At 41.4% G+C, this 288,358-nt stretch overlaps 1 protein-coding gene across 1 annotated transcript; it reads left to right on the top strand.

Moving 5' to 3' along the window:
- Nucleotides 1–68,354: 68,354 nt before the first annotated feature.
- LOC126425094 (X-ray repair cross-complementing protein 5) lies at nucleotides 68,355–255,592 on the top strand. The gene is made up of 15 exons (XM_050088012.1): nucleotides 68,355–68,440; nucleotides 95,259–95,375; nucleotides 96,713–96,933; nucleotides 113,297–113,419; nucleotides 127,401–127,509; nucleotides 150,093–150,236; nucleotides 157,022–157,205; nucleotides 176,197–176,336; nucleotides 176,424–176,561; nucleotides 182,734–182,873; nucleotides 204,870–205,136; nucleotides 222,859–223,049; nucleotides 229,288–229,494; nucleotides 239,357–239,493; nucleotides 255,405–255,592. Exons 1-15 carry the CDS (start codon nucleotides 68,420–68,422, stop codon nucleotides 255,417–255,419), a joined length of 2,154 nt encoding a protein of 717 aa, XP_049943969.1. The 5' UTR covers nucleotides 68,355–68,419; the 3' UTR covers nucleotides 255,420–255,592.
- The last annotated feature ends 32,766 nt before the right edge of the window (nucleotides 255,593–288,358 follow it).

The following is a 288,358-nucleotide window of genomic DNA, read 5'->3' as shown; positions in this document are numbered from 1 at the left end:
CCAAATCCCATCCTTGATGTGTTTCAAATAGTTCCTGTGGCTATTGCAAAGAAAGCACAAAAGGGAGATCTAATACAACATCAAAGTATTGAGGAGTGCAAACCTCAACTGCCGGCCAGTGTGGCCGAGCGGTTCTACGAGCTACAGTCTGGAACCGCGCGACTGTTACGGTCGCAGGTTCGAATCCTGTCTCGGACATGGATGTGTGTCATGTTCTTAGGTTAGTTAGGTTTAAGTAGTTCTAAGTTCTAGGGGACTGATGACCTCAGAGTTAAGTTTCATAGTGCTCAGAGCCATTTGAACCATTTTGAAAGCTCAACTCAAATCATTTTCTCTCAAAGTTCAAGGTGAAGCTTCTTTCAAGGGACACTAATAAGACCCAATAAAGAAAATCTGAAGATATGGCAAAGAGAAGTTCAGATCTAGCAAAGGGCTCACCCAGAAGTTAGACATGTGGGGAATCAAGTGCTGTGGCTACATAGCAAAAATGATGAGCAAATGAGATTGACATTTCCCTGCCACCTGGCTAAGGCCTAACTGGCCATCAGCATTCAGGCAAAGCATTGTGCAATGACCTAATGTAAAATTAAATATTTAAATAATGTCATTATACTTTGCCGGATGATGTAAAACCATACCAAAGTTAAATGCTTCGAGTTTCCACATGATCTGCTGACTTGTTTCCACAAAAATCCGTGTTTTACAAAATTTGAGAAGTGTGTAATATTAATGATAGAAAATTGTAATTTTGGATTTAGGTTCTGTTTCATGTAAAGACATTCTGTAGAGGTTTTTATGAAGTTACTTCTTTTGTTTTTAACTAAAAACTGATTTTTGTACTAAAATTTGTGAATGCGTGATAGATTAACTAGCCTTTAGAAGTAAGTTACAATGATAAAATTACATCACTAAGTTCATTAGAAATAAGGATGGAGCTCTGCCACATTGCAAGTCTACAGAGGTACAGTCATTAGAATAGAGGCAGTTCAGAGGTCACAATCTACCACTGGTTCCATTAGAAAAATTCTAGATGCCCAAATTTAAGAGTTATCTAACTTATATTTTTACAGAACATACACAGAATACAATACTGCTGATAGAAAAATTGAGAAAGTTGTTAGTCTTCAAGTAACAATGATATGCAACATCTTGTAGTCAGAAAATGTGCGATTTGAGCATTGCTGCAGGCACTTAAGGCGCTCTAACTAAGGTGCTCTCTTTGCTGTCCAGTGAAAAATCACACTGACAGTACAAAAGGATCACCCCCATTATGTATGGAATTCATTTAATCATCATCAGTCACCTGTGTCGTGTCTCACTACACTTCAGGATGTGCCATACTTCAATCGTTGACCATATATGCTAAGCCTCAGATGGCACTGAATATTTGAGTGCTTATTGGTCAAAATAGTTGTCATGCATTTTTGTGCAAATGTGTGGAGGTGAACTTCTGTGGCTTGATAATTTACTGGAAAGTCTGCATTTTAATTTTGATGTTTCTCTTTGATGTGCCATCTATAGTTTTAAAGGAAACCGCATGGCAAGTAGCAGAGCTTATTCACCACTTCTAAGGCAAGCAATTAACTGTATTTAATTAACAAATGGTATGATAATTAGCAATGCTCAAAACTTCAAGTAGAAGTCATCTCTGAGCTGAATCAAATTCTGATTACTATAAGAAAACTGTAACGAATTTCAAAAATATTAATTCGTGTGCGGTCTTTTCTTGAATGTACCGAGTTGTTAACACAACTAATTTTCATTTATCTTATTGATTAGTTTCTTTAGATTTTACACAAAACCCACAAATGCATTACTTGTAAGAATTATTTATTGAAGACAGATCAAATCAGTCTCAAAAAATAAATAAGTACGTAAAACAGCAGAACTGATCTGCAGAATTTATGTGTGGTCTACTCGAGTTAAAGTGACAATGTGAAGACTACAGAAGCACATGTGGGTAAAGAAACGATGCTTTGTAAGAGACAAGAGTGACTTGGAGATTCAAAAGAGACATGAATGAGGTATTATCTAAAAAAAACCTAACATTTGCTTGAAACAACATGCAATACTTACAGAGATATATTTTCCAAAATATATGTTGCTTCATTGTCATATGTTCTTCTCCTATTAAGATAAGATAACTTCATTGTCATTAGGCCATTACAGCAATAGACAAATTTTTGTACAATGGACAAGTTTTTTGTACAGCACAGTCATTACATTAGTTAGCAGAATAATAACACATTGTTGATTTACAATTTAGTGTCACAGTCAAAGAACTCTCTTAATTCGTAAAATGGGTTGGCAACAAGCCATATATTTAATCTTTCCTTAAATTCACACTCTGGAAGGTCTTACACTATCTGTGGAAGCTTATTAAATAGTTTGTGGCCCACAATCTCATAGCTATTGACTGTCTTTGCTAGTCTATGGTACGATTTATATATGGACTTGTTTTTCCTTGTGTTGTGACCATGCATATTATTTCTACATTTTACTTCATGTAGGTTCTTTTTTGTGTAGATTGGCACTTGGTATATGTATTAGTCATAGAAATGCAAGTGTATACTTTCAAACAAGTGATTAAAATACACTGAGGTGACAAAAGTCATGGGACAGCAATATGCACATATACAGATGGCAGATGTATCACGTACACAAGGTACAAATCAGCAGTGCAATGGCAAAGCTGTCATTTGCACTTAGGTGTTCTGTATGATGGGAATTAACAGACTTTGAATGTGGAATGGTAGTTGGAGCTAGCTGCATGGCACAATCCATTTCAGAAATCGTTAGGGAATTCAATATTCCAAGACCCACAGTGTCAAGTGTGTGCCAAGAGTACCAAATTTCAGCATTATGTCTCATCACGGACACCACAGTGGCCAATGGCTTTCACTTAATGACAGAGAGCAGTGGCGTTTGTGTATAGTTGTCAATGCTAACAGACAAGCAACACTGAATGAAATAACAAAAATGGTTCAAATGGCTCTGAGCACTATGGGACTTAACAGCTGTGGTCATCAGTCCCCTAGAACTTAGAACTACTTAAACCTAACTAACCTAAGGACATCACACACATCCATGCCCGAGGCAGGATTCGAACCTGTGACCGTAGCAGTCGCGCGGTTCCGGACTGCGCGCCTAGAACAGCGAGACCACCGTGGTCGGCAATGAAATAACAGCAGCAATCTATGTGGACATATGATGAATGTATCCGTTATGACAGTATGGTGAAATTTGGTCTGTGGCAGCAGATGGCGTTTGTGTATAGTTGTCAGTGCTAACGGACAAGCAACACTGCATGAAATAACAGCAGCAATCTACGTGGACATATGATGAATGTATCCATTATGACAGTATGGTGAAATTTGTTCTGTGGCAGCAGATGTCCAATACAAGTGCCTTTGATTACAGCATATGAAACCCTGCAGTGCCTCTCCTGGGCTCATGACCATATTGATTAGACCCTAAGCGACCGGAAAACTGTGACATGGACAAATGAGTCCTGATTTCAGTTTGTAAGAGCTGATGTTAGGACCTGAGTGTGGCCCAAACCCCAGGTAGTCAAGTTATGCCAGGCAAAAGGAGATCCAACATGATATGAGAAGGTTATCCAATGACTTTTGTCACCTCTGTTCACTGGAATGAAACAGTATTCACATTTGACAAAGAACAAAATGTGTGCACAATTACACCATTTTCAGATTATCTACACTGGAGTAGGCTGATATCATATGCCATGGTAAATATATTATCTGTATGTTTGCCACGAGCTGTTCCATTCTGCTACATTTTAATCAGTTCACTGAAACTCCACAGCTGCACTTTGAGGAAAAGTAAGGGAAGAATGTATGACAACACAGCGAGTTCTATTTTGGGAAATTTACTATTTAAGTACTGCAAGCATTTGCATATTTTGCTCCTAGCAAATGTTTTCCCTATGGCCAGATAATACTGCATTATGACTCTTGTGAATCTGCTAATCATAACTGTCTGTTACAGTGTATTGTTTCTTCAAACTGCTTCAGTAAGCTTTACTTTCTTCAACATTCAAACATAGACTTTACAGAAATTCACAGTTTCTTGATGTGTGGTAGAACAGAGATAGATCCATTCTGTAAAATAATTTTTAATCCATTTTAGCTGTTCAAGCTGGATTAGTTCCTTTGTCAAGAGTTATGGATGTTTCGAGATACTGGAAACCTTTGACTTGGTACCTTCCAGAGAAGTCATGTTTTTATCTGTTACTTAGTCATGGATGTGACAGTCATAACAGAGGGTGTTATCTTCAATGAGAAGTCATTGGCAGGTACTGAATTTTATAACTTGTGTCATCAACAATGGGTAAAATGGTCATAACTGTTTGTGTTACATATTAAAGGCTTATGGGATAGTACTAGCTGTAGTGCCAACTTATTGCAAAATATATGCATACTACAAAAAAGAAGTCATTTGATAAAAGCTGTAGCAATATGTAGTAGGTTCTCAACTAAACATCAGTCTTATGAGACTGGATAAAAAGACAGGAAAAAAAATACGATAGCCTATCACTACAGGGCTAATGAGTCACAACTAAAGTCAGATGTGTCCTACCAGTGTTTGAGAGTAAAAAATTGTGAATACGTGAAGTGGAACCATCAGTTAAGCTCAGTTGTAGGTAAAACCAATGCCAAAATTTAATCCATTGGTTGGTACTGAGAGTCTGCAGTTTGTCTGTGAAGGAAATTGCTTATGATGTACACTAGAACACTGGTTAATTGCGAGGCATCCAAAACATTCCATTAAATCTGTCTACAAAACTCTAAGAATCAATTAGCAGTACTGAATGCACAAATACTTTTGGCACACCTTGTACATGTGCTGAAGGGATTGTGGAAACAAAAACTTAGAGCAGCACGTAGAGAGAGGCTTATAAACAATCATTCTTGGAAAGCTTCACCTGTGAGTGGGGTTCTTAAAGAACCTTTTACAACACATTTTATGATTTTGGTATTGTATTTTTTATTGGTCCTGTTGTCTACATAGCAGCTTATGCATAAGACATTGGACAAGTCAAGTTTAATATATACAGGCTGAAAGTCATTTCAAGGCATACATATTTAACGTTAAAATAATACACTTTACACGTAAGTATTTATATAACACATTTTATAAATTTAAATATTCTTCAATGGAGTAAAAGCAGTGATGCTGTAAATAGGACTATAGAGATTTTCCAAATATATTGACCTCTGTGATAACTTTTATGTTTTCAGGAAGTTTGTTATAAAGCTTAACTCCCATGTGAAAAGTACCTTTTTGGCACAGTGCTGTGCTGATTTGAGTCATATGTAAGTTTCTGTTTTGTCTGGTAAAGTGATCATGTATATCACAGTCTTTTTGCAGTCTCCAGTCCTTACCTATCACATTTAATTTAAAGAACAAAAGGGTTTCCATAATGTACACACATGGTAATGTGTTACTCTGCAGCCAAAGTCCTAAGAATTTGGTTTCAGTATTGTTACCAACTGGTTCGACATTGATAGAGACTGATGGGGTAAACATGTCCTTGTTGGGAACATTGTGGAATTTTAGAGCAATGGTTTTCTTACTGTTTGTTACAAGCTGATTACTCTGTGCCCAGCTGCTAAGTTGTTTCATGACCACGTTTACTGTCTGCTGTAGCTGTTCATTGTCATCTCCTTTTAGTAGAATCGTGGTGTCATCCGCAAATATGATTGTTTTGTGCACATCAACATTTAAGCTTTGATCATTTATGTACAGAAGAAACAGAAGGGGTCCCATTACTGATCGTTGGGGTACACCACATTTAATTTGTTTATAGTCAGGTAAGTGATTAGATACAGTTTTTAGTTCAATATTTGTGTGTTTGATGCACACTGCCTGCTTATGATTAGTCAGGAATGAACTGATCCACTTGTTGGACAAACCTCGAGTACCATATCTTTCAAGCTTTGATAGCAGAATTTTATGGTCCACCATGTCAAAAGCTTTTGACAAGTCAACAAATACTCCTATTGTTTCCTGTTTTTTGTCCATCAGGTTTGGGATGGAATTGATGCACTCATAGACAGCTGTTGCTGTTGACCTCTTATTTCTGAATCCATGTTGTTCATTACATAGTATGCCGTTTTTATTTATAAATGTCATAAGTTTGTCATATATAACTTTGTCCAGTACTTTAAGAGATGCAGGATGAAATTGTGATGGGTCTGTAATTATTTACATTGTCTTTATCCCCTTTTCTATATGCAGGAATAACTTTTGATGTTTTCAACACATCGGGGAAAGTGCCTGCCAGAAGTGAGCAGTCACATAAGTGTGTGAGTACTTCAATTAGGTTTGATGCGGTCTTCTTTAACATTGTTGCAGGTATACCATCAATACCTGCCGATTCGGAATTGTTTAGTCCTTTTATTGCTTTAGCTACTTCATCTTGTGTAACAGAACTGATGTACATTGATCCTCTACATGCACTTATTTTATATTCATTTGCCTGGGTGCTCTTAAAGTTTGACTGTAACATATTATCAGCAACACCTGTGAAAAAGTTGTCAAAATTGTTGGCTACTTCTAAGGGGTTTGTTACTTTTTTATTTTTATGTGATAGTGTTATACACTCCTGGAAATGGAAAAAAGAACACATTGACACCGGTGTGTCAGACCCACCATACTTGCTCCGGACACTGCGAGAGGGCTGTACAAGCAATGATCACACGCACGGCACAGCGGACACACCAGGAACCGCGGTGTTGGCCGTCAAATGGCGCTAGCTGCGCAGCATTTGTGCACCGCCGCCGTCAGTGTCAGCCAGTTTGCCGTGGCATACGGAGCTCCATCGCAGTCTTTAACACTGGTAGCATGCCGCGACAGCGTGGACGTGAACCGTATGTGCAGTTGACGGACTTTGAGCGAGGGCGTATAGTGGGCATGCGGGAGGCCGGGTGGACGTACCGCCGAATTGCTCAACACGTGGGGCGTGAGGTCTCCACAGTACATCGATGTTGTCGCCAGTGGTCGGCGGAAGGTGCACGTGCCCGTCGACCTGGGACCGGACTGCAGCGACGCACGGATGCACGCCAAGACCGTAGGATCCTATGCAGTGCCGTAGGGGACTGCACCGCCACTTCCCAGCAAATTAGGGACACTGTTGCTCCTGGGGTATCGGCGAGGACCACTCGCAACCGTCTCCATGAAGCTGGGCTACGGTCCCGCACACCGTTAGGCCATCTTCCGCTCACGCCCCAACATCGTGCAGCCCGCCGTCAGTGGTGTCGCGACAGGCGTGAATGGAGGGACGAATGGAGACGTGTCGTCTTCAGCGATGAGAGTCGCTTCTGCCTTGGTGCCAATGATGGTCGTATGCGTGTTTGGCGCCGTGCAGGTGAGCGCCACAATCAGGACTGCATACGACCGAGGCACACAGGGCCAACACCCGGCATCATGGTGTGGGGAGCGATCTCCTACACTGGCCGTACACCACTGGTGATCGTCGAGGGGACACTGAATAGTGCACGGTACATCCAAACCGTCATCGAACCCATCGTTCTACCATTCCTAGACCGGCAAGGGAACTTGCTGTTCCAACAGGACAATGCACGTCCGCATGTATCCCGTGCCACCCAACGTGCTCTAGAAGGTGTAAGTCAACTACCCTGGCCACCAAGATCTCCGGATCTGTCCCCCATTGAGCATGTTTGGGACTGGATGAAGCGTCGTCTCACGCGGTCTGCACGTCCAGCATGAACGCTGGTCCAACTGAGGCGCCAGGTGGAAATGGCATGGCAAGCCATTCCCAGGACTACATCCAGCATCTCTACGATCATCTCCATGGGAGAATAGCAGCCTGCATTGCTGCCAAAGGTGGATATACACTGTACTAGTGCCGACATTGTGCATGCTCTGTTGCCTGTGTCTATGTGCCTGTGGTTCTGTCAGTGTGATCATGTGATGTATCTGACCCCAGGTATGTGTCAACAAAGTTTCCCCTTCCTGGGACAATGAATTCACGGTGTTCTTATTTCAATTTCCAGGAGTGTATTTTTGCAAGATTGTCTGTATTCTCCACATTCTTTTTTTATAACACTCCACATAGCCTTTGATTTATTAGCTGAATTATAAATGATTTCATCATTATGCATTATTTTTCTTTCTTTTATTACTTTTCTTAATATTTTGGAGCATATTTTATACTAAGTGCATACTTCAGGTGAGGAATTTTTTGAGTTTCATATTTCATGAAGTAGTCCTTTCTTCTGGCATGAGACCCGTATTCCCTTTGTGATCCAGCTGTTTGTTCTAGAGTTCCCCCGTATGGTTAATGTTTTCAGTGGGAATGAAAGTTCAAAGAAATGGGTTAATGCATCAGTGAAAGTGTTGAATTTGTCATTTATATCGTTCATTTTGCACACTCCTGACCATTTTTCTTTTTGTAATAAGTTGTTGAAGTAGTTTACATCATGCTGATTATAACTTCGATATGCTGTTCTGAAAAACATGTTGTTAATAATACTGCCTTGTACTTTTATGCTTAATATTTGAGCAAGATGGTCACTAAAACCTGCATTGAAAATTTTTAGTGAGGTGTTGTGTAAACTCTTCTTGACTAGAAACTGATCGAGAGTTGATTGGCAAGTTTCTGTTACTTGGGTAGCTGCTTTTACTTCAGCCTTTAAATTGTAGGACATTGCAAGGTTCAAAATGGTCTCCCTATTTCCACTATTCGTGAAGAAATCAATACTGAAGTCACCAAAGATTATTGATCACAATCCTTTTTATTTACTTTATTTAGCAATGACTCCATTTTGTTTAAGAAGAGTTCAAAATTCCTGGATGATGATTGGTAAACTGTAGCAATAACCAGGTTGAACTGAGTAATTTTTATAGCTGCAGTTTCATAATCCTTTTCGACATTTGTCCTAGTTAAGTCAGGTAGTATAATAAAATCCACATTATCCTTTGTGTAAATTGCTACCCACCCTGCTTGCTGTTTTTCCTGCAGTAGTAAGCAGCCAAAACAAATTTGTTTATTTTCGTATTCTGGATTAATTCTAGGTTAAGCCAGTGCTAAGAAATGCATAACACTGAGATATCATTAAGTTCATGTGTTAACAGTATGTTAATTTCATCAATCTTATTGTGCAGGGATTGCACATTGTGGTGATAAATTTTTAGTTCCTGCGTATTCACGATTTGGCAATTGGAAATCATATTTACAGCATAACATACCTCTAGTTTAAATTAGGAACGTCAGCAATGTTGTATTTTTGTTCTTCTTTCTTGTTTATTTTGTTTTCCTCACTGTTGGAAGGATGTTCAGGAAGCTGATAGATTGTTCTATCCCTTACAAGTCTTTCTTTAATTATTTCACTAACACAATAATAAACAAACCTTTTCCCTCCATAGTCCAAATGCATTCCATTCTTTGTGTGCAGATTTCAATGCAGCTTGCTTCACAGATACAGGTTAACATATTTTTTGCTCATTCTGTGGATCAAATTTAAGACAACTTGCTATGATGCAGACACATCAGTAGCCTACAAATATGACAGATTTTCTCTATTGAAACAAGACTACATGAAGGCCATTTGTATCATTAGATTTTTTTGTATCCCAGTCTACAGCAAAATTTGATAAATGTAACCCAACCAACCCCCCTCCCCCCTCCCCCACCATGAACCATGGTTCTTGCTGTTGGTGGGGAGGCTTGGGTGCCTAAATGATACAGATAGCCGTACCGTAGGTGCAACCACAACAGAGGGGTATCTGTTGAGAGGCCAGACAAACGTGTGGTTCCTGAAGAGGGGCAGCAGCCTTTTCAGTAGTTGCAGGGCAACAGTCTGGATGATTGACTTACCTGGCCTTGTAACACTAACCAAAATGGCCTTGCAGTTCTGGTACTGCGAAGGGCTGAAAGCAAGGGGAAACTACAGCCATAATTTTTCCCGAGAGCATGCAGCTTTACTGTATGATTAAATGATGATGGTGTCCTCTTGGGTAAAATATTCCGGAGGTAAAATAGTCCCCCATTCCGATATCCGGGCGGGGACGACTCAAGGGGACGTCGTTATCAGGAGGAAGACTACTGACGTTCTACGGATCGGAGTGTGGATTGTCAGATCCCTTAATCAGGCAGGTAGGTTAGAAAATTTAAAAAGGGAAATGGGTAGGTTAAAGTTAGATATAGTGGGAATTAGTGAAGCTCGGTGGCAGGAGGAACAAGACTTTTGGTCAGGTGAATACAGGCTTATAAATACAAAATCAAATAGGGGTAATGCAGGAGTAGGTTTAATAATGAATAAAAAATTAGGAGTACGGGTAAGCTACTACAAACAGCATAGTGAATGCATTATTGTGGCCAAGATAGACACGAAGCCCACGCCCACTGCAGTAGTACAAGTTTATATGCCAACTAGCTCTGCAGATGATGAAGAAATTGAGGAAATGTATGATGAGATAAAAGAAATTATTCAGGTAGTGAAGGGAGATGAAAATTTAATAGTCATGGGTGACTGAAATTCAACAGTAGGAAAAGGAGGAGAAGGAAATGTAGTAGGTGAATATAGATTGGGGCTAAGAAATGCAAGAGGAAGCTGCCTGGTAGAATTTTGCGCAGAGCATAACTTAATCATAGCTAACACTTGGTTCAAGAATCATGAAAGAAGGTTGTATACATGGAAGAACCCTGGAGATATTAGAATGTTTCAGATAGATTATATAATGGTAAGACAGAGATTTAGGAACCAGGTTTTAAATTGTAAGACATTTCCAGGGGCAGATGTGGACTCTGACCACACTCTATTGGTTATGAACGGTAGATTAAAACTGAAGAAACTGTAAAAAGGTGGGAATTTAAGGAGATGGGACCTGGATAAACTGAAAGAACCAGAGGTTGTACAGAGTTTCAGGGACAGCATAAGGGAAAAATTGACAGGAATGGGGAAAAGAAATACAGTAGAAGAAGAATGGGTAGCTTTGAGGAATGAAATAGTGAAGGCAGCAGAGGTTAAAGTAGGTAAAAAGACAAGGGCTAGTAGAAATCCTTGAGTGACAGAAGAGATACTGAACTTAACTAATGAAAGGAGAAAATATAAAAATGCAGTAAATGAAGCAGGCAAAAAGGAATACAAAGTCTCAAAAATGAGATCGACAGGAAGTGCAAAATGGCTAAGCAGGCATGGCTATAGGACAAATGTAAGGACGTAGAGGCTTATCTCACCAGGGCTAAGATAGATACTGCCTACAGGAAAATTAAAGAGACCTTTGGAGAAAAGAGAACCACTTGCATGAATATCAAGAGCTCAGATGGAAACCCAGTTCTAAGCAAAGAAGGGAAAGCAGAAAGGTGCAAGGAGTATATAGAGGGTCTATACAGGGGTGATGTTCTTGAGGGCAATATTATGGAAATGGAAGAGAAGGTAGATGAAAATGAAATGGGAGATATGATACTGCATGAAGAGTTTGACAGAGCACTGAAAGACATACGTCGAAACAAGGCCCTGGGAGTAGACAACATTCCATTAGAACTACTGACAGCCTTGGGAGAGTCAGTCCTGACAAAACTCTACCATCTGCTGAGCAAGATGTATGAGACAGGTGAAATTCCCTCAGACTTCAAGAACAATATAGTAATTCCAGTCCCAAAGAAACCAGGTGTTGACAGATGTGAAAATTATTAAACTGATAGTTTCAGCTGCAAAATACTAACACGAATTCTTTACAGACAAATGGAAAAACTGGTAGAAGCCGACCTCAGGGAAGATCAGTTCGGATTCCGTAGAAATGTTGGAACACGTGAGGCAATACTGACCCTACGATTTATCTTAGAAGAAAGATTAAGGAAAGGCAAACCTACATTTCTAGCATTTGTAGACTTAGAGAAAGCTTTTGACAATGTTGACTGGAATACTCTCTTTCAAATTCTGATGATGACAGGGGTAAAGTACAGGGACCAAAAGGCTATTTACAATTTGTACAGAAACTAGATGGCAGTTATAAGAGTTGAGGGACATGAAAGGGAAGCAGTGGTTGGGAAGGGAGTGAGACAGGGTTGTAGCCTCTCCTCGATGCTATTCAATCTGTATATTGAGCAAGCAGTAAAGTAAACAAAAGAAAAATTCGGAGTAGGTATTAAAATCCATGGAGAAGAAATAAAAACTTTGAGGTTCACCAATGACATTGTAATTCTGTCAGAGACAGCAAAGGACTTGGAAGAGCAGTTGAACGGAATGAACAGTGTCTCGAAAGGAGGGTATAAGATGAACATCAACAAAAGCAAAACAAGGATAATGGAATGTAGTCAAATTAAGTCAGGTGATGCTGAGGGAATTAGGTTAGGAAATGAGACACTTAAAGTAGTAAAGGAGTTTTGCTATTTGGGGAGCAAAATAACTGATGATGGTCGAAGTAGAGAGGGTATAAAATGTAGACAGGCACTGGCAGGGAAAGCGTTTCTGAAGAAGAGAAATTTGTTAACATCGAGTATAGATTTAAGTGTCAGGAAGTCGTTTCTGAAAGTATTTTTATTGAGTGTAGCCATGTATGGACGTGAAATGATAAATAGTTTAGACAAGAAGAGAATAGAAGCTTTCGAAATGTGGTGCTGCAGAAGAATGCTGAAGATTAGATGGGTATATCATATAACTAATGAGGAGGTATTGAGTAGAATTGGGGAGAAGAGGAGTTTGTGGCATAACTTGACCAGAAGAAGGGATTGGTTGGTAGGACATGTTCTGAGGCATCAAGGGATCACCAATTTAGTACTGGAGAGCAGCGTAGAGGGTAAAAATCGTAGAAGGAGACCAAGAGATGGGTATACTAAGCAGATTGAGAAGGATGTAGACTGCAGTAGGTACTGGGAGATGAAGAAGCTTGCACAGGATAAATTAGCATGGAGAGCTGCATCAAACCAGTCTCAGGACTGAAGACCACAACAACAACACAACAACCCAATCAAATACAGATCTATATATATCCATAAATTCACCACTGGTGTAATAATTGCCAAGCAGCAGTAATTTCAATACCTTTTTAAATTTTTATTATCTACCAGGAAATTTAATTCAAAGTGAGGTGGTCAAATATTTTTGTGTGTACATACTTTGCTGCTTTCTTTGCAAAGGTAAAGTTTACTTGGGATAGTGAAAAGCTCTTCAACAAATGTTGTAAGGTAGTAAATATATTGTGAGGCCATTGTTAGTTCCCATTTTTTTAAAATTAGTTTCACAAGGTTAAGGGAGTACACCAGATATTACCCTTACAGCGCGTATCTGTGCAATGGACACTGTGTCTCAATGTACTGAATTGCTGCAGAAAATTATGCTATATGACACAAATAAATGAAAGTATGCAAAGTAAGCAAATTTGCAACATATTCAACACCATGTAGATCAAATGTTGTTAAACCTGAGTGCTTGAGAAGATCTATAATGTCTGATTTCCGATTCAAGTTATGATCAATAAGAACATTAGGAATTTTGAACAATCAGGTTTTCAAATTGTCTTTCCATTGTGTCTTTCTGTAATTCATGATGATACATGTCGCCATGTACAGAACTGAATTAACTATCTTTACTCCAAGTAACTAAGCAATTACCATCAACCAATCAATAGTAGTTTTGATTAAGTGTACTCACAGCTGCTAATACGGACAATCATCAGCTCTATATCAGAATAATGACAATGAAACTTTGTGCTGTACCAGGACTCAAACCCAGATTTCCCACATATCAAAAGTGGTTGCCTTACTGTTATGTTATCTGAGCATGTCTCACCGCCAAGACCCAGACTTCCTTATGTTATTAGCCATGTGTCCACGTCCTGCATTCATACATCCATTATGTATATTCCCGTACTATGGAGACATTTCTAATTGAAAGTTATTTGCCTGGTGTCAGGCGATAAGTACTATATTGTAGTGCCTTTGTTGCTCAGAAATATGATGTAATGTTCCTTTGGATAAGCATGCAAGTTTCAAAAATTTCACTTATTGCACCTTTTGCTTCACTGTGCCAGATTCAAGCAGGAGATCAAGACAAGGAAGGAAGGGATGATGAAGGATTAGTGCTCAAAACTGCATTAATGAAGAGAGCATTCCAGATGGATCACAGGGCATGGGCAGGGAAAGAAATAAAATGTATCCTTTACAGATGAGTTTTATCCTGAAATCTGACCTAGCCAATTTATGGAAACTGCTAATAATCTAAATGTGGGTGGCCAGACTGGAGACTATATCACTGTCTTCCAGTACCTTAGTCACTGCTGTACTTCACTCATCACATAAGGCACACTAGAAGCTTACAAACGGGGTAAGAGACTAAAATGCATATGGGGGCCAATTACACCAGCACCACTTCTGAGTGAAATAGCAAAGGGAACGATTAACAGCCAGATGTAAAAACAGCCCAATTTTAGTTCTTTCTGGAGTTTCTTCTTTAACAAACACATCCTCCATGTCTCGCTTTGGAGACACCAGTGGCTCAGTTTCCACCTGAATTAAAGACATTGAATAAGTACATGCAGAACAGAGAGTAGAAGAACCACAGGAGAAAGTAGTCTAAATAATATTAATGAATATATCATGACAGTTGAAAATCTGTGCTAGACTGGGACTCTAACCGGAATTCCTATTATTATTGCTGCGGGTTCCTTAAGGGTTCCAATATAGAGAAGGCTATTCACACGTACAGTTATAATGTACTTAATTCATTAGATAACAAATTAGAGACTACTGTCAAATGTCTTTGACTGTGTGAATCACAGCACTCTCTTAATTAAATTAGAATATTATGATGTCACTGGCAGTGTTGCAAAATGGTTCGAGTCTTATCTAACATGAAACAGAGGGAGTCATTGTGAAATACCTCTGGAATTAGCAATCAGTTTTCATCTGGTTCAGAATTAATTACATGTGGTGTTCCTCAAGGTTCCATCTTGATTCCGTTGCTTTTCTTGCGTACATTAATGACATCTCATCTGTTACAATGCAAGATGCCACGTTTGTTTTCTTTGCAGATAATACATACATTTCAATAAACAGCAAGACAAGTGCTGATTTAGAAATGGCTGCTGATCAAATTTTCACTGACATTAATAAATGTTTAAATTCTGATTCATTGTCATTAAACTTTAAAAGGCCCACTTTATGCAGTTCAGAACCTGTATGAGATTTCCTTCCAGCATATGCATAATGTATGAACACAAGCAGATCAAAGGGGTGGATGGTGTAAAGTATCTGGGACTACAACTTGATAATGAATTCAGTTGGGAAGGGCATACCACAGAATTGCTGAAGTGCCTAAACTAGTCTGCATTTGTGATATGAATGATGTCAGATGTATGAGATAAAAATATAAAAAAAGTGCATACTTTACTTTAGTTCATTCTGTTATGTCATATGGGATCATACTGTGGGATAACTTGTCAAACCTAGTAAAACTTTTTAGAGTGCAAAAGCATGTAATAAGACACATCTGTGGTGTAAATTCAAGAACATCTTGCAGAAACCTGTTCAAACACTGGACTCACATTCGGGAGGATGATGGTTCAACCCCACATCCGGCCATCCTGATTTAAGTTTTCTGTGATTTCCCTAAATCACTCCAGGCAAATGTTAGGATGGTTCCTTTGAAAGGGCACGACCAACTTCCTTCTCCATCCTTCCCTAATCTGATGAGACCGATAACCTTGCAGTTTGGTCTTTTCTCCCAAACAACCCAACCCCAAACCCATTCAAGGAATTGGGTATCCTAAGCATTGTTTTTCAGTATATTTGTTCCTTAGTGAAATATGTTGCAAATAATATGTCTCTATTTCCAACCAATACCTCAATACATAGTATCAGCACTAGGAATAAGGGCAATCTACATTTACTTTGATCCAGAAAGGGGTCCAATATTCAGGAGCACACATTTTCAATAAATTACCAACCTCCAACAAAAACTTGGTTTCAGATAAAGCACACTTTAAACAGAGTTTGGAAGACTTTCTTATAGGCAACTCCATCTACTCTATAGGTGAATATTTTAATGGGAACTGTTAGATCATCTTAAATAAAAATGTCTGTTAGCTTTCAGTTTTGACAATACTTGGTCGCAACAGTCAAGTTTAGGTATTTTGTGTATGACCAATTTATTAAAAGTGCTTAACTATGTTTCACTCTGACAGTGTATTAATTCTGTAAATATTAGCAGTTCCAGAATACTGTGAGTATTATATACAAATGTTCTATGTTTTTTTTATGTTATACTTTCTAACATCATCTCATTTCTGGGTCTACAGAATGAAAACAGAATCCAATCTAATCTAAACAGCTGCCTCAACCATTCAGCCCTCTCAGGATGCCTCCAGACCTGATTCAAATTTTCATTCTTCACCATCATTTTCTCCTTCAATTTCACAACCCTACTACCAGAGGTATGTGAGAAGAGAACAGTGCAGTAGCACTAGGTGGATGAAGTGCAGTGGGGGACCGTAACTTGACCTCACAGGAGGGACAGATATAAAATGAACTAAGTGCACTGACTGATGGTGATGAAATCAATGCATCATGAAATATTGTTGCTTTGATTTGAAACCAATTCACTGAATGTGAATATCTTGGCATCAGCTCTGTTAAGTATCGATACACTACCTATTAGTGACATGAGAAAATTGATGTTGCACCAGGACTCCAACCCCAATACCCACTTATCATGGGCAGTCACCTTCACCACTTTGACTAGTTTCACAAGCTGCGACATGGTCAAAAATAAAATAGTGACCCGAATATAGAATAAATTTCCTTTACTTTACATCTATGGTCACAAATTTTTTGTCATCAGACTACCGGTTTCAGTCTATAATGTTCATCTACAGATCTGTTCTATAAAAACATGTCCTAACATATGCTGCTGACAAGATGACTATTGCATATGCTGTTACTTATACATATTTGACAATGCTGGTGCTAATTTTGTGTTTAACATTTTACAATGCCACTATGGCTGCAGTATGTTAGAACATGTTTTTATAGAACAGTTCTGAAGATGATCATTATAGACCAGAACCAGTAGTCTGATGACAAAACGTTTGTGACCACAGACATAAAATAAAAGAAATTTACTTTGGCTAGCTGTGTATGGCTCCCGGACCAACCCAAACTTCCATCGGTCATACTACGAACATCTATATACCATAGTCCCAAGTAGGGATGGAGAGAGTATGACCTATGGAAGTTTGGGTCAGTCCAGGAGGCACACATGGCAAGCCAAAGTGGTTAAAGTGACCTCTTCTGATAAGTGGGACTCCAGGTTTGAGTCCCCATCCAGCACAAATTTTCACATCACTAATAAGTAGAATATCAATACCTAACAAAGCTGATGCCAAGATATTTGCATTCAGCAAATCTATTTTGAACTAATTTTGGATGGCTGTCAGTTGTCATTAATGTCTGTTCACCCAGACATGCAGGTTAATATTACACACCTAGGTGGGCACAAAACAATAACATCATGGGTCTCAATTCCCCATAGTCCCATCCTCACTGGTGCAGAAATACAGAGTAAAGCTACAAGCATTAAGTGATGGATATATGGGCTGTGTTATAGGGATGTAGACAGCATAACACATGGAAGTTGGCATCAGTCCAGGATGTGTATACGGATAGCCAAAGTGGCTACAGTGATTGCTTGCAATAAGCTAGAAATCCAGGTTTGAGTACCAGTCCAGGACAAATTTTCATATGTCACCAAACATAGCTCATGCCAGATATTCAAATTCAACAAATTTATTTCAAATTAATTTCAGGCCGGCCGGAGTGGCCGTGCGGTTCTGGGCGCTGCAGTCTGGAGCCGGGCGACCGCTACAGTCGCAGGTTCGAGTCCTGCCTTGGGCATGGATTTGTGTGATGTCCTTGGGTTAGTTGGGTTTAATTAGTTCTAGGTTCTAGGCGACTGACGACCTCAGAAGTTAAGTCGCATAGTGCTCAGAGCCATTTGAACCAATTAATTTCAGACCGCTATCAGTCATCATTAATGTGTATTCATCCTGACATGCAAGTAATTAAAACCTCTAGCTATGGTTGAATCACTGAAACTGGATTTTTGCAGAATTTAGCTGTAATTGCACTTTTTTTTAAAAAAATGATGAGTTTATCGTAATGTACTTCAATCACTCAAGAGCAGGAAGTGTAACATTCATTTCACTTATTTTCATCACTCACTGCTTTTATCTATTGAAGATCATAGACATTCTATTATTTGCAGAATGTATTGGATTTTATTATTTTGTATGCATCATGTGGAACCAGTGACTTCTGAATTAAATCCAATACACAGTTTTAGCATTTCTTGCCATTTATTCACATTTTCTTGAACAGATAACATTTATAACACACATTTCTCCTCTGTTTGCTTGGTCACCACTTTACATTTTGCTTGTCATAGAACCAGTCTTCCATGCTACCCAATGAACAACTAATGTGGTATAATACCTCCTGCCACAAGTCGGAACATAAAGTAAAAATAGAGTATATTCTGCATAAGAAAAAAATTTAGTACAAGGATTTATGTATGATAACAAATAGTAATCATTCTAATTGTGACAACAATTAAACATTTTTGAAAATTAATTCTGTAAAATGAAATTATTACTTTGAAATATTATTTCATCCTATTTTGAAGTTAGAAAGGGCAAATAAAAGATTTATTAACAGCTTTTTTTGTGACGGGATCATATGCATAATTCATAATCCCTATTCCAGAAGTAAAACTGTAATGATTTTGTTTTAAATTGAACTTACCTGTACTGTACCGTGACAGAAAATGAAAGACAGATAAAACGAATTCTCATGTCTTTGACCTGTTTCACACTATAGGTTCAACACATCTCTACAGTTTGCACCAATATAATTTTGTAATTTCTTGTCATTGCACCTTCCTCAATTTCATCTCCATCAATGCATTCACTCATTTCAACACAGTGAACTCTTTCCCCCTTAAAAATCATACACATGACTCCTGTAACACGAGAAGAGTTCAGTAGCTAGTCATGGAGCTGAAGATCAAATATTTGGACTCTGATCACAAGCAGCCTGCAGGGAGACTTTAGTTACAGAGACACCATATGGCTCTACACAAACAGAGGAGTGGGGCATTTACACAGGGCAGCCATTGAACTATCTACCTTCTACTCACTCACAGTGTACTGAGGTGATCTTTGTGGTTAGTGGAATATTTGTGTCCAATCTAGACTTAATCCCAGACTTCCATCCCTTGAAACTCTTGGAAAGCAATGACCAGCATTGGCTTGGCAGCTGCTTCTGGTTTTACAAACTGCAAAGAAGTTCTCCTCCACCCATTTCTGTGCTATGACTTCTATGAGAAACAATGCAGAAGAGAGCACTTTATTCATTGTCTGGCAGTTGATTCTTGCCAGAATCTCTAAAGCAGTGTTAGTACCAAAATCTTCTGTAAGACATGACACTTGATTTACACTGATGAACCAGAACATTATGACCACCTGTGTAATAACTTCTTTATCCATATTTGGAACAAAATACATCACTGATTCTGCATATCAGGGATTCAACAGTTTGTTGGTAGGTTTTTGGAGGTACATGGCATTAGATGTCTACCCACAGGTCATGTAATTCATGTACAAAACAGGCTGCTGATTTGCAGATGCAGTGATGGTGCCCGACAGTGACCCAGACGGGTTCCGTAGGATTTACATCAGGTGAATTTGGTCATTGAGACATCAAGATGAGATCACTATAATGCTCCTCAAACCAGTGTAGCACAGTTCTGGCTCCAAGACATGGACAGTTATACTTCTGAAAGATGACATCACAGTTGGGGAAGACATCAAGCATGAAGGGATGCAGGTGGTTTGCAGCTGTCAGCATATCTTCGATTATAACCACAGGTCCCATACAAGCACAGGAAAATGTCTCCCATAGTATAATACCACACCCACCAACCTGAATCCAGGGCATGCTGCATGTTTTGAGCCACTGTTCACCTCAATGATGGCATTGGGAAGGCGACCATCACCTAGTGCAGCAAAAATGTAATTCACTTGAAAAGTCAACATGTTTCTGTTGATCAACAGTTGAATCCCAATGGTCCCATGCCCTTTGCAATCACAACTGATGATGTTATTGGATCAACATGTGAACACATAGGGGTGATCTATTGCAGAGCTCTATGTTCAACAATTAACTGAATGATGTGCTCTGAGACACTTGTGCACACACCAGCAGTTTGTTCTTTTGGCAGAGATGCCACAGATCACCATCTGTCCTACTTTACATAGCAGATAAAGCCTCTGAACCCTATGTTCTGTGAAGAATAGTGGATGTCCAACCATTCAGCACCTATTGGTTGTTTCACTGTCTTTCTACCTCCTTCTGTAGATGCTCAAGACAGTAGCATATAAACCTTGACCAGCTTCACCATTTTTGAGAAACTCATTCACAGGCTCTGTGTAATAATGATCTGCCCTTTGTGAAAGTCAGTTATCTCAATGGATTTCCCCATTTGCAGTCAATATCTTTGCTATGCTCCACTTACATACTTGTGTTACCATAGAACATGCCCACAACACCAGCAGGTGGCATCCAATGTCATGGGAGGCAATGGCTACAATGTTTTGACTTATCAGTGTACTACTTAATTAACCCATGTGCAACATTAGTGCATCAATATGATCTACTCCCACATAATGGTTACTTACAGGGTGACAATTATTGAACTATATGAAATAAAACCATCATAACTTCTGAACGGTTTGTGTTAGGATGTAAAAACTGCACAATTGGTGGCAGGGCATGATGAAAATTAGTATGCGCATGCACACACAAAGCCCACTTTAATTTGGATGGGTTTGTCAAAAAGCAAAATGGGCACATTTGGGGGACTGAGAATCCATATTTCATGATCAAGAAGTCTCTTCATCCTCAGTGGCTGACTGTGGTGTACAATGTACAGTCACACAATAATCGGTGTGATATTCCTTGATGGCACAGTAACTACCAAAAGGTACATGAAGGTTTTAGAAGATGATTTCATCCCCATCATCCAAAGTGACCCTGGTTTCAGCAAGATATGTTTCATGCAAGATGGAGCTTGACCCCATCAGAGCAGGAGAGTGTTTAATGTCCTGGAGGAGCACTTTGGGGACTGCATTCTGGCTCCAGACTACCCAAGGTAACTGCCATGTGTCTCAATAGGCTGCCATATTCTCCGGATCTGAACGCCTTTGACTCCTTTTTGTGGGGCTTTATTAAAGACAAGGTGTACATCAATAACCCCAAAACCATTGTTGAGCTGAAAACAGCCATTCAGGAGGTCATTGACAGCATTGATGTTCCAACACTTCAGCAGGTCATGCAGAATTTTGCTATTCGTCTGTGCTACATCATCACCAATCATGAATGTGTCAGAACCTAAAACCTAATATCTGTAGCGATGTTTACATGTTGAAATAAAGTGTTTGTATGCTGTAATTTGTAACTAATTTATGTTCTTTCTCATCTAGTTCAATAATTGTTACCCTGTATGTTGAATCACATTCTACCTCCCGATATTAGGCAGAAGAGTATGCTACTATGTGAATATCAGAAGACTATTGATAATTTTGGCCTTCCAATATTGATTGATATCTTTGCTGTGGGGTGTAAAAGATTGAGATGAAGATATCCCACTCTCATCCCAGCTACAATTCTTGCTGAAAATAAATTCAGTGCCAATGATGAATGGAAATTCTGCTGGCAACAAAACTGACTTTCAGAATGTCTGAAACTGTCCTGTGTCCAGGAGAAACCCCATGGATTTGACCAGCCTCCAGCAATTTGGACTACTCTGAACCACATCCGAACAGGTCACTGAAGGTGTGCACACAGTCTCCAAAAGTAGGCAATATCTTCATCACCATCCTGTAACTGTGGTGCTCAACGACAGACATTTGCTCATGTTGGAGCAACATGTCCTGTACATACCCAGAAGGCTCCTTTTGAAGATTTCCTGACAGTGATGAGTGGAGTGATAATTATATAGTTATAGCTATAGTCACTTGTATTATAGTATTCTGGAGAGCTGTGTTGAAGTGTTGATATTTTATACTTTAGTAATTTTTCCATATGAATAGCTATTCTTGTGATTAAAAACTCTTAATATATACCATATAATAAATAATAATAATTTAGTGTGAAGATCAGACAGGTTTTGTGCAAGTACCATGTATAAGAACTCACTGCTTTTTTTACCTTTATCACCATGAAGACTGAAGTATGTTGTACCGTCTTTCCTATACCCTCTACAGCTGTGTCCGATTACCATTTGTCAAGCTACCTAGTCACTGATCCCTACCTCTCACTCGCTTCATTCAAACTGCAATTAATTATGTCCTTACATTTTTATATTGGTGCACATGTTCGTAGTGATTCTGTTTTGCATGTTGGTATTCTGGTTGCTACGAGTTTCTTTATAAATTGTCATTTTTTTGTACTTCACTATTGCTATTTAAATTTAGATATTGTCATTATGTGACATCTACAGCTCTAGTCGCTATCTCATAGCGACTAGAGCAGTAGATGTTAGAAAATGGAGTGCCAAGTGGAGAAATCAGAACATTTCTGACACAGTCTTCTGTTTGGGTTCAATAGAGGGATGGCAGCAGCAGAGGCAGCAAGAAACATTTGTGCCATATGTAGGGAAAATGCCACTGGACATAGTACAGCAATAAAATTGTTTTCTCGTTTTAACAAGAGTCATTTTGACATTAGTGGCCCTACACATTCAGGAACACCTTTGGGGTTTAAAGAAGCCATTTAAACAATTTTATTCACAATGACCCATGTCACTGCACTCAAGAACAGTCAGATTTGATGCGCTGTGATCATTCCACCATCATGCATTGTTTTCATGCAATGAGGAATGCTCTACAATGGGATGCATGGTTACCATATGCTCTAAGTTGAAATCACAAAAATTAGCAGGTGGTCATATGTGCATCTCTGCTCATTGTCAATTGGCTCATGGACAATACTGACCATTCCTATCCTGTATCATTACTGGTGACAAGAAAAGGTATTTTTATGCTAACATGAGAAAAAGAAAAAAATGATTGACCCCAAACAAAGTAGCAACTTCCCAACAAACACCTGCACACATCCACAGATGATAATGTTATGCATCTGGTAGAACAGCCAAGGACATAGCCAGAGGGAGGATTGGGGGGGTTCAGACCCTCCCCCTGCCCCCTCCCCCCCCCCCCCCCCCCCCTCCCGCCTACAGCTTAAACAAAATTACACACAGCCTCACTGTCATGTAGTGAAATTGAAAGACATCCACAGATGATAATGCTATGCATCTGGTGGAACAGACAAGGACATAGCCAAAGGGTGGATTAGGAGGGGAGAGGGGGGGGGGTTGGATCCTCCCCCTCCCCCCTCCCACCTACAGCTTAAACAAAATTACACACAACCTCACTGTCATGTAGTGAAATTGAAAGATACTGTTTTTTCAATCATACAACTAATAGTGATAGCTGCTATCATTGCTCAGGAAGGCCATTGATAGATCTAAACTATCAATTATTGATAGCACTATCAGCTATCCCCCACCCCTACTTTAGTCAAGACCAACTACTGTACATTGTTGGCCATACTTGAGCTCAGTTGCTTTGTTAATCAGTATAGTTCTTACTTACAGTCCGGTTTATGTTTGTTGCTGTGTGCTTTTATTGTAGTTTCTAATAATGGATAAGTCTGTAACAAGAAACAAGAGGAAACTAGTTTGGATTCATCCGCTAGCATTACAGTAAGTTAAAAATATATACATACTACTATAATAGCCTAATTACCTATCGTCAGCAGTTTAATGTTAGCACTGGAGCCGTTATTTGAAGATTGTTAAAACTTTGGGGTTGCAATATTTCAGTATTTCACAATGCAGTGGAGTGGTAAACACAATTACAAATAACTTTAAATTATAATCAGCACATAAAAATACTCTTGGAAAATTGTGTCAATCAAAAAAACAATCTTCCAAATGATGATGGTAGCATCTATTTTGAAAAATTTGCTCAGAGTTATATCATAACTAGCCCAAATGGCAAAATATTGCCTATGTCATCACCTAGGCAGTATGCAGTTATAAAAGCCAGCTCCAGTGAGGAAGAATGCAGAGGAGTTTGTCACGTGCGAGAGTGGGAGAGTATGTGATGACAGCACATTCCATAGTTCATTTCTAAAAGATTTTTTCCATGGACTGTTTGAATTCATCTTAGCTGACTGCACCCTGCCTCCCACCCCCTCCCTCCCCAACCTTCCTTTCGTCCAAAATCTACATATCCCTTGCAATACTACGATAACTGAAATGCTTTTCTCACTTAAGGAAATTGAAGAACTTAAATGAAATGAAAGATACTTTAATGAAATTTGAGACTGAATTGAGGAACTTGGGATATTTTTATGTGCTGAAGGAATTCTGGCTTGATTTCAGATAAGCCGTACATTTAAATACAAGATGGCAGTAGTAGAAAGAGATTTGAACCCATTCAATTTTATAAGTAATTCAGCACAATGTTAAGGTTTTCTTGCTCTGCAATACTAAACCTTATATTAGAAGACTGAGCTGTGTTTTGTTATCAGAGAGGTAATTCATTATATTAGAATTTTAATCCACTGGCAACAGAGTGAAGATTTAATTTGCATTTCGGTATTTTTCATACACTGTTGCGAATATATGCTATACTTTTTTAAGAAAAGTTTTTCTTCCTTAATTTTATAAGCCAAATACTATATGTATGAATGGAAAGCTTGAGCCTTGTTAGTCCTCTTTAACAATTTAGACCCCCCCCCCCCCTGCCTTTTGACAAAATCCTGACTACATCCTTGGAACAGCAACAGTGTGGTGTACTACAAATTGACTCCTCCACGTGTCACCAGCACTGCTCACATTTATTGTCAACAATGGAGACATTTTGTAGAAAAATTACCAGGAAGACTGTGAAGTAATGTTACTCCCCAGTAACACCCACCCACATTCTGCTAGACTGACAAAAAACACTATGCAGGAGTTGGGTTGGGAAATCATTCTGCACCCATCTTTCTCATCTGATCTTGCACCCTCAGATTTTCACCTTTTCCACACTCTATCAAACAGTGTTCACGGAACTTCCTTCCTGGATGAAAATGTACACCAAAAATGGCTCAACAAGGTCTTTGCCTCAAAACCATGTGGTTTCTAAAGTCACAGAATTGAAAAGTTAGCTCAGTGTTGGCAGACTGTTGTTAATAATGAAGAAGAATATTTTTATTCGTGACTAAAATCTCTGTTATGTATATCTGTTGTGTTTATTAACATATTGAAAAATGCTGTGTACTTATGCACTAACCCAATATATAATTTTCAAGATATAGTATTGTCACCTGCACTGACAACCTTGTGTGACAATATGTATTTCAACCAAAGGAAGAAAAAAGAAAAATAGTGGTGAACACACAACTTCTCATAAAGTTTATTAGTACCACTTCACTGTTAACACTGCTGTAGCCTTTTCTGCTGTATTCCATGTATTGATATCTACAGAGAATTAAAAACAAAATATTAACTTTATTAAGAAGTGGTATTAGCCATTGAAACAAGTAAAATAAGTCCAATAAAAATGGGCTTAGACCTGTACACTTGCATGCAGGAGGCTCTGAAAGACAATTGCTTGCTGGTACAAGAACAGCCATTGATCAAAGCTCCAACAATAGTGTCAACAAAATATTTTTATGTCTTTCTACAGGGTGGGATAGATAAAAGTGGCCCAGACAAGTGGATACAATTAGACATGAATGTATGCATATAACCACACCCAGGGACACAATGTGTATGCATGCCACATGATCCACACCAGTTCAGAGCATAGTGCCGGCTGTGTGAGTGTGAGTGGAGTAGTGCAAAGGGCTTGATGGTACTCACAGTTGAGCAGCAGGTGTTCACTGTGGCAAGTTATGTGACATCAGAGTCGTGGAAATGGTGTGGTCAGTTGTTTGCTCAGACGTTCATCGTGTCAAAGTGCCAGCAAAGAGTGCCATGCAACACTTAGCCTGAAAATGGCATCGGACAGGGTCTAACAGGTCATAAAAAAAATCTGAAATGTGCCCACACACCAGAAAATGTGGCTCCAGTTCACCAGTAAATGCTTCCGAGTCTTATCAAATCAACCCAATGTCTGTCTCAGGAGATCGGCACATCACACGATCATACTCTACCTGCACCTGCACATGCAGCCCTACCAAGAGTCTATTGCTCACACATTAAAACCAGCAGATGCTCCTCAGTGTCTCCAGTTTTGTGATTCACAGAGATAACAATGAATGGCTTGGACATGGATCTGTTTCTTCTGTCTGATGAAGCCTGGTTTCACATGAGTGGTTATATTGACACACAAAATCATAGGTTCTGGGCAGTGGAGAATCCACATAACTTCCACAGAATGCCGTTCCACAATCAGAAGGTTGGGTTTGATGTACAGGCTGCTCTATTGGTCCCATCTTCATTCACCAGACACTGAATTTGGTGAGTTACATTGCCAAAATTTGGAAACCATTTGTGGCAGCACTAACAGAGGAGGAAAAGACCTACAGTTACTTCCAACAGGATGGAGCGATAGTCCATACAGTGGGCCAAACCTTGGAACACTTCTACACAATCTTCATACCTGACAGGGTTGTTAGCAGAGGTTAGTCTGGTCTGGACCTAGCTAGCCACCCAGGTCACCTGGTCTGTCAGTGTGTGGGAAGCCCTCAACTTTATGGTGTATCATAACAACATTCATATGGAGCTGCAATCTTGGACAAACAAGTGGCTAGTGGAGTGCGCCAAGTCTTCAAAGTTGCGGATGGAACAGATGGAAATGCTGTTGCATCTCCATGACATACACCACGAGTTGGCCTCCACACAACAACGCCTCGCGGCACTACAAGCAGATGACTCATTGGCTACAGACAAGGTCAGTCCATGCCAATCTGGTGTTCCTGTGCCCACGCACATTAACAACAATGTTGTGAACTCTGTAAACTGTGTCAGCATCCCCTTTTGTAATGATAGGGTATGCCCGAGTGCTCATGCTCCTTGCGTTCCGAATGGACAATTAACTTGCCAAGCTCGTGGCAATGAACTACGGCCATCTGCTGTTCGGCCACGCCCACTCATGCCTACAGCGCTCGTAGCGGCACGGCCCGCTACCAAGAACCAGTGTACCAACCTCGCCCATGTTAACACGTGTGCGGCGTTTACGCAGCCTACGAGCGGGTGGCACACCTGTACTTCCGTGCCCTCAGCGCCACAGCTTGGCCCGTCCGCCACTGCCTGCTCCGCTTCACGTACATCTGACTGTCGTGCCGCGCCATGTATTGCAGTAGTCACTAATAGCACAGTTCATCAGTTACGTCTAACCAATGGGCCGCCCATATCGCAACGCCCACGCCGCCTCAAGCCGGAATTTATGAAAATTGCAAAAGAACAATTGGACGATCTGTTACAAAAGGGAATAATTGGACCTTCTTCCAGTTGCTGGGCTAGTCCTATCCTGTTTGACCAAAAGAAAGACGGTACTTGGCGTATGGTCAGAGACTATAGGCGTTTAAATGACCGCAACATCATTGATAAATATCCGGTCCCACACATCGTAGACTTCAATCATGCGCTCGCAGGTGCAAAGTACTTATCTGTTTTGGACTGTAAGCATGCATTTCATCAGATTCCTATGGCTCCGGAGGACATTGAAAAGACTGCCATAACCACTCCCTTCGGGCTGTTCCAATACAAATTTATGCCGTTTGGGTTGAAAAACGGCCCCCAAATGTGGCAGCGTTTCATCAATCAAACTTTATCCCATCTAGACTTTTGTTTCGTATACATGGACGACATATTGGTTTTTGCTTCTACTTTGGAACAGAGTGAGGAGCGTGTTCAAGTCGTGACAGATATTTTAGCAGCCGCTGGTATTGAACTGAACAATAAAAAGACTCAATTGCACCAGTCATCCGTCACATTCCTAAGTTATGTTGTGTCATCGGACGGTCTGACACCACCACAGGACAAGATCAAGCCTGTTCTCGAGATGCTACACCCTCAGACATAGAGGGAATTATGCAGGTTCATCGGAACAGTTAATTATTACCGTAAACATTTGCCAGCCGCTTCTGCGGTGCAGGCTCCTCTCACAGATACTCTTGCTGGCCCACAAACTTCTGGCACCCGCTAGGTACCATGTACACCAGACATGGACAAGGCATTTAATGAACTCAAACAGCTGTTGGCCTCCGCTGTCACTATTGCTCACCCACAGGCGGACGCCACAATGTTTATCACTACTGATGCTAGTGACAATGCTATCGGCACAGTACTGAGTCAGACATACAATGATGTTACGACACCCCTGCAGTTTTTCTCAAAAAAGCTAAACAACGCGCAGAAGAAATACTCAGCATTCGACAGAGAATTACTTGCAGTTTACGAGGCCATGAGACACTTCAGAACTGAAGTTGAGGGACGAGATTTCTATGTGCTCACTTATCACAAGCCGTTGGTTCCTGCCATAAAAAATCCTGCGGCTGATCTGTCCCCACGACGCTTTCATCACATCGATTACATCTTGCAATTTACAAATGACATTCACTACATCCGAGGAGCAGACAATGTGGTCGCTGATTTTCTCTCGCATGTTGATGCTGTCACAACCTTAATTGACTTAACGGACCTACCTCGGTTGCAATCGGCAGACCCCAATACCATGCAGTTAATTTCAGACCACAGCTCCTCTCTCCAACCGGTACGCTCTACTTTCCCTGGCATATCTGACTTAGTGTGGTGTGATGAATCAACTGGTACATTGCGGCCATTCATTCCTAAGCCCCTTCAATGCCAGGTCTTTGACAAACTACACACATTAGCACACCCCGGTGTCAAAGTTTCCACCCGTCTGGTAGCCGAACGGTTTGTCTGGAGAGACATGCGCCGTGACTGTCAGTCTTGGGCAAGGGCATGCATGGTGTGTCAACAGAACAAAGTTTCCAGGCACACTTCTCCACCCCTTGGCTGTTTTGCCCAACCGCCAGGCCGGTTTCACCATGTTCATGTCAACCTTGTAGGCCCTTCGCCCCCCTCCGAGGGTTTCCGTTACTTGTTTACAGCTATTGATGGGATGACTCGGTGGGCTGAGGCTGTGCCTATTCCGAACATTACCTCTGAGACAGTAAGTCGAGCATTCTTAGATTCGTGGATCTCTAGATTTGGCTCACCTGTTTACCTCACCACTGACCAGGGGTGACAATTCAAGTCTTCAGTTTTCTCTGACTTATGTAAAATGTGTGGTATTGTCAAAATTCATACTTCTGCATACCACCCCCAAAGCAATGGGCTTGTCGAGCGATGGCATCGCACCTTAAAGTCTGCCCTGGGTTGCCATGACTCACTATGGACAGAGGCACTGCCCTTCATGCTTCTTGGCCTTCGTGCGACTTTCAAGGAAGACCTCAAGGGTTCTGTAGCCGAATTTGTGTGTGGCCAACCTCTGGTTTTGCCTGGAGAATTAGTCACTCTGACCCCAGTTCCACGGCCCTCTGAACTCCCTTCACTTCTCGAGCGGGTGCGCTTGCACTGCAGCAAAATTCAGCCGGCACCTCTGGCTGCTCATACACCTCCGAGCGTGTACGTACCGCGCACGCTAGACTCTTGTGAGTACGTGTTTCTCAGAGACGACTCAGTCAAAGCCCCACTTCAGTCGCCCTACACAGGTCCTTACAAGGTCGTCAAATGCTCTGAGAATAACATGGATCTCCTCATAAAAGACTCTGTAACCACGGTCTCACTCAACCGAGTGAAACCAGCTTTCATTGAGCCTCAGGTGAATCTCCCTGATTCTGCCCCTATTTCTCCCACTCCTGCTTCGAGCAGCCATCCATCTTCCCACACCATGCATTTGGGTATCAATTCTCCACAACGTGTTTCTCTGCCGAGCACTGCTCCTTCTCCGCGTTCATCTAATTTGAGTGGCCAATCTTTTCAGGGCTTCACTCCTCACAGCCCTTGCAGTCGAACTGCCAACCACTCAGATTCTACCATTGTGTTACCATCTTCGTGTGACAGCTCTTTGTCACGCCGTTCAATCCACGCTGGCTCCTCGTTGCCTTCGGTCACGCTCCCTCGTCTGTCAGCTGATTGCCCGAGGTTGTATCCTGCGCAGTCCAGTGCTCCTGCCACCCCCCTCTTTGCAGATGCTTCCCCCTGGCATGGCTTTCCCACACCTCCCTACCATTGCTTGTACAGGTGCCATCCAAGAATTCACAACACATGTGCACCCTGATGACATACATAAATTATCTGTTGTCGTAGATGGCGATACGGTGTGTGTGGTACTCGCGTGTGACAATATTGAGGGAGGAAGTGCAGAATCTCGTGTGGTGCGCCACTTTAAATTGAGCAGAAGTGCTGCATGTGGCAATTTGCGTGCCTTTGTTAGGCCTTCTGGCAAGGTGCTTCTCCGCCTGCCGGCTGACGAAGTGCTACACCTTCACTCCAGGACGGGACGTCGTCTTCAGCCGCCGGCGTCGCTTGCTGACTTCACCGTCGACGTACCGGGTTTCACCGCCCGGTCTCCTACCAGTCGACCGCTTCTGCCTGACGCAGAAGAACTGTGCATTACCTTCCTAACTTCTCCCCCCCCCCCTCCATTCACAGGGACGTACTCCATACTGTGCGGGGTGGAAGGGGGGGGGAGGGAGGGGTGGTGCTATGTGGTGTAGAGTGCCATAAATATCGATATTTGTTCAGTGCGTAAGTGTGCTATCTTTGAGGAGAGGGCTTTGGGCAGGATGTTGGACGCTAACAGCGGTTAGCCTCCGGACTTGTATCTGTGTAGAAGCTAAGTGTGAATAAATCTGTATCTGAGAGAATTCTAGTTGTTTACCTACAACTATTCCATATTCCCTCAATCTAATATAATGCATCACTGGGTGAGACATAGAGTTGATTTTTGGGATTGATTCTGTGCATGCATCTTTGGTGCTGTTCAGAATCGTTTTCCATTTCTGAGTCTGTATAAAAGAAATGATGATTTAGTAAAATAAGTGTTACAAAAAAAAGGAGATAAAAGCAACCCAGATAATTACAAAGGTATCTCTCTTTTAGACTGCACATACAAGATTTTCTCCAGAATCCTATACAAGAGGATCAAAGAGCAACTAGACAAAGAATTAGGTGAATGCCAAGAAGGCTTCAGACCTTGGAGAAGCTGTGCAAAACAGATCATCACTTTAAAATTAGCCATAGCGTATTACAAGAAATGAAATAAACCTCTTGTAATAACCTTCGTGGACTTTAAAAAAGCGTATGGCTGTATCCATAGACCTTCAATGTTAAAAATCTTAAGAAATTTCAGGCTCCATACAAAATTAATACAAAATTAATCAAATTGGTAGAACTCACCTTGACCAACATTGTATCAAAACACAAGTTCAGGGGGGAACTCTCTGATCTATTCATCATAAGAAAAGGTTTAAGACAAGGGGATTGCTTGGAACCCCTGCTGTTCAATTGTGCTTTAGAATACATAATGAGGGAATAGTACAAGATTAACGCAAAGAACATCCAAATTGGAAGACCCAAAGACAACATAAGTTTAAATTGTCTAGGATTTGCTGATGACCTTGCTCTCTTGTCCAGCAGTATTCATGGAAACCAAACAACAAGTTATCTCACTACAGGAAACAGCACAGAAAATTGGTCTTGGAATATCCGTTGAAAAAACAGTCAACATGTTAACTGACCCACCACTCATAAACAAAATTGCCATAGGAAATCAAGAAATCAAAATTGTAGGTAAATTTAAATATCTGGGACAAATCATAGCACATAACCTCAATGAAAATCGAACATTTCATAACAGAATAAACAAATTGACTAGTGCGCAATACATCACCAAGAACGCCTACAACAAAAAGAGCCTGTACATAGCAACAAAATTAAAACACTACAAAACAGCCACTTAGCCAGAAATAACATACACAAGTGAAACCATCTTCAAAACAACTAACACTGCACAGATAGACAAAATGCTCAAAATAGAGAGAAGAATCATCAGAACTTGCATCCACAAATCATACCAGAAAGATGGACACTGGAAAGTAGCTACAAATGAAACAGTCTACAAGGAAATAGAACCAGTAGTGAGTACAATCAGGAAGAAATACATTTCATTTTTTGGACATCTAATCAGAACACCAGAGAACAGGATCATCAGGAGAATAAGAGAAAAATTGTGAAATAGTAAGTGCAACATTAAGTGGATTACAGAAATCAAGGAAGATATGTATGAGCTACAGATTACATTGGAATACCTAAGAAACAAAACTGACAAAATCAGGAAACTCACAGACAAACAAACCAGACTGCAAAGGAGAATCAACAAACAGACAATAGGAAGGGTGATTTCCGATGAAGAAAGAAGGATGACATCCAAGAGAATGAAGAAGTACTGGGCTGACAGAAAACTGAAAAATTCTTTGTATAAAGTTGGCTAGAGTGGTCCAATGAAGGCCATAAAATGTAAATAATAATAATAAAATAATTGTTAAAACATAAAAAGTTGTCAGTCATTTGGTGGAGTGCAGGGAGAAATTTCCATATGCTAGAAACTTGTGGCATTAAAAATTGCTGTGAATGGATTTTTTTGACCATGTTGTAGACCAGATAATGAAAAGTTAACAAATAGCCATCTACTATTCTGCTACCATCTCATCTAAATTTGTAAAATGCTTCATTTGTATTTCAGAACCAACATATAAATTAATATTTTAAAATGAAGCTTATTACACACTACTAAAATCCTTAGGCCCATCCCAGAACTGCTCCCCAGAGTCCATCTCTCTACTTACCCCAACCACTACCCGGACTCCCAACTTCTACATGCTTCCTAAAGTCCATAAACCCAACCACCCAGGACACCCTTTTGTGACTGTGCCACCACTGAGAGAATCTCTGCTCTTGTAGACCAACACCTTCAACCTATTACCCAGAACCTATCCTCCGATATAAAAGATACCAACCATTTCCTCAATTGACTCTCCAGAGTTCCTGTCCCTTTACCACACGTTGCCCTGCTCATCACTATTGATGCCACCTCCCTGTACACTAACATTCCCAATACCGATGGCCTTACTGTTATCGAACACTACTGTGCCAGACGCTCTATAGATTCCAAACCAACAACCTCCTTCCTAGTCTCCATGACCAACTATATCCTCACCCACAATTACTTCTCCTTTGAAGTCATATCCTACAAACAAATCCACAGTACGGCTATGGGCACCCACATGGCACCATCCTATGCCAACCTATTCATGGGCCATCTAGAGGAATCCTTCCTAAAAACCCAGAACCTAAACCCCTCACCTGGTTCAGATTCACTGATGACATCTTTGCTGTCTGGATTGAAGGTGAGGGCACCTTATTCACATTCTTCCAGAACCTCAACAACTTCTCCCCCATTTGCTTCACCTGGTCCTACTCAACCCAACAAGCCACCTTCCTAGATGTTGACGTCCACCTCAGAGATGGCTACATCAGTACCTCTGTCCATATCAAACCTACTAACCACCAGCAATACCTCCACTTCGACAGCTGCCACCCATTGCATACCAAGAAGTCCCTTCTATACAGCCTAGCCACCCATGGTCATCGCATCTGCAGTGACAAACAGTCCCTCTCAAAATATACCAAGGATCTCACTGAAGCCTTCACTGACCATAATTATCCTCCCATTCTTGTACAAAAACAAATCTCCCATGCCTTATCTTTCCAGTCTCCCACCACATCCCAAAGTCCCACTGTCCGGCCACAGAGGAGCATTCCCCTCATAACTCAGTACCATCCGGAAATGGAGCAACTGACGTGCATTCTCGGCCGGGGTTTCAATTACCTCTCGTCGTGCCCTGAAAAGAGAAATGTCCTACCCACTATCCTTCCCACCCCTCCTACTGTGGTATTCTGTGATCCACTGAACGTATACAATATACTCATCCATTCTTACACAACCCCTGCTCCCAATCCATTACCTCATAGCTCATACCCCTGTAATAGACCTAGATGCAAGACCTGTTCCATACATCCTCCTACCACCACCTACTCCAGTCCGGTCACTGACATCACCTATCCCATCAAAGGCAGGGCTACCTGTGAAACCAGTCATGTGATTTACAAGCTAAGCTGCAACCACTGTGCTGCATTTGATGTAGGCATTACGACCAAAAAGCTGTCTGTCCACATGAACTGCCACTGACAAACTGTGGTCAAAAAACAAGTAGACCACCCTGTTGCTGAACACGCTGCCAAACATGATATCCCTCATCTCAATGACTGTTTCACAGCCTGTGCCATATCGATCCTTCCCATCAGCACCAACTTTTCTGAACTGTGCAAGAGGGAACTTTCCCTGCAATGCATCCTACATTCCCGTAACCCTCCTGGCTTCAACCTTCGTTAGTCACTGTCCTCACCCATCCAGCCCCCTCCCTGTTCCCATTCCAGCACTACACAGTCGTCATTTCACCACCACACCCATTCTTTTAATTTCTTTTTATTTCTCTCCTTTCCACTACATACCCCCTTCCCCCTCCACACCTTCTCTCCTGCCCTCTGTCTAAACTACAACACTTCACTGTTTGCCACTCTCACCATACTATCCCTCCCCCTACCCACCCCAGCCTCCTCCTCACCCCCACCCAGTCGCCACTCCCATCATGCACTGGTGCTGCTGCTCGCAGTGCGATTTCAGTTCTCTGAGACTGCAGATGTATGTGCAAGTTGCGTTTGCTGACAAAGGCCTTAATAGCTGAAAGCTATAATTGGGTGAATCTTTTTGTTGTGCCTATCGAGACTCAGCATCTCTGCTGTTTGCGGAGTAGAAACTTTTCTCCTCTGGTATTGTTACATTCCGTCCTAGAGTTTCCATTGTTTGATTTTTGTTATTATACACTAGAGTTCAATATAGCTGCCTATTAGACAGTATAGTCACCTGATACCCAGGACATTCAGCATATGTGTGGCTCTATGCTGTGCTTCATCTTTTAAGTGTATCTTGTTAAATGGTTCTTTCCTTATAGATGGTTTGTTACCTTTGTTCTGACTCACCACCCTACCAGCCAGTGATTTGTAGTGCTTTGACAGCCTTTCAGAACCTGAGGAAGCCTTAAACAGGTGAAATGCATTACGTCTAATAAAAATAACTTTGCAACTGAGATTGCCTCTTTACATGATTTTAAAATGTGTATACGAGATCTGTTACAAAAGTATCTGTCATTTGGCTGGAAAGCAAAAACTGGCTTACTTGGAGCATTGGACACCTAATCACCCTCAAAGTTGTTCCCTCAAGACTCCACGCACTTCTCCCAGTAGTGCTGCCATTGTTGGAAGCCTGCCAAAAAAGCTTCTTTCGGAGTAGAGTTCAGCTCAGCTTTCACTGCTGCCATAATGTCTTCTCTTGTCTGAAATCGCATTCTTTTCAATGGCCTCTTGAGTTTGGGGAACAGCCAGAAGCTTCAGGGGGCCATATAATGAGAGCAAGGAGCCTGTCAAAGCACAGGAATCTGGTTTACAACCAAAAAAAGTCGGAATCAAGTGCGAGGAATGTGCTGAAGCATAGCCGTGATGGAGGCAGCAATTTCCTGTCGATTGTAAGTCCAGTCAGCTGCACTGCACAGCATCACATAGGCGACGGAGGATATCCCCACAGTACTCTTTGCTGATTGATTGATCCTGTGGTGCATACTCATGGTGTACCACACATCAGGAGTCAAAGAAAGCAGTCAGCATCACTCTGACATTGCTAGCTCTTGGTGATGAGGAATGTTTCCACTGTGATCAGTCTGATACAGTTTCTGGGTCATACCCATAGACCCAGGACTTGTAACTGATGATTATGGTGTTCAGAAAGTTGGGGTCACTGCTTGTGCAGCCCAGCATGTCCTGTGAGACTTCAACACAAAGCTGTTTTCACTCTGCCATCAGCAGCTTTGGCACAAGTTTCACCAATACTCTCTTCGTGGTGAATTCTTGAGTCACATTGCAATTGTGCAAATAAAATGCTGATGCCAACCTCTTCCGCAATTTCTCTGAAAGTCACACAATAACTCTGCATCACCACAGCATTCAATTTGGCAATGACCTGGTCATTTTGGCATGCTGATGGCTGACCAGAGTGTGGCTCTCTCTCCACTCATGTGCAGCCATCTTTAAACTGGATGTACCGCTCCACAATCTGTGTGATGCCCATAGCATTGTCACCAAAAGCAGTCTGAATCTTCTGAATGGTTTCCACCCGGCTCTCACCCAGTTTTTGGCAAAATCTGATTCAGTAGCACTGCTCCAGTTGTTCTGTCATTTTCCTTGCAATGAAAAACCAATGCAAGTACTGCACAGTACCTCACTGAACTGCTGCTTACCAGAAACTGATGATATTGACAAATGGGAAAAAATTCAAGCATGTGGACAAAGTTTCAAGTCAGCTCATGCAAGTGCACTAGATTCAAATCCATCACGTGTTCTTAAAAAAATAAGTTTGGATACTTTTCTAAGAGTCCTCATATACTTCAGTTAGTATCAGTTTGATGACACAGTACATATCAGTCTGAGTGTTAAGTAAGTATTTGGCAGTCAGTTGTGAGTTTAGAGTTTGTACCACTGTAATTTCTGTCATGTTAGTATGTGTAATTATAGAGTAAATCACTCACAACTCTGGGTGTGTATCATGCTGTCTTACATACTTACACAGATGACTTCCCTTTTGTGATGTTTGTAAGTATGAGTGGTTTAGTACATTATCTTTCTTGCTATCCATCATTTGCAAGCAATGGAATCCTACAACCATTCAAGTGATGCAGAGAATACAGTTTTTTGCTATGCTTTAGCAAATGTAAGCCACCTTGGAACCTGTGCCCTCTACACTGAAAAATATCCACATCGGTGAGTACCACATATAAGCTGTTTGTCTAATGCTTCCAGAGTCTTAGTTACACAGTCTCTGGTAACCCAAGGAGTAAACAGGAGAGAACATTGCTCCATCTGTCCATCCAATATAGAGGATCAGACACTACACTTGATGGATGAAAATCGTAAAACCACTCTGTGACAAAAGAAGTCATGCTTGTACCATTTTCCAGGCAGCACTTCATAAACAATTTCTGTAAATGCACAGTCACTAGTGCATCCAGACTCTGAGGTGAAGATACGAGTGCTTTAGTAGCTTGTAGCTCCGTCAATGGATCATGTAAGTTGTGGTGCATGTCCTCTGTTTATATCTGATATTTTATTTTCTGCCAAGATATGGTTCACACAGTTTGTTTTCATGAACTTTCATTATCATCTTGTATGGTGAGATAGAAATCCTATACAACTGCAGAAAGAAAGAATAGCCAGCTTACCTTAAATAACACATGGACAAATTTTCATGTTGATAGATTAATATGGCCATGTCTGTTAGCACAATGATTTGATGGGGCTCATTGTCAGCGTTTTGGTATTAACATATTTGCCTACATTGTTTGAGGGCATGTTCTGCCATGAAAGACGGCATATAAGGTTCACACACAATGGTGCACCAGTACATTCTCGCAGCAGTGTTCATAAACATCTGGTGCTGACACTTTGGGTTTTCCAGGTCAATCAGAGGGCCCCAACACATCAGCTTCCTCATTCCCCAGACCTCAATCATCTAGAGTTTGGTTACGCAGATACTTGAAGGAATCAGTCTACATCACTCCAGTCATACAGTACAGGACCATGTCTTCAATGCAAGCCAGCAACTACAACAGAGTCAACTTCAAACGAAATGTGATTCCTAATTCTGAAGAACAGAGAGCTGCACTGCTGTGGATGGTCATCACACTGAGCACTTCTTTTGAATGAGTGTTGAGATCTCACAAAATATGCACATCTGGACACATATTTATTAAATCTGTTTTCTTGTTTTGAATGAATACTGCCATCTCACACTATGCAACACCTTTTTTAATATAGAGTATAACTGTAAGTATTGAACTGTTCCACATACAAGCAAAACAACTGAATAACATCAATAACAAAAGCACAGAGAGCTCTTGACACATGTCTGTCAAATATTCCTGTGGTGTGAAGTTATGCAGAAACATTTAGATTCAGAGAAACAGGGTATTGATTAACAAAAACATGTGAACTGCTTTGTAAATACAAACTGACAAAAGAAGATAGGGGTTAAAAGAGTCTCTAAATAACACACTGAGCAAGAATGATAAGGCAAGAACTGTCAATTGCTGACAGGCCATAAAAATAACAATGTGCAGCGCTGTTGAATCACAGTCATAAGAAAAGTAGTTTGAAGTGAGCGATCATTTCAAATATAGATGCACATATTACAGCTTTTAGACAAAAAATAACACCACAGAAAATCAGCCAAATGTGTAACTCATTTTTGCAAAAAAGCAAGACCCAATGATGATAGCTCATAGAGGCAAAAAAGTCTGGATAACGACAGATCTGACAGTGATGACAGAAACTAGTAATTTCCATCTGAAAGTTTGTGTGATTGTACTGGGCAATAAACCATTTTAAAGACTTTTTCCGTTCCTTTGGTTTTGTGTTGTATATTCTGCCCCACTATTAAAAATCAACATAATTGATCATATTAATACCACTTAACAACTCTTGTGTGATGGTAGTCACATCACAGACAGTTCTTTCATGTTGTGCTGGTGATATCATTTGGGGGAAAAAATTAATTAAAGACAAAGTAAAAAGAAAAATCTAAGGCTAAATCATGCACCAAAAAACATAGGTGACTGGTTTTAGATTTTTGAGCTGAGGAGCTAAAGTGTGTGTTAAAAGGAATTGACTGGAGTGTCAACCAATTTATAATTATTGGCTGGAAGCTGACGATTAAGCCAGTCATTGAAACCTCAGTTGTTCTATATATACATAGATTCAGTAATAAGGGAACTAAGCTTGAGTTCATTCAAATCATTTTCAGTCTAATTTTTTAAAATGTGTTTCTCTTATATGTTGGACAGGATAATCAGATTTAAAGTGGTTCTAAGATTGGAAACTAGTTTTAAATGTTCAGAATTGTAAAATTGTACATTTCACAAAATAAAACAAAGTGATATCCTGAGACTACATTCTCAGTGAATCACAAATAGAAGCAGTCAACATATACAAATACCTTTGTGTAACACTTTGTAGGACTGTGAGATGGAATGATCACACAGGCTCAGTCACAGGAGCAGTAGGTGGCACACTTCTATACAATGAAAAATTCAATCAGTCTATGAATGATATTTCTCACAAAAGTCTCATGCAGCCTATCCCAGCATATTATTCAACTGTGCAGGATGCATATAAAATCAAACTAATATGGGATGGTGAGTATATATAAAACAGAGGCAGCATGAGTGGTCACAGGTTTGTTTGGCGCAAGGGAGAGTGTCAAGCAAATGTTTAAAAAAATTGAAATGGCAGATGCTTGAACATAGATGGCAATTATGCCATGAAAGCCTGGTTACAAAGTTTCATGAACAAGTATTAAGTGAGGAATCTATATAGATATTCTTCAACTCTCCACATATCACTCCAGTTGAGACTGTGAAGACAAGATTAGGCTAATTACAGCACACACTGAGGTACTGAAACAGTCATTCTTCCCACACACGGGATGCAACTGGAACAGGAAAAGACCCTAACATGTGTTACAATATTAAGTACCCCATCCCACTCACTTCACAATGGTTTGCAAAGTCTGTATGTGGATGCAGAAAATTTGAATCTTGCAAAAACTCACCTCAAAATTAAAGGAATATCTTGTTAGCCACTCATTCTATAAATTAGCTGAACACCTGGAGTATGTATCCACAGAATGTTGTTAGCACTGCAGAATACCAAGTTCATTAGATATACACTGATAAACCAAAACATTAGGACCACTGCCCACCATGATGTTGGATGCCACCTGTGCTGTGTCATCCGAACAAAACACAGCCAGGGCAAAAGCACCACAGGCACAAAGATGCAAGCTGGTGCCAGTGCCATAGAGACTCACAACTTGCAAGTTGCACCAGTGCCATGGGTGGCACTGATGATGTGCATATCAACTTCACCTCGGCCAATTGGTGGCTGATTACAATCCACCAATGAATGGATGACAATGGACAGAAGCCTACGGAAGATAGAAGAGCAGCTCTCACCCACTTGGTTATAGATTATGTCCAGGGCTGACTTAGACAGGAAACACTGTATAGGGAACTCTTAGAAGTGAACAGACAGTTGTTGTTCATTGCATTTGTTATGTACTGTGAAATTTACCTACGATAATTTGCACTTGGCTATTAGGGCTTTTTGGTGTTACATTACAAGCAGTGTTGCAGACTTCATTGTTCAATGAGACACAAAGATAAGTAAACCTTTTCAACTCATTTGCCTGATTTTGTTAGTAATTTGTTGGAGTGTTGTAAAATGTTCGTTCTACTATACTTTACCCGACCTTGGGGCACAGCTGTGTAATAGTGACAGGGAGAAATTTTCTTAGTAGTGTACTGCACCAGAAGCTCTTTCGTGAACTCACAAACTTGGCCAACTGTGGCAACTCGGCCTCCACAGCAGTAGAAATGAGGCCTTTGGTGATGAGGTTTTACAAAACTGGTAACTAGGGTTTACAAAAACCTGGTGGTGTTGTTGGCCCATGATGTAGTAACAAAAGTATGTGAGTGGAGCAGACTTGAGCAGGGGCTCAACCTAGTGGAGATATGAGGTGCAAAAGGGGAAATCCACTGAGATAAGTGACTTTGACAAAGGGCAGATTATTATGACATAGAGCCTGTAAAAGAGTGTCTTATAAATGGTGAAGCTGATTGAATGTTCACTTGCTACTGTTGTGAGCATCTATGAAAAGTGATAAAATGACAATGAAACTACACTGAGGTGCTAAATGGTTGGATGTCCATGACTCTTCATGGAGCATGAGATTCAGAGACTTCTCTGCTCTGTAAAGTAGGCTAGATGGTGATCTGTGGCATCTCTGCTGAAAGAGCACAAATGTTGGTGCATGCACAAGTGTTTAAGAGAACATCTTTCACGTACATTGTTGAACAGGGAGCTCTGGATCAGATCACCCCTATGTGTTCACATGTTGACCCAATGCCATCGTCAGTTATGATTACAGTGGGCACAAGAGCATCAGGATTCAACTGTCAATCAATGGAAACATGTTGGCTCTTTGGGTGAATCACATTTTTGCTACACTAGGTTGATAGTTGTCTCCACAAATGCCTTCATCGAGGTGAACAACGGCACAAAAAGTGAAGCATGCTATGGATGCAGGCTTGTGAGAGCAGTATTATGCTATAGGAAATCAAAAAGTAATGCTAGATCAGTTTTTCACATAGGCAGAAGAGAAAGACATGGAAATAAAATATAGGCAGAGGGGCCGGTTGTGGTCCTAAAGTCCTCTTCAGGTACGTATGGGGTACACCAAGTGTGGAGAGACTAAATAAGCAGCTGATATCTATTTTTTGTGTTATGAAGCTCCAAGTACATATAAACATAGAAGAATAAACATTATGCATAAGCAAATGAGCTGGCCTCGTTGTGAACAAAAATGCATGGGCTTCAGATTTGGAAGGGCAGAGTTCACACTCTATCTTCCTATCCTAATACAGGTTTTGCTAAACCTCTTCAGGTAAATTCCAGGATGTTTCCTTCAACAGCCTGTGATTAACCACCTGTCCTCACCTAATTAAAAAAAAATGTGTATATTCACACATCTGTATACAGGGCATATTATAAGTAATAGCAAAACCTGACATTCCTGAAGGTACACAATAATACAGAAACAAGCAGAAGCAAAAATGTTCCAATAAACAAGGAATCACACACATGGCACTTCAGAGACCATTACGAATGTACACTTAGGAGCTGTCACTGACTTTGGGATGAAATATTGTCCTAGTTAGTCAAATCTATTTGAAATGTTCTTCTTCTGTATCAGCAGGAGTGCCGTATGCTTCACTATTGAGATGACCCCAGGCTTAAAAGTCCAGAGGACAGATGTGACATGATCTAGATGACTCGCATGACCTATCCAGATTGGCACCATAGATGCCATCATGTGCCAGTGCCCACAATCCCCATGGCATTCCTGAACCATGAACCATAGACGAAATTTGAGTCCTGTTAGATGGGGATTTAACTGCAAAATTTACATTTCAAAGAAACTTGTACAAACTAGAACAAAACTTCTTACTGAAGTCAGCAGCAGCTTTTCACCATACATTTGCAATTACCTCACAAATGGTTCATTTGATGATCCACGTTTTTTAGAATGTTATTACTTCTACACTATCCACTCACAGTAATGTGACCACGTGTCAAAAGCATAAATTACCACCTTTTGCAGCACAGACTTCTGTGTGACATGCAGGAAGAGTGTTAGTGGGGTTCTGGAAAGTACTGACAGGTATACGAACCCACGCCCCCTGCAGTGTTGTGGCCAGCTGCACTAGCTTTCTCAGTTCAGGATCCATGGTGCAAACAGCCCAATCAAGGTGGTCCCACAGATTCCCAATTTGGTTTAAATCTGGGGAGCCTGGTGGCCAGGTGAGTACAGAAAACTATCCTGGTGCTCATCAGACCAAGCACGTACACTGGGAGCTGTGCGACACGTTGCATCATCCTGCTGGTTCAAATGGCTCTGAGCACTATGGGACTTAACTTCTGAGGTCATCAGTCCCCTAGAACTTAGAACTACTTAAACCTAACTAACCTAAGGACATCACACACATCCACACCCGAGGCAGGATTCGAACCTACGACTGTAGCAGTCGCGCGGTTCCTGACTGTAGCACCTAGAACCGCTCGGCCACTCCGGCCGGCCGGCTTGCTGGTAGATGTCATCATGCCGAGGAAAAACAAACCGCATATAGGGGTGGAGAGGGTGCCCAAGGATACATGCATCTTAGTGTTGATAAATTGCACCTTCCGAAATGATGATCTCACCCAGGGAATGCCACATAAACATTTCCCAGACCATAATACTGCCTCATCTGGCCTGGGCCCTCCTGATGATTGTTGCAAGGTGTTCGTTTTCAGACATTTCATGCCAACAGCCATATGTCATCTGAAAAAGTCACCTGTTCCCACACAGTAGACACCAGTTGTGGTACTGCCTTGTAAATTCCAGCCTTCACTGCCAATGAACAGCAGTCAACGTGGGTACATGAAGCAGGCACCTGCACGAGGGGCTCATACGCATCAATGTTTGCTGAACAGTCATGGAGGAGACATTGATTGTAGCCCCTTGGGTTCTTCTGGATGGTCATTCATTAAGCAGTTGCACATCTGTTCTCCCATACGGATCTATGTAGCTGTCATTCACCCCTGTCATTTGTGGCCCACAGCTGCCTCAGTATATTCGGATAAAGCCATTTTTCCATACACAATATACTTTAACCACAGCTACATGCAAACAGTTTACAAACTTAGCCATTTTGGTAATGTTTCAATCCTTGACCAGAAAGCCAATGATCGTGCCTTGTCAGAGGGCAGATAAATCGCTCCATTTCCCCATTACAACAACAACTGCACTGTTTTCCGCATCTCCTGACACACTTTACATACCCTCCACTGCTGGTGCTCTCATCTGCCACTTGCGAGTGCTCATTGCAAATTGATCTCAAAATTAGGCAGTGGGTACATTAATGTGACTGGATCGTGTATTAAAATATACTTTCATTGTATCACTTTCCACTAATAGTTATGATACACCCCTTATATGACTTACATTTTACTTGTATTAAACTGACAGTTCCTGTATTATTGCAAAATGGTTTTTGTGTGAATAAATTACTAATACTAAAAGCTGCAGCATGTTTAAAAATTGAGTTTTTCTCTGAATAATACAAATGTTATGCTGCAACTGTTTTTAAAAGTAGATCAAGTACAGCAAGTGCTTCCATATAATAGCAAAACCTGTCTGTCTTGAAACACAGTTATTACTGAACTGTAATCAATAGAAGTAGTTCAACATGGCACCACACTATGTAAATGTATATCTTAACTTGTTTATATCTCTGAAGGTTCTACTCAAGATGGAATCTTCTGAACAGGGTATCCGAATGAATTATTTTCTCTACTCCAGACAGCACTGGATCTCACTGTAGTCTGTGTTGTTTTTCTCGTGAAGTGCTTCACCCAGCTCCACCCCTTGGCTGTATTGTGAGCTTAAGGACAATTTTCCACCTTCCCTTTAGCTGCTAGCTTCCCAGAGTAACACTACTCTTTTTCCAGTGAAACACAGGCTGTTTGTATGAAGCAACAGTACCAATAACCAACTGTTACTTCAAAATACACACCATTTCTATAGTGTAAGAGTTCACAGAACAGCTGAGCTCAAAGAATGGAATACATATAACAGTAGATTCTCCAAAAAGTGAAAAATTGCTCTTGTGGTTGAGACAAGTGTCAGCCACGAACAGGAACAGCCTATCACTTAACTGCAAATCAGGAAGGGGAGACAATATATTTGCATCTTTACATACATTATGTACCCATAATGCAGTTTGTAGCCAATTTGAAGATTATAAGGGAAGACTAAATCTGAAAAAGGATAGATACAAAGATAGATTTGAGAATTTAAAAAAATGAAAGTAACGTAGCAGCACCACCATTTCAGATAGGGAAAGTTAGTTTTGTGCAATATTCTGAGCACAAGTCACAGGCAGGTGCGGGCCGGATTGCAGTGAGTTACTCATACCAACAATTGCAAAGTAGAATAGAGGCCACAGGGCCATCAAATTGCTGAAAGAGTATACGTAGCAGTTTTGCATGTTGCAAATCACAGGCAGAAGGGGTCCACTGGCCAACCTAGTGTGTTATGAGTACGTGACGCGAAGTGATGCGTATGGCAAAACAGAGGTGCACAGCCACGTATAAATAGGTGCAGGTCTCTAACGAGATTCATTCAAGTGTGGCAGCTCTCCTGGATGGCGGGGCATGTCACACCACCAGTTACACGCAGCAGCAGATGGGGCGCCAGCATTCCAATCAACAGCAGGTCGCCGGTTTGACCCTCTGAGGCCGACACAGGGTCCGAAGCCAGCCAGCAGCAGGCCACTCCGTGGCTCGCTACCGTGGGCAGTCGTCCTGGCTTCCAACACACACCAGAGGCATTCCGAGGTGAGGGCCGCAGATTTGGACTCCGGATCGCAGGAGCTTGTTGTCACTGCAATCTTAGCCACACTGGCGAGAAGCACGCAGCTGGTCACCTGCGGCTCACACCGAGTGGCCGACTCACACCGAGTCGGCAGGGACGCAGACTGCCGAGTCAACTGCCGGCATCCTGATGATGACGCAACTCTGCTGGCATACAAGGCCGATGCACAGCAGTGCGTCCACGGGTTGCTGAGGCAGCCATTCCATGCCGAGCCGTTTCGCAGACATCGAAGTGGTGTCATCAGCATTGTGGGACCCAGTGATGCAGATCAAGAAGAATGGGGACATTGTAGTTGGAAACAATAAATCACTTGAAAAGCTTGGACGAGTCTTAATATGGTGCCTTCTACCTCTTCCTGCTGCATTTGGTGTTGCTGTTACTTTCGGTGGCAGAAGTTGCCACTACAGTAATTACTCACAGAAACTGATAATTTACTGTTGATGAAAGTACAAAGATTGAGAGGTAGTTTCAAAGTCTGCTACTGGAAGCTACAAAACACATCAAAATATTGAATGTAACAATGGAAACTCTAGGTTGGAATTCTGACAATATAAGAGAAAGAGAGATAGCCACTCGATGTAAAGGTAACATGCTGAGATGCAGACAGACACTAAGGAAAGACACTTATAGATTAGCTTTCGGCCAAATCGTTCATCAGAAAAGAAAACAAACATTTTTTCACACAAGTAAGCGCACCTCATGCACGCATGATTACACGTGATTGCCATCTCCAGCAGTTTAGACTGGAATGCGACTGTCACAAAGATTGGAAGCAGCAATCTGTTGGTGTCAGGCAAGGCGAAGGGATAGCAGGATATGGGTGAGGGGAGAGAAGAGCGCTGTCTGGTAGAGCATGCAGGAGCTAGGAGGCCAACGGGTACAGCTGTGGGCAGGGAGATTGGGAGGTTTGGGGAGGTGGGAGGAGAACAGAAAAGGAGAGAAGCAGGAACGAGGGAACATGGGCAGTTACAGAGGGTGGCAAACAAAGAGAGTGAGGGGACATGAGTAGGAAGTAGGTGACAGGACAGAGGGGGTGGGAACTGGTAGGTGTAGGGTGTAGGGACAGTAGGTTTCTGTAGATTGAGGCCAGGATAGTTTTGAGAGTGAAGAATGTGTTGCAAGAATAACAACCATTTGCTCAGTCCAGAGAAGCTGGTGGTGGAGGCAAGGATTCACATGGCTAGGGAAATGAAGTTACCATTGAAATCAACACTGCTATTTTCAGCTGCATGTTGTACCACAGGTTGGTCTACTTTGCTCTCGGCCATGGTTTGGCAGTGGTCGTTCATTCTCGTGGACACCCGCTTGTAAGTCTTACCAATACAAAAAGCTGTTAAATAATTGCAGTAGAGCTGGTATGTGACATTAATGCTTTCACTGGTAGCTCAGCCTCTGATAGCGTAGGATAAGCCTCTGACAGGACTTGAGTAGGAAGTGCAGGGTAAGGGATTGGACACGTCTTTCTCCTGTGTCTTTCATAGGGATATGATCCTTGTGACAAGGGATTGGGGTTGGAAGTGGCATAGGGATGGACCAGGATGTTGTGGAGGATGGGTGGACAATGTTGTGGAGGATGGGTGGACAATGGAACACCACTTTAGGAGTGGTGGGGAGGATCTTGGGTAGGATATCCCATGTTTCAGCACACAATGATAGGTAATCAAAGTCCTGATAACTGATGTGGTTGAGTTGCAAATCAATTTCCCTCCTCACCCCTATGACACACGGCACACCTACCTTTTACATGCTCTCCAAAATCCATAAACCCAACAATCCTGGATGTCCCATTGTGGCTCATTATTGTGTCACCACTGAAACAATTTTAACATTCACTGACCTAACACCTTCAACCAGCTGCCCGTAATCTAGCCTACCACATCAAAGATAACAACTACCTCCCTCAACTACTGTTACCCATCCCAACCCCATTGCCTCCTTGATCCCTACTTGTCACAGCTGATGCCACTCCTCTGTACACCAACAACCCTCATGCCCAGGTCTTACCATTATTCTCAGTGTCCTTCAAACTACTAATCTGCTAACTCATAACTACTTCTCCTTGGAAGGGAAACTATACAAACAAATCTGCAGCACAGTCATGGGCACCTGCATGGCACCATCTTGTGCCAGCCAGTTTATGAGCTATCTGGAGGCTCCCTAGCCTCCAAAAACGTCAAGCCTTAGTCTGTTTCAGGTTCATTGCTGACATCTTTATGATCTGGGTTCAGGGTCAAGACACCCTATCCTCATTCCTTCACAACCTCAACACCTTCTCTCCCATCTGCTTCACCTGTTCCTCCTCAACCCAGTGTGCTACCTTTCTGGACACTGACCTCCTCCTCCCTGGTGGCTCCATCCACACCTCTGTTCACCTTAAATCCACTGAAAGTTTCAACAACTGTCATTCTTTTTACACCAAAAAATCCCTCCCATACAGCCTGGCCACCCAGATATGGCGTATCTGCAGTGACAAGAACTCCCTTGCCCAGCATACTGAGAGTCTCATCAAGGCCTTCAAAGACAGGCACTGTCCCCCACGCCTAGTCCACAAACAGATCTCCCTTGCAATTTCCCCATACACCCCAAATTATCCTACCAATCCCAAGAAGCAGCTACAAAGGAGTTCCCTCTTTGTCACCCAATATCATCCCAGACTGGAACAACTGAACCATGTCCTTTGCAAGGCTTTGATTACCTATTATCATGCCCTGAAATCCAACATCCTTCCCACCCCTCATAAAGTGGTGTTCTGTTGCCTACCCTCACTCCACAATGTTCTGGTTCATCCTTATGCCACTTCCAATCCCAAACACTTGCACAGGTGCAAGACCTACCGAATCCATCAACCCAGCATTTCCTATACCAATCCTGTCACAGACTAATCCTACCCCATCAGAGGCCAGGCCACCTTTGAAACCAGCCATGTCATATATTAGCTCTGCTGCAATCATTACACATCTTTTTAAAATGGTATGACTATCAACCAGTTGTCCACTAGGATCAACAGCCACCACCAAACTATGCCCAAAATCAAAGTAGGCTGCCCTGTGGCACAACATGTGGCTGAACATAACGTGCTTGATTTCAATGGCTGCTTCACTGCCCAAGCCATCTGGATCCTACCTGCACCACCAATTTTCTGAACTGTACAAATGGATTTACCCTTGCAACACATCCTCCACTCCTGAAATTATCCCACTTTCAACCTACAGTAACCTGTTGTCCCCAAACCCTCCACCCAACAATCTCCTCCTTATTCTCATCCACTCACCCTCTTTGTGTGCCACTCATTTTTTCTTCTGCCCATTCCTCTCCTTTTTTACTCCTCGTTTCCCTCACCTTCCTGCTCCACAGTCTCTTGACACTGTGCCTGTTGGCAGTTTAGTCCCTGCACACACTGCCAGACAGTGCTCTTCTCACCCCTTCACCTGTACACTTCTGGTCTGAGCTGCTCGAGAGGCTGTTGTGTATATGAGGTGTGCACACTTGAGTGAACAAATGTGTGTGTGTTTCATTTTCTAACAAAGGCTATGGGCTAAAGGGTTGGGTTGTTTGGGGAAGTAGACCAGACAGCAAGGTCATTGGTCTCATCGGATTAGAGAAGGATGGGGAAGAAAGTCGGTCATGCCCTTTCAGAGGAACCATCCCGGCGTTTGCCTGGAGTGATTGAGGGAAATCACAGAAAACCTAAATCGGGATGGCCGGATGCGGGATTGAACCGTCGTCCTCCAGAATGCGAGTCCAGTGTCTGACCACTGCGCCACCTCGCTCGGTGCTGTGGGCTAAAGCTAATGTGCAGATGTGTTTTCATTGTGCCTGTCTGCAAGTCAGTTGTCATCTTTACTGTGAATAACAACCTATCTAGCCGGCCACTGTGGACGAGTGGTTCTAGGCGCTTCAGTCTGGAACCGTGCTGCTGCTACGGTCGCAGGTTCGAATCCTGCCTCGGGCATGGATGTGTGTGATGTCCTTAGGTTAGTTACGTTTAAGTAGTTTTAAGTCTAGGGGACTGATGACCTCAGATGTTAAGTCCCATAGTGCTTAGAGCCATTTGAACCATTTTAACAACCTATCTTTTCCTTATATTGTTGATATTCCAACTTGGAGTTTCCATTGTTTGATTTTTTCCTAAAAGGATTTCTTCCATGCCACACTCATGTGATGCTTTCCGTTGTCACTATTCTCTATAGCATTACTCTTCTGTGTCCATTCTTTCTCTTCTTCCCTGCATTTTTTCCTGCCTTCCAAACTGCACACACTTTCGAGCCACACTGTATCAATGCTCTCGTCTGCATACAACACATGGCTACATGACTGTGTAGATTGTTGATGCAGCATCTCTCCAAATTCTTCCCACCTACAGTTACATTTATTCCTACGGATCCCAATTTCTCCCTCATCCCCATGTATTTTGCACACCTAACCATACTACATGAACTTGTGATTCTCGACATAACAATCCCCCTTCCACCTCTCTCTTCCCTTATCTCAAGATACACATACTTTTGTACACCATCCGTTCCTTTTCTCCCCCATTTCTAAATGTTTTTCTCATATTTGTGGTTTATTTTTACATAGTTTCACATGCTTTCACTTATTTTCATGTATTTTTGCATATCTGTGCGTGTTTTTACTTATCTGTGCATCTTTTTGAGTCTCTTTATGTAGTTTTTACCCACTTTTTCTGTTATCCAGCTCACATCACAACTACACCTTCATTTGGCTATTTTTGTGTCATCCCGTTTCCCCTATGGCATCTCTGCCACAATGGATTGCTCCACCTTTCTGCTTCAGGTCAAAACAGAACGCCCCTTTCCTTGCCAAAACATGGAGTTTCTTAACTGCTGCCTAAATCATGGAATCCTCCCAGCGACCTAACCACAAAGTTCCTTTCTCTTTATCTCAACCCTCATTTCACAATGAGCTTCACCTTTTCATATTCCATCAGTGCCTGGTCCTAGCAAACCTGGAACTGTAAAAACACATCTCCATGGCACAGGCATTGCAGAACTGCCTCTGTTCCCTCTGCAACATACTGCTACTATGCCGTCCCTGCTACATACATTACATCTCTGAAATAGAATCCCTTGCTTTCCAGCACCTGGAGGAGCGTTCCAGGCACCACCTCCATACATAATCCGCTCTGCTGACATCCTGCTGCCACCTCGGGGCACCACTATCCAACCCCTATCCTAACCATAGTATTCCTCCTCATCAACCCCTCCCAACACCCAAATCCTGCCTAGCTGAACTTTCACAACTTTCCATACCAACAAAACTCACTACCAACACTCCACCAAATCCATACCCAAAATATTCCAATAACACTGTTGTTAACCTTTCCACCAAAACCCTCAGCCACACAGAAGTTTGGTGTTATCCAAAGGCCTGACATTTAGCCCTACACACAAATTTAACCATGTTAGACTTGTCAAAGATGTACTACTTGCATTTTGACAGCTGTCATCCCTTCCACATCAAAAAATCCCTCCCATACAGCCTAGCCACCCATGGACAGCATTTCTGCGGTAACAAAAACTCCCTTGCACAGCGTACTGAGGGTCTCACCAAGCCCTTCACAGACAGGTACAATCCTCTATGCCTAGTTCGCAAACAGATCTCCCATGTCATTTCCCCAAATACCCACAAATCCTCCGACCACCCCAAGAACCAGTTACAAAGGAGTGTCCTCTTTGCCACCCAATGCCACCCCAGACTGGAACAATTGAACCACATCCTTCTTCAGAGCTTCATCTGTCACCATGTCCTAGAATTAGGGAGATCCTGTCCAATATCCTTCCCACCCCACCTAAAGTGGTGTTCTGTTTCCCATCCAACTTCCACAACATCCTTGTCCATCCCTACGCCTCTCCCAATCCCAACATCTTGTCACAGGGATCACATACCTGTGGAAGACCCAGATGCAAGACCTGCCAAATTCACCCACAACTTCCTATTCCAGTCCTGTCACAGGCTTATCCTATCCTATCAGAGGCCAGGCCACCTGTGGAAGCAGCCGTGTCATATCGTATCATATACCACCTCTGTTGTAATTATTGGACAGATTTTTATATTAGTATGACTACCAACCAGCTGTCCACCAGGATGAAGGGCCACCCCCAAACTGTGGCCAAGAGCAAAGTAGGCCACCCAGTAGCACAACAAGAGCCTGCACAAAACATGCTTCATTTCAAACAAGCAATGCTATCTGTATCCTCTCCTCCAACACCAGCTTTTCCAAACTGCGCAGATGGGAGTTATCCTTGCAATGCATTCTCTGTTCCCAAAATTATCCTGGTCTCAACCTATGGTAACATACACTCTCCACCCAACAATATCCACCTTCTCCCTATGCTCATCCTCCACCCTCTTCGTGTGCCACCCTCTGCCAAGATATCCACCCATATTTCCTCCAACCAACTCCTCTCCTTTTTCGCTCCCCATTTCCCCCCAAGCTTCCCATCTCGCTGCCCACATTCTCCAGATTCTGCGCCTCCTGACATTCTAGTTCCTGCAGTTTTCCCCCCCAGCCAACACTCTTCTCTCCTCCCAGTCATACCCTGCTATCCTTTCCTCTTCCCCGCGTAATGTTTGTCTTATGGAACTTTACTATGTAATGTGTTTTTGAGTAAATTGTGTGCTTAATCAATTTTACTGAAATCCAAAGAAAATTAAACAACTTAATCTGGAAAACCAGTATGTAATGCCTACAATGAAATCAATCCCTCTGAAATTTACTCAGTCTCGTGAGCACAGAGTTCTGTGGCGCTGTGCAATAACCTGATAAAATTCCCTATGCAAATAAACAATGAAATACATTGTTTTTAGCTCTTGAGTCACAACAGATGTAATCTTGGTATTCTGTTCTATCCACAGTAGGCACACAAAATATTTGATCTTGGCTTAGCACTATACAATGCTGCCCACATTGAAACTGTTACAAACATTAATACTTTTCTGATTCTGGCACATTAATATTTTTGTGACCCTGATTAAAAAAGCATTTCTTTTAAAATCACATTGGATTTAAAAAATAAAAAAAAAACATGATGTGGGAAAGGATGAGGTACTGATAATGGGGTATGCTAAGACTGAATTCTTTAGTCCAAAAATTGTATTCAGTATAAAGTTTATCCTTCACAAAATTTGAAATGAAACATTTTAACGTTAACTTCAAAATCGATGAACTTCTCAACTGTTCTACAATTCTCACTTACTGACTGACCCAGTTAACAATACTTCTACATCTACATCTACATCTACATACATACTCCGCAATCCACCACATGGTGCATGGTGAAGGGTACCTCGTACCACAACTAGCATCTTCTCTCCCTGTTCCACTCCCAAACAGAACGAGGGAAAAATGACTGCCTATATACCTCTGTATGAGCCCTAATCTCTCTTATCTTATCTTTGTGGTCTTTCCGCAAAATATAAATTGGCGGCAGAAAAACTGTACTACAGTCAGCCTCAAATGCTGGTTCTCTAAATTTCCTCAGTAGTGATTCACGAAAAGAACGCCTCCTTTGCTCCAGAGACTCCCACCCGAGTTCCTGAAGCATTACCATAACACTCGCGTGATGATCAAACCTGCCAGTAACAAATCTATCAGCCCGCCTCTTGGATAGTTACATGACAAAAAGTCTAACATCATTTAACAAAATAGATCCCAAAATCTAACTTGCCTGTATCAGGATTACAAAACACACAAAATATTACAAATTGGGCGTACCTGATCAACTTATATATTAAACCTGATGGCAAATACTTGGTTCCGACATTAAAGGGGCAGTACTGCAAAATTAGCAAGATCCACAATGTGTTGCTGCATACTTAAAACTAAATATACACAATCTAATTGCCTTACAAAACTGTATTATGCTGCATCCATAGGCCAACAGCTAAATTCTCACAGCGAGCCACTAGCTTAAAGTCTTACATCCTACCTTTAACAGAGTGCAATGGCAACTGCTACTGCGCTCCGTGCACCCCTCCTTCCGATCGATTCTGCCACTCAGGCTACATCTTTGGTTCAGTGGTGTCAAAGATGCAATCTCTTCTACATATGATAACCATTTCATGTCATTTTTCGTGAAATATTTTGCAAAATCAGGCTCCACGGATTTCCCATTTATCTTGACCACCCTAAATAACTGTTTGTCCAGATGCAAATTACAAAATGTTTTAAGCAAATGTTCTTTAGCCGTTAGGGGGACATCAATCAGCAAGATTGCCTTTGTTGTAGCTTTGTTTTTTTACAAAGATATGAATAGTTGTATGATTTTTTTAAATGGCATCCTGTATTTTTTATTCAGTAATTCATTTACTCTCCTAAAGACCTATTCAAAAATGTATCACAGTGTACCATTCACTGAAACACAATGCTATTAATTACATAACACAACATTGATGTTGATGCTCCCAGCACTTAGTGCAGGTACTCGGGGTAATGGAACACATCCACGTGCTGACGTTGACAGAGGACAATGTAAACATAAGTAGAATGCACACCCGTCATTCCATCAACCATCATCAGTTGAAGAGCCATGTGAGTAGACTGGACACCAACGAAGAGAAGGTAGAAATGCTACTCATCTATGGGGGATGTAAGTTAGCACAACAGTAATTGCAATACTGTTTTCTTATGTATAGGTACAGTTATTACAGTATTTTAGTCCTTTCAAAAACTGGTGTGGAGTAGGCATACAGTAAAGGCTGTCCTTCCTACAAACTGCATCGACATAACGTTTCTTTTATTGTTGTTGTTGGAGGTAGGCGAAATGCTATGCAGGCAGCGGAACTGTACAAAGAGCGATATCCTGACAAGAACCCGCCTTACCAATGGATGTTTTCTCTTCTTGTTGCGATGCTTCAGGAAACGGGAAGTTTCAACCCACGACAACATAATCATTGTAGCACTCGCACAGACGAAGCCGCCGAAGTTACTGTTCTCACTTCCATTGCTATGAATCCACATGTGAGCACACAACAGCTTGAACACGAGATTTGCATTCCTAAAACAAGTGTACATCATTCTTACACATCACTGGTTCCATCCTTACCATGTACACCTGCATCAAGAATTGCATGGGAATGATTTCCAGAATCAAGTACAGTTCTGTCAGTGGGCATAGCAGCAAATCCTCTCCAACCCGAACTTCTTCTCCAATGCTCTAATTACTGATGAATGTTACTTCTCGACAGGTAAATACAAGGAACACGCATTATTGGTCTGGCGGCAATCCACGGTGGCTTAGACAGTGGAACATCAGCATCAATGGAGAATTAACGTCTGGTGTCAGATGCTTGGTACTACAATTACTGGCCGTTATTTCATCCATGGGAGTCTAAATGGCACAGTATATGCCAACTTCCTCAGACGAATTCTTCCTACTCTTTGGATGAAGTGCTGCTAAGAACCAGAATGCTTATGTGGTATCAACACGATGGATGTCCAGCACATAATGCCTTGCGTGCACATCGTGTTCTGAACCAAAGGTATCTTGCCAGATGGATTGTTCAAGAAGGAACAGTTACTTGCTCTTCTAGGTCTCCTGATTTAAATCCTCTGGATCTTTTTCTTTGGGGATGCATTAAAGACATTGTCTATCGCGATATTCCAATAACTCCAGAGAACTTGCAGGAATGTATCGTGCTTGCTTGTAATCCTCTTCAGCAGGCAACACTGGAAGCAGTAAATAGTTCTTTCATTCAATGAGTGCACCAGAGTATTGGTGTCCAGGGTCGCCACTCTGAGCACCTTTGAATGTTCTACTCCAGGGCAATGGTACAGGAGAATCAAAGCCAATTTTGTGCTATGTTTTTACTTGGCTTTCATTTGTTGTCTGACAACTCCAGCAAGTGGACGAGTTTGTGATCCCGGGCTCAAAGTCAATGTTGTGTCAATAACGTTGTGTTTCAGTGAATGGTACACTCTGTTACATTTTTGAACAGATCTTTAGGAGAGGAAATGAATTACTGAATAAAAAAACAGGGTACCATTTAAAAAATCATACAACTGTTCATATCTTTGTAAAAAAACAAAGCTACAACGAAAGCAATCATGCTGATTGATGTCCCCCTGAGGGCTAAAGAACATTTGCTTGAAACATTTTGTAATATGCCTCTGGACAAACAATTATTTAGGGTGGTCAAGATAAAATGGGGCACCCTGTGTGTGTGTGTGTGTTTTTCATTTTCTGATGTAGGCTTTGGCCAAAAGCTAATGTGTCAGTGTCTTTTCGTTGTGCCAGTCTGAACTCAACGTGTCGTCTTTACAGTGAGTAGTAATCTATTTTTTTCTTTATACTGGAAATATTAAGTGATTTACTTCTTGTAACCTAAATGACACAATAAGGAGCAGCATATGAGTTCATATACATATTTCAGTGTCTCTCACTAGAGAAATTCATTGATTTATTTCACTCCCAAAATAAACTGGAATTGGAGGATATGTGTCATAGCTGTGTCAAGAAACATTACTCATAAACCAACTGTCATTACTGTACAATATCAATCAACAAAACTGAAAATTTAAGATGCTATTCTACATTTTTTTTTATATACATACATTAAAAATATGAACAGATCGTCTTGTAAATCTCAAGCCACAGAAATCTTCTTTGTGAATGTAATAAACGAAATTATTATGTGTAATGGAGGAGTAGGTCTAACAATGATCAAGAAAATAGAAATATGGGTAAAGTACTATAAAGCATAGTGGACCATTTACCACACTCAAGAGATAGAAAAAGGGATAATACATGTATTACTCAACAATATAGCCCCAATTAGTCCCAAATGTCAAGAAAGCTAGCAGCTATATATAAAAAGCTGCAAAAGCAGTACAACACATTATCTGTGAGTGTCACCTAGCCTCTGATGAGGACTTTTCATCACAGTAAAGGTGGTATATAGGCTATCAAAGAAAGCATTGAATCCAGCTGAACAAATAATTTCCATCTCCAACCAGTGTCACCAAGTAAGTATACATCATTTGGATTCAAACAGAGACAGAAAGAGAGAGAGAAACAGTGAAAACAAAACTAAATGAAATTTTTAGGTAATTATGTAATCAGTAATTAAAATGGGATGAATGTGCCAGAGTATTTGGAAAAAGAATTTGCACAGCATGCAATGCCATATGAATATTACCCATAGTGTGTGATAGTTCTTGCCTCAGAACATCATACTTTGCATGCACATATTGTTCAAGTTGCTGAACAATGAGCAAGAGTCACAAAAGGTTCCACTGCACTGACATAGTTGAAAAAATGTGTAGGTCTCAAAAGCTGGTGGAGGAGGGAAGGATCCAGATGGCCCAAGATGTGAAGTAGCCATTGTAATCAATCATTTTATGTTCAGCTGCATGAACAATCAAAACACATCCTTCATCAGGACTTTATGTATCATTATGTTCATTATGTCCTAAAGTCTGGGACATCCTACCCAAGAGCCTCCTCGCTCCTCTTAAAGTTGTGTTCTGTCGAGCACCCAGCCTCCAGAACATCCTAGTCCATCCCTGCGCCACCAATAATAACCCCTTGCCACAGGGATCGTATCCCTGTGGAAAACTCAGGTGCAAGACCTGCCCAATCCACTCATCCAGCACTTTCTATTCAGCATCATGTGGCACAACATGCTGCTGAACATAACATGCTCGACTTCAATGGCCGCTACACAACCCGGCCTATTTGTGTCCCTCTCTTTCTCCACCAGCTTTTATGAACTGCACAGATAGGAGTTATTCTTAGAACACATTCTCTAAACCCAAGATTATCCCAGCCTCAACCTACAGTAACCTACTGTACCCACATCCTCCACCCAACAGTTTCCTCCCTTTGTCCTATCACACCTTCCTTTTCACCCCCATTGTGTGCCACTTTTTGCCATTGCACACACCCTCCTTTCCCCTGACCTGCTCCTCTCCTTTTCTGCTCCACATTCCCCCCTCCCCAGGGCACCAATCCCACCTCCCAACACTGCACCTGGCGGTTTCTAGTCCCTGCATGCCCCACCAGACAGTACTCATATCCCCCCCCCCCCAGTCATGCTATCCGTCCCCCTTCTTCTCCCTACCCCAGGTTGTTATTCATATGACATGACAGCCGCATTTCAGTCAGAGCTACCGGTGTTAGCAGTCATGGGTTCACAAGGTGTTTGCTTGTGGGAATGTGTGTGTATTCTTTGCTGAAGAATGTTTTGGCCAAAAGCGGTAAACTGTAACATTCTTTTCATTGTGCCTGTCTGCAACTCCTCAGGTCACCTTTACAATGAGTAGAAATCCATTATTTTGCTAGTATTGTTGATATTCCAACCTTGAGTTTCCACTGTTCTATTCTTTTAACCTTGCCTTTTGTAATTTAGTAATAAATTTGTATATATCTCTCTATCACAGTTTTTTACATATATTATGTCTTTTTATTATTCTTATCTTAGGTACCTATGCAATAAATAATCCATATATGTAGACCTATGTACAATGATGACATCCATACGAAGTAATTTGTACATGTATTAATGAAAAAATAAAAATTTAATGTATCTTCTGATAAGGATAAAAAAAAAAAAAAAAAAAAAAAACATTTCAATAAAACTCTTTTTGGCGTGTGACTGTGTCATATGTACGAGTTGAATTCAAGTTCTAAGGCCTCCGATTTTTTTTCTAATTAACTACTCACCCGAAATCGATGAAACTGGCGTTACTTCTCGATGTAATCGCCCTGCAGACGTATACATTTTTCACAATGCTGATGCCATGATTCCATGGTAGCGGCGAAGGCTTCTTTAGGAGTCTGTTTTGACCACTGGAAAATCGCTGAGGCAATAGCAGCACGGCTGGTGAATGTGCGGCCACGGAGAGTGTCTTTTATTGTTGGAAAAAGCCAAAAGTCACTAGGAGTCAGGTCAGGTGAGTAGGGAGCATGAGGAATCACTTCAAAGTTGTTATCACGAAGAAACTGTTGGGTAACGTTAGCTCGATGTGCGAGTGCGTTGTCTTGGTGAAACAGCACATGCGCAGCCCTCCCTGGACGTTTTTGTTGCAGTGCAGGAAGGAATTTGTTCTTCAAAACATTTTCGTAGGATGCACCTGTTACCGTAGTGCCCTTTGGAACGCAATGGGTAAGGATTACGCCCTCGCTGTCCCAGAACATGGACACCATCATTTTTTCAGCACTGGCGGTTACCAGAAATTTTTTTGGTGGCGGTGAATCTGTGTGTTTCCATTGAGCCGACTGGCGCTTTGTTTCTGGATTGAAAAATGGCATCCACGTCTCATCCATTGTCACAACTGAAGAAAAGAAAGTCCCATTCATGCTATCATTGCGCGTCAACATTGCTTGGCAACATGCCACACGGGCAGCCATGTGGTCATCCGTCAGCATTCGTGGTACCCACCTGGATGACACTCTTCGCATTTTCAGGTCGTCATGCAGGATTGTGTGCACAGAACCCACAGAAATGCCAACTCTGGAGGCGATCTGTTCAACAGTCATTCGGCGATCCCCCAAAACAATTCTCTCCACTTTCTCGATCATGTCATCAGACCGGCTTGTGCGAGCCCGAGGTTGTTTCGGTTTGTTGTCACACGATGTTCTGCCTTCATTAAACTGTCGCACCCACGAACGCACTTTCGACACATCCATAACTCCATCACCACATGTCTCCTTCAACTGTCGATGAATTTCAATTGGTTTCACACCACACAAATTCAGAAAACGAATGATTGCACGCTGTTCAAGTAAGGAAAACGTCGCCATTTTAAGTATTTAAAGCAGTTCTCATTCTCGCCGCTGGCGGTAAAATTCCATCTGCTGTACGGTGCTGCCATCTCTGGGACGTATTGACAATGAACGCAGCCTCATTTTAGAACAATGCGCATGTTTCTATCTCTTTCCAGTCCAGAGAAAAAAATCGGAGGCCTTAGAACTTGAATGCACCTCGTAACAAAACTATCAATGTATTGGCTGCTGTTGCAGACAGCCTTCATTATTTTAGTGTCTGCAACCACAGATTACTCAGCATATTCCATAATTTTCAGTGGCAACAAGGACAGCAATATTTCTTCTTTGATATTTCAGCTGATAAGTATACAGCCGCCTTCAAGGTGAGTCAGTGAACAAATTAATGCCACTTGACATGTTGACCATCTCACCTTGAAGATGGCTGTATACTTATCAGCTAAAATATTGAAAAAGAAACACTGTCGACCAAGATGAACTTCTGGAAAATGATGAAACATTGTTTCCACCAAGAAAATGTAAAGAAACAGGTTACTCTGCTTCTGCTGAAGTTAATCCTGGAGCTGTTGAAAACCCAACCACAGAAACACACCGTCTGAATAAGTTGTCATAATCATAGGTAACATCGACATTTTTTACAAAAATGTTACCAAGTCTGCACTTGGGTGGTAAGGGATGTTTTTATTAGGACTATGCAACTGAAATATGACAATGATAAAGGGTGACACTTATGGAATTAAATGAAAAAAAAAATAAATTAGTTACAAACTGCAGTGTGCACTTTATTCAACATGTAAACATCACTACAGATATTTAGATTTAGGTTATGACATGTTTAGTATACTGCCATCATTGGCGATAATATGGTGCAAGCGAATAGTGAAATTCTGCATGACCCACCAAAGTGTCAAAAGATCGATACTGTCAATGAGTTCTTGAATGGCTGTTCTCAGCTCAGCAATGGTTTTGGGGTTATTGCTGTACACCTTGTCTTCAATATGTTGTTGTTGTTGTGGTCTTCAGTTCTGAGACTGGTTTGATGCAGCTCTCCATGCTACTCTATCCTGTGCAAGCTTTTTCATCTCCCAGTACCTACTGCAACCTACATCCTTCTGAATCTGCTTAGTGTATTCATCTCTTGGTCTCCCTCTACGATTTTTACCCTCCACGCTGCCCTCCAATACTAAATTGGTGATCCCTTGATGCCTCAGAACATGTCCTACCAACCGATCCCTTTTTCTGGTCAAGTTGTGCCACAAACTTCTCTTCTCCCCAATCCTATTCAATACTTCCTCATTAGTTATGTGATCTACCCATCTAATCTTCAGCATTCTTCTGTAGCACCACATTTCGAAAGCTTCTATTCTCTTCTTGTCCAAACTATTTATCGTCCATGTTTCACTTCCATACATGGCTACACTCCATACGAATACTTTCAGAAATGACTTCCTGACACTTAAATCTATACTGGATGTTAACAAATTTCTCTTCTTCAGAAACGCTTTCCTTGCCATTGCCAGCCTACATTTTATATCCTCTCTACTTCGACCATCATCAGTTATTTTGCTCCCCAAATAGCAAAACTCCTTTACTACTTCAAGTGCCTCATTTCCTAATCTAATTCCCTCAGCATCACCCGACTTAATTAGACTACATTCCATTATCCTTGTTTTGCTTTTGTTGATGTTCATCTTATATCCTCCTTTCAAGACACTGTCCATTCCATTCAACTGCTCTTCCAAGTCCTTTGCTGTCTCTGACAGAATTACAATGTCATCGGCGAACCTCAAAGTTTTTATTTCTTCTCCATGAATTTTAATACCTACTCCGAATTTTTCTTTTGTTTCCTTTACTGCTTGCTCAATATACAGATTGAACAACATCGGGGAGAGGCTACAACCCTGTCTCGCTCCCTGTATTTTACCCCTGCCACCTTTAGAATTTTAAAGAGAGTATTCCAGTCAACATTGTCAAAAGCTTTCTCTAAGTCTACAAATGCTAGAAACGCAGGTTTGCCTTTCCTTAATCTTTCTTCTAAGATAAGTCGTAAGGTCAGTATTGCCTCACGTGTTCCAGTGTTTCTACGGAATCCAAACTGATCTTCCCCGAGGTTGGCTTCTACTAGTTTTTCCATTCGTCTGTAAAGAATTCGTGTTAGTATTTTGCAGCTGTGACTTATTAAGCTGATAGTTCAGTAATTTTCACATCTGTCAACACCTGCTTTCTTTGGGATTGGAATTATTATATTCTTCTTGAAGTCTGAGGGTATTTCGCCTGTTTCATACATCTTGCTCACCAGATGGTAGAGTTTTGTCAGGACTGGCTCTCCCACGGCCGTCAGTAGTTCCAATGGAATATTGTCTACTCCGGGGGCCTTGTTTCGACTCAGGTCTTCCAGTGCTCTGTCAAACTCTTCACGCAGTATCATATCTCCCATTTCATCTTCATCTACATCCTCTTCCATTTCCATAATATTGTCCTCAAGTACATCGCCCTTGTATAGACCCTCTATATACTCCTTCCACCTTTCTGCTTTCCCTTCTTTGCTTAGAACTGGGTTTCCATCTGAGCTCTTGATATTCATACAAGTCGTTCTCTTATCTCCAAAGGTCTCTTTAATTTTCCTATAGGCGGTATCTATCTTACCCCTAGTGAGATAGGCCTCTACATCCTTACATTTGTCCTCTAGCCATCCCTGCTTAGCCATTTTGCACTTCCTGTCGATCTCATTTTTGAGATGTTTGTATTCCTTTTTGCCTGTTTCACTTACTGCATTTTTATATTTTCTCCTTTCATCAAGTAAATTCAATATTTCTTCTGTTACCCAAGGATTTCTACTAGCCCTCGTCTTTTTACCTACTTGATCCTCTGCTGCCTTCACTACTTCATCCCTCAAAGCTACCCATTCTTCTTCTACTGTATTTATTTCCCCCATCCCTGTCAATTGCTCCCTTATGCTCTCCCTGAATCTCTGTACAACCTCTGGTTCTTTTAGTTTATCCAGGTCCCATCTCCTTAAATTCCCACCTTTTTGCAGTTTCTTCAGTTTTAATCTACAGGTCATAACCAATAGATTGTGGTCAGAGTCCACATCTGCCCCTGGAAATGTCTTACAATTTAAAACCTGGTTCCTAAATCTCTGTCTTACCATTATATAATCTATCTGATATCTTTTAGTATCTCCAGGGTTCTTCCATGTATACAACCTTCTTTCATGATTCTTAAACCAAGTGTTAGTTATGATTATGTTGTGCTCTGTGCAAAATTCGACCAGGCGGCTTCCTCTTTCATTTCTGTCCCCCAATCCATATTCACCTACTATGTTTCCTTCTCTCCAATTTCCTACACTCGAATTCCAGTCACCCATGACTATTAAATTTTCGTCTCCCTTCACAATCTGAATAATTTCTTTTATTTCATCATACATTTCTTCAATTTCTTCGTCATCTGCAGAGCTAGTTGGCATATAAACTTGTACTACTGTAGTAGGCGTGGGCTTCGTATCTATCTTGGCCACAATAATGCGTTCACTATGCTGTTTGTAGTAGCTTACCCGCATTCCTATTTTCCTATTCATTATTAAACCTACTCCTGCATTACCCCTATTTGATTTTGTGTTTATAACCCTGTAGTCACCTGACCAAAAGTCTTGTTCCTCCTGCCACCGAACTTCACTAATTCCCACTATATCTAACTTCAACCTATCCATTTCCCTTTTTAAATTTTCTAACCTACCTGCCCGATTAAGGGATCTGACATTCCACGCTCCGATCCGTAGAACGCCAGTTTTCTTTTTCCTGATAACGACATCCTCTTGAGTAGTCCCCGCCCGGAGATCCGAATGGGGGACTATTTTACCTCCGGAATATTTTACCCAAGAGGACGCCATCATCATGTAATCATACAGTAAAGCTGCATACCCTCGGGAAAAATTACGGCTGTAGTTTCCCCTTGCTTTCAGCCGTTCGCAGTACCAGCACAGCAAGGCCGTTTTGGTTATTGTTACAAGGCCAGGTCAGTCAATCATCCAGACTGTTGCCCTTGCAACTACTGAAAAGGCTGCTGCCCCTCTTCAGGAACCACACGTTTGTCTGGCCTCTCAACAGATACCCCTCCGTTGTGGTTGCACCTACGGTATGGCTATCTGTATCGCTGAGGCACGCAAGCCTCCCCACCAACGGCAAGGTCCGTGGTTCATGGGGGGGGTCTTCAATATAGGACCACAAAAAGGAGTCGCATGTGTTCAGATCCAGATAATAAGGTCACCAATCGAGGCCCATGCCAACGGCCTCTGGATACCCAGAGCCAGAGTGCAGTCGCCAAAGCATTCCTCCAGAACATCAGACACTTTCCTGCTTCGATGGGGGTTAAGCTCCATCTTGCATGAACCACATCTTGTTGAAATCAGGATCACTTTGAACATTGGGGATGAAATCATCTTCCAAAGCCTTCACGTACCGTTTGGTAGTTACTACGTCATCAAGGAATATTGCACCGATTATTCTGAGACTGGATATTGCACACCACACAATAAGTGAAGACCCATAATATTATCATTCAGAAGCTTGCTGGTACCTCCTGGGGTTGCAGCACTCAAACCCTAACATCAACTGCTTTGGCACTATCATACTCTGTCGCTGAATACTGTTGTTCAGCTTGGATGAACAGTGCTCACTTTATCAAGATAGATGTGCAACTCAACCAGACATGCGACTTATCACAGGCTGCATACGTAGCACTCAAACTGCATGGCTACCAGTTTTAAGTAACATCCAACCTCCAGCTCTACGAAGATCAGATGCTCTCCTGAAGACCTGGAGAAACATTCAGAAGAACCCCCAGCTACCTGTACACAGTGATATATTAATAGCAGAATATCAGTGTCTGAAGTCAAGAAAACCACCTTGGCAAACTACACAACATCTTGAAGCCTCTGACTTTAACATCAACGAAGTATGGAGAAGTCAGTGAGAAGAATCGTCGGTGTTCAACAGTCATCCGATTGAATAGCCTTCCATGCGAGTTCCAGGTTTCACACTCCCCAAACACCAGTGGAGAACCATCAACCGCATCTGAACAGGACAAGGGAACTGCGGATATCTAAAGCACAAATGGGGCTGGGCAACATCTCAGATTGTGACTGTGGAGCAGCCCTGCAAACAGTTAATCACATTGTTGGTGAATGCCTGAAACGAGCCTTCGGGGGATCAATAAATGTCATCCACCAAGCATCACCTGAAGGGCGCAACTGGATCAACAGACTGGACTTAGAAATCTAAGAACTTGTGTCATGTGTAGATAATTTAGCATAATACTTTGAACATTCGATTCTGTACATGTATTTTGCTTGTCATTTCTTGAACTGTATACTCTTAAAACTATGCATTTGATCCAAGCTCTGTATCATCATACGATAAATAAATAAATAACCACACAATCACCAATTGAGGGTGAAGAGACTTCTTGATTGTGAAATATTGATTCTGAGTCGCCCAAATTGACCAATTTTGCTTATTGCCAAACCCATACAAATGAAAGTGAACTTTGTCGCTAAACCAAACCCTACTAATTGTCATCATGCCCGACAGCCAACCATGCTGTTTGAATGTTCTAACACAAACCGCTCAGAAGTTATGATGATCTTATTTCATAACAGTTCAATAATTGTCACCCTGTAAATGTACGAGTGTGATATGACCCACTCAGTGGCATACTTAATAAAGAAATTGACCACTATAATTCTGAGCTATGAAAACTATGTGAAAAATTTAATCATATGCATTTATGTATAAGCAAACTGAATCATGAAGAAATACCTGGTATGAACTTTACTTAAACAAATAGGGGAAGCTTAAGTTAGCAAACAAGACACCATTACTCTGTGACGATCTGCTTAAAAGTGAGGGCCCAATAATGCTTGAATTTATTTGACAAATATTTTTTTCACTACAAAGGTATATAACAGTATTAAACTGAACACTTGCAGACTAGCGCAAAATCTCTACTGAATTAGAATCCCTTGAATCAAAGTATTGTGATTCATTCTGGGCAGTGAAGTGGAGGATGTCAATATGGACCAAACATGGATGGAAGTAGAGGAAGCAATGAAGACCACGGAAGGAGGAAAAGCACCAGTATTGGATGAACTAAGGGTGGAGATGGGGAGAGGGCCTGATATTGTTGAAGTGCAGTGGTTCTATTGGGCCCTGAGAACAGCGTGGACAGAAAGGAGAGCACCTGAACACTGGAGAAAAGGAGTCACAGTACCAATTTGTAACAAGCATTGTAGAAAACTATGAAAATTATAGGGGAGTTACTGTCATGTGCCCTGGTGCCTAGGTATTGGAGAAGATCCTGCAGAAAATAGAATAAAACATGACTCGAGGAGAACTGAGAAAGGAAAATGGACAGTGGATCTAATTTTAAGTGTAGAGCACCTACAGAGTGAGAGACTGTAGATATGATTAGGATTTAACAATGGTATCATGGGTGCTGAGGAAGCATATGATGGTGTGGAAAGAAGCAGGTTCTGCTAAACCTTGGGAAAGGGAGAACTGGTTTGCTGACAATGAGAACAAAAGAAGTGTGTTGTGGAAATGTGGACTGTGTAAAAGTAGGAGGAGAGAAGACAGACTGGTTAGAATAGAAAAATGGTCTGAAGAGAGGGAGTGCACTATTGCTCCTGCTTTTCATCACCATTACAGTTGAGATAATGACAATAGTGGTAGGAGATGAAAATACGGAAGCACTAGTGTTTGTAGAAGATTTAATGGTGTGGGGAAATGTACAACAAGAGATACAATAAAAGCTAAATGTGTGCGAGGAAATGGTGGGACAGTATGGATTAAAATTTAATGCAAAGAATTGTAAAGCGACAGTGGCATGAAGTATAGAAGATGAGGAAGTAAGTACTAAAGAAAGTGCAATGTTTTAAGTACCTGAGGAGCACAATAGAAGGTAGAACAAGGTTAGTGAAAGGAAAAGGCAAGCCCACGGATTGCTACAGAGTGTAAGAGGCCCGGTGTGAAGTAAGGATGTACCAAACAAACGCAAGGGTTACACCAAGCATATTATGCCCCACTACTTACATATGCACCATAAAAGTGGGTAATGCAAAAAAAGACAGGTGAGCAGGATATGGGCATATAAAAAGAAATCTCAAAGATGCAGAATAGACCTTACTATATTGGACTGAGTAAGGACTGAGACAGAGAAATGGCAAAAGAGAAGCCATTGAAAAAGACCACAGAAACGATAATACTAAGGTGGTATGGGCATGTTAAAAGAATGAGAGTTGGCAGAATACTGGGACCAGTTCATGAAATGTCGACAGGAGGCAAGAGATCTAGAGAACGACCAAAAGATGGATGGACTATTGGAGTGAAGACATGTCTGTAGATGAGGGGAGAAGGCTGGGACAGAAAGGAGAAAGAAATGTGGTGGGGCCACGGAGAGGCCAGAGTTCCAAGTAGACCCAGCCAGGGGTTGCAACCTGCGCAAGATGATGATGATGATGGTTAAGTAAGGATTGACAGCAATGAAAATGATTTTAATGAAACATGTAGCTTTCTATTTTTAACAGTTCAGAAACCTGGATGTAAAGCTGAAATTTTGAAAGAAACATTACCTTCTCTGAAGTATTCTTTTATCTGCTTAATAGAACGCTGGCTCAAACCCAAACACACAGAATACTATACATCAAAGGACTACAAATATGGAAACAGTCACTGCAGATATCTGTGCTCTAATGCTAGTGATGCTTCCAATGAAATTGACTTTAGAACACTGGAGCTTAGTTGAGAACGTGTTGAAAAATGTTTTGGCATCACAGATCCCAATGAGATTGGCTAGAAGTTACTTTAATGTGCATCTACAGAGTCCCTGATGCAGACAAAAATATACTTCGAGAAAGCTTACACAATATACTTAGCTAAGTGACAAAGTGGAAAAAAATGTTACAATGATTGAGGGAGACAAACTCAAACTCTGACGGTACATTTAACAAACCTACTGTAAATATTTTATTGACCACGGTAACACAACGATTTCCATGACATGTAATCAAAACCTTTTAGACTAAAAGCATGTCTAGATACTGTATTTGTTAACTGTACAAATACTGAACATCAGTAGGTATAATTGAAACAAATTTTTACTGTGATGATATATACAGCGCAACACTTTCTGTGTGAAATGCCAACTACAGAAAGCAGTGCCTGAGTAAATGAAAGTAAAATAATTGTCACTTTGTTGTTACTACAATGAAAACTATTACAATAACTGTGTGGTCACACCAAGTAACAAAATTTATTTTTTTCTTGACTCTTAACAGCCTATGAACAATATTTCTGTACACTTCTTGCCGTATTACTACAGACAGCCAATGGCCTTGCCGCAGTGATAACACCGGTTCCCGTAAGATCACCGAAGTTAAGCGCTGTCAGTTTTGGCTCGCACTTGGATGGGTGACTATTCGGTCTGCCGAGCGCTGTTGGCAAGCGGGGTGCACTCAGCCCTTGTTACGCAAACTGAGATGCTACTTCATTTAGACGTAGCGGCTCCCGTCTCGTAAACTGACATACAGCAGGGAGAGTGAGTGGTGTGCTGATCATACACCCTTCCATACCCACATACACTGACGCCTGTGGCTGAGGATGACATAGCACCCGGTCAGGACCGTTGGGCCTTCACGGCCTGTTCGGGTGTAGTTTAGTTTCTTGTTCCTGCAGCCAAGGTATTTCAATGAATTTGTTGCCCTATTCCTGCACATAGGCGAACAAAAGACACCAGAACAATACGCGCTACAGTAAGAAAACGACCATCAAACTACGAATCATGGAAATAAGTTGAACTGCACGCCTTTTCAAATTGCTAAAAAGCATCCGCATACAGCAAATTTTGTGCATCTATGATACAGCTGTTTAATCCACAGTCATAATGCAATCAATATGTGGGAGAGCGTTCTATCGTGCATATTTTAAAACAATATTTTTCCAGTTATCTAGCCAATAGCGGTAGCTATCGAAAATGAAGAAATTCGACCACAGGTGCCCATAGACCTGGCAAATTAGGGAGCTGTTGTTTATTGATTTCAAGCTATTTCGTCATACAACAACCATCTTCCCACAAATACACATAGATAACAATCAGGAATAATTAAGATGCTGAACGGGTCATATAATAACAATGGGCGTGTAAATTCAAATTTTCCAATAGCAGTAAAACAATTATTGCTAATGCATCATTAACCCTAAAAAAAATCACCATTCTTTCAACTTTTTTTCTATGATTAAAAAAAATCCACAAAGATCTATGGTATGCAGCGTATTCTATTAACTTTGGTTTGTTGTTGTTCGGCGGCGGGAAACGTCATCGTTTGTTTTGTAGTGTATGGAAGTGTTGTTATTATGCCGCGCGCAGCGAAAGTGGTACGGAACAATTATAAAATAATAATTTTTTTCAAACATAACAGTTTTCTGAAACATATAACGTACATAAACTGTGTTGTACAAATAGTACGACGATTTCACGTTGATCGATGCACAAGTTTTTCGGTGTATATTACTGTCAGAAATAGTTATCGAGTGTATTATGGAATTGTTCCATTTCATTGATATAAACTTGAATATCAGTGGCACACTGAAAGCGACTTGTCTTTCACAATGTATGTTAACAAGTTTTATATTCCCCTCGTTGATAATGTAGAAAGTGATAAAAATCAAGAAAGAAAGAAGTAAAACTTAATTTCGTCATTAATCATTCACGAATGCAACTTGCACCGGAAAAGAAAGAAAAAGTGATAGGTTACACCAGTTCTATACTCACTTTTTCGCGTAATAATCACATGATACACAACTTTTTATTTGTTACTATTTGCAGCCTCCCTTTAATTATTCACAAGTCAGCAGTTATAACACAGACGCAGAGCAGATATAGAGTTGGCTGTGAGTAGGTATTGATTTAAATTAATGGAGAAGGTTGAAAATTTGTGTCAGAACAGCACTCGAACCTGGATCTCCTGCTTACTAAACAGATGCTCTAACCACTTATCCATCTGGACACAGCGGTCATCGCAATTGCACAGAGCACCCTAGCACGCCTCCCATCAAGCCCAAATTCTCAGCATCTGCACACACTACTAATGTAGTGCCCTTTGCTCAGTGCTCGTGGCATTTTGCTGATTCCCACAAGAGTTCGTGCCAGGTTTGCATCCACATGGAAGAGATCATTGGGCGCTCTCTCCTTAATTGAATATATGTGGTGTCTGTTCTTTTGGACATTTCCAAACGATGTCCAAAAAAAACAGACAACATTTTGATTCAGCAGGCATTACGAATTACGACATAAAGGAATTACAGACATTGTTTCCGAGTGAGCATCGATTCAAATCAATGGAATAAGTTGAAAATTTGTGCCGAACCAGGATTCAAACCTAGATGTCCTGGTCACTAGGCACATGCTCTGACCACTAAGCCATCCAGACACGGTGGTCATCGCAATTGCACAGACCACTGTAGCATGCCTCTTGTTAGACTCTAGTTCTCAGCTTATCTACACATGACCAATGTAGTGCTCCTTGTCCGTTATCCCCATTACTGTAGCATTTCACCAATTCCCATAAGAGTTCGAACCTGGTGTGCATCTGCACTGAAGAGATTATTGGCCATCTCGCCTTAATTATATACATAGGTGGTGTCTGTTCTTTATGACATGCATTTATGATATAGTGGAGACCTTCAGCAAGTAAACATATTTAGGAATTATGTTTTATCACCTTGAAGTGATGAGGTAACTGGTTAAAGAACACGTTTCCTGTTTGCAGTGGTTTATTTCGTGGTAGTGTGGTGTGTAGATGATTCATATTCAACTCCAGCTGTTTTCTGTGCCATAAGAATGAATGTATTGTGTGTATTATGTTACTCTGTTGCGTGTATATTTGTGTCAAGAAAGCATTTGGTCAACATAATTAATGGTACCAGCATTCAGTTTACTCTGTGCATATTTTTTGATTGTTTATGCCATTTTAAATCTTCCTGGTTATCTTACAAATTCCAACAGAGTTATGTCTCAAGAGCCTTACTGAATGATCTTACAGTTACCAATTGATGCTTGTATTTACCGTGTTTAAATGAGCATTCATATCATTGAAATGTTTCTAAAAATACAATTTGTTACATGACACGTACATTGGAAATTGCTGGGTGACCAAGGAATCAGCATAATTTGGATGACTTTGGGTCAGTATTTCAGAATTGTGCCAATATTATCTGTCAAACAATACTGTGTATTGTAGCTTTGTGGCAACCATCATTGAATTGTCAGTTTCGTTTCACTAGCACATAATTTTCAGCAGTGAGTCTCGTTACTGAACATTTCACTAAGGATATTTCAATTTGTTTCACTTATGCGTAACAATTAAATTTTTTATTATTTCAGTTTTTTCACTTTTTGCTTGCATAAGAGTGCAGTACACAGATTAATTATGTCTACTGTATTGGGAGATCAGAGTTCTTCTGTCCGCAGCATCATATGAGTGAACGAGGTTCACTCCTCTCTGTTCCCAGCAGCCTGTACTAAAAATGCTAACATGCTGTGGAAACACTTTACTTATGCAGTCCATAGTAATGCCTTGTTCTCGTTAGCTAATTTTGCAAATGATTTTTTAGTTTTTCAGTTAGTCGTAAAGGAAATGTAGGCATGCTGAAGTACAGAATCTTCTTCGATATCAAAATTCCTTGCTTTTTGTTCTGCTGGACCTCTGTGTGCTAACATAAGGTGATATTTCTGAGTTGTTCACAAAAGTATGACAATTGACTGTATCACAAATCATAGAATCATGCAAAAGAAAAAGAAAATGGGTAGCCTACTCTGAATGGCAGGATGTTGGGGTAGAAATTGTGGATCAAGATTAAGGCTTAACTACATTCATTCATTCATGCACATATTGTATTCCAAAACTACTGTCATGGAGAGCTTTTGGGATGTGGAATGAGTCAAATTATATACTAATAGTCAGAAGTCTGCTGCCATCTCAGCCAATAACTGCAATTCCACCCATCAGCTTTGATCTGTGGCATATCTGTGTTGTGTCTCGTCGTATCATTGAGGTGCAGTGTGTTTAATGTGGATCATGTTTCTAGAGGGTGTTTTGAAGGAAACCGTGCCGTGCTCTAGTGTTGGAAATTCATTTTTCTAATTCATTTGTGAGTAATATTAGTGCCATATTGGAGTTTTTCAATGTAGCACACCATGATTTTGGAGGTCTGTGTTGATTTAGCAGTTAGTAATTTTAATTTCAGTAGATATTGGGTACCAATTTGTTTTCAGGTTTTTAGTTTGCCATTTGAAATTTATTTGTTTGTTTAATTTAATTTTGTGTGTTTCTTGTTCATTTCTGTGTATGGATCTGATTGTGAAATTTAATAATCAGTCATTAGTGGCAGCTGTCATAAAGTTTTTACAGCTGTTTTGCTGATTGCCAAGTATGTTAGGTACCACCAATGTGATGTGTTGATGAAGTTATGGAAATGGGATCGGTAATCGGGATATAGAAAACTTAAGTCCCATGTATGTTGTAGCTCATATATACTTGACACTGCATCTGTACAGAATGAAGCATAACAAAGAACTGACTAAAGTAAAGTTAAGATGGTGGCTCGACAGAGCACTTACAGTTCACAGTACGGAGTACTACAGATGTCCGAGGGTGAGGGCGTGTGGGCATCATCGGTGGAAATCGTACGCATAGGCAGGCACACCACAGGTACTTCCATTTCAAACGAGGTGGGTTGTGCAGGCAGAGCGCTGCTTAGTCAGTCAGCCACTGTGGCCAGATGAGACGGCGGCCAACCCGGGAGTAAGCGGGTGGGACAGTCGACGACGTGGTGGAGGCGTGTGTGGCTCTTAAGTGGATCGAGCCGTCTGTAGAAATGAAAGCATGTAGAAATGCTCATTCACACTCGTCTGGGAGTGTGAGGTTGTGTGCAATGTTGACGTGTAAGGGACCGTCCAATGGCGGGACCTTGGTATCTGTCAAAAGAATGAGCACTTGGTCGTCGAATGTCACTATAGAAACATCGTTCACTCGGTGTGGCGACAAGCTGCAGGACAAACTGGTAGTAGGTGTGTGTGTCTCCGACATTGGAGGTGAGGGTGCGAAACCTGTGCAGGGTGAAACGGGGTGAGGTTGGGAAACTAGAGAACGGTGATGAACAGTCTGCGGCAGAAGAGGTGTGTGGTGAGGTTGATGGGAGCACATCTTTGTTCTCGATCAAGGATGGATCATCTGCAGAGTCCGACTGCGGCGGTAGGAGACCATCAGGGTCGACGAAAGCCGGTTTCAGGCGATGCAGAGAAACTGTCTGTGTGCGGTCTTTAATCATGATATCAAAAGTCGTGTCCTCCCGCCACAGGACCTTGTAGGGGCCAAGATAAGGAGGTTGAAGAGGCTGCCTAACTGCATCATCATGCAACATGATGTGGGAGCAGTCGTAGAGTGCGGCGGGAACATAAGTCTCGGGTGGTGAGTGACTGATGGGCGGGTGCAAACGCGTTTGTTGAAAATGCGTGCTTATGTTGGACAGAGGCCAGATCGGAAAGATCAACAAAGCGGGAAACAGCACTGATCCACGAGAAGAAATCTGCAGCGACGTTATCTGCACCCTTGATGTAACAGACGTCGGTTGTGAATTGAGAAACCAGGTCAAAGTGGTGGTAATGTCGAGGGGTGGTTCCTCAGATGGGTTGCAGAATGCTTCTACCAGTGGTCTGTGATCGGTGAGGACAACAGCAAGGAGCTCTCTATCGAATGCAGAATATTTTCTCTGAGCCGTAGATAGCTTCTTGGAGCAGAAATGAAGGGGAGAAACAATGTTGCCCTTGCGTTGTTGCAACACTGCCCCCACTGCAATGTCGCTGGCGTCCATAGTGATGAATAACTCGGCTGAGGGGTCGGGGTGGGCGAGTGTCACAGCATGACCAAAAGAAGTCTTCAGATCCTTGAAGGTCTGTAGCATCGGAGCAGTCCAAGAGACGGGTTTTATACTGGAAGTTTGTTTGCCTGATAGCACGTCCATCAGGGGTGCCTAAACAGCAGCAGTGGAAGGCAGATGGTGATGATAGTAATTGATGGTGCCGAGGAAGCAGCGTAGCTCTTTATAAGTAGCCGGGGGCAGCAGAGACGTGATAGCCTGCACACGAGATTTCAGAGGCTATATTCCGTTAGCGGAGACGGTGTAACCTAGGAAGGGGACTGATGCCGGGCGCAACTGAAACTTGCCTTTGTTGACCTCGACACCGTTGGAGTTCCAGGTCTGGAGGACCGTAGACAGATGATTTTTATGTTCCTCCACTGAGCTGCTGAAAATGAGAATGTCGTCCAGATAAGCAAAGCAAAAGTCGAACTGTCGCAAGATAGAGCCAAGGAAACGTTGCCACGTTTGCACCGCATGCTTTAGGCCGAACAGCATGTAGTGGTATTGGAATAAACCGAGCGGCGTGATAATAGCTGTCTTCTGGCGCCACGGGAATCTGATGGTAGGCGCGTTTACAGTCAATAACACTGAAAATTGTGGCGCTAGATAACATATGAGTGAAGTCATTGATGGTCGGCACTGGGTAATTGTCCATGACGGTACGAGCGTTTAAGTGGCTGTAATCACCGCACATTCAAAAAAATCCTTCGTGTTTGGGGGCGAGATGGATTTGTGAAGACCAGTTGCTCTCTGAAGGTTGCAGAACACCTGCCGCCAAAAGTTCATTAATCTGCTGCCGGGCCACCCGCAACTTGATAGGGTTGAGGTGTTGGACCTTATGGCTAATAGGAGGGCCGGCAGTGGTTACTATCTTGTGTGTCATTCCATCAGTGACAGAAGAAATTGAGAACTGCACATGAGATTGGTTAACATCCTGGCGCCAAGTCTTTGGATGAGTAGGGCGTGGCGAGGCATAGCCATTAGCGCAAGTGGGGAAAGGTAGCACGAAAGTCACATGTCTCTTACGGGAGCGTGGCATGCACTTGTTTGGAAGGGATGGGTGCGTGTGCAGAGCCGAATGGAGGGGAATGGGCGGCGACTGCCCGCGGTTAACCTTTCACTAGACAACCGGCACGGGTGAGAGCAGCGCTGGCGTCACACGCGGGGCCACAATGGCCGCTGGGTCATGTGGCCGGTGAGTGAGAGAGGGGGAATGTTTATCAACACATGTGGTAGCTGTCCAAGAGGTGGGCGTGGTCGCAACGCATGCATGACTGTCATTAGCAGCACTGTTTAAACATACAGCACTGGATGAGGCGAGCGCGACGGGGTGTTGGAACGTCACACGCAAGTAAAGTTTGTGGACTAACCTGGTGAGAGTTCGGGCTAGGCTTGGCCGAGCAATCTTGTTTAGGTGGCGATGCCATGGACTGCAGTTGCAGAAGCAAGGTATGAGTCGCGATGAGCTTGCTGTAAGTGGATGACCGCTGTGGTCGCAGGTTCGAATCCTGCTCGGGCATGGATGTGTGTGATGTCCTTAGGTTAGTTAGGTTTAAGTAGTTCTAAGTTCTAGGGGACTCATGACCTCAGAAGTTGAGTCCCATAGTGCTCAGAGCCATTTGAACCATTTTTTTGTAAGTGGATGCGATGCGTTGTTTCAGCTTCTTGTTGTCCTGGCGGAGCTGCGTTGCCGAGTCGTATTCTGACAGTAGGCCGGTAACGTAGGTCACAATGTTACCCCTGAGGGCAAAGCACTCGCGTTTGATATCGTATACTGCAGTGGAAACAGAGCATTGGACATAGGTGCGGGTGCACGATATGTGAGTGTTCCTAGGATAGTGGGGCACTGAACCCTGTACGACATTCAGAGACAGTTCGTAATGAGACAAAAAATCCATACCGAGGATCGGTTCATCGATGTCGGCACGGAGATGGGGGTCACTGTAACCTTAACTGAGCCTGAGGTAGGTTACGTCGACGCATTGACACCTCATAGAAGTGACTTCGTCTGTGAAGAAGCGGGTGGAGCCATCGAATTAGGTATGATCGAAACGTCAGCACCAGTGTCGGCCAGAAAAGCTAGACCTGACGCAATGTCAGTCACATAGAGACGACCACTTGGCCGGGTGCTCGAGTGAACGGAGTGTAATGTAAGAGGTTGCCTGTTAGGTTCCGCACAGGACTCAGAGTCTCTTAGTTCCTGCGGTTGGCGTTTGGGTGTTGGTGTGGCAACCTGCACTTCTTGGCGTCGTCGCCGAACACTTTGTGGTACCAGCAGAAAGGTTGAGGAGGAGGTGGAGACTGCGACAGCAGGGGTGGCTTGTCCTCATTGATTTGTTCTGGTAAATAGACCAGTGTGTGAGCGATCTTGGAGTGCTGTGCCGACGAACGGTGTGGAATGAACTGGCTGATGTTACCGCAGCAGCAAATACAACTGGTCAGCGATGCGTAGGCGGGAGCCAATGCGCTCGAACAAGTGTGGTAACAGATGGATCTGTAGATCGGTAGGTAGTTTGGCAGACCACACAGTCCATAGCGTGGCGTCAGGTACGGTATGCTCGTTGACGAGCAATTGAAGGCGGCGCCAGAGTTGTGAGGGGGTGCGTTCCCCCAGGTGCTCCTCATAGAGAATCTTGATTATTAACTCTTTTGGCGAGCAGGCAAGTCAGTCCATTATAGTCTTCTTTGCAAATTCGTATTTTGTTGCAAGCGGCGGCAAAAGGACCAGGTCACAAATCAAATCAGTGTAGTCGTGGAGGTGTGTGACGAGACAGAGAAACTTTGAGTGGTCGTCAGACACATTATGTAACTCGAGCAGTTGCTCGACGAGCGCGAACCACAATGTTGGGTTGTCCTCGTATAAGGGCGGCGGCCAGGAGGGGGTGACGACGGCGGCTTCGGTGTCTCCTGGGGTAGCGACTGAACTGAGATTAAGTCAGAGGCCAGCGTGGTAGGCCCAGATTTAAACCAGGCAAGCGAATCTGTAGTAGCAGCAGCTGGCATAGTTGACTGTGTGTCACGAAAATACGGCGCGGTAGGCACGGACTGTACCGTGGTAACGGGCGGATGGATGGCACATGAGGGGAGCCCGGAAACTGGACTGTGAGTGGTGAATGGTGGATGGGATGACCCGCTTCCAGAACAGGGCGAGAGACCAGTGTGGCAGACACAGGCGGCACTGTGAGAGTGGCAGGCGGTTGAGAAACCGGAAATGGGGACCCCCGCAACTGAGGGGTGGCAGGGGGGGTTGAGAATGCCTCCCGCGTGGAAACTATCTGATGCACAACATGCCTGGTGTGCGTGTGGTGGGCCACTGAGGCAAGGTAAGGGGTCCATGTTACGCGAAACACTGAATTGTGCGTGTAAATTAGACACAACTGGAATGCCACGTGTGCGGGACGGATCCGGCACGGTTTGTAGTAATGGCGGCGTTGCACACGGCCCGACAGTAACTGATGTAGCGTGCCGGTGGGTGGCTAAATACATGTTCTAATGGAGATCACTTTGTTCTTGAAACACTCGATTAGAAGAGACACAATTTGAAATATTGTTCAGTTCACATTTCACTGTCGGATGGTCATAATCTGGTGACGCAAAGCCTGAGTCCATTGTTCGCTCTAGCGGCGTAGTTGTCAACCATCGAAAATTAATGAGGTTAGCACACGGCATTGGTTGAGAGCGCGAATCACTGTCCATAAATGATGAATATGCCGTTGCCAAAGAAATGACGAAACTCGGTGAGCGGAGTTGTGCTTCCACATCTTCGAACAAGGAATTGTTTGGCGTGGTCGTGGTGTAGTGCATATAACCTGTTGCATAAAAACTGACGCGGAAGACGCGAAACTTGAACGAACTGCGGTGTAACCACTATGGGAACGGGATCGCTAATCAGGATATAGAAAACTTAATTCCCATTTCCCATATATCTCATAGCTCGTATATATTTACACTTGACACTGCGTCCGTACAGAATGAAGTATAACAAAGAACTAACTAAAGTAAAGTTAAGATGGAGGTTCGACAGAGCACTTAGAGCTCAGAGATATTAAGTTCCGTGGTCGATATGAACTGTCGACGCCACAAAGTTAACTGGAGTTCCTCTTTCCCTATCAGGAACTAATATTCCTATGGAGGCATCATGAGGATAATGTTTGGAGACAAATTAGTAGAGGGTAGTGGTTCAAGCAATCTGGGCTGACCTTCCAACATATTGTGTTGTTGATCTACTGTTGGTATGATTGTTATACTATATGGTTTTGTGTGTATGAGACTGGTGTGAGTGATAGATGTGTGTTGCACTGATATATGTTTTGTCATGAGGTGGGTACTGAGTTTATTAAAGATAAGAGGGTTTTTTTTTTTTTTTTTTTTTGGGGGGGGGGGGGGGGGTGAGAGTCTGGGGATAGTTGTAGAAATTAAGAAATCTCAGTTTGGGAAGGAGAGAGATGCCATCCTGTGGGAACATGAGTGCAGGGGTCAGTTGTTTATGAGGGTGATGTGTTTTCTCGGAGGGTGGGCTTATGTACTAAAGGGGTTGTGGTTGTGTTAATAAATGAGTATATTGCAGAGGAGTCCACTTGACATGTAATAGATTTTCTCTTGGGGTGAAGGGAGTTTTATCATTTAACTGTAAATCATGGTACAGAGTTTAAGGATTATTCAGTTGGGGGGGGGGGGGGGATGTTGCACGAGTATTGTAGAGGGTAATTGAGGACCTGTCGTCTGTGTTAGAGGGAGAGGGGGAGAGCAGCCCATCAACTGTACAAACTCATCTTGATGATTGTTGTTGTGCTGGAATATTACTGTTCATTTCAATGTTTTTTGAAACTTGTGGGTAAAATGTATGGGCTGAAGGTGGTAAAATGTATAAGTTGAAGGTGGTTGGTTGAATTTGGAGGAGGTGGTATGTGGTAGGAAGAGGGTTTTTCTTTGAGGGGGGGGGGGGGGGAATTTGGTTCATTTTCCTGTGTTTTTATTTGTTCTGAAGTTCTGAGTGAGTGTGGATACGGATATGGGCAGGTTTTTTTTCTGTTTTATGTTAGAATTTTGTCGGGGATATAAACTTTCAGCACATGGAAGTAGAGACACTATGGAGAGAGGAGTTGCCATATGTGTTAAAAAGCTGTCATAGTGTGAAAAATATGGAAACTAAAAAGATTTGTGTACAGCAACATATAGAAGCATTTATGTGTGAGCTTAAACTAAATAATGGGAAATTTTCAGCTAGTTTTGAAAAATGTGGATTCTTTGTTGTGCTGTCTGTCAGACAGAAGGAAGTAAATTATTGTTTGTGGGGATTTCAACGTAGATTTTCTGGAAGAGTCCAATGGAAAGCTTGACCTTGAAGTATTACTTGGTTCTTTCAATTTGACATCAGTTACTGATTTTCCTACACGAATGTTACAGGAAAACAGCACACAGATAATGTCTTTATAGACCAAAATAAATTTAACCAAATAAAAACTTTTCCTGTTAAGAATGGTCTGTCTGATCATGATGCACAGCTAGATTAGATTCAGTTTTTGTTCCATACAGTATATGACTTAGCGCCATACAGTAATACAGTCCTCCAAAATACAGCATTCACTTAATGATTTAACAATTGAAAATTTTTGGGGAAGCTTGTAACAGTTCGACCGGGACGAGGTGTACGTGGAACCTGATGCTAATTTAAAATTTAACCATTTTTATGATACCTTTGTGGATATATTCCAAAACAGTTTCCCTAAGAAAACAGTGAATATATAATTGTAAGAAACCATCTAAAAACCATGGATTACTAAAGGGATAAAAATATCTTGTAAGGAAATGTATCTTATAGCTATGCTTACTAATGATCCGGAAACAGAGAAACATTGTGAAAACTACTGCGCTGTATTAAGAAAAGCTATTAAAAAGTCCAGAAGTACATGCATTATGTCTGAAATTAGAACATCTGATAATAAAATTAAAAGAACTTGGAATATTGTTAAAAGGGAAACAGGGCAACCTAGAACACAGGAAGACTGTATTTCTATCAAACTCAATGAAAAGTTTGTTAACATAAAGTCAGACATAGAAAATATTTTTAATAATCATTTTTTAAGTGTTGTAGAGAAAATAGGATCCAATTATTCATTATAAAATGCAGGAAGTATATGGTAGAGGCAACACCTATGCAAATTTGATAAAATTGACATTCAAACCACCTCTCCTACTGAAATTAGGAAAATAATAAATTCACTCAAAAGTAAAAGCTCACATGGAATTGATGGCATTTCCAACAGCGTACTAAAAGTTTGTTCTCAGCAGATAAGAAGGATTCTCAGCCACATATGTAGTAGTTCATGGAAACAGGGCATTTTTCGAGATAGGCTGAAACATGCTGTTGTTAAACCATTGCATAAAAAGAGGGTAGGTCTGATGCTAACAACTACTGCCCAATCTCACTTTTGACAGCTTAAATGTATTCAAGAGTAGCCTCACATATTTGTAAAAGTGAAGAACTAATAAAATATCAGTTTGGTTTTTAGAAAGGGTTTTCAACAGAAAATGCCATGTATGATTTCACTGATCAAATATATGATTTCACTGATCAAATATTAAATGAGTTGAATAATCAGACATCACCCATTGAGATATTTTGTGATCTCTCGTAGGCTTTTGATTGTGTGAATCATGAAATTCTTCTAGATAAGCTTAAATATTGTGGTATGAGTGGGACACTGCACAAATGGTTTAATTCATACTTAACTGGAAGAATGCAGAAGGTTGAAATTAACAGTACTTATAGTCTGCAAAAATCAGAAGAGTCCTCTAACTGGGGGGTATCAAGAATTGTGTCCCACAGGTATCTGTCTTGGATCCCTTATTGTTCTTAGTATACACTATGTGATCAGCAGTATCCGGACACCTACCTGAAAATGACTTACAAGTTCGTGGCGCCCTCCACCAGTAATGCCGGAATTCAATAAGGTGTTGGCCTACCCTTAGCCTCGATGAAAGCTTCCACTCTCACAGGCATATGTTCAATCAGGTGCTGGAAGATTTCTTGGGAAATGGCGGCCCATTCTTCACATATTGCTGCCCTGAGGAGAGGTATTGATGTCGGTCATTGAGGCCTGGCACAAAGTCGGTGTTCCAAAACATCCCAAAGGTGTTTTGTAGGATTCAGGTCAGGACTATGTGCAGGCCAGTCCATAACAGGGATGTTATTGTCATGTAACCACTCTGCCACAGGCCGTGCATTATGAACAGGTGCTCAGTTGTGTTGAAAGATGAAGTCGCCATCCCCTAATTCCTTTTCAACAGTGGGAAGCAAGAAGGTGCTTAAAACACTTATGTAGGCCTGTGCTCTGATAGCGCCACATGAAACAACAAGGGGGGCAAGCCCCCTTCATGAAAAACACGACTACACCATAGCACCACCGCCTCAGAATTTTACTATTGGCAATACACACGCTGGCAGATGACGTTCACCAGGCATTTGCCATACCCACACCCTTCCATCGAATCGCCACATTGTGTATCATAATTCGTCACTCCACACGTTTTTTCACTGTTCAATCATCCAATGTTTATGCTCCTCACACCAAGCGAGGTGTCATTTGGCATTTACCGGCGTGATATGTGACTTACAAGCAGCCGCTTGACCATCCAAGTTTTCTCACCTCCTGTCTAACTGTCATAGTACTTGCAGTGATTCTTGATGCAGTTTGGAATTCCTGTGTGATGGTCTTGATAGATGCTTGCCTATTACACATTACGACCCTCTTCAGCTGTTAGTGGTCCCATTCAGTCAACAGACAAGGTCAGCCTGTACGCTTTTGAGCTGTACGTGTCCCTTCACGTTTCCAAGTCACTATCATGTCAGAAGCAGTGGACTTAGGGATGTTTAGGAGTGTGGAAATCTCGCGTACAGACGTATGACACAAGTGGCACCCAATCACCTGACCACGTTCAGAGCCCATGAGTTCCGTGGAGTGCCCCCTTCTGCTCTCTCACAATGTCTTATGACTACTGAGGTTGCTGATATGGAGTACATGGCAGTAGGTGGCAGCACAATGTATCTAATATGAAAAACGTATGTTTTTGGGGGTGACCAGATACTTTTGGTCACATAGTGTATATTAATGACTTGCCACTCGGTATTCATGAAGATGCAAAGCTAGTTCTTTTAGCTGATGATACAAATATAGTAACCACACCCAACAAACAAAATTCAGCTGAGGAAACTGTAAATAATGTCTTTCAGAAAATTAAGTGGTTCTCTGCAAATGGACTCTCACTAAATTTTGAGAAAACACAGTATATACAATACTGTACAGTAAATGGCGTAACACAATTGATAAATATAGACTGTGAACAGAAGTCTGTTGCCAAGGAAGAATTTTCAAAATTTCTGGCTGTATCCATTGATGAAAAATTGAATTGGGAGAAACACATCGATGATCTGCTGAAACAGTTAGCTTCAGCTGTTTATGTTATTAGGATTGTTGCAAATTTTGATGATAAACATGTAAGTAAATTAACTACTATGCCTATTTTCATTCACTGCTTTCATATGGCATCATATTTTGGGGTAATTCATCATTAAGAAAAAAGTATTCATTGCACAGAAGCGTGTAATCAGAAAAATAGCTGGAGCTCACCCAAGATATCCTTGCAGACATTTGTTTAAGGAACTCCGGAAATTCACAGTACTTTCACAATACATACATTCACTAATGAAATTTGTTATTAATAATCCATCCCAATTCAAAAATAACAGTGAAGTGCATAGCCACAACACTAGGAGAAAAGATGATATTCGCTATTCAGGGTTAAATATGACTTTGGCGCAGAAAGGGGTGAATTAGGCTGCCACAAAAATCTTTGGTCATTTGCCAAATAATATTAAAAGTCTAACAGTTGGCCAACCAACATTTAAAAACAAATTAAAAGAATTTCTGAATGACAACTCCTCCTCAATAGATGAATTTTTAGACATGAAGTAGTAACTGTGAAAAGAAAAGAAAAAAAACAATTAATTATTTTGTGTAAAGAAACTTATATTAAAGTGAGACATTCCATGTCAGTAGGAAATGTCGCATTCATGATCTATGAAACAAGTATTAATGTACACACTACAAATAAAGTTTTGCATCACCCCGGTTCCGAGAACTCTTGAAGATAGACATTGACTGTGAATATTGTATCACAGACACAGTCCCTTTGACTGTTCAGAGATGTCACTAAAGTCACCCAAAGATGTAAACAACCATGCACGAGCAGTGCCTATTAGACGGAGGGGGACCGACAGCCGATCAGTTCCAGTCATTCCACCAGGAAGGAGGTACACGGCGCATGTTGTCTGTAGTTCAACAATGCCTAGATGACCAATACTGCAGTTCGATTGCATCTGCATTATTACTTTGTGCCAAGAAGGGCTCTCAACAAGGGAAGTGTCCAGGCGTCTCGGGGTGAACCATGGCAATGTTGTTCGGACATTGAGGAGATACAGAGAGACAGGAACTGTCGGTGACATGCCTCGCTCAGGCCACCCGAGGGCTACTACTGCAGGGGGTGACTGCTACCTACGGATTATGGCTCAGAGGAACCCTAACAGCAACACCACCATGTTGAATAATGCTTTTCGTGCAGCCACAGGACGTCATGTTATGACTCAAACTATGTGCAATAGGCTGCATAATGCGCGGTTTCACTCCCAACATCCATGGCGAGGTCCATCTTTGCAACTGCAACACCATGCAGCACGGTACAGATGAGCCCAGCAACAAGCTGAATTGGACTGCTCAGTATTGGTATCACATTCTCTGCACCAATGAGTGTCACATATGCCTTCCGACAATTGTCAGAGATGTGTTTGGAGGCAACCCGGTCACATTGAACTCTTAGACACACTTTCAAACAAGTGAAGCAAGGTGGAGGTTCCCTGCTGTTTTGGGTGGGATTATGTGGGGCTGATGCACACTGCTGGTGGCCATGGTAGGCACCGTGACAGCTGTGCTATAAGTGAATGCCATCCTCCGATCAATAGTGCAATTGTATTGGCAACATATTGGCTAGGCATTCATCTTCGTGGATGACATTTCGCATCCCCATTTTGCACACCTTTTGAATGACTTCCTTCAGGATAATGACATCACTCGACTAGAGTGGCCAGCATGTTTTCCAGACATGAACCCTATCGAACATGCCTAGGATAGATTGAGAAGGGCTGTTTATGGACAATGTGACCTGCCAACCACTCTGAGGGATCTACGCCATTGAGGAGTGGGACAATCTGGACTGACAGTGCCTTGATGAACTTGTTGATAGTATGCCACGACGAACACAGGCATGCATCAATGCAAGAGGACGTGCTACTGGGTATTAGAGGAACCAGTGTGTACAGCAGTCTGTACCAACACCTCTGAAGGTCTCGCTGTATGGTGGTACAACATGCAATGTGTGGTTTTCATGATCAATAGAAAGGGCGGAAATGATGTTGATCTCTATTGCAAATTTCTGCACAGGTTCCAGAACTCTCGGAACCGAGGTGATGCAAAACGTTTTTTGATGTGTGTATGTATGTATGTATGGGATGGGCATCAGTTGTTCAGTAAGTGGTGCTTAGGTGTGTGTGTGTGTGTGTGTGTGTGTGTGTGTGTGTGTGTGTGTGTGTGAGAGAGAGAGAGAGAGAGAGAGAGAGAGAGAGAAGAGAGAGAGAGAGTGGAGGGGGGGGAAGCTGTGGTTGGTAAGACCTTTCTCCTTTTTGTAAGAGTGTAGTGGATTTGTTTGCGGTTCATTGAGGTAATTTATGTTTGATTAATTTGGTATTATTTTTTGAGGGTATTTATTTACTTATATCTGTTGGTTTTATGGAGTGTGGTCTGGTGTTGTTGATTTGTGGCAGTTGGTCGTATTGTGCATCTTGGTTGAGCTATATAGGTCAGTTGAAATTTGCAGCACCAGGTTTTAGATTTGTGTGTGGTTTCGTGGTATCTCTGGCTATGTTTGAGCCGTATAGACCAAGTGAAAGTTTCAGTGTGTGTGTGGATTTCTAGTATCACTGTCTTCATTGGAGCTGTTTAGTTCAGTCAAAATGTATGATACCAATAGTTGTTTTTTTGCAGTTTTGGGGTGGGATGGTTGTTGAGGATTTGTGGAGGATTTTGTGTGCATAATTTTTGGGTTGATATTTATTTTGGAATGGTGTCATGATCCTTATTGTTGTGTGTGTTGATTGACACCATCCAAAACCCCTACTTTGAGCGGTTCCCCCATTAGTTTCACTTTATTGCTGGTGTTAAATATTCCACTTGTTAGGGCCTGTTTGTGTTTGTTCATGGGTGTAGTGATAGATATCGTGGTCTCCATATTGAAAATGCTTGAAATAGGAGTGTCACCATCTTGAAGATGCCACGGCTTAAAGCAAATAAGAGAACAAGAACTTTTGGTAATCCCCTGCTGCCTATGTCTGTAAAATATGTTAACAACAAATTATGGCTAGTGCCTCTCTGCTCAAATTGATAATTATGAAATTACTTGTAGATTTGTTGTCAGGGGAAAAACAGCGATTTTGAAAATATCCACTGCTCGTCCTATACTATTTAGCTGCTATTTTTATATAATACTTCAAACAAAACATTCATGTAATGGGACACAGATTACTGTCAGCTCTGTATGTGTGGGTAAAGTCAGGATCTGTTTAATACAAATACTATTAGTATGCAGAATTTACCTTCCGGAGCCCAGGTATTCTTATAAATTATGGACACCTTGTCTGATGGGGTATTTTTTTACTTCATTTTTAAGGATTTTGGGATTTTTGTTTGCTTGTCTATCCCTTGTCATACTGTTACACTTTTGTAGCAGAATATAAAACTGTAATCTGAACCGTAGGGAGAGTTGCACAGTCTATATGGAAATATGCCATCAGTACTTGAGGGAACATAGATATTTTAATGCTTAAATTCACATCATTGATTTTCCACAATAATATTTGTTTTATAGTCTGTTATAAACCGGCTTTTGGCATTCTGTCAGCCTCAGACGATTTCTGAAGATGTCCTAAAAAGCCAAAATCTGATTCATAAAGAACTGTAAAATAAATAACTTTGATCATGCTGAGCACCACAGCTGATACCAGTGTTAATGATAATATGTGTTATTACATATTTATCGTGTTGCAGTTGGTTTCACTGATTGAACATCTTCAAATTGCCCATTTGCGTCATGACTTTACACATCTAGGCAACCTGAATATGTTCAGTGAACAAATCTGGTCATAACACAATAAATATGTAATAATACAGCTTAGATCATTTTTATTAATCATTAATATAAAATAAATATTATAATGGGACATCAGTAATGTGTGTTTCCAGGGTTGCCACATGTTCTAGAAATCAGGGAATTTCAAATGTATCAGGGAAATTTGAAAAAAGCACTGGAAAAAATCTCGTGTTTGTCTCTGTAGATGAAATCGTTTGTTTACTGAGATGTCGTGTCGTCACTGGCTGGGTGCAACTGAGTATGTGCGTCACTTCCCTACTCCCTTATTCTTACTGCTTCTGCCCTTTATACCAGTCCCTTCGACTTGCTGCCACCACGTCTTGCCACTAGCCTAGCAGCTACTGACGAGAGGCAGGAGGAGTGGTTGTTTGAATCTGATTCTCAGAGATTGTTGATGCAACAGCCAAAGGTGGTGATCATGTATACATTAGTTGTGTCTGAGTGACTCTCTGAATATGTGTGTGCTCTCGTTTTCTGACAAAGGCTATGGTGGAAGTTTAGTTGTGAGAATGTTATTGTCTTTTTTACGTGCCTGGCTGTGACTCAGCAATCATCTTTACCGTGAGTTGCTACTATCCTCATTAGTGTTGATTCTCAGAGTATTTGTGCAAGTCACCAGCTACACAACCGGCAGGCCGGAAAGGACAGAAGGAAGACTCCCTTGAAGACTTGCTACATCCCTCCAACCAATCAACACATGAGTCTCCCTCTGCCAACTGGAAAGGCTCGAAGAAGTCCAACAAAGACAAATGGTCTTCTCTTTCGCTGACCCAAAGATCCTCTTTGATGGTGTCGCCATGTGATACATTCTCTCGGCCGGCCTCCGTGTCACCAGTGTGCACCACCGACCTTTCTTCTGACCTGGATTCCTCTGGTCGACAGCAGAAGAAAGCCGACACTTCTGTGGACCTCATGGAGCAGGATCTTCTTGCCTCTGTGCCCTGTAGCAGCGAGTTCTTGCAGACTGGCACTCGGCAGCTGCCGAGGTGACACCCCTTCATATTTTCCTCATCATGACTGTCCTCCAATGGAACTTTTGCAGCCTTTGATCCAACAAAGAGGATTTATGACTGCTTTCAGAATCACAGCTTGTACTTGTACTCTTTCAGGAAACAAAATCGCATCCTCACGACTTATTTGAGCTTTTGCATTTCTTCCTGGTCCATTTTGACCTTCCACTCGAGGTTGGCATTCCGTCTCATGGGGGAGTCATGCTGCTCACATGGGATGACATTCATAGTCAACCCATCTCCCTGACTACCTGTCTTCAAGCTGTTGCAGTTTGCCTTTTCCTTCCTCACTTGACCTTTTCCCTTTGTACCATTTACATCCCTCCGTCATTCGATGTCACCAGAGTCGACTTCCTCCAGCTTATTGGACAGCTTCCTCACCGATTTCTGCTGCTTGGGGACTTCAGTGCGCACCATCGCATTTGGGGCTCTTCCAGAACCTATCCGAGAGGTGCCTTCTTCGCTGCCATTCTTAATCAACTTAACCTTTTCTTCTTTAACACAGAAGCACCCATGTTGCTTTCAGACTCGTCACACACCTATTCCCATTTGGACCTTTCCTTCTTCACTGCCCATCCTGCACATCATCTTGAACGGTCCGTTCTTTCTGACACCTACTCGAGCGACCATTTCCTGTGTGCTATCCATTTGCTGACTCCTACCCCACCTCCATGCACATCGAAATGGCGGCTCACTAAGGCTGACTGGAGACTTTACTCCTCCCTGGCGACCTTAAACGAACACGATTTCCGCAGTTGTGATGACCAGGTGGAATTTCTTACAAACATTATCCTTACCGTCGCAGAACATTCCATTCCTCACACTTCCTCTTTACCATGCTGTGTCCCAGTCCTTTGGTGGACTGAAGCCTGCTGCGACGCAATTCACATTCTTCGGGATAACCAAAAAGGTAGCTGAACTTCATTCACTAGTTCTTTTAACAGTTTCACCCCCCTCTTCCATCGTGTGCACCAACCTCCGACGGTTCTCTGGGAGCAAGATCCATTCCCCAATTTTCGGCCTGACAGTAGCAGACAATGTCTTGTGTACCCTATTGCTATTTCCAACACCTTGGGTCGCCATTTTGCAGAAATTTTGAGCTCCTCCCACTATCATGCTGCCTACCTCTATTGGAAATGAGCAGAGAAGACTCGAGCAATACCCTTCTCTTCTCAGAATCGTGAGTGTTACTGTGCTGCCTTCACTGTGAGGAAGCTAGATCACGCTCTCACTTCATTTCAATCCTCCGACCTGGACCAGACACTGTTAACTTTCAAATGTTGCAGCACCTTTCTCTTGTGGGCAAGCACTTTTTGCTTAATACGTACAACCGGACCTGGGCAGAGGGCATGTTTTCCAGCCACTGTCGTGAAGCCACTGTCATACCCATACCTAAGCCCGGTAAGGACAAACACCTTCCTTCTGGCTACCACCCACTTTGTTTACCCGTGTCATGAATGGTTTTTTGTGGAAATCCCAGACTGGCTGTGTTTTTCAATTTGGAGAAAGCCTACGACATTTGTTGGAGGAGTAGTATTGTTTGTACTCTCTACACATGGGGCAACTGCCCCATCTCCTTGAGGAATTTTTAAAAGACGAGTTTTCGAAGTACGTATGGGGTCTGCCTTCTCGGACACCTTTATCCAGGAAAATGGTGTGCCTCAGGGTTCTGTCCTGTCGTCTTTGCTGTCGCCATTAACCCTACAATGGCCTGTCTCCTGCCGGGCATCTCCGGCTCTCTTTTTGTTGACATTTTGCTATCTACTGCTGCTTTTCATGAACCTGTCTCATTGAGTGGTGTCTTCAGCAATGTCTCGATCGTCTTTACTCACGGAGCATCGACAGTGGCTTTCGTTTTTCTACTGACAAAAACATTTGTATGAATTTCTGGCAGCACAGCTGGTTTCTCCCACCATTTTTACATCTTGGGCCTGTTGCTCTTCCATTCATCATTGAAACTACAAAATTCCTGAGGCTCCTGCTTTATACAAAACTATCTTGGTCCTCCCACTTCATGCTCCCTGCAGTTTTCCGATGGGTGTGAACCCTTCACCATCTTGCCTTCGTGTGGCAGCCCATCTTCACCTTGGCCTTCATTCACTTTCTAAAGACACTGCACCAGGCTCGCTCTATTGCCTTCAGTTTCACGACCTATGCATGGAATTTCGCAATAGTATCTTTGTGTACACTGATGGCTCTTGGACTGACTGTGGTGTCGGGTGTGCCTTCAACGTCAACCAACATTTTTTGGTACCGACTTCCGGCACATTGCTCAGTATTTACAGCAGAGCTCTTCACCCTGTATCAGATTATGGAGTACATCTGGCGACACACTCTTTTCAACTGTGTCACTGCTCAGACTCTCTCGGCACCCTTCAAAGCCTCTGTGCACTGTAGACTGTCCATCCCTTAGTGCACCGGTTCCAGGAAAGCTTCCACTTGCTCACTTTTTATGGAGCCACTGTGATGTTTATGTGGGTTCCAGGTCCAAGAGGTTGCTGACGCTGCTGCCAAAGCTGCATTCCTCATACTTCAGCCCAATAATTCTTGCATTCCCTCTGATGATCTCTTGTTGCTTTCTGTCAGGAGGTGGTGTCACTTTGGCATCGCCACTGGTCCTCCATTCGTAGAAATAAGCTCTGGGTTATTAAGCCTCTCCCAGCGGCTTGGACAACCTCCTCTCAGTCCTCCTGCGGCGAGGAGGTTGCATATTGGGCTCTGCCTTTTTAGCCATCGCCATTTGTTAAGTGGTGCTCCCCCTCTACTTTGTGCACATTGCACCCAACTTTTAACTGTCTGCTGTTTTCTGAGGGGATGCCCTTTTTTTTGACCATTTACGTTCCCGTTTGGGTTTTCCATCTGAGTTATTGGCCGTTTTAGTGAACAATGCGTGGGCTGTCGACCGTGTTTTACTTTTTATCAGTCGTAGCAATATGGTGAAGGCCATTTAATTTTTAGTTCTGGGCCTCCATTTCCCTATTGCGTACTTCATAGACCTTCCTCCACATCCCTGTTTGTAGCTGTCCTCTCTTCCGTCATTAAACGTTGACATGTAATCATTTTTAACTCCTCTCTTCGTCTTTGTGTTTCACAGTTTTGGCATGGACACATATGACCCTAATTGTTTTTGCGCCCTAAAACAAAAGGGGGGGGGGGGGGAGAAATACAAAGCCCTTACATTCTTTTGTCGACTTATGTCTTTACCTCCCCTTGAGACCTCATAATTTGTCGGGGAAAAATTCTAAAACGTGTCTGTGGAATCAGAGAAATATCAGGGAATTTCACTTGGAGAAACTTGTGGCAACCCTGATTTTAGGTTTTTATATATGGAAATTATTTTTGCTTCTAGTATTGCAGTTCTGAATTGCCGAGTTCATTTTAAACTAACTTTTGTTATTAATCACAAATACCATTAGGGAATATAACCTCTATAGGCATGTAAGTGTGAGAATCCATGGGTCCCTGAAGAAGCTTTTTCAAGATGTAGAATAAATACTTTTTTCCGCTTAGCTGAAATACCTCAGAAGATTATGCCACATGAGTAACCTGAGTGAAAGTGTGTTAGCAATCCTTTGTTCAGTTTGATACAGTAAGAGATTTCTAAGCACAAAACGGGCGGAACTGAGCTTCTCGGTTAACTGACTCACATGCTCGTCTCACACGTGAGTGGTATCTGCATACTCAGGAACTTAGAACACTGGAGCCTAATTGCCCATTTATCCCTACTTTTGATATTCGTATCTGTAAGTCACTTTTATTTCTTTAGAACTGCACAATACAAGTTTTTAGGCATTAAGCTGGTACCTGTGAATTAGTACAAGCCTATTCTGTTATTCTCCTGGATGTTTCTGGTATGGACGAGTTTAGATCTTGCGTCAATAAGTTTGTGACACTTCAAAACATTAGAGTTTTTCCAAAGTCCTCCAGTGCCTCAAGTAAATCATTTTTGTGGACTTGGCAGCAAGCACTGTGTGCCACACCATATTTAATGTTCTCCCTTTTTGAGTTTAATCTTATTCCTGTCTTATCATTTGTTAATGTGACCTTCCATTTTCTGTAGTTAAAGTACAACTCAATCCATGCAAGGGGAAGACTTTTAATGCCATACTATCTTAGCTTCCCCTCTCAGAATTTTTTAATCCAAACAGTCAAAGGCTTTGGCAAGATGACAGAGGGGATAATTTCCACTATTTAGTTCTACTGGAATTGAATTTGTGAGATATTATGTTGGATTCTCAGTAGAGAAGCCTTTACAGAAGTCAAACTGTGTTGTTAAAAAGTTATTCTCTGAATGGTGGTTCACCATTCTAAGTGGATTTAGGTTGAAATACTATGCAGAGATGAAGAGGCTTACAAAGGCTGGAATAGGCTGGTGAGATGCACCAAAGCAGTAGTTGGATGAAGACCACGACAGCAGACTTCAACTCAGTTTATTGATGGAAATCCAGCTCTTTCCGAAATTAGCTCTCGCTCTCTCTCTCTCTCTCTCTCTCTCTCTCTCTCTCTCTCTCTCTCTCTGACACACACACACACACACACACTTCCTTCTAGCTACCACTCCATCTCTCTTACCAGTGTGTTCGCAAGGTGATGGGACATATGATTCATGCCCGGATGATGTGGTGGCTTGAGTCTCACAATTTTTGATGAATGCACAGTGTGGCTTTCAACACGGCGTTCTGCAGTTGACCATCTCATTACTTTGCCCACCCATGTCATGAATGGTTTTCTGCAGAAATCCCAGACTGTCGCCGTGTTTTTCGATTTGGAGAAGGCCTATGACACCTGCTAGAGAGCTGGTACCCTCCATACTCTTCACATGTGAGGCTTCGATGGCCACCTACCCTGTTTCCTTCAGACATTTTTAAAAGACCGAGTTTTCGAGGTGCATGAAGGGTCTGCCTTGTCGGACACCTTTATCCAGGAAAATGGTGTGTCTCAGGGTTCCATTCTGAGTGTCGTTCTCTTTGCTATCGCCATTAACCCTATAATGGCCTGTCTCCCACTGGGCATCTCCGGCTCCCTTTTTGTTGATGCTTTTGCCTTCTATTGCAGTTCTCTATGGACCTGTCTCACTGAGCGGCATCTTCAGCAATGTCTTGATTGTCTTTACTCCTGGAGCATCGACAATGGCTTTCGCTTTTCCACTGACGAAACTGTCTGTATGAATCCCACGAATGCTGACTGCAAATTTGTATGTCAGTCTGGTTATTTGACCTGTTGTGCTGCCATTCACGAACAGCATTCCAGCAGGTGTTTTCCTACAGGATAACACTTGCTCACATACTGCTGTTGTAAGCCAACATGCTATAGTGTGTCAACATATTGCCTCGGCTTCCTCGATAACCAGCTTTACTTCCAATCGAGCACATATTGGACATCATCTGATGACAGCTTCAACCCATCCACAAACATCATTAACTGTCCTTATATTGACCAACCAATGCAACAGGCATGGAACTCCATCCCACGGACTGACACATGACACCTGTACAACAGCGTACCAGCATTTACATTTACATTTGCAGTGGCTTATCTCACACTCACATTGATCTCTGATCTTGCAGCGTTAATCACTTTACATATGTTGCCTCAACAAATATATTCCTGGAATTTCATTACTCTACATTAATTATTTTTTGGTGTTGCAAATTTTTCCATCAGTGTACCTGGCCTTTCTTTAACCATCCCTGGTGCGAGGCAGAATTCTCTTCCCAGTAGCGAGAAAATGCCGTTATTCCAATTTTGAAATCAGATAAATTGCCTCTTCAAACGGACAGCTGTCGTCCAGATTATTTACTCAGTGTTCTGCAAGTTACTTGAACATATGGTTAGTCGAAGGCTGTATTGTGTCCTTGAATCCCCGGATCTTTTGGCTTTGATCCAGGGTGCTTTTCGCCAAGGCCGCTCTACTGTAGATAATTTAGTCCACCTGAAGTCTGCTATCTGAACAGCTTTTGCTCAGCATCAATTCCTTGTTGCAGTTTTCATTGATTTGCGTATATATCTTATGATGCCACATGGTGCCATAATGTCCTTGCCACCTTAAAGGATTGGGGCCTCCATGGCCCGCTCCTGATTTTTATCCAGAACTTTCTTCCATGTTGCACTTTTTGGGTACAGGTTGGTGCCTCCTGAAGCATCCCCCCCCCCACCTGCAGGAGAAGGGGGTTGCACAAGGTTCTGTTTTGAGTGTTGCTCTTCTTTTTGTGGCTATCAATGATCTGGCGGCAGCTGCAGGACGTATGGTGTCCCCATCTTTGCACGCTGATGGTTTTTGCATTTATTTTTGTTCGTCCGCGGGGGATATTGCTGGAGGCAGAATGCAGGGAGCAATACACCAAGCACAATCCTGGGCCATCACTCATAGCATCCATTTTTTGGCTGCCATGACCTGTTGTTGTTGTTGTGGTCTTCAGTCCTGAGACTGGTTTGATGCAGCTCTCCATGCTACTCTATCCTGTGCAAGCTTTTTCATCTCCCAGTACCTATTGCAACCTACATCCTTCTGAATCTGCTTAGTGTATTCATCTCTTGGTCTCCCTCTACGATTTTTACCCTCCATGCTGCCCTCCAACACTAAATTGGTGATCCCTTGATGCCTCAGAACATGTCCTACCAACCGATCCCTTCTTCTGGTCAAGTTGTGCCACAAACTTCTCTTCTCCCCAATCCTATTCAATACTTCCTCATTAGTTATGTGATCTACCCATCTAATCTTCAGCATTCTTCTGTAGCACCACATTTCGAAAGCTTCTATTCTCTTCTTGTCCAAACTATTTATCGTCCATGTTTCACTTCCATACAAGGCTACACTCCATACAAATACTTTCAAAAATGACTTCCTGACACTTAAATCAATACTGGATGTTAACAAATTTCTCTTCTTCAGAAACGCTTTCCTTGCCATTGCCAGCCTACATTTTATATCCTCTCTACTTCGACCATCATCAGTTATTTTGCTCCCCAAATAGCAAAACTCCTTTACTACTTTAAGTGCCTCATTTCCTAATCTAATTCCCTCAGCATCACCCGACTTAATTAGACTACATTCCATTATCCTTGTTTTGCTTTTGTTGATGTTCATCTTATATCCTCCTTTCAAGACACTGTCCATTCCATTCAACTGCTCTTCCAAGTCCTTTGCCGTCTCTGACAGAATTACAATGTCATCGGCGAACCTCAAAGTTTTTATTTCTTCTCCATGAATTTTAATACCTACCCCGAATTTTTCTTTTGTTTCCTTTACTGCTTGCTCAATATACAGATTGAACAACATCGGGGAGAGGCTACAACCCTGTCTTACTCCCTTCCCAACCACTGCTTCCCTTTCATGTCCCTCGACTCTTATAACTGCCATCTGGTTTCTGTACAAATTGTAAATAGCCTTTCGCTCCCTGTATTTTACCCCTGCCACCTTCAGAATTTGAAAGAGAGTATTCCAGTCAACATTGTCAAAAGCTTTCTCTAAGTCTACAAATGCTAGAAACGTAGGTTTGCCTTTCCTCCGTTATGCATTTCTGTCATTGTGTTTTTTGGGACCGGTCTTTGATGCCCAGTTGACATGGCTTCCCCATCTTTGTCAACTAAAGCAGACATATTGGTCGCACCTGAATGCTCTTCTATACCTCAGCGACACCGAACGCGGTGTGGTCCATTCTATGGATTTGATACACTATTGTGGGGTAAGACTGGTAACAGGTGCCTTTGGACTAGGCAGAAGTTCCACTATTGTGAGTTCTGCACCACCAAAAATTGATGGCAGCTGCTCGCCCATAGTACCCTAACTGTCATCTCCTCTTTCCAGATACGAGATCTACCTCCCATAACGGCAACACAGGTCTGGGGTTACGATCACCAAGTTCGAGTCTCGGTCTGGCGCACAGTTTTAATCTGCCAGGAAGTTTCATATCAGTGCACATTATGCTGCAGAGTGAAAATCTCGTTCTAGAAAACTCTTTACCTGTAATTCTCTTTACATATTGGCTATTTTCTTCACATATGGGGGACATGATCTCATCTGAAAAGTGAAAGCAAGCCTGTAAAAGAAAAGGGGGGGGGGGGGGGGCAGTTCTCAATTCTTGAGCAGTGACCCTCTTGTTTTTTTTTTTACTTTTGCAATTTGGGTGAGTTTGTGTTCAATCCTTGCACCCAATTTACTCTTTCATCTACCTACTTTTTTTCTCATCAAGCAGAACGATATTTATGCCCGTTGTTTAATACCTGTTTATATCACTTACAATGCTGGTATTTATGAATTTTTTAGCATTTGACTCCGGAAAGACCATTTTTCTTTGTAGTGAGGTCTTGCCAACAGCAAATTTTCTGGATGGAAAGTTGCTCAATCTGCTCATATACTTTAAAATTTAAAAGTAAATCTAGCAGTGCTAGAATGTATACAAAATACTGATATACCCATTTTCAAGTTGTTGTTTAAAGATTCACGACTTTTAAAACTTACGTAGATTACCTTTTTGATGATAGAACCTTACATAAGAACATTGAGAAGGTCACATGATGAACAATTGAATGACACATGTAATAAATTCATCGAGGCAGTGAAGTTCAGAGCTGTTGTAAATATTTCAGAAATTAAAAGTATATATTACCTATTGAATGTATTATTTTGGGGTGAAAGAACACAATAATTATTATTTTTGGAATGTAATAATTCACTATTGCTTCATTTTAATTCTAATAAGTTTCACATTGTAATGAAACATTGTCTAAATTCCTCTCTCTCTCTCTCTCTCTCTCTCTCTCTCTCTCATTTGTTATAACTTACCGCTGTTATTTTGTATTTGTATTGCAGTCATTACATTAAAATTGGCTATATTGATTCTGCAATTTATACTATTGTGCTATTGCTAAGAATTGATTTAAAGAATAAAAGTGTATATTTATTTGTAAGATATTGTAAATTTATACCACTGGAACTCTTTCAAAATATTTGATTGCGTAATACTGACAATAAATACAATGACTTTCTTTCTTCTGTTTCATAGGATGCAGTTATAATTGTAATAGATGTTGGACACTTTGACTCCAAAAATGTTATACAGAAACGCAGTGATTTTTTACAAAAGGCAAAACTATGTGTTCGAAGAATTGTGGAGAGGAGGGTACGTGATGTATTTTAAGTAGGTTATAAAGAGTAACTATAACAACAAAAACAATAAATTATTGATAAAATTATTTAACTGAATAGATAAAAAAATGTACTCACCAATTTAGCAGACACATAAAAGACTGTTGTAATTGGCAAGCTTTTGGAGCCAGTGGCTGCTTCTTCAGGCAGAAGCATTGAAGGGGAAGGAAAGAGTAAAGGAAAAGACCTGGGGAGGTCTAGGAAAAAGGGGTAGACTTTGGGAAAGTCACCCAGAACCGCGAGTCAGGGGAGACTTACCATACAGGATGAGAAGGAAAGACTGATTGTTGGGGACTGCATCGGACAAGATTTGAAAACCTGAGAGCTTAAAGGTGGAAGACAGGGTAATAAGCAAGACAGAGATTACTACTACAACCGTGCATGAGTTAATAAGAGTTAGAAGCTAAGTGCATTGTACGTAACAGCCGTGGGAGGGGACGGTGAAAAATAGACGGGAAAGACAATGAAAGATGTAGAAAGCTAAAATGGAGTGAAGAAAAGCTGAGGCAGAAGAAATTAATGTAAATTAAGGTGAGGTGAGTGGCGAGAATCAATTACATGTTGTAGTGCTAGTTCCCACTTGCGGAGTTCTGAGAAACTGGTGACTGGAGAAAGGATCCAGATGGCGCGTCTGGTGAAACTGGCACCGAGGTCACGAATGTCATGCTGTAGAGTATGCTCTGCAACAGGATATTGCGGTTGCCAGTATATATCCTATGCCTATGCCCATTCATACAAACTGATAATTTGGTGGTAGTCATGCCAATGTAGAAGGCTGAACAATGTTTACATAATGGCTGGTATATGATGTGCCATTTCTATTTTTCACCTCCCCCTCCCACATCTGTTACGAACAATGCACTTAGCTTGTCACTCTTATTAACTTGTGCACAATGTTTTAGTAGTAATCTCTGTCTTGCATATTACCCGTCTTCCACCTTTAAGCTCTCAGGTTTTCAAGTCTCGTCCGAAGCAGTCCCCAACAATGTCTTTCCCTCTCGTGCTGTACAGTAAGTCTCCCGTGACCCGCAGTTCTGGGTGACTTTCCCGAAAGTCTAAGAAAAGACCTCTCCAGTCCTTTTCCTTCACCCTTCTTCCTTCCCCTTCAACCCTTGAGCCTGAAGGAGGAGTCACTGGCTCCAAAAGCTTGCCAATCACAACAGTCTTTTATGTGTGTGTTCTGCCGCTGCTTGGTGAGTAGATTTTTTATCTATCCAATTAAATAATTTTATAAGAAGTATCTGTGATGTTTTTATTGGTATACACTTTGTTATAAACAAAACATATTTTTACCAGTTAATATGTTTCCAGATATTTACCAGTGGAAAAGATGAAATTGGGTTGATTGTACTTGGTTCTGACAAGACACAGAATCCACTTGATTATCCAAATGTGAGTGTGGAATTTCCTCTTGCACTGCCTACATGGCAGATGATATCCTTTGTGGAGAAATCTGTACATGAAAGTGAAATAAAAACAGACTGGATAGATGGTGTTGTTGTTGGCATGCAAGTCTTGAAAGATGAACTAGGGTAAGTATCTAAAGCTGTCTGTTTCGTTACATTCTTGGAACATGTTACAGAATGTGTGTTACACAAATCACAGTGACGTAGTTGTGACTTCATAAACTTGAATCAATATGTTTTTGTAATGAAAAAGAAACAGAAGGCACAATACCTGCAGAATTAGGAAAATTTTTTGTGTGATTTTACTATATGAATGTTTTTTACAGTTTTCTGTTCAGCTCAATAATTAAGGAGGTATTGATACAAGGCTTTGGCAAAAGTTCATCTGTCACCTACAATTCCAGCGCTGTCACTGGCATTCCCTACCCCACAATATGACTGGGCCACCATGAAAGCAGCCACAACATTGTCAACTTCACTGAAACCACAGCATAGCAATTTACTTGAGTATGGCTATTGTTGTGGTCTTCAATTTGGTTTAAGCACTATGTCAATACCTTCTCTTCATAGCACTCAGAAGTCGCGATCTGCGACTGTTTTTACAAATGGCAAGAAAACTTTTCCTCTAGTTGCTTGTTTTTCAGTGAAAGATGCAAATATTTGAGAATGTATATATATATCTGTCAGAATAGCCACAAAGTCCGAAAGTTATTTTCAAATGATTGCGCTCTTCTGCAAAGTATTAAGATTCCCAGATTCTTCCAACATGGTCCACCAATGCCTTACATACCCCTCTTCCTCCATGTATTGTTTCCAGCATTTGGAGATGAAACATTAGGCACCAAAATATACCTTATAACCACAATCTAATGAACATATAATTAAAATAACCAAAGATGTAATGTTGCGCTCTCAGGTGGGACTGATATTGAATGCGAAGCCAAAGTGGAAATTAAACATTCATCTCACTTTTTGGTATTGAAATTATTCACAGTGCCATATGGAGAACTGAGTTTCTATGTTTTATAGAGCCAAAGTCAACAAGGAAACTGCACACTTCAAAAAAAGTTTTGCATCACCCCAGTTCCCAGAACCCTTGAAGATAGACTGACTGTGGATATTGTATTGCAGACACAGTACCTTTGACTGTTCAGAGATGTCACTAAACCCATCCAAAGATGCAAACAACCATGCATGAACAGCGCCTATTAGACGGAGGGGGTCCGACAGCCGATCAGTTCCAGCCATTCCACCAAGAACGTGGTACACGGCTTGATTGTGTGGAGTTCAACCGTGCCTACATGGTCAATACCGCGGTTCGATTGCATCCGGACTGTTACCTTGTGCCAGGAAGGGCTCTCAACAAGGGAAGTGTCCAGGCATCTCGGAGTGAACCAAAGCGATGTTGTTCAGACATGGAGGAGATACAGAGAGACAGGAACTGTCGATGACATGCCTCGCTCAGGCTGTCCGAAGGCTGCTATTGCAGTGGATGACCGGTGCTCACCACAGATGAGTGTCATAATGCCTTCAACTATACAATTGTTGGAAGTGTGTTTGGAGGTAACCCGGTCAGGCTGAACACCTTAGACAGACAGTCCAGCAAGTGCATCAAGGTGGAGGTTCCCTGCTGTTTTGGGGTGGCATTATGTGGGGCCGACATACGCCATTGGTGGCCACGGAAGGCGCCGTAATGACTGTACGATAGGCGAATGCCATCCTCTGACTGATAGTGCAACCGTATCGGCAGCATATTGGTGAGGCATTCATCTTCATGGACGGCATTTCACGCCCCCATCATGCGCATCTTGTCAGTGACTTCTTCTCCAGACATGAACCCTATCAAACTTGCCTGGGATAGATTGAAAAGGACTGTTTACAGACGACGTGACCCGCCGACCGTTCTGAGGGATCTACGCGAATCTCCGTTGAGGAGTGGGACAGTCTGGACCGACAGTGCCTTGATGAACTTGTGGACGGTATGCCATGACAAATACAGGCCTGCCTCAATGCAAGAGGATGTGCTACAGGGTATTGGAGGGTGTGTATGGCAATGTGGACCACCACCTCTGAGAGTCTTGCTGTATGGTGGTACAACATGCAATGTGTGGTTTTCATGAGGAATAGAAAGGGCAGAAATGATGTTTATGTTGATCCCTATTCCAATTTTCTGCTCAGGTTCCGGAACTCTCGGAACCAAGGTGATGCAAAACTTTTTTTGATGTGTGTATTTATTATAAAAGTTGCACCCAATCTCCCCGATTTTAGAGCTTGTTCGTGAAGTTTTTTTTTTAGTATTTTGCTATGAGGGACGCACTGCCTCCAGTGGCTTATTACAGGGTAAATCCATTGCATTTGATTTGTAACCCCCATATAGCTCCATATCTGCGTTGCACTGAAGATACCTGCAGAACAGTGCAAACATTGATGGTATGCTCTTTGTATCTTGTTTTGAAACAAACCTGTTCCATTCACTCTAGGTGCTTGCTGTTGACAACAATAGCCCCAGTTTACACTTCATCCTCAAGTTACCTTTGAGTCCTACTTCGTTTTGCCTCAGGTTTGTTTTTCTGGTAGTGTTAGTTGTAGATGATACACAACAATGTTGCATCTTCAGTCCAAAGACTGGTTTGAGGCACCTCCCATGCTACTTTACTTTGTGTAAGGCTCTTCATCTCTGTTTAACTACTGCAACATATATCCTACTAAAGCATCATACTGTATTCATCTCTTGGTCTCTTTCTACAGTTTTTACCCACCACACTTCCCTCCAGTACTACATTGAATTCATTGATGCCTCAAAATGTGTCCAGTCAACCAATCCTTTCTTTAGGTCAAGTTGTTTGACAAAAAATTTATTTCTTCCCCAGCTCTATTCTGTACCTTCTCATTAGTTATGTGATACAACAATATGGATAGCTTTACTAGTGAATAGTTGATCATTATGCACTCAGTGTATGGCATTACTGAATGAAATGGAAGAACGACACCACAGTGCTATTATAGCTGATCCTGCTGCAACACCAACCACCTCACAGTACTTTTGCATCTTGCAGTTGTTGTATTACTCTGTGTACAACCCTGTAATTGTATGTAGTCACACTGTGGACCCCAAGAATTTAATAATTAATATTGCAGTTCTGTCGTGCAGAGACTGTACATTCAGCACTCGTTTGTTCCAGCCAGATACACATGCCTCAACACGACGTCTCTCCTAAGAGTTGTCATGTGCATTTTTCCAGTATTTCAGCAGATATTTGCAATTTTGTTTTTGCAAAGCTTAGATGCCCAGAGAAATACTGCTCACACATGTTTCATGTGATACCCAGTTTCAACCGTAAGTATCTGTTTCTTCCCTAAGACAAACAAAATGATTCATAAAGCAGAATTTTCCTGACCATTTGGTAGAGCAGCTCGAAGTTAGTCTAGTTCGATATTGAGTATAGCGATATGTATTAACGTGGACAGAAAAATATGAAGAGTAACCAGTGCTCCAGCAGCGACCGAGTAGCACTGCTGTGTGGCAGTAGCAGGCAGCGCGGGGCAGGGCAGCGCGCGAGTTGCTGCAGGTGCTGGTTGTTCTTTGGAAAACAAACCGGTGCTTTCCATTGACACTGGGAGTTGCGTGAAAGATGTTATGAGCATTGTATCAGCCAACTCCAGCTTCAGGTTATGAAACAAAATTGCAGTTATCTGCCAAAGCACCAAAGAAAATGTGCCTGATGACTCTTGAGGTATCTCCACACAATGCCTTTTTCCTCATGCTTAGTTGCAGATGTATGGTGACAAAAATGCATTTTGTGAAAGAAACACACACATGCGTTGACATGTTGCCTCGTTGTATGAGCAGTTTACTGTAGATCCTCTTCTTTGCTTGGGAGTTTGTGCTGCGTTTATTGCAATGAAAAGGTGACAGAAAAAGAAAACGTGGAGACTTCTATGGATAATGAAGTATCTAAATAACAGAGGCACAAGAAAGACAAAGTGACGACAACTTCTTGGCTGCAAATTTCAGAAGATTACATTGAGATTTTAGATTTTGTGCTTGGGAAACTGCAGCAGTAAGGCCAGCAATAACATTATGTTTGCTGGCAACTGGCAACAAATATATCAGTTTGAACTATTTATTTCCCGTTTCAAAATGAAGTGTTTCACTTACTATTCCTTAAACAAGAAATAGTTAAGGGGGGAGTTTCTTGATTGATAAATGAAAGTTATTTAACTTTCAGCGTGTCATTTGTATTTTATCTTGTAAAAAAAGGTGTTTGCACAATTTGAATCGTAAAAGATTGTATGTAGATTACCGTACTCAGATTTGACAAATTCGGGAATGTCAGACTCTGGAATGCACTAGAACAGAGGTTGTCTTCTCCAATTTTGTATTTTTTTGCAACATTGATGTCCTACATTTCAATTTCTAATGCTTTGTTGAGGAGCTACACATGCTTCGTCATTTCTTTTGTTCAGATGTCAGAATCTTCAGTTTTGTACTATTAAGTCACCATAGCACGAATGTTCGCCTACTGTTTTCAGATACACTTTTCATAAATTTGTGGTCTTATTCTTCTCTGTTTTCCTACTTTGAGACTTATGGTACTGCATTATTTACAGCAATATAGTTGTAGACTTTTTATCAAATAATGGAAAATCTAGGATGGAATGGAACAACACCTTCAACCTATTACCCGGAACCTACCCTCCTATATAAAAGATACCAACCATTTCCTCCCCCGACTCTCCACAGTTCCTGTCCCTTTACCACACGGTTCTTTGCTTATCACTGTTGATGCCACCTCCCTTTACATTAAAATCCCTAATGCCCATGGCCTTACCACTATTGAACACTACCTTCCCAAGGCCCCACAGATTCCAAAGCAACCTCCTTCCTAAACGCCATTACCAACTATATCCTCAACCACAATTACTTCTCCTTTGAAGGTATTACTTGCAAACAAATTTGAGGTACGACTATGGGCACCCACATGACACCGTCCAATGCCAACTTATTCATGGGCCACCTAGTAGAGGAATCTTTCCCAAACACCCAGAACCCTAACCCCTCGCCTGGTTCAGATCCCTTGATGACATCTTTTTGATTTGGATTGAGGATGAGGATACCTTATCCACATTCCTCCAGAACCGCAACAACTTCTCCCCCATTTGCTTCACCTGGTCCTACTCAACCCAACCCAGAGATGGCTACATAGGTACCTCCATCCATATCAAACCTACTAACCACCAGCAATACATCCACTTTGACAGCTGCTACCCATTCCATGCCAAGAAGTCCCTTCCATACACCTTAGATGCCCGTGGTTGTCGCATCTGCAGTGCCAAGTGGTCCCTCTCGAAATATACTGAAGGCCTCACTGAAGCCTTCACAATCCATAATTATCCAATTATCCTCCCAAAGTTGTGCAAAAACAAATCTCCCATGCCTTATATTCCCAGTCTTCTACCACCTCCCATTGTCTCACCGTCTGGCCACAGAGGAGCATTCACCTCATAACTCAATACCACCCAGGACTGGAGCAATTGAATTACATTCTCTGCCAGGGTTTCCACTACCTCTCATTGTGTCCTGAAGTGAGAAATGTCGTGGCCACTATCCTTTCCGCCCCTCTCAAAGTGGTATTCCGTCGTCCACCATACCTGCACAATATACTCATCCATCCCTACACAACCCCTGCTCCCCTCCGGCTACCTCATTGCTCATCCCCCTGTAATAGACCTAGATGCAAGACATGTCCTACACATCCTCCCACCACCACCTATTCCAGTCTACAATATATACAAACATCACCTATCCCATCAAAGGCAGGGCTACCTGTAAAACCAGTCATGTGGTCTACAAGCTAAGCTGCAACCACTGTGCTGCATTCTATGCAGGCATGACAACCAACAAACTGTCTGACCACATAAATGGCCACCGACAAACTGAGGCCAAGAAACAAGTGGACCACCCTCTTGCTGAAAATGCTGCCAAACACGACATCCTTCATTTAAATGATTGCTTCACAGCCTGTACCATGTTGATCCTTCCCACCAACACCAGCTTTTCTGAATTGTGCAAGTGGGAACTTACCCTGCAATATACCCTATGTTCCCTTAACCCTCATGGCCTCAACCTTCGTTAGTCATTGTCCTCGCCCATCCAGCGCCTGCACCGTTCCTGTTCCAGCACTACACAGCCCTCATTTCTCCATCACACCTAGTCTTTTTACCTCTCATTTTCTGCTATCCCCCCCCCCCCTCCTCCCCACCTCTTCGCTGCCCTCCATCTAACTTCCCGACTGCACGTAGCTGCCCTATTCTCTTTCCACCTCGTCCCTGCGCGCTCCCCAACAGCACGTCACTGTCCACCACACCAACCCTACTATCCCTACCCCTCTCCACCCCAGCCTCCTGTTTACGCTTAACCAGTCGCCACCCCCATCATGCGCTGGTGCTACTGCTCACAGTGTGTGTGTGGCCTCAGTTGCCTGAGACTGCAGTCGTGTGTGTGAGTTGTGTTTGCGTGTGTGTGTATGTGTGTGTTTTTCGTTTAATTTTGACAGAGGCTTGACTGGCCAAAAGCTATATTTGTGACAGTCTTTTTGTTGTGCTTATCTGCAACTCAGCTTCTTCGCTATATTGTAGACATTTTATCTAATACTTGATGCTCAGGACACCACTTCTCAGATTTTTTATTGAAATAATATTTTGAAGTGGAATGGCATGACATCTTTGTGTGTAATAAACTATAAATTCTAGTGTATTTTCTGTGGTGTTAACAGACATTACTGCACATAAATTGCTTTACAGCTAAACCTCAACACACTACATAACAAAATACACATAAGCCCATTACCTATCATTTGCTAAACAGTGCAAGAGATTCCCGCTGAAGCCGGCAAGCAATGCACTTGTATGCACAGCCTCCATTTTGAGTAAATTATGCATGCACAAATGCACATATGTAGTTATGCTGTTGGAAATGTAAGTGCACGCACAAAGGTGAACATAAAAAAAGCATTGTGTGGAAGCACCTTCAGGAGAGAAACGAAGTATATACAGGGTGTTACAAAAAGGTACGGCCAAACTTTCAGGAAACAGTCCTCGCACACAAATAAAGAAAAGATGTTATGTGGACATGTGTCCAGAAACGCTTAATTTCCATGTTAGAGCTCATTTTAGTTTCGTCTTGATTGGGCCCCATGTTCTTCCACCTACGCTCAATGGAGCACGTTATTATGATTTCATACGGGATGCTGCTAGAACATGTGCCTTTACAAGTACGACACAACATGTGGTTCATGTACGATGGAGCTCCTGCACATTTCAGTCAAAGTGTTCGTACGCTTCTCAACAACAAATTCGGTGACCGATGGATTGGTAGAGGCGGACCAATTCCATGGCCTCCATGCTCTCCTGACCTCAACCCTCTTGACTTTCATTTATGGGGGCATTTGAAAGCTCCTTGTCTACGCAACCCCGGTACCAAATGTAGAGACTGTTCGTGCTCGTATTGTGGACGGCTGTGATACAATACGCCATTCTCCAGGGCTGCATCAGCGCATCAGGGATTCCATGCGACGGAAGGTGGATGCACGTATCCTCGCTAACGGAGGACATTTTGAACATTTCCTGTAACAAAGTGTTTGAAGTCACGCTGGTACGTTCTGTTGCTGTGTGTTTCCATTCCATGATTAATGTGATTTGAAGAGAAGTAATGAAATGAGCTCTAACATGGAAAGTAAGCGTTTCCGGACACATGTCCACATAACATACTTTCTTTCTTTGTGTGTGAGGAGTGTTTCCTGAAAGTTTGGCCGTACCTTTTTGTAACACCCTGTATATGCTGAACTGACACACCAAAGTCGAAGGCCGGTACAGAGCTATAGTAAGATGCCACATAGACCAGCATAATTTGAATAACCGATCAGGAAGCATGGGAGAGAGACTGTTGATTACCTCCTGTGTCCACCTACAGAGAGGCGCTTCTCAAACTTGCTCACCTGCATGCTAGATGGCTTAGGCCATCAACCCCTGTTCTCTAATGTTTTACATTCCCTATAGTGCAGATATCTGTATGCCATCTGTCTCTGCTTCAGTCTCTATTATTCCCCATCGTCATGAAATGAAATGTGACTTTTCTTTTTAACATCTGTTAAGTTCCACACATTTGCCTTGTTGCTCATGTGTCTGGCACATGGGACATTTATCCTGAAGGATAGTTTGTAACCCATATTTCCAATAATAATCAGACATTTTCTTGGATTTTATGACTTTCTTTCACTCTGACAACTCACTGAGCCAGACTGTCCACATCATACTAGAGCCATCCTGTACATTTACGTTTTGTGTTGCACATTTTGGTGATTGAATATTACAGGTGGTTTCACTGTTGTGAAATTATTTTCACAGGAATAGGGGTAATTGAGGTAACAAACAGAATAAAGCAATCACATTGTTGCTCTGTATCATTCCACTGGAGACCACGGGTCCCTTGCACTGAAATGCCCAGAAAATATTATTTTTCAAAATACAGGTTGATTTTTGCAAAGACAAAAACAGCAACCAACCACTGTTAACAATGATATTTATTCACACAAATAGCTCTGATACTGGTTTAGAACCAAGAGGTCCATCTTCAGATGGCTGTGTTGTGACTCGCCGATCATTCAGAGCGCCGCCGCGCAATTACGCGCGTCCTCTAGGTGCGGCACTGTCTGCCAGCCGAGCAGCAGCCGCGCCACCTAAGCGGCCAGCCGAGCAGCGGCCGCTAGACTGGGACTTAGTGCTCGTTCGAATGCTCACGTGTACACATGTCTTGCTTGTCAACTTACTCTGTGACTTATATGTGTTGTGTCGTTTGGAAATATATTTGTTAAATTTGACGTTATAACAATTGGCGACGAGGTAGTGTATTTTTCCTTTTCACCGTTGATCCACAGGGTTCAATGGCTACTGTCGAGCAACTATTACAAAATCTCCTCGAACAGCAAACACTTCTAACAGCGGAGATTTGCGATTTCATCGCGGCGTCAAATGCGGGGCGTTTCTTGTCGTTGGCTGTACCTCCTTTTCCTCCTTACGACGAGACGGCGGAAGACTGGTCTGATTATGAAAAACATCTTCGACAGCACTACTTGGCATTTCATGTCACGGACGAACAACCGTGTAAGTCTCTGTTCCTTTCCTGGATTTCACCTCAAATGTATCGGTTGTTGTCGCAATTGGCTCCTTTGAAGGATCCTGCATCTTTGTCCTTTGGTGAAATGTGCTCACTTCTGTCTGTATATTTTCAAAGCAAATGCATGTGGTAGCCTCTCGTGTTGCCTTTTATCGTTGTCAACAACAGCCACATCAATCCTATTGCACCTGGGCTGCTGAACTTCACGGCCTCAGTCGAAAGTGTCAATTTGTTACTGACGTTCACAAAGAAACCTATGCCGATTCCATGGTACGGGATGCTATTATCCGGTCGGCACCCAACAAAGAAGTTCGGCAACGTGCCCTTCAGTTGGCGAATCCGACTCTAGATGAAGTTCTCTCCATTGCACAGTCTTTTGATATTTCTCGCGCCGCTGGGGCGCAAATAGAGGCGTGGGGTGATGTTGGGGAAATACAACCTCTGTGCTCTGTTAACGACGCGGGCAGCACGTCCCCGCTGGCCGACGTGGCCGCAGTGCGCTCCCACGCGCGGCCTCGGCCTAGCCGTAAACAACCCACTAAGAAACTGCAGCAAAACCCCCGGCAACTTCCTTGATGTCCGCGGTGTTTTACGAAACATTCACGCGAGGATTGTCCCCAACGTTGGGCTGTGTGTCACAATTGCAAAAAGAAAGGTTATGTGTCTTCCGTTTGCAAATCCAACCGCATACATGATGTTCATGAACATGACGCTGATTCTGATTCTGCGTTGTCTGTCAATTGCACTTCTTCCCTTTCAGGGAAGTTATTCCTCACTGTCCAAATCCTTGGTCGAGATGTTCGCATGCAAGTGGATACCGGTTCTGCTGCCACTATAATTAATTCTCAGACGTATCTTCAGTTGGGTTCTCCACTCCTGTCACCTGTCACTCGGCAATTACGGACGTATAATAAACAGAAGATTTCTCTCTTGGGACAGTTTTATGCGGAGGTATCTAACAAATCTGTCGTTCGCACTGTTCCCATATTTGTGGTCGACCAGAACAATGCAGAAAATCTTTTTGGTTTCGATGCCTTTCGCGTTTTTGGGTTCTCCATAGATGACTCTGTCAATATTGTCTCTGATGCTATTCCTTATGCTCAACTGGATTCCTTGTCGACGACATTTTCGTCCCTTTTTTCTCCTGGGTTAGGCCGTGCAAACGGCTTTGAAGCTCATATCACGCTCAAACCCACTGCTCGGCCTAAGTTTTTTCGGGCTCGGCCCATTCCTGTGGCCCTTCAGGATAGGGTAAAACGGGAACTGGATCGGCTCACTACTTCAGGGGTCTTGCATCCTGTCACTTCCAGTGAGTGGTCCTCTCCTGTCGTTGTCATTGCTAAGCCAAATGGTGATATTCGTCTCTGTGGCGATTTCAAAGCCACTGTAAATGCTCAATGCCTCATCGACACTTACCCTATGCACCGTCCTGAAGAACTGTTTACTAAACTTGCTGGAGGCCAGTATTTTTCTAAAATTGACCTGTCAGAAGGTTATCATCAACTTCCTCTCGACGCTGCTTCCCGGCAGTTTCTGGTCCTTAACACGCCTTTCGACCTCTGTCAATACCAACGATTGCCATTCGGGGTTGCTAGCGCCCCTGCTCTCTTTCAGCGATTCTTGGAACAATTATTGCTCCCTGTCCCTGGGTGTATCAATTACATGGATGACATTGTTGTCACTGGCTCCACCACTGAAGAACATCTTTAAAATCTCCGCACACTTTTTCATGTCTTACAGACTGCCGGTCTTAAGTGTAATCTTCAGAAATCACAATTTTTTCAGGCATCTATCACATACTTGCGGTTTCAACTCTCTTGGGAGGGTATTCGTCCGTTTCAGCAAACTGTCTCTGCAATTGAGGCCCTTCCTTGCCCTACATCTGTTAAGGAACTGCAGGCCTTCTTGGGGAAAATAGCATACTATCACAAGTTTTTACTGTCTGTGGCTTCGGTGGCTCAGCTGTTGCATTGCCTGTTGCATAAGAACATGCCTTTTCACTGGTCCGCGTCATGTGATGCGGTTTTTCCAGAAATTGAAAACTATGCTGAAACAGGCCCCATGCCTGGCTACTTATCGACCTGGCCAACATCTTGTTCTTGCCACATACACCTCTCAATACGGGGTCGGTGCAGTCCTTGCGCACCATTTTTTCTGACGGTTCGGAACAACCCATTGCTTATGCCTCCAAAACGCTCACGGATGCCCAACAAAAGTGTTCTCAAATTGAAAAAGAAGCTTTGGCCATTATTTATGCTCTTCATAAGTTTGGTGTTTTTCTCTATGGCTCAAAATTTCATCTTGTTACGGATCACAAACCACTTGTTTCCTTGTTTCATCCATCAACGTCACTTCCCGACAAGACTGCACACCGCCTCCAGCCTTGGGCTCTTTACTTGTCTCGTTTCAATTATGAAATTCATTTCCGGCGGATGGCTCAACATGCAAATGCTGATGTCCTGTCTTGCCTTTCCATGGGTCCTGAACCGGCATTTGATAGGGACGAACTTTTGTGTTTCCACCTGGATGTTGCCGAGCAGCGTGTTGTGGACGGGTTCCCCATCACCGGGGACAGGCTGGCAGCTGTTACGAGTTCTGACCCTACCCTCTCCCGGGTTTTACGCTGTATTCAGAAGGGTCGGCCAGATCGCCCGTCCGCTAAGACTTCTGATCCGTTGCGGAACTACTACGCTTTGCGTTACCGCCTCACGGCTAGGGATGATGTTATCCTCCTCTCCACTGACAATGCTTCGCCGCATGTCGTGGTACCTGCGTCTTTGCGTGCTTCGGTCTTGGCCTCCTTCACCAAGGGCACTGGGATGTGTCTCGCACAAAATCGCTGGCGCGCCGTCATGTGTACTGGCCTGGTATCGACTCTGAAATAGCACACATGGTCGCTGCCTGCGGCCATTGTGCGTCACAGGCCGCTGCCCCGAAGTCATCTTTGTTACCGTGGCCTTCGCCTGAGAAACCCTGGGAGCGCATTCATGCTGACTTTGCGGTACCTTTTTAGGTACTTATTGGCTCCTCATAATTGACGCCTACTCTAACTTTCCTTTCATTGTCCGTTGCACGTCGCCTACCACCGCGGCAACCACCAGTGCTCTCGCCTGCATTTTTTCTTTGGAACGCTTCCCCTCTGCTCTTGTTACTGATAATGGTCCGCAATTTGCCTCTTCCGAATTTGCGGATTTTTGTGCTCGTCACGGTGTTATGCATGTCACGGCCCCACCGTTCCATCCACAATCGAACGATCAGGCTGAACGACTGGTCTGCACATTTAAGGCTCAGATGCGGAAACTTCTGACTTCTTCTGCTGCTGATGATGCGCTTCTCCAGTTTCTGGCATCTTATCGTTTCACCCCCATGGGCGACCACAGCCCGGCTGAGCTCTTACATGGCCGACAGCCCGGCACGCTGCTTCATCTTCTGCGGTCTTCCACCTCACGGCCTCGGGGGCCTTCACTTGGCCGGTTCACCGCCGACGACCTCGGGTACGGAGATATGGCAGGTGGCCAAAATGGAGTCCGGGCCGCATCTTACGACACCGTGGCAGACGCCTGTATTAAATCCAGACAGACATGGGTGTTGCAGTGCGTCATTCGGACCAGCTTCGGCCTCGTGTGCCGGCAACGCCTGTTCCGAATGCCGCTACACCACCTTCGGCACTACCTGACGCTCGGTATCTTGGCATCTCTCAATACTAACAACGCAGCCCTCTCACCGTCATCGCGATGCCAGCACAAGAACGGACGCCACCAGGAGACGTGCCTATGCAGGAACTGGATGACCATCCTTTGTCAGAGCAAATCTACTCGCCTCCTCCTCCAACGGACGCCTACACATCGCCCATGTCTCCTGTCATATCAACTGGACTTGCCGCAAAGGGCAGATTGGTGCATGGGGCCCCAGCAGATTCGACCCCTACGTCTCCTGTCATCTCGACCCCTTATCATCGAGGACACTTCCGTCCGTATGGGAAGCCTCCTCCTCGAGACTTTACGGCGAGTCAAACAATGCCTATGGACGTTAGCCATCTCCAGGACACCTCCATCAAGACCAGTGCAACAATTTCAAACGGGGGAAAAGTGTTGTGACTCGCAGATCATTCAAAGCGCCGCCGCGCAATTACGCACGTCCTCTAGGTGCGGCGCTGTCTGCCAGCCATGCAGCAGCTGCGCCACCTAAGCGGCCAGCCGAGCAGCGGCCGCTAGACTGGGACTCAGTGCTCATTCGAATGCTAACGTGTACACATGTCTTGCTTGTCAACTTACTCTGTGACTTATATGTGTTGTGTCGTTCGGAAATATATTTGTTAAATTTGACGTTATAACAGGCTGTTTACATTGAGATGCAAATTTGTGGATGTTTACATCAGCTTTTGGCTCTTTTTCCTCATTGTAGTGAGAATTTCTTGGGGTGGTGGCGCCCTACAGCAGATAACGGTGTCACAAGTGGCCTATTTTATTGTAACTCTCGCTAATACTTGTGGACCACAATGTAATTGTTCAGTTGTTATTAGCTACAGTTACAGTCAAACAGGCCATTTTTCACATCATTTTTAGCTGTGGGCTCCACCATCCCAAGGAATTTTCACCACAAAGGTGAATAAAGAGCAAAAAGCTAATGTAAACACCAGCAAATATGCACCTAAATATAAACAGCAGTCTGAGAATGACCAATCAGTCCAAAACTGGTACAGAACTACTTTTGTTGCTGAACAGTTCAAAGAATACTTCAGTCTCATTTCAAGTAGGTACCCCACTCATACAGTTATAGTTCTGTGGTGACTTCAATCTACCCTTGATATGCGGAAAAATTATATGTTTAAAGCCGGCGGCAGGCATAAAAGGTCACCCGAAATTGTACTGAATGCTTTCTCAGAAAATTATTGTGAACAATTGGTTCATGAGCCCACTCGAAGTGTAAATGGTTGCAAAAGCATACTTGATCTCTTAACAACAAATAATCCTGGAGTAAAAGGGGTATCATGACGAATACAGGGATTAGCGACCACAAGGCAGTTGCTGCTAGACTGAATACCGTAACACCCTCAACCATCAAAAAGAAACACAAAGTACATCTGTTTAAAAAAAGTCAATAAAAATGCTCTTAACACCTTCCGATCTGATCATTAATATAGAAAACATGTGGAATAATTTCAAAGAGATAGTATCGACAGCAATTGAGAGAGATGTACCACATAAATTAATAAGTTATGGTACTGATCACCCAAGGTACACAAAACGGGTCGGATCGCTGTTGCAGAAGCAATGAAAAAAACATGCCAAATTTAAAAGAACACAAAATCCCCCAGACTGGTAAAGTTTTGCTGAGTTCGAGATATAGCACATACTTCCACAACGAAACTCTGCCTCGAAAGCTGGCAGAAAACCCAAAGAGATTTTGGTCATACATAAAGCACACCAGTGACAAGATGCAATCAATACCTTCACTGCATGATAAACACAGTCTTCCAAAACTCCTTCACCAAAGAAGACAAAGTAAATATCCCTGAATTCCAATCATGAACAACAGCCAAGATGAGAAACATAGAAGTAGATATCCTCGGTGTAACAGCATAAATCACTTAATAAAGGCAAGGCCTCTGGTCCAGATTGTATACCAGTCTGGTTTCTTTCAGAGTATGCGCATACAATAACTCCATATTTAGCAATTATATACAACTGTTTGCTCATAGAAAGTTCCATACCTTAAGACTGGAAAATTGCTCAAGTCACACCAATACCCGAAAAGGGAAGTAGGAGTAATCTGCTGAATTACAGGCCTATATCACTAACGTTGATTTGCAGTAGGGTTTTGGAACATATACTGTATTTGGACATTATCAATTACCTCAAGGGGGGGGGGGGGGGGAGATTTATTGGCACATAGCATGGATTCAGAAAACATCATTCTTGTGAAACACAACTAGCTCTTTATACTCATGAAGTAATGAATGCTATTGACAGGGGATGTCAAATTGATTCCATATTTTTAGATTTCCAGAAAGCTTTCGACACTGTTCCTCACAAGGTCTTCTAACCAAACTGTGTGTCTATGGAATATCGCCTCAGTTGTGCTACTGGATTCATGATTTCCTGTCAGAAAGGTCACAGTTCATAGTAATAGACAGAAAGTCATCGAGTAAAACAGAAGTAATATCCAGCATTCCCCAAGGAAGTGTTACAGGCCCTCTATTGTTCCTGATCTATATTAATGACATAGGAGACAATCTGAGTAGGCCTATTAGATTGTTTGCAGGTGATACTGTCATTTGCCGTCCTGTAAAGTTGTCATATGTCCAAAATGAATTGCAAAATGATTTACATAAGATATCTGTATGGTGCGAGAAGTGGCAATTGACCCTGAATAAAGAAAAGTGTGAAGCTATTCACACGAGTACTAAAAGAAATTCACTAAAGTTTAATTATGTGATAAGTCACACAAATTTTAAGGCTGTGAATTCAACTAAATACTTAGGATTACAAATAACCTAACTTGGAACGATCACATAGATAATGTTGTGGTTAGAGCAAAGACTGCAATTCATTGGCAGAACATTTAGAAGGTGCAACAGTTCTACTAAAGAGATTGCTTACACCATGCTTGTCCACCCTATTCTGGAGTATTCAAAGAAGTGCAGCTTGTTTTGTACTATCACAAAATAGGGGAGATAGTGCCACAGACATGATACATGAATTGTAGTGGCAATCATTAAAACAAAGGCATTTTTCGTTGCAAAGGGATCCTCTCATGAAATTTCAATCACCAGTTTTCTCCTCCAATTGCGAAAACATTCTGTTGACACCCACCTATGTAGGGAGAAATGATCATCATGATAAGAGAAATCAGGGCGCATACAGAAAAATTTAAGCACTCATTTTTCCTGTGCACTGTTCAAGAGGGTAACAGTAGAGAGACAGTTTGAAGGTGTTCATTGAACCCTCTGCCAGGCCCTTTATTGTGAATAGCAGAGTAAGCACATAGATGCAGATGTAGATCTGTCAATAAAAAGCATTGTTAACCGTGGCTGGTTGCTGTTTTCTTCTGTGCAAGAATGACCTTGTAGCCTAATCAGAAAATATCACTGGACAACCTCCAAAAACTTGTGGATGGAGATTGGGTGTACCTATATGTCTAGTGATTTATATATTTTGTTTAGTAATTCACAGACTGCTAGAATTCAGCCATAATCATCATATCTTACATTTGGTTATTTTTCACAGATGTTTTCTCCTGCAGTGCTGTTACTTTATTTAACTGTGTGATTAAAAATCCTCATTGACAAATGAACCACATTTCTGTCAACAGGGGTAAACAGTTCACGACAATTACATTGGTGTTGATTAGCGACTGTGCTGGTGATGTTGATGACCAACATGTTGATGGAATAATAAATGAGTTGAATTCCATGAAAGTTTCGTTTGTTGCCATGTAAGTATATTTCACCACTTTTTGTTAGAAAATTGTGTATTACGTAAGCACATTGGACAAAAAGTTCATCATGCCCAAAATTCATCAGACTAATTTAGTGTCAGTGTTACAGTGGAATTCAAAAGTTTTCCCTGTGTTCCTAGCCATTTCATCTACTGCGTATTTGTTGTGCACTACTTCATGTTTTTTAAAAGATACCTAGTAGTACTTTCTTCAACATACCAACTTGAAATGTGATATTGCACTTACCCCACACCACCGCCATTAGCATTAAGAACTTTTTCTTTTCTACAAGGATGGTATGTTGCATTAACAAGAATACAAAATTAATTTTCTTGAAGCTGAGGAAGAACACGAAACAACTTCTTGAGCATATCGACGCTCATCTGTACTACTCTTAGATTTAAAAGTCCACAAACAGCCTTTGATGAAACCTACCGTGGTCCCAATGTGTATGACAATCAGGTCTTTTCCTTTACCTGGGTGAGCCTTGTTTCTGCTAGATAACCCAGACAGAGATGCTGATTTTGGGGATTTATGGTGTTATCTACCCAAACACTACTTCAGGTATGTCGTGCACTCAACCATGTCTTATCCAAATAGTATATAGTCCTTTCTTCATCTCTCAACATTTCAGTAGTTTGTAGATAACGCCGCCCCCGTAAAATGATATCATTGCTGTCTTTTAACATGCTATTGCATCCACACTGAACATATTTAAAATTAATTTATAAAAATTTATAAAATTAATTTATAAGATTTAGATCTCCAAAAATGCCCGAATCTGGATTTTCGTTCATGGCAGCAAACACCTGTCAGTTGTTGATAGCTCTTAAAAAAAAATCGTATACTTCCTTCGTAACACATTTCTGCTGTAGTCATCAACACTTTCTGGAAGCTTCTGTCATGGTTTTTCTTTCTCAGGAAATTTCAAAGAGAGTGTTTGGCCTCATACTTACTAATCATACCATACACTGAAAATCAACCAACATCTGTAGATGCAGCTGTTTACAAAACAATATCAGTCATTGACAGCTCTGGAGACAGCAGCTCCTTCACTACACATTAAGAGCCATGTGTTCGTCTGAAATCATAATGGCTTCTTCTTTAATCGCTTCTTGGGTGGACTTAAAACTGACATGTTGACCTCACTTGCTGTATCCACATCTTTTAAGGTGAAGCGTACAATCAGATTGTTCACTCCTCAAAGGCAGTGCTGTGGTCACACGTCTCGATCTGTTTATGGGCCGCCTCTTGTTTCAGTGAACGTAGTTTATCATTGAGGATGACCTGAATTCACCATGAAAGAGAGTCCACAATTTTCTTCATGGATTCCATAACCAGCTGAAGTCACTCATTGAAGAGCCTGTAGAACTACCAAACAGCTATGCTTCACTTGCCGTTCCAAATGGTCCCAACAAGTAACACACTCTGCCCTGATTGTGTAAAAAATCAAACTCTCATGTATGAAATAGCTTCAAATGTCCGATTACTTTAAAAAAGACATGTTGTGAATATTAGATGTGAAGCATGTAAAACATTTCTGACTGAAGAGGCAAAATCCTAATATATTGATTTTATTTAGTTTGGATTATTTGCCCATAAACTAATGAAATAGCTTCAGGAAGGTTTGAAATTATTTCTAAAATTTGTTGGAAGTTGATAAGTGCTCTCAATATCAAACTCTGGTATCCCGGCCCAAAGTGTTCTAGAGCCCGCCAGAACACATGGACCTAGACAACAGCCACTAAGTGGCACTTCTAATATTTGCGAGAACTATGAAGGAACAAAATAAGGGTGTGTTGTGCAGGAGTAGGTGTCAGTTTGAGGGATGGAGTTCCACATCTGTTGAACTTGGTTCGTCAATACAGGGACAGTTAATGCTTTTTTGGATGACGCTGGAGTTGTCATCTGATGGATGTCCCGTATGTGCTCTATTGGAGACAGATCTGATGATTGAGCAGGCCAAGGCAATACGTTGACGCTCTGTAGAGCATGTCGGGTTAAAACAGCAATATGAGGGCAAGAGTTATCCTGCTTGAATACACCCCCAAGAATGTTATTCATGAATGGCAGCAAAATAGGTCAAATCACCACATTGATGCACAATTTTACAGTCAGGGTGCGTGGGATAGCCACGAGAGTGCTCCTGCTGTCGTATGTAATCACACCCAAGATCCTAACTGCAGTTGTAGGTGCAGTGTGTCTAGCAAGCAGACAGGTTGGATGCAGGCCCTCAACTGTCCTCTTTCTAACCAACACACGGCTATCACTGGCACCGAGGTGGAACCAGGTTTCATCAGCAAACATTACAGACCTCCATCCTGCCCTCTTCTTGACACCACAGAAGTCACAAATGGCGGTGGTGTGGGGTAAGTGCAATGCACGCTACATGACGTCTGGCTCAGAGCTGTCCTTGAAATAACCAATTTGTAACAGTTGCTTGTGTCACTGTGGTGCCAACTGCTGCACAGATTTCTGCTGCAGATGCAGTATGATGCACCAGAGCCATACACCAAATCCAACGGTCGTCCCTCTCGATAGTGTCACGTGCTCGTCCGGAGCGCGGTCTTCTTGCGACCGTACATTCTCGTGACAGCCACTTCCAGCAATCGAGTACAGTGGCTTCATTCCTGCCAAATATTTCTGCAGTATCGCAGAACATACATCCAGATTCTCGTCACCTCTTACACAACCTCGTTCAAACTCAGTGAGGTGTTAATGATGGCAATTTTGCCACCTTAAAATCATTCTTGATTAACATCAACTCATCACATTCAGTCTAACACTCACAACTGTTATGGCATTTATTTAAAGCAAACCTGATTTGCATCCTCATAGGGGTGCTACTAGCACCACTCTTACACGACTGGCACAAAGTTTGAACAGACATCCTCATCCAGATATAGAAACACATCTACCAACTTTTGTTCATGTTGCACAATTCCTTCTCGGTGTTTCAATTTTTTTTTCTCATCAGTATATAACTGTTGGAGTATTGAATAATTTATTTATATGCTTCAGCCATTGTCAGTTATTTTGATGCGGACATGATAAAATTCCTCTACTGCCTTTAGTGTCTCATTTTCTTAATCTAATTCTATCCTTATCACCTGATGTAATTCAGTTACATTCTATTTTCATAGTTTTATTTTTGTATTCATCTTATGACCTCTTTTCTAGTCATAATCTACTCCATTCAACTGATATTCTGAGCAATGAACCATCTCTGACAGAATTACAATGTCATCGGAAAACTTTAAATTTTTTATTCCTTCTCCCTGAACTTTAATCCTCTTCTCCCTCTGGTTCTTTTACTGCTTGTTCATTGTACAGCATCAAATAACTTGAGGGAGAGGCTAAGACCCTACTCCTTTTCTTACAAGGAGATGGCACGACCGTGGGGTCGGGGATTTGTTCGAAATTTTGTGTGGTGAAAGAGGACCTCTAACACCTCACGTGGTTAAAGTATTAGGACGCACTACTCGGAAAATCCCGGGAAAAATTGATCCAAAGTTTCTTAGGCGCCATACGAGTATAAAATGTTTGTGAATTGCCGAGCCACCGTCTGTCCTAGATGTTTAGGGCTCGGACTATTATGCCACAGGTCTCGGGTTCGATTCCTTCTCTGGCACTTTTTTTCTTCTGTTTCATTTTCTTTTGTTATTCCACCAATTATTCAGAAAGTTTCCCAAACCTACATTATCTTTAACAAATTAGTTACATTATTGAATAAAAATTATTTTATTTATGTCTAACAACACAATTCATGGCAGTGGGTTTTCCATTTTTCATTGTAAAGTATATTAGGAAAAAAGCATTGGGTTTTTAATCAGAATAACAAAGTCGATTGGGAAACATTCAATTTTTATACATATAATAATTATAAACAAGAACTGCAATGGAAATTATCATGAAAACAAACAAAGCAATAATTTTTGCGACATCTTAAGCAACATATAGAAGCGGATTATTTACAATCACAGGGCACTTGCAATAAATCTGTACAAAAACATGCCCCATTAACATTTACGAAAATATTTTGAGTTTCTGATAATTTTGAGGCAAACCAGGAATACTGAATCATGTCTTGGAATATTGGTGACGATAATTGATGGTGAATTATAGAATGAATTTTTGTACAATCTTCCCGGGAATTAATTTCATGATTCTCCTGTAACAATGCACTGCAATTTTGCAAGCAACAGAAGAAAAAAAAGTGCGGGAGGAGGAATCGAACCCGAGACCTCTGGCGTAAGGGTCCGAGTTCTAACCATGTATGCCAAACGGCGACTCAGGACTGGACCAACATTTTATACTCATACGGCACCTAAGAAACTTTGGATCGATTTTTCTCGGGATTTTCCGGGTAGTGCGTCCTAATATTTTAACCAATATAATAGAAGGAATCATTCCACGTGGGAAAAATTATATATAAAAACAAAGATGAGGTGACTTACCGAACAAAAGCGCTGGCAGATCGATAGACACACAAACAAACACAAACATACACACAAAATTCAAGCTTTCGCAACAAACTGTTGCCTCATCAGGAAAGAGGGAAGGAGAGGGGAAGACGAAAGGAAGTGGGTTTTAAGGGAGAGGGTAAGGAGTCATTCCAATCCCGGGAGCGGAAAGACTTACCTTAGGGGGAAAAAAGGACAGGTATACACTTGCACACACGCACATATCCATCCACACATACAGACACAAGCAGACATATTTTAATATTTTAACCACGTGAGGTGTTAGGGGTCCTCTTTCACCACACAAAATTTCGGACAAATCCCCGACCCCACAGTTGTGCCGTCTCCTTGTTAGACTCTTACAACTGCAGTATAGTTTCTGTACAAGTTGTAAATAACATTTCACTTCCTGTGTTTCATCCTTGCTATCTGCAAACATTATATTAGCAGATAAAACTTTGACATGCCCTCTAAAATATCTCTGTCACCTATTTACATTGAGAATGGCAGCTAGGGCCTTGCTAGTGAGCTCTTCTGCAGTGCATGCTGTCAGTGTTTCACACACCATCACATCATGTAATCCTAACAGAAAAACATCCATAGCAGAAAATTCTATCAATCATATTTACCACACGATAGGACCTCCTCTTCCCATCTGACGACGAGGGTATGTCTTATTCAGCTGCTTTTGATCACTGACCTCAAAGAAGTTTGGTGCTCCGCACCACTTTCTCTTGCAGGTGACAATAGGTACAGTCTCCAACAACTGTGGCAGCACAGGTTTCCTTTGGAGAGACAAGCTTACACTCGCATATAAACACAATTTAGAAATCATTGCTTGTGTGGAACTCAGCTTGCCGTTTTCTCACATGATATCCTGTGCACCACCCATGAAGGGCAGTGGACTTATTACGTATTCCTAGATTCCCAGAAAGCATTTGACGCAGTGCCACACTGGAGACTGTTAACAAAAGTCAGAGCATGCTGAATAGGGTGTCAGACATATGAGTGGTTTGAAGACATTTTTAAAGTTAATAACGAGCATCAAAAAGGATACAGGGATTAGTGAACGCAGGGTTGTCATAGCGAGATGGAATATTATAACCACCAAATCCTCCAAAAATAAATGAAAAATATACCTATTCAAAAAAAAAAAAAAAAAATTCGCTTGACACCTTCCTGAGAGACAGTCTCCACTTCTTTCAAATTAGCAATGTAAGTGTAAAGTGTAGTCTAGATGTGGCTCAAATTCAAAGAAATAATATCGGTAGCAATTGAGAGAATTATACCAAATAAATTAACAAACGACGGAGCTGATCCTCCTTGGTACACAAAATGGGTCAGGACACTTGCACAAACAATGAAAACAGATGCAAAATCTCCAAGATTGGCGATCTTTTTCAGAAGCTTGAAACTTGGCATGGACTTCAAAGCAAGATGCTTGTAATAGTTTCCACAACGAAACTTTGTCTCGAAACTTGGCAGAAAATCCAAAGAGATTCTGGTCGTATGTGAAGTATGCTAACGGCGAGACACAATCAGTGCCTTCTCTGCACGATAGCAATGGAGATGCTATTGAAGATAGTGCTGCCAAAGCAGAGTTACTAAACACAGTCTTCCAAAATACCTTCACAAAAGAAGATGAAGTAAATATTCCAGAATTTGAATTGAGAACAGCTGCCAACACGAGTAACGTAGAAGTAGATATCCTCAGAGTAGTGAAGCAACTTAAATTACTTAATAAAATCAAGTCTTCTGGTTCAGACTGTATACCAGTTAAGTTCCTTTCAGAGTATGGTGATGCAATAGCTCCATACTTAACAATCATATACAACTGTTTGCTTGATGAAAGAACCGTTTCCAGAGACTGGAAAGTTGCACAGGTCACACCAATATTCAAGAAAGGTAGTAGGAGTAATCCACTAAATTACAGGCCCATATCGTTAACGTATTTGCAGCAGGATTTTGGAACATATATTGTGTTTGAACATTATGAATTACCTCAAAGAAAACGGTCTATTGACACACAGTCAACATGGATTTAGAAAACATCTTTCTTGTGATATACAACTAGATCCCTACTTGCACGAAGTGCTGAGTGCTATCGACAAGGGATTTCAAATTGATTCTGCATTCCTGGAATGCTTTTGACACTGGACCACACAAGCGGTTTGTAGTGAAATTGCATGTCTATGGAATATCATTTCAGTTATGTGACTGGATTCGTGATTTCCTGTCAGAGAGGTCACAGTTCGTAGTAATTGACGGAAAGTCATCGAGTAAAACAGAAGAGATATATGAGGTAGTGTTATAGATCCTTTGCTGTTTCTCATCTATTTAAACAATTTGGGAGATAAACTGAGCAGCTGTCTTAGGTTGTTGGCAGATGACGCTGTCATTAGTAAAGTCATCAGAAGATCAAAACAAATTGCAAAATGATTTAGAAAAGATACATATATGGTGTGAAAATTGGCAATTGACAGTAAATAACGAAAAGTGTGAGGTATCCACAAGAGTGTTAAAAGGAATCCATTAAACTTCAGTTACATGATAAATCAGTCAAATATAAAGGCCGTAAATTCAACTAAATACCTAGGAATTAGAATTATGAACGACCTAAATTGGAAGTAACACATAGAAAATGTTGCGGGGAGGGCTAACCAGAGACTGCGTTTTATTGGCAGGACACTTAGGAAATGTAACAGATCTACTGAGGAGACTGCCTACACTACACTTGTCCATCCTCTTTTAGAATACTGCTGCGCAGAGTTGGATTCTTACCAGATAGGATTGACGGAGTACATCAAAAAAGTTCAAAGAAGGGCAGGGTGTTTTGTATTATCGCAAAATAGGGGAGAGACTGTCACTGAAATGATACAGGATTTGGGATGGACATAATTAAAACAAAGGCATTTTTCGTTGCAGAGAAATCTCACAAAATTCCAATCATCAGCTTTCCCCTCCCAGTGCAAAAATATTTTGTTGAGATCGACCTACGTAGGGACAAACGATCATGATAAAATAAGGGAAATTAGAGCTCATACAGAAAGTTATAAGTGTTTGTTCTTTCTGCGCAGTAGACGAGACTGGAATAACAGATAATTGTGAAGGTTGTTCAACGAGTTCTCTGGCAGGCACTTAAATGTGATTTGCAGAGTATCCATATAGGTGTAGATGTAGATGTAAGTAATAGAAGCCAGTACATTGTCCTGGAAAACGACTGTTTATCAGAGATAAAGATGTCTTCAAGAGTGCCCTAGGGAAGTGTGGTAGGACCATTCTTGTTTTGCATATACAGAACTATCTGACAGGCAATCTTTGTTTGCTGATGTTGCTGTGGTGTACAGGAAAGTGTCACCATTGATGATGATGATGTTTGCTTTGTGGGGCACTCAACTGCACCGTTATCGATGCCAGCCACCATTGAGTGACAGTAGGAGGGTACAGGTTGATAGATAGAATTTCTACATGGTATGGTGAACGAAATATTCCTCTAAATGCAGAAAAATGTAAGCTAATGCATATGAGAAGGAATAGCAATCCTGTCAGCTGCTAAACCAGTCAGTTATAAGATTTTCATCTGTCACTTATTGCTTCTTTCACTTCCGGGAATTTGTTGATGAGAATAATGTCAGGTTACTCTGTGGTTTGGAATCCACTTTAAACTGTAGGTCTCCGTTTGACTAGCTCGGGTAAGTTAGCTCGAAGGTCGGAGGAAAGCATTGCACATCATCTCCAACACGACTGTGACTAATAAAGCACTGATATGTTCAAAACAGTCTTGGGATTAATGACTGGTTTACCTCAATGTTCAAATAGAGTGTTAGTGGTGCGCTACGTTACCTCAGGGAGTCACACCTAGTGATACGTGGCTGGCGACCACGGGGCCCCGAGCTGAGTCCTGGCATTGCTTCCACTTACTTATGCCAGGCTCCTCACTCTTATCTTTCCTATCTGGCCACCCTCGGCCAGCTCTTGTTCTTTTCCGACCCTGACGCTATTAGGTTTCGAGGGCTAGGGGTCTTTCATTTTCCAACCTATACTTCTCATGCAGCGTCTGACCCGGAGCGGGCGGCTGCAAAAGGCGTCTGTATCCCATGTTAGGGGCGGCCTCCAGAACTGCGGAAGGCAACGGAATACCACCGCAGATTATCTTCCCTGCATAATGCAGTCTCCATTTTATGCACAAAAAATGGCTTCCTCTCATGTTAAATCAGTGTCCGGAGGTAAAATAGTCCCCCATTCGGATCTCCGGGGGGGACAACTTGAAAGGAGGCAAAAAATCAAAACGAGAATTGGTACCTGGAATGTCAGAACTCTGCTACAAGCAGGAAAACTAGAAAACCTTAAAAGAGAGATGGAAAAGAATCATATGGACCTCATAGGAGTTGCTGAAGTAAGATGGAATGGACATGGAGAGTTGCAGTCAGATGAATATGTATTCTACTACTCAGGAGGAGAAGTAAAAGGAATTAATGGAGTAGGAATGATTATGACAAAGGAATTGGCTAAATGTGTGGAATATGTAGACTATGCAAATGACCGGGTTATTGGTGTAAGGCTGAAAGGAGCACAAAAAGATTTACTGATTGTCCAGGTGTATATGCCAACTTCAGAACATGATGACCAAATTGTAGAGGAAACGTACAATGTAATAGAGAGAATAATGGACGAAAATAAAAAATGCTGCAAAATAGTAATGGGAGACTGGAACGCCATTGTGGGAGAAGGGAAAGAGGGAAACATAGTAGGCAGTCATGGTCTTGGAAAGAGAAATGACAGAGGTGAATGGTTAATTGACTTCTGCAGGGAAAGGCAGCTGATAGTGGCAAACACATGGTTCAAGAACCATAAGAGGAGGCTCTACACTTGGAAATCACCAGGGGATAAATATAGAAACCAAATCGATTTTATACTGGTAGAAGAAAGATACAGGAATGGAATCAAGAAGGTGCACACATTACCAGGTGCAGATATTAATAGTGGCCACAACTTACTTATGGCAGAAATAGAAATAAGAATGAAAAAACTGAAAAAGGCGACAATGGTGAAGAAATGGGATCTAGAGAAGATAAGGTCCAACAAAGAACAAATTACAGAAATGCTGTCTCGGGACTTTCTAAACACATTACGAGACAAAGAAGCACCTGATAATGCCAACGAGTACTGGAATATGCTGAAAGAAGGAATCATTAAAGCAGGACAGCAAAATATAGGATATGTAAAAGGGAAAAGGTCAAAAAAACCATGGGTCACACAAGAAATGATTTCCAAGATGGAGGAGAGAAGAAAATTGAAAAACAAGAACACTGAAGATGCAAGAAAGATATACCGAAGGTTAAATAACGAACTGCGAAGAGAAACAGAGCAGGCTAGGAAAAAATGGCTAAAAGAGGAATGTGATGAAATTGAAGAACTGGACAGGAAAGGAAGATACGACTTACTATACAACAGAGTAAAGACTATGACATGGGAACAAAACAGAGCAGGAAGTGCTACTATGGAAATTTTGAGTAAAGACGAAGAGGTAGTGTATAAAGATCGTGACGATGTTCTCCAGAGATGGGAAGAATATATAAAAGAGCTATATGACACAAATAGCAAACCAGAAACTCTGGAACTTGAATCACACAACAGTGTAAGTGATGAAGAGAAAGGACCGACCATCATAATGGAAGAAGTAAAGTCTGCTATTGCTGCAATGAAAAATGGCAAAGCAGTAGGTACAGATACAATACCGGGAGAAATACTAAAATGCTTGAACCACAATGGAATAAGAAAAATATTGAGATTATGTAATAAAATATATGACAGTGGTGAATGGCCTGAGGACTTTTTGACAACAGTAATGATTCCATTGCCGAAAAAACAAGGAACCAAGAAATGCAGCGAGCACAGGACAATCAGCCTCATTTCACATGCAGCCAAAGTGATGTTAAGAATAATTAATAAAAGACTTGAAAAAGTAATAGAGGAGAATCTCGGCGAGGAGCAGTTTGGCTTTAGACGGAATACGGGCACCAGAGATGCAATAGGGCTCCTACGAATCTTAGGAGAAAGGTTTATTGAAAAAGGAAGAGACCTATATATGTGCTTCATCGATTTAGAAAAGGCATTTGACAATGTGGTGTGGGACAAGCTGGCGACTATTATGAGGGAAAAGAGAGTGGACTGGAAAACCAGAAGACTTATAAACTCATTGTACCTTAATCAAAAAGTTTCAGTTAAAGTGAGAGGAGAAAGTACAAACTGGATCAGACTAGGGAAAGGAGTAAGACAAGGATGCTGTTTATCACCTACTCTTTTCAACCTGTACTTGGAAAATATGATTGACCAATGCTCATTAGATGACAAAGGAGTAGAAATTGGAGGAAGAAGAGTAGGGTGCTTGAGATTTGCTGATGACATGGTCCTTCTAGCCACAGGGGAAAAAGAATTACAGGGTTTGGTGGACACCATTGCAACTAACGGAAAAAAATATGGAATGAAAATTAACACAAATAAAACAAAAGTATTGGCAATAGGAGGAAATAAGGAACTAAAAATTGTGCTGAATGGAGAAAAACTAGAACAGGTGCAAAATTTTAAGTATCTTGGAAGCAGGATAGACACCGACTGGAAGTGCACCACAGAAATTAAAATAAGGATAGCAATGGCAAAAGAGGCGTTTTATAAGAAAAGGAGGATCTTCTGCAGCGGTATAGACAGAGAACTCAGAAAGATACTCATAAAATGTCTTGTATGGAGTGTTCTTCTATATGGCGCTGAAACATGGACTATGAGGAAAAAAGACAGAGAAAGGCTGGAGGCTTTTGAGATCTGGACATGGCGGAAGATGGAAGGAATAAGTTGGATGGACAGAGTAAAAAATGAAGAGGTACTGAGAAGAGTGGGAGAGAAAAGGCAGTTACTAGATGTAATAAAGAGAAGAAAAAGAAATTGGATTGGGCATATATTAAGAAAGAATGACGGACTGATAAAAACAGTTTTAGAAGGTTATGTAGAAGGGAAAAGGAAGCGAGGAAGGAAGAGATTCCAGATACTGGATGACATGATGGACGGTACAACATACAGCAGCCTTAAGAAGGAAGCAATGGATCGCAGAAAATGGAGAGGCAAAGGACCTGCTAATATAGCAGATAACTGATGATGATGATGGTGCACTACGTGGCACAGTCACATCAATTAAACATCCAGGCATGATGTTCCTAAACAACATGAACTGGAATGACTGACTAATGTCAGTTGTAGGGAAGACGAATGGTCGATGTCAACTTTTAGGAAACTGTAGACCATTTACAGAATACTTGTGCAACACATTCTTTAGTACTATTTGAATGTTTGGGATTCCCACAAGGTTGATTTAAAACAGGGGCGTCCAACCTTTTAGCTTACCTGCGCCATACCGAGTGAGGTGATGCAGTAGTTCAAACCCGCGTCCAGCCATGCTGGTTTAAGTTTTCTGTGACTTCCCAAAATTGCTTCAGGCAAATGGCGGGATGGTTCCTTTGAAAGGTCACAGCCACATTCATTCCCCACCCTTCCCTAATCTGATGGAATCAATGACCTCGTTGTTTGGCCCCCTCCCCCAAACCAACCAACCTTTCCTGGACCACATTGGAAGAAGACGAATAGTTTTGGGTCACACGTAATATGCTTAACATTAACAATAACTACCAGTTTTAAAAAAAGTATGGACCAGTCGGAGAATGGCATCATGTGGTGGGAGTTTCAAATCGAAAATATTTACTTTATTGTAACTTTACATAAATGGAATTTTTTTTTTACCGATCATGTGATAGATGTTCACTACTTGGGCCGCATTGATACTTTCTTTGAGCTGCATCCAGCCTGTGTTCCACTGATTTGATACCCTTGAATTAAAGGGAGACATCAAAGCAGTTCAGAAGTGTGCCAGTAGATTTGTTACCGGGAGGTTCGATCTTCACACAAGTATTATGGAAATGTCCCGTGAACTCGGAAAGGAATCCCTGCACTGAATAATTTGCAAAACACTAGTAAAAATCTGTTAGAGAATAGGTGTTTGGAATGAACTGCAGAACAATATTGTGGCCATCAACATACACCTTATGTAAGGACTGAGAAGTCAAGGTTAGAGGTATCAGGGTTCATACATAAGGAAATAGAGAATTGTTTTTCCCTTGTTCCATTTGTGGGGAAACAGGACAGGGAATGACTAGCAGCAGTGCATCGAAACCTCCACTGCACTCTTTATGGAAGCTTGTGGAATACGTTTGTAGATACTGATGTAACATGTGCAACTGGAGTGGTGTGGCAGCAAATAAAGTCCTATTATTTGAAATTGTACAATATCAGTCAACAAATTGACAAAAAATGGTATTGGTGTCCTGAGACAGCTTGAGCGTATAGATTTTCATCTCTCCAAACACGGGCCTTTCAACAGTTTAGGACAATATGTCTCTCTGGGACTATATTAAAATATGGCTGTAATAGTTATGGATGTCTAGGAGGCCAGAGAAGAAGTGTGTGCTTTTACTTTCATGCCCACCGTTGTAGACAGTTATATGCTTCGGAAACAGCAGTGCCTGTTTCTTAATACAGTACAGTGACTGGGATTTTTAAATGAAACATTTAACCACATCTACTGCATTTGTTAGTTCCTCAGCACAGTAACACAATGTATGTCACATGTACTTTGAATGGCCTGTGGTCAATGTACAAATGTTCTTTAGCTGGTGTATTCCCACTTTGTATAAAACATTCAAAATCTGAATTTCATCCAAAGTATTTTGATGACCTGAGATGCCTACACAGAATCAAAGTCCCTTGAGCTTGTATAACTTTAAGTTTGATAAACAGTTCAAAGTCAAATGGCAAAAATTATAAATTTTCTTAATTTTCAATAATATGTATATCTTTATGACTCTGTAGCGCCCAAAGTAATATTGCTACGAGGGTCAGAGTAGGGTTATCTGTTTCATCTGGATGAGATCTTAGTATGGTATGATGAACTCTTAATATTTCTGGTGCTTCATGCACTTTCTGTTGTGACTGCAGTTTTAAAAACATCTGTTAGGCAGATGCATGCTTTCGCAGTGGACACATAAGAATGTGACCCCCATTGCGTGTTTCCAGTCTTCCTCGGCTCCCTCCTACATCGACAAACATGTTTGTTAGCAAATCACCATGACTAACACTCTCGTACGATACTCAACAGTCTTGTAAAACTTTGAACCTTGATTTCTCGAAAGCAGATGAGAAGTGCATCATACTAGAGCAGCATTTGTCATATCTAGGTATGTACTGCAGCCGTGCAGAAGATGAGCAAACTCAGCAACCGATAGGTTGTATGCTCCCTGTGTAAGATGCAATTAAAAAAGTATGCCCTCATTGTATTTAACAAATTCACTTTTTGATTATGTGTCTTAGAAATACTGCATGCCAGCATTTATTACTACGCCCTTGATGTAATCACTGACTGACTTGTGACTGCTGAAAATGATCTGTTTGTTTTTGTTCTTTAACACATAAAGAGGTCCAGATCTGATACCAAGTGATGAAGTTAGTTATGGTGATGAAAGCAAGAATCTGAAAATTGGTCAGTGTACATCAGGAGCTGTTCTGGCCAAAATAATTGATGAGGTGAGTGTGAACAATTTCTTTTTCAAGTTTCATGTCCAGTGTTGAATGCTACAACAACCATAAAAATTAAATATAATGCAGAACAAACTTAAACCAGTTAAAGCCCCTCCCCTCAAAATATCTGTTTCTTTTCGTAATTGATATTTCGAGCCGTGGCTGTCTGATCACAAGAGAGTGACATTTATGTGATGTTATGTCGCAAACCACATGCAGGTGAGTGCTTAAGTTAACTGAATGCTTTATGTTATTAAAAAATGAGAAGAGCGTGTGTAAATTTCTGATGGCATAAACTATTGTACCAGCTGTTGGTAAAATATCCAATAGTTACCAGTGTGGACAAATACTACCACCACCAGATAGGATGAGCCTGCTAAGATTGCAAGTTTCTACCAGTTTTCGAATTTATTTACATTGTGCTTATTTAAATGCTACCGTATCTGTAGCGTTCAATAAATCCAATATAATTAAACTTTGAAACTTCCCAGAAATCTGTCTCTTGTGAAGATACAGGCAGGTTCTCTTCCTGCTCATGCAACTACTTGAAAAGAAATCTATCCTTTACCTACAATAATATTCCTTCGTAAGCCAGCAGTTCTGAATCACATTCAACACTATATACTATAGTCTGCTCAAGATTAGTTCAGGGTTGACACTTTGTCAGGGAAACGCAGCAGCACAGAGCTGAGTTACCACATCCTGCACGTCTAATTTTACATTGCATACTATTCAGTGTGCAACTGGCATCACTGCCTTCAGGTAGAGCTGCATGATGTTTTCATTTCAGTTTTATTTGTGGTGAAATTTTAAGGTGACATACAGCAAATTTTAAAAAATGGGTCCTGATGATGTTACAGAATTTTTGACATTCGGGATTTTCTTTTTCTTTTTTATTGGATTTAAGTATACACATTGTGCCAGTGAAATTTTAAGAATATATCATATTTTTATCTGCTCCAAACAAGAACACTCCCTGAGATTTCCAATGCAAAATAATTTGAGTTAAATGCAGCACATGGTGCTGCGCTCCAGTGTCAAAACCTCAGCTACCACCTGTTCGGTTTCGTTGAAAGAAACAATGCACTTTGGTTGTAATGAACCTACTATTACATTTTGTGAGCAAACTTTCTACTTACTTGAACATAGCAAAAATCCTGTTAATCGAGGAAACTTACCAGTTTGGAAGAAGGAAAAATAATGGATTTGTTTTGTACAATAAACACTGAGTTTCTATGATGAACTACATGTAGGCCCAGTTCCAGATAACAGCTTTCTTAATGCTCAAAACTTACAAAAATATAATTTTGCTCTGTTGATACTTAAACTGCACACAGTGGACATTCAACTGAATATGGTTGTAGTTCTTCTTCTTCTTCTTCCTTCTTTTTTTTTTTTTTTTTTTTTTTTTTTTTTGACAACCAAAAAAAACTTTACTGACATTATTCTTGTCGCTCTCAGGCATACTTGAAGTGACTTTATCACTGTCATTATTTATCAGCATGCCACTTCCCATAGCTTTTTTTTCAGCTTCATTTCTGAGTGCCTCAACCAAAATCTCACAGGCAAGGTGACAGCGTAATGACTATGTACTCATATGTTCATATGTTTTCACCAACTTGTTGATTTCATATGTGGGAAACTGTGGCTTATGGAGAGACATTAGATCTATACCCTCAACCTTTTTAAATTTATAATTTATTTCATCATTTTGACACTCAAGCCAATTATTTCCTCATTTCACTTTGTTGCTATAGGTGCTTTACAACAACAACAACAACAGAATTTAAGAGCACAATCAAGAAAAGTTGTAGACAGTGTAGGCACATAAGACGCAACTATTTCTCTCGACTGATGTCATTCATCTTTTGTCTGACCGAGGAAGCTATGTTGAGCTTTTCCACCAAAAAACATTTGACGCACTTCCTTCTGACATTGTTCAGTACCATCTGCCCTCATAGTGAGTGGTCACTGCAGCAGACTGTCATGCCAGGTGGCCCAAGTTCGATTCCCGGCTGGGTCGCAGATTTTCTCCGCTCAGGTACTGGGTGTTGTGTTGTCTCTTATCATCATCATCTCATCACCATCGACACGAAAGTCACCAAAGTGGCGTCAACTCAAAAGTCTTGCGGCAGGTCTACCCGATGAGAGGCCTTAGCCACACAACATTTCCATTTCCATTGTTCAGTACCGCACAACACAACAGACAGTGCAGATCATAATAACAGCTAAAATATTAACCTCACAACTGTAAGAAATGAAAACAAAATCTCAGCTTGCAACAAACATTTCCAAAGTACAGCAAGCTGCCTGACACAGCAGCATAGTACAAGTAGGAAGTTTGTACTGAAGATCTGACAACCACAGATCTTGTAGTATAATCTGTATGCATAGCATTCCTCCCACGAGAGTGTGACAGCATTGCTTAACTCGTAGCTGGCAATTCTAAAGTAACTGTTAACAGTGTATAGCAAACAGCAGGACACAAACACTGCACAGCTTGTGTTTTGCTGCTTGCTCTGATACATACACTACATGATCAAAAGTACCCGAACACCCCCAAAAACATATGTGATTCATATTAGGTGCATTGCGCTGCCACCTACTGCCATGTGCTCCATATCAGCAACCTCAATAGTTATGAGACAATGTGAGGGAGCAGAATGGGGGTGCTCCGCAGAACTCACAGACTTCGATTGTGGTCAGGTGATTTGTGGCTGCAGGGGAAATCAGGCTTCCAGTCATACCCCACCGTCCAGCCTTCGCTCTGGGAGAAACATCCCATAGAAAATGACCAGATGGGTATGTGTCCACCTCCTGAGGCCCATAACCAGATGTAGAAGTCGTCAGCTGCTGTGGTGTGAATGGGTCCTCTTCCATCGGTAGGACGAGAGGAGGCGAAGACTCCATCTACGGGGGGAGGGGGGTAATGTTCCGACTTAAAGTCGTGTGCCGGCATGATGGTCAAGAACGTTAGAGCAGAGAGGTCTGTGATGTCAGCCAATAGTACGCTGACCTTTCTTGCCGCAAGTGTAACACTGTGCTTGTCTGGGTGGACAGTATTGGCATTTTTGCCGTGAATAGCACCGAGGGCATGACTTAATTCTGTTCTCTAACTTTGACATCAGTAACATTCTACATGATCGCATAATCCAACACAACGTCTGAATATAGAGTACCACAAGCACATTTTAATTTGCATTTCCTCGCATACCCTGCAAATCTGTTACCCACTCGTGATAAGTTTGTTCTGACTGGTTCTTGGAATTAAAGAATTGATACCTAGGCACCCCATATTCAAGGTGTGCGTAGGACACAACATTGGTGACAAGGATGGAATGCCTAGGAAACCTGCTTTCTCAGATCACTAGACAACAATTCCAGCAAATTGTATTAATGAAGTTTATTAGAAAAGGAAATGATCACAATACTTAACTTTGAGAAAAATAGATGTGTCGCAAGCAATGGGTGACAGACAAGTAAGAAGTCTCTTCACTATATACAATTTGTAATACAGTTCCTAAATCACCGCTATACAGCTTGTTGAACGACTAGTCTCCAACTGGGCTGTGGCCAGGCAGTGTAGTGATTGTGCTCTTCATGTAGATGCTGCTGCTGTCTCGTCTTTTTCCTAGAGAGGGGTCAGGCAGCATACTATTGGCTGACGTCGCCTCTCAACCCTCTCTGCTCGACCGTCATGCCGCTGCCTGACTTTATGCCGGAACATCTGTAATGTACTATCATGCTGTCACAGCTCCTTCAATCATGCCAGAAGAAACACTGCTGTACCTCTGTAAAATATTGGAACAATGGGACGTCTTCCCAGCTCGCTGCCGTACTCACTGGCGACGATCGTCCAAGGTAGTGCAGAACCACAATTCATTGCCGAACACAGTGTGATGCCATTCATCACCAATCCGTGCTTCCTGCTTACATCACCATTCCAGATGTAATTGTTCATTTGTGGCATTAATGGCATTCTATGCATTAGGCTGTAAGTCTCAAGTCTGACTGCTACCAGTCTTCCACCAATGGTGCGGGTTGACACAGAATGTTGCGTGGAGTCCATTAATTGTTCTTGCAAGGAACCTGTCCAAAGCGAGGTCGCAAAAGGCCGACGGTGTTTACGGCATTCAATGCTCTATGTGTTGTGTACCGTGCGAGCACAATATTGGCTGCTAATGGTAACATTGGGCGGGACTGGAAGTGCATCTACATTTATACTCCACAAGCCACCCAACGGTGTGTGGCGGAGTGCACTTTACGTGCCACTGTCATTACCTCCCTTTCCTGTTCCAGTCGCGTATGGTTCGCGGGAAGAATGACTGCCGGAAAGCCTCCGTGCGTGCTCGAATCTCTCTAATTTTACATTCGTGATCTCCTCTGGAGGTAATTAGAGAGAAGCAATATATTCGATACCTCATCTAGAAATGCACCCTCTCAAAACCTGGACAGCAAGCTACACCGCGATGCAGAGTGCCTCTCTTGCAGAGTCTGCCACTTGAGTTTGCTTAACATCTCCGTAACGCTATCATGCTTACCAAATAACCTGTGACGAAACACTCCGCTCTTCTTTGGATCTTCTCTATCTGCTCTGGCAGCCCGATGATGTGCACTGTATGAGGCGATGGAGCACAGTTGAACTGTAGGAAACAAGGCTGCTGCCGAGGCTGCAGTCCTCGTACCTCTGCCTGGTAGTTCTTTCATCCCCTCCGATGATCTCTCTGTTGCTGTCTATCAGCAGGTGGTGTTGCTTTGACGTCACCACTGGTCCTCCCTTTGTGGATACAAGCTCCAAGTTATTAAGCCTCTACCAGTGGCTCGGACAACCTCCTCTCAGCCCTCTCGCTGTGAGGAGATCGTTTTAGCTAGCTTGTGTATTGGGCACTGTGTTTTTAGCAATCGCCATTTGTTCAGTGGTGCTCCTCCATCACTTTGTGCACATTGTGCTCAGCTTTGACGGTCCGCCATTTCCTGGCAGAATACCCATTTTTTAATCACTTATGTTCTCGTTTGTGTTTGCCGTCTGAGCTATCGGCCGTTTTAGCGAATGACGCTCGGGCTGTCGCTCGCATTTTACTTTTATCTGTTGTAGCAATATGGCAAAGGACATTTAAATTTTAGTTCAGGACCTCCCATTTCTCTATGGCATATTTTACAGAGCTTTCCCCGTGCCCCTCTTTTTAGCTGCCTTCTCCTCAGTTGATTGGGATTGATGTGTAGTCATTTTTAACTCCTCTCTTTATATTAGTGTTCTACAGTTTTGACACAGGCCTGTATGACCCTAATTCTTTTTGCACCCTAAAACAAAACAAAACAATAGGTGCTTATTCGAGAAGTAACTTGCGACAGTGCTACAGTGCTAGTGGTGTTCATAAAAAACAGAGCAGTGGCAACAATAAACAAAGCAAACATTACAGTATATCTACAATTGCTGCCGAAGGTGAAATTTCATCAGAAAGAAACCCAAGGAGTGGTAAAAGACGTGGCAGATGAAATATAAGCGTTTCTGCAAAATGAGTCAATGGAATGTGTGGTGTTATATACACTCTACTGTGCAGACAGTGTACATGGGGAATATGATAATGATGATTAACAAGTGAAAATGATATTGAAACAGGTGTCGAGCTGTTTAATTTGTCATCCTTGTAGCACAGGCAGCCACAAATCCCATCTCTAGTGAAGCTTAGTAAAGGACAGTTGTTGTCCAAGTAGTGGTTACTAAACATAATTATGTACATGGGAGTTCATCTACAGCATAGTAAAAAAATAACTGTGAACAGATTTATAATAAGTCTGAAACTATATGACCATGAAGTGCATAAGAAAAACTATGGATATTCAAGGGGCGATGTGGCACACTTTTTACAAAAACTGGTGTTTACACATTTCAAGGGTGCCTGATGCAATTTACAGGATGTGTGTGGTAGTGATCTGCTACATTAAGCAGATCAATTTGTGCGCAACATAGATTACAGTGATTTTGATGGAAGCAGTGGATGATTGCATAACTTCAAACAGTACTACAGAATTGGGAGACGTAAGATAACAAAATTTCAAACAAAATGTCAACTTGCCAATGCCCAGTAAACTATGGAATCAGCTCAAAAAATTGCAGTTGAGATAAACAGACTTATCTCATCATTGAGACCAATTGAGATTTGAACAGGAAATGCATATGAAAGGAACCCTGAAAATTAGAGGTACCAATAGAGTTGTATTGAGATCAACTGACACCAATGCCTTAACATATTCATATACGATTATGTTGACTGTTAATCTAGTTGGTAAATTGGCTGGAAAGTTATTTTTTGTGCTGCAAGAAGTCAGAAGTGCTCCAATTCTTACGATGTGATTGATCTCACAATGGCATAGGGAATTTGTACATCACAGCAAGTAAGAATGGGAAAATGGACATAAGGGAACTACAGCTGTGGTATGAGCACTGCTTTTGGCCAATAGCTGCTCAGAATAACTTGCTTTTGCTAGATTCCTGGTGTTTATAGAAAAATCATACTCCTTTCAAGCAAACTATTCCTCCTATAAAATCTTTGACGTTGCAGTTCATACTATTTGGAAAAATTGGACAAATTCAACATCTCAGTGTTTGTTTTTTATGTGCCTATAAAACATATTATTTATCGCACTATCTGCAGCAATGCCTTAAAGGATAGCCTGTTTCTTGATAAACTCCACGATAGACTGTTTCACATTTAGTTGCATGTCCTCCTATTCCGTCAGTTCTCTTCACCCCATTACAGTGATAAGATTCTGTATGCATTCCTTAAGAGCGGATACCTAGCTGAACGTCCTGCATGGTATGTAACTCCCAAGGAGTTCGTCTTCGATCTCGATGGAGTGAATCTTTGAGATTAGTGTGGCCCACCATTGTTGTCCAGGCATTGTGCAATTTAATGGTTTGTTTTGAACATTTCTTGAATGTCAATTATGACCATTTTGTGGGGTATAATACATGCATCCCATAGAAGGTTGATTGCTATACCTCAGACTCTCATTTTCTGTTGCTCTCCTAAAGTGTGGTGTCATAAGCAGCTGATACTTTTCCTGTCATAACTGTTAATTCAATACTTTCGAATGAGCCTTACTAAAGATTGAATTTGTGACTCACACTCAAGGCATTCCTTGTCAGATGGTAGGTGCAGAAGTGAAGGGATTACAATTTGCTTGGTGCACAATATCTGGATTCAGGGTGTATATGACCCAGGACAACCGGGAATTGCGGGAAAAACCCGGGAGTTTCATCATCAGGAAGAAAACTGAGAAAATCTGGGAATTTTTCAGAGTTCCGGGAATTCTTCATTGTTTTAGTTTTCAGTTAAATTTCTGTAATTTTGACTTGTAAGAACTGATACTCTAGCAAAGAATCCTACTGTATCCCCCTACTGGAGAATAATACTGCAGCATTAAAACATAAACGAGAGAAAAAGATAAATAAATAAAACTTAAGTTGCAAAGGAAAGTGCCATTTACACCAACAAAACACCGTGAATGCATAAGCGTCCGCCAGCAAAATGTCAAAGGCCTTAGGGCGAAGACTATGCAATACTTTGTAACAATAAACTGCTTTCTATGAGTGTGACATCACAGCTGTTTACATTAGGTTCGTTTGAGCAATTGCCAGCGCACTCATGCACATGCGCAGTTGACTTGCGTATGAGCAGTACCTTCCAGCTACTTGAAGTGTGTCTGTTAGCTGTATCAACAGTAGCAGCAAGCAGCCAGATGCTAACGAGAAAATTTTTTTCTCTTTCGCCCTAGCTGCCAGATTCGCACATGCACAGGAGTTGTCCAAGTTGAAGTAAGAAGAGGGTTTGTCTCCACATGCCCCATGTTTATGTTAAGTGATTTTTCTGTTTCCTCTTCATTTACAGCTCCCACATCAAATGAAAACAAAATGGATTTCTGTGGTCAGGACCTATCGAGTGAATTAAAATACATTCACATAATTATGGAAGGCAAAAATATATTATTAGTTTCAGTTTTCTTATTTTATTTTATTTCCAAATTTTTAGGAGTTAAGCCTTGCATAACAATGAAGTTATTTTTGTCAGTTTGCCAAAGACATTTGGCTTTATTAATCTTTACCAATGAGGCAATCAATTTATTTGAAACGAAGCATTTCATTCCACAGTATTGGCTAGTTCCAATTGTTCGCTGAATTTCAAGCGCACGTTTTCATCTTCTGCCATGTATGGCATTATGCCGTAATAAAGAACCAAACTCGAGATAGTACAGTACTGGTACTCCAACAAAATTTACATCCTAGAAACCACTCTGAAAAGCTTAATATGAGGTGGGACCTACTTCGTTGTGAATCTCGACAAACCAATGTGCAGTTCAAGACGAATTATGCATTTTAGTATGGTTTACAAAATGCCAATGCTGATGTCCTGTTTTGCTTCTTTTTTTATATATATGGCATAATGTAAGATCTCTTCATGCGGGCTTCTTAGATTACTGCAGCTGCACACGCGCAGTAATACCTGTTCTTTGGCGCTCTCTGGCAACTGCTGAAATGAACCTATGTCTAACAGTCTCAGAATAGTATTGCGAATGGTGGTTTGAAAAGTGTTACTTTCAAAGCAAATTTCTTTCTACACAAGATGAATTGTGTTACATGTGAAAATGTGTGATGAATTTCATAATTAACAGAGCATTTGACTCTCGTTTAAAACTTAACAACTTTTAGGACCAGCCACTTAGAAGAATTTCAAACCTAGAAGACCAGACGTTCATGTTTTCGTGTCATTATTTTAAATTTACTGGTACATTTGTGTGATTGTATCTTAAAGTATAAAACACGCAAAAAATGATCAATATTACATGTGAAAGCTTAGCTTCTCTTGTAGCTTATTAACCTTCAAGACCAATATTATATGTGAAAGCAAGTGTGGATATTGCATAACTGGGACAAAGGGAAACCCACAGTGAGGCCCCTTTCAAACTCTCACGTTGTGACAGAGCTGTCTCAGACGTGTATGCGGCATCTCCACATCCTTCATAACGATCAGTCAACATCTGACCTGTTCGTTTGCCTTATATAACCCACCAGGCCTGGTAACAAGACTAAAGGCAAGCAACTCTAAGATACAGTGGTCTCCAACCATGCCACATAAAAGTAAAAGAGATAACACTACATAGCTTTCAGGACTATTGGTTCCTTCCTTTAGAAGGAGAGAGCAGTAGGTTGGGGAATTTAAAAAGAAAGGCAGGGCGCGTCATGCAGACCCCAGGATGAGAGGGAGCCGCCTGTAGTTCTCACTGTGAGTGATATCTGACTGACATGGGGGACGCGTGATGTGTGACTATGAGCCACATGTAATGTGCAAATTGACTGACAAAATTCACACACGTGTAGCCCCATGGGCTTGTATGTTATGCCCATAAGGTCAACAGCTGGTATGGTGTTAGATGAAATGAGGTGCAAGACCTGTATATGTGTGGTTATTCTTTGGAAGACTGCAAGTTAATTGGATAATTAACCACACACATATAGCACAGATACTAACATTTTGTTTGGTCTAATGTATTTGAGATTAACAGTTTCCAGGGAGAGGACATAAAATTGCAAGACAGGGATAGCCGGAGGAGAGAAATGCAAAGCTTTAGAGGTATATGTGAATATGATCAAGTTCGTAGCATTTTTCCATATGTTTAATAAACACAAAAGATACACATAACAGAGAACTTCATCATCATTAATATATTCTCCTTCACAATCTACAATAGTCCACCAACGATAGAGTAACTTTTCGATTCCACGACTGTAGAAATTATGTGTTGTTGTTGCGAGGAAATCATCAAGTCATGTTCAGAACACATTTTCATCAGAAAGGAAGTTCACTGAAGGTTGTTTGATAGAGAACAGAAAACGTGAAAATCTGAGGGTGCAAGGTCAGGTGAATAAGGTGGGAGCGGAATGAATTCCCGACCCAACTCCTGTATGGTGTTTTTGTCAGTCTAGCAGAATGATGGCAAGTTTTATCATAGAGTAACATCACTTCACACAGTTTTCTTCATTGTCCTTGGATTGCATATGCAAAATGTTTCAGTTGTTGACAATAAATGTGAGCAGTGGTGTTTACACCTCGGGAAGTAATTCATAGTACACCACACCATCGCTGTTCCATCAGATGCATAACAGTATGCTTTGTGAATACACACAGGTCTTTGTTCAGGGAGTTGTTGCTTTGTTTGGGCTCAATGATTCTTTTCTTTTCCTAATGTTACCATAAAGACATCATTTCTTATCATCAGTAATGATACAGGATAGTAATGGTTGGTGTTGGTCACAAGCCAGTCGGGGACAAGCAAACAGAGATGCACATACAGCTACCCTCTGATTTTTGTGATTTTGGCTAGAGCGTGTAGTACCCATGTGTCCAATTTTGGAATCTCCCACATTCCGTGCAAGTGTTGCAGAATGGTGGAATTGTAATCACAGTTCATCGTATTTGCCAGTTCTTGGGTATACTGACATGGATCATTGTGGATTAATATCTTTAAACAATCTTCATCAAACAATGAAGGTCTTCTTGAGCTTGGAGAGTCACTAATGTCAAAACAATCCTCCATAAAGCAAGAAAATAATTTTCTTGCCATGCTCTGTCCATTGGCATTATTCCCATGCACATCACAAACGTTTCTGGTTGCTTCCATTACTGTCAACTCCTGTATTGATCTCAAAAAGAAGAATATGTCAGAAATGTTTTGATTTCTTCACTTGACACTCCCATTTTCTAGCATCCACATCTCCACTCAGTATCCCCAAATGACAAAATGACTGTATGTAAACTGAAAAAACAACAGTGAACTAAAAATAAAAAATGACAATTGAGAAATAATCCCATAGCAACCAGAATATCAACATGCAAAAGAAAAATGCTACAAACTTATGCACCAACCTAATAGATGCTGGCTTTAGGGAAATTAAAAAAAAGTGAATTGTCAGTATGGATATTAAGAGATCAAGTCACAAGAAGTCAGCACTGAGAGAAAGCAGAAAATTGAAAAATGTGTACAAGAGCTATGCAAGGGAAATGAACCTGAAGTCAATATCATGGAATGGGAAGAGGAGGTTGATGAAGAATAGAAAGAAGATATGATAGCCTACTGCAAGCAGAATTTGAAAGAGAACTGAAAGACCCAAGTCGAAACAAGGTACTATGAGAAATGCACATTCCCTCAGAGTTATTAAGATCCTTGGGAGGCTTCCTATGACAAAACTATTCCATTTTTCTGCAAGATATATTCCCGAGAGATGCAGGAACACACGAGGCAGTGCTGACCCTACAAATCATCTTAGAAGATAGACTGAAGAAATGGAAACCTATGGTTGTAGCATTTATAGGTTATGAAAAAGATTTTGGCAATGTGACTGGAATGCACTTTTTGAAACGCAGGGGAAATAACTCGTACAGAAGTCAGATTGCAGTTATAAGAATTAAAGAACTTGGAATGGAAGTGGTAGTTGAGGAAAGGAAGTGAGATAGTATTGGAGCATATCTCCAATGTTATTCCATCTGTATATTGAGCAAGCAGTTTGGAAACCAAGGAAATGTTTGGAAATAGAATTAAAGTTCAGGGAGGCTTGGCTATGACATTGTAATTCTACAAAGATGGAAAATGACTTGGAATATCTGGTTAGCAGAATAGATAGTGTATCGAAAAGAGCTTATGATATTAATATTGACAACAATAAAATGAGGGCAATGGGATGTAGTCAAATTAAACCAGGTGATGCTGAGGGGAATTAGATTTAGAAATACAACATTAAAAGTAGTTGATCCATTTATTTGTTTGGGCAGTAAAATAACTGATAACAGCTGAAACAGAGTGTAACAAGAAAAGCCTTTCTGAGAAAGATACTTTTTATGAGAGTATTTGTCTGGAATGTAGTTATGTATAGAAGTGATGCTTGGACAATAACAGTTCAGGGGAGGAAAGAATAGAAGCATTTAAAATACAGTGCTATAGAAGAATGTCAAAGATTAGATGGATACATCAAATATCTAATGAGAAGATACTGAATCAAGTTTGTGAGGAAAAGTATTAATACTTGTGAGCTGGAAAGTTTTATAGCTTCCTTTGGTTGTTTAGCAAACTTACACATAAAACTTGAACAAACTCAGAGATGGTATTTCAAAACTTTTGATAACAGAAATTTAAAAAAAAGGAAAGTAGAATCCCAGACTGCAATTATGGCATGTAAGAAAGCCGTATTGTCCAAAAATTATTTGTTTAAAGCTGCCAGTCCCACCGACCCGTCCCCACCCGTACCCTACTCTTTCCCAATCTGTGTGTCTCATTTCTAATGGTTAATTAAACACATAAATTTAATACTTATTGATATTTGTTTTATTGGTTTAGAACATAAAATATCACTAAAATGCAAATACTGGCAATGAAAGGTTGCATTCTATTATTAGTAAATATTTTAAATGCGAACATTTTATGTTAGGTTTTACCATGACTGTTATTGTCATTAAATGAAACAAGTTTACTATTACCTGTTTATTTATCTCCACGACACGTTTAAACCTTTGAAATGCGTTGTGGAAATAAATAAACAGTGACTGGTAACAGTAAACCTGTTGATTCATTTAATTAATAAATATTTTTAACATGTTCCCATCAAACAGATGCTTACTGACACTCAGTCCAAGGAGAAATTCTGGAAGAGACTTTAGATCTATTTGATATCAAAACTGGTGTGCATTTAGGAGACAGCCTATCACCTATGTTCTTTAACCAGGTTCGAGAGAAAGTTGTAACAGAGTGCCACACACAGCAAGCCACGACGTGACCATGTCAAGATTGAATGTTTAGCATTTACTGATTACTCGGATGTACTCTCCATAAACACTGATACAGCATGCACCTAGAGTGAAATTCTGAAGAAATGAACAGAAAAAGACAGTGGCAGATCTCCTTTGAAAAGTCAGGATTTATGACTGATATGAGTGCCACCGTCCTTGGCACTGAATTTGGCCGTATTACCCGATTTCAAAACTTAAGCACCTCAATGAAATCATTGCAGAGGACATCAGAGAAAAAGAGGAAAGTAAGGCTCACATTGTTAAATTGGAAATGGCATACAGGGCTATCAGCCTATCACTAAATTGTATGATAGTAGAAATATTAGCAGAAATGTCAAAATCTGTCACCACAGTACAGTTATTTTAGGTCATTGGTACTACAAGGCGATAAATTTGTAAGTGATCAACTGTCGTAAAAAGCTTTTCGCACAATTTTCGCAACACACAAGTGATGCAAAATTGTCTGCATCCTATACAGGCTGTGATGTCATACATAACCAACAACAAGAAAAGTCAGCAGAAGACGTAACTGACATCGATATCTGGCCATCCACTGGCCCCCTCCCCTCCAAATGCCACACCAGCCACTACAGTAGTGAACAATGGGCAAATAGTTCTAGGTTAATTTAGTTTAAGACAATTTATTTTTAAGTAACATTTCTCTTGGTGTATGTATGTATGTATGTATGTATGTATGCATGCATGCATGCATGCATAAATGCATGGTGATTAACAGAACATGTTCAAAATGTGTTGTATTATGTTAGATTAAACATAAAATAAATTAAAAGTATCTGGTAGCAGAAATTACAAATAAATAATTACCACACTGGAGTTCAGAGAATGCCAATTCATCAGAAAAGGAGTAGGACTTAGAAGAACCATGATGGCGGGTGGAAGATGCGGAACAATGTGGAGGTGTAACATCTCTGTGAACCTGTGAATGACGTCATAACGAAACAACTCCTTAACTTGTGTGGCCATGTAGAACACTTGCACCCAATTGGATTGACAAAAGGGATACTGATGTATTACGAGAGTCTCCATCCCCACCATTCAAATACCAGATACCTTGACAAAGTCAGAGGACACCTAAAGTAATCTGGTAATATCAGGGCATTATATACTAGAGGATACATACAGAAGTAATATTAAGAAATGGATGAGTGAGGTTCCACTCAAGTCACAGGAAAGGAGAAGAAATTCTCCAAAGAACCAAGACAGCAGATAACCAAGCGCATGAACAATTACTGCCGACAGGGAAGGGAAGGGAAATCTGAACCTTAGTACACACACACACACACACACACACACACACACACACACACAAAGCTATACGGATATGTAATTACAGTGGAACCTAGCATAATTCGTTCCAGAATCTTACTTGTAGAGTGAAACGCTCATCAAGTAAAACAATTTATCCCATATAAATTAATGTAAAATACAGTAATGCATTCCATGCAGAAAAAGTACTAAAAGTTTTATATTATTCATTCCATTTATTCAATGAAAATTATACATACAGTATTGTTGTTGTTGTTGTGGTCTTCAGTCTTTAAGGAACCATTTGCACTAGTGCACAGACAATATTTAAGTTAATTAACTTAGATTATATGTATCGATTTTTTAAGACAAGAGAATGCAAAATAAAGCAATTAACACCGCTCTCTTGTCACAGCCAGTAGGCATCAACACTCTCATGTCATTCGTTGTCCTAGAAGGACTTAATATTTTGTGCGGCTCCACAGTTAGCCATATTGATATTTATTAGCAGAAAAGAGGCGCAGAATTAATAAGTCGCTCTCATTTGTGAATGATCTGCCATTATTTATCTAGAATTTTACGTAAGTGTAATTTATATCGTAATGTATATGTTGAAATGAATATATGTTTATTTAATCGTATGCTTTTCTTTGTTTTAGTAGTTTTAGTCACTCCATTTTCATGATTGATGCTGAGGTCAGATATCAGACTCTGTCTACAAAAAAAAATACATAATGAGCCCTGGCTACGTTCCGTACATCTTCGGACGTGCGAAGCTCGATTAATTCACGGCGTAAAATTTTAATCCCTCAATTACTTATCCAAACGAATAACAATTATTATTATTATTATTATTATTATATTTTATTATTTTATTTTATTTTTTTATTTGTTACAAGTCCTGAGACTGGTTTGATGCAGCTCTCCATGCTACTCTATCCTGTGCAAGCTTTTTCATCTCCCAGTACCTACTGCAACCTACATCCTTCTGAATCTGCTTAGTGTATTCATCTCTTGGTCTCCCTCTACGATTTTTACCCTCCACGCTGCCCTCCAATACTAAATTGGTGATCCCTTGATGCCTCAGAACATGTCCTACCAACCGATCCCTTCTTCTGGTCAAGTTGTGCCACAAACTTCTCTTCTCCCCAATCCTATTCAATACTTCCTCATTAGTTATGTGATCTACCCATCTAATCTTCAGCATTCTTCTGTAGCACCACATTTCGAAAGCTTCTATTCTCTTCTTGTCCAAACTATTTATCGTCCATGTTTCACTTCCATACATGGCTACACTCCATACGAATACTTTCAGAAATGACTTCCTGACACTTAAATCTATACTGGATGTTAACAAATTTCTCTTCTTCAGAAACGCTTTCCTTGCCATTGCCAGCCTACATTTTATATCCTCTCTACTTCGACCATCATCAGTTATTTTGCTCCCCAAATAGCAAAACTCCTTTACTACTTTAAGTGCCTCATTTCCTAATCTAATTCCCTCAGCATCACCCGACTTAATTAGACTACATTCCATTATCCTTGTTTTGCTTTTGTTGATGTTCATCTTATATCCTCCTTTCAAGACACTGTCCATTCCATTCAACTGCTCTTCCAAGTCCTTTGCTGTCTCTGACAGAATTACAATGTCATCGGCGAACCTCAAAGTTTTTATTTCTTCTCTATGAATTTTAATACCTACTCCGAATTTTTCTTTTGTTTCCTTTACTGCTTGCTCAATATACAGATTGAACAACATCGGGGAGAGGCTACAACCCTGTCTTACTCCCTTCCCAACCACTGCTTCCCTTTCATGTCCCTCGACTCTTATAGCTGCCATCTGGTTTCTGTACAAATTGTAAATAGCCTTTCGCTCCCTGTATTTTACCCCTGCCACCTTTAGAATTTGAAAGAGAGTATTCCAGTCAACATTGTCAAAAGCTTTCTCTAAGTCTACAAATGCTAGAAACGTAGGTTTGCCTTTCCTTAATCTTTCTTCTAAGATAAGTCGTAAGGTCAGTATTGCCTCACGTGTTCCAGTGTTTCTACGGAATCCAAACTGATCTTCCCCGAGGTTGGCTTCTACTAGTTTTTCCATTCGTCTGTAAAGAATTCGTGTTAATATTTTGCAGCTGTGACTTATTAAGCTGATAGTTCAGTAATTTTCACATCTGTCAACACCTGCTTTCTTTGGGATTGGAATTATTATATTCTTCTTGAAGTCTGAGGGTATTTCGCCTGTCTCATACATCTTGCTCACCAGATGGTAGAGTTTTGTCAGGACTGGCTCTCCCACGGCCGTCAGTAGTTCCAATGGAATATTGTCTACTCCGGGGGCCTTGTTTCGACTCAGGTCTTTCAGTGCTCTGTCAAACTCTTCACGCAGTATCATATCTCCCATTTCATCTTCATCTACATCCTCTTCCATTTCCATAATATTGTCCTCAAGTACATCGCCCTTGCATAGACCCTCTATATACTCCTTCCACCTTTCTGCTTTCCCTTCTTTGCTTAGAACTGGGTTTCCATCTGAGCTCTTGATATTCATACAAGTCGTTCTCTTATCTCCAAAGATCTCTTTAATTTTCCTCTAGGCGGTATCTATCTTACCCCTAGTGAGATAGGCCTCTACATCCTTACATTTGTCCTCTAGCCATCCCTGCTTAGCCATTTTGCACTTCCTGTCGATCTCATTTTTGAGACGTTTGTATTCCTTTTTGCCTGTTTCACTTACTGCATTTTTATATTTTCTCCTTTCATCAATTAAATTCAATATTTCTTCTGTTACCCAAGGATTTCTACTAGCCCTCGTCTTTTTACCTACTTGATCCTCTGCTGCCTTCACTACTTCATCCCTCAAAGCTACCCATTCTTCTTCTAGTGTATTTCTTTCCCCATTCCTGTCAATTGCTCCCTTATGCTCTCCCTGAATCTCTGTACAACCTCTGGTTCTTTTAGTTTATCCAGGTCCCATCTCCTTAAATTCCCACCTTCTTGCAGTTTCTTCAGTTTTAATCTACAGGTCATAACCAATAGATTGTGGTCAGAGTCCACATCTGCCCCTGGAAATGTCTTACAATTTAAAACCTGGTTCCTAAATCTCTGTCTTACCATTATATAATCTATCTGATACCTTTTAGTATCTCCAGGGTTCTTCCATGTATACAACCTTCTTTCATGATTCTTAAACCAAGTGTTAGTTATGATTATGTTGTGCTCTGTGCAAAATTCGACCAGGCGGCTTCCTCTTTCATTTCTGTCCCCCAATCCATATTCACCTACTATGTTTCCTTCTCTCCCTTTTCCTACACTCGAATTCCAGTCACCCATGACTATTAAATTTTCGTCTCCCTTCACAATCTGAATAATTTCTTTTATTCCATCATACATTTCTTCAATTTCTTCGTCATCTGCAGAGCTAGTTGGCATATAAACTTGTACTACTGTAGTAAGCGTGGGCTTCGTATCTATCTTGGCCACAATAATGCGTTCACTATGCTGTTTGTAGTAGCTTACCCGCATTCCTATTTTCCTATTCATTATTAAACCTACTCCTGCATTACCCCTATTTGATTTTGTGTTTATAACCCTGTAGTCACCTGACCAAAAGTCTTGTTCCTCCTGCCACCGAACTTCACTAATTCCCACTATATCTAACTTCAACCTATCCATTTCCCTTTTTAAATTTTCTAACCTACCTGCCCGATTAAGGGATCTGACATTCCACGCTCCGATCCGTAGAACGCCAGTTTTCTTTCTCCTGATAACGACATCCTCTTGAGTAGTCCCCGCCCGGCGATCCGAATGGGGGACTATTTTACCTCCGGAATATTTTACCCAAGAGGACGCCATCATCATGTAATCATACAGTAAAGCTGCATGCCCTCGGGAAAAATTACGGCTGTAGTTTCCCCTTGCTTTCAGCCGTTCGCAGTACCAGCACAGCAAGGCCGTTTTGGTTATTGTTACAAGGCCAGATCAGTCAATCATCCAGACTGTTGCCCTTGCAACTACTGAAAAGGCTGCTGCCCCTCTTCAGGAACCACACGTTTGTCTGGCCTCTCAACAGATACCCCTCCGTTGTGGTTGCACCTACAGTACGGTTATCTGTATCGCTGAGGCACGCAAGCCTCCCCACCAACGGCAAGGTCCATGGTTCATGGACAGTATTATATACTTTATTATTCATGATACACAACTAATTCTTTTTTATCAGGAAGCTGTCTATAGTCATTTATTTCTGCCAGTGCTTCAACACTTGGTGAAAATATGACACAACATTGTCGCCAAATAAATTTGTAACACATGTAGCAACTGCTTTATTGGGTTGGCAATTTTCAGTCTTCCAGTTCCCAAGCTTTCAGGATTTCTCTTATTGTCAGAAGATTACTGCTTTGCTGTTACCTCCTCCTCCTCCTCCTCCTCCTCCTCCTCTGTGAAACACCCTGAAATTCCATAAATCTCAAAGTCAAGGACTAGTCCTGAAGGGGCGGCCAACACAAAATTTTTAAGCCCTTCAGGATTTGACGTTCCCCTGACAAATTGTTTTATTGCACATGCTCCAGTAAGGGGATCATTTGTTCATCCACTGCCACTTCCGGAGTTCGAAGTAAACAGAGGCGTGCTCTCTTTACACGTTCTAAAAGTGGCCTTATTTTCCACAATTTATCTTTCCTTCTAGTTTCCTCTGTTACAGCATTATCGCCTGTCATCTTCAAATTACTTCTAATGGTGAAGTATTGGTCTCAAGTCATTATTTCAGTAATGCTAATAACTCTTGTTGTTTTACCCCAGTACATCCTAACTCTAGGGTATCTCAAACAAGACACTAGTATTGTTGCTCCAATAAATACCTGCAATTCCTTGGCAGACAGCTTTAAAGACCTTCCAGTCTGCTGTAACTATCTCATATTGGTAAGTTCAGACATATCCTTTAAAAGGGCCAAGTCAAAATATTGCTGAAAGTAGTCCACGATCTGCTTCTCATTATGTTCTGCAACTCCTGTGGGCGAGAAGGTAGCCTGGAGTCTCTCAAACCTGAAATTTGGAGACAAAGCATGAAGGAAAGATTGAAAATATCAGGAATAATAGAAAATTATTTACAAGAAGGTATTACACTTACCTTTCGCATTTCTCCCAAAACATCCTGCAATTCTGTGAAGAACTCGCGTCATCTCGGAATTCTCGTCATCATCAGAATTATCAGTGCTGCTGCTACTCTGTTCACTTGTGGAAGGAACATTGCGTTGCTGCACAGCATCGTCTGCCAGATCAAAATCACCATCCTCCTCCTCACTAATCTCAAGATATGACACGTCGCCATTCGAAATAAGTTCTAAAATTTCTTCTGAACTGAGCTCTGATCTGTATCCTTTAAGAAAATGATTGTTTTAACATTGTGCCTACTTTCCTTACAGAAAATAATGATAGTAGTGGATCAGATAATGTCATTGAGCAACAGTCAAAACACGAAATGTATTGGAAATTAGCAAAGGTAATCACCACTATTGCCTACGAAATAGTGCTCAGAGATGTGGCTGCACATTCCAGTGTCCACTACAGTGGACATTACTGTTTTTCGACAATAATTTATGGAAATACACAGTACTACCAAACCTTATTGCACAGAAAGTCGTATAAGCACCACTTATAGATGCTGTCTATTATAGGTCCTTTTTTTATAAAATATGTTTCGAAAAATACACAATAATAACGGAGAACTCACCTGCCATTGGTCGTAAACAAAGCTGCTACTTGGCGCCAAGTGATCATAGTGACCATTTCTCCCGCCAGATGGCTGCAGCATACAGTCCATTCAAATGTGCCACAAGTATTACAATGAAAAATGCAGAATCTTTGACAGCAGGACAGGAAACTCGATGTCCATTATAATGGACATCAGATCTCAGGAGTATAGGTACTCATTCAAATGCCTCAGAGTAACATTTGACAATGCACTCCAGCCAAAGCTTCTTCCAAGCAGAAGTGAGAGGTGAGAGTTCTCTTGGTAACCCCTTCCCACACCTTTTCAATCATCTTGATGCAAGCAACAATGTTGAAGTGATATTTCCAAAACTCTCTGAGAGTGAGTTCAGTAGCTTCAGTCAATTCAAAACAATGCTCGAAGAGTGCTTTAGTGCAGAGCTTCTTAAAGTTAGCAATAATCTGCTGGTCCATAGGCTGGTGTATCGGAGCGGTGTTTGGAAGGCAGAAATTGGATCTTGATGCACAGAAATTCTTCAAGAAGGCGGTCTTGTAGACCTGGAGAATGGGCAGGAGTTAACCATAACAAGCAAGACATCTTAAGTGAATATTTTTCACTGAAGGACCAAACATTTCATTGATCCAATCACAAAAAAGATCACATGTCACCCAAGCCTTGTTGTTGAACCTCCATATCACATTTAACCTGTTCTTCTGAACTTCACACTTCTTGAAGATCTATGAAGTTTCTGAATGGTAAACAAGCAGTGGTTTGATTTTCAAATCGCTGCTTGCATTGGCACAGAATAGCAGTGTGAGACACTATTTTATTGGCTTGTGACCGGGCAGTGCATTCTCCTTTACTGTTACAAAGGTACATTTCTGCATCTTTTTCTAGAGTAGACCCATCTCATCACAATTAAAAACCTGATGTGACGGATAACCCTGAGAATCTACGAGCATCGTGAATTGCTGCTGAAGTTCTCTGATGTCTTTGAGTCAGAGATAGCTGCTTCGCCGTTCCTCACAATGCTGTGGATGCCAGTTCTTCTCTTAAAATTCTCGAATCATCCACGGCTTCCCTTAAACGCTTCTTCGGCCAGTAATAATCCTGGCGTCATCTTAATGAGGTCAGCGAAAACCATTCACACCTTTTGACAAATGATGTCTCGTTAATATTGTCGCCTTGCAATTGCTTTTCATTTATCCGTATGAGGAGCAACCTTTTGACATCATCCAGAATATGAAACTATTGTTTCGATACTCTTGTTACTCCCTTTGAAGCGTCTATCTCCTTAATCTCATCCTTGTTGTTGAGGATAGGGCAAACAGTTGATGCAGACCGATTTTATGTGCATGCTAAATCAGCAATGCTCACACCACTTTCGCATTTTTCATGATTTTATGTTTCAAATCTATGGTCATTTGCTTTCTCTTATGGTTGTCTTCTTGCGGCTTTACCTTTGGGGACATTTCTATGACAATTATTAAAATGTGCACACAAAAAAGCACTTTGTGAACAGAAGTTCACAAAAAATGCGTCATCCCAAGCTGCGCTAAGATAGTAACAGAAAGATTGTTGTACCCAGACTGCAGTACGTACTAAAGACATTGTTCATATGCCACTGCCGACAATCAAAGGTGTTCATATTGTTGAATGTTTCCCCCTGCCACACGCAAATGGCTGGTGACATCACATTAAATCCTCCTCAGTTGTTATGCAAAACATCACTTGATAAACGAGTAAATTTTTTACAGTTTGTTTTGCTTGTTATGCAAATCGCACTTTCTGGGAAGTGCTTGTTAAGCGAGGTTCCACTGTGTTAAACCAGCAGGTCCTTTTGTGGCAGAATAAGAGGCTGTCACTAAAATTGTTCCCAAAGATACACAGTTGTATATCTATGAGTGACAAGAAAATTTATACACCCTGACATTATTAAATGGGAATGAGAGGGCTTATTTTCTGTATGAGAGAGATCAGGGTGGCGATTCTTCTGGAAAACCTGAAATTTGCAGATAATTAGATTTTACCTGGCAAATTCGGGAAAGTCTCAGGGAATTTCATAAAATCTCATGGAATTCTGCAATTTTTTCCTAGTATTGAAATTTAATTTAATGACAGGTTGCTACTTACCAGAAAGAAGACACATTAAGTTGCAGACAGGCACAGTTAAAAGACACTTACATAAAGCTTTCACCCACAGTCTTCATTAGTAAAGCACACGCGCGCGCACACACACACACACACACACACACACACACACACACACACACACTGTTCATACACACAAGCAAGCACACCTCATGCATACATGACTACTGACTCCAGCATCTCCTACCTGGAGTTTCCATTGTTTAATTTTAATGAGTATTATAAGTCAAAAATTTGAAAATGCTTAATATTTCAAAGTGTGTTAAAATATTATTGCATATAAATTATCGATGTTAAAAAAATGCTGTTAAGCTACTACTTATTGCTAATATATGTCAACTGAGAGAAAAGGAAAGCGGTTATTGCTGTATACCCCTTCCCCTCCCCCACTCCCCGTTAATGCGTGAGGAGCTTTTAATGACACCATCTTCCTCCCCATACGCGGAATTCTCAGGGAATTCTTTTTTTCTAGTTTGAAAAGCCACCCTGGAGATGGGATATGGGCAGTGTTCGTCGTTGTTTGTAGTATAGGCCACTTTAAGACTGTGGCATGTAATTCTGTAATTCTCATTCGACAGTTGTCGGCAACAGTGTTTGTCAATATTATTTTATTGTGATTCTTTTTCTAGGTTGATGATTCTATGGCGTGCAATTTTAATGATGCAATAGAGCATCTGTTGCATCTGCAGAAGAAGAGTGTCAAACCAACCCCGTGGAATATAATCTTGGAGATAGGGCCAGACATCCGTATCCCATTGTCTGGGTACCGCAAAGTAAGTTCTGCCTATGACTGCGGCCTTGCCATAGTGTGTTTATTCCCTTAATACAATTATGAGGGTAAGTCAATTATTATCCACAAAATAGTTATAAAATTTTATTGTAATCAAATAGGAAACTTACAAGAACATCATTTTTTAATATAGTCTCCTTGCGTCTCAACGCACTTGGTTCATCATTGTACAAGCTTCCTGATGCCCTCATAAAAGAAGGTTCTCGGTTGAGCTGCAAGCCAGGAATGCACCACTTCGTCCAAGGCAAATTGATGGCCCCTTAAGGCCTGTTTGAATGGACCAAACAAGTGATAGTCAGAAGGGGCAAGATCGGGACTATATGGAGGATGATCCAGTACTTCAAATTTGAGTTTCTGGAGCTATTCAGCAGTGTGCGTACAGGCATTGTCGCGCAACAGCACACCACCTTTTGACAGCAATCCTCGGCCTTTGCTTCGAATTGCAGGCTTTAGCCTAGCAGTAAGCATCTTACTGTAATGTACACTGTTTATTGTTGTGCCTCTTCCCTATAATGTTCCAGTACTGGACATTATGCGTCCCAAAAAACCGTAAGTATCAGTTCTCCTGCGGATGGTTGGGTCTTGAACGTTTTCTTGCATGGCGAATTTGGATGTTTCCATTCCATACTCTGCTGTTTACTCTCTGGCTCATAATGATGGATCCATATTTCATCACCAGTAATGATGCTGTCTAAGAAGTTGTCCTCTTCGTTACCATAGTGATCCAATTTTATTTTATTTTTTTTTATTTTATTTTATTTATTTTTTTATTTTATTTTTTTTTTCTTCCAGATGTCCAAGCGTGTTTGTGTATGCAACTGTGTGAGTTGTTTTGGGACCCATCTTGCACAAACCTTATGAAACCCAAGTCTGTTGTGGATGATTTCGTAGGCAGAACCGTGACTAATTTGCAGACAATGTGCCACTTCGTCAATAGTTAATGGTTTGTGGTACCATTTCGGAATTTTTCAATCCATTCGTAGACACTTCGTTGTGGCAAAACACTGTTCCCGTACTGCACCGAAAGTCTTTGATGAATTTCGGCCCCTGATACACCTTCCAACCACAAAAAGTGGCTCCCTGAACATTGCTCTTCTTTGGTGCAAATAGACAGCGGAGCAGCCATGATTAACAGCGTGGTAGTGATAACAAAACTAACCTAGCAACTTGAAAATTGCAAAGATATAACAACAAATAAACAAAGCATGCGTCATCAACCTAAACTGACAGTACTACCAAAATAAAAAAAAGTAACTAAATTTCGGATAATAATTGACTTGCCCTCGTATTAACAGAGAAATTGTTGGGGGCTATATGGAGACAATAAGCGTGGATTTAATGTTGTTACGCAGTAAAACCTGCAGCTGCTTTGCGACTTCTATATGAGAACTAGTGCATATTCACAATATTCATTTAATATTGTCTATTTTGCTTCATGTTGAAGCTGTGAGTGAGGCACATTCAGAAAATATGTAAAGGAAAGCATCCAGTTCCCGTCACAGATTGTGGTTTGTATATTGTTGTTGAGGTCTTCAGTCCAAAAGACTGGTTTCGTGCAACTCTCCAAGCTACTGTATCCTGTGCAAGTCTCTTCATCTCCAAATAACTACTTCGACCTACATCTTTCAGAATCTGCTTGCTGTATTCATATCTTGGTATCCCTGTACGATTTTTACCCTTCCCCCCTCCCCACTTCCCTCCAGCACTGGATTGGTAATCCCTTGATGTCTCAAAATGTACCCTATCAACCAATTCCTTCTTTTAGTCAAGTTGTACAACCAATTTCTTGTCTCTCCAATTCTATTCAGTACTTCTTCATTATTAAATGAAATCATTCTGCTTTTGGCTGTTTAAATAACATTATATGTGAATGGGAAAGCAATTCATAATTCTGTTCATAAGCATTTTATAACAAAAGTGTCATATTGAATATTTACACCCATTTTTCTTTTTATAACATTATTTACAAATTATTATTGTCTTCTGTCATGATTTTACTTCTTCATTAATTTCCATGAATTAAAATTGCCTACAGTGTAACTATCAACACTGCACTGTGAAAAAGAGTTTGTGCCCCCCCCCCCCCCCCCCCCTCCCGCCCTCCTCTCTCATCTGCTTCTCATCGAATGTGTATAGCCGAGCTAGATTTGCACATGGACAAGGATGATCCAACAAGAGCAGTACTTGGGAAATGGGAACAATGCACACTGATCTTTTGATGATGGCCATTTGAAAGCATTATCAGGATCATGAGGTATCCTAAAGGACACTTATTATCTGTCCCACCAACCACTGATTGTTGTACACACAAGAAATGAAGTGGCTCGCTATGAAGTCTTGTAATGTATACTGTGATCTCTGCATTTCACACACAGTAACAGGCTGCATTTTGTGGAGAACCATTCTTGCAATGTATGTGCCACTCCGAGATGCAACCCAGTAGTGACTTGATTGAATTCCTACCACAGGCTTAACGGCAGGCCACTCTTTGCATCAACAGCTTCGTGCTGGAGATTAAATCTTGTTGAAAGATGTTTACAGAGACGGCCTACCCCATCACACACACTTTTTCCATGCCCTGTTGCTGAAAATATCCTGCACTATGGATGTGGTGCTAATACCATTATTTGAGGACCAAGATATTTCTGCAGTACCTCTGACAGATTTCAAACAACTGTGAAGTGTTTTTCACTTTTCTTGTATACCATCTACTTCTGTCTTTTTTCATAGCCCACACATCTCTCTCTTTCACTTCTGTATTTCCTCACTGACACTGTATCTAACAAAAAGTTCAAACCAAACATAAAACACAATGCAGAATGGTCTATGTGCAAGTTCTCACTTGTTTGTTATAAACAGAAGAGCACAGGAAATAGTGTTGCCAGTATGCATATTTTACACTAGAAATTCAGTGTTGTGAAAAATTCATAATGTTGAAAAATTTTTAATACTTTACACAGAAAAATATTGCCCACTGTGTTAGCACTGTCTACTAACACATTAACCAAACAGTATTTTGTGTATTTCTCAAAAGTTTTCAGATGGAGGTTTTCAAGTAAATAATTCGTAAAAACTTATAGAAATGCAATTTCTTATATTTTTAGTAATAAATATTTACATAATACAGATAGCTGGAGTGGAGAAGATACTCTTTATAATTACATCAGTAGTATCTGGTAATATGACGGAAAAAATAGTGTTCTGTGACTTTCAAAATTGCTAAAAAAAAATTTCATCCACAGTGTATACGACCTAGGACAACCAGAAAATCTGGGAAAAACCCAAGAATTTTTTCATCCGGGAGAAAACCGGGTAAAACCTGGAAATTTTTTGGAATTCCGGGAATTTTTCATTGTTTTAGCTTTCAGTTAAATTTTTGTAGTTTTGACTGGTAAGAACTAATTCTCTAGCAAAGAATTTTACTCTATCCTGCTACTGGAGAATGATACTGCAGCAATAAAATATAAACAAGAGGAAAAAAAAAAATAAAACTTCAGTGGCAAAGGAGATGCGCCATTTACAACAACAAAACACCGTGCACGCACAAGCGTCTGCAAACAGCAGAAATATGTCAAAGGCCGTAGGGCAAAGACTGTGTAATACTTCGTACAAATAAACTGCTCGCTATGAGTAGAGGTCCTATAGGAGCCTTAAGCCTAGTTTACACGACAACATTGGGTTGCACCACTCGTTGCGTGGATGAGTTGCACGCATGTGGTTTCACATATGACTGTAGACACGGCGACACCAGTATACAGTTCAGTTTTGTCGTTTTGTGGGTACCTGAGTCGTGTCTGAAATGAAAGTTTTGGCAGCTGCATGTTGCACTAGTTGTGATGGAAGTAAAGCTTGTTGCTTGGAATCACTGCATGAGAAAAAAATAAGAAACGTGTTTCGATTCGTGACTCGATGAAAAAAAGACGTCAGCTCGGTTGCTCAGCATCCTTGCTGAAATAATTTATAACAGAAGATCCAATTGTCTTAGAATGTCACCAGAACTGTTCCCATTTCTTCTAAATAGAGTTAATTATGCGATAAGGAATAAAGGTACTATAATGCATGAAGCACTGTCACCAGAACTGAAATTACATATCATATTGCGTGCATTACAATCGAGAACACTCGGCATGCTATAAGGTATGGTTTTAGTTGGTGATGATGCTTTTTCATTAACACCAATAATTATTAACATTAGCAACAATAATTATTTGAAGCAGGCTGCATTAAGAAGAGAATGGTTTGCAAACTTCTCTCCTGAAGATAGCTCTGTACACTGGCAATGTTTCAAAATTCTAACATATGTGAGTGGAGAGCTGTGCAGCGATGTTTTAAATAGGTGACTATTGAATAAAGAATGCAGCTTCTGGAATTTGTATAGCCTTCCCTCCTGTCAACAATATTCCTTAACAAAGAGTTGGCCAACTCGAACAATGGGATTTTAGTCTTGTAGACGGGAGCATTGCCACAGCTATAATTACACTTCCCTGTATTTTTCTTAATTCAGTTGTATATGTGCTCTTAACTCAATAAATTTTGCCCTGTAGCTCAGGTATTGTCAAACCATCTGTGTTATGATTGCACATGCTGGTCTCAGCAGCAGCAATATGTTGCTTATTTTTGCCGGCCGTTGTGGTTAAGCAGTTCTAGGCGCTTCAGTCTGGAACCGTGCTGCTGCTACAGTCGCAGGTTCAAATCCTGCCCTGGACATGGATGTGTGTGCTGTCCTTAGGTTAGTTAGGTTTAAGTAGTTCTAAGTCTAGGGGACTGATGACCTTAGATGTTAAGTCCCATAGTGCTTAGAGCCATTTGAACCATTTGTTGCTTATTGTTCTAATCAGCATTAGTGAAATCCCACAAACACCTATGCAAAGCATAGATATCCAAAAAGCGAACATTATTCTCCGCTCCCCGCTTCATATTTCAGTGTGTGTACACTCTACAAACACACGTAACCCCAAAACTCATGCAACTAGTGTCGCCAAAGTTGGAACATGCCGGAAGTGTTTAGTTTCGCCAACGAGTTGCGCAAATGTGCAGCGCGCATGTGCAGTGGCCAGTAGCGCAGTTGCTTGCAACCTAGTGTCATTGTGTAAACTAGGCTTTAGCTATGAGCGTGACGTCACAACTGTTCACATTACGTTTGTTTGACCATTTGCCAGCGGCCTCATGCACATGCGCAGTTGACTTGCATGTGAGCAGTACCTTCTCCTGCTTCCCACGCTTCAGTCTGGTACCGCGCGACCGCTACGGTCGCAGGTTCGAATCCTGCCTTGGGCATGGATGTGTGTGATGTCCTTAGGTTAGTTATGTTTAAGTAGTTCTAAGTTCTAGGGGACTGATGACCTCAGATGTTAAGTCCCGTAGTGCTCAGAGAAAACTAAACACTTTGAGGACCAGCCACTTAAAAGAATTTCGAGCCCAGAAGACCAGACATTTATGTCATAATTTTAAATTTACTGGCACATTGATGTGATTTATCTCAAAGTATAACACACGCAAGAAAAGATCAATATTACATGTGAAAGCTTAGCTTCTTTTGTAGCTTTTTAATCTTAGAGACCAATTTTATATGTGAAACCTTAGCTTTTCTTGTAGCTATACCATGTATATTAATGTAAAGCGTTAACTTTTCCTCTTTGTGTGTTCACGCTTCGTAACAGTGATCTTGCTATTGGCTGAATATAACATGTGTCCTATGCTCTGCTGTCATTGGCTGGTGAGATCACGTGGCATGAGATACAACTGGTTTACAAAAGGACACCGCAATCTCGATTTCAATGCTCCGGAAACTAAAGTGCTGTGTTCATTGCAGTTCGAATTTATACTTTCGTAATACGAAAATATGCAGCGTTTATGTTGCTGCACATCAAAGGTCTTTCCAAAAAAAATTTTCTGGGAAGTTCTATGCCAATGTAAAAATGTTAACCATTCAAGAGATTGATAAGTTTTGCAGTTCCGAGGGAAAAATCTACAGAAAACCTACTGTCACTTAGCACGGAAAAAGTGTATTTTCGCCCGGGAAAAAGCATATTTTTTAAATGGGATATTTAGGAAAAATCCGGGAATAATCCAGGAATTTTTTTTCCTTATCTCCATATATACCCTGTCATCGCAAGTTTGTAAGTTAAAAGAATCAGATAAGTGTGCAATTGTCAATTGCATTTGAACACACTAAGACTAAGAGGTAGCTTTAACACAAAACATCTGCCAGGTCTCCCGTACTTTTGGTTTCTTCATTTTTTTTATATTGAAATCATTTCTCAAATTTAATAAACAGTTAGTGTTTACATAAAATTTTACTTTATCCAAAACTAGTTTTTTTGCAACAGATCTAGTTTCATCCCTTTAGTTTTCATGTGATGTGTTGTAAGGCTGTTATGGATACTGTTAAATTTGTATCTGTGCTGGTATATGTGATCAGTGATTGTGATTTTTCTGTAGTCGTTGAGAGAGAACAATGCATTCAATTGTACTGTCCACAAATTATTTAGTATGAAAATGTTCAACTGTATTTGTTCTCAAAAAGTGCTTCTGTCCTTAACAAGTGTTAAATGACAAACCAAATTTTGTTGCCCTCTGTTGAATTCATATTTACATTGACTCTGTTGATTGCTAATGTTTTTGTTATATGACTTGTCAGTTATTTGGTCTGGGAGTTCCTAAAAATCTACATTAACTTGCAGGGTTGAGTTTGCTCATTTTTTCTTACTCGCAAGTCATTAATGTTGTTATCATTTACTTTTAGCATTTGTTATTTCTCTTGACTAGATTTCTGAGGACACATTTCCCACTTGGGACAGAGACAGCAATAGTGCGATGATTGTGCGAGAAACGAGTTACTTCTTGAATCCCGATGCCGATGATGAAGACAACATGGCTACAGGAGAAGCAGTCGATGAAAAAGATGTGTGTTCTGCCTACTTTCTTGGAGCAACCATTGTTCCCACAAGTGGTAGGGTAACACACAATTTTTGTTTTTGGTTAAAGTTGTAACCGGAATATTGAAACACTTTGAGCATTCATTTTTGCAGCCATTTTTATCAGTTTTGATGAATACGTGATTATTGACGTTATATTTGTCTCTGTTGTTTGTAACTGGTTTGTTTGGAGAAAGTGGTTACTTCAATTACTGCTGATTGACACTTATTTAATGTGGCATGTTCTCGAGACACACCTGATCCACTTGAGGCAGTCTTACAAGTTAGTTACAATGCATTGTTCATCCTTCATTAAATTTTCATTCCTTTGACTGGCAAATTAAGTTCACTGATCTGTCAGGCAGGTGCTTCATAAATCATCTTCACCTCATGGTAATCAGTTAATTGTTACTTGATGCTATGAATAAATTTTAAATAGTTTTACACATTGTGGTGTCACCACCAGACACCACACTTGCTAGGTTGTAGCCTTTAAATCGGCCGCGGTCCGTTAGTATACATCGGACCCGCGTGTCGCCACTATCAGTGATTGCAGACCGAGCGCCGCCAAACGGCAGGTCTGGTCTAGAAAGACTCCCTAGCACTCGTCCCAGTTGTACAGCCAACTTTGCTAGCGATGGTTCACTGTCTACACATGCTCTCATTTGCCGAGACGACAGTTTAGCATAGCCTTCAGCTACGTCATTTGCTACGACCTAGCAAGGCGCCATATTCAGTTACTACTTCAAGACTGTATTCTGAACAGATAATATTGTGACTCATGTACCGTCAAGAGCTACGTTCATCATTAATGGATTAAAGTTAGTATCAAACTAATTACGTCCGCTTTCTGAATTCTAATTCCTTGTCATGTTCCAGACCTCACGTCAGTATAGTTCTTCTCTCCTCACGCCAGCCTGCGTGAGCTGAAATGCGTGCATTTCGGTCTCCACTAGTAACACGGTATTGGCTCTTCTGCCAACACAACACACATCATCAAAGGAGATTCTCATATTTTGCTATTTTATTTTCACTGTGTACACTGATGATGACCTATTTAGTAAACTCACTCTAGTAATAATATCAGTTAGTAAACTTGCATGACTATGATGAATTTAAATTACGTGAACAAGTGGCGTGGTCCATGCTCAACAAATGTCCAATTGAAACTGTACACTAGTGACTGTGTATTGCCGCTGTTCAGAGCATATATTAATGATTAATTGCATAGGTTTCACTGTACTGTACTATAACTCATCGCTCGCTGACTAGTATGGTAATTATACTCTTTGAATGCACAATCGGACTGACAAACATGATGTCTGTACGTAATGTTGGCTTACAGTGTGAAAGTAACTCAGTGAACATGCAGTCGGGACTGGCTGTGGATACAGCAGAGGGTGTGCTGATTTGATACTTCTTGGCAGATTGAAATTGTGTACTGCACGGGCATTCGAATATGGGACCAGTGCCTTCTGGTTGCTAATGCTCAACCTGCCCTCGCAGCTGCGCTACTGCCAGTACTTCTTTCCCTACCTTTCAAACTTTACAGCAGCTCTCCTGAACATGTTACAGGACTGTCACTCCTCAGAGAAAGGAAATTGCAGAGAAATGGCTCAGGCACAGCTCCTTTCCTTCTTGGTACCATAGGACTGAGCCTACTTGTCCTGTGTGTATATATCAGGAGAGGTTCAACTATCAGAAAAACACTACATATCCTGTTTTTGACAGTTTGATTCTTAAGGGCTTGAGACAGTTGCAATAAATTTGAGTTTTTCTTGCATGTTTCACTTTACTGCCTCTTGCCATCTGTCTTCTGTCAGTATTGCACTGTGAGCATTGGGTCGTATCAATAAAGAAGAGAACATTCTCACAACCTCCCTTCCTTCTAGAGGAGGTTCTTGGTGTATGTTGTCTGCTGTGTCCAGCACAGAACATGTGTAATGTTACATGTCATTCAGCCCTCTAAAACAGGCAAACTGTTCGGTGTTAAAAATATGGAGCTGGCATCTGTGTGTTCTGGAAGAGTTGCATTACATTTCAATTTTACTTTTAAGTGTGGCAACAAATTATTTGAGACAATTACAGACAGCTTGAAAAAATGCATTTTCTTGCAATGTAACCGAATTTTCAACAGCCAGTAAACTTTTTTACTGCTGAAGTTAGGTGAACACATTATATAAACAGAATCTTAAAATTACATGACTTTTCATCTACTTGATACCTTAACTCTGTCAGTTTCTTCTAACATGAGATAATTTTAGTTAAATGCAACACATAATGTTCCACTTGCATGTCAAGTACGTATGCAGTTGCCCATGTGGTTCGTTATGAGAAACAGATCGCCAAGTTTTTAATAACCCAGATATTAATTTCTCTGCTGTGCATAGCCATTTCCAACATAACAAAATATAAGATTTATGCAGTGAGAAAACATGATGATTAACACGTGACTGACATAGTTGTCTGGTGTATATCTAAGTTTTCATGTACATCAGTCTGAAAACTTGATTCTGGTAAGCAGCAACAAAATGAAACGTCCCCTTTTGAAAAATTATGTACGTGACTGGGCTTAAACTGACACACAATGTTTTTAGCGCAACGCAATCTGACTTTCAAAAATCCCTACAAAAAAATGGCCCTGACTAACATTAACCTATGCGTTTCACAAATCGCTTACCTCACAAAAATCTTGGTTACTCGAACTACTGCAATACAGCGAGCGCCACTACTGCCAGCTAAATAAAAGATTCAAACTACGGAAGGCACTAACTACTGATAGGCATAGTTAGCAAATGAAAGATTTTAATAGAGAACAAACAATTTATTTACCTTAATAGTGTTGAAAAATCATAATATACATAGCAGTTCATGACATCTAGTCTTACAAATTTCAAAACTCCGCCATTTCTCTCCCCACATCCACCACTGCTGGTGGCTCACCTCCAACTGCACAACGCTACGCGCTGTTCACATCCAGCTGCCCAACACTACAATGCAAACTAGCCACAGACTGCACACAGCACAGCCAGTGATTTTCATACAGAGCGCTACGTAACGTTGCCAATAAGAAAACATGAACAGCCTACTTACATAGCCCCCATGCTCCACACAAAAAATTTTACAAATTGTTTTGAGCAGTGGCCAATAATGATTTGATAAAATTTTTCATAATTACAATAACAAAGATATCAAATGCACACACTTATTGATACAATGTTGGTCAACAGCTAAAATTTTCTCACAGTCCATAAAGACAGTCCTGATCATTTATCACAGTAAAATTGCAGTGTTTTTCTCAAAGGCTGAGCAGTAAAAGAAAATGCACACCGAAGTAGTGGATTTCCATGCAGTCTTGAAGAAGTAGTGTTGTCCTTCCAACAGAAATACAGTGCTGACTCTTGACATGCAGACATGTATTGGTCCACAACAGAGCAAACCCACAGCAGAGTCAGTCGAAATTTTGAAGAGTATTGGTAGGTAGGTCATCACAGAGCAGACCCACTGTAGTCCTGGTAGAGATTATGGTATTGGTGGGCTACCAGAGATGCAGACCCACTGCAGTCCTTGTAGAAATAATGGTATTGGTGGATCATCAAAGACGCAGACCCACTGTAGTCCTTGTAGAGACAGCCAGCAACCATCTGTTGCGACTGAGTAGGTGCACAATCACCGTCGAAGAGTCTTGCGGACAATATAGCAAGTCCATAAACCACCACTTGTGCACTCACAATTTTTTTTTTTTTTTTTTTCTTTTTTTTTTTTTTTTTGTTGTCCTTAGGACCAGCAATGCTGTTATCCAGTCCCTTGCTGAATTATTAACACACGTGCAAACACTATGAGTCCCTACTTCTCACATATTGTCCGTATACTATGACCAACAGAAACATGTGCAGTGAAATGGAACTTACAAGTTAATAATATGATGAACTGGTGTCAATTACAATTTTATAACATAAGAATACAATAACAAAGGTACAAAATACATTATCAAAGAACATAACAATACAGATAAATTTGTAGCAATACAGGCTTTACAAAAGAATAGAAATATACATATACATCAGTGTTACAGGAATTATGGCATAAATAAATAAATAAAAGATCAGAATAATTATTGAAACATCGACTTCACACATGAGCATTAAAACAAAACAATAAATAATGTCTAAACATCTTTACAAAGTAAAGGTTCGCAGGAGAGCTTCTGTAAAGTTTGGAAGGTAGGAGACGAGGTACTAGCAGAAGTAAAGCTGTGAGTACCGGGCGTGAGTCGTGCTTCGGTAGCTCAGTTGGTAGAGCACTTGCCCGCGAAAGGCAAAGGTCCCGAGTTCGAGTCTCGGTCAGGCACACAGTTTTAATCTGCCAGGAAGTTTCATATCAGCGCACACTCCGCTGCAGAGTGAAAATCTCATTCTGGAAACATCCCCCAGGCTGTGGCTAAGCCATGTCTCCGCAATATCCTTTCTTTCAGGAGTGCTAGTTCTGCTAGGTTCGCAGGAGAGCTTCTGTAAAGTTTGGAAGGTAGGAGACGAGGTACTGGCAGCAGTAAAGCTGTTAGTACCGGGCGTGAGTCATGCTTCGGTAGCTCAGTTGGTAGAGCACTTGCCCGCGAAAGGCAGAGGTCCCGAGTTCGAGTCTCGGTCGGGCACACACATTTAATCTGCCAGGAAGTTTCATAAATAACATATTATTAGAAAAATTCTACAACATAACTCTTATTAGCTAAACACATAAAGACAGGAAAAACACAAATATACAAGAGTACACAAACACAATGGAAAGGACAGGGTTCGTTTTCAGTGTAACATTTGGTACTGCAGTCCAACCCAAAACTTTGTTCCATATATCGTCCCTCTTATTTCAACATTTGCTCCAGCCAAAAAAAAAAAATCCTATCCAAGCATGCTTTCTGTATTCTGTTCACATCCTCTTTCAAAAATAGTTTTTCTCCACTGTGCACTACTTTTTTGGCCAAACCATTTTCTTATAGCTTCTCAATGCATTTCTTCTGATTCATCATAGTTAGTTTCTTATATAGTCTACCCCCTCTTAAGCTAACTTAAATCTACTGAGCTCAGATATATATACCAAGGGACGAGGCAATGCAGCAGCACATAACAAATTAACACAAACAGCAAGGACAAAAAAAATACAAATTGGCAAAGTAAGCAACAATATTACAACTGATATAAGGCAATGAGCAGCAAACAAGAAAAATAAATCAGTAGTAAACTGGCTTAGCAGAGTAACACAAAGTCAAATTCAGTAACACTATGCCTGGCAAACAGCAGCAGCAAATGAAATAACTTATATCTAAACATGACATAGCTCAAGCAGAAAAAATATTACATTAAAGACAACAATGCAGACAAGGGAAATGTGTATTCACATCTTAATGTCTATGTAATTAAAGTGGTGCACCACAAGAAGTTATTCTACCAAAAAAATTACCAAGTAGTTGAAAAGAAAATTCCGTATGCAATTCCTGTGAAGGGAAATGTCTTTTTATGCTCCTTCGTTTTTTTTTTTTTTTTTTTTTTTTTTTTTTTAATAAATCATAAAATTATTTACTGGATCTGTAGGCATAAAATATTTATATTAGTACATCTATTAAATTTTATTTTAACCAATGCTGCAGTGCAGCTAGAAAGTAGATATTAAACAAAATGAGTAAATAAATACATAAAGCAAGCCATATGGCATTTCTCTCAACTAGCAAGACAATAGCCGTGAAATGTTTCTCATCATTTCATTAGGCATTTTAGTAAATATCATAAATTAAGAGCTCCACAGTATAATCATATGTTTTCAAGTTTGAGTGTGTCGTATTTGCAATGCTTTCTACAAAGGAATGTCAATAGCGAGGATAATGGCCTCCCCCACCCCCCCCTTTTTTTTTTCTCCCTCCCTACCTGTGCCTCTGAAAAGGCACACACTAATGGCTTTTTCTCCAGGCGTCTGACACAGCTGGGTGCCCACAACGCATTACGTGCAGGTGGTCACTTAACTTTCTTACGGAAATATTTACGACAGCAGTTTCCGCTACAGTGACAGTCTCATATAAAATATTTCACAGGTCAAGAATTTGCGTTACAAATCTGTAGAAACAAAATCCTATTGATATAACAGAGTCCAAAAAAAGTTTCGTCGGCATTGTAATACATTCACACATTTACATACATTTCATAACTCTTAAAGTACGATTCTTGGTTTCCAACGACCTTTTTCACAAACCAGAGTCCCTAACCACTACTCATTATTCCTTACCTTATTCGTCGACACTTCTTCAATATTTCATCATAACAGATACGTAGCATACTCAAATAACTCATATAGCATCAGCTTATTGATCATAAACATACCGCAACAGCATAATACACATAGTCATTGTAATAATAACATTATAACACCTCACTCAACTCTCAAAATCGTCGTAGCTTCCTCCAGTAATTTCAAAACCTAAAAAAAATTCTCTGCTCATGTCAATAGTGTCATCTACCTCAAACATACTTTAAAAATCATGCTCCCTTACCAAATACATCATTCAAAGCTGTCATAGTATCACAATGGTTCCAAAAAAATATGAACAGTTCACAAAGTACAGACAAAATACAATTTCATAAGTGTGAAGTTACCCAACTGTGTAATGGCGTAAACATGTGTCACTGATGTAGTAAAAAAATGATCAGATAGCTGTGTAATTTGTGTGTTAGAGAAATATGGTACCGATGTGTAAAGTTGTATAAGCAAATACCATATTAGCTAGGGCTCCTTGTGCTTGCCAAACACATGGTACACAAAGTAAACGTGTACCCCCCTGAGGATTAATGTAATTATACCCTCAGGTGTTACAGAATACAGCAATGGAATGAAATGTATCACAGAAAACTTTCTTTGTAATTCAAAAATCTTTAAAAATAAATGTTTTAAGTACAAAATTAATCACTGAAATGCGTGTCCTGTAGCGCTAAATGTGCGTCTTGCTGTAAGATAATTCTGTTGAAGTGTCGTAGTTATCGTCCTCTGTAAGCAAAGTTCTGCTGAAGTCAATGTACTCACCTCATCATAAACAAAAGTGAGATGCTTTGCGTGTAGATATCGTAGTTATTATGCTTATTCCCGTGATGAAGAAAGTACTATAATGTAACGTATTGTTGTGCTACGAGAAAGGCTGTCTCAATGTAGCTATACCACAAAAGTTACTACTAAAACATGTTTTACTTTCCAGAAGAATTCAGAAAACCTGTGCAGATATAAAACAGATACAGTGCAAAAACAACATTGTAAATTGTCACTCATTAGTAGCGTCATGATAAAATCATGTAGCTGTCACATAAACTAACCACTGTGTCATCTGGTATCTCATGGAAAGTACTTTAAATCCAGAATGTATTTTCAAGTAAACCAAAATGTTGCATTAAAATCTCATTAGCAGTACCAGTATATGTTCTAAGTATGTGAGCCGTATATTCGTTACGTAATCGTGCAACTAACAAGCACGAATGTACACACACAATAACACTGTGTCGTCTGTTCACAATAACAATGCATTCGTAATTTCTGTTTAAATAAGTTCTCTTGGTTCTTGACTGGATATTTAACTTCAAACATTGTTGCATGTTAACAGTTTCTAAGTGTGACAACGCGTACTAGAAATGTGAAGTGAAAAGTTTTATGGAAAAGACAAAGTTAAAAAGCAGATTATCTCTCAATAAACGGTTTTACATGTGAAATGTGGTGTAAACCTTTACTCTTCCTAGTACGCAGAGTTTCAACTTCAACGCAATTATCATGTGGTATACGTCGGTAACGAATACTGGAATTTTTCTCAAGGTTAGCGTCTATGTTATTTTTCTCTGAGCCAGCCGGCGCACGCGGCTGCCTGCTGTGCGAGTCATTGTCTGTCTCTTTGTTGGCGCGCGTCGTTATTAGGATTAGGAGACCTAACTTCTAGAAATTCACCTTGACGAGAGGGCCCAGCTCTGTTTGAATCCCGCCAGTTCTGATGGAATTCAGGTCTGTCGTTTTGTCGGTAGTTTACATAGTTTCTTGTTTGTCGGTCATGTGGTGGAGAATTTCTCCCGGAATCGTAACTGCGCGCTGAACTGTTGCGTCTGAAATTATTCTGTCTCCCTTGATAATAATAGTTTTTGTTCCCATATTGTCTGTTTCTATGGTAATCTCTGTCATATTCATTACTACGGAAATGCGATCTTTCTCTGTAACTATTATTACTCTGCCAGTGGTTGTCATACGGGTGGTGTCTGTTTTGGTCACGATTTACGTTGTAAGAATAGCCTTGTCGTGTATTATTTCTGTCATCGCAGAATTGTGACAGATGTGACCTGTAATTGTTGTGCTCCTGTTTTCGCGTTCCGCGATTGTCAGTGTCAATTTCCAGTTCTTGTAACAGTCCGTGAAAAGCTTCAATGTCATCTTTGCAACGTCCTGCTAAAATAATATGTCGTAAATGTTCAGGTAATTTGATTAAGCAAATGCGGATGAGTTCTGAGGGGCTGTATGGGTTTGACAGGTACTGATTCTTGTGCAACATGTCTTCAAAATATTTCACAAGACTGGAAAATTCAGATTGTTCGAAATGTTTCATCATTATGATGCTATGTTTTACTCGGTCTTGTGTAGCTTGAGACCAATACGCTGAGAGGAAGGCATGATAAAATTCTTCTTCACTGTGGCAATCGTGAATGAAAGTCGCATTCGCTGGTTCATTCTCTAAGTAGCCACACATAAATTCTAATCTGTGCTCTAATGACCAGTTGGGAGGAAAACAATGAGAGAATTGATGGAGCCATGCTTGTGGATGAATGTCGTTGCCAGAATTCTTAAATGTTTTGAATTTACGTGTAGTAATGAACAGGTTATAGTCAAAATCATCATGTCGGCGAGTCACATGTCGGTCATTGTTACATCGTTTCGGCAGTTCCATCTCAAAATTCGGTGTGCCTTGCCAATTTCTTTCATAATTTCCGAAGTGTCCTGTGTTATTATTTTGTGATTGTTCTGTATTTCTAAGTCCCTCTCCCCGTGTTGGAGCGCGAGTGTCCTCTGAAATATGTAATTTTTGTATTACTTGCGTCAGCTGATCTTGTACTTCCCGGATTTCTCTTTGGTGTTGCGTATTAATTTGATTCTGATTTTGTTTGAATTTCCAAATTTGTTTGCACTCTTCTGTGTCATTAAAGACTACCGGTTTTGTGTCATTCAGATTATCATCTACCTTCGTAGATAAATTATTTAGCTGATCCGAAAGTTCAACTACTTTCTCTGATAATGCACTAATTTCCTCCGTGTGTCTTTCTACTGTGTCCTTTAAGATTTCCTGAGTTTTTGCAAGTTGCGTAACCGAATCGGTAGATGCAACTGAGTCAATTTTAGCTTGCAAGGTCTCATGATTTTCATGAACAATAATTTGCAGTTCTTTTATGGCTGCTTCGTGATTCTGTAATGCATTTTCATGCCGCGAAAAAATAGGTTGAAAATGCTCACAAATTTGTGTTTTTACGTCGTTACAGACTTTTTGACATTTCGATTCGATTTTATGTAACTCAGTAGTTAAATCTTCATGTGTTTGTTCAAGCGTGGTGTGAAGATTTTGTTCCATTGCATCTAACTGTTGCTGTGTTTGTCTCTGGTGTTGTTCCATTGTGCCTAACTTTTGAAGCTTTTGCTGTGTTTGTCTCTGGTGTTGTTCCATTGTGTCTAACTTTTGAAGCTTTTGCTGTGTTTGTCTCTGATTTTGTTCCATTTGTTGCATTAGCTGTAATAACAATGCATTAGTGTCTGGAATCTGTTCCTCTACGCTTTTCAGCAGTGCATTTGCACCGGCAACATTCACATTTTGACAAGCAGAAAATGTGTCTTGACTTATTTGAGAAAACGGTGAGGACGCAAAACCTGAATCTACAGTATTTGCAAAATTGTGACCTGTCATTTCGGATTCCTGAGGTGAGCTATTGCCGACCGATCGATCGATAATGCTTCCCTGTTCACTAATTGTTTCACTGCCTACGCCATTGTTTGCCGCCCGCTCCATTTCCCTATGCACAATTACCAAATTACTATGTTGAACATTAGTTAATTCATTACACGGTGGCGCTAACACACTGCTTTCGTCTTCACTGTTATTTCTCAGTTTACTTTGGAGCCTAGTATTACGTTTTTCACACGCCATTATTGTCACAATATTTCACACGACAACACAGAAAAGCACAATTTGAAGATCAAAATAACAAAACACATTAACATAGCATTGAAAATAATATCTAGTTAATTGCAAGCGCAGCTGCGAAATACTTGGTGCAAATCTACATGCATGACACAACTGTGTACAACAATGAAAAACTACAACTACAAAGGAATTTCACTCTATAATTACGCGTTAGCAATAAACAAAAGCTACATTAATTACAGAAACTACAATAAAAAATCAGAAGATTCCAGTGAGGCATCCTCGGCTAAGGGTCGACATATGAAACGTCCCCTTTTGAAAAATTATGTACGTGACTGGGCTTAAACTGACACACAATGTTTTTAGCGCAACGCAATCTGACTTTCAAAAATCCCTACAAAAAAATGGCCCCGACTAACATTAACCTATGCGTTTCACAAATCGCTTACCTCACAAAAATCTTGGTTACTCGAACTACTGCAATACAGCGAGCGCCACTACTGCCAGCTAAATAAAAGATTCAAACTATGGAAGGCACTAACTACTGATAGGCATAGTTAGCAAATGAAAGATTTTAATAGAGAACAAACAATTTATTTACCTTAATAGTGTTGAAAAATCATAATATACATAGCAGTTCATGACATCTAGTCTTACAAATTTCAAAACTCCGCCATTTCTCTCCCCACATCCACCACTGCTGGCGGCTCACCTCCAACTGCGCAACGCTATGCGCTGTTCACATCCAGCTGCCCAACACTACAATGGCAGACAACAATGCAAACTAGCCACAGACTGCACACAGCACAGCCAGTGATTTTCATACAGAGCGCTACGTAACGTTGCCAATAAGAAAACATAAACAGCCTACTTACAAAAAATGTTTTAATTTTCACTTCGTTTGGAAGATTGCCCCTCTTCTTTCATGATTTTCGGGGAGAAATTTCACCAGGCAAATAATGTTTTATTGTTAAACCCATATAAATTTCTACAGTTTCTCTCTTCACTATTTCTTTGAGCTACATATGTCTGTTTTTGCCTTCCAGGCATTATAAATCCTGCCAGTTTTACTAAAAATCTCAGTAAAAACATCAAAATAACTTACTCAGCTCAAAGTATGCTACAGAGCTGACTTCAAAAAATGGAGAATGTTCTCCATTTGTGAGAAGCCTCTCTAGTTTTATTCATATGAAATGGAGAATGTTTTTTGTTTTGATTAACTTCCCCACACTTTTATTCATGCTGAGAACATTCTCTGATGAAGTATTTACACCGACTCACTTTATTCATGCGAACCTGTGAATGCTCTCCGATACTTTTAGTACAAAGTATATTCTCCATTTTATTCATATGACCCATTAACTGTTTCTGAGTGGTCATTGTAGTTGATCTTTCTTCTTGTGGGGGGAGGGGGACAGGGGAGGGGAGAAGAGTGACTAGGAAAGAGGATTGTAAGGGGAGAAAATATGGGACAGGAGGGGAAGTAGGGATGGGGGGGATCCTAACATTGCGAGTGGGGAAACTGTGTATTATTGGTGATATGCAACCTGAGATGCCATTATGCTAGAAAGGTGGTGCAATCTATCTATGTTTCGTTTGTTTGATGAAATAGATAAGCCCCATCAATAGATTTCCGAATCCGCAACTCCTGTCAAGATATTTATACTTGCCTTGATTTATTCTGTCTAGTTTTGTGGGGCCACAGCTTCATATGTATGAGCTGATTTGAACATGGTTTAAGAAAAAACAATAATGTTCATGTATTATCCATTCTGCACACAACAAAAGCATGTTGTTCCACTTGAACACAGCCACCACACTACGAGCGGATGCTGAAAAGTCCTTAGTTTTATAAAGAAAAAATGCTGTTATGGGTTTGAAATAATTTATTAATATAATTAATGATCATATTCCCCCTTGAACTTGGACATTAATGGTATCTTTGCCCCAACTTCTTAGCCTATCTAAAATTAATTAATTAATTTTTTGCTTATGCTGCAAACCTCTCATCCACAGCCTTTCTGGCTTCCTTAGTGTTCACCTTCCCATCAGGTGTTTCTTGAGGTGTGGAAACAGTAGTCTGAGGGGCCATATCAGGTTTATCGAGTGGATCTTTGAGGTTTTCAGAGTGCAGAACTGCCAGTTTTTGCTGTGGGATGGACACCCTGTGAGGGGGTCATTGTCGCCCACAAACAAGATTCCTTTTATCAGCTTTCATCAACAATTGGAGGCTAGTTGTTGCTTCAGTTTGTCGAGACGTTCAACGTAGTACTTCATCGTGATGGTTTTACCAAGTTGTAAGTGATTAATGTACACCCATATCCATACTTTGCATGCCACTGCAAGATGCATGGCAGAGGTTACATCCCATTGTGCCAATTATTAGGGTTTCTTCCTTTTCCATTCACGTATGGAACATGGGGAAGAATGGTTTGAATGCCTCTGTGTGTGCTATGATTATTCTAATTTTATCCTCATCTTCCCAATGTGAGTGGTACATAGGGTGTTGTTGTATTCCTAGAGTCATCATTTAAACTCAGTTCTTGAAACTTTGTTAGTAGACTTTCTCGGAACACTTCATGGCTACCTTCAAGAGCCTACCAGATCAGTTATTTCAACATTTCAATGATGCGCTGCCACAGGTCAAACATACCTGTGATCATTTGTGCTGCCCTTCTGTGTATACATTCATTATCCCCTGTTAGTCCTATTACTTGAATAATATCCTAGAATGAGTAGCGCGAGTGATTCGTAAGCAGTTTTTTTTTGTGGACTAATTGCACTTCTCCAGTATTCTACTCATAAAACGTCTTGTATGGAGTGTTCTTCTATATGGCACTGAAACATGGACTATGAGGAAGAAAGATTGAATTGGAAATATATTAAGAAAGAATGACGGACTCATAAAAACAGTTTTAGAAGGTTATGTAGAAGGGAAAAGGAAGCGAGGAAGGAAGAGATTTCAGATACTAGATGACATGATGGACAGTACAACATACAGCAGCCTTAAGAAGGAAGCAATGGATCACAGAAAATGGAGAGGCAAAGGACCTGCTAATATGGCGGATAACTGATGATGAGGAGTATTCTACTAATAAACAGAAGAGTACCATCTGCTTTACCCTGCAACTGAGCCTATATGATCATTCCATTTCGTATCCTCACAAAGTTTTACACCCATGTATTTGTATGAGTTGGTCAATTCCAGCTGTGACTCATTGATGATGTTATATTCATAGAATACTATGTTTTTCTGTTTTGTGAAGTGCATAATTTTACATTTCTGAACATTTAAAGCAAGTTGCCAATCTTTGCACCACTTTGAAATATTTTCAGTATCTGACTGAATATTGATTGCAGCTTCTTTCAAACAGTACTTCACTATAGATAAATGCCTCATCTGCAAAAAGTCTGAGGTTACTATTAATATTTTCTGCAAGGTCATTAATATACAACATGAACAGCAAGACTCCCAAAACACTTCCCTGGGGCACCCTGAAGTTACTCGACATCTGACAATGACTCTCCATCCAAGATAACATGCTGTGTCCTCCCTGCAAGAAGTCCTCAATCCAGTCACTTGATACACCGTATGATCAGTCTTTTGACAATAAGCGTTGGTGTGGTACTGTGTCAAATACTTTTCAGAAATCAAGAAACACTGCATCTACCTGGATGTGTTGGTCTGAAGTTTTAGTATGTCCTGTGAGAAAAGTATGTGTTGGGTTTCACCTTTGTCGAGGAATGCATGCTGGTGGACATGAAGGAGGTCATTCTGTTCAAGATACCTCAGAATGTGCTCTAAGATTCTGCGACAAATTAGTGTCAAAGTTATTGGACGATAGTTTTGTGGATCACTTTTACTATTCTTCCTGCACACATGTGTTTCCTGTATTTCCTCTCAACTACTGTGCACAGTTTTTTGTTTGAGGGATATACAGTAGATTACAATTAGAAGAGAGGATAACCTAGCTGCAAATTCAATGTAGAATCTGATATAGATTCCATTGGGTCCAGAAGCATTGTTCAATTTTAATGATTTCAACTGTTTGTCAACACCACTGATGCTAATACTGATGATTTTACTCATATTTTCAGTAGCATGAGAATTAAATTGGGGCAGTTCTGGGTTTTCCTTTGTAAAGGAACATTTGAAAAGAGAGTTAATCATTTCAGCTTTTATTTTGTTTTCCTCAGTTTCAGTTCCTGTTCTATTCGCTAGTGACTGGACACTAAATTTGGTTCCACTAACAGGCTTTACATAGAACCAGAATGTTTTTGAGTTTTGTGAAAGATCATTTGACAGTACTCTGCTATGGCAGTCATTGAAGGATTAATGCACTGCCCTCTTGACAGCCAAACACGTTTCATTCGGCGTCTATTTATCTATAGCCTACACTTTGTTTTACACCTGTTGTGCAGTAATCTCTGTTTCTGTAGAAGTGTCTTTACAGTGACTGTTTACCATGGAGGGTCCCTCCCATTATGAACTGCTCTACTAGGTACATATCTGTCTAGTGCATGGTCAATTATTCTTTCGATTTTGAGTGATAGTTCCTCCACATGTTCCTGCCCTATGCTGTAAGTTTCAAGTTCCTCATTGAGATATGACACTGCTGCTTTTATAAATGTAGTTTTCTGAACATATCTGTCTTCTTGCTTGTTTTAGTTGCCTTTTGTACTTCGGTAATAATTGTTACCACAACCATGTCATGAACACTGATAACCAGTTTTGATGTGGAGGTTAGGTCTTTTTCTTGCTATTAGATTCAATGTATTTCCATCATGAGTTGGGTTCTGAACTATCTAAACTAGGTAGTTTTTAGAGAAGGTATTTAGTAATGTTTCACAATATGCCTTATCATGCCCATCACTAACAGAACTGTAATTTTCACAATTGATTGTTGGATGATTAAAGTAGACATACAAAAATTAAAATCGCTACCAAATTGTCAAAATCAAAATGAACACAAACACAGATACGAGGGGCATTTGAAAAGTCCATGCAAAATCCGAGAGATGGCACCACCGGCACGTATTGAGGTCATGTTTAATTAGAAGCATCTTTGTAAAGAACGCACACCAAGTTTTAGACATATTGGTCTATTTCTTTGTGTATGGCATTCATGTGAATCAAGGAAGTTGAGTGATTGTCAAAAAATGGACGAAAAAGAATTTCATGTGGTGATTAAACATTAGTTTATGAAACGCAAAACACCTCAGGAGACTAAAGAGAAGCTTGATAAACATTATGGTCACTCTGCACCTTCAATTAGAACAGTTTATAAGTGGTTTCAAAAGTTTCTGAGTGGCCATATGGGCACAAGTGATGTCGAACATTCTGGACGCCCTGTGGAAGTTATGGCTCCAGAAATCATTGATAAAATCCACGATATGGTGATGGATGACAGAAGAGTTAAGGTGCGTGAGATTGCTAGTACTGTGGGCATCTCGAATGAATGGGTACATAATATTTCGCATAAACATTTGGACATGAGAAAGCTATCCACAAGAGGAGTTCCGTGATTGCTCACACTTGACCAAAAACAGAGTCATGTGAAGTGTTGCAAAGATGGTTTGCAGCTGTTCAGGAAGAATCTGCAGGACTTTAAGCATTGTTTCATCACTGTGGATGAAACATGGATACACTCCTGAGACCAAACAACAATCTAAACAATGGGTTACCAAGGGAGAATCTGCACTAAAAAAGGTGAAGATCATTCCTTCGGCCGGGAAGGTTATGGTGACTGTCTTTTGGGATTCACAAGGGATAATCCTCATCAAATATCTGGAAAAGGGTAAAACTATTACAGGTGCATATTATTCATCGTTATTAGACGTTTGAAAACTGAGCTGCAAGAAAAAAGTCCTTTTCCATTATGACAATGCACCAGCTAACACCTCAGCAGTTGTGGTCGCAAAATTAATGGAAATTAGGATTCCAACTCATTTCACCCCCCACAAGCTCTGAGGGCAGGTCGTGAGTTGTGCTCGTATAGCTCAGTTGGTACAAAATTTGCCAACAAAAAGCAAAGGTTCCAGGTTCGAGTCCCAGTCCAGCAGACAGTTTTAATCTGCCAGTAAATTTCAGTCTCCTTTGTAGACTAACTGCATTTTCCCAGTGTCCTCCTCATAGACTGAAATCTGCTGCAGCTCATTATAGTAAAGAAACCACCAGTCTTTTGTCCACTCTGTCATTCACGTCCGGCCATCCCGATTTAGGTTTTCCACAATTTCCCTAAATTAAATTGCTTCCGGTAAATGCCAAGGCGGTTCCTGTGAAAGGGCACAGCTGACTTACTTCCCCATCCTTCCCTACTTTCACGGAACCGATGACCTCGCTGTTTCGTCTCCTCCCCCCGAATTAACTGACCGACAACTCTGTTGTTGTTTAGATGTGTGTAAGTTTGTATGACAACAGGTTTTCTGTTCTCTTTATCCTAAGTGACATTATATTTTTATCGTGTAGCACAAGTGTATTAGCCGGCCGCAGTGGCGGAGTGGTTCTAGGCGCTTCAGTCCGGAACTGCGTGACTGCTACGGTCCCAGGTTCGAATCCTGCCTCGGGCATGGATGTGTGTGATGTCCTTAGGTTAGTTAGGTTTACGTAGTTCTTAGTTCTAGGGTACTGATGACCTCAGATGTTAAGTCCCATAATGCTGAGAGCCATTTGAATCATTTGAACCACAAGTGTGTTATGAACAGTCTCCTTTGTTGACTGATTGCAAATTGTTACACTCAGGTAATTTTTATGAATTGAATGATCTAATTTGTGGCTCACTGATGATGTAATTGTAGGATGTTATGTTTTCTGTATTTTGTGAAGTCCACAACTTCACATTTTTGAACATTTAAAGCAAGCAACAAATCTGTGCATCACTTTGAAATCTGATCAAGATCTGACTGGACATTTATGCAGGTTTTTTCGCACAGCATTGAGTTGTCTCTGGTCCCTTACTTCCTTGTAAAGGGCCCTTAGACCTGCCACCAACACACCACACGCAGTTGAGTGGATGAGCGGTGGAATACTCAGCACTTTCTGCAGAGCAGACAGTATCCATTGGAGATGATAGTAGTTGAGCTACCTTTCGTAGCTGTGGCACGCAACAGTTGAAGTTTCTTCCAGCAGTACCTGTACACCAATTGAAAGCAGCTTCCAATCTCACTTGATTACAGTCAGAGCAATTTCAAGACACAAACAGCAAATAAACGACACCTGTGCAAGAACAGCATTGTCTGCGGGGTGGCGGTTGATCCGTAATTCGTGATGCCATATTCATCTAAACATTAAACTTTAAATTAACCTCATGAAGTTTGTTTTAACCTTTTATGCTTCAATTCAGTAAATTTACTTTAAGATCTGAAACTACAACCAATAAAGAATAGATTTGTGTAAATAATGAGAGAAATGATGTGTACATGCAGATTGATGCGATGAAAACATTTGTACTGTGGCTGGGATTCAGACCCGGTCTCCTGATCACTAAGTAGATGCACTAACCACTATGCCACCCTGACACAGTGAGTTTGCACAACTGTACGGACTATCCTAGTACGCCTCTCTCCTCAATCCATATTCCCATTCGCACATCAGCCCACTTGGTAAGTACCCTAAACTCAAACAGCATTGCAGAGGCTCTCCAACGCAGCATTGAAAAAAACAGGTTACCTTGCATGAAACATAAGCATAGGTATATTAATCAAATGACACTCTATGGTTCCAGAGAACCTCCCATTTCGTTCGATTCTGAGGTGGTATTTCAGTAGAGTTGGAGAGGCTCTGCAGTTCCGTTCGAGTTTAGGGAGAATACCAAGTAGGCTGAGATGTGAATGGAACTGGGATTGATGAGGGAGGAATATTAGGGTAGAATGAGATCTCATTCTGGAAACATCCACCAGACTGTGGCTAAGCCATGTCTCCGCAGTATCCTTTCTTTCAGGAGTGCTAGTTCTGCAAGGTTCGCAGGAGAGCTTCTGTAAAGTTTGGAAGGTAGGAGACGAGATACTGGCAGAAGTAAGGCTGTGAGGACCGGGCATGAGTCGTGCTTTGGTAGCTCAGTTGGTAGAGCACTTTCCCGCGAAAGGCAAAGGTCCCGAGTTCGAGTCTCGGTCGGGCATACAGTTTTAATCTGCCAGGAAGTTTAATATTAGGGTAGTCCATGCAGTTCTACAAAGCCACTGTAGTGGTTAGCACATGTGGCTAGTGAGTCTGTGACCCTGGTTCGAATCCCAGGGTAAGTACAAATTTTCATTCATCACTTTAGTCTGCATATGTGCATCTTGGACTTGAAAAGATCTGTGAAACCATTTAGTTTCATTTGATAGTGAGAGAAAAACTTGATAGAAAATTTAAATTCCTTGACGATAACTTTTCATTTCAAACTGTTGTCAAGGTTGTGCTCACTAACAGGTGAGTGTAACAGAGTTGAAAACTGTTGACAGTATATACTACTATTGTTGAAGCTGGAAACTAAAGAGAACTTAATATCACAGTTACAGTATGTGTAAAACACAGTATTACAACACAGCAACTGAATCCGCAAGAAATAAGACTACATCTTACAGTAAAATTTCATATGCTGACTTCAAAGAAACAAACCATTGAGTAGGGAAGAAATGGAGTTATTGCACTAACCATATAAGTACCTACACTAATAAGGGGGAAATGATTTTCTTAAAATATATTTGCTGCCGAAGTTAACAGAATATACAACTTACAGCGCACCATTTTATTGCAAATTTTTTACACACAATACTTCTTGAGTGTCCATATCTTGGCACTTATTTGTATTCCTCGTATTTGCCACTTGGTTACATTACTCATTTTATTGCAGAGGTGGACGAACAGGCAATGTCATACAGTTCTCCAGCAAAGTCACTGACTGTGTTGTGTTTCACAGCAGCAAAAAATGTGCCTCAGTACCTGTTCATGGGCAATGGTGTCCTGTACTTCACTCTCCAAAATGGCAGAACAGTAAGTCCAATGCTTCTCTGTCACTAGATCCTCACATATGTGCATCTTTTTTCAACTTGTTTTCAATTTTGTATCCCCCATCCTTAGGAGGCTGGCTCTGCGTTCTCTGCTGTTATCCAAGCCATGCAGAATTTAGATATGGTAGCTGTTGTTCGAAGAGTGTATCAGAGTAACTCTGACCCCTATGTGGGTGTACTCTTCCCAAAGATTGAAGACAGATTTGAGGTAAGCTGAAAGGTAAAATATTTTGTAAAATTAATTTTTAAAATTTTTCCACATTGGCTTGTAGTGTTGTTTTTCTTCTTTGCATAATTTTCATGTGTACTGGTTAACATTTCTTGATATTTTATACTTAATCTATATATATATTTCACAACTAATTTTATGATTTGTTAGTCACACACACACACACACACACACACACACACACACAGTCATGTAAAACTTCTTTAAAAGACATCATAGTTGCTATTGATTATAGAAATTATCCATTTTTACTATTGCAATTTAGACCTTAAGGTAATTATCAATGGGTATAGTACAAAAAACTGCTTTAGCAAGTGTCAGATTTTAAAAATCATCTAACATGTACACGTCATCAACATGTCGGTGCCTGTTAACAATGTTATAGTCTCTAACATAAATCCCAAAAAAATTACTGTTCTCATGTAAACAGTGTACAAGAACAGTAGTTTGTTGGGATTTATGTTAAAAATGGTGACATTGTTAATGGGCTCATACACGATGACGGCGTTTTTGAAGTCTGACATATGCTAAAGCACAGTCCTTTGCAGTGTACCACTTGATAATGGCTGAAGTGCCTAAATTGGAATAATGAAAATACCTGTAAATAATTTCTACAGTCAATGTCAACTACATTGTCTTTGGAAAACAAACTTTTTTTGCAGCAAATACATTTGGCGTCCAACATAATTGTGGCAGGAAGAGAACCTCGTACCACCAAAAGTACTTGCTAGTGCACAGCAGCTAAACAGTCATCACAGGGTGAACTATGTTTGGACAGAAATTTTTGATACACATTAATAACACTCAACAATAATTTATTAAATGATACATTGCACTGTTGAACTTTAGCATGAAGGTGAGGCATGGCAGTGTTGTTAAAAGTTCATTCGCACTTGTAAGCATGACCACCGATCTGTTTCTGAATTCAGTGAACTTAACTAGTGGTGGTTCAGTTGGGCTGTGCTGGTTACTGATGTTGTTTTGGGACACTGTTCATAAACCTAATGTGACCTGCAGCAGGTATTGATCAGATGCTGTATCAATCCCTGAGTTGGTCTCTAGTCCATTTATAACCACTGTTAACAGATGAATGTTCACTTGAGAACTATTTTTGTATCATCAGGCAGAAGCCCCCTGTGACATCGCGATCATTACTATGAAAGATGGATAGGACTAGTTGAGTGACGTACGGTGTAAGCGTAATGTAGTCCATTTTACGTATGCCTATGTTGTGCCACACTGGAGGCAGGCCTCAGCATATGGTGCCCTTTCAGTGTATGGCTCAGTACTCTCTCTTCTGGTGTCCCTCTTTTGAAGTGGCCAAGCAGCTGAAAACTGAAATCTTCCATGTGTAAATTTTGTGCAATCTTGTTTCCCTTTGACTGAGTTACATGTCCACTTAAAAGATACATTGGTAGTGCACATAAGGTTGAATCGTGCTAGATGTAAAGTTTCAACATACTCTACTTACCACTGTGAAGTCCTCTGTTACTTGGAAACCGACACAACAGGATTAAGAATTTTTTTACGATCCATAAGTATTGTGAATAAAGCAGATTTGGCAAGTTCATACTTTCTGGCAGTTGTCCTTTTCTTCGGTACACATCAGTTTGCTTCCTTCAGGATTTTTAGTTTTATTTGCAGATCTATGCTTGCTTCCTATCAGTCATGACCCCACTTTTACTGCTGGCAACTTAACGTTACTCACACTTGCTCACTCCTCAAGAAAAAGAAAAGCCAATTCCAACACAGAATTGAATTTGTAGATCAAAGCTTATCATTCATGGTGTCGGAGTTGCAATTGTTACTTATGCAGCTCTTAACAGTGAGTGTGGGGTGGAGTTGAAAGTTCGGGTTAAATGAAAAAAACTCTAACGATGTAATGAACTAAAAACAGTTCACAATTGAGAAGCGTTTTCACAAAATTCACTTTATTCTTTTTTTTTTTTAATAAAATAGCTTTTTTTTCTTTAACACCTACTGTTCATCTTCCTCTTCAAGCCGATGCAGCCGGCTTTATTCTGCACTTATAGAACATAGAATACAGTCTGTTTCTGCAAATCTCACCTCAAGTGTATGTAGGAGTTTTTTCAAAACTTGCTTGATGCTACTTGATTTGCCAAAGACGTTAGAGGTACCGTATTTTACGGATTGTAAGTTACACTTTTCTCTTCAAAAATTGCCTCCAAAATTCAGGGGCATCTTATATTTGAAATTAATATAAAAATGTGCAGTGTTTGATTTAAAATTTCCGCCAGTCTTAAAAATGGCCATACGTTCGATGCTGCAGGAGATCTTTCTTTGTCTGGCAACAACGGATTCAACTGGCAGCAGCAGTGCACTAATGTGACAAACATGTGTTGCGGCAGTTCACAAGCTTGCTAACACTGTCTCCCTCCCGCCTCATCATCACAAACCCAGAACACTGTCTAGCCTATGATGCGTCATTGCAGTCTACGGTGTCAGTGAACTTGAATTGAAAGTGATTTTTGTTATCAGTAACAATACAATATTTTTGCTAGTAGCTAGTTTCATAATGGAAAAAAATAAAAGGTATTCATGTGGTGTGTGCTATAAATTTAAAGTAATAGCATATGCATAACAACATGGGAGCAGACCTGCTGGACGGCATTTCAGCCAGCCACTCACAGAAAAAACCATTCACGATTAGCGGGCTAGTAAAGAAGAACTGAAAAAATGAGGAAGACTAAATGTGCAAATAGAGGACTGAATGTAAAATGGCCAAAACAAGATGGTGATGTATTGAAATTGATTCATGGACATTGTCAAAGAATTAATACAAGAATGATTCAAATACATGTTAGTGCTACGGTGGGACTTAACAGTCTTATAGGATGGAGTTGGTAGGTGCTACAGGTTTATCAAGCATGTGAGCCAAAACCAAAGTATCTCAGAAAATGCCACAAGAATATGAAGAGAAAATATTACCTTTTGATTGCTTTATTATTCAGTATTGAAAGAAAACCAGTATGCAACTAAGCCAAGTAGCAAATATGGACGAAACTCCTCTGATATTTGATGTACCGAGTAACAGATCTGTGCCATGAAAGGTGCTAAAACTGTAACTATGAAAACAAGTGGACATAAAAAAATAACTACACTATTGTCCTTTCAAGTTGCACTGACAGTACTAAACTTAATTCAGTGATCACTTTCAGGCAGAAAGAATGCCAAAACTTTCTGTAATACTGCCAGGTGTTGTTGTTCACATACATGATGAGGGTTGGATGAACAAGGCTGATATGAATTTGTGGATTAGTAGTGTATGGGAGAGAAGGAAAGGTGCTTTATTGAATAAGTGTTGTCTTCTTGTGCTAGGTCAGTTTAATAGTCATTTTAAAAATTCTGCAAAAGAGAAACTGAGACAGGGATATGTAGAGTTTTCTATATTTCCGAGACGACTTATCATACTTCACAATTGCAGCCTCTTGGTGTCGCAATAAATAAACCATTAAAGTGTATGTGAGAGAGGAATGGAACAAATGAATGATGGATGAATTCATGCCAAAAGGAGCTTTAAAACAACTCACAAACAAGTGTGTCAGTGGATAAAACAAAACATGGCTCTGAGCACTATGGGACTTAACATCTATGGTCATCAGTCCCCTAGAACTTAGAACTACTTAAACCTAACTAACCTAAGGACATCACACAACACCCAGTCATCACGAGGCAGAGAAAATCCCTGACCCCGCCGGGAATCGAACCCGGGAACCCGGGCGTGGGAAGTGAGAACTCTTCCACACGACCACAAGCTGCGGACTGGATAAAACAGATGTGGTCTAGAGTGAGAAAGGACATCGTTGTTAAATCTTTGAAGGAGCGTGGACAAATAACAAAGATGGCAGTGAAGACTGTCTTATATATGAAGAGGACAACAATGAAGATGAAGAAGAAGAAGAACAGTAAGAAGTAGAAAGTTCTGATGGTAGTTTTCAGGGATTTTAAAGGTCAGTTCAGTTTTATAAACTAAGAATTTTTTTTTAGTCTGGCTTTGCATTCTAATAATAAAAATATTATTTTAAAAAAATTGGTTAAACATTAAGATGCATCTTATAGCCTGTAGTGTATTATAGTCCTTGAAAAATCTATATTCTTCAGGAGATACAGCAAGCAAGATGCATTGCTTCTGTCATACATGGAAATCTGAGCACCAGCTAGATGTGTTGTAGATTCCACCCAGGCTAAAGCTTTTAAATCACTGTCTGTCAGGTATGAGATACAACTTAGAGGTGGATTGCAAATACCAATTTTTGCTGCTATATTTCAAAAAATAACACGTATATCGTGGGATCGCTTAGTCCGAATTGCTCAGCACTGAACGACGTGAACAAAGATGTAGCTCAAGAGCAACTTCAGCCGACGTAGTTATGATCTAAGAAGTGAAACAGCACATTTTGAAGTAAGTGTAGAGCGTCTCATTACAGCTGAGGGATAACACATAGGTCATATTTGCCCAAACATTAAATGTAAATATAATGTGGGAAAATTTTTGCAATGACAAAGACAACTGGGTAATAAAAGCTGTTGTGTGTCATAATTTAAGACAGTGTTTTATAAGAATTTTAATCTCGGCTTTGAAAACCCTCACAATGAGACCTGTTCAACGCGCAAGGAGCTCCAACAGAAAATAGAGATAGCAGAAAATGAAGAGTGCCAGGAAGTGTGTAAAATTAACAAATACTCTTAGGACACCATAAAAATTGTCTTCAACATGCAATGAAATGCAATGAAGTGAACCTCTGACAAACCTCTCTACTGGAGAAGTATTTTTACACACAACAGATATGCTTCAGTAATCTGACTGTGGTGATACATGAATCAAAACAAGAAGATTGAAACTTGAGCTTTTTTTCAGGCTCGCTGAGCAACAGCGAGAACAAGGATTCTATAATGCTCTATGTCCTGCCACATTTTATGAAATGCATAAGAGTGTTCTCTGAACTTACCCACTGTTTTCTTATTTGTGAACACAGTTTCATACCACTGGATCATGTATTAGATAGAGTTGAGAAGGAATATCAGAATAAAGAAGACATCATATCACCTCGTGAATACAGGAATATTCAGACGAAGTTTGGAAAAGTACTGGTGTGGGGAGGAGACTGGTTTTCCTACAGATTCAGATGGATTTCTAATGAAATATTGGCATCTACCTTGCCTTTCTAATCGATGGATACATGTGCAATATCTTACAGACGAACCAGTAGTGAGATTGTGTGTGGTGCTAAAACGACTTATTTCTGTAGATCACAAGTATGTTATGATGTTTAGGAGGACATTTGTTCATTCAAAGCATGAAACATGTAGCAGTTATTCCCAAGATAAACAATATGAGGGCAGAAAAGAAGGGTGCAATGAAACTAATGTGTTTCCAATACTAAGGATGCAGTGACTTTCTACAATGACATACTCTCTGCAGGTGGTGAGAAATATGAAGATCATGACAGCTCACGGAGAATTTATGAGGGTGAAGTCCCCTGAAAATATATATAAGAGAAAAAAGAAATATTATTTTAAAACTTAAATGTAAAAAACAGGGATTTAATATTCAGGTGTCACTGATCTAGTTTGAGTGTAAAGCAAGTTTTGAAAAAGAAAACTGTTTTTCTTCTTCCAGGAGTTGATAAACTATGAAAAATTTTATGTATATGCAAACACTATCATTAACTTCTCCAGAACTGTACAAAATTTGTTAGTTGTAAAATTTTCTTCCCTCTAAACTTGCTTGTTAATTAAATAAATGTGTCTTCTATAAAATGTTATGTTTTGCATAAAGTGAGTCCTGCAAAAATATTGCTCAATTTGTGATGGTCAAAATTCGTGTTAATCATTAAAACTTCCTGTAAGATAACATACATCAGTGCCGGGAGTGAAATCTTGTTCGTGTTAACTAAGTGTTAAAAAAAAGGGCAGCAATACTGTCACATAATTTTATAGCTACCTACCAGAAAACCTGTCCCATAAATTTATAGTTTTCTCTAGTGAATTTTCCTTTTAATACAGATCATAAGTATATATTGTTTTTGAATTTGTAATGATGTAATTGCCATGTTGACATTTTATATGATGCATGAGATTTCTGTTTTCTTCTGTTAACATTTTTTTTTTTTCTTCTCAATTTTAACAGTATCTCGTATACACAGAACTACCATTTGCAGAGGACGTTCGTGACGACTTGATTCTTGAACCGTTGGATCGAGAGATAAATTCACTGACACCTGAGCAACTAAATGTTGTAGAAGAACTGATTGATTCCATGGACTTAATGTGAGTGTGTGCCCTTCAGTTGTTGCAGAAGGAGATGAGACTCTTTGTATTTTTCCTGTTTTTTTTCTGCAAAAAGTCTTTTTTACATTATGGATACAGTCAGTCTTTCACCTCTTCGGTTGCTACATCAATTGGTGTAATTGTGGTATGACAACAACTTTTCTGTAGACAGAGAACGTCTTATGCTAACTGACATTGTGTTCATTTCCTAAGCTTTAACTGTGTGACTGTGACATTCTAATTTTTAAGGACCTTTTTATTACTATGTTGAAACTTCCGAAAATGCATTGCAGTTATTATTTTGTAGCTTGCCTTTGCAACCAGTAGTGTTAGAATAAAGAGTCATCCTCTCCCCATTTATATATGTATAATGTTCCTTTGGATTCTAAGGAGCAATTTCTATCCGTCTTTCTTTCTTTCCTTCTCCACAACCACCACCACCACCACCACCACCACCGCCGTCATCGTCATCATGTTGTTGTTGTTGTTGTTGTTCTTCTTCTTCTTCTTCTTCTTCCTCGAAGGAGCAGGTGATTCCTTATTTCTAGTCTCACAAGCTGACTTTGTGGACTAACTCTCTTCAGTTAGAAGAAGAAGAGGAAGATTTGAAGGTCAGTGCTATGAGATTAGTTTCCCAAGGCTGTGGAATGCGTTTCTCAAAAATATTTGTAAAATCACACTGTGAAGATTTTTGAGTACTGTTAAGTATTAAACAGTTTGAGCAATGTGACAGAGGATCCAGGAGCTGGATGCGTATCGTGTAAGTCGTGTACTTGAAAAAGTCACTGGTTCATTTGTTGCTAGTACCAATGTTTCTTTATTAGTTTTTATTTCCTTTCTGTTTTTATTATGAAATGAAAATATTAATAACCTTGACTCATAACTTTTTTAATGATCGTTATCCTTTATATTACAAATTGCATTATAAGAAATTAAAATTTAATACAGAGATCTGAAATGTCTAATGTTAAGTAAAGAAATTATACATATCAGTAATACTTTCAGTTTCTAGAAATAAAAGAACCATTTTATTTTTTATTTGATGTTTAGCGTTTTTTAAACAATTCTAATGCATTGTGAATACTTTCATCAATATGTTTGATTACACATTTGCCGAAGGGTCACTGGAAGCAGTCACACCCATTAAATATCTGGTGAATGTGTACAGAGCAATTTAAAGTAGAATGCTGATATAAAGCTAATGACAGGTAAGGCAAATGCCAGACTGAGAGACATTGGAAGAACTCTCAGGGAGTGTAGTCCACCCACTGTGGAGGTATTTTACAAAACCTCTACTCATTGTATACGTGAGTATTGCTTAAAAGTTTGGGACGCTTTCCAGAAAAGCTTTATTGATGAATTAGAGAAGATCCAAGGAAGAGCAGCATATTTGATCACACATTCATTTAGTAAGTGTGATATTGTCACGGAGATGCTTGTTCAACTCCAATGGCTGGCGCTGCAAGAGAAGTGTCAGGCATTGCAAGAGAAGTGTCAGGCATTGTGAGACCGATCTCAGTTAAAATTCTGAGGATGTATGTGTCAAGAAGGGTCAACAAATATATTCTTCCTCCTTTGCATATTTTGTGAGAAGACTGTGAAGGCAAGGTTAAAGATTTAAGCTCATATGGAGGCTTAACAGCATTCGTGTCTGGAACAGGAAAGGTGGGAAGTGACAGCTGCGAGGTGGAATCCAAAATTTTCGGGACTGGTGCTGCCATCTGGAAAGTAGGAGTAGTGGATCTTCACGTGTTGCATGTCCACAGTGATTTCTGTAATACTCTGTGTTTGGTGTGAGGCGATTTTACAAGGGGTCCACGAACAGAACAGTGCATGTGTATCAAATTCTGTGCAACTCTTCAGGAAAAGTGCTACGGAGACCCTTGCAATGATTCAACAGGTGTTTGGGGGGCAGAGTATGAGCCTTACGTGTGTGTTTGAGTGACATACTCAGTTCAGGGCCGGCCGTACAGATGTCAAAGATGATGCTCACACTGGAAGGCCCTTTAGCCACACAATGCCAGACATTGGTTGCCAAACTTCAGCAATTGGTTTGTGTGGATTGACGTCAAACCATTCAAGACCTTGCGGATGAAGTGGGTATTGGTTATGGGACATGTCAACGAATGTTGACTGATGAATTGGGCATGCATCGTGTCGCCGCAAAATTTGTGCCAAGGATCTTGACTGCCGATCAGAAGGCACAGCGTGTTGAAGTGTGCACGGACCTTTGTCACACCGCATCTGATGATCCAATGTTCTTGTCATGAGTTATCACCAGCTATGAGAGCTGGATTTACGGTTATGACCCAGAGACAAAGTAACAATCATCCCGGTGGAAGAGCACGGGCTCTCGAAGACCCAAAAAAGCGAGATAGGTGAAGAGCAAAGTGAAGAGTATGATCATCATTTTCTTAAATACAAAGGGAATTGTGCACAAAGGATTCGTCCCACCCAACCAAACAGTGAATTCCACGTACTACTGTGATGTTTTGCGACAGCTCCATGAAAACTTGTGGCGACGACGCCCTAAACTATGGCGTCAAGGGAACTGGCTACTGCATCACGACAACGCGCCCTGTCACACCTCCTTGCTCACAAGAACCTTTTTGGCAAAAAAACAACATGGCGGTTGTACCCCACCCACCATACTCGACATATTTGGCACCTTGCGACTTCATGCTATTCCCAAAACTGAAACTCAAGTTAAAAGGCCGTCGGTTCGACGCTCTAGAGAGGATTCAAGAAGCATCGCTGGCGGTGATAAACACGCTCAAAGAACAGGACTTCCAGAAGACATTTGATCAGTGGCAGAAGCACTAGGACTGGTGTGTACGTGCGGATGGGAACTACTTCGAGAGTGATGGTGACCCTTAGTCCAAAGGTAAGGTCTTCAACAGATGGCAGCACCAGTCCCAAAAATTTTGGATAGCACCTCATATATACTAAATTCCCTCTGCCGCGCGCCATAACGTGGTTTGCGGAGTGTAGATGAAGGTGTAGATTGCCCATTTCACACCAGTTCAGTGACCATTGCAATTTTTGGATGACAACACAATGAAATAATTCCTGTGTGATTGCTAGGGAGCTGAAAAATTCACAATTTCTGTTAAATGCAAATTCTGCCTCAAAAATGAAAAACCATGAAGGACAAATCATACAGTGGAAAATCCAGGATTAAATGTAACAATATTATGAGAACGAAAATGGCCACTCACCATATAGCGGAGATGCTGAGTCACAGATAGGCACAACAAAAAGACTCTTACAATTAAAGCTTTCAGTGATTTTAAGACCTTTGTCAACAATAGACTTGTGCGTGCGCGCCCGCGCACACACGCACGCACACGCGCGCGCACACACACACACACACACACACACACACACACACACACACACACACGCACAACTGCAGTCTCAGGCAACTGAAACCACACTGTGAGCAACAGCACCAGTGCATGATGGGAGTGGTGACTGGGTGGGGGTAAGGAGGAGGCTGGGGTGGGGAGGGGGAGGGATAGTATGGTGGTGGTGGTAGACAGTGAAATGCTGCAGGTTAGATAGAGGCGGGAAAGGGGGGGGGGGGGGGAAGTAGCGGAGAAGGAGAGATATAAAAAGACTGGATGTGATGGTGAAATGATGGCTGTGTAGTGCTGGAATGGGAACAGGAAAGGGGCTGGATGGGTGAGGTTGATGCTAGGAGGGTTACAGGAACATAGGATGTATTGCAAGGAAAGTTCCCACCTGCACAATTAAGAAGAGCTGGTGTTGGTGGGAAGGATCCGTATGGCACAGGCTGTAAAGCAGTCATCGAAATGAAGGATGTCATGTTTCGCAGCGTGTTCAGCAACAGGGTAGTCCACTTGTTTCTTGGCCACAGTTTGTAGGTGGCCATTCATGTGGACAGACGGCTTGTTGGTTGTCATGCCTACATAGAATGCTGCACAATGGTTGCAGCTTAGCTTGTAGGCTACATGACTTGTTTCACAGGTAGCCCGGGTTGTGGAGGGAGGATGTATGAGACAGGTCTTGCATCTAGGTCTGTTACAGGTGAGGTAAGGGAGTGGGAGCAGGGGTTGTGTAAGGATGGACAAGTATATTGTGTAGGTTTGGTGAACGACGGAATACCACTGTGGGAGGGCTGGGAAAGACAATGAGCATTTCTCATTTCAGAGCATGGCGTGAGTTAATCAAAACCCTGGTGGAGAATTTAATTCAGTTGCTCCAGTCCTGGGTGGAACTGAGTTACGAGGGAAATGCTCCTCTGTGGCTGGACGGTGGGACTTTTGAAGGTGGTGGGAGATAGGAAAATTAAGGCACAGGAGATTTGTTTTTGTACAAGGTTGTGAGGATAATTACAGTCAGGGAAGGCTTCAGTGAGGCCCTCCGCATATTTTTGAGAGGGACTGCTCTTCACTGCAGATGCGATGACCACGGGTGGCTAGGCTGTACGGAAGGGACTTCTTGGTATGGAATGGGTGGCATCTGTCGAAGTGGAGGTATTGCTGGTGGTTAGTAGGGTTGATGTGGACGGAGGTACTGATGTAACAATCTTTGTGGTGGAGGTCAACATCTAGGAAGGTATCTTGTTGCTTTGTGTAGGACCAGGTGAAGCAAATGCGGAGAAGTTGTTAAGGTTCTGGAGGAATGTGGACAGTCTGTCCTCAACTTCGATCCAGATAGCAAAGATCTTATCAGTGAAATTGAAACAGGTGAGGGATTTAGGATTCTGGGTTATTAGGAAGGATTCCTCTAGATGGCTCATGAATAGGTTGGCATAGGATGGTGCCATGCAGATGCCCATAGCCATACCCCGGATTTTTTTTTGTAGATAATGCCTTCAAAGGAGAAGTAATTGTGGGTGAGGATATAGTTGGTCATGGCGTCTAGGAAGGAGGTTGTTGGTTTGGAATCTGTTGGGCATTAGGAAAGGTATTGTACTGTAGTAGTAAGGCCATGGGCATTAGGAATGTTAGTTCACAGGTGGGAACTTTCCCTGCAATATATCCTATGTTCCTGTAACCCTCCTGGCCTCAACCTTCGTTAATCACTGCCCTCACCCATCCAGACCCTTCCCTGTTTCCATTCCATCACTGCACAGCTGTAATTCCTCTACCACAGCCAGTCTTTTTACATCTCTCCTTTGTCACTACTTCCCCCCCTCCCTTCCCTTTCACCTCTCCCCTGCCCTCCTTCTAACCTGCAGCACTTCGCTGTCTGCCACCCTCACCATACTATCCCTCCCCCTCCCCGTCCCAGCCTCCTCCTTACCCCCACCCAGTCGCCACTCCCATCATGCACTGGTGCTGCTGCTCACAGTTTGGTTTCAGTTGCCTGAGACTGCAGTCGTGTGTGTAAGTTGTGTGCATGTGAATGTGTGCGCGCGTGCATGTGTGTGTGTGTGTGTGTGTGTGTATGTGTGTGTGTGTGTCTGTTGTTGACGTAGGTGTTAATCGCTGAAAGCTTTAATTGTAAGAGTCATTTTGTTGTGCCTATCTGTGAATCAGCATCTCCGCTATATGGTGAGTAGCAACTTTCGTTCTCATAATATAAAAACCATGAAGTACTTAATAAATGCTATTTCATAGTGAATTGTATCCATATTACTATTTTATGAGAGGCAGTTTGAAACAGCTTGATTTTTCTGAGTATAAATACCGAAATGTATTCGTTTTTTGGGTACTGGTGTTGCAAATCATCTAATGAAGTCCAGTTTCTAAAGATAGTGTGTTTAAGAACATGTTTGGAAAATAAAACATTCACAAACGGAACAGTGTATTAGAGCACTCAGTGCTCCGATGTCACATGAATTCTGCTCGTATAAGATACAGTACATACCATACACTGCAATGGAAGGGTGCAAAATAGGGCAGCTCGTTTTGTATTATCACGTAATAGGGGAGAGAGTGTGGCAGATATAATATGCGAGTTGGGATGGAAGTCATTAAAGCAAAGACGTTTTTCATCACGGCGAGATCTATTTACAAAATTTCAGTCACCAACTTTCTCTTCCGAATGCGAAAATATTTTGTTGAACCCAACCTACATAGGTAGGAATGATCATCAAAATAAAATAAGAGAAATCAGAGCTCGAACAGAAAGGTTTAGGTGTTCGTTTTTCCCGCACGCTGTTCGGGAGTGGAATGGTAGAGAGATAGTATGATTGTGGTTCGATGAACACTCTGCCAGGCACTTAAATGTGAATTGCAGAATAATCATGTAGATGTAGGTGAACGGAGTATTCAGCTGTGGGATGTGCCTTCTTAGAACAAAGAAACGTGTATATATGCCTGCTAGATAAAGTTCAAAAGTCCATGTGGTACAAACACTAATGTGGCCATTCTGGCGTGGGTGTTTCGAACTGTGATTGTGTCAAATACATGTCGAGCCTGAATTACCTTATGGTACTGCCAACATAAGCAAGAAATTGGGCGATAACTGTTATAACCTTTAATCACTAATAAATTGCGTGGATGCACCGAAGTAGAAACAATAGCGGGTTACATGCTACTGACTCCGTATCTGTCATTCGACTGCCATGCCGTGACATGCGGCCAACGCCGTTCATAGCCAGGTGGCGCTCCCGCCCTCGGCCGAGCTGCGGAGCGCCTCTATCGCCGTGTTCGTGTACTGATATAGCGGCACTTTTAAATCTCGTGGCACTGTCACAACACTTTTCCCCCCTTTGAAAAAAATACACTCACTTCCTTGGAGACACGGACAGTGCGGAGACATCCATGGCCTCTTGGGAGGCCCCGAGAAGATCCCGCAGAGAAACACGAGAGTATGGTCGAAAATGTCCAGGACGGAAGCTTGCGCGTGGAACATGCCTCCTGGACGAGATGATGGGTGAAAACTCCGGAGCAGCATCCATAGCTGTCGTGGACCTGGGGGTGCGCTCCAGCGAGATGGGTCCCGGAGAAGGCGGTGTCGCGACTGGGGCCGGTTCCGGCGTACTCGGAAATGGGAGCGACGTCGGCTGCAGCAACACGCACGGAAGATCAGCAGCCACGACAGGACTGGCTTCTCGGGCTGGTGGAGGCGAAAGAAGGGGCGGTGCCACCGGCGTGGCCACCACTCGTGGGCGCATCTGGTCGTAATGGCAAACAACCATGCCGTCGTCCGTACGTATTTCACAAAGCCGGCGGCCGCGAAGAGCCTGGACCACCCCTGGAATCCATTTAGGGTGAGATCCATACCCTCGTGCCCACACGTCGGCGCCCACCGAGTATTTTCCCACACGAGGGGACACAGTACAAGGCCTGACAGGGTGAAGCAGGTGTAGTAGAGTGCGCGGTTGGCGGCCATGCAAGAGTTCAGCAGGGCTGTGATCACCCAGAGGCGTGAAGCGATAAGAACTCAGAAATTGCAACAGAGCGGCATCTGTGGAAAAATCTCTAAGGAATTTTTTCATCTGGCTTTTGAAAGTGCGGACAAGGCGCTCGACCTCCCCATTCGATTGCGGATGGAAGGGCGGTGCTGTAACATGATGAATCCCTTGTCCAGTACAAAAATCACGGAAGGCCTGCGAAGAGAACTGAGGGCCATTGTCCGTGACAATCGTGGATGGGAGACCTTCTAGCGCAAAGATTTTGGACAAAGCCAGCGTCATCGCCGCAGTGGTGGGCGAGGGACATCGAACAACAAACGGAAACTTCGAGAAGGCGTCAGTCAACAGTAGCCAATAAGTGCCGAGGAAGGGGTCGGCAAAGTCAGCGTGCACCCGTTCCCACGGCTGCACCGGATCAGGCCACGGAGAGGGCATTGTACGGGGTGCAGCCAGTTGTTGAGCACACTGACCACACGCAGTGACCATGTGGGCGATGTCCGAATCAATACCGGGTCAATAAACGTGCCTGCAGGCCAGGGACTTAGTCCGAGAAATCCCCCAATGGCCTTCATGCAATAGTTTGAGAACATCTTTGCGAAGAGAGGCTGGCACCACGACCTGTGGAGATGCGTCATTCGTGGCCAGAAGAACAACACCCTCACGAACAGACAGACGAAGACGCAAGGCATGGTAGTTGCGAAGGGGATCCGATGCCCAGCCCTTGGTCCTGTCCGGCCAACCCCGTTGAACAAAACCGATCACCTGACGCAGGACCGGGTCCCGCGCAGTAGCCGACGCGATCTGCGAACCGGTAAGTGGAAAACCCTCGACCACACGACGTTCTTCCTCATCAATGTGGAAACAGAGTAGTTCATCTCGATCGAAAACCGGGTCGGGGCCCATTGGCAAACGCGACAACGCGTCAGTGTTGGCGTGCTAGGCCGTGGGGCGATAGTGAATCTCATAGTGAAAACGAGACAAATATAAGGCCCAACGTTGCAGGCGGTGAGCTGCCTTATCCGGAAGCGACGCCGAGGGGCTGAACAGAGAGACCAGCGGCTTGTGGTCGGTGATGGTGTGAAACTTAGAACCATACAAAAAAACGCTGAACTTTTTTAGAGCATAAATGATAGCGAGCGCCTCCTTTTCGATTTGAGAGTAACGCCGTTGGGCATCGTTGAGGGTCTTGGAAGCATAGGCGATGGGTCGTTCTGACCCATCCTCATACCGATGGGCGAGAACAGCCCCTAGGCCATACTGTGACGCGTCAGTCACCAGAACCAAGTGCTGACCCGGACGGAATGTGGCAAGACAAGGCGCCGACTGCAAATGAGCCTTCAGGCGGACAAAAGCCTGCTCACACTCGTCTGACCAACAGCAAGGAACGTTTTTGCGTAACAGGTGATGCAGAGGATGAGCCACCACCGCCGCGGATGGAATGAATTTGTGATAATAAGCAATCTTGCCTAGAAACGCCTGAAGTTCTTTGACCGTAGATGGCCGGGGTAGAGTGGTAATGGCCGCAACGTGCTGCCGTAGAGGACGTATACCCTCACGGGACAAGTGGAAACCAAGATACACAATGGAGGGTTGGAAGAACTGTGACTTGTCCAGATTGCACTTCAATCCAGCCGAATGCAGAACCCGAAACAGTGAACGCAAATTGCAAAGGTGCTCCTCAGTGGAGGCCCCCGTGACAACAATGTCATCCAGGTAGTTGATGCAGCTGGGAACGGAAGCCGTGAGCTGTTCCAAAAACCGCTGAAAAATGGCCGGCGCGCTAGTGACGCCAAATGGTAACCGCTGGTACTGATACAACCCACAAGGAGTGTTGATGACGAGAAATTCCTTGGAAGACGCATCCAACGGCAACTGATGGTACGCCTCCGATAAGTCAAGTTTGGAAAAGAACTGGCCCCCAGCGAGCTTGGTAAATAACTCCTCAGGACGAGGAAGAGGATAAGTGTCAATGAGGCTCTGAGCGTTGACTGTGGCTTTAAAATCACCACACAATCGCAGACTCCCGTTTGGTTTAGAAACCACCACGATTGGCGATGCCCATTCGCTGGAGGTAACAGGAAGGAGAATCCCCGAAGCTGTCAACCTGTCTATCTCAGCTTTGACAGGTGCACGCAACGCCATCGGAATAGGGCGTGCCCGGAAAAACTTAGGGCGAGCTGTAGGCTTAAGAGTAATGTGGGCTACAAAATCCTTGGCATGACCCAGACCAGCAGAGAACACAGACAAGAATTCAGAACACAATCCATCCAGCTGTTGATACGGAATATCCTCAGATATGAGGTGCACATCATCATCAATGGAGAACCCGAGTAACTGGAAAGCATCATAACCGAACAGGTTTTCAGTGCCCGCATGATCCACCACATAAAACGTGAGGGGCCTAACAACAGACTTGTAGGCAGTGGAAGCATCAAACTGGCTTATTATAAGTTCGTAGATTTCGCGTAACTGGAGACAAGGGAGGGAGCCCAGCTCCAAATACGTGCGAGAATTAATGAGAGTTACCGCAGAGCCAGTGTCCACTTGCATGCGAATGTCTTTATCCAGAGCACGAACAGTAACAAACAACTTATTTGTTTGAGAAAGCACACAGTTAACATCCATGTTTGATGCCTTGTCCTCGTCGCCAGGAACTTTAGGGGACTGACACACAGAAGCAATGTGGCCTTTTTTCCTACATGAATGACACGTGGCCCAACGTTTTGGACACGCGGCCCTGTCATGCTGTACGAAACAACGTGGACAAGAAGGAAGTGCGGAACGAACCTGCTTCTGTGGTTACTGTTTTCACTACGAGCGTGGCGGCCTAACGCGACGTTGTTGATGCGAGTGAACTGCCGCCACATCGTCATTCCCCTGTGAAACAGGCAAATTGTCCGCGTCGAAAGTGGTCTCTACGGCGCCTACATCACACCACGCGTCTATTTGCGCACCAGCAGTGTGAGACACTTCAAAAGATTGAGCGATGCTGAGAACTTCCGACAACGAACTTCTTTATCAGGAGCAAGCCATAGAATAGCGTCCCGAACCATTGAATCAGCATAAGACTCATGATGAGTGTCCGTGACAAACTGACATTTCCTACTCAGACTGTGTAGTTCCGCCGCCCAAGCCCGGTAAGATTGATGGGGCTGTTTACGACACCGGTAGAACGCCACGCGGGCGGCCACGACGTGGGTGTTTTTTCGGTGGTAGTTAGACAATAAGTCACACATTTCCTGGAAGGCAGAGAGGCAGGTTCCCGCAGAGGGGCTAACTGAGATAGCAGCTGATAGATCCGTGGGGAAATCCAAGATATAAATAACGACTTACACATAGGAGCGTCGACAACGCCGAAAGCCAAGAAGTGTTGCCGCAAATGCTTCTCATAATCCTCCCAGTCTTCAGCGGCCTCGTCGTAAGGAGGGAACGGAGGCAGAGAAGAGAAAGACAGACGATGAGTAAGCGACGTCGACAACGCCTGAATAGCAGCCGTCAGCTGTGTTTGTTGTTCAATGAGCACTTGCAGAAACTGTTCCATGTCTGACCCGACACGAACACACAATCCCGCAACGCAGGAAAAAAAATATCCGACCTCGTCGCCAAAAAGTGTTATGACCTTTAATCACTAATACATTGCATGGATACACCAAAGTAGAAACAATAGCGGGTTACATGCTACTGACTCCGTATCTGTCATTCGACTGCCGTGCCGTGACATGCGGCCGGCATCATTCATAGCCAGGTGGCGCTCCTGTGCTCGGCCGAGCTGCGGAGCGCCTCTATCGCCGTGTTCGCGTACTGACGTAGCGGCACTTTTAAATCTCGTGGCACTGTCACAACAATAACCATTACTAAAGGCTTTGTATTGTACATTGTTTTCTTATTTTGAACTGAATAAAGAAACTAATTCTGGTCCATCACCAGGTTAGGTTATGACCATCAAAACAGCAGAAGGGATCAGCGAATCCTATGACCCTGTATCGGTCCATCTTTCACAGAAAAACAGAACATGGTTGTAGGCTGGCCACATTGTGAGAGGGAGGCAGGGCTTTTTCCTCTACATTGCTCCTCTCCCCTCTGGTGGTCAAAATTCTAATTTGTGTATGTCTGTAACAGACTGCCAGATTATACTGTCTGCACTATAGGGTGACTAGAAAACAAAACTTTGTAAGACTGTCTCCTTTGTATTCTTTGTTTTGACTTGTTTCACATTCACTGATTTTTGTCTGCATGAAATCTACAGAATATTATGAATGAATGAACCTGTGGTGTCACCGCCAGACACCACACTTGCTAGGTGGTAGCTTTAAATCGGCCGTGGTCCATTAGTACATGTCGGACCCGCGTGTCGCCACTGTGTGATCGCAGACCGAGCGCCACCACAAGGCAGGTCTCGAGATACGGACTAGCACTCGCCCCAGTTGTACGGACGACTTTGCTAGCGACTACATGGACGAAGCATTGCTCATTAGCTGAGCAGATAGTTAGAATAGCCTTCAGCTAAGTCAATGGCTACGACCTAGCAAGGCGCCATTAGTAACATTGCATGTATCTAAAAAGTCTCACTTGTATCGCCACAATCTCCAGATGTACCAAAAGGATGGATTAAAGTTAAGTATTCCAGAAGCTACGTACTTTTCTTTATAGCATTCATTACGTATCCTGTTTCAGACCTCATGCCCATCTGCGTGAGCGCAGCGCGTGCCTTTCGGCTTCCTCTCATTGTGTCTAGTCTGTCTTGTCTAGACACAACATTTTTTGGCGACGAGTCAACGGAAAGGGTCTTGTTCTTTCTAATTGCTTACATTTAGTTGTGTCATAGCTTCGCCAGATGTACTGTCCGAATTTTATCGCTTGCAGAATCAGCAGACGCAGGCGTTATTGGATGCCCTTGGACAGCTCGTCCAGGGTCAACGTGCACTGCAAAACAATGCGGCAGCTGCCGCTCCACCGCTACCACAGCCACAACTCGCAGTTGCACCGCCTTTTAGGCCGTTTGACCCAGCTCAGGAAACATGGACGGAGTGGTCACGCCAGTTTGGATTTCATCTCGCCGCCTACAGAATTCAAGGTAACGAGCAGCAGCCTCATTTATTGGCGTGTGTAGGGGTGCAAACGTACCGTGTGATAGTGAAATTATTTCCCCGCCGCGACGTAGCAACTCTGTCCTACGAAGAAATTTTGTCGGCATTGGACGCCTATTTCAAAGAAACAGTCAATGTCGTTGCAAAAAGGTATACTTTCTTTCGTACAAAACGTACGGCCGGTCAAACTAATAGGGAGTGGGTTGCAACATTGCAAGGCCTTACAAGGGATTGTGCTTTTGAGTGTGAATGTGGACTTCCTTATTCAGATACTACGGTACGTGATGCAATTGTACAGAACGTTTCTGATGTTCGTATACGGGAGCAAATTTTGAAACTAGTTAATCCCTCCCTTCAACAAGTGATAGACATATTGGATAGACAAGACACGCTTGACTTTGCTCAGGAATCATTTGCAACTTCGCCAGCCGTGTGTAACATTAACCGGCCCGCCGGGCGCGCTGCACGGCCCGGTACACTGCCCTCGCACACGTCCGCGCAGCTGCCGCCACGCTCTAAACCAGGTGTGCCGCGACAGCATACAACTGCAGTGAAATCATGCCCGTGGTGTGCTACTAGACATTCGCGTGAAAATTGCCCGTCACGCCAAGCTATTTGCTTTTTCTGTAAAAAAAAAAAGGACATGTTCAAAGTGTTTGCCAGAAAAAGCTCAGATCGGACACTCTTAATCATTCCAGGCCCTTTGCTTCGCACAGGAATCAAACCAAGGACGCTCAGGCTCGTGGACCTTCGCCCATGGACATGCATGTAGTTAATTCCACTCCGTCCAGTGCCACTTTCTCTAACAGTGACTGTGTTCATCCCACGAAAGGTGTGCGTCGACGTCGCCGGAAATCACGTCCATTAGCAAGTGATGCTGTACCAGTGTCAGTTCAAATTGCACAAGACAGTCGCTCTTGTCATCAGCAGGACAATAAACTTTTTGTAGATTTGGACTTTAATGGCAAGGTCATACCATTCCAGCTCGATACCGGAGCTGCTGTTTCATTGATCAATCACGACACGTACAAACAACTGGGCAAACCCCCGTTGCGTGCCGCAAATGTTAAGTTAAATAGTTATTCAGGTCAGAATATCCCTGTGTTAGGACAGTGCACTCTTCTTGCAACATACAAGGGACAAACAAAACTTGTGTCATTTTACGTTCTTCGTTCTTCTACTGCAGTGAACTTGTTTGGTTTAGATTTATTTCAATTGTTTAACATGTCTATAGTAAATCAGGTCCTATCAGTGAATCCGACTGTGCCTTCAGACAGTGTTTCTCGTCTGTGTGAAGAATTTGCAGACATTTTTGCACCGGGCTTGGGTTGCGCTAAAAACTATGAAGCACATTTGGAACTGAAAGTCATCGCACAACCGAAATTTTTCAGAGCGCGCAATGTTCCTCACGCATTGCGTGATGAGGTCGCAAGAACATTACACTATTTGGAATCACAAGGTGTAATTGAACGTGTGCAGGCTTCTCTCTGGGCCTCACCCTTAGTAATTTTGCCAAAACCTTCCGGAAAATGGAGACTTTGTGTGGACTTCAAGGCAACAGTGAATCCACAATTAGTGATTGCAACTTATCCTTTACCCCGCCAGGAAGATCTTTTTGATAAACTGTGCCCGGGTAAATATTTTTCGAAGTTGGACCTAGCAGATGCGTACTTACAAATACCAGTGGACGAGGAATCCCAGCGCGTCTTGGTGGTTAACACGCATCTTGGTTTGTACCGATTCAAAAGACTGCCATTTGGGTGTGCGTCCGCCCCTGCCTTGTTTCAGCAATATTTACAAACTGTTTGTGCGTCGGTCCCTACTGCAGCGAACTATCTGGACGATATTGTGATCTCCGGAAAGACAGCAGATGAGCATTTAGCACACCTACGAACATTATTTCAAGTGTTGCGACAAAATGGTCTTCGCTTGCGGTAGGACAAATGTGTGTTTTTTGCTCGTGATTTACCATATCTGGGACATGTCATAAATGTACAAGGCATACATCCCAGTCCAGAACACCTCCGTGCCATACAAGACTTGCCTTCGCCGCAGAATTTGAAGCAGCTACAGAGTGTGTTGGGTAATATTAACTATTATCATCGCTTTCTGCGCAATGCCTCTTCCCTTTCAGCTCCGCTTCATCGCTTATGCCGTAAAGGTGTTCCGTTCGTCTGGACGACGGAATGCGAACGCGCTTTTTGCCAGTTGAAATCGGCGTTGCTTTCTAATACTTGCCTTACGCCATTCGATCCCCAGAAACCCCTTTTGTTGATGATAGATGCATCGGATTTCGGGATCGGTGCTGTGCTTGCGCACAAAGATGGATCGCATGATCGCCCTATTGCCTTTGCGTCCAAATTGTTCTCATCGGCGCAAAGAAATTATTCACAGATAGAGAAAGAAGCTTTGGCGCTCGTCTTTGGTGTTACAAAGTTCCATGATTTCTTGTATGGTCGTCACTTTACCATCATCACAGACCACAAACCTTTGACATCGCTTTTTCATCCGAACAAGCCTGTACCTCCACGTACAGCGCAGAAATTCATTCGCTGGTCTATTTTCCTCTCGCAGTACCGCTACGATATCTTGTATCGGTCCACTGCTAAGCACGGAAACGCCGATGCGTTGTCCCGTTTGCCTGTTGCTGAGGATAGAGCATTCGATTCTTCCGAACTTGCTTGCATGTTCATTGATGCGGAAACTGATGACGTGGTCGAATCGTTTCCGATTGATTTTCGTCGTGTAGCTACAGCCACAGCTGCTGACCCTGTCCTTGCTACCGTTTTGCGTTTTGTTGCTACGCAATGGCCTTTGTCAAAGTCTCAGATCGAGGATCCGTTGGTTCGCTGATTTTTTGCTCACAAGGAGAGACTTTTTGTTCGACGTGGTGTTTTGTTGTTGCGTTCTGATAATGATCAGTCCAGAGTCGTGGTCCCACGTTCGTTACAGTCCTCTGTTTTATGGCTTCTTCACCAAGGACATTGGGGTATAGTGCGAACGAAACAACTTGCTCGTCAGCACTGTACTTGGTTCGGAATCGATGCTGCCATTACGAATATGTGTTCTTCTTGCATGGCGTGTGCCGAACAACAATCCGCACCGCCGCGGAAAGTCTTTGCATGGCCAAAAGCCACTTCCCCTTGGCAACGCTTGCACATCGATTTTGCTGTTCCATTCTGGAATGCTCGATGGTTGGTTCTGGTAGATGCCTTCAGTAATTTTCCTTTTGTTGTCAGGATGTCTTCCACGACTTCCTCTGCCACCATCCAAGCGTTGTCTGCTATCTTTTGCATTGAAGGTCTTCCGCAGACTATTGTTTCCGACAATGGCCCACAATTCATGTCTGCAGAATTTCAGTCTTTCTGCAAGGCCAATGGTATTCAACATCTGACATCCGCACCGTTTTCGCCTCAGTCAAATGGTGCCGCTGAACGACTGGTCCGGACTTTCAAGTCACAGATGTTGAAGTTGAAAGAGTCGCATTCTCGGGAGGACGCGTTGTTGCTCTTTTTGTCTTCGTATCGCTGACCTTACGACTTATCTTAGAAGAAAGATTAAGGAAAGGCAAACCTACGTTTCTAGCATTTGTAGACTTAGAGAAAGCTTTTGACAATGTTGACTGGAATACTCTCTTTCAAATTCTAAAGGTGGCAGGGGTAAAATACAGGGAGCGAAAGGCTATTTACAATTTGTACAGAAACCAGATGGCAGTTATAAGAGTCGAGGGACATGAAAGGAAGCAGTGGTTGGGAAGGGAGTAAGACAGGGTTATAGCCTCTCCCCGATGTTGTTCAATCTGTATATTGAGCAAGCAGTAAAGGAAACAAAAGAAAAATTCGGAGTAGGTATTAAAATTCATGGAGGAGAAATAAAAACTTTGAGGTTCGCCGATGACATTGTAATTCTGTCAGAGACAGCAAAGGACTTGGAAGAGCAGTTGAATGGAATGGACAGTGTCTTGAAAGGAGGATATAAGATGAACATCAACAAAAGCAAAACAAGGATAATGGAATGTAGTCTAATTAAGTCGGGTGATGCTGAGGGAATTAGATTAGGAAATGAGGCACTTAAAGTAGTAAAGGAGTTTTGCTATTTGGGGAGCAAAATAACTGATGATGGTCGAAGTAGAGAGGATATAAAATGTAGGCTGGCAATGGCAAGGAAAGCGTTTCTGAAGAAGAGAAATTTGTTAACATCCAGTATAGATTTAAGTGTCAGGAAGTCATTTCTGAAAGTATTCGTATGGAGTGTAGCCATGTATGGAAGTGAAACATGGACGATAAATAGTTTGGACAAGAAGAGAATAGAAGCTTTCGAAATGTGGTGCTACAGAAGAATGCTGAAGATTAGATGGGTAGATCACATAACTAATGAGGAAGTATTGAATAGGATTGGGGAGAAGAGAAGTTTGTGGCACAACTTGACCAGAAGAAGGGATCGGTTGGTAGGACATGTTCTGAGGCATCAAGGGATAACCAATTTAGTATTGGAGGGCAGCGTGGAGGGTAAAAATCGTAGAGGGAGACCAAGAGATGAATACACTAAGCAGATTCAGAAGGATGTAGGTTGCAGTAGGTACTGGGAGATGAAAAAGCTTGCACAGGATAGAGTAGCATGGAGAGCTGCATCAAACCAGTCTCAGGACTGAAGACCACAACAACAACAACAATCGCTCTCAGCCCTGAGATGGTAGCTCGCCAGCTGAGTTGCTCCACGGTCGTCCTCATCAAACCTTGATGTCTTTGCTGCATCCGCCGCATCAGGTTCCTGTGCAGCGGCAGACTCCTGCTTTTGCTCCAGGCGACGTTGTATTCTATCGCAACTATCGCGGTTCACGGCGTTGGCTCGCAGGGCGCATTCTTCGCTGCCTAGGCCGCGCGATGTATTTGGTTTTGGGGGCCTCTCGTGAGGTGCGTCGGCATCTCAATCAGCTGCGCCTCTGTCGTCGCACGGGTTCTGCCGCTCCCCGTCTGCTTTCAGCGACGGTGCCGTCCGGTCAGCGCCCTGGGGACCCATCTACTGGCTCGCCTCATCCCCAGGTGTTACCGACGATGCCTTCCATTTTGCCCCATGGCGACGCGCCGCTGCCGCTGCCGCAGCCGCCGCCGCCGCCTGTTCTCCCGCCGGCGCCGCCCGCATTCGACGCTTCGCTGCAGCCGCCAAGCGCCTCCCTGGGTCACGCGCCGCCGATCGCTTCCCGTGACCAGCTGTCCTCCGCCATGGAACTCTTGCCCGCTCCGGACCGCATGGCGTCTTCGCGCGTTGGGTACCCCGACGCAATGGAGATTGACCCTTCGGCCCCTCCTGTCTCTTTACGGGCGCATACACCGCATGTTGACGTGCACCCTGGACTAGGTTTTCAGGCGTTTCCTAGCTCCCCTCGGACCGAATGGCCGGGTGCGGGTGGCACAGCCTCGCCTGTTGTTCGGCTCCCCACCTCATCGCATACGTCAACATGGGGTCCTCCCCACGGCGGGCGGAAGCCTTATAACACGACCGTTCGCCGATTTGCGGGGGAGGAATGTGGTGTCACCGCCAGACACCACACTTGCTAGGTGGTAGCTTTAAATCGGCCGCGCTCCATTAGTACATGTCGGACCCACGTGTCGCCACTGTGTGATCGCAGACCGAGTGCCACCACAAGGCAGGTCTCGAGATACGGACTAGCACTCGCCCCAGTTGTACGGATGACTTTGCTAGCGACTACATGGACGAAGCATTGCTCATTAGCCGAGCAGATAGTTAGAATAGCCTTCAGCTAAGTCAATGGCTACGACCTAGCAAGGCGCCATTAGTAACATTGCATGTATCTAAAAAGTCTCACTTGTATCGCCACAATCTCCAGATGTACCAAAAGGATGGATTAAAGTTAAGTATTCCAGAAGCTACGTACTTTTCTTTATAGCATTCATTACGTATCCTGTTTCAGACCTCACGCCCATCTGCGTGAGCGTAGCGCGTGCCTTTCGGCTTCCTCTCATTGTGTCTAGACTGTCTTGTCTAGACACAACAGAACCAACCTAGAGTTTTATTTAATTTTGGATATACTGTTTTTTGTGATAATACCTCAGGGTATCTGATACTGTTATCTTGTATTGGATTTTACAAAACCACTGCATATCAGTGCCATACATGTTCCTAACAATACCCCATTGTGGTCTTGTTACTTATCCTGTGTGTGTCATCAGCTGAAATTAATGAGTTATTCTGGCTGACTATTACTATCATAATTATTCATTCCTACAGTGCATGTAATTTTTGTCTATTTCATTCAGTGACATCTGATGTGACATTGTGTTAATGGTGGAGGTCATATGGAACAAAATCTAGAATAAAACTACCACATTTACTAGTAGTAGATACTGGATGAAGGTTTCACATTTTTATTGCCATGTAGGATTTGTATGTTAACTCAAGCTTTCATAAACTTCCTGTATCATCATCAGCAGGAGCTAGTTGTAAACCTTGTGGAACTTCATTTAGTTGGCCCAGTTGTGGCATGGAGTCATGAGTCACAGAAGTTCATGTTTCCAGAGATTATGTTGATGTCTGTGATGGAGGAACTGGCTGTGTTATGTGGTGGATAAGTCAGCTTATTTCTCTGTATCCTTCCAGCATCAAGTGCCTATATCCACAAACCACCAAGGATATTGTCACTGCCCCAAGGGACATTGTTGTTGCACATTCTGCTCTTAGCAGCATCTCTGATAACAGGTTCACTTTAGAAATATGCATGGAATAAGGATTTTTATTTCATCAGACATAAAACTGAGGCTGTGCTCAGCGCAACGGATTTTTCAAAATCAGGGTATTCAGTGTGTCGTTGATGCTGTGTGCAGCTCAATGCTGGAGACCTACCAAGAAATAATCTGTGTTACTCTAGACATGGACTTAATCTCTGGTAGCATATGAAAATTCTGGTACTTCATGACATCTCTGTGACATAATTCACCCAGGAAGTCATCAAAACCTTGAGTTTACATACAAATATGATTTGGCAAGAAAACCAGGAAACATTTATCCTATAATATATCTGCAACAAACTGTGTTGTCATAGTAAAAGGTGTATTCAATAAGTAATACAGCACATTTTTTTTCTGAAAGCAGGTTGTTTTATTAAAGATTCGAGTGCACCATATTATTCCCTACTCTTTGGGCTACAAAACCTTATTTTTTCCAACACAGTCTCTGTTCGATGTGACAGCCTTATGCCACCTTACTGGGAGGGCCGTACGCATGCATGGCACCACTCTCCTGGTTGATGTTGGAGGCAGTGTCTTGCTGCATTAGTAACCTCCCAATCATCCACTTGCTGCTTTCTGCAGAGTACACCACTCATTGAGCCAAACACATGAAAGCTGAAAGGTGGGAGATCTGGGCTGTAGGTTGGACGAAAAAGTACTGGCCAATAAAGTTTTGTGAATTCCTCTCGAGTGTCAACACTACCAACAGAGGTGTCCAGTTGTGAAGTGAGGTGTTCGTTTGTGATCTCGGTCACCTTGAATGAATGTGTCCTCTTGTTGAAATATTGCAGAAGGTGCATCTATGTGTTGCCAGTTGGTACACCAGAGATCGGACAGGTTTGCTCAACATTGTTCCAGTTATGATGGCTGCTTTGCCCAACAACTCACCTTGATTTTGTTCTCTGCCAGGTCTTCATAGACATTCTGCAAGCACCTTTGAATATCTGTAATGCTGTGGGTTATTGTCAAAAAACTCAGTGACATCTGTCTGTGTGGAACGTGCCTTCCTTATAGGTGCCATTTTAAAGGTTACGTGTGTTTCCACCTCGTATCGGAACTTAATGAAACTATATGGGCTTAAGTGGGAATATTCCATGATGTCCCACAACAAATTCCGCATTTTTTCAACCAAAATTGGGTGAGGATAAAAATGTGTTGCATTACTTACTGAATACCCCTCATAGTACATATGTTTGTTTGTTATACATGTTCTTAATGACAATGAACTAATAGTTTGGTTGCATTATATTTCATGCAGTAGGAGTAAATGCCTGAAAACTTCATATTAAGTGATATGTACAAATCTGTCAAATATGTTCTAAGTCAGTTTTAGTCATTACAGTGTGCAGAAATGTCTGTAGAGAATTGCTCAGTAAAGCAATCATAAATTTTTTAGCTGTGCTTTTAAAGCGAATTGCAGCAAAATATGTTGTGAAACCAATGGATAAATTTTTTGTGGAAAGTGGGTAATAATGAAGATGATATAATAATACAGGGTGGCATACGGAAACTGACGGTTTTCAAATGAGCACAAAATCGGTGATTAACATATTGTATTTGGTTTGCATGATCACTTACAAAAGTTAACACTCAGGTGACAGCCATTGTCTTGACTATAATTTTAAAAAGTTACTCATAACTCAGTTCAACAGGTGGTGGTCAACCAAACCTGCCTTTTCTTTAATGTCAGCCTATGACTGTGTTAAACTTTGGGACTTTTTGTCATAGAAAGAAAAAAAAAAAGACACAAGCAGACAAGTCTGGTGATCTTAGTGGCCACTGCAGAGCATCCAAACGAAAAATAAAAAATGTTTCTTCAAACTGCCACAGGTGCATTTACAGTGTGTGATGATGTACCAGCCTGTTGAAAATAATCAGTCCTCATGTACATCTGTGTCTCCACATTCAGGATGTTTATGAAACATTCAACAGTTCCCTGTCACTTGCTACTCTGTCAGCCTAGGGGGGAAAAAATCAGATTACAATGACAGCAGCAAATGCGTGACACACAGTCACATTAGGAAGCAAAGACATCTCTCATGAATTATGAAAGGCTGTCCAAGGAATGAAAAATAATAGCTGTGTTTGTTAACTGACCCATTCAAGTGAAAATGTGACTCATTGTTCATAAAATAATGTTACTGTATTTGAGTCATCTTCAAAGATCACATGTGGACACACAGAGAAGTCATCTTGTTTCAAATCCAACTGCAACACTTTTGCCCTACAGACTCACTGCTCATTTGTAGACAGTGTGCATGGAGACATGCAGATCATCTCAGACTTCTGAGATTGCATCTCTCACTGTGGCAATGTTTTGAGATGTCCTGTGTTTTTCTCATGGTCTGGTGGCTTCTTCTTAAAAATATCTCCCCCTGTTGTGGAAGCTGTAACCCATCATAGCGTCAGATTGATGTTTGGAGCTGTGCAGTTAATGTAGCCATACTGCATTGACAGACTTAGCATTTAGGACAAAGGTATTGTACATGAACATGCAATACTCTCTCATCCATAGTTCCACAACTGTTGAGTTGGGGAACAGTCCCGAAGTGAACGAGGTATACCGTCTCCCTCCCACCACTGACAACGCTTTATTAGCTGTCCATTTTTCATAGTTCACCCCGTATATTCAGGATCAATTAATCTCATGCAGCCTGAAAAATATTACAGTTTCATGACTTAATACAATTTATTCTTCTGATTGCTGATGTTGGCACTAGAGAAATGTAGGATGGTTAGATAGTTCCTTGAAAAAATTCACTGCCGTTTATTTATGTATTTATTTGTTGTATATTCCCATTTGTGATGTATGTCATAATTGTATCATTCACAGGGGTGCTTTACCAGATGGAACTGAGGCATTTAAATCAGATGAGATAACTAATATAACTCATCACAAATTGTTCAGTTGCATTTCCTACCGTGCCTTACACCCAGGAGAAAAAATACCACCTATGGTGGAAGAAATAAGAGAATTTGTTACTAGCCCTTTTGTCAATTCGGGGCATGTCAATGACATAATCCTGAAAATGAAAAAGACATTCGACTTGAAGGAAGTAGTGCGGCGGCGGCGTGAAAAGGACTCTACTGACGTGAAACAGTTGAGTATATATTAGGCAGTTGTTGAAACTAAGTGTAAATAAAAATGTCCTTGCTCTCGGCTTGATAAATGCCGCCTGTTTTGAAGTACTTGCATTAATGACAGGTAATATGCCTATCTGTTTTTGAAAATATCTAATTCAATAGAATAAGGCAGTGTTCTTTGAGTGCTATTAATATCATTTGCTCTCTTTTCTTTGTACCTTTTGTTGGTGTTAGTAACGTGTGCAGCTTTGAATGCATTGCATGTCCTGTAGTTACCTTTATTTTAGTTTACTTAATCTATAACATTGGTAACAAACTGAAGTTTTGTTCTATATAATGTAATTGGATAGATAAAATCTCTACTCATCAAGCAGTGGTAGGGGAACATAAATATATAAAAAGCAAGTTTTTGCTTATGCAATCTTTTGGAGCAGGTGGCTCCTCCTTCTAGCAGAAGGGTTGAAGGGGAAGGAAGAGGAATGAAGGGAAAGGAAATGGAGAGGTTTAGAAAAAGGGGTAGAGTTCAGAAAAGTCACGCAGAACACCGGGTCAGGGGAGACTTACAGGACGGGATGAGAGGGAAATACTTTCTTCTTATCCCACCCCGAAGTCACCCAGAACCGCGGGTCAGCGGAGACTTACCGGATGAACATGAGAAGGAAAGTCTTTCCTTCTCATCCCATCTGGTAGGTCTCCCCTGACTCAGGATTCTGGGTGACTTTTCTGAACTCTACCCCTTTTCCTAAACGTCTCCATTTCCTTTCCGTTCACCCCTCTTCCTTCCCCTTCAACCCTTCTGCTGCAAGAAGGAGCCATTGGCCCATCCAATTACATTTTTATAATAATTGATTATTTTCATTGTTGAATTTTTGTTCTGCATATTTAAGTGTATGGATTTACCTAAGTTTTGGATGCTGAGTTCAGAAGTCCAGTCATATTTTCTCCATATTGTTAAGTTTCTGAGAGACAAAATAATAAAATTATGTCTATTTTACTTCCAATATGTGGTGAACATTAATAAAATCAATGTTTACAATATAATAGAAGGAAACATTCCACGTGGGAAAAATTATATATAAAAACAAAGATGAGGTGACTTACCGAACAAAAGCGCTGGCAGGTCGATAGACAGGTGTTTGTTTGTGTGTCTATCGACCTGCCAGTGCTTTTGTTCGGTAAGTCACCTCATCTTTGTTTTTATATATAAAATCAATGTTTAATATACATAATCGAAAAATTATTGAAACCTTTACATAAAGCACTAAAACAATCATCATATTATACAAAAAGCCCCTTGTAGCATGAAAACAAAGTTGAACATCTGTTTATTTGAAGAAATTGGATAGGATGCTTTTGTATTGTAAAATGTCTCATATGTCAAAGCAACAGTTGTTATTGGAGGGTTCCAGCATCCTTGACAGTGACATTTGCTAGTAGGAATGTCTTAATGGAGGGGTTCATCACTAAAAGCACCCAAGTTTTGTAGGAAAAAAAACGAAGTACAAAGTATATTTTTAGTGATATTCTACACCTGATTTTTTTCTAGTTGTCCAACAGTTCAGACCCTAAAGAAACAAAATTCTCATCTCTTCTGTTGACCAGAAGCCATGGACTTTGTCTGTTAGAGGACATCCAAGTAAGTAACTCGGCATTCTTAAGTTTAGCATCAAAGGTCTCATCAATCAAAAATTTTATGGTTTGTGGCCTGATAAACTCGTCTTATTTCACCTTGGCCCCAGTGATGCTAGGAAAAACTTCTTTCAAATTATTGAAAGTCTGACATTGTTTATCAAGAGCCTTTGCTAAATTCTTCAGCATGTCAAATTTAATATGAAGTGGAGGCAGTTTGACTTGGCACAACTAGTGGTTTGTTCCTAAAATTTTCCTTTCATGCTGTATATGTTTGTCTCATAGACCTTTCCTCGACAGTGTACTTGTTTTTTATGTCTCATGTGCCTTAAGAAAGCCAATAAACTCTCAACAAAATTGTAAATTGTAATGTTTACAATTGATTACATTTAGCTGCAGGATTACAATTTCAAGTGTATCCATATTATCCACGGAATTAGCCAAAGTTACTGATAGAAGTTTGTTGCCATTAGGTACACACCTTTCACTACAGATTGAGATTGCAACTTCAAAACATTCTGACAAAGAATCAGCCAAGAAAAAACTCATCTGCTATCTAATGACTGTTTTTAAAACTGACATTATGTAACACAAAAAAGTAACTCCATAGGGACACTTTTTATATTTTGATTATAAAAAATAGCAAAATTGACTGAAAATGTAAAGAAAATAATACATAATGTGAATATCTCAAAAAAGTTATGTGATACCACATTTCTAAGGGTGCATTTAGAATCTACAACCAATAGCCTTACATGGAAATTAATGTATCACATACCAGATGCAAAATGGTTGTTGCCCATGAAACTTATTCCACTCACTTTGGTGTGGTATAGTGAATGCGTGGAGGTTATACCTGGAAATGTGTGTGTTGAGCTTTTGGTAGAGTATTATTTTTAGCAGTATTATAAAAGGAAAACACTAGTTTGGAAAGGATAAGGAATGATGAATGATGAAAATTGTTTTCATGGCTTGGTGCTGATGTATTATGAGGATTTGGTTATCCTGTTAACATATACTACTTCTTAAATAGTTGTGTGTTTGTGTGTGTGTGTGTGTGTGTGTGTGTGTGTCTGTGTGCCAGAGAGAGATTTGAAGCTCTGTTTTAGAATTGTTAAAGTTGCATAAGCCTTTAAACAGTTCCATTACTCTTATTTTTCGCATCTCTGTTGTGTATCTACTTCTTCTGGAATAGCATTTCATTGCTATTGCCATGCAACTTCCTGCAGACTTTGTGGTGTAGCTCCTCGAATTATTTTTGAGGGACATAAATGTTGAAGAGCTTACAGGATGTTTCAAAAACGACTTAACAGCTCTGGAAATTCATGTAAATTAATTCATAGTACCTACAAAGGTAATTGTAGTGTCAATTTGTAGGGAAATACATCAAGTTTTGTCTCACGTAGTTCGCTAGTGCCGAATTGTACCATAAGGAGCACTAGTAGCAGTTGCATTAAAGACGGCTGCCTTCACGGGACTTGAGTGTGCTAGCTGTGTGTTTTGGTTTGAAGAATCGAAGTCAGCGACAACAGCTCAGTGCAATTTCTGTACCAATTACACTAAATATCCTCCCAGTAGTTCTACAATTTATGAGTAGCATAAATGTTTTGTAGAAACAGGGTGCTCAGTAAGACATGGGAAATCATCAGGTCATCGAAGCACATCTGACAGCGTCATTGAGCAAGTGAGACAACGTTTTGTCAACAGCCCTACAAAATCGACCCAGTGTATATCTCGCAAACTGCAAATCCCATATACAACTGTTTGGCGCATGTTGAGAAATCGTTTGCATCTGAAACTTACAGATTGATTATCGTACAAGCAATAAAAGACACTGATAAAATTACTTGCAAGAACTTCTGTGTTGATATGTTAGATCAATTACATTTCTTGGACAAAATTACCTTTTCCGGCGACTCGACTTTTCACTTAAGTGGCAAGGTTAACACACACAACTGTAGGATTTGAGACAGTGAAAATTTGCATCGAACATTGCAACATGTTCGTGAGAGCCCTAAACTGAATGTCTTTTGTGCATTGAGCAAGAACGAAGTGTACAATCCCTCTTTTTCTGTGAGAGAACCATCAATGGGTTAGTGTTCCTGGATATGTTACAACAATTCTTGATACCACAGATAAATGAGGATGGCCAAGAACGAAATGTTTATTTCATGCGAGATGGTACACCACCCCACTACCTGGCTGACATCCAGGATTGTCTTAGTGACCACTTTCCAGGTCAATGGATTGGCCATGATGCCGCCAATTGTGTGGCCCCCACGTTCCCCAAACCTGACACCACTGAGCAAGCTACACCTGCAATGCTACAGTGAGTTTGGGAAGAAATTAACTTCTGATGGGATGTGTGTAGGATAATCAACAGAAGCCACATACAACATCTTTAGTTCAAGTTAAAAAAAACTTGATGTGTTTCCCTACAGAATAACACTAAACCCAGCTCTATATCTTCTTTCAATAAATTTATATGAATTTTTAAAGTTGTGAAGTCCTTTTTGAAATGCCCTGTACTTCACTGTTTTGTCTGTGTAGAGCAGCCCATAAAGATTAAGTAGTTCATATCTCTCTTACATGTTTCTCAGTGATCTTCACAGGATTCTTGGAAGGTTCACTGGCCAGATTTCAGCCACAGATTAGATCAAGCAGTCTTCTATTTCAGAACAGCACACATCCAGTAAAGACCTTAGGTGATTAAATTATGTCTTTAGTATGATTCCTTTCAGTACTGAACAAACACACAGAGGGGAATTAGGGAACAAGACCAGAAAATCATTTTTGTACCAAAAGGTCAGACATGGTGCGGGAGCATCTGGAAACATACATAGTGTCCATAAATTATCATTACAATTTTAGACTATAACAACTTACAATTATGCTATAAAATAACAACTGGTTTTCAACACATAACAGGATAACTCATAAAGTTTTGTTTCTACCTTAATACATGCCACTGAGTGCACCTTTATTGGCACGGACAACACCCAGTCGGTATTCTGTCTTCGCTCCAGTACCTCCATGGCAACATGTCCGTACAAATGATGCTTTTACAAACCCCATAGGTGGAAGTGTAGTGGTGAGAAATCAGGTAATCATGGTGGCCACAGAGTCAGACTGTCTCATATAGTTCACCATCCAAGTACTTTGCCCCCAGAAATTTTTGTACATCCAGTGCCCCATATTACTGGAATATGATGTCAGGTTGCACATGTTTCAGTTGTGACGCAGCAAAGTCTCATAACATGTTCAGGTAAATACTGTCAACAGTAGCCTGACTGAAACCGAATGGACCAATGATTCAGTTGTATGTAAGTCTGCACCACACATTGAATTTAGGACTGTCTCTTTGCATTTCTAGTGCAATATGGGGACGCAATGATCCTCATATATTTGGGAGAGTGGCAGTTCAAACGCAGTCATCCAGAATTAGGTTTTCTGTCATTTCCCAGATCTGTTAAGACAAATGCTGGGATAGTTCCTGTGAAATGGCACAGCTGATTTCCTTCTTCATCCTTCCCTAATCTGGGCTTGTGATCCGTCACTAATGACCTCATTGTCGACGTTGCTATATCTGCGAGTAGCCAGATACTGGTGCACTTGAGAAAAACAGGAGAGAAATGATGACAGTGTAAGGTGGTAAGACTGCCTGTGGATGGGACTCAAACTCATGCCGGAGTCGAGCAAAAGCCTGACCGAACGGCAGACCCGACAGCAAGAGCAAGTCAATAGCAACGTATACAACAACAAAGTGCAATGAACTTTCAACGGAACACTGTCAACTGGCAGATACAAGCCACAATCCGAATCGAGACCAAAGAGGAAAACCAGTACCAAAGCGAAATCATCGACGAGTAGTCAGTAGTGTGGCGGAGACAGTAAGAAATGCTGTCAGGTGAAGTACACGGCTGACTGAGTGGTCAAGGTGTGGCAGTATTTATGCTAGTCACAAGGGACACTATTGGCCAGTGTATTCATGTGGCGAGATGGTGGTGCACTCACTAGGTGAGTGCAGTGGTGCGGGGAAACTGTCCACTTAACGTCCATCAAGGTCCATTTGCTCCATTGGGCTTTCAACTTCCATGCAGCCCGATACCAGAGACCGCAGATGTTAATCACTAATCTCCTCCTCCTCCTCCTCCTCCTCCAATGTCTCTATGATCAAACAATGCAAGCTTTCACAGCTGGAGTTGGTGTATTTTGTTTTATGGGCATTAAGCCACGTGGAATATTTCTGTGCCTAATGTTTCACCTCCTAATGCTCGAGACATAGTAGAGACTGTAAAGACTCAGATACCAGGTTCATACTTGAACAAGCTGAACTGTTTATGCATATCGACGCAACTGTTGGCGTATGACATGATCAGATCATGGTGTCACATCTATGGATCTTACATTGGGGAAGAGTTAGCACTATTTGCTTTATGTATTATAAAGCCCACAGCTTGTCTAATTTCAATCCTTCTCCTTTTCCATTAAAGTTGGTTTTGTCCTTTTGACTTCTTTTGATCAGATCTTTGTAAAATCATAGTATTGGAGTGGAGAAACAAATTTGTTGTTTCCCTTGTCCTAGTGCATGATCTGCTACTGCTGGTTTATCTATGTTCGCCAGAAGACAGGTGCTCTTGTGTTGTGTAAGACAGGTGTTAATAAGACAGGTGTTAATGCTTCTTTTAGTAGTTCCTATGTGCAAGAGATTTTATATATTGCTGCTGTGGCAAGCGGTGGGCATAGGTCCTTTACAGTGTTCATCTACATCTACATCTACATTTATACTCCGCAAGCCACCCAAAGGTGTGTGGCGGAGGGCACTTTACGTGCCACTGTCATTACCTCCCTTTCCTGTTCCAGTCGCGTATGGTTCACGGGAAGAATGACCGTCTGAAAGCCTCCGTGCGCGCTCTAATCTCTCTAATTTTACATTCGTGATCTCCTCGGTAGGTATAAGTAGGGGGAAGCAATATATTCGATACCTCATCCAGAAACGCACCCTCTCGAAACCTGGCGAGCAAGCTACACCGCGATGCAGAACGCCTCTCTTGCAGAGTCTGCCACTTGAGTTTGTTAAACATCTCCGTAACACTATCACGGTTACCAAATAACCGTGTGACGAAACGCGCCGCTCTTCTATGGATCTTCTCTATCTTCTCCGTCAACCCGATCTGGTACGGATCCCACACTGATGAGCAATACTCAAGTATAGGTTGAACGAGTGTTTTGTAAGCCACCTCCTTTGTTGATGGACTACATTTTCTAAGCACTCTCCCAATGAATCTCAACCTGGTACCCGCCTTACCAACAATTAATTTTAATGCGCATACTCCCAGATATTTTACAGAAGTAACTGCTACCAGTGTTTGTTCCGCTATCATATAATCATACAATAAAGGATCCTTCTTTCTATGTATTCGCAATACATTACATTTGTCTATGTTAAGGGTCAGTTGCCACTCCCTGCACCAAGTGCCTATCCGCTGCAGATCTTCCTGCATTTCGCTACAATTTTCTAAAGCTGCAACTTCTCTGTATACTACAGCATCATCCGCGAAAAGCCGCATGGGACTTCCGACACTATCTACTAGGTCATTTATATATATTGTGAAAAGCAATGGTCCCATAACACTCCCCTGTGGCACGCCAGAGGTTACTTTAACGTCTGTAGACGTCTCTCCATTGACAACAACATGCTGTGTTCTGTTTGCTAAAAACTCTTCAATCCAGCCACACAGCTGGTCTGATATTCCGTAGGCTCTTACTTTGTTTATCAGTCAACAGTGCGGAACTGTATCGAACGCCTTCCAGAAGTCAAGAAAAATAGCATCTACCTGGGAGCCTGTATCTAATATTTTCTGGGTCTCATGAACAAATAAAGCGAGTTGGGTCTCACACGATCGCTGTTTCCGGAATCCATGTTGATTCCTACATAGTAGATTCTGGGTTTCCAAAAACGACATGATACTCGAGCAAAAAACATGTTCTAAAATTCTACAACAGATCGACGTCAGAGATATAGGTCTATAGTTTTGCGCATCTGCTCGACGACCCTTCTTGAAGACTGGGACTACCTGTGCTCTTTTCCAATCATTTGGAACCTTCCGTTCCTCTAGAGACTGGCGGTACATGGCTGTTAGAAGGGGGGCAAGTTCAAATATTCGAGTGCCTTCCTTGTTTGTTTAAACATTGTGTCAATACTGTGTCTTGTTTATACGTTGCTGAGATGATCTGCAGCTGTTGTTACAGATGGGATGAAAACTTTTCCTTTAGTTGGTTCTTTTTCACTAGACGCTCTAGATATTTCAAGATGCAGTGCCCTCATTATCACTTTGCCAGAATAGCCATTTCTTCTTAACGTAGTTCTCCTCCTAGTACTATGGGTTACAGATTATTTTAGCCTAGTCCATCAGTGTTGTAATCATTCCTCTTTTGTACTTGGGATTGGGATTGTAATTTTTGTGAAAGTCTCTGTCTGTTTGAGTGGGCTTCTGCAGACTTTGTGCTCTGAAGTTCTGTTGGGTTTTCTGAGCAATTCTACATGAAAATAAAATTTTACATTCTTTCTCTTTTTCCATAGAGGACTTTATATTGGAATTAACATGTATCATTCAGAAAATTTAGGAATTCCGAGAGCTCATTTTCTTAATGAGGCCATATAACAAAAATCTTTATGAACCAGGCGACACTCAGAGCTCTCTCCTGTGACATCCACATAAAAAAGCTTTGATTCGTCTTGTCACATGTTGAAAACCAGCTGTTATTATGGAAATTTTTGTTTTTCTTAATGAATCATTATTTATTCATCATCAACATCAACTTTTTCTCCTTCAAAGTAATCTCTCTCTGATAAAATACACTGTGGCTGCACTTTCTCCAATCTTGGAAGCACTTCTGGAACTCATTTCTCATTATGGTGTTCAGTTTCTTCAGTGGTCCTGTTTTTATTTCATCAGTGATGGTAAAACAGTGCCCTTTCATGGTTCACTTCAACCTCAGGAATAGAAAGAAGTTGCAGGGGCTGTGTCCGGCAAATGCGGTGGCTGAGGCAATAAAACAGATTTTTTTGCCAAAAGATCGTGAACAATCATTGAGGCTTGAGCAGGAGCATTATCGTGATGCAAATTTCACGATTGGTTTTGGCACAATTCTGGTAGTTTTCTTCAGATTGCTTCACACAAACAGGCGCATAACTTCCTAGTTGTATTCCTTATAGACTACATGACCATAAGGCAGGAACTCATGATGCACTGTCCAACTGTAATCGAAGAAAACAGTGAGAAGAACCTTCACATGTGGTCAAGCTTGTCATTCTTTTCGATCTTTGCCCTTTAGGCAATTTACATTGGGACAATTTGGCCTTGCTTTCAACATCATACTCATATACTCATGTTTCATCACCTGTTATAACATTCTTTAGAAGTTCTGGATCATTGTTGACTTCAGTCAGCAATCCTGTGCAATGTCCACGCAATGTCATTTTTGGTCAAAATTCAACAGTTTCGGAACAAACATTGCTGTTAAATGTTTCATGCCAGAAACATCCGAAAAGATTTCTTGGCATGAGCCAAAGAACATGCCAACATCATCACCAACTTCTCGACCTTCTTTGAAATGTTTATACCACTTGTAAACTCTTGTCTTACTCCTAATAGATTTGCCAAAAGCCACAGGCAACATTTCAAATACGGAGCTGGATTTTATTCAAGTTTTCAAGCAAAATTTAATGCAAATTGTTTGATCTATCTTTTTCAAAAGTAAAAATTTGCTGACGTCATTCAAAAGCACATATAACCTTTTCAACTGCCAACAAGAAACTATTCAAAACAGCTGAAAATGCAGACATTCATTGACAACATGTGTACCAAAAAGTTAATTTTTTTTCAAAAGTAAAATTTTGCTGACGTCATTCAAAAGCACGTATAACCTTTTCAACTGCCAACAAGAAACTATTCAAAACAGCTGAAAATGCAGACATTCATTGACAACATGTGTACCAAAAAGTTAATTTTTTTTTTAATTAAGAAATTCCTGTTGCTTTTTTATCACACCTTGAACAGCGTTGTTTTAACAGGTTTTTCCACCTCTTCCTCACAATCATATGAAAGATGTTCATATAAAAACATTGTTTAGGTAGTTAGCAAGTAGAGAATGTGCACTGTGTGTGCTGCGATTTTAGTCTGTGCAGAAACCATGTGATGAGCTGAGCACAGGACATTGGCAAGACAGAATGCTGTCACCAGTCTCTACCTGTTCTGAAAGTGGCATTTGTACTCTGCTGATAATGTGAACACTTGGAAACAATTGATAGAAAGCTGAAGAGGAATGTCATACTGACTTTTGTCCCCTGAGATTCAGTTCAGATACGTTTTTCTGAGTAATGAGAGATTTGCCACCAAGCATTGTAAATGTTAAGTATGAGAACAATGAAATACAGAAGAGTTCCCTAAAAAAGCAGATACATCATTTTGTAGTGAGGGAGCATAAATGTGAGCTCTTTTACAGCCTTCAACAATCTGCAGCTAGAAATGAAGTCCCACGACACAATTAGTGTCACTGCATAAGAGGTCCACTGCATCAGGAAGACATGAGAAGGCAGTCGTAAATCTTCATTAAGGTAAAAACAACATTGAGATGACAGCATTTGAGAAGTAGTTAAGATCTGTAACTAGGGACCTTTTTATATCACTTCAATAGTTATTAAAAGCTAAAGCTGTAAATATAATTTATGGACACCTTGTATTCCCATCATTTGGAACAAGCACTTCCTAGTTGAGAAGATGAGGCAGGCCAGCTGTAGAATGACAGCAAGGGAGTGAGAAAAGTCGAGAGCTGGTGACGCTGCCAGATAGGCTTGAGGAGGTTAAGAGTTTGTCCACAGAAGGCGGAATGAAAACTTTTACTCCACTAAATAAGTACATGTTGTGTGAAACTTCATCACTTTAATTAATTTCATTGGCATAAAATTAACTGAAGTTAGGTAGTGGGCATGAAATCAGTGTAGATGTGGTTATGACATCAGTGAAATAACGACAATAAATGTTGAACTCTAGAAGCTTCCCTTATTGCATATGAGTGGCTCAGTAAATATGATTTTATGCTCTAACCATCTGTCTACTGAATCTACAGCATAGTTTATAAAGTTCAGTAATGAAAGGGGAAGTACGATATTTTATTAAACTTAATTTTTCTTCTTCTTTCTCTTCTTATTTGCCCAGGACTTTCCATTGTAAGATGTTCCTGTTAAGCTTTTATGTTGAGTTTTTGAGCCCTCGCAACCATAATTTAAAATGTTCCCACTAAATATCTTTATGAACATCTTTCTTTTTCGTATATTAAGATTGCTGTTTGCTAACAAATTACTTCTGATTGCTCGTTTGGCTGTGACAGTTCTTCTTTTAATATCCGTCATACTTCTATTGTCATCTGTTTTTTACTTTTCTACTTGCATTAGTAATGCATTTCCTATTTTAACATTTACACTTACTTGTCTATCTGATTTATCTATCACCATTATTTAGTCTTCATTGAGTTTAATTTCAGTTTGTAGTTGTCCAGTGCTTGAGACAACATATTCAATGCGAGATGCCTTTAATAGGTTCCACAACGAAACATTGTCTCGAAATTTGGTAGAAAATCCGAAGAAATTCTAGTCGTATGTAAAGTACACAAGCGGCAAGACGCAGTCAATACCTTCGCTGCGCAGTGCCGATGGTACTGTTACCGACGACTGTGCCGCTAAAGCGGAGTTACTGAACGCAGTTTTCCGAAATTCCTTCACCAGGGAAGACGAATGGAATATTCCAGAATTTGAAACATGAACAGCTGCTAGCATGAGTTTCTTAGAAGTAGATACCTTAGGGGTTGCGAAGCAACTCAAATCGCTTGATACGGGCAAGTCTTCAGCTCCGGATTGTATTCTGATTAGGTTCCTTTCAGGTTACGCTAATTAAATAGCTCCCTACTTAGCAATCATATACAACCGCTCGCTCACCGTTAGATGTGTACCTACAGATTGGAAAATTGCACAGGTCGCACCAGCATTTTAAGAGGGATAGTAGGAGTAATCCGTCGAACTACAGACCTATATCATTGACGTCGGTTTGCAGTAGTGTTTTGGAGCATATACTGTATTCAAACATTATGAATCACCTCGAAGGGAACGATCTATTGATACGTAATCAGCATGGTTTCAGAAAACATCGTTCTTGTGCAACGCAGGTAGCTCCTTATTCGCACGAAGTAATGGCCGCTGTCGACAGGGGATCTCAAGTTGATTCCGTATTGCTAGATTTCCGGAAAGCTTTTGATACCGTTCCTCACAAGCAACTTCTAATCAAGCTGCGGGCCTATGGGGTATCGTCTCAGTTGTGCCACTGGATTCGTGATTTCCTGTCATGAAGGTCGCAGTTCGTAGTAATAGACGCAAATCATCGAGTAAAACTGAAGTGATACAGATGTTCCCCAGGGAAGCGTCCTGGGACCTCTGCTGTTCCTGATCTATATAAATGACCTGGGTGACAAACTGAGCAGTTCTCTTAGGTTGTTCACAGATGATGCTGTAATTTACTGTCTAGTAAGGTCATCCGAAGACCAGTATCAGTTGCAAAGCGATTTAGAAAAGATTGCTGTATGGTGTGGCAGGTGGCAGTTGACACCAAAAAACTAAAAGTGAGAGGTGATCCACATGAGTTCCAAAAGAAATCCATTGGAATTTGATTACTCGATAAATAGTACAATTCTCAAGGCTGTCAAGTCAACTAAGTACCTGGGTGTTAAAATTACGAACAACTTCAGTTGGAAATACCACATAGATAATATTGTGGGGAAGGTGAGCCAAAGGTTGCATTTCATTGGCAGGACACTTAGAAGATGCAACAAGTCCACTAAAGAGACAGCTTACACTACACTTGTTCATCCTCTGTTAGAATATTGCTGTGCGGTGTGGGATCCTTACCAGGTGGGATTGACGGAGGACATCGAAAGGGTGCAATAAAGGGCAGCTCGTTTTGTATTATCACGTAATAGGGGAGAGAGTGTGGCAGATATGATATGCGAATTGGGATGGAATTCATTAAAGCAAAGACGTTTTTCGTCGCAGCGAGATCTATTTACGAAATTTCAGTCGCCAACTTTCTCTTCCAAGTGCGAAAATATTTTGTTGAGCCCAGCCTTCATAGGTAGGAATGATCATCAAACTAAAATAAGAGAAATCAGAGCTCGAACAGAAAGGTTTAGGTGTTCGTTTTTCCCGCGCGCTGTTTGGGAGTGGAATGGTAGAGAGATAGTATGATTGTGGTTCGATGAACCCTCTGCCAAGCACTTAAATGTGAATTGCAGAGTACTCATGTAGATGTAGAATATATAGTTAGTCTTTTTCAGAATCTGCTAAGACTGCTGTTTCATCAGCATATGGAATACAGTGTGTTTGTGTACCATCAATATTAACCCCCATTTGTTGCTGCTGTTCAGTGTTTGTATTGGCCTTTCTTAACATAAATTAAGTAAATATGGAGAGAGAGGACAGCCATGTCAGACACATTTTCATATTCTAGCCTCTTTCTTAATCCCATTGATACCTATTTCTGTCTGCCTCCGTAGCGCAGGGGTAGCGTTACTGCCTACCATGCAAGGGGGCCTGGGTTCGATTCCTGGCAGGGGACTGGATGTTGTGTGTCCTTCACCATCATTTTCATCATCATTGACATGCAAGTCGCTGAAGTAGTGTCAACTAAAAAGACTTGCAATACGGCAGCCAAACCCCGAAGGGGTATCCCGGCCAATAAATGCCATACGATCATTCCATTTAATTTTTCTACTCTTGATTTTTGTAGAGATTGAGAATCATCTTCTCTCTCCAGTCTACTCCAGTTCTATTCTGTTATGTCATCCAACCCACTCTGTTAAATGCCTTCTATAGGTGAATGAATGAGACAGACATATCCTGTTTGTGTCAATTCTTCTTTCTAAAATCATTCACAGTGCCATAATTGCTTCCCTGGTTCCTTTTCCTTTCTTAAATTCTGACTGTTTCTCTCTTAAATGATGGTCAGTCTTTTATTTGTTACAGTACAGGGCTCCATAAATGACTAATTTGTTTTCAGAGTTCTGTATTTTCTAAAGTAGTGCATTTACAAATATAATTGATGCATGAATAGAACCATAAATTCACTGAGTTAGCAGTTTGACCGCCAGTGAGCATTAACAAGCATGGTGCTTTGACAAAATGGTGACATAGTGAGAAAAGTGTTTTTGTGTGTAGAAATATGCAAGATGTTTATCTAGTGCAACAGTGCATTGCGCATTCAGGAGGAATTATGAAAAAGAGCATTTTGCATTGATATAGACAGTTTAGACACACTGGTTGTCTCCATAAAAAGAAAAGTACTGGTAAACTGTGTATGCCAGATGTGACCGTGGAGAAAGTGAGGGAAAGTTTCATATGTAGTCCAAAAAAATCAACAGTCCATGCAAGCCACCATGACATTTGCAGGTCAGGCTACAATTAAAACTGGAAGATTATGGCTGGCAACTTCAATTTTCCGTCACAATGCAGAAAGCACTCGAGGACGAACATTTTGCTTCCGAGCTAATCTTCAGCGATGAAGAAACTTTCAATTTATCTGGAACGATTAATTGTCAAAATGTGAGAGTATGGGGCACTGAAAATCCTTATGAAACAGTGACACATGAATGAGATTCACTGAAGGTTAATATTTTCTGTACAGTGCCACAGACATAGAATCGATGTGGTCCATTTTCCTTCTGTGAGAAGACTGGACAGGTACCTCATATCTGGGTATGTTGTAGTTCTGGTTGTTTCCGCAACAGACTGATCATTCCAAAAATTTCACTTTGCGACAAGACAGGGCACCCCTCATTGGAGCGTCGATTTTCATCGCTACTTGAACAATGAACATCCACATTGCTAGATTGGGCTCAGAGGTGAAGGTAATGTGGCTCTGTTCCTTTGATTGGCCAGGTCACGTGACGTAACACCTTGTGCTGTTTTTCTTTGGGGGACCTTGTTTATGTACCTCTATAGCCAAGAACACTGAAGCAGCTCAGAGAAAGCATCTGTGGTGCTTTTACTAGTTGAGTTAATTTTTGCAAAAATCCACATTGATCCAGGAACGGTTATTTTATATCTATTCCAGATAAGGATCACATTATTTTACATCAAGTTATTAACTTCGGTCTATGGTGACCATCTGCTGACCCAAGTACAAGCAATTTTTCCATCACATTGAGCCAATGTATGTAAATATGATACAGTTAAAACGAGCAACCAAACAAGCTTCGTCATTATGACTCTATAGAGTCAACATGTCTGTTAGAATAGTTTATTATTATTATAACGATTGTTCCCCTTTAGGAGAGCGATTGAACTTGAATTCATAATTTCATCTTCGGATGTTTTTCTTCTTTGCTTCCCAAAACCTCCTCATCCTCTCAGAATGCTCCTTCTTCCGTTCCTCTGTCCATTTTTTACCAGGCTGACGCGATGTTCTTTCCCCAAACTTCACACTTGTGATTTTATGCCGGCACTCGGTGCGATCTTCGAGATTTTTTATGTTGATCTGCTGTAGATCCCTCTGGACTTCTTTCAGCCATTCCGTGCCACATTTATTCCTTGTTATAATATTGAATAATTTCTTTGCTGTTCTGGAGTCTTCCATCCTGTAGGTGTGTGTATAAAATTTGCCTCGGCGCTTTCTGATTTCATCTGTTACTATGTTGATCTTTCTATAGAGCTCGTTTTGTGGTCTCTTCATCCAAATGCCATTTTTGTTGATTGGACCATAAATCTTCCTGAGAATTTTTCTTTCCTGCTTTTCTATTTCCTTAATTTTAGAATAGTTTATTTGGTACTTATAATTTTACATAATAATGGCAAAGTTTGTTTGGTGTGATGTAATCAAAAAATTTTCCTCAGATCTGGAGATGGTCATTGCATACCGAAATTAATAACTAGATGTCAAATATAGTTGTCTGTAATTGGAATAAATACAAAATATTCAGGCTGGCATGTGGATCACCGTCACACACCATGCGAGGGAACAGGGTTCGAGTCCTGGCCTTGCGTGCTGTCTTAAACTGTTAGGAAGTCTCACAGGACTGCACACTCTGCTGTGAAGTGGAAGATTTGTTCTAGCTATGTTGTATTGATTCAAGTTTAGTGCTAGCTTTTAGGTTGTTAAGCCGCCACCACAAGTTGTGCATCTGTTTTGCTGCTTATCCGATCAAAATTTCTTGTTTGGCCTCACTGGATTTCATTTGAGACCTTCACACTACAGAAAAATAATGAGATGTTTGTGGGAATTGAACATAGTGCCTCTGCATCAGTAGTTGTGATGTTAATCACTACACGGATGAACTTTTGTACCGTATTTCCATTCTGGCTCACACCACAGTTTCAGTTTAATGGTTGATGTTTGTCTCAATAAAGAGTCTGTACATCATTGTTCTTAGTAGAGCACTTTCCTATTTTAAAGGCTCTTGAAAAGTGTAACGCATTAGATGGCTTACAAAAATGGCAGTAATACAGACTGATAGTAAAAAATAGATCTTGAGAAATCTAAACCATTAAAATAATCTAATTAAAGAAACAAGAAAAAGCCTAGACTTTTGCAAAAGAAGTGGATTGTAGGCTTTACGTGGGTTAAAGTGCACACAGGCAAGACAAGCCGGCCAAAGGGGCGTCCAGATCACTAAGAACACCAAACACCCCCGAAAACTCTTGTGGGACAAATTAAAAACAGCTCTGGAAAAATGGGTGAAAGAAAGACAGCAGACTGCAAAAGGAGTCATCAAAGAATATATATTAAAGGTGCACCACACTAGTGATCAGATTACAAGTCTCTCCTAATTCCTATGCACTGTGTTTGTGCAATATGATAATTTAGAAAGCAATTATGACTGACACCATGAATGTGTGTTGACCCTTTGTAAACAGCAATAGGAGGTCTTTTAAACAATATTCAATGCTGGGGACATCAAGTGAATTTGATTGCAAGAATTTTAGTAAATTAAGCAGTTTAAGTAAAGGCCTGCTACCATCAATTCAGACTAACAGACGACACCATGTGTTAGTTCACTGAGGATAACAAAACTGTGGACCATGTGTTACTGGAATGTAGCAGCATGGACAGGCAGAGAAACATGCTACTTAAAAGTGTAATAATGAAGACAGTAACTGGTCAACTGGCAAGAGTGAACTTGTACTACTCATTTTTGAAAGGCTTCTATAAATTGTGTGGAAGCAATAGAATTTTCACATGCATGAATTTCAATCACCATTTGCAAAACAAGCTCTGTGCTAATTTTAAGGCAGTAAATAAAGTAAGAGGTTACTACGTAATATTTACAATACCTGTTTTGTATCTGTAAGAAAGGTTGTAATTAAGTAAACTAAACCTTGAAGTATTATCCTGCGTAATGGATCATGTTAATAATAATAAATACATATTCTGTTGCAAAATATAGAATTAAAGTCTAAAATAATCTTCAACCATGGGAAAACCTTTTTCCACCACGTTGCTTACCTCAAGACTGCTAGTACTGGAAAGTTTACAGAAAATTTTCTGTGTTCCATGTAAAATTTGATATGTACAATTTTTTGTGCAGTGAGATGTGTTCACATGGCTGGATGGTAAAAGTGTGTTCATGAAAGCTAGAGAATTGTATTTGTATCATGGTTTATCACATAAGATTAATCATTCATGAAGATCAGCTCAAACAACTTTCATTTTTCCTGGTTTGTTTGTCAGATTATTCCCAAATAATGTCTTGACTGTTTGACTTAACAATAAGTCCATGCTGCAACATACCTCTGAAAAAAGAGGCGCCCAATTTTGAAAATCTCAGTTGCTTGAAGTGCCACAATTTCCAGTGGCCATTGTCTAAGCCTTTATGGAATAATGATGACACCTAGATACTTAAAATAAGGTGGTGGTCACTACAGTATTGGTATCCTTCCTTCTTCTTCTTTCCATATGTTACAAGAACATATGTGAAGAATTAAATTGTTTGTTCGTTAATTTAAATGCTACATGTTTTTTTAAACTCATAGTGATTTATGACTTCATGAAAAAATGTTTCAACAGAGCAGTTACAAATGGCACAGAATCTGAGAAACCAAAGGATTTTGACCAGCCTGGAACGTCTGCTATGAGCAGTTCACAAGCAGCGAAGCCAAGTGGGTTTTTAGCTCACGGTAGAGTGAAGGTGGTTGGAACCACAAACCCGGAGAGCGATTTCCAGGAATTACTAAGTCAAGGAGAACCATTCTCCCAAGGTATGAAAGTTTTACATACTATACTACCTTCCTAAATAGCTGTCTCCCAAATATTGTTTCTCACTGTATGTCCTGTACATGATTTGTAATTTCAAGTACATCTGTACTTTGTAAACAAACTTGCACGCACACAGTCTGTTCTGATTCACCCGCTATGTGATCAAAAGTATCTGGACCCCTATTAATGGACATTAACACGGTATCCACCCTTCTCCTTTACGACAGCCAGAACTCGCTGGGGAACTATCAGTGAGGTGTCCAAATGTCTGCGGAGGACTAGGAACCCATTCTTCCTCAAGGGCCAAACCCAAAGAGGGTCATAAAGTTGGACGTTGGGGTCTCTAGCAAAACGGACGTAACTCGTCCCAAAAGTTTTCCATTGGGTTCAGTCAGACTCTGGACAGGCCAGTCCATTTTAGGAATGTTGTTGCCCACAAACCTATGCCTCACAGATGTTGCTTTCTGACGGGGTGCTTTGTCATCCATATGCAAACAGTTGCCATCTCCAAACTATTCCTTTACTGTATGCAGTATAATGCTCCAAAATGTGTTCATATCCTTCTCCATTGTAGTGTTTTCTTAATTGTAATAAGGGACCCACCCTGTAATCATAAAAAAACATCACCAAACAGTGACACCATCTACTGCGCGCTTCACTGTTGGCACTACGCATGACAGAACGTAATGTTCTCCATGCATTTGCCAACCCAAGGTCTCCCATCAGACTGTGAGAGGGTACTGCATGATTCAGCAAGGGTACAGAGTGATTTTTCTCCGCAAATGACTCGTTTCCAGTCATCCACAGCCCAGTGGCACTGCTCTTTACAGCACCTCCAGTATTGCTTAGCACTGACTAAAGAAATGTGTGGCTTATGAGGAGCTACTCAACCATTTTACCCCATTCTTTTTGACTCCCTGTGCACAGTCATTAACTGGACTGCTGGTAGCACTTCAGTACTCGAGAGTGGTTCCTTCTGATTTTATATGATTTTTATAGCCACCCTCTACAGTTCTCAATAGTCTATCCATCAGTATGTGAGGTCTCCTGGACTTGGGTTGTTCCTTCACGTTTCCACTTCACATTCAACTTTGACAATATTAGAAGGGCATAAATGTCGTTGATTCATTTGTTACTCAAGTGACGTATGATGACCAGTCCACGTTCGAAATCACTGAGCTCTCCTGACTGAGCCTTTAGTGTGTTACTGCTTTGCAAAAGAAGTGGATTGTAGGCTTTACATAAGTTAAAGCACACTTATTTTAATTGGTAGTCTGCCTCTCTTGACAGCTAGCAGTCAATTCTGCACTATGAGGGTAATCCCAAAAGTAAGGTCTCCTAAGTACAGAACTCTATTTGTGTGGCAGTTGGTCACATTGTTATGAAGAGTGCTTCATGCGCTGTGTGTCATGCAGACGCCGCGCTGAGGTGCTCAGTCTTGACTTGGCAGCCGTTGAGAATGGAGCTCCCGTTGGATGTTATCGCCAAGTGCAAATTGCGCACAGTTGTTCAGTTTTTGAACACAAAGGGCACTGCACCAATTGAAATCCGTCGCCAGTTGACGGAAGTGGATGGATGTCCAAAATGTTCGTAAGTGGTGTAGAGAGTTTGCAGCTGATCGGACAGAAATTCACGACAAACAGAGGAGCGGGAGACCGTCAATTTCTGAGGAGACAGTGTTGAAGATTGAGCAAAGCTTGCGTGAAGATCGGCGGGTCATCCTGGATGATCTCTGCATGTTGCATCCTGAGGTTTCCCGAAGCACCGTTCACAGAACTTTAATGGAAACATTATGCTACCGGAAAGTGTGCGCAACGGTGGGTGTCACGCATGCCGACTGAGGACGACATGCGGCAACGAGTTGATGCTTCCCGCGCATTACTTCACCGCCTTGCGGCTGAACAGGACAACTTTCTGGACTGAGTTGTCATGGGTAACGAAACCTGGGCAAACCACTTTACACCTTTACGGAAAGCAATTCAGCTCCAACAATGAGCTGAAAGAAGAGGTTCATAATTTTCTGAACAGCATGGTAGTGAGCTGGTATGACGTGAGCATACAAAAACTGCCACAGCGTCTACAAAAATGCATCGACAGAAATGTTGATTATGTCGAAAAATAGCTAAATGTTTACGCTGTAAACTGATGTAAATCATTGTAGAAATAAACAGGTCTATGTACTTATAAAAATATAGGAGACCTTATTTTTGGGATTTTCCTGATACATAGGGATGTCCAAATACTTTTGACCAGATAGTGTCATCAGTAGGAGTGTAATTCAAACTGTAGAGCTCCCACTTTGCTTGTTCAGGAAATATTTTCTAGGTTTTAAAATACAGGGTGATGCATAAGTAGGTATACAGTAAATATTATTATTATTATTATTATTATTATTATTAAGTATAGAAAATAGGTTGGTAATGAAATGAGAATGAACAATTTATTATAGAAAATTGCAGAAATTAGATATTTGAAGTCACAATAAGTTCAACATCTTAAGTGCCCATTGTCTTATGTGCTCAAATTGCGTGTTCAGGGTTTAAACATTCCTGTTGTACACTCAAGCACACTTTGGCACTGGAGGTCTACAGTGTTCCATGTCTTGGCATATTCTCTTATGAATTGACACGTCATCAACAGTACATGGTTTTCTTGCAAAGACTGTATCCGTGATAACATCTCAAAAGAAAGGTCTGATGATTCAGTTGGCCTGTCCACCTATTAGGTAACTTGTTGTCAAGAAACCCAAGCAGGGTTAAGGGTAATGAGGAGGATCTCCAGCTTGGTGAAAGTAGAACTGTTTATTACCCTGCTGTAGACTTAACTGTATAACTGCAGTATGCAACATCATGTTGAGATAGGCACTGTGGGTAACTGTTGTGTGAAAGGAGGGGGGGGGGGGGGGGGCAATGGTCCCTTGATATGAAAGGCGTGCCCAAACTACTGCAACCTCAGGTTGATTAAATTGTTTCATCAATTATAGCATAGCAGTTTCCTGTGGTGTAGTACATACAATCATGCCTGTTAACAGCACCTGACAGCTTAAAATTTGCTTCATCAGGCAAACAGATTTTGGAATTATGCCATCATGTTGCATTTCTTCATTCAAAAGAATCTTGCAGAGTTTTAAATGGTGATTAATTTTAAATGGTGATTTGTATCATTCCGTAGTTTTTTGTGAAGTAATCTTGATTGAGACACTTGCAAACGTAAATGTTGCATTAGGTTACCCAAGGATCTACAGGAAATGCGCAACTTGACACAGGCTCTGCTTTTTTTATTTCTTTGGGCTTCATATAAATCACATAACAACCATTTCATTTTCAAATGTGATAACACTTACTGGTTGACCACTCTGTGGTGCATTACAGATATATGAAGTTCGATCAAATTTTTCTACTTGTAAATTAGAAGCCTTTTGTTTGAGGTGTATTCTATTGTGTCCATTCCCGTTTAAGCTGTTCAGCGTTCTCTATCTTCCAGTATTATTTAATTGTCCGCATATGTTGATTGGTGCTTATATTACAAGCTGTGATTATCAGAATATCTGGAAGAAGGTAAGGAAATGGTCTTAGAAGAGATAAAAATATAGTATATTGATAATATTATGAAAAGGATAGATTCTTTACAGATGAAACCTATGTTTCTAGCATTTGTAGACTTAGAGAAAGCTTTTGACAATGTTGATTGGAATACTATCTTTCAAATTCTGAAGGTGGCGGGGTAAAATACAGGGAGCGAAAGGCTATTTACAATTTGTACAGAAACCAGATGGCAGTTAAATAAGAGTCGAGGGACATGAAAGGGAAGCAGTGGTTGGGAAGGAAGTGAGACAGCGTTGTAGCCTCTCCCCGATGTTAATCAATCTGTATATTGAGCAAGCAGTGAAGGAAACAAAAGAAAAATTCGGAGTAGGTATTAGAATCCATGGAGAAGAAATAAAAAATTTTTCAGGGACAGCAAAGGACTTGGAAGAGCAGTTGAAGCATTTGAATGGAATGGACAGTGTCTTGAAAGGAGGATATAAGATGAACATCAACAAAAGCAAAATGAGGATAATGGAATGTAGTCGAATTAAGTTGGGTGATGCTGAGGAAATTAGATTAGGAAATGAGACACTTAAACTAGTAAAGGAGTTTTGCTACCTTGGGAGCAAAATAACTGATGATGGTTGAAGTAGAGAGGATATAAAATGTAGACTGGCAATGGCAAGGAAAGCGTTTCTGAAGAAGCAAAATTTGTTTACATCGAGTATAGATTTAAGTGTCAGGAAGTCGTTTCTGAAAGTATATGTATGGAGTGTAGCCATGTATGGAAGTGAAACATGGATGATAACTAGTTTGGACAAGAAGAGAATACAAGCTTACGAAATGTGGTGCTACAGAGGAATGCTGAAGATTGGATGGGTAGATCACATAACTAATGAGGAGGTATTGAATAGAATTGGGGAGAAGAGGAGTTTGTGGCACAACTTGACCAGAAGAAGGGGTTGGTTGGTAGGACATGTTCTGAGGCATCCACAAATTTAGTATTGGAGGGCAGCATGGAGGGTAAAAATCGTAGAGGGAGACCAAGAGATGAATACACCAAGCAGATTCAGAAGGATGTGGACTGAAGTACGTACTGAGAGATGAAGAAGCTTGCACAGTATAGAGTAGCGTGGAGAGCTGCATCAAACCAGTCTCAGGACTGAAGACCACAACAACAACAGATTGCTTGTCACCGTACAATGTAGATGTTAAGTCACAGAGAAGCACAACAAAGAAATATATGCTAAACATGTGAGCTTTTGACCAAAAGGACCTCTTGTGAAGTAGACAATACACAAACTCATTCATTCAAGCCCAACTCATACACACATGACCTCTGTCTCCAGCCACTGAGGCCAGACTGTGAGCAACTGTGCATGACAGAAGCAGTCTGGGTGGTGGGTGGGGAGGAGGAGGGATACCAGGGGAGGATGGGAGAGGATAAATTGCTGCTTGTGGGAGTGTACAGGGATGAGGTGGGTACAGGGTAGGGCAGCTGGGTGTAGTTGGGAGGTTAGACGAGTGGAGGGGCAGGGGTGGAAAACTAGAGAAATAGAGGAGGAGAACTCTCTCCTTCCCTGCTCCCACTGTGACATTACACAGCTTCCTATTCCACCAGTGTGGCCAGTCTTTTTGCCCCACCGCTACTTCTCTCCTTTTCACTCCCACCACCCCAGACCCGTCTCTCCACCCGTCTAACCTCCCAACTGCACCCACTGCCCTACTCTGTGCCCGCCACTTCCCTGCAAGCTCCTACAAGCAGCATCTTACCCTCCCCCACCCCTACACTGCTATCCATCTCTGTCCTTGCCCCACCCCAGCACCCTCCTTACCCTACCACCGAGATTGCTGCTCCCATCGTGCGCAGTTGCTCGCAGTCTGGCTTCGGTGGCCAGAGATAGTGGTTGTGTGTGTATGAGCTGTGCTTGAGTCAAAGTGTGGGTGTGTGTTATGTACTTTTCAAGAAGTCCTTTTGGTCAAAAGCTCGCATTTAGCAGTATTTTTGTTGTGCCTGTCTCCTACTTAAAATTCGAATTACATGGTGAGTAGTGGTGTATTCTTTTCATAATATTCAAACAATGGAAGCTCCAGTTTGGAATATCAAGAATGTAAGGAAAAGATAGATTGCTACTTATCATTCAGATGAAATGCAAAGTTGCAGTCAGTCACAATTAACACACTTATAAAAAGCTTTCGGCCACAGACTTCATCAGAAAAAGAAAGAGAACACACACGCACATTCATTCACACAAGCAAGCACACCTCACACACACATGACTGTCATCTCCAGCACAGATCAAAAACTGGATTCCCAGTTTTAGGATGTCGGGACCACTTTGCCTAGTTCAGCTTTCAGTTCTTCATTTCCCAGTAACCTGATGATCTGTGGCTTCATTGTCTGTTGGTACAGATTTTGACAAAACTTCATTGAAAATTTTCTCGAAGTGTAATAACCCCAGACACAGTGGTGGTCCATACTCAATAATACTGTTTGCTACATGTATTGTTAACTGGGGACTACAGTAGTGACATCCTATTCAGAGAAACTCTTTCTTATTTTGCTGTGATCTTGTTACTAGCTGGTTCTTATTAGTCATGTCAGGTTTGTTTCATTCTCTAACACAATATCTTTTATTTTTTCGATAGTTTAAAAATTAGTCATGTTAGCAACAGAAATGGTTAATACTGCTTTATTGCATATGAATTTCAGCATTCGACAGTATGAAGAGTGCAATAGAGAAGCTTGTGGAACGTTCATTCTCACCCCAGCAGTATCAGAAGGCCCTCTCTGCTGTCAAAATTCTCAGGAGTAAATCTGTGGAAATAGAACCACTCTTATATAATGAGTGGATCACTCAGCATAAGAAAATGCTCAAAATGTTGATGAAGGAAGAATTCTGGAACATGATTGTTGCAGGTAAGTCAGATAACCATATGTTTAACGCCAAATCGTTGTAAGGGCAGGAACTGGAAAATAATACAAGGATAGTTAAGTAGCAGCCATGTTAAGAGTGGCAACACCATTTTCCTCAAAAACAAACTACACTTTGCAACAAATTTCCATTGAAAATTTGTAAATTACGTATATTTAGGATTTCTATGTTTATTGGGACGTAATATGATGTGAAATAGACACTGAAAGACATCCTTAGCTCCAGCTTCAGTGACATGTGCCCTGTTTTATACCATTGATATACATATTTATTCAGTTTAATTTTACTCATTGCTGTGTGTTGCTTCTGTGACTATTTTAATTTCATAAAATAACAGACAAATCGCCTACAGTCACAGATCGTGATTTTATTTCAATGTACATAGCATTTCGAGCTCAGGGGGCTCATTTTCAGGTGCCTAACCACTCTACACCATTCTTCAAATTTAGGTTAATACTGATCTTGTTAAGATTATTTAGGTATATTACAAAGTGGCTCTTGTGAATTCCAGCTATACAGAACTAAGACAACATTGACAAATCACTTTCTGTTTTCAGTAGTGGGTACATAATTTTGAAATACAGTATGAGTAGACATATTTATGTGCATACACTGCCAGAAAGGAAAAGTAGTAGACCTGGAAAGACGGTGTCGATTTTAATCCAGTTACGGCATGTGCCACCTGGGGTATAGTAGGTGTACTGATAACAGTTTCAACATTGTCTGCCCACAGACGGTGTAGTGACATTGCTACCACAGTGTTATCTGTGTCTACCCTTTAATAGAGTACGCTCATAGCAGAACGCTCAGCAGGGTGCAAACATTTGAAGCGAGCAGGTAACAATGCCGTGGAGGTGCACTCGTGCTCCCTACAGCCAATTGAACGAGTTTGAAGGGGTCAAACTGTGGCCATCTCAGTGGGGGGATGGTCCTTTCAGAGAATTTCGATGTGCAGTCGGTTGTACAATGTTGCTGGTCTCAGTGGTCATGTGAAGATTCTCACACACATAGACAAGGTTCTGGATGTCTGTGCAGCGCAAACATCTGCCAGGGTCATCGTATTGTAAGGGCAGTAGTGGCAGACCTTACAGCTACCACAGCACAGCATGATAAGAGGGATTGTGAGCCGAGACATGTCAAACCAGTTACTAGCAGGGGGACTATGGGCACACACACCTCTTGTCCGTCCTCCACTCGTGCCTCAGCGTCGACATCCGTAGCTCGATTGGTGCTATCTGAGGTTCACTTGGAAGGTGGAACGGCTTGCCGTGTTTATGCGTATGACATAGACCTGATGTGGACTCGCATGTGGAGTGCATTTGTCCGTGACACACTGTTCCCAGCCCAAGTCTGGGGGTCGGGGATGCGACAAGCTACAATTCCCGTTCATCTTCGATGTTTCTGGAGGGGACACTAACCGGCACTTGTTACGTGCAGAAAGTTGTTAGACCCATTCTTTTGCTATTCTTGCAACAGGAAGGTGCAGTGTTGTTCCAACAGGATAATGCTCACACACACACTGCTTGTGAACTCTAGGAGTGTTTATGATAAGTGTGTCACTTAGCTGGTGTCCGAGTTTGTTGTTTCTGGAGAATGGTATTCTTGTATTGGTGTCTCTTTACAAGTTAGCATATTTTTGTGATGTGCCTATTTAGGGAATGCTTGTAAAGATTTCTGTTTTGTCAGTTGTTTTTCCTGTAGTGTTTCTATTACTGATGTTGGCCTGTATTTTGTTGGAAAGTTTGTTAACTGATTTTACTGACTACGGATTATTTATTGCTGTTGTGTTGATGGTATCTATTTCTTGTGTTAATGCTGTGAATTTAAAGAATAATGTGTGTGCCCTGTTCATCATGGATCTAAATCCAGCAGACGTGTACGTTTGGATGGTGCGATGACTCGTGTATTGCGATATCAAAATAGGATGGTTTCCTGTAAGTGTAAAAACTATGTTCTTGTTATTCGTCAACGATTGTGAAGTCTATGAAGTTTATGGATTAGTTTCTTTTGTGTTGTGTTGTGAACTTTGTTTTATTATGAAGTGAACTGAATAATGCAAGAAGTTCATAAGTTCATCTTTTGTGCCATCAGTTAGGAGTATAGTGTCATCCACATATCTCCTGTAATAAACAATTTTTTCAGCAAGTTTATTTTTCCCCTCAAAAAAATTATTTTCTAAGTGGTTGTTGAATATGTCAACAAGGGAGTTTGACATTTTGTTACCCATAACTAAGCCTTCTTTATGTTGGTAGATTTTATCATTAAATGAGAAGTATTTGTGGGACAGTACAAGTTCAGATAGATTGACCAACTCTGAAATCCCAGTATGTTTAGTTTTTTTGTGTTTGATAAGGTTTTATTCTAATAATTTCAGTTGTCTGTTTCGTAGGTACTTTTGTGAGTAGGTTAACAGTGTCGAAGAAGGCAAATCTAGCTTCTCTCGGGATTTTTATATCTGTGATGAGGGCTGTTAACAATTCGGTATTTTTGAATTGAAAATGTGGTTTCAAAACTATAAAATTCCTTGAGGGTATGATTTAATAGTTGGGAAAGTTTGTACAGGTTTCTGGTATATTCTTGGAGTTAACTATCTGTTAAACTGCAGAGTTAGGGTTGTAGACTTTTTGTTGTGTCCAGAATTTGAGGTCGGTGGGGTACGTTAATCTTCAACTGTTTATTTGTTTGTTTATAGGGGGAAGTTGAATGCTAAGAAGACCATAGGCTACTGTAGAAAGTTGTATCTTTTTGAGTACTATTAACATTTTTCAATGTGGTATATGAGGTACTGAGAGCACAAGTAGACTAACCCCAGGGAAGTCAGTATGGAGGAAACAGGCCTAATAATAATGGCTCACAAAGAATGTTTTTCTGTGATGCATTGCAGCCTTTTAACATACATATGATGTAACTGGGGTTTTATTGAACAATATTCTGACATAGATACATTACAAATGTTAATTATATAGTAGAATATTAGCAGTTTTGTTGTGGCTTGTCCACTTTTGCTCTGAGTAGTTGAACATCCTCAATGATAGGTCCATTATTACGCTGATTATTCATGCTGTTCATTGCACAAAGTCCATCATAGATTGCATGTGACAATAGTATACATTATTATTATACACTGTACGAATTACATGTAATATTTTACATTGGTTTCTATAATTTTAAGCACTATGTTGCATTTCAAAATCATCCACAGGGAATGTTTTCACAGCAATTGAAGACACTTTTAAATTTTTGTAGAAATCATGATGAAATGGGGGTACATACGGAAGCAAACTGAACAGATCCTTCTTTTTTGCCTCTGTAATTATGTGTCCATTAGAATAAAGCAGTTTGAGATTGCTGATGCATGTGGATGTTTGTTTGGCAACATCAATTTCCTGAAATGACTCTTGGCTTTGGTTCGAGTATTTATACCATATTTTGAATCTGTTGGATGCTGCAGCCACTGTATGTTCAACCATTGTACTTTACTATCGCTAGAAGACATTTTTCAATTCTTGATATTTCTTTCGGGTTGTTTTGTTGAAAAGAAACATTCCGCATTCATATTGATTTTCTTTTTTTGGCACTCACTACCATATCCTTCCAGTGTTCAGGAAGGTAAATATTAGGAAAATATATTTTTCATTTCTGAACCAAGCCAAAATCTTGATCACAGGGGAGGTATGATTGTCCGCTAACTAAAAATTTATGGTCTATTTCCTTCACAGAAAACTCTGAGCTGCTTAAAATGTATTGTCACAGTACAGCTACTTTTATGTTTCTATTCTGCCCTCCACACTGATCAGAGTACATATTTAGTGTGGTATAGTCAATGCCCACACCGTGGCGCCTGCAGCTGCGTGGCCATGGTCTTTACGTCATACAGCCAACAGCCGGCACGCCCCACTTATGCGAAGCTCTGCACAGCTGTACAGCACAGGCGTGGGCCTCGCACACTGAGTGCCTCCGCACTGTCATGGAAACCTCAGCCGGCGTCCTCCCGAGAGATAGCCACGTGAGGCCACGCCGCCAATCGTAACAGGACACGACAAGCGGACTCGGTTACGGCGGGCATATTCCTACGCCACTCGCCCTATATAGCCGCACACGCCGCCATGCCTGGCAGTCTCGTGTCGGGCTACCTACTTGCTACATCGACGTCGCACCCAGGAACGACGCTACACTGTGCTACGACTGTTTTCCGTACCGAGCTTGGACTCTGCAGCCCAGTCGCTGCTCTTGATCAAGCACCAAGTTGTATTTGAGTAACTTTTGTAACTCAAACTCTCACAGAACTATGCATTAAATCAGACTTCATTTATGAGGCTATCATAACAGTTCAAAACATGGTTCTCAGGTTTACTGTCTTGTTTTATTGTTGAATCTACACAAAAACTCTACAGCCATGCCAAATGGTGTAACAACTCAATATCATAAACCACGTTCTTAATAACATCGTATTTGCGCTGTCACAGAATAATGTAAAAAATATAAACACTAAAAGTCATCGACCACTGCGCCAGTGTTGTCTGCATCCTACTCGCATATGAGGCATTGAGAGCACAAGTGGACTAACCCACTTTTTTTGTGGATTTGAGGTACTGGCATGATGTGATAACAGTATACTATTATTATGTAGTGCCTTTTGATCTGTTTGTTTATCTGAAGGTTTGTCTCAGTTAGCAATGTACACATTGCTGCTGCACTCAACTGCCGATAGATACCACTGAGAGCAGGAGTTGACTTGCGTCACAGTCCTTTTTTGCTCTGTGCTGTCCATCCACCGTCACTGCACGTGACGCCGGCGAACGAAGGACTTGTGTATTAAGCGTGGAACAATGTACTGGACCAGTGACCATGTGGAAATGTATGTCAGTTTTTCGGCATGGAAGCCCCTGCAAAAAGCATTGAGGAGCAACTGCAAGGTTAGTTGTTGTGTTCCTTCCTTTTGTTTGCGGATAACATTGTCGAATGTACACTGACGTGTTCATATTCAAAGACTTCGAGAGGTATATCAAACGGTGACTTTGTTCACAAAATGCAAGTTTTTTTTCATATGAAAACACATTTAAATACAAACAATACTTTATTTATTGCAACATTGTGAAATCGAGTAACGATCACTTTTAATGTTATGGGTACAACAACGTTTTACCGCCCGCCGAGTCGTGTTGTGCAAGTCCTTCGCCTGTGCATACCAATGCCCCCTTTGACCATTACCGTCATGAAGTTAATATTACAATGAGGGGTGTACATTTTTACTACAGAGATGCCTGCGCCCGATGTGGAAGCGCCAGGAGAAGCAAGAGCGAGCATGGCTGCAGCAACAACTTTTCCAGAGGATGTGCCAGTGACAAATGACGATACCATGATACAGAGCCGAGGAAAGAAGCACCTTAGAAATTAAGATAAATTGCTTCATAATGTTAGGAAGGAACGGAGAACAAGTTGTATTGTGGAACTGTTGGCAATAAACAGAATTTGTAACTCACGCCAATCGTTATTTGTTTCTCCAATTACAGATACAACATTTAGTTTTTCAGACCTGACAAGATTGCATATGAAATACAGCAAACAAAAACCAATTTCTTGTGGCCCTGTTGATGCAATGGATTCATTCCACAGAAACATGTATGCATCATCACTGTGCATATTGTGGATGCCAAAGCAATATGTTCACAACTGAAATTTGTAATAGCAGCTCCAGTTGAGATGACCAGTGTAGGCAAAGTTTTCATCAAATCAAATGTTATCACTGTAATGTTACTATCTTATCTGTGAAGCAAAGTATCTCTCTGTAAACGTGCCCGTGCATACTCTTCTTTTTGCTGATGGAATTCATGTTCTGCAATTAACTCCGTTCTCTCCTTATCATTATTGGAAGCTGTCATTTTTACCTGCAAAGCATTGCATGTTTGACAAGAGTCGGACACTGGTGGATGAAATGACAAATTTCAGTTTTCGTAAAAAATTTTGCAAAAAATAAAATGAGAAACGGGCAATTGCTCCTCTGCACAGTACAGTGAATACATGATAGTTAAATTTAAATCTGGTCCCAAATACTTTCTAGTGTTATTGTTATGGTACGCATAATGACTTTCATAAGTCGTAAATTTTCCTATGAAACATTTTACTGCATCAACTTTGTGAGGAGATGTTTTATTACCGGGTTCACCTTTACCTCTACCATCACGCAGAGGGGTTGCTTTTCCCCCCTTTACTCTAGAGTACCCTATCGATTCTTCCAGCATATACAGCTAAAGTACTCTGAAAGAATCTTTTGCACGCCCTAGTTTTAGACCCATTTGAATTGAGCAAGTAATACAATGTTGTCTTCTCCCTGCATGAATGTTGCTGACCTACTTAAGACCGTGCTTTATCAACAACTTTAATCATGGTAAACAGGAAAGCCGACTGCAGATCATGGCTGCCTAAATTATAACATTCATTGAACACTTGTTCCTGCCATTCTTCGTTGATGTTTTTGTGGCACTCGTACTGGCACGAACACGCGCTGATTGTCCGCAATTCCTTTCGAGGTACAAGGTTACCTTTATGGTTGGCATACTCTTGACCTAAAGTTCTCCGTTCCTTCCTAACATTATGAAGCAATTTATCTTAATTTCTAAGGTGCTTCTTTCCTCGGCTCTGTATCATGGTATCGTCATTTGTCACTGGCACATCCTCTGGAAAAGTTGTTGCTGCAGCCATGCTCGCTCTTGCTTCTCCTGGCACTTCCACATCGGGCACAGGCATCTCTGTAGTAAAAATGTACACCCCTCATTGTAATATTAACTTCATGACGGTAATGGTCAAAGGGGGCATTGGTATGCACAGGCGAAGGACTTGCACAACACGACTCGGCGGCGGTAAAACGTTGTTGTACCCATAACATTAAAAGTGATCGTTACTCGATTTCACAATGTTGCAATAAATAAAGTATTGTTTGTATTTAAATGTGTTTTCATATGAAAAAAAACTTGCATTTTGTGAACAAAGTCACCGTTTGATATACCTCTCGAAGTCTTTGAATATGAACACGTCAGTGTACATTCGACAATGTTATCCGCAAACAAAAGGAAGGAACACAACAACTAACCTTGCAGTTGCTCCTCAATGCTTTTTGCAGGGGCTTCCATGCCGAAAAACTGACATACATTTCCACATGGTCACTGGTCCAGTACATTGTTCCACGCTTAATACACAAGTCCTTCGTTCGCCGGCGTCACATGCAGTGACGGTGGATGGACAGCACAGAGCAAAAAAGGACTGTGACGCAAGTCAACTCCTGCTCTCAGTGGTATCTATCGGCAGTTGAGTGCAGCAGCAATGTGTACATTGCTAACTGAGACAAACCTTCAAATAAACAAACAGATCAAAAGGCACTACATAATAATAGTATACTGTTATCACATCATGCCAGTACCTCAAATCCACAAAAAAAGTGGGTTAGTCCACTTGTGCTCTCAATGCCTCATATGCGAGTAGGATGCAGACAACACTGGCGCAGTGGTCGATGACTCTTAGTGTTTATATTTTTTACATTATTCTGTGACAGCGCAGATACGATGTTATTAAGAACGTGGTTTATGATATTGAGTTGTTACACCATTTGGCATGGCTGTAGAGTTTTTGTGTAGATTCAACAATAAAACAAGACAGTAAACCTGAGAACCATGTTTTGAACTGTTATGATAGCCTCATAAATGAAGTCTGATTTAATGCATAGTTCTGTGAGAGTTTGAGTTGCAAAAGTTACTCAAATCCAACAAACCGTAGAGCAATCTCAGATCTGCTGGAACTCGGATGCAGAATGTCAGGCAGCCTTAAGAGTTACGTAGGCAGAAGGACAGTCACAAGTGCACTGCATTTTGGAAGCTGAGTGTCACCCGTCTCTTACAGCTTCCGGGGTGCTTGAAAACTCATGATGATGGCATCATTTTAAAGGTTGTACAGCAAGCAGAGAGACATACCTGTACATGTGGAACATTGGGGGGGGGGGGGGGGGGGGGGGGCTTTTGGTGAGGCTGCATTTGATTATGATCTATTAGTTGATTATGTTAATCATAAATTAGTCATTTTAAGGGTTTGGGTGGAAAACTGTAGACACTATAATGCATTGAAATGGAAGGAAGAAACGGTTGGTATCTGTTGTTGGTCTCAGAGCAGTCTCACTTCCAATACTAGGTGTGTGAGAGGAACTCGTAAAAACTCTACTGCTTTACGAATGCAATGAATCGAGGCATCTTTTAAATATAATTAAAAATATAATTCATGCTTTCAGATTCATCATACAGCAAAATAATACAAACACTTTCATGACACAGCATACGTATTTTATTCTTGTCTCTACAGCACTGTATTGACAGACACTTAGAAATTACTGTGTTATTTTCTCACCATCACTCATCACAATGAAACTAATGAACTGGAAGAAAGTGGACACTAGAACAGGAGCAAAATTCTCAAAGAATGAAATCAGTGTGGGCCAAAGGAAACTACAGATGAAACCAAAGAAGCAGAAACATTGCTGGTCTATCATATCCTCCAGAACAATGATTCAACATTTACTTGCATCGCCTGTGTTTTTAAGACATACTGTACTATCCAATTGCAAATACATTTCTTTTCCTTCATACAGCTGTAGATTTGTAACAGTGTCTGTTCCTTCAGATATGCATGCATGTCTGAAGAACATTGCGTAGTACACGTAAAACACAGACACTGCAAAATAGTTTTGCATGCCTAGATAGACCGCGACAATAATGAATAAATCTCTACCTGTGAAGGAATCACTGCAACTGTGCAAATGCGAGATGCGGACAAACGGTGACATATAGAGGTTTGAGCAAGTCTGGGAGGCACGCTTGGATAGCCGAAGTGGTTGAGGCGACTGCTTGCGTAAACCAGGAAATCTGGGTTTGAGAACCAGTCCAGCAAAAATTTTCACATGTCACTAATAAATTGTGCACCTGAAGTATAATAGTATTTTAAATTCCAAATATACTTCTTGTGATTCAACATTCATTGATCAACACGCCAATTTGATAATAAATATTGAAGTCAAATAAAAGCAAAGAAAAAGTGTTGCCACTAGCAAGATCAAATCAGACCAGGCTTCACGATTAGAAAATACAACGCTTCGTCATACAGACAGTGTTGTTAAAAGAGCTGAAATGTTTTATGCAATGAGACTTAATAGTACTCTGAAATCTTCAAAGTCAAAATTTTCAGATCCTTTTTGACAGGTGTGTCAGATGTGCAGGCATTTATCATCAAATTCTATGAGCACGAAGTACGCCAGTTGTCTGTGATAACTCCTCAGCAGAGTATACTGAAGTGTCTGCCATGTACATAGTAATCTATCTGTTGATGTCAGTTTTGTTTTAATGTCGACTGGCAGATGGCAGCTCTCATAAGTAACACTGACTTGTGTCAGCAACAACATCTGTCTTCAAATGTAGCTACCTATTGTACCAGTGCCATAGAGTGGAACACCCACATGTGTGATCAGTTTCTTCATCTTTCCCTCTACTCCTCCTCATGCAAGATGGTCCCTCTAAGCCTGGTTTTTATGAGGGGCACATCACTCTACACCCCCCACCCCTCCCAGCCTTCAACCAATTCCTCTTCCTGATCCTGAACCTACAGTTCCGGAAGCTAGAAGTGCTGTGATCTATTTTTATCCACTTCTGCCTGCAGTACAGGCAATTGTACCTCCAAGAGGTAAAGTTTCTGTGGCTCTATGAATTTGGTAATTCTCTGAACTAAATTTTCCATGTTATATAATTAAATTAAATTTATGTTGAGATGCAGCAGTGTTCCCAGTAACTACAGACTTAATGTTTTCCACAGCAAAACTTGGTCTCATATCATCCTCCGAGTCCGTGAGAAGTTCAGTTAGTGAAAAAGAAGCAAATGACTTTTTCAGTGCAGATGTTAGAGAGTCCATAAAGAGTGAAGATGATGGCTTTGAAGATGAAGATGATTTAGTAAGTACTACCAGTAGTATAGAATTTTCAAAACATTGTTACTGGTTCGTGCAGAGCCTACAGCAGTGTTTATGTTTGCCTAATATTCATGTAGTTCTGCACCAGTGGACCTCCACAAAACTGCTTTGAATGAACGAAGTGGAGCAGGGCTGATGCTCCAGCTCATCTATGGGAAGACAGTAGTCAAACCTCTGGCCGTCCAGATTTGGGTTTCATGTAATTCCTGTAAATCTTTTCAGTGTAAAGCTGGGATGGATCCCCTGAAAGAACATGGCTAATTCCCTCTTCCTCGCCCCCTTTCCGCCAATCCAAGCAGTTGTCCAGTTCTAATGACCTCCTTTAGATGGAGACATTAAACTCTAATTTGACTATTAAGTGTAGGTTAGACAGAACTCATACAGTTTTATTTATTGGCTGTACCATTTTGACTTTTCAGACAGTATCAGTAGCCCTATAGAACTAGAAACAGTGTACAATAACATCTTGTCAGCATTTGTTGTTGTTGTGGTCTTCAGTCCTGAGTCTGGTTTGATGCAGCTGTCCACGCTACTCTATCCTGTGCAAGCCTCTTCATCTCCCAGTACCTACTGCAGCCTACATCCCTCTGAATCTGCTTGGTGTATTCATCTCTTGGTCTCCCTCTATGATTTTTACCCGCCACACTGCCCTCCAATACTAAATTGGTTATCCCTTGATGCCTCAGAACATGTCCTACCAACCGATCCCTTCTTCTTGTCAAGTTGTGCCACAAATTCCTCTTCTCCCCAATCCTATTCAGTACCTCCTCATTAGTCATGTGATCTACCCATCTAATCTTCAGCAATCATCTGTAGCACCACATTTCGAAAGCTTCTATTCTCTTCTTGTCCAAACTAGTTATCGTCCATGTTTCACTTCCATACATGGCTACACTCCATACGTATAGTTTCAGAAACGACTTCCTGACACTTAAATCTATACTCGATGTTAACAAATTTCTCTTCTTCAGAAACGCTTTCCTTGCCATTGCCAGTCTACATTTTATATCCTCTCTACTTCGACCATCATCAGTTATTTTGCTCCCCAAATAGCAAAACTCCTTTACTACTTTAAGTGTCTCATTTCCTAATCTAATTCCCACAGCATCACCCGACTTAATTTGACTACATTCCATTATCCTCGTTTTGCTTTTGTTGATGTTCGTCTTATATCCTCCTTTCAAGACACTGTCCATGCCGTTCAGCTGCTCTTCCAAGTCCTTTGCTGTCTCTGACAGAATTACAATGTCATCGGCGAACCTTAAAGTTTTTATTTCTTCTCCATGGATTTTAATACCTACTCCGAATTTTTCTTTTGTTTCCTTTACTGCTTGCTCAATATACAGATTGAGAGAGGCTACAACCCTGTCTCACTCCCTTCCCAACCACTGCTTCCCTTTCATGTCCTTCGACTCTTATAACTGCCATCTGGTTTCTGTACAAATTGTAAATAGCCTTTCGCTCCCTGTATTTTACCCCTGCCGCCTTCAGAGTTTGAAAGAGAGTATTCCAGTCAACATTGTCAAAAGCTTTCTCTAAGTCTACAAATGCTAGAAACGTAGGTTTGCCTTTTCTTAATCTAGCTTCTAAAATAAGTCGTAGGGTCAGTATTGCCTCACGTGTTCCCATATTTCTACGGAATCCAAACTGATCTTCCCCAAGGTCAGCATAACATTAACAAATTAAAAAACTTTTAACTAAACACCATACATTACAGTGTCATTTTTATTTATGTAGTGTAGTTAGCTGTTTGTTTAATTTGTTAACTTAATGCAATTTAATTGGGCTGTTAATAAAAAAAGTGGAATGTCAAAACCAGTTTAGACAATGTATAAATTTGTGTAAGCACTTACTGTCCTAGACTTAATAGTCAGAGTTACTGAGCTCGCAAAATGTGTGACAAATATGAACAAATTAAATCCTAATCTTCCTCCCTTGAACACTGACTTATCTATACACTCCAAGATACAAATAAATGACGCACCATGGTGGAATTACTCAAATGGGATGGAAATCAATAGATGTGATGTACATGTACAGACAAAACAAATTATTACAGTCTCAGAAAAATTGGATGATTTATTCAAGAGAAAGAGCGTCACAAAGTTACCAAGTCAACAATGAGCAGTTATTCAGCATGACATTATTTGATAGAATTCTTAGATGTCCTTCTGACTGATATCGTACCAAATTCTGTCCGATTGGCTTGTTAGATCATCAAAATCCCGAGCTGGTTGAAGGACCCTATCCATAATGCTCAAAGTGTTCTCAGTCGGGGAGAGATAAGGCGAAGTTGCTGGTCAAGGTAGCATTTGGTAAGCACAAAGACAAGCAGTAGAAACTCTCACCGTGAGCAGGCGTGCATTTTCTTGTTGAAATGTAAGCCCACAATGGCTTGCCATGAAGGGCAACAAACAGGGCGTAGAAAATCGTCAATGTATGTCTATACTGTAAGAGTGCTGTGGATGACAACCAAAGGGGTCCTGCTATGAAAAGAGAGAGCACCCCAGATTATCACTCCCAGTTCTCAGGCCATGGAGGGTGACAGTCTGGTTGGTATCCCACTGTTTTCAGGTGCGTTTCTAAACACATCTTCACTGGTCATTGGGGCTCAATTTAAAGCAAAGTCATATCTGAAGATTTTTTTTAATTATTAAAAATGAAATTCCTCCAGCTGTACTTAAAATTTTTTATTTACTTCGCTACTAGTGTCGGCATTGCGTCAATGCCATCTTCAGGCCCGTACTCTTTGCTGAAATCAGCCACACACAACTGATTTCAGCAAAGTGTACAGGCCTGAAGATGGCATTGACGCAATGCCGACACTAGTAGCGAAGTAAATAAAAAATTTTAAGTACAGCTGGAGGAATTTCATTGTTAATAAAAGTTATACCAGCTGTGTCCCACCTTCATCCAGTTTAAATATGGAGGTACTAATATCTGCAGATAGTCCTACTCCAGTCGGTGGGATTCCAGAACACTGCTTTTCCAATCAGTTGCACTGGCCAAATGAGTCGCCTGTTCAGGAAAACGTTTCCAAATAGCAGTACAATGAAAAGATAGAGCTGTGCAATAACAAAAACTTATTGCCTGTATTACCCAACAGGTAGGGGGTATGGAATAAACATTCCATATAACGGTATAGTTAACACCAGTTTAAAAAAAGATTAAAACTTATGGTCAGTGTGGCAGTAACAGAAATAAATGGTAGGTGAACCGTTTTCTATTACACGTTTCTATACACCACACATTAGTCTGCTATAGGTAAATGGTTGCCTTTCCCTTATTTGACAAATCAGTGTTTCGGTAGTTCTAGTGTTTTCATTTGCATTTTTGTAGCCATTATATAGCTTTGTGATTAGTAAAGACTCTCATCAGTTTTCTGGAGATTATTCTGAAAATGAGCTGCACCTTTTGGTCATTTGTACCTCCCAATTCTTGGAACTGAATCTCCCAATATTTTATTTTTGAAAGTTGCCAGGAATGCATCAGTTAACCTAAAGGCCTCGCATGCATAATCAGTTTGTCAAACTTTAGTATGTCTGCCAAATATTTGTCTGTTTAAAGTGCTGCTTCACATGTTTATCAAGCATAGCAATTGTTTGACTGATTGATGGAAAATTTGACAAGATGATGGACGTTGTCTGTGTTGATGTTTCAGTGCATATGTGTACTGAAAAATAGTTTTATTACAATCTACCACACTGTATTGTTAGTTTCCACAACTATGGGAACTAGGATCAAGGATAAAAACAAAATAGCACTGGAAATTACCAAAATGGTTGCAGTGTTGTATCTTTCCCAGCCATATACACTGCTGGAAAAAAAATTAATACACCTGGAAAGAAAACATTGATTTTGATCTGATGATGGCATATGCAACCTGAGAGATAGTAAATGTACTGATAATGGTTTCATCGTCACCCACCTACAGGCAGCTTAGTGGAACAGATACCAGAGCGCCATCTGTGCCTACCCTTTAATAGGGAATGCTCACAGCCAGAAGGCTCAGTGTAGTGCAGATGTGTGAAACGAGAAGACAACCGTGCCACGGCAACGCACTCGTGCTTTTTACAACCACCTGAGCAAGTTTGGAGAGGGTCAAATTCTGCCCTGTTTAGTGGCGGAATGGCCCTTTTGGAGGACTGCCACACAAGTAGGACGTGCTGTGTCAGCTGTGAAACTATGTCGGTATCAGTGGTCACGTGAACATTCTCATATCTGTAGACGAGGTTGTGGAAGTCCACACAGCACAAATGCCCACCAGGATTGTCGTATTGTATGAACGGCAGTAGCAGACCGTGCAGCTGCCGCAGTAACAGATAAGAGGGCTTGTGAACCCAGACGTGTCAACTTGAACTGTTATAAACCAGTTATGAGCAGTGGGACTGCAGGCATGCACACCCCTAACTCATCTTCCAGTCACGCTACAGCATCAATGAGTACGGCTTGAATGGCATCATCAAAGAATCACTTGGAAGATGGAATGGTGTACTGTGGTCTTCAATGATGAAAGCAGATTCAGCATGCACTGAAGTGATGTTTGTTTACACATACGATGTAAACCTGATAAGCACTGTCTCATATATTGCAGTCATCCGTGACACACTGGCACCACGCCAGGGCTTATGGTCTGGGTTGTGATAAGCTACAACTCTTGTTCACCGTTGGTGATGCTGAAGGGCATGCTAACTAGTGCTCAGTATGTGCAGATTGTTTTTAGACCGTTGTTTTGCCATTCTTGCAATAGGAAATTGATGTGTTATTCCAAGAGAGTAATGCTTGCCCACACACCGCCTGTGAAACTCAGTGTGCTCTGCAAGATGTGCAGCAACTTCCCTGGCCTCCACAACTTGTCTGCAGTCAAGCACGTGTGGGATATGATGGAATGAGAAGCGACTTGTGCGGCATGTCAGTCAACAACTCTTATAGAGCTACATGGAAAGGTCGAGCAGGGATGGTGTAATGAATCCCTTGTCATTTAGCTAAAATATAGCAGGTCAGCAACTGGAAGCAGTTAATACCATAAATTATCTGGGAGTACGCATTAGGAGTGATTTAAACTGGAATGATCATATAAAGTTGATCGTCGGTAAAGCAGATGCCAGACTGAGATTCATTGGAAGAATCCTAAGGAAATGCAATCCGAAAACAAAGGAAATAGGTTACAGTACGCTTGTTCGCCCACTGCTTGAATACTGCTCAACAGTGTGGGATCCATACCAGATAGGGTTGATAGAAGAGAAAGAGAAGATCCAACGGAGAGCAGCGCGCTTCGTTACAGGATCATTTAGTAATCGCGAAAGCGTTACGGAGATGATAGATAAACTCCAGTGGAAGACTCTGCAGGAGAGATGCTCAGTAGCTCAGTACGGGCTTTTGTTGAAGTTTCAAGAACATACCTTCACCGAAGAGTCAAGCAGTATATTGCTCCCTCCTACGTATATCTTGCGAAGAGACCATGAGGATAAAATCAGAGAGATTAGAGCCCACACAGAGGCGCACCGACAATCCTTCTTTCCACAAACAATACGAGACTGGAATAGAAGGGAGAACCGATAGAGGTACTCTAGGTACCCTCCGCCACACACCGTCAGGTGGCTTGCAGAGTATGGATGTAGATGTAGAATCCCAGGACAGTGTTCACCATCTGTATGATTGACTGGATGCCAGAGTCAGTGCCGACATTGCCACCCATGGAGGCTACACATGTACTAGTGTTGGTGTTTCAGCATGGGTCGGTACCTGGTACCTCGGAACCTCTTTTGCTATTGATCTGTAAATGTAATCATTTCATGTACTCCATATGCACTGTTAGAACAATAAATCTTGAGTGAATAGGAAATATCTAAAAGGGTGTACCAATTTTATTTTATTTTTTTAATTAATTAATTTATTTATTTATTTATTTATTTATTTATTTATTTATTTATTTCTGACACTGTATTACGCAGGAATTGGTTGAGAAGAGAATCAATATTCTATGCATAAAATAGAAGTGGGAGTACAATGAAATTTAAAAAAAGGAGGGGGGGGGGGAGGGGTTCTACGGTTCTTCCACGGACTGTGTGGGCTGTATGTTCCCATGCTGTAGCATTTTAAAGAACTGACATTAGAGGACCAAGTAGAAGAGAATAAATTTCCACTTACTAGTGTCTTCCTTTTCATTGTGAGGGCAAAGTAACTCTAAAAATGTTATTAAAACTTTCAGAAAGTTGATAGAATCATCAAGTTCTGAGAGTAACATTTCCTTGACCAGTATTTTGTTTTCTTCTTCTTCTTCTTCTTCTTCTGCTTCTTCTTCTTCTTCTTCTTCTTTAAGGTCAGTGCCAGAGTCAGTATTAGAAATGCTATACCTGCATTTGCAGCCATATGCACTAGTGTCAAAATGCAGGGTACACAAAAAGTATCAGCTTCATAAGTGATGTTAAGTTGGCAAACCTTTTTGGTACATGTACAGGCTTGTTTGGCAGATTTGTGGCTAGAAAACAGTGAATTTGATAAACAAGTTTGCTGTTCTTCAAGACCTTAAAAAATAGTGAAAATGTTATATTTTATTAAAACTATGTAAATGTTCGAAATGTTATTAGAAATATAAAAAGTTAGCAGCATTCATAAGAACAAATCTAAACCCTGAACAAATCAAACTAAAAGAAAAATTATATCTAAAAACAAAGATGATGTGACTTACCAAACGAAAGTGCTGGCAAGTTGATAGACACACAAACATACACACAAAATTCAAGCTTTCGCAACCAACAGTTGCTTCATCAAGAAAGAGGGAAGGAGAGGGAAAGACGAAAGGATGTGGGTTTTAAGGGAGAGGGTAAGGAGTCATTCCAATCCCGGGAGCGGAAAGACTTACCTTAGGGGGGAAAAAAGGACAGGTATACACTCACGCACATACACACATATCCATCCGCACATACAGAGACACAAGCAGACATTTGTAAAGGCCAGACAAATGTTCTTTCCCTCTCCTTCCCTCTTTCCTGATGAAGCAACCATTGGTTTCAAAAGCTTGAATTTTGTGTGTATGTTTGTGTTTGTTTGTGTGTCTATCAACCTGCCAGTGCTTTCGTTTGGTAAGTCACACCATCTTTGTTTGTAGATATATTTTTCCCACGTGGAATGTTTCCCTCTATTATATAAAAGAAAAATTATCAATACCAAAATCATATTCAAATCAGCATAAGACTAAATAAAACATTTCAGTGTCCATTCAAAGAAAGTCAATGCAGTCATTGGCTTCTGAGAGTGATATTTCCTTTATCCGAACTTCATAAGTAAATCTCTCTCTCATTTTAAGCCATTCACTGCACCAGTGTCTTGTTTTCTTCTTCTTCTTCTTCTTCTTCTTCTTTTTCTTCTTTAAACACAATACAAAGGCGATACCAGAAATGATTTGTCTGCATTTGTGGCTATTCTCATTACTGGCAAAATACTCATGCCATGAAAAGCATCTGCTGCAGAGTGAGGTGAAACTAACAACCTTTGTTTGTAAATGTACAGGCTTGTTTGGCAAATCCACAGCTATAGAAGGGTGAATTTGACAAACAATTTTACTTGTTTACAGGAACGTTAAGGGAGGGAAGTCAGGTTTGTCATGTGTCTTTATCGTATTTTAACTATTTGTTTATTGTATTTTCTGGTTTGGAAATTTGGGACCAACCCAGCGTTTACCTAAACAAATGTGGAAAACTGCTTAAAAAACACATCTGGGCTATCCAGTGTAACATACATACGGTTGCTAATCTGTCACATTCTAAACTGTCCTGCAATTCAGATTCGTGTTTGTCTTTTGTCAGTAGGTGTAAAATTGGGCCGACTAAAGTAGAAGTGTTTTACATTGCCTGTAGTTCTCTTCCGCTTATCAGAAGTATGTAGCCCTCTGACTTTTGAAATAATGTAGACAACACAGTTTTCTGTTATACTTTTCCTATATTAACCAAAAGGGACTTAACATCAATAATTACAGGCTGCATGTAGCAAAAACTCAATTAAAACTGAGAGCGCATGGCACACCACATTACTTTATGGAAGTGACAATAATTGGTTAAATAGCTTTGCATAGTTGAAAATGTATTTTTGATAAAGCTACAGTTCAATTTTAAAGATTTTCAAAATCTACATACGGCCTAAATTTCAGTGAATTGTGAAGTATCTTTTGTAGTGATAATATTAGGGAATGTATTAAAAGTTCTGCAAAAAATTAAACTGAATTACTCTATAACACTGTTTTTAATTAATACCTATCCTACTTCCAGACTCCAAAAGGGAGTTGGCTGCTAACATATTTTTGATATCTTTATGTAAATTGTGTTCAGCTGTATACATCAATTTTGGAATAGAAAGATGTTAAAATCAACTTTTAGAAATATAGATGTCAACAATAGCATGAATATTTTATAATACTAATTTACATAATGATGCATAGGTGACTGAGAATTACATAAATATGAATTAGACATAAAATTGAAATTCAAACAATGGGAAGCACACAGATACACAAAATTATTTGGTGCACACAGTGTGCAAGCAAATTATGTGACTGTGGTATTGTCTGCCCTGCTTGAAAGGGCTTGTTGACACCTGTGCCACATTACAGTGTGGAATCGATCTGCAGCATGCTGTGAGTTAAACAGTATGAGCTGCTTATAAATACTTCATTTTCAACAAATAAAAATTTAATTTATAAACTATGCTGGCCAGTGCTTAGTTCTGCTGGGGTACATACATCTGTATATATTACAAAAATGTGTGTATGCATTTATGATGTCCCACATATCTTCCTAAACCACTGGCTTGTTTTTAACCAAACTTGGTAGACGTATAATGTACTATCTGGAAACAAGCACTGTGTAACAACCACCTATCGTCTTAAGGGTTGTTGGCAGGCAGGAGGGGGGGGGGGGGGGGGCAGAAAATGGGGCAAGATAAAAGCATAACTCAGGATTGTCTGAAGCAGTTTCACCAACTCTTGCATATACATGACTCATTATTTGCATAAAAATGCTGTGTGGATAATATACCTGTAACCATCACCCCTAGGGGTGGGTGTGAGTATGAGAACCCATTCGATGTAAAAGTATTATTAGGTAATGACCAATATTAGTATTGTATTCATAATGGCATGTTGGCAACCGTCCTGATGATGTTTCACCCCTGGGGGAGCAGGGGTGGCAAAGACAGTGACACATCAGCCCACCTCTGTAATGCCCAAAGCAATTTCAACCAAACTTGGCATACATATCCCTTGAAGCTTGAAAAAAAAAAAAAAAAAAAAAAAAAACAATTATTGTGACTGTAAGACTCACATAGCATCCCTATATGTGAGGGTAGGGATCAAAATGGTTGACATAAAAACAAAACTCAGGATCTCTCGGAGCTGTCTCTAACAAATTTGGCATATATGTAACTCATTTTTTACATAAAAGTGCTTTGGGAGTAAGATAACTGTATCTGTTGTCGTATGGTGTAAAATGGTTTAGAATCGTATGTATCTATGTGCAGTATATGTGAGATATGCATAAACAGGCAAAGCCATGGGGAAAAAAGCTGGTGCAAAATAAGTGTAATAGTGACACATTCGGATTTGAAAATAATACATATAGCTTTTGAAAATAAAAGTTTCTTCCTTGGGGAGGAAAAAGGGATAGGACAGAAAAGGTTAAAAAGGAAGGGCCTACCTGTAGTGACAAAAAAAACACAGGAACGTTTTTCATCTGGGAATTTTTAAAAATTCTGGGAATATTTCATTGTTTTAGAACTGATATTCTAACAAACAATTTTACTTTAGCCTGCTACTACAGAATAATACTGCAGCAATAAAGCATAAATGAGTGAATAACACCACAGTAAAACTTGAGTTGGAAAGAAAATGTGTCATTTACAACAACAAAACACAGTGCAAACACAAGCATCTGAAAACAGCAAAATGTGTCAAAGGCTTTAGGACGAAGTATCTGCAATTCTTCGTAACTACAAACTACTTTCGATGAGTGTGATGTGACAACTGTTTACATTTATAACAGCTTGTGTGAAAATATTGTTAATAGTGGCATGAAAAGAATTACTTTCAAAGGAAATTTTCTTTTACACAAAGTGAATTATGTTCTGTGTGAGAGTGTGTGATGAATTTCTTAAATCACAGATCGTTTTTCATATTTATTTTAGTTCTTTCATAGATTATGAATTATGCAGTAATGAAGGCAAAAAGTATAACTATCCTCCAAAAAAAAGGGGGAGGTGAGTTATTGAGCAGCTTCATACATAACTGGCTTTTCTACAGAAAAGTAGAAGTGCTCGATGGAACATGTCTTCAGCCAGGTAGCCCACGAAATGTTCGATGCACAGCAGTGTAATTTATAATCGTGCTTGTCCGAAATATTCAGCTGCTGTAATTTAAGCTGTGCTCTTAAGATCCAATGTATACACACCATCAGAAAAAAAAAAACAGCAAAAAATTTTTGGTTACCAGTATTATAAGTAGTTATACTGTATGTATTATTAATTGAAACCATTATGTTTTCCTATTTCTGTGTTTGCACTACTTAACAGTGATGTTGCTATTAGGTGACTACATGACATGTCCTAGGCTGTGAATATCTGCTGTCACTGGCTGGCGAGATTATGTGGCATCAGCTATGGGTGGCTGACAAAAGTGCTTCATGCAGTGTAATCTCGATTTCAGTGCTTCAGGAGCTACCGTGCCGTATTTGGTGGGATTTGATTTCTACTTTCATAATACGAAAATATGCGGTGTATATGTTGCCGAGCATCAAAGATCTTTCCAAAATGCGTTGTTTTTTTTTGCTGGGTCACCTAAAGTGCTGGGAAGTTCTATGCCAGTGCATAAAACTTTTACCATTCAAAGGATTCATAAGTTTTAAAGCTCTGAGGGAAAGTATATTGTCACTTAACACGAATAAAATGAACTTTCACCTGTGGTTATAGTGTATTTTCATCTGGAAAAAGGTGTATTTTTATCTGAGAAAAGTGTTTTTTTACTGGAAAATCCAGGTCCCCCCCTCCTTCTGTATTCACCCTAGTGAGCATAAGGGAGGTAAAGATCAGTTCATACTGAAAACGCAGTTAGTGTTGTTGCACAGTTAAACTGGATTGTGAGTAGTGCCTGAAATTGAAGCCCAACATTCTTATGGGATGTTACCTGTGCTGTCTGCCAGTGCAGTCAGTTGTCTCATAAACTGTACATAATTTCAATTACGCGCAATTTTTATTATACAAACATCAATTAGTGGAAAACTAGTAAACCACTAATTCTTTAAAGAATCAATCTCCCAGGTATAAAACAGCTTCAGACATGTAACTACTTTTCAAATGAATTAATGTGTTAAATATCGTATGTTAAGCATGTAAGCAATGCAGAGTTCAAAAATAATTTCGGACCTGTTCTAAAGTGTGATGGAAGTTGCTAAGTACTCTCATTGTGAAACGCTGGATGAATGTGGCCTGGGTTATTTCCTTTCCATTTTAAGCAAAAGCTAGTTTTTCCCGCATCTCAGTGTTTCTAAAGACTTCTCCTAAACTATATTTCATACAGTGATACAATTTTGTAAGTATGTGCCGAGGTATACAGAGTGAGCCAGGAGGAAAGGTACATGCTTTGAGGGCTGATAGTACTCGTGATGCTGAATAAAAAACTTCCTGTGGACTTATGCCCTATTCTGAATGGTTTCCGAGATAGAACACATTTAAATGATCTTGTGGATGACATCGGAATGTCACTGAGGCTTTTTGCAGATGATGCTGTTGTGTATCGAGAGGTTGTAACAATGGAAAATTGTACTGAAATGCAGGAGGATCTGCAGCGAATTGACGTATGGTGCAGGGAATGGCAATTGAATCTCAATGTAGACAAGTGTAATGTGCTGCGAATACATAGAAAGATAGTTCCCTTATCATTTAGCTACAAAACAGCAGGTCAGCAACTGGAAGCAGTTAATTCCGTAAATTATCTGGGAGTACGCATTAGGAGTGATTTAAAATGGAATGATCATATAAAGTTGATCGTCGGTAAAGCAGATGCCAGACTGAGATTCATTGGCAGAATCCTAAGGAAATGCAATCCGAAAACAAAGAAAGTAGGTTACAGTACGCTTGTTCGCCCACTGCTCGAATACTGCTCAACAGTGTGGGATCCATACCAGATAGGGTTGATAGAAGAGAAAGAGAAGATCCAACGGAGAGCAGCGCGCTTCGTTACAGGATCATTTAGTAATCGCGAAAGTGTTACGGAGATGATAGATAAACTCCAGTGGAAGACTCTGCAGGAGAGATGCTCAGTAGCTCAGTACGGGCTTTTGTTGAAGTTTCAAGAACATACCTTCACCGAAGAGTCAAGCAGTATATTGCTCCCTCCTACGTATATCTCGCGAAGAGACCATGAGGATAAAATCAGAGAGATTAGAGCCCACACAGAAGCATACCGACAATCCTTCTTTCCACAAACAATATGAGACTGGAATAGAAGGGAGAACCGATAGAGGTACTCAGGGTACCCTCTGCCACACACCGTCAGGTGGCTTGCGGAGTATGGATGTATATGTAGATGTAATATTCATTGTTATTTGTTTTCTGTACTATCAAACATTGTCACTGTTTACAATGTACCACAGTAGTGTAGAGCAAGTTGAGATAAACAGTTTTATTCGGGACACTTGTTGTCTATCTAGTCGGGAAGCTACCTCAAATTGGCCTACAAAAAGGCTATGTAAGACTCAGAGCACGTGCGTCATGGGATTTTTTCAACATTCTCGCATTCTCTTTGTACAAACTGTTAGTTCTAGAGAAAAAAATGAATAGGACCTCTTTTATAGGAAATTTAATGTAGTTTAATTTTGTACTGTGGCACATTTTTGCTGGAGGGTGCAGTTTTGAAGTTATTCAAGAAAAATATACAAAAGTGGTATTAAATGTGTTCTATCTTGGAAACTATTCAAAATAGGGCATACGGCCATATTAAGTTTTTTGTTTCGTATCACAAGTACTGTCAGCCCTCAAAGCATGTACCTTTCCTCCTGACTCATCCTGTATATAGATACAGTCTGCAAAATGTCTTGCAAATAGAGCTAAAGAAGTAATAAACTGAAACGCCGTGCCTGACACATCATCATGTTAAGCAGAATCTAGTTCTTCAAGCATCTAAACATCCATGGCATCTTATCTTCTGAATTATATCTCCTACAGTGATAAAAATCGTGGGTACTGTCTGCAAAATATCCTGTGAATAGTGTCAGTAGTAAAGAAGTAATAAATCACAACATCATGACTGATGCTGGCTTTTTACCGTGAGAATAGTGAAAATGTAGTAAGCGCTAAATCTTTTTCCACTCATCATTTCGTGAGGTGTGTCAGTGAGAAAAAGCCTCATAAAGGTTTGAAATTATGTCTAAAGTTTGTTAGAAGTCACTAAGCACTCTCATACTCAAACACTGGATGAATATAGTCAGAACTGTACCTCCTAATGAGTGGATTGTGACAGAATTTTAAATTTTTCAATTTGTTTAATAATTATGTGAAATATTGAAAATCAAAATTTTGTTGCCCTGGAGGCCATTAGAGAGGCAACCAGTAACTGGGTCTATGATACATCTACCAGGTTAGTTGGTTAGTAATGTAGATAATCAAATAAACAAGCATTATTGTAAATACAGTGTGTAGTGAGTATAAAGATTTCCTGTCATACACACCATGGCTATTGTGTGTAGTTGTCCTGTCTGATTTGTTAAACTGATTTTCAGTTATTTTGCCTTTTACTGGCAAAATGTGACTTAACAAACAGAAATGGGAATATTGTGTCAACAAGATCTTACAAGTGACACCTCTGTTGTGTTTAGCTCGTTCACTTAGATAGTTGTGAAAGATATGACTATTACCTTTTTCTTAATTCTACTGACTTACTTTGTGTAGCTACAAACATTGTAACAAATTGTTCCTCACATCACATTCTTTGAAATGATCATGCTTCCCCTTGTCTTGTGTGGTCACTGTTGTACAAATGTGTACTGAAGTCACAAACATCGAGTGGCTCCACACTGACTTTGGTGATACCACTTGTAGTCTGCAGCTTTCGGTAGCGGCTGGATCTGACAGGAGCAACTATGGGATCCACGTAGCTCAGTGACACTCATCTGCAGCCATCTGCATGGATCTGCCATGTTGCGTCCCGTGTCTCTTTCATCTCGGATGCATATCCTGTGTGTTATGTCTTGATGTCAGTGAAAAGACGTAGCTCAAGTAAGAAGGGTGGGAGGCACAGAGAAGTAGGAATCAGTTATATTATGGTGTGGTAGGAGGAAAGGAATTGGATAGGAGCAGGAAGTGAAGTACGTGTTGATCAGGGACTGGTTGAGACTGATGAGAAATGTCTTTCCGTTTCACCCTGTCCAGTAAGTCTCTCCTGACTCTAGATTGTGAGCGACCAGCTGAGCAGTCTAAAGCACTGCAGTCATGGACTGTGCGGCTGGTCCTGGCAGAGGTTCGAGCCCTCCCTCGGGCACGGGTGTCTGTGTTCGTCCTTAGGATAATTTAGGTTAAGTAGTGTGTAAGCTTAGGGACTGATGACCGTAGCAGTTAAGTCCCATAAAATTTCACACACATTTTTTTGTGGGCGACCTTTCCGTAACCCTGCCATTTGCTTAACCTCATTAGTCCTTTTTCTTATTCTTCTTCCTTTCCCCTTAAACTTCTGCCAGGAAAAGGAGCCACCTGCCACTGGTTTAGAGAGTATATTTTGTAACTATCAAAACATGTATTGTCAAACATTGATTATTTTCATTCATAAACTAGACTGTAATGTATTTGACGTTTGAAATTTGTACCTCATTGAGTCTCTTACTGCCTTACATCTCTCAAAGTGTCTGGTGAAGAGCACTTTGTGAAGTTACATTAAACTGCTAAGTATACAAACTCTCTAATTTTTGTGTTATTTGTAGATCATATTATGAATTACAGTAATCACAGAAAGAATGTTCCAATAAGGCTTTTTAGAGGAGGGGAAAAATAATACTTTGCGTGCTCTTCACACACGAGAATGTGTTTAACACTCACATACTTAAAATTATTGGTTGAAAACTATGTACAATATCAAAAATCATTTTCTTTGTCTTTGTTTTGTTTTGGGAAAAAGTTACTAGAAGTAGATTGTGGAAAGAAATGGCAACTGGTATGTCAAGTGTCAAGTAATATATACTGTAAATCACAGAAACAAAGATCTGAAAGATTATTCTCACGCCATACAGATGTTGTCATACATATCCACAGTATAAAAGATTTCTACAATGAAATAGCTTTTTACCAGTTGTGTTGCTAGCTGGAACTACATTTCATGCTTCATTTTTGTCACTTTGTGGTGCCTGCTTATCACTCAAAGAATAAAAGGATGAATAATTGACAGAACATTTTTCAAAATTAGGTTCACTATCTACAAAACCAGATAACCTGTGCCTGCCAAAATTTTTGAATAACTATCAAAATTGAATACATTCAAATTAAACATCTCATGTGGAAATGCCACAGTACTTTCCAGAAGTAACACAACAGACCTTTTAGGTCTAACTATTGATTTGTTGCATGGACAGCTGTGAAATGATCTCTTAGCTGTTATTTGTAGTATCCCATTAATGAGATTTTAAAATATTTGTGCTCGTGTAAGCCAAAAAAGGAGCAAGGACGGGGGGGGGGTGGGGAGGGGGGGGGGGGGGGGAGAATGGCATCACAGTTAGATTGTGTCTGCCACCACAAGAGTGGCAGTCTTTTGAATTTTGACACTGGTCATACATTAATAAGCAAAGCCATACCACTGACAACATTGTGTTATTGATGTCAAGTGTTTAATAAAATCACACTATATCTCTGCCTTTTTTGTTGCAGCTCATGGCGTTGTGAAGAGTGCCTGGAGCACCATAGTGAAGATAAGAAGAAAGACAGAGAATTTTTTTCTTTGTGATGAAAACAAGATAATTCTTATGTCTGTGTTACCAGTTGTTCCTAATCACCAAATGCAGCAGTATATTTTGAAGGTGTAAAACTATGCAAATAAAACTAAATATTTTTTTGAATTTCAATTTTTCTTTCACAATTTTTTATTGGTTGTCATTTAAGGATTGTGTTCTCGAAAGCTCAGCTTCAATAATATCTTAATATTATTATTTAACAAGGTATTCTGCAAACAGCGAAAGATGTTGCATGTGTGAATAGTGCAAAAGAAAAGAAAATCTCGAATGGAACGAAGCAGCTATTAAAGAGGGGGTGAGAATTTCAAGCTAAGAATGATGGTAACATGATAAATCTTAAATTAAATAGAACTGTTCGTGAATGTCTTTGAGAGGATCTGAGCAGATACAACAACAGTGTGGTAAGATAAATTATTGAAAATGTAAAGAATATTAAGAAAACCAAAGAATATCTGGATCACATTTCATCAGTTAATATAGCAAATGGCATATTAACAAACAACAAAGGGAAAAATATTCCAAGATATCTTTAAGTCCCTGTATAGCGCGAGAGATAAAAGAAACATAAATAGATAACAATGGAAATAATGGCATTCTGGAAATAATGCCAGAGTAGTTGTGTAAAACCATTCAAAATCTAAAAAATATTGATGACTATCCCTTGCTTTCCCATAGCTAAAAACTAGCAACATCTGAGCTATGACGCTTGTTACTAGTGCTCTTTGCATTAAGTCAAGTTCATTCCAGATATTCATCATCTGTCTGTCTCCACCTTGGTCCAGCATTCATTCCTTTTAGCTATCTGTCTCATGGCTTTTTTCTTTCTCATCATCCCGTGTTTCTTTCTGGGAATCCTCTTCTCCTCTGTTTGCTTAACATGCCAATACCATCTGAGCCCTAATTTCTCTGTCCTGTGCTGTAATGGTTCCTTTTTCACTAATTCCCTGATCCTCTCATTCCTTAACCACTCCAATGTTATTTCTGAAGCTCATCCCAGAAATTGAGTGCAAAATTGTTGGTTATGAAATCCATGCACAAAATTCCTGGTTCTTTCATGTGTAATGTGTCTGTACTAGTTCTGCAATGTTATTTGCAATCTGCAGAATGGTGAGGTCATGTGACTTGAGAGGCAGTTTATGTTGAGGACAAAAATACAGTTCTGCACATCTGAATGTTCACTCCTGAGACACATCCACTTTATGGCTACTTTTAAAACTTCAAGGGTGGAAAAGCTTTCCATCATCAGTCCCCAAAACCAATATTTCAATAGACCCCTGAAATGATTAAAATAATACTGATTAAGCCTAAATAAAGTTCTAATATTCAAAGGAAATCTAATTCTCTGCACTGTATGAGTTTTCACGATTGATCTGCAGTTGACAGTTTCAGTTTGGAATCACTACAAAATAACTATGTAAATAGGCAGGTTTGTGAAAAAAAAATGCTTCTTCCAAAATGAAATGATACCTTACAACATCAGCAGGGAAATCTCAGTGCCAACAGTGTTATGAACAAAAAAACAGAGATGGGCCAGACTGTCAATCTGTGATAGCTTTTTCTGTCTTTCTTTTTTTTTCTTTTTTTTAAAAAAAATGGCTGCTGATAATTGGCTGTGATGTGATTGAGCAAAGAGACTAAGCAGTCACGGTGTTTAATTACACTCCTGGAAATTGAAATAAGAACACCATGAATTCATTGTCCCAGGAAGGGGAAACTTTATTGACACATTCCTGGGGTCAGATACATCACATGATCACACTGACAGAACCACAGGCACATAGACACAGGCAACAGAGTATGCACAATGTCGGCACTAGTACAGTGTATATCCACCTTTCGCAGCAATGCAGGCTGCTATTCTCCCATGGAGACGATCGTAGAGATGCTGGATGTAGTCCTGTGGAACGGCTTGCCATGCCATTTCCACCTGGCGCCTCAGTTGGACCAGCGTTCGTGCTGGACGTGCAGACCGCGTGAGACGACGCTTCATCCAGTCCCAAACATGCTCAATGGGGGACAGATCCGGAGATCTTGCTGGCCAGGGTAGTTGACGTACACCTTCTAGAGCACGTTGGGTGGCACGGGATACATGCGGACGTGCATTGTCCTGTTGGAACAGCAAGTTCCCTTGCCGGTCTAGGAATGGTAGAACGATGGGTTCGATGACGGTTTGGATGTACCGTGCACTATTCAGTGTCCCCTCGACGATCACCAGTGGTGTACGGCCAGTGTAGGAGATCGCTCCCCACACCATGATGCCGGGTGTTGGCCCCGTGTGCCTCGGTCGTATGCAGTCCTGATTGTGGCGCTCACCTGCACGGCGCCAAACACGCATACGACCATCATTGGCACCAAGGCAGAAGCGACTCTCATCGCTGAAGACGACACGTCTCCATTCGTCCCTCCATTCACGCCTGTCGCGACACCACTGGAGGCGGGCTGCACGATGTTGGGGCGTGAGCGGAAGACGGCCTAACGGTGTGCGGGACCGTAGCCCAGCTTCATGGAGACGGTTGCGAATGGTCCTCGCCGATACCCCAGGAGCAACAGTGTCCCTAATTTGCTGGGAAGTGGCGGTGCAGTCCCCTACGGCACTGCGTAGGATCCTACGGTCTTGGCGTGCATCTGTGCGTCGCTGCGGTCCGGTCCCAGGTCGACGGGCACGTGCACCTTCCGCCGACCACTGGCGACAACATCGATGTACTGTGGAGACCTCACGCCCCACGTGTTGAGCAATTCGGCGGTACGTCCACCCGGCCTCCCGCATGCCCACTATACGCCCTCGCTCAAAGTCCGTCAACTGCACATACGGTTCACGTCCACGCTGTCGCGGCATGCTACCAGTGTTAAAGACTGCGATGGAGCTCCGTATGCCACGGCAAACTGGCTGACACTGACGGCGGCGGTGCACAAATGCTGCGCAGCTAGCGCCATTCGACGGCCAACACCGCGGTTCCTGGTGTGTCCGCTGTGCCGTGCGTGTGATCATTGCTTGTACAGCCCTCTCGCAGTGTCCGGAGCAAGTATGGTGGGTCTGACACACCGGTGTCAATGTGTTCTTTTTTCCATTTCCAGGAGTGTAGTTTTCAAGACTGTGTACTGTATTTGGTGGTATTTGTATTATAATTTACATGCAACAACAAAGAAAAATGTTAGTTAAATGTTAGTTTTAGCAGCTAACACATTAAAGATCCATAAAAAATATGGCTCTTTTGTACAATTTCTTAAAATATATTGGCACAAAAGTACTTTTTTAATGTGACAGAGTTCATCAGGTAGTTCAGTATAGATTGTCAAGACATGAGATATTAAACAGGTCATTTATAATTTTCAAGATGCAAGATATTGAACAGTTAGCATGTAATTTTTGAGTTGTGTGGTACTGCATATTTCTTGTCTGGATGGGACTCTGTCTGTCTACTTCAGTAGCAGATTTGTAGATTAGCCATATTTGTTTGAAGAACAGTCTTATTTTTTGTGTTTGCAAGATGTACTATTTTTTATGTTTCAAAGATGTACAGGCCATTTTAAAATGATTCACATAACAAATCATTGCAGTTATAGTTTCCTTATTTTTAATGAAAAATTTGTATAATGACTGAGGCCACAATGAATTGAATTGTTGGAAAAACTTTATGTCAGGACTTTATTAAAAGTTCTGTAGGATTTCGGTCTAGACGGTATGGTGGCAGTAGGAAGAGAACCATTTTCTTATAAATTTTCATCAGTGGAATAAAGAGGAAGAGGTTGGTGCTCCTAAATAATGCCAAAATTTCATCTTTTCTTGTCTCTCTGTATTTTGAATTATTTTAACCCTAATCTTTCCAGTAACAGTGAAAGAGCACAAAACAGAGCTCTGCATTCACAGCAACGAAACATAGCCTGGCACTGTTGTGCGGCAGTACTCTTTGCACACTGTGTCTTTGTAACATTTATCCACAGTATTCATCTAAATAAACCACTGCCTATTTTAATTATAATGCTTCACTTCTTTGCAAAAAATCTCATGTAGTACACCCTTTTGCGAGTATCCATGCACATTAGCTCTTTCTTTCTGGCACTTATGAAAGTCAGAGTTTCTGTACTAGTCTGGAAGTCTAGTCTGCAACCAAATCTGCCATTTTGCAAAAATGGTAGTGCCTTGTATGTTTCATATCATCAAAGAAATTGCTGTTTAATAACACGTGTACCGGTATAATCGCATTCTGTTTACTCTGCATCACTCGGCATTGTGTCCCTCCATCTGTAATTTCCACACCATTGACTTACGTCACTTTCTCTTGTCAACGTGTGCTCCCACTTTCAAACAGCTTCTCTGTTGGCAGTACTGAACCTGTCACATTCTCATCATCAGTAAAATTAATGACAGTAACAGCAAGTTGTTGCAACTTCCTGCAAAGGTATTTTCCATGATCAGTTTTCGTGGTTGCACTGTGAGGTTACAGTCCAAGCCAATTTGAACTGGAATGTGACTGTTCTAGTCAGGTGAGCAAGTTAGTTCCCACTAGGTCGGGTAACCAGTTTGCCTTGCCAAATAATACATCCCTTTAGCAAATTTTTCTAGAAATTGCGGTTCGGAGAAATACAGCATCAGAAAAGCATTTGACAAATAATTTGAGAAGTATGTGTGTCATGTAATTGATTTAAGCATCGAACTCTCACAACCTTGACAACATCAGAATCTACACATTATGTAATCTATGTGCACATTCAACATATCAGTATTTGAGTTACAGTAGCATGCTTGTGTGTGTGTGTGTGTGTGTGTGTGTGTGTGTGTGTGTTGGTAAATGTGAGGACAATACTGTTTCTTTCAGTTCCAGTCTGTATTGGGAAGTCAGTTGTTCTGTTATTTTTTCTGTAGTGATTGAGGCAGTTCTTGCTTTGCTCTGGAAAATCCAGGATGGAGGAATGACAATATTATGAAATGGATAAATTGCTACTCACCATATAGTGGAGATGTTGAGTCGCAGACAGGCATAACAAAAAGGCTACTAAAAAAGTAAACTTTTGGTCAAAAGGCCTTCTGAATTAGACAACATACACAGACAAAAACACAAAGACAAGAGACAGTGGTCATGTACATGTGAGTTACATTTGCGTGAATCTGTGTACGTATGTTGTCTAATTCAGAAGGTCTTTTGGCCAAAAGCTTACTTGTTTAGCAATCTTTTTGTTGTGTGTGTCTGTGACTCAACATAAGGTTGGAATGTTTTCCACAAGCAGTCAAAGTTCAAACACTCCAAAGTAATAAGAAAATAAAAAGAATCCTGTGCTACTCATACCTTGTACTTTTCCAGAATTCCTCGTCATCTACAGACTCTTGGGTTTCCTGCTACTTTATTCTCTGAACTTTTGCTCCCTACCCACCCCTTGGATTTGTGAACTATTGGACTGGCTTGCAAGTTATTAATTTTCTTTATTTAAATGAAGAGAAAGACATTTTATCTTTATTAGATGGATACAGATACAGCGATGACCCAAAACGTTATGACCACTGTCCACTGCAAGATTGAATGCCTCCTGGTGGGTGTTGCGGGCACTTGACACTGTAAGCAAAGAGCTGAACAACCAGTTATTATAGCGAAGATATGGGCCACAGATGTTGAAATTCACTGACATAAACAGCATAAGGGCACACTGTTATGGCGTTGCAGCTGGAAATGAGAATCTCTGAAACGGTGAAGCCGGTCGCCTGTTGGCGTACTACTGTCATGAGCACCTATGGAAAATGGTTGAAGGATGGTAAGATAACAAGTAGGCCATATGGTATTGGACGACCACGTCTCACAAAATGAGAAGCTGCTGGATCCCCCACTGTGTAAACCAGGATATGCAACAATCTGTAGCAGATCAGATGACAGAGTACAGTGTTGGTGCAAGCACAAGTATTTCAGAGCACACTGTTCAAAGGTCATTGCTAAACACAGAGCTCCACATCACACAATCTGTACATGTTACTGTGTTGACCAAACATCATCTGTTATTCTGCAATGGGTACAGCACAACTGGGTTTTCATTGTGGCTCAATAGAAATGTGTCACCTGTCGAATGAATCACATTAATTGTTACATCAGGTCAATAGTTGGGTCTTACACTCCGTCATCCAGACAAATGGCTACACGAAACGTGCACCGCACCACAGATGCAGGCTGGTGAGGGCAGAATTATGCTATGGGGTACATAGAGTTGGACTTCCATTGGATCTATGATTGTAATTGAAGGTATCATAACAGCTATGAACAATCTGAACATTATTGTGGATCACCTGCAATGCTTCATGCTGGAAGTCTTCTCCTATGGCAATGACATCTTTCAGCGGGATAGCTGTCCCTGTTGCAAGGTCAGAATTGTGCTGCAGTGGTTTGAGGGGCATTATAGTGAACTCACACTGATGTCTTGGCCAGCAAATGTGCCTGATCTGTACACTTTGGAACACACATTGGGCACCAGCTGGGTGCCTGTAAACCATCATCCCTAACTTGCAGGAATTGCTTGACCTGTGTGTACAGATCTGGTGCCACATACTTCTAGAATCCTGTCAAGGACTTGTAGAATCCATGCCAAGTAGGATCTCTCTTATACTATGTTTGAAAATTGGAACAACACGCTATTAAGCAGGTGGTCGTTACATTTTGGCTCATAAATGTACATAAATGCAAGAATAAACAGTAACAGTCTAAATGGCAATTTCTTTTCTTTCTGTTAGTAATGAGCAGTTTTATTTATCATGACCATCATCTGACCTCAATTAATTTACCAGATCACAAGAACAGCTGATGCCTAGGGCTACTGTGTGCTGCCAAAAGGTAGCTGTTGCCAACTGCAGTTCTTCACACTAATAACTGATATTGAAATGATGTCTGTCGACAGGTGAGAGATGCAGCTGGCCATGCCTGCGGCTCACTGGGTTCCCTCTCAGCAATCACTTACTGGCATTAAACACAACTGTAAGACGTATAACTGTATGCGTCTGGAGAAAATTAAAGTACAACAATCATAAAACTACTTGCAGGGAAGATGGATATTACACTGGAAGGGGGGTTCCAACGAGGCAGTGCAAGGCGACTAGTTGCCTCGAGTCACACAATACATGTCGCAAAGTTTTAGGCTGCATCATTAGGAAGCAACAGTGCGTGACATGTGGATATGTGCATTTCCAGGACTTGGCTCTCGGGACATTAAATCGAGACTGACAGATAGAGACAGTGCATACATTGAGCCATGTCTGCAGTGCACAGGTGCAAACTGGTCGGGTGTCTTAGGGTGGGTGCAGAGGAACACCTTTCGTCATGCAACTCTTTCGTCTCGCCCTCGAAGTCTGTAAAATCATACGTAGACTTCTTCTTCTTCTTCTTCTCTCTCTCTCTCTTTTTCTTTTTTTTTTCTTATAAAAGGTGATTGCAGTGTCAAATGAAGTTATGATCTTGCAGAAATAACAGAAGGATATATCACCTTACTTCTGGAGCATGCTACACTGTGCATTGGGAAGTCTCCTTGTGGCTTATACAAGAGATCCTACTTCCTTGCATTTCATTCTCCTATGGAGGAACACTTGTTCCATGGAACTTCCTGGCAGATTAAAACTGTGTGCCGGAACGAGACTCGAACTCGGGACCTTTGTCTTTCACGGACAAGTGCTCTACCATCAGAGCTACCCAAGCACGACTCACGCCCTGTCCTCATAGCTTCAATTCTGCCAGTACCTCGTCTCCTGCCTTCAGTCTCGGTCTGGCACAGTTTTAATCTGTCAGAAAGTGTCATATCAGCGCACACTCTGGTGCAGAGTGAAATTCTCATTCTGGAAACATCCCCCAGGCTGTGGCTAAGCCATGTCTCTGCAATACCCTTTCTTCCAGGAGTGCTAGTTCTGTAAGGTTCGCAGAAGAGCTTCTGTGAAGTTTGGAAGGTAGAAGATGAGGTACTGACAGAATTGAAGTTGTGAGGACGGGGTGTGAGTCGTGCTTGGGTAGCTCAGATGGTAGAGCACTCGCCCGCATAAGGCAAAGGTCCCGAGTTTGAGTCTCGGTCCAGCACACAGTTTTAATCTGCCAGAAAGTTTCGTATCAGTGCACACTCCTCTGCAAAGTTAAATTCTCATTTCACTTGTTCCATCTTCCTTATGTTCAGCAATGTAACAATTTTAATTAACTCTTCATTCAAAGTTGTGCAAGTTCTTTTCTTTTTTTGTGTAAGTGGTAGAGTCTGTCTTGCTTATTAGCTATTGAAATTGTCACAGCATCGAGTGGTATGCGAGCAACAATTTTACTAGCAATTTCTTCTCTCTTCTGCTATAGGAGGCACAAATCACCCAAATCACTTCTAGGACTCGGTCTCTGCAGTGAAAGGAAGAGCCTGTCCATGAATCCCTTGACTCTGATCCAAGCTTTCCTGTGTTTTCATGTGGATTTATCAGTGGATTTTGATGCATAAGTGCCAGTTCAGTGACACTGGTAACAGTAAATATTCGTTCTGTTAGTACAATTTGCAGCACCCCTGAATCTAATGAATGAAACATTCCCTCCATTTCAATTTCTTCTCGCTATGAAGTGAAGTCACTGAACGACTGAAGCTGTATTTCCTGATACACTAGTTGAACATTGTGAATACATTTAAAATGCTCAAGAATGTCCACTTTCTTCGAATTTCAGATGTCAAGAAAACTGCAGTTAACAGCAATCTTATGGTCACGAGATGAATGTCTCGCATGGCCCCAAAGAAATGACTATGGGTGAGTAATGTGTACAGTGGCTGGGAGTGACAAATGAATAAATAGTGTAGCAATAGGCTTTTGCCTTATTAAATAACTTCTTTTTAAAATAGTATTGCACACTAGGCATAACCCGAATAAAGTAGCTGTGTTTTAAACCTACTGGTCTTGTATTCAGGGAGGTGGCGGCTTCAATTTTCATCCAGACATCCGTAATTAAGTTTTCCATGGTTTCCCTAAATTTCTTCAGGTAAATGGTGAGATGGTTTCTTCGATAAGGTCATGTCTGACTATCTGTTCCATCCTTGTCGAACTAAACCTACAAGTATGTAAATACCTATATATATGAATTATGTCATTTCTGTTGTTCTTAAATTGTAATACCAAGCCGGCCGCGGTGGCCGTGCAGCTCTGGCGCTGCAGTCCGGAACCGCGGGACTGCTACGGTCGCAGGTTCGAATCCTGCCTCGGGCATGGGTGTGGTTGATGTCCTTAGGTTAGTTAGGTTTAAGTAGTTCTAAGTTCTAGGGGACTTATGACCTAAGATGTTGAGTCCCATAGAGCTCAGAGCCATTTGAACCATTTTTTTGTAATACCAAAACGTGACCAATATCGTTATAAATGTGATCTACAGATGAATACTGCTACTACCACTGTTACTGAATTTTTTGTCACCTAGACTGCATAGTCGATCACCTTCTCCTTTGTTATTTATTTCCTTTATCAAAACTACTACTTCTTTCAAAGAGTGTGCTTTTGAACATGTCTCTGTAAACTTACATACAGTTGATATTTGTGCCGATATACTTCCATGAATTAGCACCTATGTGCATATAGATGATACAGTGCACCACAAGCACCTAAGATGGAAGTAAGTTTGTGCATGACCACTGCTTGAGTGGCATGAGACGTACACATTCTTAAGTGCTAGTGTCTTTAGTAAAGAGCAGCTTCAGCCTCCCCCAGGTTCTCTTGGGAGTGTTCAGCTGAACAGCATTTGGTGGTGCATGCAGATCCTCAGGCAGTGAAGTGTGCACACACTGCCAGCACCTTGCATACTACAACGTCGTCTAATAAGTATTGTCACTATGCAAATGTAACCGTCACTACTCATTCATCGTCTCTTAGTATAACTGCTGCAGATAGCATAAAATTTTACATGTTAATACACCCACAATTTTGAAGTGTTGGACCTACCATGAGCTGCACAATATAGGTTAGGATCTAGAGATGCAATTTTAGTGAAGATTAAGAAGCTCTGACTAACAGTGATAGACAGGATGCAGATGCTTGACAACATCTGAAATGTGCTAGGACGGCACGGGAAACTTTGTGAAATGGATGCATAAGTGTAAGAAACAGATAATTGGTAGAGTTTAATAAAGTTCTCTGAAACACAAAACAATGAGTGATTGCTGCATAATTTCTTAAGTTTTATTAACACAGTCAAACTGTTTGATCTGTCTGGCACATAAATTCACGAGAATGTGGGTTTCTGTGCACCGCATGACACATGTATTTTGGTAGCATTGCCACTCAGCAATAGCACGAGTTCTACAGTAGAACCCCTCTAATCCGTCACCTTCAGGACCGGGACTGTGGTCGGAACGAAAAAATTGTAGGATTATTCGAAAAGTGTAATATTTATTGCAAAAAATATAAAAAGACATTTAGTACAAAAAATTAAACGAGTTAAGAACTAAAAGACGTCTACAGTAATATCAAAAGATGTTTTTTACACAGTGTTAAACAAAATATTAACTAAAAAACGTCTACACACACTGTAATATGTATTGGTTTTAAAAGGAAAAACGACAAACAAATTACAGTACTGTACTGAACTTAATAACATATAACGATACATACTGTAAACTAAAAAATGTTTATAGCACAGTATATAAAAAAGAAATTTTTTACAAAGAAATAAACTACTGTACGTATAAACTAAGAAATGATTATACTGTATGCATTGTTTTTACAGTAAAAACGAAAACAAATTACATGGAAAAAAAGTCAGTGCTTAGCTGAAGTGTCCCTCCATTTTTTTTTTTTTTTTTTTATCGACAAAACGTCCATTGCAGTTGAAGTTGGATTTTGCTCTATGTATTGAAGGGCGATGTCAAAAGCGTTTTTTGCATCGTTGTGTGAAATCCGGGTGGGGGGTTCGTCTTTGCCGTCCGAGTCCTCATTCACAGTTCCTGGCTAACAGCGGCAACTATCTGGTTGTCATTGAGCTCTTCAAAAATGTCACAGTTTTTGTCACATTCGTTGATCCACTCTTCAACTTCATTGGCAGGGACGTTCGGCTCCAGACTTTGTAGATCTTTAAAGATTTCCAGTGCGTCGTTGTTTTGCTCATCGTCGGTACGTTCATTTTCAGTCATAACTTGTGGCCAAAGCTTACGCCACGATTTCCGCAGTGTGTCAGGTTTCAATGCTGCAGCGATTGTGTAGATAGCAACTTTGATGTTCAGGGATTTCATTGGCTCAAATAAGTTATGACCTCCTTCAGATTTTTCCAAGATTGAGCTGATACACTTTCTGCGATATCGTTTTTTTAGCCATTCTAAAACGCCCTGATCCATTGGTTGGACGAGTGAGGTCACGTTAGGATGCAGAAAGAGAGCTTTTATGTCCCCCTTCACCAAATCTTCCTCAGATGGATGTGATGGTGCGTTATCCAACAGCAGCAGAGCACGAACAGGCAGATTTTTTTGCTTCACGTCTTTTTCGACATATGGCACAAACTCGTCGAAAAACCAGGATTTAAAAAAGTTGCAGTCCATCCAAGCAGATCTGTGATTGTGGTAATAAACCGGCAAGGAAGATAAGTTTATATTTTTGAATGCCCTTGGCTTCTTAGATTTGCCAGTGACGAATAAGGGCAGCTTGTGGGTACCATCTGCGTAGCTACAAGGAATGACTGTTATTCTTTTATAAGTTTCGTTCCTACCACGGATTCATTTGAAGCTGCGAGCGTTTTTGTTAGCAACATTTTAAAGTTCAGCCCTGTCTCCTCGATGTTATACACTTGGCAGGGTAACATTTCATTTTCTTCTACAATATTTTTAAACTTAACAGGGAACTTCTTACCAGCTGCGGCATCGGCAGATAGTTTTTCACCGGAAATAGAAACAAATCGGACACCATGACGAGTTTTCCAACGATCAATCTAGCCTTCACTGACAACAAATTTACTTTCGTCTTCCAGTTTTTTGTGCAAAACTATCGCTTTTTCTTTGAGAATTGGCCCGGATATTGGAGTTCCTTTCCTTCTTTCTTGACAAAACCACATCCACAATGCGTTATCAAGCAGTTCAAGTTTAGGCTTTTTTAATGTTTTGCGATTCTTCAGAGTGTTTTCACCATCAATCGTAACTGTATAAGATTCAACGTCTTTCCGATTTTTCCTCCAATCCTTAATTGTCGTAACACCTAGATTCAGTTCCTTTGCAATTTTTTGGAGCGATTCTCCTTCGTCCAGTCTTTGTAGTACTGCTGATTTTTCATTTAGTGAAAGAGTTACGTGTTTACGTTTGAACCTAGACATGTTGAAAAACAGACAACTGTACACGCAATGAATCTACAGTAATAACTACTGTAGAGGACAGGAATAAAGCAAACAACGACGTTTTTTAATCCCAACAAAGGATAAAACTGCACAATAACATACAGTATAACAACATGCACAGCGATAGACACAGCAACAATGGCCCGACAGGCGTCCAGTCAGTGACAAGTCGGCACAGGCTCGCGAGCCTAAGCATGGTCGGATAACCGGAGTGACTTACCATCCAAGGTTAGATTAGAGGGGTTCTATTGTAAAACATTCTAAGTGGGATGCTAGCAGTAAAAGGCAGCCTGGGTGGCTGACTAGTGGGATAAGGATGTCATGTAGAACAAAGCAGGAATTATATCAAAATGTTAGAAGTGTCACAATCAAGCTACTGAAACCCATTACAAACAGTACTGTAAGGTGGTTAAAAATGTTATTAAGAAGGAAAAGAGTATATGGTATGCAAAGAGAACAAACAATTCACAGGATAAAATTAAAACCATATGGTCAGTTGTGAAGGAAGAGTCTAGTGAGCAGCACAAGGTTGATGATATAAAGTCAGTTCGTAGTAAAAATATTTCTGTTCCTGATAAATCAGATATATGTACAGTATTTAACAATCATTTTCTAAGCATTGCTGGTGAATTAAATAAAATTCAGTTTCTACAGGGAATCTTATAATTCTCTTAGCAAACGCCTTTCCAAGATTGATGTCTGAAATACTCAACCATGATACACAGAAAAAGGAGATTGAGTCAATAATTAAATCACTGAAGACTAAGGACTCTCATGGATATGTTGGAGTTGCCTAGAAAAATATTAAAGTACTGTGCTGCACATGTTAGCCCTATACTTAGCCATGTTTGTAATTTTTCCTTGAAGAATGGTCAGTTTCCTGAACGATTAAAGTACTCAGTAGTAAAGCCACTTTATAAAAAGGAGAAATGGATAATGTAGACAATTTTAGACATATTTCTATGCCATCAGTGTTGCTAAGTTATTGAAAAGGCTATGTATATAAGGATAATTGATCATTTTATGTCACACAATTTGCTATCAAATGCACAGTTCGGCTTTAGAAGTTGTTTAACAACTGAAAATGCTATATTCTCTTTTCTCTGTGAGGTATGGATGGGTTAAACAAAGGGTTTTCGAACGATACATATATTTTTTGATTTAACCAGGCATTTGATTCTGTTGATCACAAAATATTGCTCCTGAAGTTGGACCATTATGGAATACGGGCAGTAACTCACAATTGGTTCACCTCTTACTTTAGCAGCAGACAGCAAAAAGTTAATTATTCAAAGTGTTGAGAATGGCTGTGATGTGGAGTCTGAGTGGGGTATGGTCAAGTGGGGGGGGGGGGGGGGGGTGCCCCCAGGGATCAGTGTTGGGGCCACCTCTGTTCCTTGTTTATATAAATGATATGCCCTCTAGTATTAAGAGTAACTCTAAAAATATTTCTGTTTGCTGATGACGCTAGCTTGGTAGTAAAGGATGTAGTGTACCCCAGTTTCAAGTAGTGCAGTTCATGACTTAAGTTCATGGCTTGTAGAAAATAAACTAACACTAAATCACAGTAAGACTCTGTTCTTACAGTCTTCTAACACACAATTCAACAAAACCTGACGTTTTAATTTCACAGGATGGGCATATGTTTAGTGAAACTGAACAGTTCAAATTTCTAGGTGTTCAGATAGTAAATTGTCGTTGAAAACAGACGTTCAGGATGTTGTTAAAAGACTTAATGCTGCCATTTTTACTATTAGAACGGTATCTGAAGTGAGTAGTCGTTTGATGTGAAAATTAGTTTACTTTGCCTATTTTCATTCACTTACGTTGTATGGTATTATATTTTGGAGTAACTCTTCCATTCTAAATGGATATTTTTGGCTCAGAAACGAGCGGTTTGGGCAATAACTGTAAGTTCACAAACCTCTTGTCGACCCCTGTCCACGAGTCTGGGTATTTTGACATTGGCCTCTCAATATATGTATTCCTTACTGTCATTTCTCGTTAACAATATTAGCTTATTCCCATGAATAAGCAGCTTTCATTCAGTTAATACTCGGAAGAAATCAAACCTGCATTTGGATCGGACTTCCTTAACTCTTCTGGAGAACGGTGTGTCGTATACTGCTGCGTCCATTTTCAATAAGCTACCCACTAGAATTCAAAAATCTTAGCTGTAATCTACGCACTTTCAAACTGAAACTGAAGAGTTTCCTCACGGGTCACTCCTCCTATTCTGTCGAGGAGTTTCTTGGAAAATTAAGCTGATTCTTGTTGTATTGTTGAATGAATTTACTTAAACTTGTGGCTTTACTTTTTTTAGGTTCATAAACATTTTATTTTTATCTGTTATTACTTTTATGTTGCAATTTCATGTATTGACACGTTCCATGACCTTGGAGATCTGCTCCTCAATTTGGTCTTACGGAACTTGAAGTGTAAAGAAAAAAATATTATGAGTCTGCAGTTTTATATTTCTGAACATTTGAAACAAGTTACCAATCTTTGCACCAGTTTGAAGTCTTGTGAACAACTGATTTCACATTTATGCAACTTTTTTTCGGATAGTACTTCAATAGATAGCTGCATCATCAGCAAAATGTCTTGGATTACTAGTAATATTTTCTACCACGCCATACATATACAAAATAAACAGGGAAGGTCCCAACACACTTCCCTGTGGCATACTTGGAGTTACCTCTACTTCTGACAACGACTCTGCATCTGAGACAACATGCTGCACCCCCCCCCCCCCCCCCCCCCCCGTCCACAACACCAAGAAATCCTAAGTCCAGTCTCAAATTGTGTGTGATACCACATATAATCGTATTTTTGTTAAAAAAATGTTGATGTGATATCAATTTTACAATAAACCTACCCCTTCTGAAGTGTAAAGCACAGTAGAAGAATCAAACTGAACTTTTCAAAAAGTGTAACTAACGCTCTGCCACCCTCGTCATCTATTCCGCAACCCCATAGTGAGTGGTTGGTGCGCGTTGAAGTCTGCACAGAGGAGAAATGGCGTTTGAAGCTGGGTTACAATCTGATCCAGTGAAAGCTCTTGTATTTTTCACTTAGGTGGTTTGTAAATGATAGCGTTGGTGAATGCGCCGTTAGGAGTGTAAATTACAGCAGCAACTACCTGGCATTCTGTTGTCGTTATAGTGATGTCCAATTTTTTAAACTTAACCGTCTCTCTAATGAAAATGGCTACTCCTCCTCCTTTCCCATCGTCTCTGTCGTTTCTGAGAACAGCGCATCCTTTGAATTGTATTCGTTGAGTTTGATGGAACCAAGTTTCGCAAATACAAGCTACCGGTATGTGGTTGCTGCTAAGCTCCCGATGAAGACTTTCTCTGTTCGAGACTGCTGACCGTACATTCCACTGGAGCATTTTAAAAGCCATTGCCGGATTTGCAGAAGTCTTCAATAGCATTACGTATAAGAGCCTGTGTCGTTAGCATGTCTGCTTCATTTTTAAGAAATAGAAAGATCTGCTTTATTAAAGCAAAAAGGCTGTTAATAGTAGTTTCTCGACCAGTATAAGATGTTGCCAGAGGAGTGGGAGGATATGGATTGTTTTGTATTGAGTTCTGTGTACCCTGAAATTCGTATAACATATCAGAATAACCCTGTTTGTATGGACTGCGAGAAAATGGTTTATTTTTGTAAGACCTGGGAACTGGAACCGACATAACTGCATGCTTAGGTCCCTGTTGTAGCCTTTTGTCCATCCTGTTCAAACCTTATCGGCTCATGAGTTTGTTTCGCGACTACAGTGCTGCAGCGCCATATGTTATTTACTGCCAAGACCAAGTCACAATGTCGTAACAGGTGCTCAACACCTTTCCAAACAGCGCCCACAGACACAGAGCTGCTGTTTGGAGTCTTGTTTTAGTTCAGCATTTATGTTAAAGTTTTCTTGCTTTCCTTAAAGACAAGATTTTAAGGCATCTCATGATCACTGGCTTCAACAGCAATTTTGATGACGAAAGAAACGGTCCCAAGTAGGTTCCTATTGTATCATTATGAGGTTTTAGTGTGGGAGATCCTCATGAATATCCTTTCGATTTAAAATTTCTGTATTCTCGACACTGATTATGAATGAGCGAACATATAATATTGTTGTATTGATTGGTTGGTTGGTTTGGAGGGAGGGGATCAATGTTGTTTTGAATTGACATGAGTTAGCACTAAGTAAGAGTTCGATTTGCGAATCAGTTATTTATTTATATAACATGTATTATATTAAGGGTTCTTTTCTTGAGGTACTCATTGGCCTGCGCGTAGGTTTGTGGGTGCAGTGGCCGATGCTATGACGTCAGCACAGGCGTAGCAGAGAGACCTCAACGCGGTCTTCAACAAAGGATGGGGCCCCTCCACGCCCGCACCAACGTGGTGACCAACACAAAAGTTCTACTGTCACCCACGTATGCATGTTAGTTTTTGAATCAGGCGTCACAGGATGCAGGCTGTGATGTTATCCATGCGTCTGGGTAAGGCTACTCATTAACATGGTCCATCAGGAGATAGAAGTGGTCGAAAACGATCGAAGGGTAGCGGTTGTAAGAGCAGAGGAAAAAAAGTGCCAAGGCTAGCGCCAAGGGAAAAAAACCTCTGCGACAGTAGGACGGGTAGTAAGGGCAGTAGCGGCTTGCTATCTGCGACAGTGCATGCAAGGTGTGGTTGTGTTAGTTCGAGGTATCGTGCATCGTTACCTTTGTCGTTGTTGGAGCCTGTTGCGGCGCTTACTGCAGTTGCTGCGTCCCTGCAACAGTTCAAGGTCGTTGTGGATTAGTGGGCGATCGGTCATAGATCGGCTCACGGACTGTGTAGGGGGGTGTGTGTGGCTGGTTTGCGTGCTGTGTACAGTACGATTTCCCTGCGGTTGCCTGTTTTTCGGCTAGTCGCACATCTGGGTTTCCAGTAATAACTGTGTTGCAGGGGCTCGCCAGTACTGTCGTGTTAGCGTTCTATGGACCATAGATGTTCAGTTCCTAGCCAGTAATGTCTTTGGTCTGTTATGATTCCATCTATGGTTGTGGTCGTAGTTACCCAGAGAAAGGATAAACGGGTTGCGCGAGTGTCTCGTGTTATTGTACAGTCGTGTGGAGAGTTTTTGGAATACCTGCAAGATAGTATCTAGCCGGTATTCCCGGTGAAGGTCCGCGATGCGTGTGTAGCGCGGAGCGTTGCTTATGATTTTGAGTACTTTGTTCTGTATGAGTTGCAGACGGCGCAGGCGAGTTGGCGCAGTGTATCCCCAGACAGGGGCTGCGTACGTCATCAGGGGTCTAATAAGTGTCATGTACATGGACCTAGACACCCTCCTGTTTAGTGTGCTACGCCTGTTAAGCATAGGGTAGAGTTGTTTGAGCCTCGCGTTAGCTTTGTTGGTCACGTGTTGAATGTGGTCCCCCCAGAGTAGTTTCCTGTCCAGCCAGACACCGAGGTATTTGACCTTCTCGCGGAAACGTATTGGGCGTGTGTGTAGTGTTATTGGGTTGCAGTGCTGATGTTTGCGCAGTTGCTTCGGTCTTCTAGTGAACAGAAGGGCCTCGCACTTGTCGACGTTTACTCTAACACGCCATTTCACCAGCCAAGGCTCCGCCGTTCTGAGTGCGGTCTGTAGTCGTGAGTTAATGTTAGACGGCTTCCAATCTTGCGCAAGGATGGCAGTGTCATCCGCGTAGATTGCTACCGTCGTGTTATGTGTAGCTGGGAGGTCGTTGATGTAGAGGTTAAACAGTAAGGGCCCTAGGATACTTCCTTGGGGTACTCCTGCCTGTATACCATGTCGTGTCGATTGTTTGACCTGCACGTCAGTGTTGAAACTCCTGTCCGTGAGATATGAGTGTATGAGACGTACGAGCCCGTCGGGGAACCCTGCGTCACTGAGTTTGCGTATTAGGCCGTTGTGCCATAGACGATCGAAAGCCTTCTCGATGTCCAGAAACACCGCCCCAGTTGCCTTGCTTGTGTTGTATCCGTGTGTTATGTATTCAACGACGCGGAGGAGTTGTTGTGTTGTTGAGTGGTGATTCCTGAAACCGAATTGCTCCGGTCTCAGGGTGTCGTTTGTGATGCAGTGCCTGGTGAGTCGTTTTAATATTACCTTCTCAACGATCTTGCTGAGCGCGCTCAGCAGACTGATGGGTCGGTAATTTTGTGGGAGGGAGTGGTCTTTCCCCGGCTTCCTGAACATCAGGACCTTGGCCGTCTTCCAAAAGGCGGGGAAGTGTTGGTGTTTGAGTATGGCATTCGTAATGTGTGCTAGGTAGTCTACAGCTTTGTCCGTGAACTCCTGGAGGACACGGTTTTGAATGCCATCGTGACCAGGGGCCTTCCTAGCGGTGGTATGCATGATGGCCCATTTGATTTCTGCTGTACTAGCTTGTCGGATGTTGTTGCGCGCTGGTTGGGCCAAGATGCGTGTGACCTCCTGGTCCGTATCAAGTATGAATGCTGGGTCTGAGGGATCCAGGTTCGGTGTGAATGACGCTGCGAGTGTGAGGGCCATCAGTTCCGCTTTTTCTTCCGCAGAATATGCTGGTCCGTCTGGCCCTTGTAACGTGGGGGTGTACAGTTTCTCCCTGGTGAAGTGTCGGGCTAGCTGCCACACGCCAGGACGCGTGGTGTCTAGCCCTTCGAGTTTCTGGTCCCACTGTTGTGTCTTGAATGTTTGTATTTTTTCCCGGATTATACCCTGGAGCCTGTTAATGTGCCGTTTGAAGTGCTGGCGCCTGGTACGCTGCCAGTGTCTCCTGAGGCGGTTCCTCATTGAGATTGGCCCAGGATTTCCTGGGGCAGGGCAGCACTGTGTTGTTGTGGCGTGCGGATTGGTATGGTGTTGGCTATTGCGTCCTGGACGGCGCCGGTGAGGGTTTCGACTGCCTCGTCAATTTGGGCTGTCTCGTTAATCGCGTGGGTTGGTGGGATGCGACTGTCAAGCGTTTCCTTGAACTGTGTCCAATTCGCGCGCCTGTAGTCTAACATCCTGCGTTGTTCCATGTTCTGCAGTGTTTCTTCAATGTACAGTATAACGGGTTGGTGATTTGAGGGCAGATCGTTTTCAACGGCAACGTTGAGTGTCGTTGTTATGCCCTTGATGAGGGCCATGTCTAACACGTCTGGCCTGTGTCCCCTCCGGTAGGGAATGTACGTCGGTTCGGTCGGCGCTAGTGTGATGTAGTTTCGTCCTAGTGCATGTTCGTATAGTTTCTTGCCGTTGGACTTCGTATTCGTGAGTTCCAGTCCGGGTATTTTGCGTTAATATCTCCAGCGGCTATTACGCGCGGTGATATGTTGAGTATTGTGCTGATGTCGCGTGTTTTGATGTTTTTAGGGCTGTTGTATGAACATGACCCTGACGGCGGTTGCCTCTAGTTTTTCGAGTTCAGGGAGCACTATGTTTGTGTGTTCTATGTCTTTGTGTATGATGATGGCTGTTCCCCCGTGACCGGAGCCGTCCGGTCGGTCGGTACGATAGACGCAGTAGCCGGTGGAGTTTAGTTGGTTGCGTGGTTTGAGCTTAGTTTCGCTCAGCAGTGCGATAAGGATACCCTTACGCTCCATGAACGCGGCGAATTCCGCCCTTTTGTTGTTGATCCCGTCTGCATTCCAGAACAGGATCTGTGTCAGTGTCTGGTTGTTTGCGATGGGGGCGGGGTGTGGTGTGTTATCCATGTATGTGTGTAAACAGTGTGGTGATCGCTGTTTGTATGGCAGCCCAGTACTGCCCGGGTTGGGCAGTCGTGAGCTGTGTGAAGAGTGTGGCGACGGCCGCCCAGATCTTGTGAAGGATCTGGGTGGTCGTGTGACGGGGGAATAGTGTTTCCAGTAAACCCCCAGATGTTGTGTTGGCGTTGTGTGTGTCGGCCTGTGGCTCAGTTGTGGTGTTAGCGGCCGCTGGTGCGGGTGTTGGCGTTATGGATGGGCTGGCGCTTATGTTGTTGTTGTGTGGAACATTTTGAGGTGCCTGTGTATTAGATGTGGTGGGGGGAGGAGTAGTGTGTGTGCTGGTGTTGCTGGCTTGCTGACTGTGTGTCTGTGTGGCATTGTTTTGTTGTCGCTGGGTATTCTGTTGTGGTGCGCGTGTGTTCCCGCTCCTGTTTCCACGTGTTCGCCTACGCCTTCTCTGGGTTTTTGGTTCTGGGGTTCCCTGTGTTAGTGTGTTTTCTTGTGTGTCATGTGTAGGTTCGCAGGCAGTGGCTACAGGGGGTGGGGTCGTGTTGTTTCTGGGGGCTGGTGTTGGTACCGGTGTGGGTGCAGTGTCGTGTGTTGGCTGAGACGATTGTGTTGCTGTCGCAGCGGTTGTGGTAGGTGTGTGTGCTGGGCGCAGAGGTTCCGCGGCCTGCACTGCTCCTCCAGGGCGTGTAGCCATGGCGAACGACACACCGTTCCTGACAGGGTTTGGTGCAGGCCTTGGTCGTGTTATGACGTTGGGTGGCTTCGACTGTTGGTTTTTGCGCCTCTCTGTATACGTTGCAGCCCCTGTAGTTGGCCGCATGGGCTTGGCCACAGTTGGCGCAACGGCGTATGTTTTCGTGTATTATTGTGCATGCGTTGGAAGCGTGATTGCCAGCGCATCCGCGGCAACGGGGTGCCAGGCCGCAGCGGAGGCCCGAATGACCGAACCGCTGGCAGTTGTTGCATTGTTGGGGGACTTGTGGCGGTTCGTAGGTTTCTACCCTTACGTCCATCCGCAGAAGGCTTTTTATCTGCAGAAGGCCGCGGGAGGCAGCCGTGTCGGCCATCTCGACCAGGTAGTGTGGTAGACGGTGGTGGGAGCGGAAGCCTGTCATCCTGGAAGCACTTTTGCAGTCGAATCCAAGGAAGTTAAGCGCCGCTTGTACTGTGTTGTTTGGGGTGTTGGGGTCCACTCCCTTTACCACGTACTGCTGTGTCCGTTCTTCGGCGGTCCTGTACGTATAGTGCTCGATTTCCTTTTCTTTGAGGAAGATAAGGAGATCTTTATATTCACTGTTAGTTGATACGTACAGTGAGGCCCTATCCCCAGAGTACTTCGTGTGTAGCGTGCAAGGTGAGTGCCTTTCCGCGAATGTTGAGTTGAGGACGCTGAGGTCCCCGTAGTTCTGGATTACGACTGGGGGAAAACCAGTCTTCTGTTGTGTGGGCGTAGCTGCGGTTGGTACTTGTGTGGTGTTGCTGACCGCAGGTCGGGTCGTGTTTGTTGTTGTATTGGTGTTCCTAACCGGAAGCGCGGGTTTTGGTGTAGGTAGCAGCGCCTTTCGGCTACCTTGCGAGTGTGGTTGCTCGCTTGTTTGCGTGGTGTTTCTCTGTTTGCGTCGTGGGCCCTCCACCTGCCAGGGCCCAGTGTAGTGTTGTTTTGTGTCCGCATCTGCGGCTGCCGGTTCCGCCGTTGGAGTCGGCTGCCGCAGTGGGACAGTGGTGCATGAGTCACCAGATGCAGGTGAATGTAGTGTTATGTGCAGTGTACTTGTCCGTGAGGGGGACTCACTTGGGCCGCAGAGGTCGGTTATCAATCGACGCTGGCTCAGCAGTTCCTGCGCTTTCGCAGGGATCTGCCGGTCCTTGTCGGCCAACACCTCCTCAACGGCGGCAAGCGGGACGCTGACGTCGACGGGAACAGCCGACTCTCGCGCCTCTTTAGCTGCAGCCTTGCTGCGGGTTAGGGCGGGGGAAACACCGGCGGAATCTGCCATCGTGTGTTTGCAGGAGCTTTATTTGGTACGGGTGGGCACGACAATTATGCTTTTTCTGAAAAGAAAAGGCTAACAAGTAGGTCCTATAGAAGAGGGGGAATGCCCCACGGCCTAGCGTGCGCCGTTGGTGCAGTGGCGCGGCACCTAAAGGAGGTGCGGAGGAAGAGAAGTGGCCTACAGTACGCGGGGTGGTCCGACGTGAACGGGCCCCTGGCACTGATTTTTCTGTATTACTGAATCCTGACGAAACAAACGTAGATCAATATGAGAAGACGCTTTGCCCCATTGCAAGCTTCGGAAATTTTACATTCAAGTAACTATATTTACTTGATCCATTTTGCTATCGAAACTTACCCCAACCCCCTTACAACGAACTCGTTTCTTTTATTTATTTATTTATTTTCGTTTGACATCGTCACTGGAACTGTGAACTAATTTACATGTGTAAATGTCCAACTGTTGCCAGTCATTAGATTACAGTCGTTTTCAACGAAGGGAATTCTAAACAGGAAACAAAATTGTTGTGTTGGCAGAAGAGTCAACACCGTGTTACTAGAGGAGGCCGAAATGCACGCGTTTTAGCTCACGCAGGCTGGCGTGAGGAGCGAAGAACCATACTGACGTGAGGTCTGGAACATGGCAAGGAATGATAATTCAGAAAGCGGAAATAATTAGTTTGATACTGAACTTTAATCCATTAATGATGAACGTCGCTCTTGACGGTACATGATTCACAATTTTATCTGTTCAGAATACATTCTTGAAGATAGTACTTATAGTAACCGAATATGGCGCCTTGCTAGGTCGTAGCAAATGACGTAGCTGAAGGCTGTGCTAAACTGTCGTCTCTGCAAATGAGAGCGTATGTAGACAGAGAACCATCGCTAGCAAAGTCGGCTGTACAACTGGGGTGAGTGCTAGGGAATCTCTCTAGGCTAGACCTGCCGTGTGGCGGCGCTTGTGTACAATCACCGATAGTGGCGACACGCGGGTCCGTCGTATACTAACGGACCGCGGCCGATTTAAATGCTACCACCTAGCAAGTGAGGTGTCTGGCGGTGACACCACAAAAATAGCTTCATACATCGAAAATACTGCTGAGCTTAAACTTTTTTAAACATGCACTTTAGAAAAGATAAATATTCCCCTCTTGCAACTGAAAGGAGAAACTTTATGAGATAAAAAAAATTTATTTGATAAAACAAGTAACTCTCTTTTGCCTCTTCATCTGTCTCCCAACCCCTCCCCCAACGTGTACAATCGCAAGATTTTTCATTAACATTCAGTGCTCCTTACTCCACAGTCAACCAAGAAACCTACAGAAGAGCACCAATATGTTCACAGTTTCTTGTACAAGCAACCCAGTACAAACGTAACTTCCTCAGATTTACAAATAAGGTAAAGAAGCACGAATTCTGTTGCTGCTGGACGGTGAAGTTGTTTTTGTATGTCAATCCTTAAAACAGGTGGAATTTAATTTCAGGAGTACACTAATTGTTAAGAAGTGTAATGAATTGCACAATTAATTAATTGCAGGAATCTCTCAGAACAACGTGTGTTGGTCAACTACCGCCAATAGTTTCACATTTTTCTGTGTCAGAGAGGGAGACACCACCATTATGAGTATACCTGCAACAGGCCTGGCGTTCGCCGTGCCTAGCTGACGTGACTTCACGAACAAGCGCTGAGGCCTTCCTTTGAGTCGGTCTTGGTCTAAGTCGCTCCAAGGAAAAATTCGAGCGGAAACCTTCCGTGGGAACAGGGGTTCCGTCGTTTGTGATCCTTTACTTGGAAAAGATCTACTGTATCTAAATACATCAATAAATCAGATTATTACTTTCAAGTCTGTGACTACTCATTGAAGCAGACTTATGTCATACGTTTACACTTATGTTCTGAAGAATAAGAAGGACGAGAGTCCTGCAGGACCAGAAGTCATCTAATTTTACCCTGTGGAACCCTCGCAACTCCTACGATAAGAAGATGGGGATCATCTTTGAACTATGTAGCTGTCAGAAAACGACACAAACAGCACCGATTCTAATTGATTTATGGAAGTTGCCTCATCCCGGAAACTGACCTTCACACTTTGTAGGCTTCACTTTAAGCTGTCTGTGGGTGGATAGCAACGGTTTATTTGCAGCCTTTATCACTGTTACAGACAAATCGCCCTGATGCAGTTAATCCCACTTTATCAGCAGGTATGACTTCCATTTACTGCAACAAAGAGACAATGTCTTAAAATTTATGCAGGTACCAGACGTCAAGCAGCAACCATTTCATAACATTTAAAACAATTAACTGTATAAATCGCATCAGTGAATTCCACCAGGCTGAGTATTTCGGCCACTACTGTTCATGTGTGTAAATTACCTCCCGTTTAGTACACTACAAGCACAATAAGTTTTATTACAGATTTCACAGGTTATTTAATGAACCCCAGGTAGGTTGACCATACGTCCCGATTAATCGGGATTGCCCCGTTTTTTGAGGCTCAAAAATTTGTACCGACTTTTTTTTAAAAAACAAGCAATTTGTCCTGATTTTCAAAGATTATTTTCAGACATTTACAAAGTGATTAAAATATTTTCTGAGTGTCGATTTTATAAACTATCAATTGAAACTGACATTCCGTACGTTGGTACCCCCCCCCCCCCCCCCCGATAATGTACAGCTTAAGCACTATAATTGTTGCGTACTCTTATGTTCTTTGCTTTTGCTTGCTATTGTTGTCAGCACTCAGTATCAGTTTCGTGCTAGCACGTCGTGGCGATGCCGAAACGAAATCAAAGTTTTCGGAAGAGCTTCAGAGGAAATTTCCTTGTTTCACTGCTACAGACAATGGCTGTTCAGCAAAATGCTACGTATGTAACTGTGCTGTATCCGTGTCTCATGGTGGTACTGCACATCTCAAGCATCATATGGAATCAGAGAAACACAGGAAGAATCTTCGATCGGCAAGTTCCTGGAAAAAAATGACGCGATATTTTGTAACTTCAAATATACAGGAAGAGAAAAACGTAGCTGCAGCAGAAGGAACCCTGGCATTCCATGTTGTTAAACACAAAGCTATCGTTCTAATGACTGCAGTGTTCAACTAAACAGAAAATTTTTTCGTGATTCTAAGATTGCAGAAAATGTTTCGTGTGGAAGAATAAAGTTTGAAGCAATTATCGACAATGTTATAGCTCCGCATTCCCATAAACCGGTGATAGCTGCTGTAAACAGTGCAAAATACTTTTCAATATCTACTGATGCTAGCAGCCATGGGCATCAGAAAATTTTTCCTGTGATAGTTCAGTATTTTTCTGTAAGTGAGGGTGGACTGCAGACGAAATTGCTTGATCTTGATGAATTGCAGAACGAAAAGTCCCGAAACTATTTCCAATTATCTTTCTCATGTTATACAGTCATTCAGTAACCTCTCAAAGTGTGTTGCATTTGGTGCAGACAATACTAACTGTAATTTTGGGGGGTTAATGAAGAAAGAGGGTAATAATGTTTTCACACATCTGAAAGAAAAATTTAAAAACTCTAACATTGTTGGCATAGGTTGTCCAGCACATGTTGTTCATAACACACCTCAAAGTTATTGTGATGTTTTACCTGTTGACATTGCATTGTCATGAAGTTGTACAACCATTCTCATATTTTTTCTATTCGTGTTGCAGAACTCACTGAATTCTGTGTATTTGTTGGTGTCACTTTCAAAAATTTACTTTCCTTTTCCAAAACGAGGTGGCTTTCATTGTTGCCAGCCATAGAAAGGATCTTGAAAATGTATGAACCTTTGAAATCTTACTTTTTGTCACAGTCTAACTCCAAATGCCCTGCAATGTTAAAGAGTTTTTTCAGTGATCCTATAAATGAATGTTATTTACTTTTTGTAGATTCACAAATGGGTGTTTTCCAACAATCCATTCTGAGAATTGAGAAACAGAACAATTTCATATGTGAAGTATTAGCAGTCATAAATAAAGCTTTGACAAGTCTAAATTCAAGGAAACATGAACATTTTGTACCACTAATGATTGTGATGACCAGTCTGTTATGAAATTTCACATAACAGTATCAACGTTTTATGATGCTTAAGTAGACTATTTATACTCATGGTTAGAGGGAATAGCTGAGTTTTCTGTATTCTCATGGATGATGCTCACAGAACCACCAGAATGGTCAGTAGTTGAAAATACTTTAATGTGGCTAAATGAAAAGGGCATTCTAGTAAATGACAGCCTCTTATTTGATGAAATAGTTCATATACAGTCATTCGTAAAACAAGTGGAAACAGGCAGTGAACAATGGAATCAGTTGATGGCACATGAAAAATGGTGTAGGTTTTTCAGATCTTGCCAGTGTAACGAACAGTTCAGAGCATCGCTTATTATAGCGCAGTACTTCTTTTCACTCCCTGCCCACAATGCAAATGTTGAAAGCGTTTTCAGCTCACTATCGTCAACGTGGACAGATGAGAGGAATAGATTTACGGTGAGGAGTGTTAAGTGTATTTTACTGACCTGTTTAAACTTCAGTAAATACAGTTGCACTGACTTCTATTCATACCTATTAGGCAAACCTGAGTTGCTGAATGAAATTTCATCTTCGAAGAAATACGATTGCAGTGTGGAATCCACAGAATCATAAATTCCTTGCGTTCACTAAGAACTTTTTTTGTAGTGATTGTTACTGTATGTCTTTCTACATTCTGTGTTATAAATGTTACATTTCTTAATAAGTAATTTTCTGAAAACTTGAAATGTACTTCTTTCCATTCTTTGTTTGGTTGTGTACACACACACACACACACACACACACACACACAAACAAAAATATCAGTGACGGCTATATTTGCAGAGGAAGAAGAAATGTTAGCATTAAAAGTGATATTTAACGAGAAATAAAAATTGTTCCACTTTTTGGCCATGAAAATCCCACGTTTTTCCGAAGAAAATATGGCACCCTAACCCCAGATGAAACCATCTCTAGTCGATAGTTAACCTCGTAGTTCACTTACGTACTACAATGAAAGAGGCTGTAAATAACGTTGCTGAAGGATTGTCAAGTGTCTGCAAACAGCCTGCATTTCTTCTTAGTAGTGCTAAACCCGCAAGGTACGCAGAACTTTTTTGAAGTTGCAGCGTAGTAGATGTATTGGCGGAAATAAAGCTGTGAGGGCTAGTCGTGAATCGTGCTTGGATAGCTCCTTCGGTAAGGGCACTGCCTACGAAAAGCAAAGTTCCAGATTCGAGTCTCAGTCACGTGCAGAGCTTTAATTTGCAGCTACGTATAAACGTAGTGCACATTCCTCCGCAGAGTGAAAAATTCTTTCACGTTCCGTAACTTAAAAGGAAAAAGAAAACAGCATATTGGGTTCCGCACTTTGAAGTCTACTGCCGCACGAAAGTAATTCTCGTTAAGTACAAGATAAAAAACCACAAAAGAAACTTCAAAGTTTTTGTGTGTATATCAGTTAGAATTTCAAACATAAAAATAAAAAGGTACATTCCAGTGTTTGTTAAATTATTCAGTTCAGCCACGACTGCACTTTTTGTCTGATCGAGCCTTGACTTGATGTACGAAGTCTGTTCAAAAAGTTCCGGAACTTTCGTAATTTCGTGCCAGTGGTGTGCCGGAGCGAAATGGGGTTGTATCCCTGCACGGGCCTGTGTTCAGTGGTTAACTGCCGGAAGTTTCATTGTTGTATGTCTGTTAGTTATTGTCCGGTTCTGTATTGAGTGTCTGTAGCTCGTGCTCTTGCGGTAGCGTGTTCGCTTCCCGCGCAGGGGGCCCGGGTTCGATTTCCCGGCGGGGTCAGAAATTTTTCCTGCCTCGAGATGACTGGGTGTTGTAGTGTCGTCTTCATCATCATAATTCAACCCCATTACGGTCGGAGGAAGGCGATGGCAAACTACCTCCGCTACGACCCTGCCTAGTCGGCGGTGCAGGCCTCCCGCATCGTCGCCTACGCTCCTCGAAGTGGACCTAATCATCATCATCTGACTGGAACGTCGTGTTGCATAGTTTGCGAATTTCGAGGTGGCAGAGCGTCTGCATTAAATTTTGATTGAAATTCAGGAAAACCTTTACAGAGACACACTAAATGATGCAGGAAGCCTACGGTGATGAGTGCTTAAGCCGTACTCGGTGTTATGAATGGTTCAAACGGTTTAAAAATGGTTGGATGGAAATTAAAGATGACCCTCGTTCAGGACGCCCTTCGACGTCTGCCAACGACGCTTATGCCAGGAATGCCAACGAAACTGTGAGCGCCAATTAAAGAATGACTGTGCGAGAGATTGCAGAGGAATGTACCATGTCAGTTGGATCATCTCATAAAATCCTGACACAGCGTCCTGGAATGCATCGTGTTTCCGTCAGGTTCGTCTCATGGCTCACCAGAAAGACCTTCGCCTCGCAATCTGTGAAGAGCGTTTGGATCGCGCAAATGAGAACGAGATGTTCCTTAAGAGAATCATAACTGGTGAAGAGCCGTGGGTCTACGGTTATGATGCTGAGATCAACATTCGATCTTCAGAATGAGTCAGGAAAGGTTCTCCAAGACCAAGGAAAGCTCGTCAGGTCAGGTCAAATGTTAATGTGATAGTTTTCTTTGACTTTGAAGGATTAGTTCATTATGAACTCGTGCCATAGGGACAAAATGCTAATCGACGGTAGAGGTACTCAAGGTACCCTCCGCCACACACCGTCTGGTGGCTTGCGGAGTATGGATGTAGATGTAGATGTACTATCGGGACGTGTTGCGACGCCTGCGAGAAAATGTGAGAATGAGATGGCCTGAAATGTGGTGAGACAGTTCATGGCCTTGCTTCACGATAACGCACTCGCACATTCATCCCTGTTGGTGCGTCACTATTGCACAAAAAACGTAATCACTGTGCTGCCTTATCCTACGTACTGTCCAGACCTCGGCCCTGCGAACTTCTTTTATTTTCAAAGTTGAAAACCCTGTTGAAAGGAAATATTTGCAATGATAGACGAGATAAAAGAAAATTCGCAGACGGCGCTCCGTGCGATACAACAAGAAACCATGCACAATAAATAAAATGTAAGCGTAGAAAAATTTATGAACAAAGTTCCAGAATGTTTTGAACAGACCTCGTTCTTGCCTGAAATGAGTGCAGAATGTGTCTTTTTGTCGTAGAGAATCTACAAACACCGAAAAAAGTTTTACATCACCCCAGTTCCCAGAACTCCTGAAGACAGACGTTGACTGTGGATATTACATCACAGACACAGTCCGTTTGACTATTCAGAGATGTCACTAAACCCGCCCAAAGATGTAAACAACCATGCATGAGCAGCGCCTATTAGACGGAGGGGGTCCGACAGCCGATCAGTTCCAGTCATTCCACCAGGAAGGAGGTACACGGCTCGTGTTGTCTGTAGTTCAACCAAGCCTAGACGGTCAATACCGCGAATCGATCTCGTCTGCATTGTTCACTTTGTGCCAAGAAGGGCTCTCAACAACACAAGTGTTCAGGTGTCTCGTAATTAATCAAAGCGATGTTGTTCGGACATGAAAGAGATACGGGAACTGTCGATGGCACGCCTCGCTCAGGCCGCCCAAGGGCTACTACTGCAATGGATGACCGCTATCTACGGATTATGGCTCGGAGGAACCCTGACAGCAACGCCACCATGTTGAATAATGCTTTTCTTGCAGCCACAGGACGTCGTTTTACGACTCAAACTGTGCGCAATAGGCTGCATGATGCGCGACTTCACTCCCGACGTCCATGGCGAGGTCCATCTTTGCAACCACCGTGCAGCGCCGTACAGATGGGTCCAACAACATGCTGAATGGACCGCTCAGAACTGGCATCACGTTCTCTTCACATATGTCTTCAACCAGACAATCGTCGGAGACGTGTTTGGAGGCAACCGGGTCAGGCTGAACGCCTTAGACACACTGTCCAGCGAGTGTAGCAAGGTGGAGGTTCCCTGCTGTTTTGGGGTGGCATTATGTGGAGCCGACGTACGCCGCTGGTGGTCATGGAAGGTGTCGTAACGGCTGTACGATTCGTGAATGCCGCCCCCGACCGATAGTGCAACCATATCGGCAGCATATTGGTGAGGCATTCGTCTTCATGGACGACAGTTCGCGCCCCCATCGTGCACATCTTCCGAATCACTTTCTTCAGGATATCGACATCGCTCGACTAAAGTGGCCAGCATGAACACTATCGAACGTGCCCGGGATAGATTGAAAAGGACTCTTTATGGACGACGTGACCCGCCAACCACTCTGAGGGATCTACGCCGAATCGTCGTTGAGGAGTGAGACAATCTGGACCAACAGTGCGTTGACGAACTTGTGGATAGTATGGCACGACTAACACCGGCATTCATCAATGCAAGAGGACGTGCTACTGGGTATTAGAGGAACCAGTGTGTACAGCAATCTGGACTACCACCTCTGAAGGTCTCGCTGTATGGTGGTACAACATGCAATGTGTAGTTTTCACGCGCAATAAAAAGGGCCGAAATGATATTTATGTGGCTCTATTCCAATTTTCTATACAGGTTCAGGAACTCTCGGAACCGAGGTGATGCAAAACTTTTTTGGGGTGTGTGTGTATAGCTTCACGTTAGTCTTAGTCTGAGAAATGGACAGCAGAGGATAAATGCATTTACTTTGCGAACAAACAATTAACTTTTTTGGGAAACATTGCTAGTAGTTAAGACATTACCATATGCGCACAGAACAAAGAGGTGTAGGACGATGAGATTATATAGAGAGATGTAAAGTAAGGGCAACATGCAGGTGACACAAACAAAAGGGCTATGATGTTTGTGAGTGCAAACAAACGCTAGCGTCTGAAGCAGGCTTACTTCGTCTTTATGTAAGATGATGAAACTGCAAAAGTTTAAACAATAAGAATCCCAGCTGGACAATACGAATATAAAAACATTGTTTCTAATAAAGTAAAAAGTGTGTGGTCACATTAACCAGAACATATCTTTTTGAACGTGACGGGTGTGAACAACGATTGCAGATGTAAGTGCATGTAAATATCAAGGAACACGCGATGATATTCTGTTTCTGGTCGGGTACCAGCGATCTATGAACATCATCTTATAAAATTCGACGGTCTACTGCTCTAACAGCTGCTTTTTTTGTTTGTTTTTTGATATCATATTGTTCGTTGCATTTATTCGGAGCCAGTTCATTGTTGATTCTTTCACTCACTTTTTTCATGACAGAGGGCAGCTACTCTCCGACCGAACACGCTGATGAACAGTGCCAGCGAGACCTGAGTTACCGAATAATTCAGGTGCAGTTGGATAAAACGAAAATTTTCATTAGGAGTTTAATTTCGTTGAATGGTGCTATCCTTCGGAGTAGCAGTGGGAGATCATATCTTGTAGGTAAATTACACAGCGCAACACATTTTTAATTGAATTAGTGAACTTGTGCGTCGACTTGGTAGCAAATTGTCGAGTGCAGCCACGTTTTGCGCATCTTTACACTCCCTGGAACACTCAAAAACAACTTATCAGGCGTTTTTAGACATGTACACTACTGGCCATTAAAATTGCTACACCACGAAGATGACGTGCTACAGACGCGAAATTTAACCGACAGGGAGAAGATGCTGTGATATGCAAATGATTAGCTTTTCAGAGCATTCACACAAGGCTGGCGCCGGTGGCGACACCTACAACGTGCTCACATGAGGAAAGTTACCAGCCGATTTCTCATACACAAACAGCAGTTGACCGGCGTTGCCTGGTGAAACGTTGTTGTGATGCATCGTGTAAGGAAGAGAAATGCGTACCATCACGTTTCCGACTTTGATAAAGGTCGGATTGTAGCCTATCGCGACTGCGGTTTATTGTATCGCGACATTGCTGCTCGCGGTCGTCGGGATCCAATGACTGTTAGGAGAATATGGAATCGGTGGGTTCAGGAGGATAATACGGAACGCTGTGCTGCATCACAACGACCTTGTATCACTAGCAGTTGAGATGACAGGCATCTTATCCTCATGGCTGTAATGGATCGTGCAGCCACGTCTCGATCCCTGAGTCAACAGATGGAGACGTTTGCAAGACAACAACCATCTGCACTAACAGTTCGACGACGTTTGCAGCAGCATGGACTATCAGCTCGGAGACAATGGCTGCGGTTACCCTTGACGCTGCAACACAGACAGCAGCGCCTGCGGTGGCGTACTCAACATCGAACCTGGGTGCACGAATGGCAAAAGTCATTTTTTCGGATGAATCCAGGTTCTGTTTACAGCATCATGATGGTCACATCCGTGTTTGGCGACATCGCGGTGAACGCACATTGGAAGCATGTATTCGTCATCGCCATGCTGGCGTATTATCCGGCGTGTAGGTATGGGGTGCCATTGGTTACATGTCGCGGTCACCTCTTGTTCGCATTGACGGCGCTTTGAACAGTGGACGTTACATTTCAGATGTGTTACGACCCGTGGCTGTACCCTTCATTCGATCCCTGCGAAACCCTACATTTCAGCAGGATAATGCACGACCGCATGTTGCAGGTCCTGTACAGGCCTTTCTGGATACAGAAAATGTTCGACTGCTGCCCTGACCATCTCATTCTCCAGATCTCTCACCAATTGAAAACGTCTGGTCAATGGTGGCCGAGCAACTGGCTCGTCACAATGCGCCAGACGTGTAACCAATGACACCCCATACCATCACGCCGGGTGATACGCCAGTATGGCGATGAAGCATACACGCTTCCAATGTGCGTTCACCGCGATGTCGCCAAACACGGATGTGATCATCATGATGCTGTAAACAGTTTTGCCATTCGTGCACCCAGGTTCGTCGTTGAGTACGCCACCGCAGGCGCTCTTGTCTGTGATGCAGCGTCAAGGGTAACCGCAGCGACGGTCTCCGAGCTG

This window comes from Schistocerca serialis, chromosome 10 (genome assembly GCF_023864345.2).
Source record: "Schistocerca serialis cubense isolate TAMUIC-IGC-003099 chromosome 10, iqSchSeri2.2, whole genome shotgun sequence".
Classification (NCBI taxonomy): Eukaryota; Metazoa; Arthropoda; class Insecta; order Orthoptera; family Acrididae; genus Schistocerca; species Schistocerca serialis.
The sequence above is the reverse complement of the archived record's forward strand: the minus strand, read 5'-3'. Positions and strand labels throughout refer to the sequence as shown.

What these genes read in the sequence shown, in the direction of transcription:
- LOC126425094 (XM_050088012.1), top strand. Translation starts at nt 68,420, where the DNA reads ATGCCGCGCGCAGCGAAAGTG. An exon ending in TGCCGCGCGCAGCGAAAGTG is followed by an intron (nt 68,441 to 95,258) that starts GTACGGAACAAT and finishes TCTGTTTCATAG; the next exon opens with GATGCAGTTATAATTGTAAT. An exon ending in TGGCCAAAATAATTGATGAG is followed by an intron (nt 127,510 to 150,092) that starts GTGAGTGTGAAC and finishes TTCTTTTTCTAG; the next exon opens with GTTGATGATTCTATGGCGTG.